General features: G+C 40.7%; 4 protein-coding genes and 1 pseudogene across 5 annotated transcripts in view; 2 read left to right on the forward strand and 3 right to left on the reverse strand.

The window, feature by feature from the left end:
* Positions 1-1,222: 1,222 nt before the first annotated feature.
* On the reverse strand, positions 1,223-39,435 carry GTF3C4 (general transcription factor IIIC subunit 4). Its single transcript, XM_020973478.2, has 5 exons — positions 38,963-39,435; positions 19,155-20,978; positions 15,911-16,041; positions 14,481-14,569; positions 1,223-9,566 (listed from the first exon to the last, which is right to left on the reverse strand). The coding sequence occupies exons 1-5, from the start codon at positions 39,350-39,352 to the stop codon at positions 9,502-9,504; spliced, it is 2,499 nt and encodes an 832-aa protein (XP_020829137.1). The 5' UTR covers positions 39,353-39,435; the 3' UTR covers positions 1,223-9,501.
* A 133-nt stretch (positions 39,436-39,568) lies between these two features.
* DDX31 (DEAD-box helicase 31) lies at positions 39,569-129,626 on the forward strand. The gene is given in 22 exon segments (XM_078149976.1): positions 39,569-39,710; positions 40,376-40,774; positions 54,645-54,913; positions 55,030-55,105; positions 56,016-56,059; positions 56,908-56,978; positions 58,128-58,192; positions 60,898-60,942; positions 62,294-62,335; positions 63,294-63,358; positions 64,182-64,301; positions 64,441-64,547; positions 65,718-65,953; positions 66,717-66,893; positions 70,733-70,792; positions 78,878-78,928; positions 81,353-81,492; positions 89,818-89,899; positions 97,615-97,726; positions 104,197-104,288; positions 104,290-104,366; positions 125,734-129,626. Coding segments are annotated over 21 exon segments (2,190 nt in total). The 5' UTR covers positions 39,569-39,710; positions 40,376-40,663; the 3' UTR covers positions 125,882-129,626.
* A 2,160-nt stretch (positions 129,627-131,786) lies between these two features.
* BARHL1 (BarH like homeobox 1) lies at positions 131,787-140,457 on the reverse strand. The gene is made up of 3 exons (XM_020973569.2): positions 139,992-140,457; positions 135,048-135,270; positions 131,787-132,630 (listed from the first exon to the last, which is right to left on the reverse strand). The coding sequence occupies exons 1-3, from the start codon at positions 140,455-140,457 to the stop codon at positions 132,336-132,338; spliced, it is 984 nt and encodes a 327-aa protein (XP_020829228.1). The 3' UTR covers positions 131,787-132,335.
* Positions 140,458-152,277: 11,820 nt separating this feature from the next.
* CFAP77 (cilia and flagella associated protein 77) overlaps positions 152,278-288,358 on the reverse strand; it is a 181,950-nt gene continuing 45,869 nt past the window's right edge. Inside the window, exons 2-6 of one of the 2 annotated variants that reach the window (XM_020973544.2) lie at positions 241,242-241,341; positions 240,259-240,487; positions 207,271-207,376; positions 192,138-192,239; positions 152,278-153,274 (exon numbers count right to left, since the gene is read on the reverse strand). In XM_020973544.2, coding sequence (XP_020829203.1) covers positions 153,152-153,274; positions 192,138-192,239; positions 207,271-207,376; positions 240,259-240,487; positions 241,242-241,341 — 660 coding nt within the window. In that variant the 3' untranslated portion in view covers positions 152,278-153,151. Of the gene's footprint in view, positions 153,275-178,628; positions 179,275-192,137; positions 192,240-207,270; positions 207,377-240,258; positions 240,488-241,241; positions 241,342-288,358 lie in introns of those variants that run through there. The other variant, XM_020973545.2, reaches the window with a different exon arrangement.
* LOC110198915 (ADP/ATP translocase 3-like) lies at positions 201,995-203,144 on the forward strand (annotated as a pseudogene).

Below are 288,358 nucleotides of genomic sequence, written 5' to 3' on the forward strand. Positions count from 1 at the left end.
ATACATAATATTTCACTCTTTAGTTTACATCTTAATTTTTTTGGCCTACTTTATACCAATCAAATAGTATGTATGTCTCTTATTTTCATTTAAATAAGCATGTAGATACCCAACTGGGTGAAAATAGGTTAATACAATGTGCTCTTGGTCTATATGTACTCTGTGTACTGCCATCTTACATGAACATTCAGCAGAGAAGTTATTTTGATTTGATTTGAAGTTTATAGACAGAAGAATTTCTATTCCCTCAAGTTCCCTGTTTATTCTGACAATGGTTATATGTTTTGTGTCCAGAACTTTATTAGCAATGTTACTTTGCTCTCCTAAAAACCTAAGTGGAGAGGCAAAATTAGACCAACCTTCCCATATTTTCCTCTTCTGCTTTCTTCTTCTACCTTTATTTATGAGAGAATAGGGGAGAGAGAGAGAGAGAGAGAGAGAGAGAGAGAGAGAGAGAGAGAGAGAGAGAGAGAGAGAGAGAACGAATCAGGGAAAGAAGCAAATTAGATTCAGGAGCTGGAAAGGGTTCAGAGTGCTAGTTGTTCTACTGTAACAAACCATGCTGTCCCTTCCTTAGGAAATGATGAATTCAGAGATAAAGATTCCTGTCTTGATAAAATGAATAATTGGTGGTATGATGTGGTAACACTTGAGTGAAACTGGCTGAAATAAAATGGTTTGCACACATGTGTAGGACCTGATGACAGTGAGGCAGTTTCTATATAAATTAAGGAAAGCAAATTATTTGCAGAAATTCTGGGGAAGATTCTGCCTTCTCCATGGTCTATGGTGCTTCTCTGCAAACATGCAGGCATGTTCTATATTGTCCTTAAAAATAATACAAAGTACCCCTTTAAAAAAGGACTACAGGTGGTTTTCTGAGTGCCACTTTATCACCATAGAAGTGGTCTCAGCATCTCTAGTGGCAAGTGGCAGGATTCAAATGTTACCTATTCTCTTTAATTCCTCCTAAATTTCTGAGGTAGGCAATCCAGGACAGTGATGAACTTAAGTTGAAACTAAGGAAGTTGATGGGGGCCCCATCTGTTATTACAGATCTCTACATCTCTCCTCTTTATCTCCCTTTTCTGTCTTCTTTTCTTTTCCCCTGCCCATGTTTTAGGTCTGACAATGATACCCATGATTACTGGCAATGAGGGCTAAATAAGTTGAAAGCATTACCCCAAGGCACAGGAACCCCATAAAACACAGACATACAAAATACAAAGAATTTGGTTATTTATTTATTTTGAATAAAAAAGAGGGCAGGATAACAATACTACTGGCTCTGTATACAAAACACAACATGAGATATTGCATCACGTTTACAAAACTGCCATTATGTACAGCACCAAATATTCACAGCAATTTTGACTCCAATACCAGAATCATACAGGAAATGGAAGTGAATCCAAGATGGACAAATGAGCAAATCGAATGGCCCTACAATTAGCCTGGCAAAGAAATGCCTGAACATTTTAGGCATACAAAATGAAAGTTCTGTTACCCTTTGCTTGGGTTGTAAGGAACAGATCTAAGTTCCAATTCTCTAGTGGGGCCTGCTGCTCAAGGAAAACACCAGAAAAAACGTCTTATGTATTTATTCCCTCCACAACCTTCCTGACTCCAAATATTTCCCAAGAGAACACCACTGTGACTATTAAATAGCCCACAACACTAATGTGTCAAGGTACTTTTCCAGGAATAAATATAGCCACATCCACATCTCGGTCAAATGCCACTGTGGCTCTAGATCACAAATGTCTGGCTCAGCCATTTGAAATGTGAGGCTCTTTAGTCCTCTTCCAGTCTTTAATTGTAGTGTTGAAAGCACTGAAAAAAGTGAATTAGGCTTCACCTTGAAGGTTACAAAGACTCATTCATTCATTCATTCGACAAATATTTAATGAATGCCTACTATGTGCAAGGCACTTTGTTAAGTGCTTGGGGATTAAAAAAATGATGTTGCCTGACCTCAAGGAGCTTACAATCAAGTAATCCACATTTTTTACATATACACATACAATTAAAAGACAGCCGCTCTGAGTCTTTTTTCTGGATAAAGGATATACCCAACATTAGGTCACCACCTAATGATACTGTTCTTAATAAAAGATTGTTTTTTTAAATAATAATAAAGTCTAGGAAGTGTCACCCTCCCTCCCCATCCTTTGCCCCAAGTCTTACTTTTCAGAAAAATAATATTTATTTAAACCCAGCTGTAAGGATGTAAGAACATTTTCTTTCCATACCCTTAAGCTTTCTGATGAACCTTCCATTTGCTTGAAAATTAGCGTAAAAATATTCATAGATACTTTGTACAATTCAAAGCTGAGCACATGGTTGAAGATTAGTACAGGTGTTGATTGAAAGGAAAAATCCATTCTATATCTCTCTCTCTATATATATACAGTCTTGTTTCTTCTAAACTGTCATATATCTTCAAGGATTTTGGTATTTACCTTTCTTGCATGTGAAAGAATATCTGGGTCAAACACAAATGGGTCAAACACACAAGTGCGACAATTCTTAGAACATTTTTCATGATTCCAAATAAGCTCTGTCGATTTCAAGCTTGAAGGGACCTTAAAGGCCGTCCAGTCCAACCCCCTCAGCTTACAGATTTACAGAGGGGAAAAGGCTTCCTCTCTGTTACCCAGCAGGAGAAGGGCTGGGATTTGAACCCAGGTCTTTCTTCCAATGTCAGATCCAGACTCTTTCCAGTGCCTCTAAATTTAATGACCAAAAACATTTTGGGGTTGCCTACTCTCTGGCACTATTTATAAGCACCTTACAAATCAATATAAAAAATATTCACCAGTCTGACCTCCCCTCAACTAACTAATGTGCCCTTCCCCTGCTTCCAGGAGTATATATACAACAGGTCTGTCTTATATAAGATGAGTAGGGTGGTAAGGTGTGAAACTGCAGAACTTGACTACACTTAGTTGCTTGTAAGAGCCAAACTCTGGAGCTTTTGTTTTTTTGCTTTTTTTGGTGAGGCAATCAGGGTTAAGTGACTTGCCCAGGGTCACACAGCTAGTAAGTGTCAAGTGTCTGAGGCCAGATTTAAACTTGGGTCCTCCTGACTCCAAGGCTGGAGCTCTGTCCACTGTGCTGCCTGCTGCCCCAGGAACCTTTTTACTTTAAGAAGTTTGCAGTTGTAGGATTCTAACACATTTAAATGAGCTATTTTGCATCTTAAAATCAACATAAGATTCAAACTCAATCTCAAAATTGAATTCTCAAACCAATCAGTTATTGCTTTGCAGTTGACAAACCTGACACTAGGTCTTAATTCTAAGCCATCACTCCCTTACTTCAGTGGTTTGGAGCTGGCAGACTACTTGAAGGGGCCATTGAATTAAACGATCTGTAATGTTTCCTAATTTTTTATGAGTCTTCCAGCACTAAAATTACATGATTAAATAATATCTTACATCTGTGTACCACTTCACAATTTTTAAGACCTTTACATAATTTATTATTTGGACCTTCATTTTCACAACAAACTTGGGAGGTGGACAGACAGGAACATTCCCCATTTACAAAGAAACTGGGGCACAGAAAATCCGAGTGGGTTTATAAGGCAAGTGATGGATCTTTCATTTCTTCCAGCTCTACCTAAATAAACCTATGAACTCTCAGCCCCCGAGAAGTTCCCACAAAAACCTGCAACTGAAAGCTCATACTTGCTATTTTTTCAGACTGTCAGAAAATTAAATGGAAGTTTCTTTCCTGAGAGGCAAGAACTGTCCCAATGAATCACCAATGTCAGGAGGCCTTCCTCTGAATTAAAATGTCAAAGTACCCCTAAATACTTGAAGAAAACCCAAGATAAAAAACCTGAATTTAAAACAGAAAGCAAGTAATGGTATTCATGTTGTAAAAGGATTAATCACAGGGCTCTTACATATCTAGTTCCCCTATAGAACTGAAAACAATTTTTATTTATAAAAATTGAATTGACACAAAACTTCTCAAGAACATATTTAAGGCATGGCCAAATGGACAGAGGGTTGGACTTGGAGTCAAGAATACCTGGTTTTGAATCCCACCTCAGGAGCTCTGTGTGATCCTGGACAAGTCACTTAGTCTCTGATCCTCAGTTTCCTCATCTATAAAATGGGGATAATAATAGCACTTATGTCATAGGGCTATTGTGAGAATCAAATGAGATGATGGATTTAAAGTGCTTTGCCAACCTAGAAGCACTATATAAATAACAGAAAATATATTATTTAAGAAAAGATAAAGATGGCTGTCAGAGGGGCACAATGTGTCTAAAGTATTGACTTTGTATCTGTTCCCCATAAAAGAGCTAATAATACTCCTGAGAATCTTTAGTCTTCCTCAGAATAGAGACATTTTGGTTCTGCATCTGACTCTTAACATATGCAGAACTCTAAAACTCTACCCTAAAGTGCAGCTTTACATACTTTTTAAGGGCGTTCACAATTTACAAATTATTGGGGGGGGGGAATGGATGGAAAATGTAATATCATTAGCCTTGAAGCAATTCACACTAACCTAAAAAATGCTGTTTAGTTTCATGACAGGCCAGTTCTGCCTCCATGAAAATTTGAACTATACTGATATTCTACATGTGAGACTATTGTCTAATAGTGAATGAATTCAATTAATCTCTGTTAGATCATTTAGCAGCTATTATATATCTAATTATTAATCCAGTAATCTCTTAGGAGATATGATTAGATTCTCGAGCTAGTCACCAAGGCTGACTAGTACCAAGGAAAGCAGGGCACTAAGATAAATACATACTGATTTAAGGAAGTCATGCAATGACTTATAGGTGCCAGTGCCTTTAAAAAATTCAAAGCAGGTGAGTTGTAAAAAGTCATTTTAATTGGTTATCTGTATAATCTAGGCTCCATGGGGGAGAGGGATGTAACAGATTTTTTTTGGAGGCAGGAGGGACACTACAAGGTTAGTTTCAGGATGTGAGCAAAGTTAAGGCTGTTGACATGGAAAATATCCCTTTAAAACTTTTTAGAAATTGTTTACTGTCATGAAGTCATGGAGAAGAAAAAGCCAGTATTTCCTACTTGGAGGTAAGACCCAGTTGCACAATTTATCAAATACTCTGACAAGGACACTGCTTTTAAGGGCATCATATGAAGGAACTTTAGAAGTTATCTAAACCGATCCCTTCATTTTACAGATGAAGATACTGAGGCCCACAGAGGTGAAATGACCTGCCTGAGGTCACATGGGCACAAAGGACAAAGGCAGACCCCTGCTTCCAAGCCTAGGGCTCTTTCCTTTGCACCTCTGTCCTCACTTGTTTCAGAGCCCAATCTAACTTCAATACTTGGCTTCTAGCTGAAAGCGAGCTAACTTTGGGAAACATCTTCTTTGACAACTCAGCTGGTGTCCCTCTACCTTTCCTAGGGTGTCCTGTTCTATATTCTTTCTGGCCTTAGATATGGGCTCCTTCAAGGCTCCTGTTCTTTTGATTCACCACCCCAATTTTGTTTATTTTGTCTTTGGCTATTCTGACTAACTTTCCCCCTATGCCCCACACTTTTGATGAATCCTCTAGAATCCTCTCTTCTCTTTCAACTGTGCCCTTTCATTCTAACAAAGGCAGCTTAATTCTTTGGAACTCTGCCCCCAGGTGTCACTGCCCATCTAGCCCAACTGAAAGAATCTCATCTTGGTTATCTACTCCTGCACAAAATCTTCATTTAGGGATTTACAATAAACAGTGGCATATTTACATATTTACTCTCTCTTTAGCGTCTTCTCCTTTGTTATGGAAGGAGAGGCTCAACCTAAATCCATAATCACTCTTTGAAGGTACAGTGTATTAAAGGAGCTGCCTTTCCTGGTCCATAGACAGCTACCTACAGGATATGATTTGTACCCAAACCAGGAAGAGCTCCCACCCTGGTCTGGCCCTGATGCCTAGTTTGCTTGAAATTTCATTCTTTTTAGTGAAGGTACTTTTCCCCAGTTAAAACAGAAATACTTCAGGGAAGGGTAACACATAAAACAATGTTTTGAAGAAAAATAGAGAATATTTAAGTTATTCATAGTGAATTCCTCCCCCCCCAAGAAATACTGCTATTGAATTATAGTTTTTAAAAGAGGGGAGACCTTTTATTATGTGATTTGGTTTTTGAAATTCTCCTTTTGCTATAGTAAAAAAAAACCTTAAAAATTGTTTAGCTAGCTTTATGAATTTGTGTTACATTGACCTCACAAACTAAAAACTAAGGAATTCTTCTTTGGAAGAAAGGAGAAAAAGGCAGGGGGAATCAGCAGCAGGCAAGATGGACATGGCTCTTTTGGAAAGCAATCAATGCCACTAGTTCATCCGGGAAGGAATTAATCATCAATTCAACAGATAGTACAACTGCTACAATCTGAGCAGATATTCTACAAATCCATCATTTCAGTTTAGGTCTCTTAACAAGCACTAGTAAGTGTTACCCTCCCTATAGTCTTATCTGAGGCTATTATAGTTAGAATAGAACACAATTTAATATTTAATCATTATCCCTTTACATTGTTTTAACCTAATTAACCTGTTAAGTTTGCTAATATATCCAACCCACATGCTACAACATTAACATTCGGATAAACTACTTAGGGGGAGAGGAAGAAAATGTCACGTTCAACCACTAGCATCGTCAATGGTTCTAATAACTTCTGACAATGAAAAATAATTGGTAGTTTTGGCAGATATAATACTAGGTAGAGCTTGCTTGAAGTCTGAGTGGTGGACACATGAGGATTTCAGAATGAATATCAAGCATAACAAGCTATCAATTACTTATCTAGGATAATAGGGACAAATTAACCCCAGGCAGAGAAAATGTGATACATAGGTGGATATCAGACTCCCAAAATGCAACAGTGTTTCAACTGAAAGGTCTAGTTTTGTGTCATCTTTGCTAGTGCACTTTAAATGCAATGCGGCAGTTATCACCTCCAGTACCTTCTTCAGTGCTGAAATACAGTCATATTTGAGCCAGATAGAACAGGTTTGTTTTATGAACTAAGATTCTGTAAACTTCTCACATTATCTGTAAACAATCTGACATATGTGATCAATATTCCAGGCCAATATTTGGGTTCACCTAGACATTCATTTTCAAAGGTTTCACTAATTTAAGAATTTGAAAGCAACTCCAAAAATGTGGCAGCAATGCCAGTTTGTCCCTTAGTGATACTGTGGGGGTTAGCTGACCCTCAGAAGAGAACATATTAAGTAGCATGGGATCATTATGATGCTAAGTGAGGGTGGACTATTAACTCAAACCTTTCTCTTTCCTCCCCACAATTCAACATTCCCGGATGAAGCAACATTCTCATTAGATGAGGCTCCAATGAAGGACAATTAATGCTATGATCTAGTCCCATATATCAGTCAGTTTGTTTGAGGTATCTCCAACCTGGAAAATGGCTTCCTAAAAAGACACACAAAGAAACTTGGGACTCTCTTTCAGTTGGTTTCTTGTACTCAAGAAAACATGGTTCATTAAATACTATGACAATAAGAGACATTTTAAATACAAATGAAATGTCAAAATTTAAATGGCACTTATTAATATGATAAGAACTGGCCACTTTCTAATAAACCAGTTTGCCCAAACAAACAACACTTGAGGGATTTCTGGCCATGGCCTGTCTTAATTCCTTTATTGACATGATTCTTATAGTGGCCAAGTAAAAAAAACAAAACAAAACTGTAGGCACTTCAACCACACTACTGTTTTCTCAAAGTTTGTATTTTTTAAGAACTTTGTTGCCACCTAGTTCTCTCTCCTGTAAATCACCACATGGTTTGAGATCCTGAAGCCTTGATAAAAAGCATTATTCTTAGCACTGCTCTCAAAGTGACCATGGACAAAGAGTAGAGTTCAGTGAGCAAGAGATCAAGGCCAGGAATTAAAATCTAGTTTGCTGGGCAGAACAATATCATAGGGATCTTTTTACCTCTGGAGATATCGCCTTGGATGCCTCAAGCGCTCTGCTCTCTGACACAAATTAGCCAAGATAGATATAGAACGTTAGTTTGTAGAGCTTTCTAGCTAAAAACAATAGCATAGAACTAAATCCAATTACCAAAATTAGACCGTCTACCATGGATCAAACTGGAGGAAGAAAAAATGAGATTTACCATAGAAACAGGTAACAATATTGCCAACAGCATCTGACTGAAGAAAGAATGTTTACTGTTTCCACCCATCTTTCCACACAAGTATGAGCCACGTCAACATAAATGAATTATGGACTAAGTCCAGAACCAATGATTCAGTTCACATATCCAAGCCTATTACAATTCCAGAATGCCTATTTCTACTTTTAAAAGGGCAGGTATTATTTTATTACCCTGGTTTATGTTAGAAGGATATAGAAATTTTGCATCTGGTACAAGTTACCTGGCTCTGTTCAGTTAGACTGAACATATTTTGACATCAATGCAACCCAGACAAGGATTCCCCTTTCCTAGATGCCTTGCCTTTTCCAGGAATATTCTATGATCGTCTTTATTACACCCCTTCCTTGGATGCTAAAAGTTTGCTTAGAAATGCACACAATTAAAACTACTAAAAATAATGTTAATACAATAGTGGTTTTCTTTCCTTTCTTTCAAAAGAAAACAAAGAGCCTAGAATATAAGCAATTAAATAAATTTACTTCAAAACCAAAGAAGGATGAAGGAAGGAATCCTGATATATTTTTAAGAGTTGGTTAATATGATCAGATTATATGGAAGGCATAGCTAATTTAAAAAGTTATATATGAGTATTAACCAATAACAGCCCCGCCCAACTGATACTCATTTGATTTGGCACAGCAAAACCAATTTTAGTCTTTTGGTCTCAACACAGTATTAACCACAAAAGGCAAAGGATGATGTTTGTTCATTTTGAGAGAAAACGAGAACTAAAATGCTAATTTGATTCCTCTGAAGGGCTGCAGCAGGCATGCAGGCCACTTGTTAAGAAAAAACAAAACTGTTCACAGTTGAGGATACTTCAACTTGATGGTATGCTGGCTGTTAGGACTTGTTGAGAAGCCAGCCACCAGAAGACGGACGCTCTCTCCCCCTCTAGGAGACTACTCCTGTCAAAGAAGAAAAGGGGCCAGTTGTACTTCACCGGTCAGAAGAAGCCATCTGGTTTCCAGTAATGTTAGGAGATGGTTATTGTCCAGGCTGTTTTCCATCAAAAGACACATGCCAAATAAGAGTGCCCATTAGGTAAGAGGGACTTGCAGTCACCTCAAAAATACTTCAGCAAATCCTCATTATCCAGATATATAAAAAAAGATGCACTTCCGCCTCTCAAGACAAGAGAGAACTGAGCCTCTAAGACAGGAGTCTCCAATGTCCCATTTATAGGAATAAGGGCAGCATCTCTCCTCTTATATAGGCAAAGTTTACTCCTATGTTTTTTTTTTCCTTCCAGGCAAAGGAAGTTTTTTATAGCAAAACAACTGCCTTCTCCATCTTCCCATGACTGTCATTTAGAAAACAGGGGAGTCGCAGAACGGGCAAGGGCCTTGCAATAACCTCTTTATCCAGTCAGGATCTGTGAAAAGGAAAACAAGGGGTATCAAACACGGATTTTATAAATCACAATAGGCAGCAGAGTATGAGGGGTGGGAAATGAAATGAAGAAACAAAAGAAAGGAAGTTAGAAACTAGGACCTTACACAAGTCACTTCTCTTCTCTAATCTTTTAACCCATCATTACACATTCTTCCCAACTGGCAAGATTTTACACTTAACTAGTAGTTTTTTGTTCACTTCTATCTCCATAATGATGCACAAAGAGGCTATGAATTTTTCACTGTTACCAATGTTAAAAAATATACTTAGTACAAAAACAGTCCCACTTCTTTAAACATAAAATTTAGATCAGTTCAACTCAAAGCAGAGAAGGAGGTTATGATGATCTGTGTTTCTACTTTTGCTAAAGTAGACACCAGAAGCTGGGTATTCTGTGTTGTTGCTTGATAATGTCAAAGTCAATTGTCTCATGTCTGATATCAACCTGGGCTAGTTAAAAAGTCCTCTGTTCTGTGGTCACAAAATGTATTCCAACACTGTTGTTGTCGTTGAATAATTTCAGTCATGTCCGACTCTGTGACCCCATTTGGGGTATTCTTTGCAAAGATAATAGAGTGGTTTGCAATTTCCTTTTCTAGTGCATTTTAAAGATGAGGAACTAAGGAAAACAGTGCTAAATGACTTGCCCAGGGTCACATGGTTAGTAAGTATCTGAGGCTGCATTTGAATTCATGAAGATGAGTCTTCTTGACTCCAAGCCCAGTGCTCTAACCACTGTGCAACTAACTGCCCTTTGCATCTCAATGTTAGCAAACCATTTAATGAACGTATGCTAAAGGGAACCACCAATTAGTCAAAAAAGTAGGGATCTGCTGTATCTCACGCCATTTATCAAGAAATATCCCAAATGCATACATGACTTAAATGGTGACATCTTCAGCAATTCAGAAAAGTAAGGAGGAAACTACCTTTCACACTTATAGATGGAGGAAGGGGTCAGGACTAAATAAGCAATAAAGAAGTTTACTGAATATAACAGACCACTTTGGTCATATTCAATTATAAAGTTTTTACATAAACAACTGCAATGCAATTAAAATTAGAAAGGAAACAGGAAATATTTGCAGCAAGTTTCTTTGATAAATGTCTCAATCCTAAGATATATAAGGAATATCCATTCAGTGGTAGCTGGCAGCACTTTGTAAGCTTCTTTGGATGTTTCCCCTTTTTTTTTGTCTCCCTCTCTTCCTCTATCCCCCCCACCCCCAGCCCTAATTTCTCTTACTAGGACAGTGTGCAGCCTCAGATTAAACTAAAATGGAAGAAGAAATTGGTGTTCTTTTCATCAACAATGGCTCTGGCATGTGCAAACTGGCTTTGCTAGGGATGATGCTCCTCAGGCTGTGTTCTTCTCCATTATCAGATGCTCAAGACACCTGGGTGTCATGATGGGAATGGGACAGAAGGACAGTTATGTTGGTGATGAGGCCCAGAGCAAGAGTTATCCTGACTCTGAAACATCCCATTGAATATGGCATTGTAACTAACTGGGATGACATGGAGAAAATCTGGCATTATACCTTCTACAATGTGAAGCCCCTGAGGAACACCTTGTTCTGCTTACAGAAGTTCCTCTAAACCTCAAGGGCAGCAGAGAGAAGATGATACAAATTATGTCTGAGGACTTCAACACTCCAGCCACCTATGTTGCTATTCAAGCTGTGTTGTCTCTGTACGTCTCTAGTTATACCACCATCATCATTATGGACTCTAGTAATGGTGTCACCCACACTGTGCCCATCTATGAGAATTATGGCCTTCTCCATGCCACACTTCATCTAGAGTTGGCTGGCCACTGCCTGACGGACTACCTCATGAGACACTGACAGAAAGTGGGTAAAGCTTTACTACCATAGCTGAAAGGGAAATTATTCATGACATCAAGAAGAAGCTGTGCTATGCTGCCCTGGACTTTGAGTAGGAGATGGCCACTGCGACTTCATTCTCTTCCCTGGAGAAGAAGTAAGCATTTCCCAATGGCCAGGTAATCACCACTGGCAATGAGAGGTTCAGGTGTCCAGAGGCCTTCTTCCAACCATCCTCCATGGGTACTGAATACTGTGGCATTCACGATGTTGATATCCAAAAGAATCTATATGCCAACACAGTACTGTCTGGTGGTACTACTACTCTGGCATTGCTGACAGAATGCAGAAAGAAACCACAGCCCTGGTACCTGGCACAATAAAATTGAAGATCATTGCTCCCCCTCAATGTAAGTATTTAATCTGAATTGGTAGCTCTATTTAGGCTTCTCTCTGCACTTTCCAGCAGATGTGGATCAGTAAGCAGGAATATGATGAATCTGGCAAATCTACTGTCCATCACAAATGTTTCCAAATGGACTGCTAGCAGATCCACAGCATTTACTGCATGAGTATTCACAAAGTAGACGTTTGCCTTCGCAAATATACATTTCATGTTAGCCTCATGAAGCTGGAATAAGCCTTCTTTGAAAAGAAACTTGCTGGGGCAGCTAGGAGGCACAGTAGATAAGAGTACTGGTCCTAGAGACTGAAGGAACCTAAGTTCAAATGTGGTCTCAGACCAGATGCTGGACACTTACTAGCTGTGTGACCCTGGGCAAGTCACCTAACCCTGACTGCCTCAGAGGGAAAAAAAAAAAGAAAAGAAACTTGTCCTTGAGGAAGTTTATATCTGATATCAGACAAATATCAGCACTTTTTAGATTGCTGAACTGTTACTGACTTGACCTCATATTCAAGTTAATAGTTGTTCCTTTGGTGTTTAGCATACCTTGTACACCACTTTGATCTAAACCCTGATACAGGTCACTTCATTTCAACAGGTAAGACTAAGAGTTAACTTTTATACAGAATTGACCTGATAATATGGCAATATAGCATCTGGCTGATTGACACTCAACAGCTGTACATTTTAGTTCTGTAAAGAATTAGGTCTGTACAGAGTACCTAAAGGTCACATTTCCAGCATCTAAAAAAGCTGACTTGCAGAATTTCCCTCCTAAGGCTAGTAAGACTTTTTTACATGTGTTATTAAATTATATCTTGCCACCATCTTAGCAGGAATACATACTGAAAAAACAAACCTTAGACAGAATATTTTTCCTCCCCTAACCCATTGTTTCCCCCCAGTGTCATGGGGTTAAGTTACTTAACCTTGAGTTGCAAAAAAGTCTGCATTCACAACTTGTAAATTTGTGCATCTAGTTAATTAATATATGTAAGATTTCTATAGCTGCCTTAATGTTCTCACATGACAGTAGTATACTAAAATTTGTAAGTCATTTTAGGAGTTGAGAATCGTAATGCCCAACATTTTATTATGTACAGAAAAATCAAAGTGCTGTAAGTAAACTAAAAAAAAAGCTATATAAGGAATTGATTTAAATTTATAAGACTAAAGAGTTATTTTCCAACTGATAAATGGTCAAAGAATAGGCAATTTTCAAAGAAAGAAACCCAAGATAGCAACAACCACATAAAAAATGTTCCAAGTCACTAACAGTTATAGAAATACAAATTAAAGCAACTCTGAAATCTTATTTCACAGCCATCGGATTGGAAAGAAAACAGAGAAAAGGAGTAAAATGTGAAATGTTGGAGGGACTGTGGAAAAACAGGTACATTGGCACACTGTTGGTGAAGCTGTGAATTAGTCCAATCATTTTGGAAAGCATTTTAGAATTATGTCCAAAAAGTTACTAACCTATGCAGACCTTAGGCCTAAACCCAAAGAAATCAAAGCAAGAGGAAAAGGAGTTATATACATGTTAAAAAAAAATATCTAAAACAGCTCTTTTGGTAGTAGCCAAAAATAGAAACTAAGGGGGTGTCTACCTACTGGGGAACGGCTAAACAAATTATGACATATGAATGTAGCAGAATATTACTGTGCCACAAAGAATGATGAAAGGGACAGTTTCAAAGTGAACTAGGAAGACCTCCCTGAAGGGCTGCAGAGTGAAGTGAGTGGACTAGGAGAACAATGTATACAAGAACAACATTAATATAGATAAAAACAACTCTGAAAGATTTAGAATTCTAATCAATGAAATGATAAACTAGGAGTGCCGAGAAATGATCACCTCCTGATAGAGAGTAGTAATGGGCTTAAAATGCAAACAAAACACATTTTTCTAAATCACCAATATGGGAACTTATTTTCCTGGACTATGCATATTTGTTATGAGAGTTTTAAACTTTTTTTCAAAAAATTGTTCCAATGGGAGAGGAAATACTGTTTGTAAAAATATTTTTAAAAATACATATTAAAAAAACACCCTAGATGCCCTATCTTAAAATATTGTATTCTCTTCCCACATAAATGGGGGCAACTAGACATAATGGGACATAGTAAATTAGATCAAGGAGCAAGAAAAAAAAAAAAGGAGTAGGGATGATGAACGGGTCAGCACAAATTCTTAAACGCTGGAAAAACAATTCAAAATAGCTATCCTGCTGAAGAGTGGTAGTGTCATCTTTGTATCCAAGGAACAATATTATTAAGAATCTCATTTGAACTTTTCTTAGTTAATCAATGAAATATAATGGTTTGCACACACAAACCAAGTGTTAACCCTGTCATATTTTAGATTGAGTCCACTCTCTATGGACATAGCATCACTCACCATAGCAAACCACAGAGCCACGTGATTCACATAGTAAATGTAATATATACTTAGACACGGCATTCTCCAATTACCATTTTCTAATTAGAGCTGTGGCTAAACAATAACATTGTAAAGAGCAGAATACTATCCCTGCTTTCACTCTCTGCCTGCATAATAGACAATAATTCTGAGCCCGACCCGAGTCGTTATACTGATGACTGGGCATTCTGCCAGCATTTTTAATCCCATCCTTCCAAGCCAGGGAAGACACTCACTCACCTTCTGGAGTTGGATGTCGTGCGATGCTGTCATGAAGCAAACACCTTCTGTATATCAAACTCTGGCAGGACTGGTAGGTTAAAAAGCACCTGAAAGAAGACACTGTATTGTCAAGAGAAAAAGTTGGCTGGATTCAAACCAATAAACTCTGAGAGCAGTATGCTATTTGGTTGGAGGTTCACCATGGGCAGCTAATTATTTTGGAAAGATATGAACCAAGGTGAAAGAACAAAAATAATCACAAGCTCAATGCAGCATCTAGGCATCCATATTAGTAAAAACCACACTTGTTGTGACCCAGTAAGATTGGCACAAGCCAAGGAAAAGGTTTATGTATAGGGCATGAGATCAATTGGGCAAAGGCTTATGGAAGGTTATGCTCAGGCAACAGTAGTCAAAAATGGTACTGATGAGGGGTAACTATGGATAGACAGGATCTTTGTTGACTGCACCTTCCAATTTGTCTGTTAATTCAAAGATATCATTGCCTAGTCTGGAAAGAATTCAAAATCTGCCTTATAGATGGCTGGACCATGAAATCCTTTGGCTCGTGTTAAAAAATTTATAGAGCATACAAGATGCGTGTTCTAGACACTACTGAGTTTGTGATTTTTATTAGTCAGCGTCTCTATTTGAAGAAGTTTATGAGCTAGTTGCAAGGAGAAGGAGGAGGAAAGAAGAGCAGGAGAGGTGGAAAATGCAATACAAATAAATTTAAATGACAAAGAACACATAAAAGATATAACATAGATACAGAAGATCCATTGATTCTAAGTGAGGAAACATGGGATGCAATGGGATGGTGCAGTATAATAGGTCATTCCAGATTACTCAGAGAATATTTCTTGGAAAATAAGGAGGGAAACTGTTCCAATATTGAATAAAGGATTGGAAGGGGAAGAATTAACAGTAAAACACCACAAGGGCCCAGTGGTAGTATTTAGAAATTACATTTTGTCATTATCTTTTCTCATTAGAAAAAACAACTGTCTTTGTGAAAGAGCCAATTTGCTCAAAATGTGAAATTCACAAAAAGTTTAATTTTCTATATTACAATTTCTGGAAAATAGTAAGACTGAAAGCCATTTAGAGTAAGTCTATTACAAACAAAAATAACCCTAACCAAATAAATAAGAAAACTACACATGAGTTTGAAAATTCTATTTTAAACTGTTCCTTTCCTAACCTATAGATGAAAAAGAGTCAATAGTAGGTCCTACCAAAATGATAGTCACTCTCCCACATAAACTTATGAACAACATACTTCTTCAGTGGGTAATACTTGTACATGTCAGTGGCAGACATTTGCTCTAGTCTATAAGGGGAACAATCAACCAATCAATAAATATTTATTAAGCACTTACTATGTGCCAGGCATTGTGCTAAGCATGGACTTAGCACAAAAGCAGAGCTGATACAAAGCCACTTACCGAAGCCAAATGTGCCCATTGGAGCAAACTGCCTGCTTACGATCTGTGAATGGCAAAATTTCTTTACACAAGCTGCAGTGTTCAGGGAAAGTTTGTTTGTTCATCTTCTTTGAGATGTGCCCAATGAGTACCTAAGAAGACATAGCAGAAGCAATAGTTAGAGGTGAATGTAGCATTATCGAAAGGGGAATGCCTCAGAAGGAAAAATCCCATTAAAATAAAGAAAAAGTAACTTAAAATCCAATGTGATAGAAGTAGATAGACTTATAATTCTCTATTGGCTAACCATAGTACTTGAGAAGGAAGAAGTTGCACCACTGACCACACTTAGGTAAACTGAAAGAAATACTGAATGAAACAGAAGTCATTCATGGTAGTGTATTAATATAATAACACAGATTGAGTTCACTAAGGCAAAAACTATCCCTTAAAAGCAAATATATATTATCATCCTCCTTTAAAAAAAATTTTTTTTAAGGCTATTGGGGTTAAGTGACTTGCCCAGGGTCATACAGCTAGCAAGTGTCAAGTGTTTGGTCTGAGGCCGGATTTGAAATCTTGATTTCAGGGCCGATGCTCTATCCACTGTGCCACCTACCTGCCCCCTTTTCAAATATTTCTGAAATGAGCACCTAAAGCTTTTGTTACAGGTTGTGAAAAATGTAATGCAATCATTAAGTTTTTGAGGCTGTATAAGGAAAATCATCCCTTCATAGAAGGGATGTTAGGATGTTAGGAAGTTATTGTTAGGAAGTATAGCTCAAAACACCATCTCCTTTGCAAAATTAGCTAAATGTCTATTCCTAAGAGGCTAGAAAAATCCAGTTGGATGTCAGTCTTGGTAAACAACAATCAGGAATATAAAAAATTTAACTTTACCTTGCAATAATTTATCAGAACCTACAAGTAAGGGTTGACATATTGGGTCAGATCAATATATAGCTTAGGATTCTGTTGGTAAAAAAGGTCCCAAGGGATGAGCTACAGGACCAAGTTGTCCTCCCTGCTATCAATCGTAAAGGGTTATATATACCCTAGTTTCTCTTTATTATCAAATATGAGCAAATGCTTTTGAATCCATTTGTATATGTGTGTGTTTGTGCCACACATTTTTTTTTACTTCTACTACCTATTTAAGAAATGAGTTCCATGAGTTTATTATTCACTGTGTGAAATGGACCTTTCATTTGTCCTAAACCTACCTCACTGAGTTGAAAAGGGTATCCCTTGTCTCACTGTTTAGAGACTTAATTAAAACATTTGGTTTCACTTTTATCCACATGCTGTTCATAATATTACAAATTTCAATTGCATTTATTCTTAGCAAAGAATCCTCCTTCTTCTAGTTTATCCTCATAGCACAGTCCCCAGCCATCCTTCCTATCACTCTCCAGTCTTTTTGAGGTACAGCAACCAGAATTTCATTGAATTCCACTAGAGTTTTAACATAAGGGGCAGCTGAAAGTCTGCAGAATAGGAATCAAAGCTGGAAAGAGCCTCAGAGGCCCCCTAGTTCAACCTCCTCATTTCATGGATAAGGCATCTGAGACCAGGACAGATGAGGTTACTTGCCCAGGGTTATAGGAGTTTCTGTTTTGTTTTGAAATATCCTTCTTGGTGACATGCAAAGTGTTTTATTGGCCCTTTTTAGCAGCAGTCAAAGGCCAAAATCATCAGGAATACTTAACAATAACTCCCAAGTCATTTATACATAGAGTTTGGATTTTAAAAAATTTACTAAATACCCTTGCACACATTAAAATCTATGAACTATAGAAAGATGCAGGTTTAGCAGAAACTTCTCTTTTGTAATGGCTTTGTGGTGGCTGCCCAACTTATGCAAAAAAAAAAAAAGCAAATTTCTCAATATCTTGGCAAACAACAACAATATGACCTTGAACTTATATACCACCAATAGCTTTTTCAAAGTGCTTTTACATGTATATCATTTAATTCATGTAACATCCCTGTAATGTAGATACAGCAGGTGTCAGCACCTCCACTTTAGAGAGGAACAGGTTGAGTGAGATTAAGGGAGGTTGATAGTGAAGAGATGACAAGAAGCAAATTAATTGGCAATGTGAGGTCTCTTACCTCTTAGTCCAGAGCTACACCACATTAATATGAACATAATGCCAGCACACCAAATTTCAGCCCAATAAATTAGTCAATATAAAATACCTTAAATTCTAGGGAGGAAAAGTACTTTATTATGGTTTTGTTGTTGTTTAGTTGTGTCTGACTTTTCTGTGACTCCTTTTTGGGGTTTGCTTGGCAGAGATACTGGAGTGGTTTGCAATTTCCTTCTCCAGCTCATTTTATAGGTGAGGAAACTGAGGCAAATAGGGTTAAATGATAAGGTAAAACAGCCTTTAAAAAAACACTTAAATAAGACTAGTAAGTGTTTTCATGAATATTCTGAATTGTACCTGAGCGATAATTCATATCAAGAGAGTATATAGCCCTTTGGAAAGAAGCAGCAATAAGTAATCTATGACTCTACTATACATACAGATTTATGATTTAACATGAGGGCTAATGATATTTGAACTTTATATCTCCAATTTATACTGGAGAAAGACTTTAAACAATGACAGCAAATCACTAGGGCAGAAAGCAACAGACAGTAGGGGCTTTGAATTTGTCTACATTAGTTCCCTCATCAGTAAAATGGGGATAATTATAATACTAATCCCCCTGCCATGGTTGCTGTGGGGATAAAAATAGGACATTTATAAAGTGTTCTGCAAACTTTAAATGCCACATAAATTCTAGCTATCATCATCATTATTATTACTGTCTTCTAAAAAAATAATATAGGTAACACTTCCTAGATATTTTGCTTGCCCCTGCTCTCTAAATTGGGAAAAGCTCTATTCCTGAATCTATTAAGAAGAAGAAAAAAAAATCAAAATACAGCAACTAACATTTGGAAGGGAGAAGGGAAAGAAAGACAGGGGTGCAATAATCTTTTTTATCTCTGTCAGGACCACCCCATAATACATACCTTGCTAAATGTAGCTTCCTTGCACCCACTTATCTAGAAAAGCCTTACACTGACACTAGATTCCTTGTTTTAAGAATCTATCGTGCATTCATCCGAAGTCTCATGCATTAATTTTTCTACTACAATGCCACAAAGCAAAAGGTACGCTTTAAGAATCCCGATACGGCTACGTCTCGCTCATGGAGGTAAATGTAGACCTTTCACACAGTGTCCCTGCTGTCATCAGTTATCACCTACCCGAGCTGTTCTGTCATCATAGCCTTCATCAGACATTAAAAAGTCACAGAGTCCTCTGGTGGGGATGCTAGTGTTCTCTGTGATCCATGTATGCAGGTATACTTCCCCCAATACTCTCTTCATGTGCTCCCTAGTTAAGTGCATTTCCACGGCTTCAATTCTTCCTTGGATTTCCAGGAGCTTTTCTTCCATTGGCTCACGACCTGCATCTCCAGACTGGATTGGTGAGCTGTCCGCTAGATCTTCAGCATCTCTTTCTTTGTTTCTCTCATGACCACCTGGCTTGCTCATTTGTTTGAAAGAAGTTCCTTCTTCCTGTTGTTCCTCCTCAGCGTGGCCCAGCCCAAGAGAGTCAGTTATTAATATTTTGTTGTCCTCGTGGGTGGGTTTCCATAAGACCTCTGAAGGGGTTTTCTGCATTGACTGGTATAAAATCCGCAAGAGGAAAAGTTTAAAACGCCAAAAGTAAGTAGATCCAGAACCTTCAATCTTTTTGTCCAAGGCTTCTTGTAAAAACTGAGGGATATGTTTATCTTTCAAAATTTTCCAGCGTACCAGGTCTAATAAGTCTACCTGCTTAAAGAGGTTTTGAACTGAAGACTCTAAGAGTTGAGCTGCTGCCTCTTCAAATGTTTTGAGAGTTACAAACTGAACCTGGTAGTTTTTATTAACAGGATGCAGACCATTGACCATGCCCTCAGTTGTGATGACTGCCAAGTATGCACCACAGGGGCTTACTGCTATCCCATGAGTCCTCACTGAGCCAAATACTTCTGATAGTTTAATCAGTTGGTGCTCAAACTTTAATGCCACATCTGTAAAAATGGGAATCAGCTGCCTAACCTTTCCATCACTTGAGCATGTGTATACCGTACCATTTTGCTTGTCTGCAGTCATAGAAACAATTGGTAGTGTATGAAGTCCTGTGACATGGGAATTATGAACATTCAGACCTGCTTTGGATATCAGAAGAAGACACCAAAACACATAGGATCCCCTAGCAGCCACCACTAAGCTACAACTACATTTCTGATAAGGATGATAAAGAGGAATACATTTAATGCTGTGCACTGGCAACTGGTCCATTTCTTTCCATAGAATAACAGGTTGCCTTAATGTGAAGTAGCCTTTAACTGCTTTGAGGTTAACAGGAAGAATTTTAACAGGCCCAAAAGCACTCCCCACAATGAGCCCGCTCATCTTTCGATTGTTGTGTTCATACTCCCACCAAAACAAAACACTAGGAGAGGTAATCCCTGATTCAATGGTGTTGCATGAAGAGATGGATTCCTTGCCAATAAATGGGAGCTGAAACTGCCACACTGCAATGTTTCCATTTTCGAAAAGGACTGCCAGAAGAACACTGCCAACATCACGGCATTCATTATTGTGTTTGACCTGCTGGGTGGTGCAAATGCCTGACCACTCCATCCGTACTGGCGTCTGCATGCTGTGTCTCCTCTGAAACTCGGCGAAGTCCCCAAGATCTCCTTCAGGGGCTTCATTTTTGGTGAGCTTATAGCTGGTCTCATAAAGTCGTTCTCCATAGATCTCGGTTAGATCAACCAGCTGTACCCACTGCAGTCTGTTGAGGTTAGCCTGGATAGTCAACCGATTGTCCATGGTCAATGCTGACAACAGGCATCTCCCATTAGCATCACAGCCCACTGGGGACCAGCTAGTGTACTTGAATCCTCTCATTGGTGGCAAAGATTTTCCTTCAGGATTGAATACCCTATCCAGCATGAAGCTCTGACTGACCGTAGGGTCCTTAGAGGTGGCAAATTTCTCCTTACATTCAGCAACCTCCTTTTTTGAACCAACCTGAGGAGAAAAAAAGAGATTTTTTTGAAACTAGATAAACACTACCTCAGATTAATACAAATATAAAGTATCATTTCGTGTGAATCAAGTGACTCATATTAAGATTACAGATAAATGAACACCTTCAATACTGCTTTTACTTTTTTGTGGCAAACTGGGTACTCAAAAGAAAAGGGTACTTCTTTAAATTATGACATGACCAAAAACCAACTGAAAATCTAAGAGAACATAAAATAGAACACATTATTCCCTTCCTAACAGCAAGATATGGGGACAGATCATTGTATATAATGTCAGATGAAGTTGGTGAATCAGATATTTTTGTTTAATTGTCATTCTTTGTCATATCTCTTAGGTTCAATCTGTGAGGGGGGAAGTGGTGGCCATCCCCCCCTCCCCCCGCCCACGGTCTATAATGTTAAGATCAAAAGCACCAACAAAAATAATATTAAAAAAAAATAGTGTAATTACATTCTCCAAGGGTCAACTAAAATTACTTACCCCAGGTTGGCTATTATTATTTTTAAACGAACAGTAGGTACTATTAACAACTTGGTCTCCCCCTTTATCTTGAAGAGGAAAAATCACATCGTTAGCTGGTCCTTAGTGCCATAAAATAATAGGCGTCAAATACCAACACAGCATCCAGCTAGGCCTAACATAAAACAGTAAGTGCATTAAAAGACATGTTCCTTTGATACAGTTAAGTGTCAGATGTTTTACATTCTTTTAGGGAACAAAAAACCTTCCTATAATATACCTGACCTCAGTTGGTGGTAGCAGAATGAGTACTTTTTAACGACAAGTGTTGTTTGTGGTTAAATGCTGCCTCTAAGCTTCACTCATAAATTATTCTCAGAATGGAACTTAAATGGCTTGGTTTGATTATTTTTTCCCATGGCCGTCTTATAGGTGACCTCTAACCTGAGTTAGCTGGGTCTACTCAGTATCCCCCAAACACATCCTATGCATTCTTGTTCCCCAAATGTGGAAGGTTTCCCTCACTCTCTTTACCTAGCCAATTCCTAGCCACTCTTGGAGGCTCAGTTCAAATCTCATGTCTTTGTACAAGATCTTCCCTGACCATTCTAACCCTGAATCATCTCTCCATCTTCTAAACTTACAGTTGTTAACTGTCTGTATCATTCACTTCACACTTAACACACCCTACCTTGTGACAAGGAACTCTCTGATGGACTCATCTGTTCAAAAAATAGAATGAGAGGTACAGAACAAGTAGGGTGTAGTGGAAAGGGTTCTAGGCCTGGAGTCAGCCTGGATCTGAATCTGAGTTCTGCTACTCATTTCCTTGGTTGCCCCCCAACAAGTTACTTAACCTCTTCAGCCCTTAGTTTCCTCAATCAGAAAATGAGGAAGTGGTCTGAGGTTCCATTCAACTCTAAATCCTGTTATCCTCTGGATACAAAAGAGTGGCACAAACCTGCTAAAATTAGTATCAGGAAGGCTAGATTAGGCCAAAATGAGTTGAGGTTTGTAGGAAATGGTAAAGACAACAATATCTATATCTGAAGCAAGAAGAATAAGAATTAAGGGGCATATCCATTGCTTATCATGAGTGGGTAGGCAATGTAACAGATGCACTCAAGCCCCAATTTTCCTTCCATTTTTTTCATCAAGGAAAATTCTTTTAATTGAAAAGGGTAGAGCAAACACAATTTAGATGAAATTAAATCCCCAAATGTAAGAGAAGATAAAGTACCCAACAACTTTAAGTCAATTAACAACTCCAAGCACAGAATATTTATATTCTACAGCATTGAAAGAATACATGAGTGTAATAACAGAACCACTGTTAATAATCTTTGATAAATGAGAAATTAAGAAAAGTTCTAGAAGACAGGGGATATTTTAAGAAATATCCCCAATTTTCAAAAAAGGGAAGAAAAGAAGGATTCTATACATTTAAGTTTGTGTAAGCTCCAGGCTGTTCCCTGCAAAATTCTAAAACAGAGAATTAAACAAATGGATCTTAAGCACTTAGAAAAGTGTGCAGTGATCATGGACAATAAACATTGACAAATGAACCTATTTTCCTTCATTGATAGAATTATCATATTGGCAGAGCAGAAGAGAGTTGTCATTGTAGCATGTTTTGATTTCAAGAAAGTCTAATGAGTTCAGATTTTAAATTATCTGTATAGAAAAATGGGAAGAATAGTATAGAACAAGGATGTTGTGATAGAAAGATTGCTGGAATTGGAGTCAGAGAACTTTGGTTGGAATTTCAGTTCTATTACTTCCCATCTGGGTGACCTCTAGTGATGAGCTTGTGACAAAATCTCTCACAATATCCTTGTGAATGAGACAGAGTCTCACAATATCCTTGTGAAATAGATGTCAAATAAAAGTACAATTAAGTGGAATTGTTGCTGGTTGAACAACCCTACCCACTGAGTGTTGCGACCTGGAAGCAGATTTTTAGTGCTGATTCACAGGGCTCTATACTTGGCCCTGTCCCGTCTCAACATTTTTCTGAATGACTCGGATGAACATGTACAAGATATACTTTTTTACTGATGATATGAAGCTGGAAGAAATAGCTAATTCGTTGGATGACAGAATCAAGACTCAAAATTATCTCCACAGGCTGAAAAGATAAGCTGAACCAGACAAGATGAAATTTAGGAGGGATAAATATGAAGACAACTAACAGACAGTTAAGTCAACAGGCCAACAAGAATTTATTAAATGCTTGTTATGTCAGGCACCATGCTTACTTTACTAGGGATACAAAGAAAGGTAAAAACAGTTCCTGTCCTCGAGGAACTCAAAATTTAATGCAAACAATTATGCTAAAAACAAGAGATGTACAGGACAAATTGAAGAAGATCTGAGAGGAAAAGCATTAGAGTTCAGGGGGACTGAAAAAATCTTGCAGGTGATCTGAGACTAGAAAGAAGCCAATGAACCCAGGGGGTAGAGAAAAAGGAGAACATTCCAAGCACAGGCAGGGTCAGTACAAATGAACTGGGCGCATGTTAAATGTGCTCTAAGAATGCTTTTCTTAGAGTGAGACAGGAAGCCAGTGTCACTGGATCACCGATTATACGGGGAGGATGAACATGTAGGAAGGGGCCAGATCAGGAAGGACTTTAAAAGCCAAGCAGAGGCACGGCAACAAGCACTTCTTTATCCAAACAGAGGATTTTAAATTTGATTTTGGAGGCAATAGAGAGCCACCAGATTTTATTGAGTGTGGAAGTGACACAGTCAGATCTATACCGTAGAAAGACAACTTTGGCAGAGTAAGGCAGAAACTCACCTTAGCTCTCCTAAATTGACCTCCAAACAACTACAAAATAATGCCTCAAAATGAATTTGCAAGCAGCAAAACCAACAAAAGGACAAGATGAAACAATTTTCCAGTCCAAGACAACCTAGAAGATCGGCAGGAAAGGTTTGTCTCACTTGTAAAAGGGGAGTACAGTCCAGTGCAATCAGTGTTCAGGTAAGCCAGCTACAGGCTGTCCCCCAGCAAGTCAGCAGCAAGGCTCTGAGCCCTGGTGCAGTTCAGGGCAGCAGGCCAACATCAAGGCCCCATGCCCCTGGCACAGTAGGCCAGTGGCAAGGTCCAGCACCCCTGGGGCAGTAGGCCAGGGGGGAAGCCCTGTGCAAGAAGCTTGGGAGAGCACCCCCTTCACCCCAGGAGCAAAGCATAACTTTAACATAAAATTAAGACACAAAAGAGGCTGGGAAAATGAGCAAAAAATGAAATAAAACAAAAAAAACCTGATCATGGAAAGTTACTATGGTGACAGAGAAGATCAAAACACAAACTCAGAAGAGGACAACATGTCAAAACACCTATATGCAAAGGCACAAAGAACAATGTGAATTGGTCTCAGGCCCCAAATGAACTCCTAGAAGAGCTCAAAAAGGACAGGGTAGGATAAAATAAGAGAGATAGAAGAAAAATTGGGAAAAGAAGTGAGAGTGATGCAAGAGAATCATGAAAAAGAGTCAATAGATTGGTAAAGGAAGCACAAAAAATGGAAAAAGAAGTACAAAAACTCACTGAAGAAAACAACTTCTTGGGGCAGCTAGGTGGTGCAGTGCATAGAGTACCGGCCCTGGATTCAGGAGGATCTGAGTTCAAATCCAACCTCAGACACATAACACTCACTAGCTGTGTGACCCTGGGCAAGTCACTTAATCCCACTGCCTAAACCAAAAACAAACAAACAAAAAACAAAAAAAAAGGAAAGGAAAACAACTTCTTAAAAAGGTAGACTTGGCAAAATGGAAAAGGAGGTCCAAAAGCTCACTGAAGAAAATAATTCCTTAAAAATTAAACCAGGCAAGTGGAAGCTAACGACTCCACGACACAAGAAAAAAACAAAAGAATGAAAAAATAGAAGAAAACATGAAATCTCTCAATTGAAAAACAACAGATCTGGAAAATAAATCCAGGAGAGAGATAATTTAAGAATTATTAGACTACCTGAAAGCTATAACCAAAAAAAAAAAAACCAGACATCATATTTCAAGAAATTATCAAGGAAAACTTTCCTGATATGTTAGATTGAGAGGGTAAAACTGATTATCTCCTGAAAAAGATCCCAAAATGAAAACTCCCAGGAATATTATAGCCAAAATCCAGAGCTCCCATATTAAGGAGAAAATACTGCAAGTAGCCAGAAAGAAACAATTCAAACATCATAGAGCAACAATCAGGATTACATAGAATTTAGCAGCTTCTACATTAAAGGATTGGAGGGCTTGGAATATGATATGGATATGATATAAAAAGGGGAATATGGAAGAAAGATGTTATGAAGGTAGAATCGACAGAATTTGGCAAATGATTAAATATGGTGGGTGAAAGTAAAGATTTGAAGATGACACCAAAGTTGGATGAATGGGATGATAGTGGTGCTTTAAACAGTAATAGGGAAATTACTAGGGGGTGTGGTTTGAGAAAGAAAATAACGAGTTCAGTTTCGGAAATGTTGAGTTTAAGATGTCTACAGGACATTAGTATAAAATGTCTAGTAGGCAGCTGGAGATGCAAGATTAGAGGTCAGTAGAGAAGTTAGGGCTGGATAAACTGATCTGAGAATTATCAAGATAGAGATGACAGTTGAATCCACTGGAGCTCATGAGATCACCAAACAAAACAGTATAGAGTAAGAAGAGAAGATGGCCCAGGACAGTGTCTTGGGAGAAACCAATGGTTAGTGGTGTGACTTGGATGAAAATGGAATAAAGGAGACTGAGAAGGAGTAATCAGTTGGTAGGAAAACTAAGACAAAGTATGTCATGAAAACCCAGAAAGAAGAATATATCAAGGAGGAGAGGGTGATAGATAGTTCCAAAGGCTGAAGAAAGGTAAAAAAGAATGAGGATTGAGAAAAGGCCATTAGATTTGTTGATTTAGAGATCATTGTTAACTTTGGAGAGCACAGTTTCACTTGGATGATGAGGTCAGAAGCCAGATTGCAGAGAGTTGAGAAGAGAATGGGAGGAAAGGAAGTCCAGGCACTAACTGCAGACATCCTTCTCAAGAAGTTTAAACAGAAAAGGGAAGAAAGATATAGAAAGATAGCTAGTGAGGATCAACAGATCAAGTGAGGGTTTTTTATTTATGGGGGGAACAGAGTCATGTTTGTAGGCAACAGGGAAGTAGCTTGTGTTGTTGTAGTTAGTATATTGGTATCCTTGAGATATTAGAAATACAAATGTAAGGTCTCCTGCATCTTACGTAGACTGTCCTTGAGGAATTTATAAAAAAGCATGGATAAAAGTCACATGGAATGAGAAGGAATGGAGGGGCAACAATATGCACTGGTGAAAGGAGTGCCTATATCATGAAATCACTAATCCACCCAAGCATCAAATATAAAGTCTACATTTCAGGTTAAAAAAAAATCAACTGCACAAGAATGAGGAATATAGCCAAATGCAGTTCAGATGAAAAAGACTTAGAAGTTTTTGTTGATCATAAGCTCAATGAGCCAGTGGTAAGATGGAGCTATTTTAAAACCTAATGGATTTTCTTTGGTATGTTAATAAAAATAGTGTTCAGATCAAAGGAAGTAACAGTTCTACCTGTACTTATCAGACTACATCTGGATAATGTGTTCAGTTCTGAGTATCACATTTTAAGTAGAACACTGATGCACTGGAATGGGTCCAAAGGAGGGGCACCAAGATGGTTAGGGATCTGAAAACTAATTCACCTGAGCAACAGTTGAAAGAACTAAAGGAACTAAAAAATGTTGAATTTAGACAAGAGAATACTTAAAGCAGATGAGATAAATGTCTTGAAATATCTGGAAGGCCATTATCATGTAAGAGTAATTATACTTATTCTGTGTAGTTTCTGAGGACAAAAGTAAGAAGCAATTGTTGGAAATTACCAAGAGGAATATCTTAGCTCAATATAGAACGAATTTACTAACATTTATTGATACTCATTAATAGAATATACTATTTTACAAAGTAGCAAGGCTCCGTGTCACTAGAAGCATTCAAGTATTACATAAGCATGATGATACAATTTTTTTTCCAAAAGCTAACATGTACTTATTGTTTTAATATCTACAAAGCACTTTAGATGTATCACCTCATTTGATCATTACAATTACCCCTATTTTACAGATGAGAAAGCTGACAGGAAGGCAAAGATCCCCTCCACAATCTGGCTCCAACCTATCTTATTTCACATTGCTCTTAATTTTACATTCTAGCCAAATGAGACAGTCTACAATTGAAACCTGCCTCTCTACAACTTCCGCCTACTAACTAGTACTGTCCTTTGGGGCCAAACCATAAGTCTAATCCTTCTTTCACAAGCCAGTCCTTCAAATACTTGAAGACAGACATCATGTCTTCTCTTCTCCAGGCTAAACATCCTCATCTGGCATTATCTGAAGACCCTTTACCAAGTTGGCACTCCTCTGGATGTTGTCCAGCTTATTAATGTCTTTCCTAAAATAGTACACTTAATACCACAAACATGGTGTGACTGGGATAAAGTACAGGTATTATTACCTTTGGTTGCTATATCATACTACCAATTCATACTGGGTTTGAAGTTCTCTGGATGTCTTGCTAGCTACGCCTCCCTTATTTTTATGTGCAAAGTTCATTCTTTGAACACAAATGCAAAATGGAACACAATAGGGATAAATATAAAGTCTTTAGTTTTGGACCAGTATTCTAGACTGTTGAGAAGTATGGAGATCCTATCATCCAACATGTTAGCTGCTCATTCCAGTTTTGTGGCATTTGCAAATTTTATAAGTATGCCAGCTATGATTAAAAATTTAAACGGCATGGAACCAAGCACAGAATCTATGTCATTCCATTAGAGACCCTCTTAGAAGCTGACATCTAGTCACCTGCGATTACTCTTCAGGTCCAACTCTGACTTGAACATCTTTCCTCATATGTAAAATGAGAATAATACCTTTTGTGTCCTCTCTCTCTTATATAGGTATAAATAAGCTAATATATGCAAAGTACTTTGCAAACATTAAAATGCTATCTATGAATCATTCTTGGGTGCTTAATAAGTGTTTGTGGAATGGAGATGATTGGTATTTCTTATCACAAAGCCAGCAAGTGTTAGAGGTGAGATTTGAATCCAACCTTCACTGGACTGCAAGTATAACAATGTGTACTCTACTACAATACTTCTCAAAAGTTGACAAAATCATCTCACTTTCACCCCATCTAACTCCCTCAGCCAAAAAAATCAGTAACAAATCTGTAAACCAACACTTAGATACACAAAGAGAGCTGCCCCTTGAAATCTTCTCCACTCCCTGAAGCTGGGTGGTACAGTGGATAGAGTGCCAGGCCTGGCAACAGGAAGACTCATCTTCTGGAGTTCAAGTCTGGCCACTGATACTTACTAGCTGTGTGACCCCAGGAAAGTCACTTAACCCTGTTTGCCTCAGTTTCCTCATCTGTAAAATGAGCTGGAGGAGGAAATGGCAAACCACTCCAGTATCTTTGCCAAGAAAACCCCAAGTGGGGTGACAAAGGGTTGCACAGGACTGAAAACAACTAAACAGTAACACTCCCTGCAACCTCTCACCAGTTAATAATTTTATAATGTTGACAATCATGTCTCCTAATATCTGTTCTATGAATCAGATTTTCTTAAAGAAGGATATATAATTGTGAAATAAAAAAAGCATTGGGCTAGGACTCTGGAAACCCAGATTCTCTCCCAGACTTTGGAACTAACTAGTTGTCTGTTGTAGGACAAGTCACTTTATATCTCTTGGCATCAGTTTGAAGCAGAGTCCTAAGTGAAAATTGCACTGTAGGAAGGTCCACTTCTGGGGGACACAGTCAAGCTTGAAACATGTTAAGCAGTTAATATTTAAATTCGAAGGACTACCATCAACAGAAAAACCAAAGGACAAATACAGATTTCTTCACATTCCCTACCAACATACCATAGTTTAAACTAACCACAGGGGCTTCTTTTAGAGCTGCAGAGACAATTTAGCATTCATGTTCCATACATAGTTCCTCTAACAAGGATGCCAATTGAAATGGTGGCTTATATGATATGATATGCATACCAAATTTAATAAGAAATGGAAAATAATTAAATTATCCAGGTTAATATCTATTAAGAGTTGAGAATAAAGATTTTTCCAGTACTACTTAGGCAGGATCTGAACTAAAGACTGAGTGAAGTTCTTGAAACTTCTTTGTAAGAATACTATGAGTTTTTTTTTAAATTTTATTACTATTTCTTAAGCTGAGTTAACAAATTCTTAGCAGCTTATTTCACTCTGGGCCCTCAGTGCAGCAAGGCAATCCTATTGTTCTTCCTTAGTTGACTCCCTCTTCCATGAACCATAGTAGCTGTTTCAAACTTTTCCTTCTTTCTTCAGGCCTCTCATATCATTCCCCCTACCTTTTATGCCAGAACTTTGACTCATACTTCACTAAAAACACTGAGGCCATTTGCTGAGAGCTCCCCCTCTTCATCTCACAACTCTATGATGTCAGTCCTCTATTGTCTATATCATCCTTCCCTCCAATCTTTGATGATATTGATGTTGTCGCCCTTTTGCTTGCCAAAGCCAACCACTTTCCATGCATGTAGCTCTGATCTTCTCCATCTTCTCCAGCAGACTGCCCCACAATATTCTCCAACCTTTCTTTAATCTTTCTCTATTGTTTCCTTCTCTGCTTACAAACATGGCTGAGACACCTCCTACCATGCTCTCCAGCTATCATCCTATATTCCATCTCCTCTTTTCAGCTAAACCCTTGAAAAAGATTTCTACAATCTCCTCTCACTCTCTTCTAAACCCTCTGCAATCTGGCATTTAACTTCCATCATTCAACTGAAATTGTTCTCTCCTCTTTAGGTTTTCATTACTATGTTTTCCCATTACTCTCCTCCTACTTGTCCTACTACTACTTCTCAGTCTCTTTTGCTGGATCTTCCTTCTTGTTATGCCTATTAACTGTAGGTGTCTCTGAAGGCTCTGCCCTGGGCCCTCTTCTCTTTTCTTTCATTCCTTTCTCCTCTATTGTCTCAATTGTCACTATTGGCTCAATTGTCAGTCAGCTCTATACAAATGATTCCCAGATCTTCCCAGCCTTAATCTCTCTGAATTTGCCTATTGTACATTTTGAACTAAATGTCCCAAGGACACCTCAAACTCAACATGTCCAAAACAGAAATTGTTACCTTCCCTCCACCTCTCAACTTTCCTATTTACTCTTCAGAGCATCATTGTCCTTCCAATCATCCAGGCCCTCAATCTCATTGTCTTCCTCAATCCCTCACTTTCACTCAACCCATCTATCTAATCCATTGCCAAATCTCATTATTTCTGAATTCACAACATTTTTCATACAGCCTCCCCTCTTCATTCACACAGCAACCACCCTAGTAAAGACCCTCATCACCTTTACCTAGATTACAATGGCCTTTTAATTAGTATCCCTGCCTCTCTCCACTCTAGCCCATCCTCTACTCAGCTGCCAAAGTGATTCATTTATCTAAGGTTCAGTTAGGTCAGTCAACAAGCATTTATTAAGCCTCTACTATGTTCTGGGTACTGCTAAATGCTAGTGATACAAAAAAGAAGCAAAAGGTAATCTATGCCTCCAAGTAACTCAAATCTAATGGATGAGACAACAAGCAAACAAATATGTACAAACAAGCTATAGACAGCAGTAGTGTCAGACTGAAATAAAAACAGATCTCTGCTGGCCCCATAATGACCTAGAAAACCACAAATGAATATTAACTATTTTGTATTGTATTTTTATTTATCTTAACACTTTCTAATTATATTTTAATCTGGTTGAGGCAGCATTCCAAAGTTTTGCAGGCCCATGCCCATTCTCAAGTTTGATCCTTGTTTTAAAGGATAAAATACAGAATAAATAGGGAATAATTTAAAAACTGAAGGCACTAGAATTAAAAGGGGTTGGGAAAGGGTTCCTGTAGAAGATGGGATTTTATTTGGGACTTGAAGGAAGCCAAGAAGTCTGATAAGGAGGGAAAGCATTCCAGGCATAGGAAACAACAAGAACAGAGAGATGGGGTATCTTGTTCCAGGGACAGCAAGGTCAGTGCCACTGGATTGAAGGGCATGTGAGGGGGATAAGGTGTAAGAAAACTGGAAAGATGGAGGGGGCCCTAGATTATAAAGGGTTTTGAACACTAAACAGAGGATTTTGTATTTGATTTTGGAGACAATAGGGAGCAACTGGAGTTTACTGACTAGAGGGGTGACACGGTTAATAGGTGCTTTAGGAAAAACACTTTGGTGGCTGAATGTGGAATGGATTGGAATGGGGAGAGACTTGAGGCAGGAAGACCCATCAGCAAGCTATTGAAATAGTCCAGGCATGAGGTGATGAAAGCCTACAATAGAATGGTGGCTATGTTAGGAGAGAAGGGGGAGTATTCAAGAGACATTGCAAAGATGAACTTGACAGGCATTGGCAACAAATTGTGGGGGGTGAGAAATAGTGAGGAGTTGAACATGACTCTTAGGTTGTGAGTCTGAGCGACTAAGAGGATGATGCTACCCTCTGCAGTAACTGGGAAGGTGGAGGGTGGGGAAGGTTTAGGGCAGGGGTGGGGACTTGTGGTCTCCAGGCCATATGTGGCCTTCTAGGTTCTTGAGTGCAGTCTTTTGGCTGAGTCCAAGTTTTACAGAATAAATGCTTTCATTAAGGGTATTTGTTCTGTGAAGTTTGGATTCAAAGGTCCAAACTTGAGGACTAGAGGGCCACATGTGGCCTCAAGGCCAAAGTTCCCCATCCCTGGTTTGGGAGAAAGATGAGTTCTATTTGACACTTTTAGTTTAAGAAATCAACTGGACACCCAGCTTAAAGTCTGAAGGACAAAAGATGTGAGACTGGAGGTTAGCAGAGAGGATGGGGCAGGATAGGTAGATCTGAAAATCATCAGCATAGAGATTAAATTAAATTAATTAAATTAAATCCATGGGAGCTGATGAGACAACCAAAGTGAAATAGTATAGAGGGAGAAGAAAAAAGAGCTCAGGACAGAACCCTGTGTAGCACCTACAGTTAGAGGGCATGATTTGGATAAGGATCCAGCAAAGGAATTTGAGAAGAACCAGGAGAGAACGGTATCCCAAAAACCAAGAAAGAAGGAAGTAACAAGGAGGAGAAGGTGATCAATCATGTCAAAGCTTGCAGACAGAGAGGTAAAGGAGAATTAGGATTGAAAAAATATCATTGGCTTTGGCAACTAAGAGATTACCAGTAATTTTGTAGAGAAGAGCTTCAGTGTAATGACAAGCTCAGGAGGCCAACTATACGTGTTAAGAAGAGAGTTCAAATTTGACCTCAGATACTAACTTACTAATTTACTTGACGTTGTGTAACATAATACCTGTAGTGGACCCAGTCTGAACGGTTGTACGCTTTTCTCCAACTTTGTTTAAAAGCACATGTGTAAGAGCAAAGGCAGTGGATAAGGTTGAGGCTTGGCAGGTGATATGATAAAGTAACTAGGGATTCAAGAGAAGAGGGCAGTGTAAAGCTGAATTGATTCACCAAGGGGTAAAGAAAGAGATGGCTAGTGCAGAGGGGATGGCCTCGGAGAGAACCAAGGGGTGATGGATTGGAGATTATGGTGTGACTAAAGAGTTGGGTTTGCTAAGAGAAGGCAGAGGGAGAAATGGAAAGCCAATAAATTACAGTCAGATAAGAAGATCTGGGAATTCTTGAACACAGAGGTGGTACATTTGTGGATGATGGCAAGATCAAAGGTACAACCATCTCTGCATGTGGCTGAGGTATTGTGGAGTCATGGGAAGTGGGCAGTTGAGGAACTTAGTGATTACGGTATTTGAGAGAGAGTCATTATGTATATTGAAGTCCCCTAGTATGACCAGCAGGAGTTGAGAAGAGAGAAAACATTGTGAGCTAGGTATTAAACTTATTGAGGAAGGAAGGGGAGTAACCTGGAGATCTACAGACAACAGCTATCAGAATTGCAGCTGGTTGGTGGATATGGATTGCCTGAACCTCACAGGAGAAAAAGTTACTGAGTGAGAGAGGTAGGGGGAGAACCTGGAAGTGGCAATGGGGAGCAAGGAGCATTCTTTTTTTATTGTAATATTTTATTCCCCTCTCCTAATTACATGCAAAAAACCAATTTTTAGCATTTTTTTTAAATTTTGAGTTCCAAATGTTCTTCCTCCATCACTTCCTTCTCCTCTCCTCATTGAGAAGGCAAGCAATTTGATAGAGGTTATACATGTGCTGTCACGTAAAACATATTTCCATGTTAGTCATATTGTGAAAGAAAACAGACAAAGAAAAAGAAAGTAAAGAAAAAGTATGCTTCAATCTGTACTCAGGCTCCATCAATTCTTTCTCTGGAGCTAGATAGCATTTTTCATCATATGTCAGCAAGAAGTATTCCAACTACCCCTTTTCAACTGATGAAGCAAGGGGAATGAGTGAAGGGGCAGCCAATGCTGAGAAGTTCTGACCATGTCTTGTTTTTACTCAATAAACTCCAGTGGCTCCTTATTACCTTCAGGATCAGATAGAAAGTGCTCTATTTGGCACTTAAAGCCCTTTACAAGTTTACAATTTAAAGCCTTGGCTCCTTCTTCCCTTTCCATTCTTTATGTGAAGGGAATACTGGCTAACTTGCTGTTGCTCACATGACGTTGCATCTTTTGACTCTGTGCCTCTGTACTTGCTGTCTCTGATAGCTGGAATTCTGTCCCTCTTCAGTGCCATCTCTTAGTCTCCCTGGCTTCCTTTAACTTTCAGATCAAATTCCACCCTTTGTCAGAGGCCTTTCATGTTCTCCAGTGCTGCTGGTGCTTTCCACTCTAAGGCTACCTTCTATCTACTGACTGTATCTTGTAGATACTGATTTATATATGGCATTTCTTCCCTCCATCCCTTATAATATGTCTCTCATCACCTCACTCCTCCCCATCTTAGCTCCACCTGGCCCCTCCCTGACCTCATGACTTGATGCTGAGCTCTTTGAAAAAATGGAATATTTTTGCTTTTTCTCTGTGTCCACAGTGCCTGGCACATAGTAAGCATCCAATCTGATTAACTGACTCTCTGAGTGGACAGAACCAATATCCCCTTTGAGTATTAAGGCTCTAGTAGTTGAGTCCTATTTCCTATCCCATACCCAAACCAAATCCCCAAAGGGCCACAGGCCAGTGGACAGCTTTAATTTGTTTTATTATAATTACAATTATAATTACAATGTGCCCCACTGCCAAACCTACAAGTGACTCTATTCTGTCAACCTCTTACTTAGTTATTATAGTCAATATCAAAGAGCAGGCATTCCATTATGAATAACACTGGAGTCAAGAAAGTTTACAGGTTCTTTTATGATAGTTTTGAAAAGGGCACTCATCAAATCTGACACAAAACTGTCACTGTTACAAATTGACAACTGTTACAACTGTAAATCTAAGAGCTTTATTAAGGAAGTTGTGAACCTGGTACTGCTTACCAGAAATTATGTAGTTCAACTCTTGCTTTGTCAACTTTTGCTTCTAATTCAGTGGTTAGAAGGCATTAAAACTATCCAAATAAATTATAGACTTGAAACAAATGTTAATAAAACAACTAAGTTTCAACTCAGAGGTCTTCAACCTAGTGCAGAGGCAACTGTCACACAAGAATAAAGGGATATTGATCTGGAAAAGGTGAATGAACACAACTACAGTCTCAACATTCAAACTCTCACAGTCTCTGATAATGACTTGGACAGTCTCGTTTTCTTTATTTCAGAGAGATGTGAAAATAACAGAAAAAACATGAAATTCATTAGAGATGATATTCAATTTCTTTGAAGAAAGCTTCTTTATAAATTTAAGGCATTATTCTGTGAACAATAATAGGAAGGAATTAGTAAAACAAAATCAGTCAAGAAGCATTTATTAAACATCTACCATGTTCCAGGCACTGTGCCAGGCACTAGGGTTATGAATACAAAAGTGGAACAGTCCTTGCCATCAAGGATCTTACATTCTACTAAAGGGATAAAACAGTTTCACAGAGAAGTAAACACAGGATACATAAAAAATAAATTCACAATGATGGGTGGAGAGATGACACTAAAAACTGTGATAATCAGGAAAGACTTCTTGAAGGAAGTTAGCACTTGAGATGAGTCCTGAAAGGATGTAGGGGTTCCAAGAGGCAGATGAGGGTGAGCATTCCAAATGCAAGGGACAGCCTGGGCTCTCCTATGGGCTTTCCATAAGTGAGGGACGGAATTTTGTGTACTGGGAATAGCAAACAGGTTAGTTTGGCTAGAGTATAAAATGTGTGAGGGGGACCAAAGTGTATTCAGCATGGAAAACTAGGGGGAGCCTAATGGTGAATGTCTTCAAATGAGAAGTTTCTATTTTATCCTAAAGGCAATGGGCTCGACTAAAGCTTGCTGAGCAGAAGAATGGCATGGCCATATCTGTGCTTTAGGGATATCACTTTGGTAGCTGTGTGAAGGGTGGAGTGGAGATAGGCTGGATGCAGAGAGACCAATTTAGAGGCTACTACAATAGTTCAAATGAAGGGCCTGAACTAGAGTGGTTGGGATGTGAGGAGTGACACCAAAGACTTAAGAGATGTTGAGGAGATAGAAGTGCCATTGATGGGATATAGGCCAATGGGAGAGTAAAGAGTTGAGGATGACTTTTCCATTGTGAACCTGGATTACTGGAAGAATGGTGCTGCCCTCCACAGAGATAGAGAAATTAGGAGGGGTAGGTTTAGGGAGAAAGATAATGAGTTCTATTTTGAACGTGTGGGATTTGAGATGCATATGGGACATCAGGGAAATGAGGAAGTAGAGGCAACAAGTGTAGAAGCTGTCTTTTGAAGTTGGATTAGATAAGGAAGGAAGAACATGGGTTAATAGTCTGAGGAGATGGTAGGGTCAACTTAAAAGTTTTTAAAGATAAGGAGGATTTGGATATATTTGTAGGCACCAAGGAGATGCTAGTGGACAATTAGGGAGAAAATTAGGGAGAATGGGAAGGTGATAGAAGGAGCAAGCTTCTGGAAAGAGATAGGAGGGAATGAGATCAATGGACACATGGTACAAGTAAAAGGATTGGTGTTGGTAAGAAGGATCACTTCATTATCTGAGACAGAAGCAGAGAAGAAGAGGATGGGGAATGATGCTGAGGTGATCTGGTCTGGAACTGGGGAAGAAAGAAAACTAGACCCAACGTTCTCACTAGTCATCAGCAGAAGCCCTCTATGCTAGTCAGAATGATATCCTTACTGTCCCCTATATACATGTAACAATCAGTTGTTATTGTTCATAATGATTTTGCACAAAATAATCTTCATTTTTTACCATTGGAATGCCCTTCTACTTCTTTGACAAGTTAATTCTACACTTTTCCCTAAGATCTAGCACAAAAAAACCTCATGTTCTCCGGAAAGCCTCCCTTGACTAACCTTAAGTCTTTTACCTTTTTCCTTTGCCTTGAGTTCCCTTTAAGTATACATTTTTTTTTGGTCATGCTAGCATGATTTAATGAAAGATGGAGCATATAGTATAAAGAGGGCTGGAGTCAAGAGACCTGGGTTTAAATCTCGCTTCAGACACTTATCTGCTATTTGACCATGGACAAATCTTTTAATCTCTCAAAATTTTAGTTTCTTTATCTGCTAAAAATTGAGACAATACTTGAAGTTTGTACCTCATAGGGTTATTTATTTATTTGGCTAGGCAATGGGGTTAAGTGACTTGCCCAGGGTCATACAACTAGTGTCACGTGTCTGAGGCTGGATTTGAACTCAGGTCCTCCTGACTCTAGGAACGCTGCTCTATCCACTTCACCACCTAACTGCTCCTACCTCGTAGGGTTATTGAAAGAAAAGCACTTTTCAAACTTTCCAGTCCTATAAAATTAGGGTCTAGCATGCAACTTGTTGAAAACTGTTTCTTTCAGGCTTTTTGGCTCCCTGACTGTAAGCTCCTTGAGAGTAAGGACAATATCTTTACCTTCACTTACCTTGTATAATTTGTAATACACTGCTAGACATACAAGGCACTTGCTGAATTATACTGTTTCATAACTTAGATCCAATCAGTTTATTTATATCTCCCCCAAGGACAACCTACAACATGTTTACTAGTATGCCTTTACCAATTTAAAATTTAACATTGTTTTTTATTCAATAAGCTAACTTAGAAACTAATCAGTAATATTCTTGAGGTTATGTCTAATGCCCCCATGTAACATTTAAGCTGGCTGCTACAGGCAATGGGTGTAAAATGTTAAATAATTTAAACTTTTATTTTTAAGAGAGTTCCTGAACTTTCAAACCTTGAAGAGTAAGTATATGGTCCCAAACACTTAAGGGGATCTGCAATTTCACATATTTGGGCGCAGACTGCAACCCATCCATGCTTGCCTATTCCTTGTTACTCTTGTCCAAGTCCATCCATGAGTTTTTACAAGGAATTCATTCAATGGGCTACTAGCCTTCCTTGATTTTGCCTATTAAGAGGATTTTTTAAATAAGAGGGAAGAGGAAACTCCCTTGCTAAAGAACCATTATATTAAGAATATGAACCAAAGGATCTACATTTCTAAAATTTTATAACCATGATTATAAATGCTTGAATAAAGACTTAGAATTGGTTGCCCTGAAGGTTAAAACCATACATCTACATAGTAAACCGCTAAGTGAAAAGTGATGCCTTCATAAATTTTACTTTTTGGACGCTAAGTGGAAATCAATCTGTATCTACGGATTATTTGAGTTTTGCTTTTACTGAAAAGCGAAGAACAGCATCCCATTTGTGGTCCATTGTGTTTTACCCATCTGTCCATCACTGAGGCTCAGAAAACTTTATAACTAAAGTTACTGAGACCTTGAAACAATTTTTAAAAATGGTCAAAATCCTTCCTCTAAAGCAAAAGAAGCAGCTCACTCTGGAGTAAACAAAGCCAGCTTCTGGGCCTGCCTTCCAGGAGCCAGTCCCAGACAATAGGAAGTGGCAGGCAATAGTGGTAGGTCTAGGGTTGGCTCAGTAGGGGTGGGAGGGAGCCAGTAACTGTTAAACGAACTGCAAGAAGACAAGACAGGTGGAGTCAGAGCCCTTGGTGGGCCAAAGCTAAGACTTGGGGGCAGATTTCCCGGAGGAGGGCGGGTGGGATGGGGGAAAACTCAGGCATCCTAGGGGCGGGGGAAGGGAGGGTGGAAACAGCTGTCGAGCAATCCTAGAGGGCAAACACAACTGGTTGTTTTTCTCAGAACCAGGCCAGTGCCTCTGGCTCAAGTCGCCCGGTAAATATTCAACAGCAGCTGTTGATCCAGGCAGTGGAGGTGAAAAGGAGGGATGGGTGGCAGGGACCGGGGTTCCCCGAGGGTGATGACGGGACCACAAATCGATGCCAAGCTAGGGAGGAAAGGACGGAGGGAGAGGAGGAGGCGGCGAGCGGCTGGTCCCGGGGGCCGCGGGGAGGGGAGCCCGGGCTTACCTTGAGCAGGCAGCTGTTGGCCGGGGCGGGCACCGAAGTGCGGTGGATGACCAGGTCCTGGCCCGGGCTGTGCACGTCGCAGATGAGTTCCAGCACCGCGATGCTGCGGGCGGTGGAGACCGACACCCGGTGGTCCTCGGACCAGGAGAGCGGCTCCAGGCCGCTGACGGGGTGCTGCAGCTTCACGGCCGGCTCCCGCCGCGCCGCCACCAGCCCGAAGCCGGCGCTGGGCCCCGGCGCCCCGGCTGCCCCAGGAACCGCCGGCGGCGGCTCCTTCTCCCTCTTCTTCCCTTCTCCTTCCTCTTCCTCCTCTTCCTCCTCCTCCTCCTCCTCTTGCGGCTCAGCCTCATCCGCCGCGGACATCACCCGGGGCTCGTCGGACCCCGACATCTTCCCTGGAGCGGTAAGGCCCGAGCCCGGGACGCGCTAACTCCCGCCGTAGTCGCCGCTACGGCCGCCGCCGCCGCCGCCGCCGCAGCCGCCCCCTCTGCCCTCTCTCCCCCCTCCTCTTCCCGGCTCCCCGCGGCCCGGAGCGCCGCCGAGCCAGGGAGGACCCCGCCGTTGCCTAGCAACCAAACCCGGGCCTAGGCGACTAACGCACTGCCTGCCTAGAATGTGTCTCCTTTCTTTCGAACTACCGCAGGCCAAGCATCGGGGATGGTTTGTGTTAGGAGTTGGAGGGGGAGGGGAAGGGGAATAGAAGAGGGTCAAGGCTCCCGGCGCATCCCTACAAAGATCAGATGGAATGGCAAGTAGTAGCCCAGAGGCGGAAAATGTGGATAAATAGTAGTAGTCCCTCCCTCCTCTTTCACCTGGGGATTACTCCTTTAGCCAAGGGTGAAAGCTGCGAGTGACCCAAGCGTCTCGTTTACTAAAAGTGCAGATCACTGTGTGGGGAGGGATGCCACTCATTCTTTGGCACCTCTGATCCTTTGGAGGAAACTAGTCATGATCCTTCAGACTCTGAAGAGAGCCAATTCCCTGGCCTTTCTCCTGTCCCTGGGTCGTAGGAATGCAGGGTATTTTACACACATCACCTCTTATATGGAGTCATTTTTATTTCCTCTCCTCTTCTTTGGTGGGGAGGACTCTGTGTGTGTGTGTTTTTGTAAACCATCCCCTTTCAACCCTAGGCAAGAAGGAAGGATGAGAAACTCCTGCCATACCACAAATAGACATCAGAAATGGCAGAAAGCTTTAGGCATCCCTAAACTACCCCTTCCCCCCGCAAATGGAGCGGGCTTATAGCATACGGCTTGTAACATTAAGCAAGGCTAAGTTCCTACCCTGAGCTAAAATACACAACATGCTCGCTCTTCGATATGTTATTCTCTCTATTATATGTTTTTCACAGGCATACATGCTTGGAGACACTCAGACGCATTTAAATTTACTTGTTGTTTGTTTGTTTAGTTCTATTTCTTAAGGAAAGTTTCTAGAGCAAAGAAAAGGAAGGAGAGAAGAGTGACAGCCAAGGTATCTCAGTGACTTAAGTACTAAGGGGAGTATTGGAGGCAGCTATGCCGGGGTCCTTCCTCGTCATTCAGGACTTCACTCACTCACTGACATGTGGACTGGAGTAGTACTGAAACTGACTACTATCAAGTTACATTCTGGAGCAGCTGAGCTGGATTTTCTTTGCGATTTAGATCTACAGGCCCTTTCTTCCCCATAGCCCGCCCACTCTGCCCTGGACAAGCTATGGCAGCAGATGAAGGTTTACTTCTCAATATTTCAGAGGACTGGACCTTCCCAGGCTTTCACCAAGAGCACAAGAAATTCCCCAGATCCTTTGGAGCCAAGGAGAGAAGGGTAAGGCTCTGTTCTGAATCGCTGAGGTTGTGTTTGTTTGTGATACCAAGAAATATTCATTCTGTCTGTATTGATTAGGATTAATCTGAAACATGCTTGACTCTTGGGTGCCCATGTCTCTGTCTCTGTCTCTGTCTCTCTCTCTCTCTCTCTCTCTCTCCCCCCCCCCAGGCTGCCCACACCTCCCTTGGTTTGTTTGTTTTTCATCAGGGTAGTACGGTGGAAAGAACTCTGCTTGTGGAGTTAAAGGGACGGATTTGCTCCTAAAGCTCACAAACTTGGTGACCTTAGGCACTTTAAGCAACTCAGTTAACTTCCCTAAGACTCAGTTTCCTCATATCTAAAATGAGATGTTTGGATTACATAGTCTCTGAGGTCCCTTCAAGCTCTAGATTTATTACTATTGTAGAAGTTACCTTAGTTCTGTTATCCAAAAAAAAAAAAATAGATTTCAGACAGGGTCTCAGCTGCCTATGTATAAAACCAAACGTTAGTTTAAAAGGTTGTAAAATGATGGAATGTAGGGGTTGGAAGGAAATCTTAACCTTCTCATCTGGTTTCTTCCACATGCAGATGAGGAAACTGAGGATCTTTGAGGGGAAAGAACTCACCCAAAGTCACAGTGTGAGTTAGTGATAGAGTCAAAACTGTCTTTTGCCACCTGAGACTATTTCTCTGTACTGACGTTTAGGAACTTTAGTTATATCAAAGCATTGGCCTTGGATTATATGCAAAATAGCTTGAGATTGATTAGTCCAGACCTTTCATTTTGTAGATGGGGAACCATAGGCCAAAAGAGGGGATGTGACTTGACTAAGGTCACACAGTAATAAGTGGGAAGAGTAAGGACTTGAACCCATTTCTGAATCAAATACACAGTTCTTCCTCCTCTCCATCACTTTTGTGTAGGTAAGGTAGACAGAGCTTCAAAGCTGAAATCTTTCTATTCTGCTTCTGATCTCCAGTTTGCTTTTGTGTAATTTTGAAACCACTTCTGCCCCTATTTCTCCATTAGTGAAAAGGGAGTGATCTTGTTTTATAGATTATCCACTTGTTTTGTAGATTATCCACTTCTAGTGTGGCCTCCCTTCCTGGATTCATTCTAAATGTGCTTCTGGGTGTGGCCAATTAGTCAACAAATAAGTATTAGTGCCTACTTTGTGCCTGACTTTTGTTCTAAGTACTGGGATGCAAATATTTGAGAAATGCATGAAGTACTGAGTACCGTTAGAGATAACAGAAGATTGTCCATTTGAAAGATACTATAGTGGCAAAGTGTTGACAATTTAAAGAACATTCATTGTCTTTGGTGATTAAGTGAGCAAAGTATTTTTATGTGCCATCTTAAGAATTCTAAACACTTTAAGGCATCTAAGAGGTACTTAACCACCCTGGCCTCAGCTTCCTCACTTAAAAAATGAGGTTGGGACTAAATTTTCAAAATCCCTTTTAGCGCTGAGAGTCTACAATTCTAATAGGTAGGTAATTGAGGGGAATGCTGAAGATATAATAAATCTTGATTTTAGCAAAGTATTTGAGAGAGCATCCCATAATAAAGTTGATAAAAATAAGATAGTAAAATATGTCCTGGATTATGCTGATGATTATTGCTCATATTTACATAGCATTTTACAAAGTGCTTTCCTCATTCTATGCATACTATACATACTATGTATGGTCAGTACTTTTTTTTTTTAAGGCAATTGGGGTTAAGTGACTTGCCCAGGGTCACACAGCTAGTAAGTGTCAAGTGTTTGGTCTGAGGCCAAATTTGAACTCAGGTCCTTCTGACTTCAGGGTCGGTGCTCTTTCCACTGCACCAACTAGCTGCCCCTGTCAGTACTTTTTTGACCCCTGAGTTGTTAGTTCTCTCCCTTTCCCCAAATAATCACATATATACTGTATCTATTAAATCTTCCCTGGTAGGATGTGAACCCCTTGAAGGAAGGGACTATTTTTTGTTTTGTCTTTTATTACCAGTACCTAGCACATTGTCTGACTCATAGTTGGTGCTTATTAAATGCTTGTTGAACTATATTGGCAATAGAAGACCTGGGTTCTAATCCAAATTCTACCGGTAGCTCACTTTGTGACATTGGGCAAGTGTCACTTTTCTTGTGTTGGTCTCAGTTTTTTCATTCATAAAGTAAGAGGATTGGACAAGATTATCTCTAAGGTCCCTTACAGCTCTAACAATCTGTATTTCTCTGACCTCATTTTAAAGCTTGTTTTGTGTGGTTTTGTAAGTGGGCCTCTGAGATACACACCTAACATTTATAATCAATTTAAGGTTTGCAAAGTGCTTTACATATGTTACCTCATTTGACTCTTAGAATAACACTGTGAGTTGGGTGCTATTATCATTCTTATTTTACAGGTGAGGAAACTGAGACTGAGAGGTTAAGTGTCTTGCCCAGGGCATACAATAGTAAGTGATTGAATCAGAATTTGAAATCAAATCCAGCAAATCATACTACCTAGTTGTCTCAGATGGTTACCTATATATCACACTTTAATGTCTGCAAATCACTTTATATAAATTGTCTCACTTGATCTTCACAGTAAACACAGTGTGAGGAAGGTACTGATTTATTCCCATTTTATAGATGAAGAAACTGAGGCAATAAGGTTACCTTATAAAACAAAAAGTCTGTTAGGTAGGTAATGCAAGTATTCATTCATTCATTCATTCACTCAGGAAGCATTTATTAAATGTGTATGTTGTACCTGGTAGTGGAGATACAAAGACAGAAATAAAAACTGCCCCTTTCTTCAAGGAACTTAAATTCCACTGAAGGGAGGCAGAAAATATTATGCATATAGATAAATACAGAGTATGTACGAAATAAATCAAAAGTAACGTGGTAGAAGGCCCCTGATGACTGAGGGGGATGAGAGATCAGGAAAAGCCTCTTCTAGACAGTAGCAATTGAGCTTTGCTAGAGATTAAACAAAATGATGTCTTTTGTTTTTATATCACCATCATTTCCAAATATACACCTTTCCCCAGAGAGGCATCCCTTGTAACAAAGAACAAAAAGAGAGAGGGAGGAAAAAAGTAGTGAGGCAAAACTCACTACTATCAGCTGAATCTGACAGAGTAGGAGGGTTCCACACCATCATCCTCCACACCACAAAGAAGGGAGGAAGATGCTTGTTCTCTTTTCTTTAGGGCCAAACTTGATCATTGTAATTATACAAGTGTTCTGATTGATTGATGTAGTTCCCTTTTGGACATGTTGAATTTAAGATGTCTCTGGACAGCCAGTTTGAGATGTCTGAAGGACAGTTGGAAATGCAAGATTGGAGCTCAGCAGAGAGGTAGGGGCAGGATAGGTAGATCTGAAAATGGTAATCATAGAGCTGGTAATTAAATCCATAGGAGCTGATGAGATCCCCAAGTGAAGTAGTATAGAGGGAGAAGAGAATAGGGAGAGAAACCATATACAGGAAGACCAATTTCACTAAGAGGTAATAAGGGCATGAATTAGGCTGGTGTCATGTGAGTAGAGAGGAGGGGCTGAATTGGAGAGACGTCTTTGAGGCAAAATGGATCAAACTTGACAACTAATTAGCTATTGTAGGATCTGGGAGAATAAAAAGTAGAGGATGATTCCAAGTTTGTAAACCTGGGTATCTTGAAGGATGGTGATATCCTCAGCAAAAAATAGGGAAGTTTGGAAAGAGGAGTGGGTTTAGGGGTAAAAATAATGAAGTCTGTTTGGAGCATATTGAATGTGAGATACCTGCAGTACATCTCATGATGGAACTCTGGAGCTCCAGGCCACTGAACCAGGATAGATATTGGAGTTGGCATTGAAGATCTGGGACTCATCTGCATAGGGATGATAACTGAATCCAGGAGAACTGACGATATCCCTGATAGAGGGTGTACAGAGAGAAAAGATGAAAACCCAGAACAGAGCCTAGGGCAAGCATGAGCTGGTAAAGATAGCCGTTGTTGATTATCATTTGCAAAAGGTTGTTTGTTTCCTGATGCTGTTACCAAGAATGCCTTCGATTTATGCAGATGACCCTCATAAAGATTTTGTACAAATGGGAAACTAAGCATAAGGTTAGTAGCTGATTTTTTTGGGGGGGTCACTTTCTTTTGGAATCAGTTGGGTTCAAGGCCCAAATTTTATTATATGATATGATATTATGTTGCATTATATTATGCATATATTATATGCTAAGCTATTCTGTCTGCTTTTCTTGCCTTTGTTCTCTTTAGTGCTGTTTTGTCTTCCTCTGTGAACATCTCAGGGACTGTGAATTTAGGGATCCAAGTTTGGTGGTCTGCTTATCCTTGATGGAGAAAATAGATTACTATAAGAATTTTTGCAGGTGTTTTCCATTTTTCTTTGGTTTGTAGTGCTTTTCCATATCCATTCCTGAATGTTCTTGGGATGACTGCTTAGTTAGACAAGCTTTTTTTAGACTGGTTTTATCTTCTATAGTTCTGTCTCCTGAGATGGTATTGGTCATAATCATCCTTCATTCTATTAAACATTTTTACTTTTATTTTTTTTCAATTAACAAATATTTATTTTTCTTCTCTTCCACTACTACCCCCCATGGGAAAAAAAAATAAAAAGAAAATCCTTGAAACAAATATTAATATGCAAGCAAAATAAATTCCTACATTGGCTGTATCCAATGATGTGTGTGTTATTTTACATCTTGAGTCAGTCCATCATTCTCTGGGAGAGGGGTGTATGGACTCATCATTAGTCCTCTGGAATCTTGGTTTGTCTGCATTAATCAGAACTCTTAAGTCTTTCAAAGTTTTTTTTTCCTTTACAATATTGTTATTGTTAGTAAATTATTCTCCTGGTTCTGTTCACTTTACTCTGTATACAAGTCTTTCCAGCTTTCTCTGAAACTAAGTCTTTTGTAATTTCTTGTGTTACAATAGTATTCCATTATATTCAAACACCGTAATTTATTCATTGATGAATATCTACTTAGTTTCCAGTTCTTTGTCACCTCCAAAAGAGCTGGTGTAAATATTTCTGTATATATGAATCCACATCATCCTTCTTAATAAACTTTTTTTTTTTTTGGTGAGGCAATCGGGGGTTAAGTGACTTGCCCATGGTCACACAGCTGGTGTCTGTGTGTCAAGTGTCTGAGGCTAGATTTGAACTCAGGTTTTACTGACTCCAAGACCAGAGCTCTATCCGCTGTGACACCTAGCTGACCTCCATAAACTTTTACAGATGAGTTTATATTTTAACCTGGTGTTCCTTTTGGGAGCCATTCTTCCTCTTCTTTTTTTTTTTTTCCTCCAGTAAGTCAAATGTTTGCTGGCTAAAGCTCTTCCTAGTCTCTTGGTCTCCTTGTTGTAACAACTAATTTACATTGCTTTAACTTCTATATAAAATTATCATAGTGTTGATACCATTTCTATTGTCCATTTCTTATTTTTAATAATTCGTTTTTAACAATTGCGGTTCAAACTTTGTTAACTGAATGCCATAATTTTTTCTCTCAACTTGTTTATTATAAATATAGATCTTAGGGCTGCCACGTTTATGGTCTAACTTTACACAGTCCTTATGAAAGGAGAGAAAGTGGAATTAATGTAAGCTAGATGGCTTTTTCTAGAACTTTGGCTAAGAGGGAGAGGGAAAATATAGGATGATAGCTTAAGGAGGTGGTAGGGTCCAATTAAAGGGTTGATTTTAACTGTAGTGAAGACCTCAGCATGCTTGTAGGTATCAGGAAAGGACCTAGTAGGTAGGGAGAGATTGAAGATGAAAGAGAAATGATTTCTGTGGGGTATACTGGGGCATTAAGGATTCAAGGAGTGGCTTAGCCTTGACCTGGAGAAGGGTCACATCTTTATCAGAGAATGGAGCAAAGGAGGAGAAAACAGGAGATAATGTCTAAGGCTTTTGAGTAGTAGAAGAGGGGGGAAAGAGTATGTTCATGGAAATGGCCTCTGTTGAGTAGAAAAGGAGAGAGGGCAGTATGGGAGGTTTGAAAAGAGAAGGTTTTGAACAGTTTCCTATGAAAAGTGCAGTAAAGAGTCACTTAGGGAAGAATGAAAGGATTAGTATTCCTATTTTATGGTTGGGGAAGCTGAAGCTCTGAGAATTTGTTATTTGCCCACAGTCACATGGCTAGCAAATAGCAGTCAAATCCAATACTCTAAATACAGTATTCTTTCTCTGTAGTGTAATAAATCTTGCTAATAATACTGTTAGATTCATTGCAATTGGTCAAACAATTGGATATTAAAAGAGTTGGATGACTGATTAATAAGAATTAGTATGATTAATTGTAAGAGATAACAAGCAGTCTTATTCTGCATCTGCCTTTGACCAGATGTGTGACTCCAGTCACATCATCAAATCTGTCTGGACCTCAGTTTCTTCATCCATAAAATTAAGAGTTTGGACTGCATGCTCTCTAAAGGACTCTTTCAGCTATAATTATTCTATGAAAGCTAATTTTAAAAGAAATTAATTGCTCTGTGTTGATCTATAAGGAAATCTTGCCAAGAGTTCTCTCTTCTGTTGTTCTTTTCTTTCTCCAACCCATTGTCATCATCCCCCAATTTCTTTTATTCCAGTCTCTGATGATGATGCAAAAGAGTCTATCTTAGGCCTTCTCTTTTCCAAGGCCAGTGCCTGTATATGTGCCCTTGATTTATCATTCCCATCTTCTCCAGCAGATTGCTTTATCACATAGAATATATAAGCTTCTTGGGAGCTTTCTTTCTTTTTCTTTTTTAATGCAACTGTGCCATGCACATAGTAGGTGCTTAATAAATGCTTTTTGATTGATTTTCATAGGACTATCATAGGGTTGTCTTCAATCTACTCGTGTACAACAGTCTTTATTTCTAATTTGCTTCATTAACTGAAAAGACATCCTCACCAAGTACTGGATTTGCAATCAGAAATCTAGGCTCCTGGCTTTGTAGTTTTGTGACTGAACACTTCACTTCCTACTTTAAGCCCTAGTTTGGCCATCATTAAAATGTGGATAATAATATTTGTACTATTTACAAGATAGGACTGATGTTCAACTTAGGGATTTATTAAGTATCCGCAGTATACACAATGCACAGTACTTAGCTCCTGGATACAATAGAAAATAGTCCCCTGGCTTCAAGGAGTTTATGTGGGTGAGAGACGGTACAATATTTACATTGTAAGGAAATCACTCTATAGCTCCTTAAAAGTATTATCATTATTATCAAATTTCTTGTATTTTTGAACTTTTCTATATTCCATTTGTACTTTGGTTGTATGTATGTATACATGTGTGCATATACACACACAAATACATATACACACATATGTTGCAGTGCATAGAGTTCTAGTCCTGGAGACTCATGTTCATGAGTTCAAATATAGCCTTAGACACTTATTAGCTATGTGACCCTGGGAAAGTCACTTATCCCTCTTTGCCTTAGTTTCCTCATTCGTAAAATGAGCTGGAGAAGGAAATAGCAAACCATTCCAGTATCTTTGCCAAGAAAATCCCAAAATGGTGTTTCAAAGAGTCAAACACTATTGCTATGACTGAATAACAACAACACACATTTATGATTTCTTTTAAAGTCTTCCTTACTAGAATGTTAGCTCCTTGAGCGCAGGGATTGTGTCCTGTTTCATCTTTGTATCTCTCCTCATGCCTAAAATAGTGTCTTCAACATTTTTGTTGTTGTTTTGTTTTGTTTCTTTTCTCTAGACTTGTGATTTCACTGGTATTGGGAATGTCCTGTAACAGTGGTTCTCAAATTTTTTTGGAATCAGGAGCCCTTTACACTCTGAAAAATTTTTGAGGACCCCAAAGAGGTTTTGTTTACGTAGGGTATATCTATTAATGTTTACCAGATTAGAAATTAAAACTGGTAAAATTTTAAAATACTAATTCACTTAAAATAATAATAATAGACCCACTGCATGTTAACATAAATAATGTTTTTATGATAAATAACTATATTTTGTTTTTTAAAATTATGTCTTTAATGTTTGGCTTAATAAAAGACAACTGGATTCTTACTGCTTCTTCATTCGGTTTATTGCAATAGATTGTTTTGATTGAAGTATATGAAGAAATTCTGGCTTCACACAGATAGGTAGTTGGAAAAGGGAGTGGTATTTTAGTAGGCAAATAATATCTTAGTATTGTTATGAAAATAGTTTTGACTTTGGGGACCAAGAGGGTCCTTGGTCCACACTTTGAGAAATGCAGCCCTGGACTGATACAGATTAATTATTCCGCAATTTGTAAGGAGCTGTTTAGGTAACCTGGTCAACATCACACAGTTAGTATGTGTCAGAAGCTGGACTTGTACCCAGGTCTTCCTATCTCCAAGCTGGTTTTCTAGCCACTCCACCTAATGAGGTGTATGTGTATAGTGGGTACTGAATATTTGCCAAAGTTACCATGGATCTTCTAACTGACAAATCAAACAATTTCTTCTCATTCTTCATCATTCTTGACCTCTCTTGGACATTTGACGTTGTTGACCACCCTCTTCTCTCTGAGTCTTCATGATACTGTTCTCTTCTGGTTCTCCTCCTGTCTGTCTGACTTCTCCCCAGTCACCTTGGATCTTCATTCATGTCATGCCAACTCTAGGTGTTCCAAAGAGTCTATCCTAAACTTTCTTCTCTTTTCTATCTGTACTTCCTCAGCTGGTGACTTCATCAGTTCCCATGGGTACAATTATCATCTCTATTCAGATTACTTCAAAGCTATCTATAACTGTATCTATATTGCCCTAGTCCAGGCCAGCATAACCTGCCAAAGGATTTTGGGTGGCCTGCGAAAAATGTAGAGGATATTTTCCTCTACATTTTTCACAGGCTACCTGAAATCCTTTGGGAGGCAGCAAGCGGCCCCCAGGTCACAGGTTGTGCAGGCCTGCCCTAGTCTTTCCACTGAGTTCTAGGCCATGTCATCAACAACCTGCTAGATATTTCAAACTAGATGTCCCATAGGCATCTTAAGCTCAGTATGTCCAAACTGAACTAATCTTTCCTTCCAAACCTACTCTTCTCCCCAACATAACTATTACTGGCAAAGGCACCACCATTCTTCCAGTCACCTAGGTTCACCACTTTGGTGTCATCCTTAACTCTTTACTCTTACTGTACTTATCCAATCTGTTCCCAGGTCTTGTCATTTCTGCCTTTTATGTTTGGCCTTTTCTCTGTTCACACAGCCACATCCCTACTTCAGGCCCTCCTTACCTCTATCATCCTATTCCAGTGGTGTCCCAAATTAATTGAATGACACCACAGCAGGCATGTGCTTGTCAGTTTTGCCAATGTCACAAAGCTGGGAAGGGGTAGCCAGTGTGAGAGATAGCATCTTCAAGCTTGAAAGTGATCTTTGTGGGCTAGAACACTGGGGCTGAAAACAAGTTGACTATGGAGCATCTAAAGCACAGGGGTCAAATTCAGTCTTTTTTTTTCCTTTTCTTTTTTTAAAATTAATTTATTTTGATTTATCAACAATCACTTCCATATGCTTTTGAGTTTAAAATTTTTCTCCCCCTCCCTCCCCACAACAGCACACAATCTGATATAGGCTGTACATATACATTCCTATTAAACATATTTTCACATTAGTGATGTTGTAAGTAAGAATTAGAACCAATTGGAGGAACCACCAGAAAGAAGAAACAAAACTCAATAGAAGAAAAAAAATAGAAAATAGTATGCTTTGATCTGCATTCAGACTCCATAGTTCTTTCTTCTTTGTGGATAGCATTTTCTATCACAAGGCCTTTAGAAATGCCTTGCATTGCTGAGAAGGATTAAGTTTATCAATATTAGTCATCGCACAATGTGGCTGTTATTGTGTACAACGTTCTCCTGCAAACTCAGTCTTGCTGAGCACATTTGGCCCAAGACTCTTCTGATTGCAGTCAGACCCAGCTTAAAATGTAATTGAAAATATTAAAATAAGTAAATGAGAATGCATTAAAATAGGTACTATCACATTTGAAAACTAAATCAGTATGTGGCTTGAGGGGATCCTTATGTACAGATTGGTGGCCCCATTTCTATTTGAATTTGACTCCACTGATGTATAGGAGGGTAAGCAGGGTGGTGAGGGCTGGGAAACAACTGAAGGGCTGGATGAAGGAAGGCCAAAGGCACTTGTCAGTCAATGAGTCAACAAGTATTTAAGCATTTACTGTGCACAAGTCATCATAGATTTAGAACTGGAAGATACCTCAGGCGTCATCCAATTCTATACTCTCATTAACGAATGGGATCCCAATAACAGATGAGGAAATTGAGGCCCAGAGGAGTGAAGTAACTTACCCAAGGTCACATAGGGAGTAAGTAGCAGAGCTGAATTTGAACCTAGGTCCTATGACTCCAAAGCCATCGTGCCATGCATCTCTCTTCAAATTTTTGATTAACTTATGTAGAAAAGGCAGCCTACTTCTTTTGTGTTACTGTGAAGGCAGAAGTAGGAATGGTGGGGGAAAGGGAAGTGGATTTTCATTTAATATAAGAATATTTAATTATTTTTCACATTTCATTTTTGCCTTTCACTTTTATATGTCATTTCCCCATAACTATCCCACCTTCCAGTAAACACTTTCTTATCACAAAAAGAAACATTATGGTAAAACTGAACTCCACAGTGATCAGTTCTGATTGTGTTCCATATCCTTGTGCCCTGCCCAGTCCTGAGAGGTGGCTCATCCTTCATCTTCCTCACTGCAATTGGTCTTGCCAGGGGTGAGGAACCTATGGTCTCGAGGACACATGTGGCCCTCCAGGTCCTCAAATTTGGCCCTTTGACTCGATCCAAACTTCATATAGCCAGTCCTTTTACTGAGGGGTCAAAAGGCTATAGGTTCCCCACCCCTGGTCTTGACCATCAGAATGCCACTGTTTTCTAGTGCTACTTCCATTTCTATTGTTACTGTGGGTACCATTCTTTTGGCCCTGCTTATGTAGAGAAGCCACGAGCAAGGAACAGGCCATCTCATGATAAAGTAATAAGCTGGCCGATGGGTGCCCCATGCTGCTGAAGGGTCTGCTGCACCATGTGAGAGGTTGGACTAGATGACCTCTAAATAGATATGAATTCTAGCACATCTATGATTCTTATGGCTGTAGTAATAGAAAGGGAATAAAAACACTATGCTATATAATGAAAATTACTTCGTATATACTTTGTATTCATTTATCTGTGTCACCCCCAGTAGAACATAAGCTTCTTGAGATCAGGGATTCTTTTGTTTCTGGTTTTGTATTTCTAACATCAAGCACAGAGCCCTTGCACATAATAGGAGCTCAGTAAGTGCCTCTTGAATTGAATTCATTCCATAGTCTCTTATTCTCTTCACTGCTCTGTACCAGGCAACTAATTTAGGCACCAGGGATACGAAGAGTTTACATTTTAATAGAAAAATATGTATGAATTAAAAGTCAGTACAAGGAAAAGGTAAATACAAAGTAATTTTGGGTGTTGGGGGAAGGGTGCTAGCAAAACTGATTGAATCAGAAAAGGGGGGTACAGTGGTTAGAGAGCTGGGCCTAGAGTCAGGAAGACCTAAGTTCAAATATAACTGAAGACACTTACTAGTTGTGTGACCTTAGGCAAGTCACTTAACCTGTTTGCCTCAGTCTCCTCATCTGTAAAATGAGGATAATGAGAGCATCTGCCTCCCAGGTAGGATAAGTTAGTTAACAATTGCAAAGTGCTTAGCACAGGGTATGGCCCATAGCAAGCACTATATAAATTTTATCTATTATCACTATTGTTATGTGTAGGAGGTGGCATATGAGCTGAGCCTTAAAGGAAATCCAGAATGCTAAGGGGCAGAGGTGAGGAAGGGAGAACAGCCTGTGCAAAGTGTGGAGAAAGAGATGGGATGCAATAGATTGGGTGCACTAAATAGGGCGCTTTGGCTGGGAGGGCATACTGGAGCCAGACTGTGAGGACTTTAAATGACAAGGAGAGGTGCTCTAGAGGCAGCAAGGAGCCATTGGAGTATCTTCAGCTCAACTCAGCATGAAAATTCCTTAAACTGGGGGCTTTGGTTTCTCTCAAATAAGTAAGCTCTATAGTTAAAGCAGTATCGCTCTTACTGTATACAACGTTCTCTTGATTTTGCTCATTTCACTCTTTTCACTCTTCGTTATTTCCTGCAAGTCTTTCCTTGTTTTTGTAAGATCGTTGAGCACATCATTTCTTATAGCAGGGTAGTATTCCATCACAATCATATAATGCATCTCGTTCAGCCATTCCCTAATTGATTGGCCTCCCTGCAATTTCCAGTTCTTTGCCACCACAAAGAGAGCTGCTATAAACATTTTAAAACATGTAGGTTCTTTTCCTTCTTCCCTAAACATATTTCAAAATAGACCTAGTGGTGGTATTTCTGGGTCAAAGGGTATAGGCAGTTTTATAACTCTTTGGGCATAATTCCAAATTGATCTCCGAAATGGTTGTATCAGTTCACAATTCCACCAACAATAAACGTGTCCCAATTTTTCCACATCCCCTCCAACATTTGCCATTTTCTCCTTCAATCATTTTAGCCAATCTGATAGGTATAAAATGACAGCTTAATTTGCATTTCTCTAATCAATAATGATTTAGAGCATTTTTTTCATATGACTACAAATTGTTTTGATTTCTTCATTGTCAAACTGCCTGTTCATATCTTTTGACCATTTATCAATTGGGAAGTAGTTTATTCATGTTACAAATGTAAAATTACATAGATTGAAATTGCTTTAGAAAGATCTGTGATAAGCAAGGGATAAAAAGCAAAACAAAGCCCCAGATGTATATATTGGTAACTTATTGAGGCTAGCAAGGATGAGTAAAATAAGCTGATGTTTAAACAGAAGAGAGCACATTAAGCAGAAAGGCAACATAGGCCAGGAGAGACTGAAGCCCCTCATAGTAATAAGAAGACATCACTCACAGAAAGTTTCTATGTGAGATATTTGTGTACAAATAGAAGGGTAAGGCCAAAGAAATTAGATGTATCATCTCCTAGAGGGAGTTTGAACACCATGAGTTTAACCAAGCCATGTCTGGAAATAATAATCAACTGACAACAAAATATTAAATGTTGTTAGCTGTTATAGGAGATCAGATGGGGATTTGAAAAGCAAAGAAGATTAAAAATAAGTGTGAGGGGGAAGTGATGGATGGAGAGGAGTTCTCATTTGGAATTGGAAGCGAGAGTAGGAATTGTCTCCAACCACCTGAATCTGGAGGAGCAGCTTGAGGGATAAGAGATGACAGAGTTCCATGCACTCTAGGAAATAACAGTAATGAAGGTTTTTCTGCTCCCTGCAAATAAATAGGGATATAGCCATCCCAGCCAGCTAGCTCCCTCATGCCTAGGAACAGATTTGCTTCATCACTATTCTGTTTATGTAGAGAAAATATCTGAGGTTTTATTTCCCCCTTACAGCTTTTTCATGGAAATGGACAAAGATATGATTTCTTTGGCATGTGCACTTTTAAAGGTTGGTTCTCATCTCTCCCCTCCTTGTATGTATTTTTTAAGGATTCCATTTGTTAAGATTTTGCTGGTCTCTGATATTTTTCCTTCCTTAGGCCCATCATCCTGCCATTAAGTCTTTGGCTACTTTATAACTGACGATGGGTATTGAATCTAAGTAGATGGCTATCTTGACTTGAATTAGAAGAGATCTAGGTATTTTTCCTTGCCATTTTTGTCTTCCTTTATTTCTTTTTCTTGGAAAAATTCTGAATCAGTGGAGATAATTGCAAGCCTAAACTGTTGCTTGACATATGGGCATAATGATCTCTGCAGAAAGAGATGCAATTCTGTGGATGGTGAGGCTCCACTCTGTAGCCAGCATTCATCATCTCTGGGTTTTTTCTTTAGGGAACACCAAAGCAAGCAAAAGGGACAAAAAGAAAATTCCAAGGGGCCAGCCAAGGGCCCCCACCGAAACAAAAGAATGAAATGTCCTTACCCCCTGCCAAGAAAACCGAAGTTAAAGAGGTTAAAAGGACTGGGAAGGGAAAGCCGGAAGGTCTGATTTCTCCAAAAAAGCACCCAGCTGTCCCTACTAATGAGGGACAAGTGGAGAGGCCGTTCATTAAGACCTCGTCATTATTTAAAAACAACCCTGAAATTCCAGAAATCCACAGGTATGTTTTATGGATTGTTCACTGCAGGGATCAAAGGAAATAAATATAATTCTGCGGATTTCATTGTGTCACTGAGACAGAGGCTGATGCGTAGGTATGTTGTTTCTCATTTGCAGAGCTATGGTGAAGCAGGTACGAGAAAAAGTGTTTACTTCCGATTCTTTTCATGAATTGGGCCTCCATCCACACCTGGTGAGTACCTTCTGGGCTTTCAGAAGGTTTTTCTTTTTTCCAGAAAAGCTCCTTTCTTTGGAAGACCTTTATTTTATGTTGACTATCTGTATAGACCCTAGGTGGATTGGTGGAGGGAGGAACTTGCTGTGGAAAGAAATCAAAATGAGGTTATTTTTACAGCAGGTCAAGTGGGCTCAGAGTAGTTCCATTATATTCTGCTGGTGCAAATTTAATGGCCTCAGGCTGTCATTTATTCAACAACCATTTATTAATTGTCTACCATGTGCATTGCCCTATGGTTTATATTTTGAGAGAAACAAAGATAAATAAGATGGTCCCTGACCTCAAGGCTGTCTGTCTGCTGCCTTGCTTTAGATCATGTGCAAGGAGGGACTGACGGCTGTTCCTACCTAACTGCTGTTTTATTTATGATATGTGAAAGAAAAATGTAGTCCCACCTACCTTTCTCATTACCATATGTGTTTATCAGAGCAGTCATTGGATGACAGAATCTGGTGGCCATGAGTATCAGAATTGAGAGCATTTGGGGCTTTAACTGGATGTTCTATTTGCTGAGGTTTGGAGGGTGAGGAATCCACCATACTGTGCAGTTTCCCCAAGCAAATGGACACTGTTTCTTATTAATAATAAGTTGTTTAGGCTTACTGTGAAGTGAGGAACATAGAATCCATTACCTCTTGCATGGTCTTAATTTCAACCTCACCCCTGCTCAGAGTTTTACATAAGCCATTTTTCTGTTCTGCATATTTGAGCATCAAAACATACTTTATCGGTATGAATCAGCTTTATCCCAAAATTGGTACCATCTTCATTTTCCTCTTTTGTTTCCTTCACCTCCTTTGAATTCTCTAATTCCAAAGAAGTGATAGTCAGTGAACATGCCTGATTTTGCTTCTTATCTTCTTAGATTTCAACAATAAGCACAGTCCTGAAAATGTCTAGCATGACCAGGTAAGAGCTCCAGACTAAACTTCAAGCTTCCTTAGGATCCACATTGGTCCTACTAAATGAAATTTAAATGTAGTAAAGGGAACTGAAAGAAAATATTAACTTACACATTATGAAGGAATGTCAGGTGGCTAATTAGCTTTATGACCCTAGTTAAGTCATTAGCCTTTAGCTTCTTCATTAAATGAGGTGGCTAACCTAGATGATGATCTTTAGGGATCATTTTAACTCTTCATTCTGTGAAGACTTTGGTACAGTTTATTCTTTTATGAGACTGCTTCTATTTCTGTTGGATTTTTCAGTGATTTTCCTTTAACATAATGTGGTCAAAATACCAGTTTAGAACAGTGTAACTTCACTTTTAGAATTATTTCTGCTGGTAATAATAATAATGATAGGAGTCAACCAGAAGGGATAGGAATAAATATTCGGTTTGAAGCAAAAAAGATATTGAGATCAAAAAATAAATTTGATAGGATGAGTATTATCCCAAAGTTTCACATTTGCCTTAATACTTTTAATTAAGTCACAAAAATTGCATCTAAAAAGGTTTCTTGCTAATGTCCCCTGTTTTCAGCCCCTGATTTCCCCATCCTATAAAGAAAATAGGGTCTTAGATTTTAAAGTCTTTCATCAAGATGGCAGATGACATAACCAATTTCATGGAATTCTACTTTGCTAGCCCTGAGAGATGAGACAAATTTTATGGGAATTTGAGCCTGTCAACTCAAGGATTTTCATCTTGTAGCCACACTTTCTGTTAAAGTAAGATCAGATAGTCTATTTACCCTGCAAACATTTTTAGGGCAATTTTTTAATAAATAAATATGTGTTTTCTCTATGCACCACAGTGTTCAGAAGCAAAGTATTCCTTCATTGCTAGAAGGCAGAGATGCTCTTGTGAGATCCCAGACAGGATCAGGTCAGCATTTAATTTTTCATTTGTCTTTAGTTGCTCATTATTCCTACAATTATATTGGGGTGTGTGTGTGTGTGTGTGTGTGTGTGTGTGTGTGTGTGTGTGTATGTGTGTGTGTGTGTGTGTGTGTGTATTAACTGTAGCACTAATTTTGTTCATTTAATAAAAGGAAGGGGCCTATTGAACTTATCAAAATTAAGCATGTTTAGGAACTAAAGTATTTCTGCTATAACTCTAACTTATAGCTAGAGGATTGTATCACCCTCCCTTCCTAACCCCCCCCCCCCACTTCTGTGTGCAGGCACAGATAGCCTCAAAATAATGGAGATTTACAATTACGTGAATGCTGAAAAGAAATCAGGTTTTGAGTAGAGAATTTTTTACTGACAATGATCTTGACACAAGAATGCATATTATTGGGACAATGTTCATTTTGTTTAGACATGGGAGATTTTGTTGTTTTCAGTCCAATTTGCAGTTGCCCTGTTGAGTTCTCCAATGGAAACTCATTTGCTCCTTTTTTCCACGGATGTGATTTGAGGGCTGTTCAGGCTGGTAGAAATCCAAAGTATCTGCTGTTTGGTTGGTTTTTCATTGGCCTCTGTAGGCTCTTGGGTGGGGTTCCATCTGATTTTTAGCAGACTGACATCTTTCACACATCACAGAAATACCTGTGAAAATGGCACTTAGTGAACTTCTTGCCTTTAGCTCATAGGAGTAGTTAAATAGGACCTCAGAAAATGAGCTCCTTCGAAGGTTCTCAAATCAGCCTCCAGACCAAGCACTGTTGGAACAGTTTAGGAAATGTTACTCCTTATTTAGTGGATAAAGGTCCAAAGGTTTCCTGGCTCTTTGAAAAATATGGATTTCACCAAAATGTGATCAGGAGGTAGGAAGTTAATTGGGTATGGATTCCTTTTCACTTTGGTTTAACATCCTTCTCTTTCCTCCTCCCCCCACTCACCCTTTAAACTGAGGCCATTCATTTGTGAAAGTATGTTTTTCTTCTCTCTCTGGCCTAAAATCACACCACCACCAAAAGAATAGCACAGCATTTCTCCCTGGTGGCCTTCGATTTTATTTTCTGCAGGAGCTGAAGTCTGCAGCGTCCACTGTTTTTATTACTTTTACATTTATTTATTTCTTTAAAAGGTAAAACGCTTGCCTATTGCATCCCTGTGGTTCAGTCTCTTCAAGCGATGAAGTCGAGAATACAGGTTCGTATAAGTAAAATGTGTTTTTCAGTTATTGTTCACTATGAAAAAGCAGCTATCAAATTGAATCAAAACAGCCATATTGGGACTTATAGAATCTCTTTTCACCGAGCAGTGTTGTGTATGTTAAATCTAAATATTGCTAATCCCCCTGCTCACAGTGGGGGTGAATAATAGCAAATTCATGATTCAGTGTTCAGCTTATATTTTTACTGCGAATGTTAATCACTTATTAACTTAAGCAAGACATAATACCTTGATTGCAGCAACCTTATCTAGCACTTCTTTATATCCCCAGTAACAGCTAGCAAAGTGTTTTCCTCATGGTAGACACTTAAAAAATATTTATTGATTTGATTTATAGGTTTGAGTAGATGAAAATGTAAATATGTTGAAAAATATAAGAATGAAATTCCAATGTGGGAATGAACATTCATTCATGTTCTTTACTCAGAACTTGTAAGAAGATAGAGCAAACAAGTAATTAAATTTGATATTGTATAACAAATTGTATAAACAAAACTCTAATTAATGGATTTGCTAATTGATCTTCCCTTCTTTGGACCTTATCTGAAATTTGTCTCGAGCTATGAAATACTTTTGGTCAGGGTACCTTACTAATTACCAGTAAATAAGCAAGCGTTCAGTAAATGCCTACTGTGTGTTGTACTCTGGGAATACAAAGGCAAAAAAATGAAGCACTCCCCCTTCTTAAGGAGTATCCACTAAGTTTGGATTTCTATGTAGGCCTGGTAGCTTTAGTCTGCATAAAATTCACCCCAGATCAAGTTGAATATCCAAAAAATACATATCCTTCAAAATGGAGAACAGGTGAGGGAATGTGGATGAATTGACATAAACTCACCACCTCTACTAGAAAATAACTCAACTTGCAGCTTACAAAACATCATCTAAATTCATTTGTTCATTCAAAAAGAAATTGCTAAGTACCTGTTGTGTGCAAGGTGTATACTTGAGCAAAAGTCAATAACTATCTGAAGAAGAATATTTCCATTGTGAATCCTTTGTAATAGATAGGAGGCAGTGGATAAAGGGCCATACTCAGAAACAGGAAGACCCAGGTTCAAGTCCTGTCTCTGATACAGCCTGGCTGTGTGACTGGGCATCTCAGAGTCCAGGCAACTCTCTAAGATGATAAATTGCAGAGAAGCTTCTGAGCCGCGTTGGTTGAGGGAGTTCCCATTTGAGAGTTCCCAATATTGACAAATCATAGGTCAAGTTCTTATTTTGTAATTGACTCATGAATAAAACCCATTACAAATATGTACAGTCAGGTAAGACAAATTCCCATATTAGCCACGTCCAATAAGAAAAGAAAAAGAAAAAGATATGCATACAAAGTTTTTTTCTTAAGGTCAAGAGAGTTGTCCAGTCTTCAAACTGGAGAAGACCGTAGAGGTCATGGAAACTAAACTTTTCTTTTTTACAGATGAGGAGATGGAAGCCCAGAAATGGGTAATGGTGTGCCCACATATCTGTAATTTTGTTAATAGAGTAAATTCCTGGGGGAGGAACTCCTGGTACAGAGAGGCAACTTTTAGCCTTAGAGGGTAGCTTGGGACACTGAAGGGTTAAGTGTTGTGCCTATGGTTGCAGTTTGTATATCCTAGTCAGAACTTGAACCTCAGTCCTCCCGGTTCCAAAAGCAGTCCTTTGTCCACTGCACCACATTCCCTTAGTGGACATAGTTTAATTTGTTTTATGTCCGAATCTGTTAACAAGTCATGTTATAATGGGATTGGAGGAGCCTACTGTAATTGTTCAAATATTGTTCTTATACCAATCAAAACATTATATTTAGTGATTTTGCATGAAAATCTCTCTATAATCATAGTTTTCTTTTATGAGGGTTGACGTCCTGGGAGGGGGTTGTGGGGAAGTAAGCACTGGAAAATATAGGTAATATGAAAAAAAAAAAGATATCAAAAATGTATCTGAAAAAATTTTAAATTTATAAGCCATAATAATTGTACATTTTAAAGTTACATTCAATACAACAAAACTGTAATATAAACAAAATAATTGGAAAGTGGATTTGATTATAAAAGGACTTGACCTGTAAGAAACCTGTTTATGGGGAATGGAAAAATCAAACCACCCAACAGATCCTTAAGTTACTTTGGTGAGAGAATTGAACTATGCTCCTTTTCTATATTTCTATTTTTTTCCCAATGATTTTGTCTGTGAGTTTTACTCTGTCCATTCCATCTCCATAAGAAATTACCATTCCCCCCCCCCTTTTTTTCTCTCTCTCGGTATGTAGCAACACCTTTTGGAATGTTAGGATTTCCAGTCTAACTTAGTGGCACATTGATGCTCCTCTTATCAGAATATTTAACACTTAATGGTATAAATTTCATCGTAGTCTCATGAAGGTAATATTAAGGAGAGAAATACTGCTTTGAATTCCATCTTTTGGTTCATTTATTTTTGTCATCAAACATTTATTGAGCACCAACTTTGTACAAGAGAGAACAGGGACTACTTTTTGCCTTTGTACCTTCTCCATTTAGCATAGTGTCCAACATAGCTGGTATTTAATAAATGCTTGTTGACTTACTTGTTCAAGGCACTGGTGACTTGGGGGTCTTTTAATCATGCCATATTAAGTTCTCTGTATCAGCAGTCTTGGGAAAATGTATGCAATGAACTCATTATTTCTTGTTACTTTCTACCCTTCTCAATAGCGCAGTGATGGCCCCTACACTCTGGTATTAGTGCCAACAAGAGAGGTAGGCTGTTTGACTCTCAAGGTTAATCTTAACTATTTTCAGTGTTGTCTTATTGAGTTTCAAACTTTTGGTTTTTTCCTTGAATATTTCCTCTCCCAAAGCAAGCAGATGTGGGTAAGCTATCATACACACCTTCATCTATTTCTTCCCTTTTTCTGAAGTCCTTCCTCTCTCACCCTATTATTCCTTCTGGAAATCTAGGAGGAAAATTCAGCAACCAAAGTATAGACATGAGTTTCCCTATTGTCTGAAAACCAAATGAAGTTTCATGAAAGCTTCATTCCTTAGAACGAAATAGAAGCATGTTTATTCTATTTCCCCCTCTTGGAGCTGTACAACTTAACACCAAAGCAAGATCAACATGTCTTTATTGAAAATAATTTTTAAGAAGCTACTCCCACCAAAAATCTTACTTATTTCCTTGAAGGTGAGCCTCCCAAGATTTTTCTTCCTTGGAAATCTCTTCTATATGATTTATTTGACTGCAGAGGCAATTTCAGAACAGGGTGTCAATGTTTTCTATATCAAATGCTAATAACTTTCCATGCAGAGAATTGATCGCAGGTATCTAGTTTTGGGCATAGCCTTTTATACAACCTGCAGTGCAATATCTCAGCTCGATTCTAGGAAAGGAGAAGACACTGAAGCTATTTAAATTTTTACAGTAGCAAACTTGCTACTTCCCTACGATGCTTCATGAATACTAAGTATGTGGAAACTATATGAGCTTGGTTAAAGTGATAATGTCAAGACCTTTTTGGTGGTTGTTAAGGAATGATAATTAATCTCATTTTTACTTTCTGTGGCTCCCTGTGCTTTCTTGCAGACTTGGGAAATGAATATCCATCTCTCTGCTTTAAAATGTTAAAATTACCGTAGTAGCACACTTAGAAGGCAGTCAGTTATTCAACCTTTGTAGCAAAGTTTCTAAGTGTTAGCCTGTTGCATCACCATTCTAGTTTCCCCTAGCCTGTCTCTTTCTCGGAGTCAAATCGAGGTTGACTTTGTTTCATTTCCTTCTATCTTTGCGCACCAAAGATGTCTAAATGCATGTGTGGTGCTCTGGGAATTTGAGCCAGCAGAGGGAGCACAAAACACTATTTTTGTTTAAGTCCAAGAAATAGATGTGATGCTGTGTTTACCCTCTCTCTTCCCCTATACTCTCAGTGGGTTTCAGAACTAGTATATGAAGAAACAGTTAATGTAGATACGATTTATCTTTTTTCTTGAATTACTTATTATAAGCTTTCAATTGGGTCAAAGTTGAAATACTAATCATTTTGTCTGTCTCCATTCTCTTTCTTTTTTAAAAATATCTGCCTCACCATATGAACCTTTTCAATATTTGCAGCTGGCTCTACAGACCTTTGATACCATCCAGAAACTGCTTAAGGTAAGGAAAGCCATGAGCTTGGGTGGTATCATTCCATTTTTTGCAAAGTGAAGAAACAACCACACCTTAAAGTCCCAGGAAAGACTCATTTCCTCTATTCCTTGGCCTTCCATAATATTTTGCTGGAAATCTATTTGGCTCTGTTTTGGAATTGGAAAGATTTTGCCCTGTTGTATGCATTGTATGTTGGCCATTGCTAGATTCTTAGTTCTTGACTAGTTGGTCATCGGTAACCTTCACTGCTTATATTCTCTCAAAATGTTCACCATGGCTAAGTGTGCGCACTGAACACCAGAAGCAACTTTATTTTTATTTATTTATTTTTGGTTAGGCAATGGGGTTAAGTGACTTGACTAGGGTCACACAGCTAGTAAGTGTTATGTGTCTGAGGCTGCTTTTGAACTCAGGTCCTCCTGAATCCAGGGCTGGTGCTCTCTCCACTGCGCCACTTAGCTGCCCCCTCAGAAGCAACTTTAAAAGCTGTGAGTGGTGCATTTATGAGACTACGGAGAAAGGTACAAAATCTCAATATCTGTCAACAAAGGATTTTACTTAAGCTTCCATTTCCCCTGTTGCTTAGGTATTTCGAAGCAGTGTTTTTTACGATAGGCAACAGAAAGCAATAGACTTGTGAAATGTGTTTTTCTGTTTATGCTATGAGAAGAGCAGCAACCATTTGAAGCAATGAAAAAAATGAATACATTTCTGTCTTCTTATGCCATGTGGGAAGCCTGTTGTGGAGTTAAAATTTTAAGTTACTGCCTGTCTTAACTCTGGGCATTGTAATGCCTATGAGATGTACCTCCATTATTAGGCCTCCTGCAACATAGTGATAACCTTGAATTCTTTCCCTTGATTTGTTTAAAGGAGAAAAAAACCTTTTTTCCATTAGTCCCTGTACTCTTGGTTTAAAGAAAAAAAGCTTTATATTGATCTTGAACTGTTCCCTTCACTGTAGCCATTTACCTGGATTGTGCCTGGAGTGTTAATGGGAGGAGAGAAGAGAAAATCAGAAAAGGCCAGGTAAGACTTTAAAAATTCTATTTAAGGGTCCTACTTCTCTCCTACATTCCTTTTAGAATCACTCTTACCTATGGGCCTTTCAACCGGGGGGAGAAGCTTCTCTCAAGCTGTGTGTTCCATAGTTCCAATACAGAAGAAGCTATCAGGTTGGCAGGGAGCAGTCACATCCAGACAGTTAGGTCTGTTTTTAAAATATTGATGAGTCTTCTGACTTAATGTTCCCCAGGGAGGGTGGTGGTTGGTGGTAGTAGTAGTAGTAGTAGTAGTAGTAGTAGTAGTAGTAGTAGTAGTAGTAGTAGTAGTAGTAGTAGTAGTAGTAGTAGTAGTAGTAGTAGTAGTAGTAGTAGTAAAGGTTTGTTGTTGTTGTTTTTAAATACACCTACATTGGTTCTTAAAACTATATATTGCCTTATCTGTAATAGGACCAGGTGGAAAATTGTCACTAGAAGAAAAGCCCAAATCATCTGTTTGTTTTTTGGTCTTTCATATTGTTTTGTAAGTTGGTAGTGTGTCACATTGTTGAAATAAGCCTGCACGCTTTAACCTGAACCCCAAACATCTAATATTGTTCTGTGTTTTTAAAAATTGTGTTCAGCAGCATGGAGAGGCTGAAAAAGACTGTTTTAGCTGAAATGCATCTTGTTAGCTGTATATTTTCATTTCATCTATTGGACTGAAGGGCTTTTCATGATTTTATGGTATATGGAATTAATACTACCAAAAAACCAAAATTCACTTGCAACTTGCTTTTTTCTTGAGATTCCTACTGATATAGACACATTTGATTTATTACACCTGTTTCTGTATATTTTGTTTTAAACAGACTACGCAAAGGGATAAACATCCTAATCTCAACTCCTGGACGTCTAGTAGATCACATTAAATCCACCAAAAACATTCATTTCAGTCGAATACAGTGGTTGATTATTGATGAGGCAGACAGGTGAGCTTCCCCCTACTAAACCCACAGGCTTTGTAGGGAAGTCTTTGTTTCTTGTGTTTTCTGTTTTAACCTCCATAGCCCACAACCTGACTCATTTCCCCTGATATAAATGTAAATTTCCTCTCTCTTGCAATCTCAGGATCCTGGACTTGGGTTTTGAGAAGGACGTCACTGTGATTCTCAATGCCATAAACTCAGAATGCGAGAAACGTCAGAATGTCCTGTTGTCAGCCACTCTTACTGAGGGTGAGTTGGATGGTGTTTGCGATGTCTTCATTTTTAATGTAGATAACCTGAATTATTAGTTGAAATGAATATGATATGTCCACACATTCATTTTGGGATTGCTAAATATAACTGGCACAGTAGAAAGGTGAGGCCTATGGAGGTAGAATACACTATACAGTGGCACAATGGCTTTATGAGTTGGCTTTGCTTAAATGTTTTTCTTTGTTCTGCAGAGGGTTTTAATGAGGTAATGGGGAGTTAATGGGGAGATGGCTATGGTTTAAAAAAAGAAAAAAGAGCAGCAAAGCCTAAAGAATTCAGTCTAGCAAGAGAGGTTACAGAGAAGAAAAGAGCCCTGATTTGGGGGTCCTGTGACCCAAGTTCAGATTCAGGCTCTGACTTGTGTGACCAGAGCAAGTTACCTCCCATCTCGGAGTCTCAATTCCCTCATCAGTATGATGAGAGGGTTGGACCATGTGATCTGTACAGTCTCTTTAGCTCTCAATCCTGTGACCTCTGCAGATTCAGGATGGAAGGTTCTGTGAGCAGCCCATTGAAAACAGGCTTTCTCACTGTTAACAGCATCAGTCCTCATCCTCATCATTTTAAGTGCATGTTTAATGTACCTGTTGTACCTTGAGCTTCCATTAGCACCTTCGAAGCACATTCATTTCTGCTGAGTTTTCCACTGTCACTGTGAGATATGTAAGATAAAAATTATTACCCTTTTTGCAGGTGAAGAAACCAAAGGCACAGCAATGTTCAATGACATGTCGACGAGGGTCATATAGTCAGTTACTGACCAAATAGGGACTAGAATCCAGCTTTTCTAACTCTTAGCCTGGTACTCTGACCACAAGACTATAACACCTTCTGCCTTTTCAGTGCCCTCACTTATGTGCCCTTTATACCTGGGAAATTGGGGGGAAAAAATCATGGCTCTACCCCTATAAGTTGACAGTACTGGCATGGGTAGATTAGCACTAGATTATAAAAGCCGCCATTGGAAAGAGGCCCATCTAAAATGTCCCACTATCCCAATGAGATGTTGTGCATATGAGTGACCCATTTCACATTGTATATTTAATCATAATAGGAATAATAGCTAGCATTTTAAAGTTTACAAAGCACTGTGTATGTTGTCTTACTTGATTTATCTCCAGTTTCTCCTTTTCCCATTGCTAAAAGGTGTAACGAGGTTGGCAGATATCAGTTTGCACAATCCAGTCAGCATTTCTGTATCAGATGAAGCCTGTAACCAGCCCATTAAAGGATGCAAAGCAGCCAGAGAAGCCAGTCACCTACAAACCAGTGCTGAGCTGGACAGCTTTGCTGTGCCCGAGAAGCTCCAACAGCATGTGACACTGGTTCCCAGCAAACTGAAGCTCGTCACACTAGCAGCCTTCATTCTTGGAAGATGTGAGGTGAGCCTGAGGCCCGGGCCTGGTGTGCCTTTTAATATGGGTCTGGGAACATGAGCTAGACTTCTACAAGGGTCAGACTCTGGTTGAAAGCCCTCCACCTATTAAACTTGTCTGTTTTTTCAGGCTCCAGGCTATGGGACTAATTCTTGAATCATATTCAGGCATGTACAGAGGGGTACTGATAGTCATTATGTGCAGAGCAAAACATCACCAAAAAGTACTTTTCCAGAGACTCATGTTGATGACATAATAGTAGGAATATTTGGGGTATCATTCCAGATAAAGAGAACTGAAGCTAGTGGGTTTGGGTTTTTTTTTAAGGATTATGGTATTTATAGTATTTATTTACTATATTTGTATAATGCCTTTTCCCTGAGGATCCCTTGAAATAGGAAAATTGTAGATGGAGGAATTCAAGAATGAAGCCTTTAGAGTTACTGCAGATTTAAACAGTCTGTACTAGGCTTTACTGTGTCTCTGACAAGCAGGCCCAATTTACAGCCTGGCTAAAAGAACATCTGCTTTTCACAGATACAAACAAACCAATCCTGTGTTAGGATGTGGGCCTCTAATTACCTTTCTTGCATCCTTCTTAGGAATGGAGTGAATATTGTCCTTTTGAGGACTCGATTCCATTATCCAGGTTTGCAAATCTGTGTCAGTGTGGCCAGTCATCCTAGCAACTGATTTATTTTGTATGTTAGCCTGATCACGAAATCTCTTATTTTTTTGTTTTGTTTTGTTTTCCCTTGGATTGAAACAGTTTGAAAAACACCAGAAGCTGATTGTCTTTTTCTCGAGCTGCGAGCTGGTCGAGTTCTACTACCACCTCTTCCTCCAGACCCTGCTGGGCAGCGCCATGGCCCCAGCATCAGGGCCGTCACCATCTGCCTCCTCCCGATTAAAATTCCTGCGTCTGCATGGCAACATGGAACAGGAGGTAAGCTCTGCTGCATCTCACCATGGGACAGAATATCCCTGAGATGAGAAGCCAGGGAAAGGCCAGCCCAAGTTCTATCTAAACCGTCCTTCAGGTTCAGTGCTGGGTTGCATCCCCTCTGACTTCTCTCCTGGGCTTGGGGAAGAGTTATTGTTTTGCCTAAAATGAGCCTTCCATCAGAGACAGTAAATAGATTGGACTGATTTATTGATCTGGGCAGGGGAGGACTATGGTTCCCTTGTCGGCACCAAGAGCTGCGCGTGGTTGCCCCTTGTTGCTGGCCTCTCCTCTACCTAAGAGATCTAGCAGGCCCTAAGTTTGGCCTGAGTCTACCTCAACCAGCTGTTAAGGCAACAGAGCACCACTAAGTAGCTGGCACCAGGGAAGGGTTTTGCCTTTTTAGTACCCAGTGTGTAATTAGTGCTTGATGTCTTCAAATTAAGAGCATTAATGGAGCTAAATTGTGGATCCCATATGGTACTGCTGAGCGTGACTGCTGTCATTGTCAACAAGATACAGCGCTCTCTCTTTTTAAAAAATCTTTTTGGGAGCAGGTACAGTGCACCAGAGGGGCTTCGGGTCCCATCTCCATCCTTGGCATAGAATTTCATATCTTGTCTGGGATCAAGTGTGTTAAGTTTTGCTTTTTTTAGGCACTTGGACAGCTCTCTCATTCAACCTTGTACTCTAACTAGGTCACACATTTAGGGAAGCCGAGCCAGTTTGGGAAGCAAAGAGTTAGGCAAGCATACTGGAAGTGTGGAACAATGGACCAGCAGAAAGTGGACCCAGGATGTGTTATCTCAGAGAAGAGATAACTAGGCTGGGTGAGAAAATTTGTAATGAGATGGTGAAATAAAACCAGAAATCTGGAAGTAGGATGATTTAGACAGGTGCTGTGTTTTGATTGAAATAGAATGTCAAAGCTGAAAGGAACCTTAGAAATTGGATACAACCTCCTCATTTTACAGATGGGGAAACTGAGGCCCAGATTGGGGCACTGACTCCCCCGAAGGTCACAGAGGGAGTAAACGTCAGAGCGAGGACACCTAGAATCTCTGTATCTTGACTCCCAATCTTTCTAGTCCTATCAAGCTACCTCTTAACACTTTTCCTAATTTATCAGTGGAAGAGGCGATGTAGGGTATTCTGATTATCCAGCCCTCATTGATCCTAGCAGAGTAGACAGGTTAAACCCTTGCTCAGTTTGATCTGTCCCTCTATCACAAATCAAGGTCTCTTGTCATGAGAAACCTGAGGCTTTGATAAAGTAACATTCTGGAGGCTGGATCTCTGTTTATTGGCGGAACTGTGTCTGAACTCTGAGCTCTGCTAGTGGAAAGGCAAGAGACCAGGGTAGAGCCACAGAGCTCTGGGGCTCCATATTTCTGGCCCATCTTTAGAAAGTAGTCAGCTTATTTTCATTTCAGGAACTCGCTGAATAGAAGTAAATACAATAATATTGATGCCTCATATTTAAATAGTACTTTAAACAAAGGATTAGTCTTCTCAGTGTCTCTGGGAAGTTAGGTACAAGTTGAGTAGTGTTCTCTCCATTTTTCAGATGGAGAAACTGAGAGAGCAAATCTTTGCTTGAGGCAGAACTGCTAATAGAACCTAGTTTGTTACTCTGTCCATTGAACTTTCTATAAGTTTCCCCAAAGGATTCTCATAGTTTTACTAAAAGCAGTGGATCATAGGAAAAAATAGGTTGGCGGGAGGCCTTTCATGGTAGGGACAATGGAAGCTTAAGTATTTAGTAGCTCCTCTTTACCCCCCCACCCCGCCTCCAAATCGGTGTATTTTATATTCAATCTAGATGACAGAACTGATTCTCAGGAACTCTTTTTGGGATTTAAGATCGTGGTTCCACCAGAGCCCAGGGCAGCACCTAAACTTGGTTTGGCCTGTTTTTGTATCCCCAGTGCTTAGCTCAGTGTCTGGCACATAGTAATTGCTTAACAAACGCTAGTTGACTACATGACTGATAGGACTGTGCTCCACTTAATTTTTTTTTTCTGTATATGATTTTAGGGGAGGTTTTTTCATCTTTTTTTGGGGGGGGGGCTAGTCAGTGGGTGATGAAACTGAGCCTGAGAGGATAAGTGACTTGCCCAGGGTCATACATCTAGTAAGTGTCAAGTGTCTGAGGCTAGATTTGAACTCAGGTCCTCCTGACTCCAGGGCCAGTACTCTATCCACTATGCCACCTAGCTACCCCTGATTTCAGTTTTGAAGAAGAGTTAAACTATAAATCAGAACACTCACGTTCTAACCCCAGCTCTGTCACAACTCCCACTGGGGCCTTGGCCAAGTTAATTTACTTATTAGGGCCTCAGCTTTCCCATCTGTACAACAAGAAAGTTGAGTTGGGTGCTCTCCACAGCCCTTTCTAGCTCTAAGAATCTCTTTGCCTGGCCAATAAAATAAGCCATTTTCTCTCCTGTCTAGTTTCTGAATCCATAGCTTTTATGCAATGTGTGTCAGGGATCATGGTGGGGAGTAGGATGCACATTCCTAGTCTAGGCTTGAGCTTCATTAGTGTTCAAGGCAGCCCTGGCACAAAGGAAGTCTATGGAGATCAGGCCCGAATCAAAAGGCTGAGCGGTTCCTGACTCTGTCCATCATGCTCCCTCTCAGGTGTTGGAAAAATGTAGTGCCAGGGACCATGGCATTCCTGGGGAGCTTAGAAGGGATGCTGCCTTCTACTTAGGCCTCTCCCTCCTGGCAGATGGACATGGCCCTGAGTGCTCAGAAGCCTGTGCCTTGAGCACCATCAAAACTCGTCCTTTAGGGGAATGAATAAAGAGTAGAATGAAGTGTTCTTCATTTCTCTAATCAAGTAGTCCCCAACTTTTTTTCCTTTTTTAATCTGGACCCTTTTAAAAAAATAAACCCTTTTTTTAATGTAAAAAAAAATCGGGAACCCCTCACAATGATAGTAGTTACAGCATCAAAAATATAGGACAGAATTCAATAGTGCTTTTAAATAAATTTCTATTTTATTAATTTCTATACCATATACATACATTTGAAAAATAGTAATACCTAGTTGTGTACAACCTCATTCATTTCAACCTACAGAAGCCATGTTTGCTAAATAAAGATCAGATGACAGTGCTTGGTACACATGTGGATTTTTAAATGTCTTAACGATAAGTTTAATATTGCTGGTCTCCAGCTACAAGTTAGAAGCCACTACATTAGAACACTTGTGTTTGAATTTGTTCAGAGTAATTTCAGAGGTGGTAACTAAGCTCATGGACTCATGGACTTAGAGGTGGGATAGATCTTAGAGAACATCTAATCCAAGCCCTTTGTGCTGTAGGTGAGGCAGAAGGACTTGCCTGGAATCATCCAGCTAGTCAGTGACAGAGCTGAGACAAGAGCAGTCTTCTCTGCTAAGTTTCCTGACTTGCACATCAGGTCTTGGATCTTCTGTACTCTTGGATTTGGCCTGTGTTCTCAAGGATGTGTTTATAAGGGTGTGTTGCTGTTAAAATCATGCTGATAAGCATCTTTTTTTGGGGGGTGGAGGGAGCTGCTAGTAAAAGAATAATATTCCTCCCAAGGCTTGAGAATCTTGTGTTCTCCCTGATTTATGTAGGCAGGTTCTTAAATGAATGTGTTTTTCCACTGATAGCTTACTCCCTAATTTTTTTGTTGTCATCTTCTTCCTCTTTGATGAAATAGTCCTACTGTCAGATTTTGGAGGTTCTTTCCTCTTTCTCATGGCAAAGCCCCTCTCTGCCTTTAAATGGGCATAAAACTAGAAAGTTGGGAAAATGGGAAAATTTTACACAGCTAAAAATAAGAACCTACGATTCTTTGTTTTGTAGGAAAGAACAGCAGCTTTTCAGGAGTTCTCACAATCCAAATCAGGCATCTTGCTTTGTACGGTATGTATTTTTCACTAGTGCCTGGGGAAGACGAGGAGAGGTTGGATTTTGGGGAATAGGTGGGTCTTGACATTTTGTACTTTCATCAGCCCTACAGAGAGAGGGGATACTGCTGGCCCCCTTGGGTTTCTGGCTTTTCTATAATGCTGATTTGTGGTCTGCCAGTGCCTACACATAGCCTGCTACAACAGTGTAGAAGGCTGGGCTATTTGCTCTCTAATAGTGGCAGCTGTTGGTCTGAAAATGTGTGAATCTTGGCGATTTCTACCCACCGAAAACTTGTAAATTATAGCTATCGGGAGTAATTAGAGCTGAGAAACTCTTTCCAGGTCTGAAATTACTCTGCTTGCTTCTGCACATCTTTCCTTAAAGGAAAATAGATGCAGTTGGGCAGATTTGATTTGCCATTTTTTAAAACTATCATTTGCCCTGCAATTTTCAGGGCCAGTTCATTCAGCCTCAATCTTGGCAATTTTGGATGACTACTCCTTCCTGTATAATGTCTGACCTGTTTAATGTGCATCTCCCTTGTGCTAGTCTAAGACTGAAGAACCCACATCTTCCCTGCTTCATACTCTCCAGAGATGTACTTGTATTCTCCTAAAACCAAAATAGACCTCTCTGATTGTACCATCTTGGTGAATACAACTTCAATCCCCAATTGATTATTTGAGGAGTCTCTGTATGCACAGTAATGAAATTCAGTTGCGTTGCATGGTATATAGTAAATCTAGTCAACAAATGCTGGGTAGGAACATGGAGAAACTTATCACACTGGATAACTCTCTAGGCTGTGGTCAATACAATTAATTACATTTTTAGGTAACTCATTGTTCTCTTAAATTGAATTAGAATTGTCTTCCTTCTCAGTTATCTTATTTAAAGTTTGTGAATGAACTTTTGTTTTCATCGGGTGCACATATAACACGTATTGTTGCCTAATGACCCACTAATTCTATTTATCATAGTAAGCAGAGTTGACACTTATAATCAGAGGAACTGCAACCAGATGCCAGTCAGGGTAGCTGTGTCTCTGCTGTCCTGGCATGTTGCCGCCACAGATTATAGATCATAGGTTTTAGAGTTGGAAGGGGCCTTACCTTAGAGGTCATAGAATCCAACCCCTTCATTTTACAGGTGATGAAACTGAACCTGAGAGGATAAGTGACTTGCCCACAGTCACACAGCTAATAAGTATCTGGGTCAGGTATCAAATACAGGTACTCCTGATTCCAAGTCCAGTGCTCTATCCACTATACCACATGGCCTTTCAAATAGGTTCATGTCTACTTTTGCACAGGTAGGGAGTCCATCAAGTCAAAATGATCAGGGATCATATTTTTAAAAGAATTATCCCTGGGGCAGCTAGGTAGCGCAGTAGATAGAGCACCAGCCCTAGAGTCAGGAGGAGTTGAGTTCAAATTCAGCTTCAGACACTTGACACTTACTAGCTGTGTGACCCTGATCAAGTCACTTAACCCCATTGCCTAGCAAAAAAAACCCATAAAAGCAAACAAATAAACCAAAAAGAATTATCCCCAAAAAGAATTATCTTTTATGACTTGGACCCTTATGGCATCCTGGTCAAGTCTTTGAACCCTTCCTCAGGATAATGGGGTGGTGTTCTTTTTTTTTCTTTTCTTTTTAAATTCATAATTGAAAGAAATGCAAATTTTCAATTAGAAGTTAGTGAAAATAAATATATAATTTTTTCCCACCCAGTTTCACAGATCCTCTGAAATCTATCCATGGACCCCAAGCTAAGAACCCCTAATCTAGAGGGATGAAGACAGTTCCAAATAATTTAGGGTCTTGACCAAAAAGAAAACATATTCCATGTATAGCATAGACACAATTCAAGAAGTTCGGTGTTGAGGACCAATGCCAAAATTTGTTTTCTGAAGGAAAAAAGTGAATAGCTCATGTGTCAATAGCATTTTCTTCACAATAACCCTATGAGATAGGTAGCACAAGAGTTATTTTCATTTTACAGGTGAGGAAACTGAGGCTCAGAGCTGAGCTGCCTATCGTTACATAACTAGTAAGTGTCAGAACTAAGGCTTGAAGTAAAATCTTCCAATTCCAAGTCTAGCACTTTTCCCACTACACCAAGATGCTAAAATTGATGTATTTGCTGCTCTTGAGGATTTGCTGCTCACATACATTGAAGTATCTTGGGGAATGGACAGTGTTGTGTGCTGCCTATATCAATACCAAAAAGCAGTTGGTTATCTTGTTTGAAGTTTGGAAAGCAGCAAGTAGGTCAGACCAACAGTAGGATATCCCAACTCTGTCTTTGACAGTGCCAGAAGGTGAATAAATTGCAAAATCATTCCTTAAAAATTGTCTTTTTTTTTTTGAAGTATGCAAATGCCAGTGTGCTTTGTGGGTACGAGCGAGCAGCAAGCCTCAAAGAAAGCTATAAGTAGCCAAGGGTCAGACAGGTTTTCAGTAAGTCCCCATGGAAGGAAAGATCATTGCTTCTGAAATGAAATTCTCCACTGGGATCAAGAGCATGTGATGACTTTTATGGGCTCCCCTGGTTATGAGCAGTCCTTGGTGCTTGCTAAAGCAACTTTGTCAGAGGGTTCAAAACTGCTGCCAACGTCACAAACTTTGTCCTAAGCCATCAGATTTCACCCTGAAATCTTGCTTGTGGCATAGCAGTGACTGTAACCAAAGACCGAGAGCATCGTTGATTTAATCAAGTATGGCCCACAGCCCTGGTATTTCTTGTATGTCAATAATACTTCAAGGAGCTGGGGTTTTATAATCATTCCATAGGTGCAAATCAAATCCACTGCAGTGTTGTGTGGGCTTTAAAAGTCTCTGTGGCTGAAAAATCTATCCATCTGAGGCCAACCTGGTCATGAACCCCTTGTACCTTAAACCAGGCTGGTCCTTGGACAACAGACATAGAGTCTGTTCCAGGACTCCATACCTAAAACATTTCCAGCTTGGTAGAACCTGTCAGGCCTGATTGGCTTTTGAGGGCTCCGAGTCACCTCTGTGTCTTATGATGAGGCACCAGAATAGGACTTAAATGGAAGAGTGCTGGCACTACATTAAAAACATTCTCATTTGATGTCTGTCTAATTTCCCTAAGGCCCACGGGCTTGTGCTAATTTTCATGGCTGTGTTAATATGCTCTGGTTATAGTGTGATGCAGTGGTGTCATGACCCTGCCACTCTTACCCTTTACTCTGAAATGCAGCCTATTGGTGGACACATTGTCCTGGTGAAATGGTTGAGGAGCTCCATGTATCTCAGTTCCTAAGGCAGGGTTTAAACCCCAGTTCTGCAGTGATGAAAGTTCATGCTTTTATCCAGTGTCCCTGCTGCCTCACCTAACATATTTGTTTGTTTTAACCTGAGCTTCTGGCACCTGAGAGCTGCAGGGCACACTCGCCGCACTGTCATAGATCATGCCAGGGTTAGGAGGAGAGATTGTCACCCTGCTTCCTTCTAAGCAGCCTGTTGCTTGCCAGGCTATCTGAATGCTCTCCAGGAGCCTCCTTAGTGTTAATGAGGAACGAGAGCCACGTCAGGACAAGGCAGATGGAGAATTGGCTTCTTTTGAGAAAGAGGAAGTGTGTTGTTAATTGTTCTTTGTCCTCCTCCTCCTCCCCACGCCACCCCCCATATTGTGCCTCTTGGCATTTTGTTTTATCACCCCAAGAGGCTCACCCCCATGAGACCTGAAGAGTGGGTGACTCTACAAGGATTTGGAAATTATGTAACTACCAAAGGTTATAATAGCATCTCCTTCCCTGTCAGAAAGTGTGTGTGTGTGTGTGTGTGTGTGTGCACACACGCGTGCGTGCATGCAGGCACGTAGTTCTTACTGAAAGGCTTTTCAAGATTGTTTGAATGCAGCAATAATTCATTTGGGCCCATGCAGCATCCTCTATGCCATGTTCAATGTATTATATGAGATGTTAGGGGTACAAAGAAGAAAAGCGGTGGAGTGTCTTCCCCCAAGGGGTTTATAAACTAATTTAAGTTCCTTAGTGTTTATCTCACGTAAGTGGGTTTGGGCTCACTCAAGCTCTGTGAAATCAGGGACCCTTCTCTTCCCATTCCATATAATTCTTTTGGGACCTGTTATTACTCTTTGTCCACAGTAGGTAATTAATATTTGAAGTTGATATTAATTCAGTTAAATTTAACATACATTTATTAAGCTCCTACTATGTGTACTTGGGGCAGCTAGGTGGTAGTGCAGTGGATAGAGCACTGAGTCCGGAGTCAGAAAGATCTGAGTTCAAATCCAGCCTCAGGTGCTTACTAGCTGTGTGACCCTGGGCAAGTCACTTAACCCCTATTTGCCTCCTCTGTAAGATAGATACATCCTAGAGAAGGATATGGCAAACCACTCCAGTAGCTTTGTCAAGAAAACCTCTTGGACATGACTGGATAACAACAACAATGTGCACTAAGGCACTGTGCTAGGTGCTGTGGATACAGAGATTTAAAAAATTATGCTAAACTTGCCCTCAAAGAGCTTGTGATCTAATAGGGTGAAATATGTATGTACATAAGTAATGAGAAAAAGGTGGAAGGGCAGATGAGAAGGTTGTTGGGAAAGGAGCCATAATCAATAAAAAGGCTGTCTACAGGAATTTGACAGGGTATTTTTCTGTCCTGAGCAAGTTGGGACTAGCAGAAGTTCCAAGTTCAATGTGTATGTGGGACTTGGCAGAAAAGAAGCATTTTAGGTTTTCCGCTCTCCAAAATGAAATTGGAGAGTCCAAGAGATAAGATGCAGGAAACTGGCATAAGTAGTACCACCTTCCGTTTCCTTACAGGAAAGAAGAGTGAAATAGGAAAACATTTTTTAAAAAAATATAACTTTCAGATTTATGAAATAGAGAGATGAAAGAGAAACAAAACCTTGAAAGAGCAATCCAGAAATGCTGTTTCCAAACTGTCTCAGTGTCCTTAAGGCCCGCGGTCAGCTCTGCCTGCTGCTGTGTGTGGCTCTCTGATTGTCCTTGATATACATGAAGTACAGGAACCCTTTCCCCAAGGAGCGGGGAGTCACAATCCTAGCACAACCTCATTCTGGCTGATTGGTTATGAGTCAATTTTCCTTGCTGCCAGAGCACACGGTTCTTTTACAAAGGACAGTCAAATAATCTGCTAATCTGCCCTGTTTTCCTCTAGTTTCGTGATTTCCTTTGCCTCATGCACCTTCTTGTGTCTGCCTGCTTCTTATTTCCTCTCCTACTGGTCTATTTCCACAGTGCCAAGTAGTCAGGAAGACAAAGGAGGTGATTGTACGGGGTGAAGGGGAATGCTGAAGAGTAGAAAATTCCCTTCCCCAAACTGCTTTCAGTTTTCCCCCAGCCTTCTTTAGGATATGTCTTTTAAACAAAGTTCATCTTCTCCACGTTATTTTTTTTAAATGGAAAGATCACTTGGAGATCGTTTGTTGTTTACTCAGTCACGCTAACTCATGTTGCCAGTTTTTTGGCGGCTCCAGCCAAGAGCTCTCGCCTCTGACAGTTTCTGCACTCTCTCCTTCCTCCTCTGATTACACAGCCCAATCTGTCAACCGGACAACGGGGGCCTGTACCCCGCTGATGGCTTTCCACACTCGGCAATAATGACTTTTGGCAGGCCGGGAAGGCGTCAGAGGCGAGTTCTCTCCGTCCCTCACTCGGAGAGCCGGCAGGCCCCCTCTCCCTGTTAGTTAAAGTACTTTGTGAGGTTCTTGGGTAAATAAATGAGTCATTTTAATCCAACTGACAGGTTGGCACCTGAGCAAGCTGCCTTCCATCTGTACTCCTAGGTCTCATAGAGGCAGCCAATTGTCAAGCTAGGGCCTTCAAGACCTCACCATTGAGTGTCTTTCAGAACTGACTTGAGCAATTCTTTTGCCCTAATTAGATTGCATGAGTGGAACTGGAGGAGAGGAGTCTAAGTTCTAACGGACAAGCAAGGCACTAAACACCTTTGCTGAGTCACAGGGTTGCATCCATTCAGGCATTTAATAGGCATCGTGACTGCCCATTATACTGGTTGCAGCCCACATCCTAGGCTCTGGAAAGGCAAATATGGCCACTACAGTTCTATGTTGGAAGCCAAAGGAAGGATATGTGTAGGTCCCTCATGAGCATGAGGTGTGGTTGGTGAGAATATATTTGGGGACGGTTTGAGGCAGTGAAGCCATTATTTAGCTTGAAATATAACCACCACTATTATAATGATATTTTACATTCGTATGGTGCTTTACAGTTTTCCAAGGATTTTTGCAGGCAAAGGAGGTGTTCCCCCCACACACTTTTTTTTTAACAGACTCGAGAAAAATGATACTGAGATGGGTGAGGGGACTTGTACAGACTCCATTTTTCTTGGTTCCCTTTCATTGTACCATGTTATACACTAGAGCAGGGGTGGGGGACCTGTGGCCTCGAGGCCACATGTGGCCCCTCAACGTGTGACCCTTTGATTGAATCCACATGTGGCCTCCAGGCCACAGATTCCCCACCCCTGCTCAAGATTCTATACAGTAAGAAGAAACAGTTTAGTTAGGGATGGAGGAGACACAAAAACTTGGTGTACCTCAAGATATTCATTTTCCATTGACATAAGATATAGCAGTAGAAGCATTAGTAGGGCAAGTCTTGTCCAATTGTCCATGAGTAGGACTGTGATTGGGATTTAGAACCTTGAATTACTGTTCTGAGAGACTACTGGGATCCTTCATAATTTATCATTTCACTTTGTGTTTTGAGTGAGTTTCATGAACATCAGGTGCTATTTTAGAGTTTTATCTGTTTCTCAGTGAATTTACTAAAATGACGAGCATTAAATTTTTTACAAAGCTTGTCTGAAAGGAACAGGCAGCCCATTGTCTACACACATCTCCTGCTGAAGAGCAGTTAAATAAAATAAATCATTTCTTAACAAGAGCTTAGCAGATTTAAGAGCCCGTCAGTTTCTTAAAGACATCAGCCATGGTTGGTATAGAAAGCAATTCCTGCTCTTCTTCAGATAGTGCCAAACTCTAAATTGTGCTCTCCAAAGGCCGTCAGCTCAGTAACATCAGCCTTCAGCTCTTTAGCATGTGTGGGAGTTTTATGAAAACACTTCAGTGGGTGGTTGACACACTTTTAGTATATTAGGTTTCTGCTTACTTAATAAATGAAGCTTTGCAACCAACTTAAAAAAAAATCGTGTGTTCTGGTGGAAGCTGGTCAGATTCTGATGCCCTGTCAGTGGCAATTCTATGTGAATTCAAGAAAGTGGCTGGGAGTCCACATCCCTGAATGGGCTTGGTAGTCTACTCAGCTCCAGATACTTACAGTTTTTAAGTGATTCTCTGAACCTAGCAGTATCTGTTGGAAAGTGAGTATTGTAATGGAATTGCGCGACTCTGTATCCTAATTTCCTTAATGAGCTGGCTAAAGATAGAAAGGTACAGAAATTCTTGCTCTCTGGGACCCTTGTAGAGGACCACCTGGAGGACAAAATAAATCTTTTCTCTTCAAAGTTTGGAGGATTCTCCAATGAAACATTTCAAGTGATTAACAGGTTTGGCCTGTATTTTAATTAAGCTGTCAGATGTGGCAGTACCTTGCTTACTGCTCATCTGCCCTCTGAGGCCAGAGGCTAATCAACTGTGGATTCTCCAAACACCCCTGCAGCTTTCCCCTAAAACCAGAGGTAAAAAGAAAACTATAACCTCAAAATAAAGAGGTGTCTTGTACATTTGAAGAGGGGGCATTCTGGGGAAAAAAATTAAATCCATCAAAGCAATGTGTTGGGCATTGTAAGTGGGCATGTGATGGGAATCATATCCCTGCCCTACCTACCTCACCAGTTTACTGTAAGGACTGAATGAAAAAATAGATAGGAGAGCTCTTTGCAAAACATAGAGTGCTATTTATATACACGAGTTATTGTTATAATATGACGTATCTGATAATTAGTTGGCAGTTTCCTCTTGGGTAGAAGACATCGGAAACTGTGTTCTCCACCTTCTCTCTTTTTGCTCCTTCAGGCAAGTAGTTTCTGGCTGGCCTGCCACTGTTTTCTGTAGCTATCTGTTCTTTAACTGTGTTCTCTTCTACTTTAAAGGACGTTGCAGCTCGGGGCTTAGATCTCCCTCAGGTCACATGGATTGTTCAGGTAATTTTTCAGTTCTTATGGTGTGGGCATGAAGCAGTACTATATAATCACGTATAGATCCTTCAGCCCTAAGTAAAATAATTATTATTACCCTCTTGGGTGTTGCCTGGGTAACCAGTCAGTAACCAGATTTATCAACACAGTTCTCTTGACATCTTTCCTTTACTTAGCCCACCTTTTGGCTGCAACAAAACAGACAGAATACACAATCAGGTAAGGGAGGTGGCAGGCTCTCCAGCTTCCAGGCTAATGTGTGTCAGAAACTAAAGTTTCAACAAAGATATAGTCCCTGCAATCTGAAAGCAACGTGAATTACCCAGGCCCCCGGGAGGCCTCATTGTGTCCAGAAGGAGATAGCTCAGCTATCCTGAGAGTTGTGTCCATGTACATTGACCTGCAGGGAGCAATTAAGTTCCTGACAGCATCTTACACGTACCTCTAGCTACTAGAAGCTTTGCCAGAGGGTACAGGTGTTAGCACTAGAGTGTGGTGACTTTTGTTTTGTTTTTTTTCTTTTTGTTAGACTGCAGAATGGTATTTTTAAGCCATTTCTATGTGAGGGCCAAGAGAAGTGTGCCTTGTTTATGTTAGTCATGGTTTATTCACATTTTAATAGCCTTACATGACTGTCAGTGGAAAGAACACTGACCTACTCTTCCCAGATGATCACTTTAAGACGAAATTGATTGTTTCTTTTGTCCTGGTGGCTGTATAATGTGCAGAAGATAGGGGTCAGAGCTAATTTTGACGTACAGGAAGCCAAATACGTGCAACAAATTGATCAATTCAAGGCTTCTTACGCTGTGACAATTGATTAATTTTAGATGCCTGGCCTTCCATGTATTAGAGTCAACTTGATATTCTTCTATTTGGCTTCTTGTCAAGAAAGGTTGACTCAAGGAATAAAAAGATAGAAGTAATCTACAGTTAACTCTTGATTGTTTTAGACAACGAAAAGGCTCATTGGCAGTGATAATGCAGTGCAGTGTAGCAGAGAGAGTGCTGGCTTCAGAGTCAGGTAGGCCTCAGATCAAGCCATCCCCCTCAACCCTATCCCCTCCCCTCTACACTGGCTTGTGTAACCCAGGGCAAACCACTGAACCTCCTGGTGCTCCGGACAACTCCAAAAGATGAGAAGGTGCCAGCCTGCATCAGTGGAGAGATTTTGCTCATCGGGGAGTTCCTATGTCATTGAAATCAAATCAGAGATTCAGTCCCTATGCCTAATTTAAGTCTTTGCATATAAGTCCAGTATGCTGTATTCTGTCCTGTTCTTGCCAAAGAGGCTGGGGCTTTGACACTAATCCAAGTACTCAAAAATCAGAGTATCTTGCATTTATGTGGCACTTTATGAGGGGCAGCATTGCATAGTGGATAGGCAATTGGGCAGGGCCTTAGAGTCAGGAAAACCCGTGTTCAAGGCCTACCTCTGACACATACTTACTATGTGACTCTGGGCAAGTCACAACCTCTTAGACAACAATGGAAAGCTTTAAGTTGAAGATGACTTGGTTCTCTGCATTGGCCAAAGCAGTCCTAACACTGGGAGTTGCCTAGACCTGTGAAATCATCAGTCAGGACCAAAATAAAGTACTTTAAGATTTACTAGGCACCTTCATGACAGACGTCCCTGTGATGTTCATTTGTAAAATAAGTATGCTTCCCGTTTTATAGCTGAGTAAATGGGCACAGAAGGAGGTTACATAACTTGCCTAAGGTTCTACAACTAGTAAGTAGTGGCCCCACAGTTCAAACGTGGGTCTTCTCTTCCATGTCTAGAGCTGCTTCTCATCAGTTTTATAACCTACCTGGAAAGGACACACCACAATTCTAATCTACCTTGGGAAAATGGCATCTAGACATTGAGTATATGTGTATACCTCCACAGGTATACACATAATCCACATGTCCCTTTATGGGCATTGTATTCCCTAATCAACTCCATGGGATTAGGGTACTTTTGGAGCACTCTGTTATTAGTCTTTTTCTTCCTCTGGACTGCCCAGTACCCTTTTCTGCCTCTTTGCTAAGAAAATAGGCCAAGGTCATGTGACTTGACTGGAGAAATTTACCCTTGCGCTTGTATTTTTGTCCTGGTTGACTATCTCTGTGAAAAGATGTGAATGGAAAAATGATGAGGGAGGCCTGTGGAGAAATAAAATTAAAAGGAAGATATTGGGACAAGAAGATGTCTCGTTTATCTGAAACTTGGCCAATGTCTGTGTTTGCATGTCAGAGCCCTGTTATTTCCAATGAGGCCAGAAGTTTCAGGGTTGAGTGATTTCTTCTGGTGATTGTCTTAGAGTAACCACAGCCCCAGGATTTAATTCTTGGGATACCTGGAGGCAGGTAAAGGGTATTGCACTTCCAATTAATGGCAATCCCTTGATCTGTGAATTCCCTCATTTTTGTTTCCCTTTTTAGTACAATGCTCCATCTTCACCGGCAGAATACATCCACCGGATTGGGAGAACTGCTCGGATTGGCTGCCATGGGAGCAGTCTGCTCATTTTGGCTCCTTCGGAGGCAGAATATGTCAACTCGTTGGCTTCTCACAAAATCAAGTGAGTCAGAAACCTGAACGAGGTTTCGGCTGATCTCAGCTAATTAACTTTCTGTTGCATTTTCCAGTGGATGGGCCTTGTAAGGCTGATGATGAACCATTAACCCTTGTGATCCCTAAATGAGTCCCAGAATAGCCAGTGGCAAAAACTAAAACCTGTAATATCTTCAGTATACGACAGTTTTTATTGAATTCAAGGCTAGGTGATGGAATGATCTATTGCACTTAGTTTTCCTCAAGAGACAGGTCTGCATTTACTTTCTTTTACTAGTAAAACAAGCCTCTCTTATCCCTATCAGATGCATGTCCCCATTACAGCTTGCCCCATCACCTACTCCCTATTTCTCTCTTCTAAAAAGTCCACAGAAGAACCAATGATGTTATAAATTTAAGTGGCAACATCCAATGAGATTAGGGAGCTGATCTAGGGTAATACATAGAGAATAAGCAATGCAACTCTCATTTTGGAAGTTTTCCCTTGTACCTATCTTCATTCATTCGTTCATTCATTCATTCATTCATTCATCAAGCCTGATATCATGTGCAGAGTTTTGTGCCAGGCCCTGGAGATACATAGTTTAGATAGACATGGGGCCTGTCTTCATGGAGCTCAGCATCTAATAGGGGGATTTGATGCGTGCACAGATAACTGTAATACCTGATATTATATAGGTGCCGTAGAGAGTCACAAAGGAAAATGCTGCATGAGGTCTAAGGGGGACTTCTTTACTTGGCATTTGTCTTACTGTGGTAGAGCTTTCCTGTCTCCCAGAACCAGATATCAACCTTTTCAAGACAAATTTATATTCAGCAAATACTTATTAAATGCCAGCTGTGTACAGGGCACTATGCTAGACCCTGGGGGAGAAACACAGTTTCCATGAGACACCCTCTCCTAGGAGCAGAGAGGCAACTCGAATACCCAATATTCATTTGTGGCAGATACAGTTTGTGAAGCAGTGCTTCTTTCTTTTTTTTCTTTTTTCTTTTTCTTTTTGGAGAGGCAATGGGGTTAAGTGATTTGCCCAGGGTCATACAGCTAGTAAGTGTCAAGTGTCTGAGGCCAGATTTGAACTCCGGTCCTCCTGCAAAGCAATGCTTTCTTTATGGTGTTTTATTTTTCTTCCATTTCACTAAAATTTTAAAAATATGATAAAATTACAGGATCTCAGAGTGGAAACAGACCTCCTTAGAGACCATCCAGCCCACACCTGAATAAGAATCCTTTCCATGACATAGCCAGTAAATGGTCATCTGACTTTGGCACGAAGATTTCCAGGGAGAGAGAAACTACCACATTCCCAGGCAGCCCATCACACTTTGGGATAGCATGCATTGTTAGGAAGTTTTTTCTTACTCAGGTAGAAACTTGCCTCCTCACAACTTCCACCTGTACTACTTCTAGCTCTTTCTTCTGCGTCAAAGTCGAAAAAGTCTCATCCATCTCCCCTTCAAATACTCAAGACAGTTCTTATACCCTGTTCCCTCCATCTTCTCCAGGCTGAATATCCCCAGTTCCTTCAACTAGTCCTCATATGTCAGGAGCTCAAAGCCCTTTTTCATTCTGTGGCCTTCCTGTGCACACCGTCCAGCTTAACAATGTCCTTCCTAAGACAGAGCACCCAGAGCTCAACAGAACACTATGCCTGCAGTCTGATCAGGGCAGGGGGGAGTGAAACTATTACCACCTAGTCCCAAAAGCTTTGACTGTCTTAATATAGGCTAAAATTAGCTTTCTTGGCAGTCATATTACACCATTGACTCACATTGAGTTTGCAGTCTACTAAAACAAAATTGGTTTCACTTGATTGTCTGTCTAGCCGTGCTGCCCCAAACTCATACCTGTGAAATAAATTTTTTTTTTGTTGGTGAGGCAATCAGGGTTAAGTGACTTGCCCAGGGTCACACAGCTACTGAGTGTCAAGTGTCTGAGGCCAGATTTCAACTCAGGTCCTCCTGACTCCAAGGCTGGAGTTCTATCTGGAGCCACCTAGCTGCCCCAAAATAATTTTTTTTAAACACAAATATTTACCACCAGTATTTACATTTATCCCTATTAAATTTTCTTACTAATTCAATAATTGACCAACAAACAATATTAAGGACCTATTGCTATGTACCAAGCCCTGTGCTAGTCTTTGAGGATACAGAAACAAAAGTGAAATGATCCCTACCCACAGGGCACATACAGCCTTTTGGGGGAGGTAATGTGAATGTATATAGATATATACAAAGTAGATAGAAGGTGATTTCGGTTGGGGAGAGGGCTTTGGCAGCTGGGGAACCAGAAAAGGCCTCGGGTAGAAGGTGGCGCCTGTATTGAGTCATGAAGGAGATTAAGGTTTCCAAGAGGTAGAGCTGCAGAGGGAATGTATTCCAGGCATAGGGGGACGAGCAGTGAAGGGGCACAGAAATGGCAAATAGAGTATCATGTATAAGGGAAGAGTAAGAGGGTAGTTTGAATGGATTGTAGAGTGGAAGGAGATTAATGTGTAATAAGGTTGGAAACATAGTTTAGAGTGGCTTGGTGGTGCAATGGATTGAGTGCGAGGCCTGAAATCAGTAAGACTCACCTTCTTGAGTTCAACTCTGGCATCAGACACTTAGTGGCCGTGTGACTCTGGGCAAGTCACTTAACCCTGTTTGCCTCGGTTTCCTCATCTGTAAAATGGGCTGGAGGAGAAAATGGCAAACCACTCCAGTATCTTTGCCAAGAAAACCCCGCAAGGGGTCATGCAAGGACATGACTGAAAAACTACTGAACAGGGTTGGAAAGGATAGTTTGGGGCAGGTTGTGAAGGGTTTTAAATTATAGGAGTTCATTTAATCTTATCATCAAGAGGGAGCTACTGGAGTTTATTGAGTAGGGGAGTGACATAGTTAGATCTATGCTTTAGGAAAATCATTTTGGCAGCTCTGTGGATAACGACTTGGAGTTGAGAGAGATTTGAGGCAGGGAGACCAATTAGATGACTATTGTACTAAACCAGGCATGAGATGCTGAAAGTCTGAACAAGTATGGTGGCTATGGGTAAAGAGCTATAAGGATGGATTCAAGAGGTGTTGTGGACGTAGAAATAACAAGACTGATCCATGAGCAAAGCCTTGAGGTACACCCAAACATAAGGAGAGAGATGTCTATGCTAGTCCTGCAAATGAGAGTGAGAATAATTGGCCAGATAGGTAGCAGAACAATAACAAGTCAGTGTTGTCAAAACCAAGGTGGGAAAGGATATCTACAAGGAGGACTGGGGTAATCAATACTGTCCCATGTTGCGGAGCAGTCAAGGAGAACAAGAACTAGGAAAAGGCCATTGGATTGCCCAGTCAAGAGACTTTAAAATTAGGTTTAGTCTAGTGTTCTAGACTGTCAACATCTTTTTGAATCCTAACTCTGTTGTCAAGTGTGTTAGCTATCTCTTCTGGCTTTGTCCTACCTATAGATTTGATAAGAGTGCTGTCTGTGCCTCTGTCCAAGTCATTGTTAAAGATATAAAAGGCAGAGGGCCAAGTGCACATCTGTCTGATTCTTTGTTGGAGATGTCCTTCAAAGCGGATATCAAACTGCTCAGAGCTATACTTTGAATCTAGCCATTCAGCCAGTGCTGAAGCAACCTAATTGTGTATATAATTATGCCTATCTTTTCCATAAGCGTAGCATGAGAGACTCTGTCCTTCAGACTTGCTAATTTTAGAACATTATGGTGGAAAGCCCAGATCAATGAATTTGGAATGGAAATTTTTATTGTGCACTTAATGATGTCCAAGTTACTGTCCCAGTTCTGTTTCTTATCTGTTCCTATCTGCTATTGCCACAGACTTTTGCAGAACCCTTGAGTTTCTCCTCTGCCACAGATTTAGGAATATAGAATTTAGAGATGATCTAGTCAAGCTTCCTAATTTTACAGATGACGAAACTGAGGCCCAAGTAGGTAAAGTGATTTGCCCACAGCCATACAGGTAGTAAGTAAGTAACAAGAGTCAGGATTTGAACTCAGTGGATTTGCTACCATCACACTGCTGCTTCTTATTTGTAGAGAGGTTCTGTATTTACATAGACTTTTGTTCTTCTCACCCATAAGCAAAATTTTAGTTCTCACTCTTTAGCAATTATTATGTAAGAGGCAGTTTTACTCCACGATTCCATCCTGACTGTGATCCAGACCTGCATATTCATGTTCCCTCTTCTTCCTGATCAACTTCCTTTTCCTACATATACTTCTTCCTCTGTCTCTCTGTATCTCTCCATGTGTCTCTGTCTTTCACTCTCTATGGTTTTCTTAGTCTGTCTCTCTGTCTTTCTTCTGTCTCTGTCTTCGCTGTCAAATTGTAATTGTCTGATGCCAGTGTTGGGGCCATCTATGCTTTCTACATTCCTATATTAATCCCACTTGATGTGGGTTTTTTGGAAGACAATGTGAATACAAATGGAGGGGGGAAATTTGGTAGTAAATAGTAACCTGTTCTTAAGCTGTGTCCAGTGTAAAACCAAGGAGAGTAACTCTCATCCCTGGTAATAGATTTCTTCCGAAAACAAAACAAAACAAAAACAAAAAAAACCCAACAAAATAATTCTTGGTGAAATCCTCTTTAATTTGTGGCATTTTTTAGAACAGAAAAACCTCCACATTCTGTGGTTGGTTTGGTTTGTTGAAGAAGGTGAGCGTAGGAATTTTTTTTCTCATTATAGTTCATTAAAAAAATTTTTTTTGAATTTTTATTTTTAGTTCCAAATTCTCTCCTTCCACTTTGAGAAGGCAAGAAATACCATATCCATTGTACATATGAAATCATGCAAAATATATTTCCACATTAGCCATGTTGTGACAGGAGAAAAAAGCAAGAAAAATAAAGAGAAAAACAAATAAGCAAACAAAACTATATTTGAATCTGCACTCAGAGAGCATCAGTTTTATATCTGGAGGTGGCTAGCATTTTTCATCATGATTCCTTTGGAATTGTTGTGGATCGTTGTATTGATCAGAATTGCTAAGTCTTTCACAGTTGATTATCATCACAATATTGCTTTTCCTGGGTACATCATTCTCCTGGTTCTGCTTATTTCATGTTGCATCAGCTCATGTAAGTCTTCCCAGGTTTTTCTGAAACCATCCTCTTCATCATTTCTTACAGTACAATATAGTATTCCATCATAATCATATACCGTAACTTTTTCAGCCATTTCCAGGTGATGAGCATCCCCTCAGTTTCCAATTCTTTGCCACCCCCAAAAGGAACTATTATAAATATTTTTGTACCTAAGAATGCATAGGAAATATTACAAGGATAATAGATAAATTTAGCATTTGGTCTTTAAGAGGAATATGGACAGACTAAGACATTTATCTAAAGAGACTATTCCTGTTCTAGATGTTATTGCCCTCACGAGAAACTCCAGGTACTGAGGAAAGGTTATTATGTACCTAGCATAAAAAAATAACTATTTATTAAACTTGCTGCCTCCTTTTTTGAGAGTGAGATAACGTACCTCTGTATCATTAAAAAAATGACTGTAGCTCACATTTCTGCAGCACTTTAAGGTTTACAAAGTGTTTTCCTCACAAGAACACTCTGAGATAGGTAGAGTAAGTGTAAATATCACCGTTTCACTGATGAGTAAACTGAGGCTTAGAAAAGATTGGTAGCTTACATTCACACAGCCATGTTTAAGCTAGAATTTGAACCCAGATCGTCTACTGCTTGTCCAGTGTCCTTTGTACTGCACCCCCCTGCCTTTACACATAGGTCCCTTTGATAATCAACATGAGAAATTTCAACCAAGTGAGAACTAGTTGCGTGGTCTATGATGGTGAAAGGGGACTCTTGCTTTCAGGAGTCCTGCCTGCTCCCGAGTCCATAGAAGAAGTGTGCTTATGTTTGTGTGCACACATGGGAGAGCCAGGCAGCAGGATGCTGGGATGGCTGATGAATCATGGAGAAGATTCAGAAAGGCAGGCTGAGGCTCCCAGCAGCAAGGGCCATCACAACAAATTGCCGCCTGCCTTCATAAACGGAGCATTGTGGAGCTAATCCTGACAATTTAATTTAGCATACAGGGCAAAAGACAGGTGCACTGGGCCTCTGCCTCTTCTGTCTAAATGCTGATAACTTTGCTCCTGCATCCTTTTGACTTCTTTGTATTTGCCAACTTCTTAACTTTTTTTCCTCCTCCCCTTTAAATGTGTTTCTAATGAAAGTCATCACTGATTTATTAAAATGTAAGCGCTTCATCAAAATGTGTATTCTTAGATCAGGCACCAGACAGTTCCCTGAATTTATTTATTTATCTCTTTTCATGGGAAGGTGGGGATGATCCAGATCTGTGGCTAGAACCACAAATAATCAGAGCTGATTCTCTTTGTTCCTCAGAAGAAAGGATTTCTTAGAAATAGGGAGGAGGGCCCTTTAAACTGTAAATCACTCAGGTTCATTTTCTGCTTCCACTCATCTGAAGGCATTTGGACTCCTAAAATTTGCCACATTCAAGCCAATGGTCCAGAAGTCCTTTCCTGCCCAGAAAAATTAGTGGGCCCATCACATTTAGGACAACTGTATACATCACCTGTCCGTCACTTAGTCGCAGTTTTGGAGGGTTTTGATTGCCTAACTATCCCTCCACTCCCCATCCCCCCACCCCCATCCCCTACTCCCAGCTTCTCTTCAATATTTGACTTCGCTTTCTGTTTCTATTACATTTGTATCTTTCCTCTTTCTTCTGAAGGGGGAAAAAGCCAAGAATGGAAGCAGGTGGCAGAGAACTTGGCTTCTGCTCTTTTATTTCCTCAGCATTCCAAGGATAATTGTGGAGGCAGCCTCGACAGGCTTTACATCATTTCTTCCTCATGTGAGAGTGTTCTTAGTAACTTATTTTTTAAAAATGGTTTCTCCATGAAGTTATCAACATATCACCCCTGTGTGCCCCGGATACCTTTGCCTGTTCTCACTCCCCTCTCTGACTCTTCCTGCTGTAAACTCTGTTGAGTTATGAGCTGGCAGTATGCGGGGGGAGACAGAAGAATGTGTATAGGAAGGGGTGGAGGTTGTTGAGAGAAAGAGATGACACATTTCAGGCAAATCACTTGTCAAAGACTTGACGTTTTCATTCATAGCTGTGTCACAGTAACCTTTGGGGGAAAGGGGGAGACTTGTCTTCTTTCACATAAGAGGTTGCCATTCATGTTTTAATTTGCTGTTATATTTTTTCAAAAATAAAAAAAACAACACAAAAAAATCACTTGTCTTTTTGTAATTCATTTCCCTCCCCCAGAACCCTTCTCTTATCTCTTTCTTGACGGGAAAGGAGTTTTCTCCAACTCTTTATTTCCTGCTTGGTCTATGTGTAGAGAAAGATAGGTTCGTAGGATTGAGAGCCAGAAGGGACTTTGGAGATTCTTTGGGCCAACATCATTATAAAGAGGAAGAAACTGAGGCCCACAAAGGTGAGGTGACTGACTCAGCTAATTAGCAGTAACACTATGTACTCACTATTCCTAACTTATGTATACTGAGGCTGTGACCAACCTGAAGAGTTGGATGAAATCTCAATTTTCTGGACCAGACTTTGCACTGGTTGGCAAGCCTAACTGTGCTACCCTCATTTCTGAAGTAGAGCCCAGCAAAACAGCTTTTTTTTTTCCCTGATAAGGTTCATTTTAGCTATTTGCCCACAAGTCCTGCCATCTTTTCAATTATGCACAAGGACTGATGAGATAGTGTGACTTTTGGTCTGCCTAATAATTGAAAGGACAGGAGCACTGACCATATTACATGACAGAATAAGAACATTTTATGTAGTTTTATAAGGGTAGAGGCTTTGACAGTCTTGCAGCCTCAAGTTTGGTGCTTTCCTCAATAATTATCTTTTCCAGGATATCAACATGATAATAGACAAGCTGTATTAAACTACTTCATTCCTATGTTCCCAGTGAAATGCAACCACTTTTGGAGAACGGGGAGACTTGAAAGCTCTCTGTCATTTCTCTCTGGTCCCACTACCTTCCACCTAAGCCAATGTGGGACCAGTAAATATTTATTTCATGTCAGAGAGTTGTTAGGAAATAATGAAATCATCCCTAAAGCTCAAATGCTAACTGTTTTAGGGTTTAGATTAGCTGAGGAGGCGTGGTGTTTTCCTGTAATTCTGCCTTGGATCTCAAACCACATATTAACACAGTGGTCCTTCTCCCTTTGGGATTCATGAAGGTTTAGCAAAATATCCACTTTTCTCTTTTCTTGACTTTGATTACCTTGAATAGGCCATTTTTATGCCATAAGCTGTCTTTTGGAAAGAAAGAAAATTCAGTCTGAGATATCTTTCTTGTTTCAGTGTATCTGAAATAAAGATGGAGGATATTTTATCTATTTTGGCAATGGATGATCGTTTTAAAGGAAGACGATGGGGGAACAAGGTGAGTTTTCTTGTTGAGATTTGTTAATATATTTATTGCTAGCGAATATGACCTGTTTCTTGATTTGGGATAATGTTAAGGGTTAGCAATTGCCTGTATTAAGTTAAACCTGTATTCTAAGAGCCATGCAAATTAGATGGGACCAGATTAGAAGGAGCATTGATTTTCTCCCCTCCTCACCACCCCCTCTTTGGTTCTGGACATGTTTGCTGGTCTCATCCAGTTAATGGGCTACAGTCCATACTGGAAGCATGCCATACAACAGCAGGCAGAGTTACCAGAAAGGAGGTCCAGGCCAGAATGAATTTGGAGGCAGAAGTATATGCTCAACCCTGGTGGTCCCTCTCCAGATTATCAGCAAGGACAACTGACTCCAGTCCTTCATCCAAGACAGCAGGAAAAAAAAAATATCTCCATGTCTCCTTTCAGACCCACTCATTTCATCCATTTTTTAATGTGTGTGTACTATACACAGAGGAAGAGTAAAGTTGCATTCATTAAGAAGAAAAATCTTTATTATCCATGCAGCTCCATATGGAAGTACTGAGCAGTTGTAGACAGCTCTGAGCATCCTTGTCTCCTCTTTCTATCAGGCTTTTCACCCTGCTGGGCAATAATTTCCACACCAAACCCCTATACTCTTCAATATGGTATGTACGCACCTATGCGTAAACACATTGAGATGCTATCTGTAGTTTTGTCCATGAAATATTAATTATTTGAATTTTAGTACGCAGGTTTAAATATTTTACGTTTGTTTCCTTATGCCTGGGGATAGACTAGAAAATCAGAGCCAGGTAGATCAAGCTTAAAAATCCTTTTATTCTTCCCCATCTTTATTTGGATCTGTCTGAGGTACTGGAGGGCTGACTGATCCTGTTGTAAGTTCTCTTGTTAAAAAGGGCAGTTGAGAAATTGTCTCCAATATATGAAGAATTAAAAACCAACTACCAACCAAGTCAACCTTCCCTGTTTGTTCCTAGAGAGCTGGAGCTCTCTAAACATTAACACAGAATTAACTTCCTTTTAGATTTCAAAAAAGAAAAGATTTAATTCTATGGAGCTAAAACCTCTCAAAAACAAATATTGTTGCACCAAAAATCTCTATAGAACAAATTCATATTTATATAGCGCTTTGAGATTTGCCTGGAAGGCACTTTCTCACAGCCCTGTGAGGCAGGTGGAGTCGGGAAGATTATTGACCCTTGTTAACAGATGAAGAAACTGCGGCTTTAAAGGTCAGGTAACTTGCTGATGATCACGTGTCTGAAGCAGCACTAAAACTGTCTTAGATAAGCCCTACTGATCCTCCCTTTTTTTCAAACCATGCTTCTTTGTTGTTTGTTTGTTTTTTAATTCCAGCACAATAAAGACACTGGGATAATGCCACATAGTTGGCTGTATCACATACACACACACACACACACACACACACACACACACACACACACACAGCTATTGCATTTAACCTGTATACAGCCATAGGTCTTTGTACAACTTCTAGCTTTGAAAACTGAGCCTGTTTTAAGTTGGTGGGCAGGGGATAGTGGGCAGTAGGGGAGGGGCATTGGTCTACTCTAAACCTATGATTTCATCAGTGTGGAGATCTGCAATCTATAGTCTTAGAGAATTGCCTAGGACCTTAAAGGTTAAGTGACTTGTCCAGGGGCACACAGCCAGAATGTGACAATGGCCAGACTTTAGCCCAGGTTTTCCTAGCTCTCTATCCACGATGTCATGCTGCCTCTGAAGTTTTAAATCTACATCCCAGTCCTAGTAGTTCTCATACAAGTGCTGGAAGGTGTGCATAGCACTTTCCTCACAACAGTCTTTTGAGTTCGGTTAGTACATGGGTTGGTTTGGTTTTTTTAACCCCATTTTACAGATGAGGAAGCTGGATCAGTGGTCACGCAGTAACCACAGGAACCTAGAAGCCCTTGAAAGCACATACATTCTTCTCCATCCAGTAAGAGAGGTCATCTGTGAGACACTCTTAGATCTTTCCCTGAGGAAAGTTCATATGCCTGATCTAAAATGGTTTTAATGATAATAATAATTATGCATATGTAGAGTCTTAAAAATTTTAAAGTACTTTTATAGAAATGCTCTTAGTCAAGCCTCACAAGAACTATAGAATATAGTGAGAGCAAAGATTGTTATGCCCATTTTTCATATTTGTAAACTGAAGCTCAGAGGTGCAATAACTTCCTCAAAGAAACCAAGCTAGTTTGTATCAGAACTGGGAAGCCCTCTGATCCCATTCTGGTGTTTATTCCACTGAACCTGAGTTAACAGTACTTTAGCAGTTTAAGGATCTAGCTCACTGGTATGGGTACTTCCTCCCAAAGACAGTTCAACCCCTTCATAGCTCAGAAGACAGCTTTTGAGAGTTACTGTGGCCAGAAAATCCATCCCCTGTGGTGAAGCTGCTGATGAGTTCCTCTGAATATAGAACTGGGCTGACCCTCCCACTACAGACTTGCCATCCTTCACCAGGTCTGTACTTGAAACCAACCTGCCAGAGCCTGTGCTCCATTGCCTTAGCCTTTGAGAACTCGGGGGCATCACCACACCATGAAGAAGCATTGAGGGAGGGCTTTAGTGATCATGATACATTTTATTTTGTCTAAACCTGTGAGTTCAATGGTGGGAGGTAATTCCCAGCATGGAAACTCCCTCCCCAAAGCAGGTAGACCATCCATCCAGGGGGATGGAGAGGTAGTGACTCACCAGGACTTAACCCTATTTTCCTCTTGACTCCAAGGCCAGCTGTCCAGCTACCCTACCATGTAGCCTTTATGATGATGATAATAATGAGGATGGTAACTATGCCTTGCCATTTTTTGTTTTTTTTACCTGTTAAGAGGATCGTCACACATCTCATTTTAGCTTTATGACACTTTGTGAGGTCTGCTCTATTCCTTCCAAAGGATTAGTATTCTCATTTCATAGATGAGGAAACTAAAGCCATGTGAAACCTTAGACAGTTGATTTAGTCATAGGAGTAGGATTAGAATGTGGGTTCAATGCCTGGAGGCAGCTGGGAGGTGTAGTGGATAGAGCACAGGGCCTGGGGTCAGGAAGACCTGAGTTCAAATCTAACCCCAGACTCTTAGCCTATGTCCTCAATTGTAAATTGGGGATAATAATAGCACCTACCTTGAAGGGTCGTTGTAAGAATCCAGTGAGATAATATTTGTAGAAAGATCTTAGAAGAAATCCTGGCACATAATAGGCATTATATAAATGCTTATTCCCTTCCTCCCACTTTTTTTCATCAGACTGCCCCCAGAAGGAACACAAACATTTATCTAACTCTCTGGAAACTGAAAAGAGCTTGACCTAAAAAAAATTTTTTTTGACCCAAACTTCAGAGGTTATTGGAGATTGAGGTCAAATCAGATAGGTATAGAGTACCGGCCCTGAAATCAGGAGGACCTGAGTTCAAATGTGGCCTCAGACCAAACACTTGACACTTATTAGCTGTGTGACCCTGGGCAAGTCACTTAACCCCAATTGCCTAACAACAAAAAACAAACAAACAAAAAAAAATAAGATAGGTATAGCAAGCTCAGTGCACTTGGACGACAGGTCTGTAGATCAAAGGCTACAGTATTACCCCCTCTTTATGTAGAAGAAGAAACTGAGGCACAAGAACAGCCACACAGGAAGGAAGTGTGAGAAGTAGTATTTGAACCCAAGTCCTCTTGACTCTAGAGTCAGTCCTCAAACTAGCTTCCTAGTGTGGGTAGTCTGTATTCTGCTACTGGCCGCCAAACAGTTCTTTCTGGGAAGGATGTCACCATTCTTTGTACCTTTCTTCTAACTGGTCATGGTAGAAGGAAGAAAATTAAATTTATCCTGATAAAGGTTTCCTTTTCTCCTCAAAGTGAAAGATGGCACCTGCATTTCTCTTTGTAGTTTGTGGAACCTGAAAAAGTAACTTTCTTGGCCTCTGTCCTTCAGAAGTGTCCAAGATATATTTTTTTTCTCACCTTGATTTGAGAAGCAATCAGGAAGACTTCCTAGGAGTTAGAGGATTTATTGTACCTCATTAAGGTTCTTGGTATTTTTTGTTTAAAAAAAAATTGATGGAAACTGTACCCAAATGACTCCAAATTAGTGGCATCACTGAATAAAATTCATTGTATCAGGTATTAGATGTCATGTAAACAAAAATTCCAAGTTAACTTTTTTGAAATCCCTGATAAATATGCATTTTTTAAAAAATTTAATCTATTTAATCAAAATAGTCAAGTTGATCTCTGTTGACTCAAGCTAAAATAATCCTGACCCAGGTGAATAGTGAGAAAAATGGAATAGGTACCATATGCAACTTCTAATCCTACTTTATGTGAAGAACCTAGTACATACAACTTAACTTGCTTCCCATAATTTACATGATCTCCTCTGTCTTACGATGAACTATGCAGATGCATGTGGGTACAATCACTATGTATTTTACACAGACATACAGAAACCTCATTATAATGCAGCTCTTCTTCACCTAGCTCGATTGAAGTCCATTATAAGTATCCCTTCGGCACACACCTTTTTGGGCTTCTGTGAGAAGTAAGAAAGTGGTGAAGCACCTGTAAAATGTATATTTCATATTTAGGTATATAAAATATATATGGCTAACGTCTGGGTGTGTGAATGTTCACCCACCTACAAAGAGAATAAATCTGATCTTTCAACTTTACTGGGAAACACTCAGAAGGTTCTAGGGACCTTGGGGGGGAAAATCAGCCTAGCAATATGGTGATTAAAGCAAAATCCTTCCATTTTGTTTAAAACCATCTTGGAAGCTGGAAATATTAGGGCATGGTGTTTGAAAAACAAACCAAAACAAAACCCACCACCACAAATTTATTACCCCCCCAAAAAAATTGTTTGGTCTGCTGCTCTTGATCTTTCTCTCAATCTAATGGGCTGTGAAATTTCTATCCTTATAAAAATAAGCCCCAAATTGTCTTTGCTACAGTTTCTTGTTGCTGTGAAATAAGTCTTGAAACTTAGCCTAACTTGAGTTTTTCCTTTGGCATTGTAAAATATTAAAATCAGATCACTAACCTCTTGCTCTCTCCTGTTTGATCTGTGTCTACCCTCCCCAAGATCACTGGGGCTTTCCAAACAGAAAGTATGGCTTGCTCAAAGAACTGTAGCGATTTTTCCACCTTAACAACCATTGTCCTCCACTCCATTGGTTGCAAGTTAGCTTCATTAACCAATACTGAATCTCTGTGCCTTTGAGGGTGGGGGAACCAATCCTATGGGGTATTCATATGCCTTCAGGGGTTTGACCCATTCTCATTAAGGGAGCATTTTACCTGTCTGGGGTTTGAGATTATGCAGCATAGCTCTGGCCCCCTCCATTTTCAGTTTAAATTTAGACTGTCCTCCGCAGAAGACAACTCAAAAATGCCTCATTCGTTATCAGGAGGGGCAATTTTAAAATAAAGTATTTCTGGAAGGGGGGTAAGTGGGGATGAGAGAAGGAAAGAAAAGCTTTTCCATAAGCACATTTTATTTTCTGCCATTAATTTTCTTTTGTTTTCCTCAAATTGACCTTACCATTTCAAAACCATGAACCTAGTTTCATCTCTTATTTTCTACGTATTTCACACATACACATACTCATCTATCTATATGTATATACATATACACACATGTATACACACATATATAAACACACATATATATAGTATATACACACATGCACACATATTATATATATACATATATATATGTGTGTGTGTGTGTGTGTGTATATATATATATATATATATATATATATTTTTTGGCTAGGAAGAAAAGATGCCTCATTTTGAAACCTAAAGGGGGGAATAAGAAAAGCCCTTTGTAATATATTGCCATATTATCACTAAATCCCCTGACAGTTGTGACACAGAAGCAAGTCACCTGTCACTTAAGCTTGAGGTCTCTTTAATTTTCTCCTGGAATTCGCACCAGGCTGTCTTTAATTTGAGGCCTTTATTGGAATTCTGAAACCTTTCTGCCTCCCTGGCTCTCAGATCTATTCTGAGTGCTGTTACAGAATGTATACAATAACCAACAGAGGGATTCGGAGAGGGCTGAAGCTCTGTTTATTTAACACTCTAGAGGGATTTTTGTGCTTATTCGGTCCTGGCTGCCCGGCTTTCAATATCGCTTTGACAACCGTTCTGCCCTTCTCATTAATTTTAAACAGTTAAAACACAGGAAAAAGAGGAAAAAGTTTTCATTATTAAAGTGCTTTACTTTTTAATAACAGAGGATTCTGTCCGCCAGGGGAAAGGGCATCTTCGCTAATTTCACATTCATATTAAAAAACGCTGGGAAGGTGACAGTTGTGCTGCCGGGATGGCTTAACAAAAAGAGGAGGGGGGAGGGAGTTTGCATTTCACATCAGTTAAGGGGGTAAAAAAAAAATCCTTGTTAATGACAATAGCAAATGTCCACTTTCGTAACACAGTTCCTGCTGACTTTTCTCTTGACATTTTATCATAGAAAACCCTTAGGGGGACCATGTACCGTGAAATCAGCTACACTGTCATCAGCTAAACAGGTGGCAAGGGATGATTTGACTAAACTAAAAACATTTTCAGATTGTTAAGTCTCTATTAAGTACAGAGAGATGCATCGATCAGAAGAATCAAGACTTTTCTTTTATTCCCCCTGTTCTTCCTCTGGCTGTCTTAAGAGTAGAAGGGAATTTGCCTGAGTGTGGTCTTGAGAGCAACCAGCCAAACACGGAGACTTGGGCCAGTGCTTCCCTAAGTTTACAAGTGCCAGTGAATGATACCCCACTCTGGATTTATCTTGTGCACCACACAGAGGGCTGAGGGCTTGGTACCAATTTCTGTTTCTATGAGCCACATTCTACTGGCCTCTCTCCCTTTTGTCCTCACTAAAAGGCATTTCTATTTGATTTGGAAAAGATCTGGAAATGAAACCATCGTTCCCAGGCTGAGGTTATAAAGGAAGGGTACTTCTTCACATGGAAGGTTCAAGGATGAGAATGATAAATTTCAGGTCTGTGAAGTTTTGTTGATGTCATACCACTTCAATGTTATTTCTTATTTGCCACAGAGCTCTTTGAAAGGTCCACTAGCCTTCCTTTAGACCAAATTTTCTGTAGCAACTCAGGACCCTTCACTGCAAACCACAGAGTAACAAGTGTGAGTGGCACAGGGAATTACAGAAACTTGCTATGAACTTACCTCTCCTAAAAGTAACTTATGAAGCCAAATTATAGACTGACCATTATGAAAGACTTTGCCCCAGAGAAACTGCCAGAGGTCTCATTGATAGTTGGAGAGGGGAGAGAAACATAAGACGGAAAGGTACAAAATGCAAGACTGACTTGAAAACACAATTTATTTTCAGTGACACTTTTAAACATCCAAACTGGACCTAGTAAATCCCAAAGTATCACTGATGATCTTTCATTCAGAATGTGAGTGATAAGGGGTCAGACACACAAAAAATTAAAACCGATTTGCTCTCTGCACAAAGCCATCCTCATCTTTGCTTGACTTTAACGTCTTTATATTCCCTTTTTTTTTTCCTCACTAGTAATATTGAAGGGATTACCCCTTTTGGCCCCTAGGTGGTTACTGTGTGATTTTACTGTTATTAAATCTATTATAAACTGCTTCATTATTCCTGACTCTGATTCTGTCTTTCCTTTAATCCTTCCGCCACCCTCCCAGAAATCCCGCAGTGTTGGCCCCCAGGAAATCCGAGAGCGGGCCACTGTCTTGCAGACAGCATTTGAAGATTACGTGCATGCCAGTGCGGAGAGGGTCTCCTGGGCAAAGAAAGGTCAGTGGATTTCTTAGGCGATTACTGAATGGATAGGTCAGCAGAGCTCCCACTATACCCCCCATTGAGGTGGGGGGGGTAAGGGGCGGGAGGTGGGTAAGAGGCCAACCAAGGGTCTCTGCTCACTAGTGAAAGCCTTCAAGCCCAATAACTCTACTGGGTTTGGAAACAGACGCAGGAGGCTTTAAAATGATATTAAATGTTAATTCATCCTTTCACATGTTTTGCACAAATGAGGATTTATCTTGGCTTACATTAGAAATAGAGCTGTGACCCAATGACTTGGATCTTAAGGTTAAGTTTTTTCCCCTTTATATACCTGTTTTTTGAAAAGATATGACAAAAGGAACAATTATAGGAGAGAGAAAAGTTATGTCTACCTTTCCAAGAGCAATGGGTAGAAATGTTGGATCTAGGTAACTTTAAAGTGGAAACACTTTAAAAGTTTGAGGGAAATGGGAACAATACCAACAAGGTCCTACTGGGAAGACCAAAGGCTCTCTCTTGGAAGTTTTATGCAGGGTGGGGCATCATTTCAATATGCAGACCCTTGATAGACTGTTCAGAGGAGACAGCTAGGCAATGTATAGCGTACTGGGTCTGCGGTCAGGAAAACTTGAGCTGAAATATGGCCTCAGACACTTAACTAGCTGTGTGGGAAAGTCACATAACCTCTGTTTGCCTCAGTTTCCTCAACTATTAAATGAAGATAATAATAACACTTACCTCACACGATTATCATGGGGATCAAATGAGACAATATGTGTAAAGCACTCAGCATTATTATTTATTATGATGACTGCTGAGATCACTCAGTTTCCAGTTTGGCCTTTTATGTTGTCTCTGAGCAAGAGCATAAAATGTGGTCAAGAAATCGAAACTCTGTCTTTGTCATCGAATCTCTCTGTTTGTCACCCAATGGTGGCATGGCATGTACTGATGACATTTGTTCTGTGGGGCCTGATTCAAAACCCTTCTGGTTCATAGATTCCTACGCCTAAGAGCTGAAAGGGCTTTTTAGATCATAGTCGGTTGCCAACAGATGAGGTCTGTTGAGAGCCAACAGATCCATCTAGATGAAAAGTATGTCAACAGAGAGCCAAGGGATGAACCATGACAATGTCTTTCTGATATCTTCCAGACGTCGGGCATGTCACTTCATCTCTCAGACCCTCAGTTTCTTCCTCTGTAAAATTAGGACATGAGGCCAAATGAAATCTAAATTCTGTGCTCTCTGTCGTATCCCACTGCGGTCACTCATTTGCAGATGGGAATGCTGCAGAGCACTGGGAAGCTCCCCAAGAGCTTTCCTCTCAACAGTCCAGCGAGGAAGGTGGTGCAAGTACACTATTGTTTGAGCCCCAGTGTTTCCCACCTCCAAGTCCAGTGCTCCTGGCGCTGCATCCCACAGCCACTGCCAAGCTGTTGTGCCTCTTAGCATTCTCTTCAGCTGAACTGAACAGCTTTGGGGTCCCTCATGCTCTGCCTTCAGATGGGTGGTTGATTCTTTTCTCAAGGCAATAGAATCTCTTTCTTGAATAGACTATTCATTATGTAACTTTGTAGGAGGTTGGTTTGATGATGCATGTTCGTTTGATATAAGATGGGCCATTTTGCAGTAAATAACTGGGTCCGTGCTACTACTATAATAATGAAAGTGCTACAAAAACAAAGTAACTTATTCCATATTCTTGCATTTTGGCATTGGTTATACGTGGAGTAGGTGTTCCACCAGAACTGCTACCTTTCTTTTCCTTCAAAGCTTAGTTTAGAGGCCATCTCCCAAATGGAAACTTCCCTTATGTGCCCCTCGATGAAAATGACCTCTCCTCCTAAGATTGGCCAGGATATTTTGTCTTTCTCTCACCTTTTCTCCTAGCCCATTATATTTTGCATTGTGTTTATTTGGAGCTGGGAGCACTTTGGAACTGATAGGGCAAAAGGAGGCACAGGTGTGTCATCATGGAAGATTTTCTTGCTACAGGGGGTGGCTGCAAATGGAAGCCAGTGTCTGCAGCATCAGGAAATGTTCTTATGACTATAGTGTGGGAGGAGAAACAGGGGTCGTGGGGAGATTGTGTTCTGGGTGTGGCCATGAGAGGGTCAGTGTGAGCAAGTATGCTAATGCCTGGGATTGAATATGGGGAGTAGGTAGGACTGTTCTGCTTTAGCAGTGAGATTCATTTTAGTGGGTGTGGTGTATGTTTGGGGTGGATTGGAAGTGACTAGGTGTGATTGTGCCCTTATCAATAAAGGTGAAAGCAAGTGTGTGGGATTGGGGGACCCTTAATGCTACAGAACCTGTCGTGGAGCTCTTTGCTCATAAAGTGCATTGGTCTAGGGCTGTGACCTGGTTGCTGCTCTCCCAACACCCAGCACACACTGGGACAGGGTGAGTGATGTTTAAAGGATGTGAGATCAGATATGAGACAGTATCTAAGTCATGTGCTTTCTAGGCACCTTGTAGTTTCTGTTTTAGATGGGGTATGCTGGGAGGTAGGAAGGATACTAGGTGACCTAGGGCACTAAGGATGAAGCCCCTTATGAGTTTAATAAGCCAGGTTTGAGGACAAGAACTAGGGTTTGGTTTTCATTTTTGTATCTCTCACCCCAAGCAAAATGTGTTGCACAGGTCATGGTAGGCACTGCATAAATATGTGTTGAATTGGAGTGAAAGCTGTGGCAAATGAAACTTCAACCCCAATTCTAATAGAGAATGGGATATGAAACACTCTGTTTTGGAGTTTCTCCTCTTCTTCATAATCATTAAACTCAAAAGCATAAATAAATTGCAGATAATTTTTGTCTTATTTTGAGAACGAAAGAGCCACATTCCAAAGTGTCGATTTGTGTTAGAGCAGAATAGTAAATATTCAATTATTTGCTGATTGATCAACACACCAGGCTTCTAATAATCTGTGCCCAAAAAGCCCCCTTTGGTGGATCTCAGTCTATCAAATTGCATACCCCTTTAAACATGCAGAAACCTAGAAGCATCTATAGTCGGCTCTTTCAGGTCTGTGAATTGATGTTTTGGGAGAACATACATACCTTTTGCACCCAAAGGGTATTGTATTCATGACATAACCACCACCATCAAAGGGACTGAAAATATGATCCTTTCTCTTGAATTGAAATCTGCATATGCAAATTTCCCTGCTGACTTGCTTCCATAAACTCCCTTCTTAGTCATGAATAATTAACAAAGCAGCTGGCTTTTGCCTTCATGGCAGAAAATCGAATGGAGATTGTGCCAGAGATGCATTTGTTTTCCTTTTGCATTTTTTGACCCAGTCAGTGTTAATAACCAACATTTAATTGCAGTCACTTTCCAGGAAGTTGCCCCCTTCTTCCCACTTCCCACAGCACCTTTGCATTGAGCTGAGAAGAGACCAAGGAGGTCAAACCTGTGGGTTCTGGAGAACATTTTTCCCCAGGGAAAATTTTTAGAAAATGTTGCTTTTTGTTCTCAGCAAAACGTTCCAGTGAGTTGGGGGCCCTCGCTTTTTTGTTCAGGCAAATGCTTATCCCCTCTTAGCCAAATGTCCTAGAGAGCAGTAGGATAGAGTAAGTGTGGCATTTATTTTCTTTTACCCCTTTTTCTCTGTAAATATATTATTCACTCAAATTATCCTCCTATTGTGGTATGAGGATGGCCCTTCCACCTGGAAGCAGCAAGAGTGTTCTCAGCAGCGGTGCCAGTAAAGGATGAATTTTCCCCATCCCCACTGGCCCCAGAGAGGCTGTGCTGTCCTAGTACCACTCTCTGCCTTCTGAGCTGGTCACCACCACAAGTCTGGCCACCAGATGAGAAGGTTTTTGAGCCACATCAGCTCTTGAAGATGGTCTGCCAGGGCATGGAGAGTCTATAATCTCCCTTGGCAACAGAGAGTACCCAGGTCATTAGAATCAAAGATCCTGGAATCACAAGTCTTTAAGGTACCATTATTCCTGGTTTCAAATAATATCAGTAATAGCAAATTTGCACAACACTTTTAGGTTTAGAAAATGCTTTCCTTACAATAAGCGCTGTGAAGTTGGTAGTGCTGATAGTTTCCCAGTTTTACATAGGAGAAGACTGAAACTCAGAAGGGCTATAACTTTCTGGAGTGTAAGCTAGTAAGGATCAGAGCAGGCATTTGCCCCCCTCACCTGACTCCAAGTCAACACTTTCAGTTACACCACCAAAAGGTGGCTTCTTCACCAAAAGGAGCGTTTGTGAGACCAGGATGTAAGGAAGGCTGTTATCAAACAGAAAAAAAAAATACACAAGGGAAGAATTTTTTAAAGGCTTTTTTCCCCCCCAGATTATTTGCCCCAAAAGGTGACTATGAGGAATCAGGGCCTGCTTTTTGCCCAGCCTTCTCCCCAGCCCGAATTCTCCAAAATAACAGTTTTTCAATATTTCTGTTCCTCTACTTTCCTCTTGTGTTTGCCCTCCAGGCCCCAGTCCTTCTGCATATCACAGTCACTGCCAAAGTGAACCATTTCCTGACCCTTGGAAGGTCATGCAAACATCTGCCGCTGCCTCTGAAGCTCATGCCCCTCCAAATTAGCTAAACATGGGTGTCCATGCAAGTATGTGAGGATGACCAACTGTCGCTGTCCCCAGTGGAACAGGAGCCTTGAGAACAAGGAGTTTCCATAGTAAAAATATGCAGTGTGAAATGCTGTCTGACCAGCTGTCTAGGGGGAAAACACTTTCTGCCATTTCCTGGCAAACTCATTATCCCTGCAAAGCTGTGAGTTGGGCACTTGACTCTCCTGGGACCAAGGCTCTCAATCTCAAGCTATTTTGATTAGAGGTAAAGAAGGGAGAAGAATAAGTGTATCAACATTAGTGGAAGTCAAATAACTAATGCTTTTCTCAAGAAGCCAGATGTCAATGTATCTTTTGTGGGGGCCACGAATACACTCAATTGTATGCAGACCTGAGGCAAGAGTATAGAAAATTTGGAGTAACAGACAAAAAGAAAATGCCTTTTTGCCTAAAGTGGGTCAAAACAAGGGTTGTTTTGTTTTGTTTTGTTTTGACCTATATTACCTGAATAAAATTGGTTTTATCACATTGGCCTCCTGGAAGGGAGGCTGCATGATATGATGGAAGTAGATTAGGACTGGCTGTGAGTGGGTCTAGGTCTAGAGCTGGGACCAGCTCTGCCATTTAGCCAGCTGTTGTGACTATGACATGAGCCACAAAATTAGAGAATTGGATTATTGATCACTAAAGTCCTTTCTAGCCCTAATGATCTATTATTATTTTATGGTTTTAACATGTGGCTACGTATCCAAGGTCCTAGTAATACTGGGTACTGTCCCCCATATGTATAACCCTCTGAGTGGATAGACCATTTGAAATTAATTAAAGATTTTCTTTCAAAATGGTAGTCCCCAGTTATTAAAAAAAAAAGGCAGTGACACAGAATTGAGAGGGGGGTACAGAAGAGTTGCCTTGGTTATGTCTCATCGATTGGGAAAAGGAGTTCACTTTACTCAGTAAATAGAGCTTTGATGGATTCCCAGGATTCTTCCCAGAGCTGATCTGCTAAAATGACACTTTTTATTACTGTTCATAAATGCCAATCTCCTGATGCTGCTGGGAGATTACATTTAAGCTGCGGGCAAACTTGCTGGTCCAGTGGCTCAACAAGCCAGGGCAAGAGAGGTTAGTGTTTAGTGTTTCTTTCCATCTGAGATTGCAGGGATAGGCAGTGGTTGGCAGGAAGAGTAGGGATTGGTGGCAGAAGTGAATAGGTATGGATGTGGGAATTGTCTCTTACCAGAGAGCTACTTTCCAGAACAATTCCCTCCTTCCCTCTTGTAGTTGAGACTAGGGCAGACATTTAATCTTAACTATTATTGCTAGGTAGGAAGAGAGAAACACCTAGTGATCAGGAGCAAGGCTTGAGTTTCTTAGGTTCCATGTCCAGTTTTGTTTCTGGCTTACCATGTGATCTGGAACAAGGACCTCATTTTTCCTGTCTTTAAAGGTACTAAAAATATGTTCCTGGTGCAGCTTCCTTCTTGACAGGATGTTGGATTAACAGCCATAAGGCATTCCTCAGGGAATGTGGCCTGACCCAGACTCTTTTAGTTACATAGGGTGTTGTCTCTTTCCTTTCTCCCTTCTTTTTGTCCTGAACTCAGTAGTCAATAGTGTTGAAAAACCCAGTGAGAAAAAGAGACCAGTTTGATCATGTACACTTTATATAGGGTGGGGGTGGGGGGTTTCTTTCCCATTGTCTTGGTTACCACAGGTGGTTTTTCAGTGGATTCTCAAAAGTTCTGTGCTTATTTCAAGAGATATCTCTTACTCTGCAAATACTTGTAGTACATGTTGGTTGTAACTGTTCATTCACATCAGGACTCCAGTCTTATTTGGGGATTGGCAAAAATAAAAAAGTGTTAACTTTTGTTTAAATAAATAATGGTTCAGAAATATGAACCTTTTTTTCCCCCCTTTTTCTCAGCTCTGCAGTCTTTCATCCGCGCCTATGCAACGTACCCCAAGGACTTGAAGCACATTTTTCATGTCCGGTCCCTCCATCTCGGTCATGTGGCCCAAGAGCTTTGGGCTAAGAGATGCCCCCCAGAATCTGAGTGCCTCTTCAGGAAACAAAAAGAAGTCAAAGCTGAAAAGGTAAGATGAACTGTGTTTCCTTTCTCCCTACCAAATGTAAAAATAAGCACAGAAAAATATGAATGCCCACCCAGAGATGAGTGTAAATATGTTGTTCTTTCTGGTAAAAGTATAAGAATCACGGTCTGCATTCCTCCCAACATTGAAGCCTTCCATCTTTTATTCTGGAGGTCCAGTGACTATAATAGGTCTCTGCTGCAGAACTAAAAATGACTAGTCTCAGCTCTTCAAGTGTTCTTCAGAAACTGAGACTTATTGGGTCTCAGTGACCACTGCAACAGGATTTTGATGATCAAATTTGCTCTCAGCCTTCAAATAGACAGGAGCCTGCCTAATCTGATCATTGTCCCTCCCTGTTGCATTTGCTATTGTCGCTGTTTTGGCTTCATACTATCTATGTTATAGGCCACATATAGTGGCTACATAGTTTTTACATTTAAAATCTGCCCCCACTTTTGTTTGTTTTCAGAGTAATGAGCACTAATTAAAGCCGGATTAAAATCCTATCCTATTATGACCACATTAACTTCCTTTTTTGTTTGCTTTTGAAAACTAAGTAGTTTTTTAAACTTTACTTTCAAAAATAGATTTGTTGATAGCTTTTATTTTTTATATCATATACATTTCCCCACATATATTTTGCCCTATAATCATCCAGAGAGCCATACCTTGTAACAAAAATTTTTTTAAAAGTAAGAAAAAAAATCCAATCAAAAAGTCTACATTATATGTAGTGTTCTGTATCAGTGGACCCCTCCCTCTGCAAAAGTGCATGGAGGGGAGATGTCTTCTTAAATCTCTTCTTTAGGACTAAGCTTGGTCATTATGTTTTTTGTAACATTCAGTTTTTTCATTATTGTTCTTTGCATTTTCATAGTTGTGATTATTGTGTATGTTGTTTTCATGACTGCTTATTTCAGTTTGCATAGTCATGTAGATCTTTCCATGATTCTTTGTATTGAGCATATTCATCATTTCTTCCAGCAGGGTAACATTCCATTTATTCATAGACCACAATTTGTTTAGCCATTCCCCAGTTATCTCCTTTGTTTTCAGATCTTTGCTACCATGAAAAATGCTGCTATAAATATTCTGACAAAGGTGGCACCTTTCTTTTTGTCTTTGACCTTCTTGGGGCCTATGCCTAGTAGTACCACAGTAACATAGGAGGGTTTACAGCAGTTATTTGTTTGTTGCCTAGTAGACAGCTCAGTTATATTATCAAGTGAGATAATATTTGTAAAGTTTTTTGCACAGTGCTTGACACGTCATGGCTGCTTAATAAATAAATGCTTGTTCCCTTCCCCTTTGCCTTCCCTTCTGTGTCTTATGCAGCACGTTTCAAATGTTGGTGCTGGATTGTTAAGTGTTACTGGTATGGAGACATAAACGACCTCCAATTAGACCCAACTTATTTAAAGAGCCCGAATGGATGCCAAGGAAAGGGGTTGTGTATGACTGGGGCAGTTATGTTTGGGTAATGAACTTTTGCCCTGACTTATCCATAGAAAGGGAATAAGCATTTATATAGGACCTACTATGTGCCAGGCACTCAGTGAAACTTTTTTTTTAATAAATACCTCATTTGATCCTTACAACAACCCTGCAAAGCAGGTGCTATTATTAGCCCCATTTTACAGATGAGGAAACTGAAGCAGGTGAAAGTTAAGTGACTTGCCCAGGATCACACCAGTTAGAGAGTGTCTGAGGTTGGATGTGATCTTCTTCTTCTTCACTCCAGGCTCAGTGCTCCCTGTACCGTGAACTGCTATAGAAAGCTCTGGTTTCCATGGCCCTGAGATACATCTGCACTGACATAATCAAGCAATCCACTTCCTAGGAAATGAGAGCTTAGGCGTAAGGGAGTCCTTAGGTATCAGAAAAGCACTGACCAAGAAGCTGGCCTTTCTAGACTTGGAGACTTTGCTTTGTTTCCTCCTTTGTAAAGCGAAGAGGTTGGACTACATGGTTTCTAAAGTCCCTTCCAGCTCCACCTGAGAGTCCATCTTTAGTTTTTCAAGTTGTCCAGAAATTTACATTCAACAGATATGTTGCTGCTACCGACCATAATTTTCCTCCAAAATCCACAGATGCCAGGTAATCTTTGATTAGTTAATTAAAACCATATCTCCCTGCAAATTACAGTGACATAGATATGGCTGGATCTTCTGATGTATCTATTCTTGGATTATCTCCTAAACTGTGTATAGGCAGTATTACATCCTAACGACAACAAGAAGCATCTACTGCTAGATGCCAGGGATACAAAAGCAAAAGTGAGACTGTTTCTGCCCTCAAGGAGCTTACATTCTATTGGGAGAGACAACATATATAGGCAGATAACTGCACATTATATAGAGATGTTTAAAAAAAAACCCTAATATTAAGTAATCTTGTGATATGGGAGTGGAGGGTGGGGCAGGGAAACCAACTAGCCAGCAAGAAAGGACTCATGAAGAAAGTAGTATGTAAGCTTTTTTGAATCGTTCAGGGGGAAAAAGGCTTTTCAGTGGCCCTGCGGCCAAAGGAGGTCCTCAAATAGTTCAGAACCACTGTTTTTTTGCTTAGCACGCTGCTCATTCTGCACTGCAATAATGAATATCACAGTACACCTTTCCCAGCTGGCCCTCTAGGCATACCTAAGCGAAGGCCATGATTTCCCACATCTTGCAACATAAATTTATTTATTTGTACATATGTGCATTTAAAACGCTATATATTTCTGTGTGTTGTTCACTCAACAAGAAGTTTTGACCTAGTTTTCTTCAGCCTGTTCCTTTAGCTCATCAGCCTTGACAATGCCTGGTTTTTCTGTGATATAAAACAGTAAAGGGATTTGAAAAATCAAACATTCTGGGGTTCATTAAATGTAACCTGAGTAGGACCTGAATTTTGGACTCCTGGGTGTTTTACAAAATTCCTACTTTCTATTAAGTTAAAAATTAAAATTTCTTGAATACTTTATTTTAAATAATATTAATATTTCCTCATGGGAATATTAATATATTACATGTGCATTTATGTTATTATAGTAACATTTTCAAAACTGAATTCAAATCCTGTTTCTATCAATTACTGCCTCGTGACCTTAGAAAATTACTTAACCTCTCTGAGAGGCCTTAGTTTCCCCACCTGTAAAATAAAGGGATTATGGTCCTGTGAAGAGGATCCTGTAAATCCTCAGCACAGATACTTCATAAACGTTTTCTCTATCAGGCAGCTTCTGCATTCCAGTGCCACAGTGGGAATAGGGACCATGCTATGGCAGCTCTGCTTCTCTCAAAGTAGCCATGAAGGCCAGAGGTACAGAGGGAGCAGGCACCTGCTGCCACTCACCAATTGTCCTGGTCAGGTCTGACAATTTGCATTATTTTATGATTGCCTTGCAGGAGAACTAAGACCTCTCCTAAGGGAGAAAAGGTGAACCCCCTCAGGTTTCCCCAACCCAGATGTTCATTTGTGTGCCAGGGATGCTAAACAGCCTTGCTTGAGAGTTAGTTAGGGCTGGGGCTTTTTGGGTTTGGTTCGTTTCAGATCTGCAGCAATGTCTCCAGCTTCATTGATTTTGAATGTGTGATTAAACATCTGAGTTCAAGGGGGAAACATGCCCCCAAGCTGGGTGGCTCTTGGACAGACATTTACAACTCTGAGCTCCATTTTTCCATCTTTAAAATGGGGACACTTAAGAAATATCCTAGCAGAAGAAAGAAAGGAAAAAAAATACACACACACACACACACACACACAGACAAATTATGACTGTTAATAAACACAATTTTGTTTCCAATTCTCACCTCCCTCACCACCCCTACCCCCACCCCTACCTCCAACTTCAGTATTTTTAGTAAATATATATTTTGGCAGCTGGCATGCATTATTACTAGAAATTTTGTTAGTAAGCATTCATCCAAATAGCAGTGTTTCAGATTTTGATGTCTTCAGCTCCTCCCCAGATCCTGGAGAATAGGGGGACTGGGGGAGAGGGGGAGGTAGGAGGGGGAATTGGAGACTGCATTGTCCTTACCTTGAGAAGCCACCAGGGAGAGAACAATCCGCTGCCTCCTGCTTCAGTTGACCCTCACAAGCAGATGGGCAACAGGACTGGTATACCCCTGTGAGCAGGGGATTTAAGAGGGCTTTATTTAGGGAAGAATAGGCTGATTAGCTGATAAAGAGCATGTAAGATGGTATGGGGCAGTCTTTGATGTCTAGCGGGCCCAGCAGGGAGCCTCGTGGTGAGTGACAGCAGTGTGTCATAGGATTACTCAGCTCGTGACAATGCAGCTCTCTGTTACTGCCTTGTCGCCACTCTGTTTCAGCTACTTTTTCCGTTGTTATGTGCTTCTTTTGAAGGCATTTTCCCCCCCTCCAGGATCCCCTCCCTGCCTTTATACCACAGACGGCCACTCTAGGATACTGTAGGTAACTTTTTATTTGGGGGAAATGTTGTCATTCCTGGGGTAAGAGTGACTTTGCGGCTAATCTGCGTGTGGACCGTATAATTGTGGTCAGGGTGAGAGGCAGAGAAAACTTGACAGATTTTCCACACCTCAGTCAGGGCTCAAACAAATTCCAGTTTGCTGCTTTCTGAGGGCTGGGCAGGAAAAAAAAAAAGTCTGCTAAACCCTACAAAGTAAGAAGAGTTCTACTGTGGCAACAATTATTGTGCAGAGCTGAAATCCATCTGTCGAGAAAGAGAATAGGGTCCTTATTGTTTTAAATGGGGAAATAAAATAATAGCACTAAATACTCCAAACTAGTCAGCTTTCCTCCTTATGGCTGTTTACTGCCAGCACCAGTTGTCCTGGAGTAATTATGTATTGTGTACAAACATCTGATATTTGTTCACCAGGCTGCAAACCAAACCCTCTCCTACTTCACCTGCCACACAGCAAACAAGGGAGCCCAAACCCATAGGGAAGAGGAGTAGAGTTGTGCTGGGAAACAGGAGATAGGAATCAGAGGCAGGTTAGGAGGCCATTAAGTGTTTTCACCAAATGACAAAGGGAACTTTTAATCTCTGGCACCTTTCTTCTATACTTCTCTCATTTTTTTTAAAGGAGAGCAACTATGTTCCCCAAAGGATATCCTATCAGCCAGGTGTCTGTCTGCCTTTTGGATCCTAAATTCTGAAAGTAAACACTAAATGCTTTTTTCTCCCATTGCACACAGAACCACCATCATAGAAACTCTGACACCTGACACACAAACCTGCCAAAACTCCAACCCTGCACTTTATCAGGTAGTAGATAATATCAGGAACATATTGTATGGCCCTGCAGTGACAGTCAGCATTAACCAATGATCTCTATTGGTGAAATGTATCTTTTATTTTATGGTGTATAGATTCAGCAGTTCCTAAGATACAAAATCAACACACACTCTTGACATCCTACATCTTTACCTAAGATAACAGCACCAGAAACTGGGGCCTCAGTTTCCTTGGGGTAGAAGACAACATAGATAAAATCCTGAAATTCATATTATTTTCTAAGTAGCTGGTCAGTAAGAAACACTGAGTCAGATGTGCCTGAGAAGGTCAACATAGCACTATAAGGGAGTATGTCTCTGTTGTTAAACACTGTCTAAGAAGAGTACTCTAACCATTGTCTCTTAAAATATTGGCGTTGCCATTACGGAATAACAGGATCATCTTGCTCCTTCTTAGAACTCTCTATATGGTGCAGGATGCATCCTGTTCCTAAGTATGGTATTTTTTTCCCAGGGAGGTGTGACTCAAGCAACAGCCAAAAATTGTTCCTTGAGTTGTTTGCTTCTTAAAACTATTTATTCTGTGGCTACCTTAGATGTGCTTTTATCCTTGACTTCTGCCATCCTACTTCTTGTTTTCATTGTCCTTGAATCAGTTGGGTGCTAAAATACGTGTGGTACATTAGACTAACAAATCAATCAGAATCATGGATTTAGAGTTGGAAGAGACCTTCAAGGTCAACTAGACCAGTTTCCTCATTTTCCAGATGAAGGAACTGAGGCCTCGGGAGATTGTGTCTTGCCTGGGGTCACATACATAGATGTGTTGTTCATTTCTGTAATTCTTCCAAACTTCACTTGTTTGTATTGTCTGAATGATATAGCATTCTTATGGAAATGAAATTTTATTGTTTTCAAGTTGTTATACAAAAGTCAAGATGTTACCAAATTCTAAGAATGATATGTAGTTAGGTGTTAACCTAAACCTACAAAGTAATCAAAGACGTAAGGCCTGCACACAAAAACGCTTTAAAAAAAAATTCTCCCTGGATATTTTTTTCCAGTTTGCAGTATGCTGACACTGAGGGTAAAGTGAAGAGTTGGAGGGTGCAAAGGGGTTATGTTATACCTTGGTTATTGCCACTGTGTCCTAAGTATGCTTGAGAAGAGCATCAAAGCACTCCCTTGAGTATTAGTGCTTCTCAGGTGCTTTGAAATTAGTTTGGTCTGTCATGTAATGAATGGTTCTCCTGCAAATCTTTCGTACCCTTTGTGCTCTAGAATTTGTTTATGAAACCATTTTTTCATAGAATGCTTACCTTCAAAAATTTCAGTCAGGTCCCTCCATAAACTATAACAATTATAAATTAGTGAATTCCAAGTTCATGAGATTTCAATAAATTAGAAAGCTCCAAACTCTGAAGTTGTATCTTCCCTCCCCTCCTACCCCTACCTACACAAAGCCTTTGGTGTGTATGTAATTCGTTGATCTATTTGACAAACATTTCTTGAGAGCTTACTTGAACTTTCCTTGGAAGAGTTATATCCCATTGTCCATTTCCTCCAACCCCATATAAACCCTGCCATTTTGGGGAAGAGTGGTACTATTTTTGTCTCTCATGGCTTTTTTTTCAATTGACTGCAAGAGAATTGTAGTTTTTGCATTCACTACAAAAGTCAACAAAAAGGGATTGAGCTGAAGGTATATTAACTGGCAACCTTTTAACACCTTTGAACTTATTAGTAACAACCTTGAAAACACCAAACCAGCTCCCAAAAAAGACTAGCATTGAGAAGCTGCAGCTGTAGCTCCCTGTAAAGCAATAATCTAATCATTGGGAGCAGCTTGCCTGCCAATTTTTATGTGGCATTTACAACCTCCTTAATATCACTTAATTAGCTGAAGGAAAACTTGGAATCTTGCCCACTGAAAAATTTTTCTCGGTTTAGTTGGTCTACTCATCATTTTATAAAAAGACAAATTGGGCCAAATATGATATCAGAAAATGAACAAAGCCACAATCTCTGAGGTCCCCATATATGTAGGTGAGATGGTGGCAGAACCAGGATGGAGTCTATTTTACAATGACCTAATAGTAATTTAGGAAGATGTGTTAACCAGTGGAGCAATGAAAAGCCAAAGCAATGATCTGAAACTTTGATAGTATGTGTATAGATTGTGTAGCCCTACCACTTGCTCTTTAGCAAGTTTAGCTATAGTTCAATATCTGTTCTTTTATAGCCAAAGGATTTAGAGACAAATAAGTATTAACATATGGTTTTAATGCAAGAAAATTGAGACCAAGAAGAAGCAAGCAAGTCACTTCTCCAAGGTCGTGAATCAGATAAAGAAAAAGGACCTGAGACTTCCTCATCTTCTATTTAATGATCACACATGTAGTCACGATCACGTTAGAAATCCACACCAACTGTCATATTCTCTATTCCAAGCTCTGGAGTCTCTAGTAACTTGGAAGGAGTTATAGATTCCTTGGGCTGGAAACAAAAATGTCATCTAGTCCATCCCCAAACCTCTAGGTGGGATAAATTATCCTCCCCCCTACCCCCCCCAAAAAAGTTTTCAGAATAGAAAATTCTGGAAATTCAGCTTTTTCTTTTGAGCATGCCCCAACCCAAACTCCAAATACCCCCTTGAAACAATATGTTACCTGTATTACACGGTATATAACAATGTGTAACTTTCTGGCAACTCCTGCCCTCATACTTAGGAACTGCAACATATTCTCTCTCAAACACCTTAACCACTCAGTTCCTCAATCTACTCACTTCCCATGATCTACTTCTCTGCCCCACCTCAGCCACACATAAAGATGGTCATACTTTGATCTTGCCATAACCCGAAAATACACTTCCGCCACATTCAAGAATTCCTGAGTCAACTTGTCTGACCATACTCTAGCGGCTTTCCAGCTCTCCCCCTAGCTTCCTGTACCAAATCCTACTCTTCTTCCACACTATTACTTCCAGTTCTCTCCTAGGCCATCTCCCTTGCATTCGATCCTCTTTTCCCCATCTTGACACCTTGGTGAACCAGTTCAGCTCTATACTGTCCTGGTCTCTTGAGCCCCTAGTCACTTTATCTACATACCTTCCATGTCAACTCACTATCTCACTCTCTATAGTGGCTCTTCCAAACTTTTTCATCCTTCTTCAAACTTCCATGGTACCCATGGGGCCCCCTCCTATCACCTTCTCAGGGGAGAAACTTGCCTTATGTTTTACAGAAGAAAATTGAGACCATTTGCTGAGAGCTTCCTCTTCTCCCCCTTCCTCATTTCATATCATTCATAACCCTTCTGCCACTATCTTGTCTGACACCCCTGTCTCACATGAAGAGGTGGCCTTACTTCTTACCAAAGCTAACCCTTCTACCTGCACAAGTGAGCTTATTCTATCCCATTCCATCTCCAAAAGATTTCACCCATCTGTTATCCCTACTCTATCACTTATTTTCCATCTCTCCTGCCTACAAACACGATCGTATCTCACCCACCCTGAAAAAGCTCACTTGATCTTTCCATCCTCACTATCATCTACCAGTTGTAGCTAAACTCCTTGTAAAGACTGTCTACAATAGATGCCTCCATTTTGTCTCCTCTCACTCTCTTAACCCCTTATAATCCGACATCCAACTTCATCATTCCACCAAAACTGTTCTCCAAAATTAATAATTATCTCTTAATTGCCAAATCCAATGGCCTTTTCTCAATCCTCAGTCTCCTCAACCTCTCTGCAGCCTTTGACACTGTTAATCACTCTGTCCTTCTTGATGCTCTCTTCTCTCTAGGTTTTTGGGACACCACTCTCTCCTGGTTTTCCAAATGACACTTCTTGTTCCACAAACAAGACACTCTATCTCTTTGCTCTGGACATTTTCTCTGGCTGTCCCCCATGCCTGGAATGCTCTTCCTCCTCAACTCTACCTACTGACTTTCCTAATTTTCTTTAAGTCTGAACTAAAATCCCATCTTCTATAGGAAACCTTTTCTAAACCCTCTTAATTCTAGTGCCTTCACTCTGTTAATTATTTCCTATTTATCTTGTTATATAGTTTGCATATATTTGTTTGCTTCCCCCTCCCCCATTAGATTGTGAGCTGCCTGAAGGCAGGAAATGTCTTTTTGCTTCCCTGTATCCTCATACTTAGCACAGTGCCTGGCGCATAGTAGATGCTTAATAAATTTTTTATTGGCTATTGGCATTGTGGCATAAGAGGAAGAGCAGAGTTGGGCAGAGTTCTAGTCTCGGCTCAGCTGCTAATTAGTTCTATGATCTTAAGGATTTTCAGTTAACTCCTCTGCGACTAAGTTTCTCAACTAAAAAAGAAGAGATTGGTCTAGAAGATCTCTAAAGACACTTTTAACTCTGACATTCTGTGGATCTTTAAAAATAAGAACTACGGCCTTCCCTTATTAGAATGAAATGACATGTGGCCTACTTGCAATCTTTCATGAATGCAGGCTGTCTTACTGTAAATAATGGTAATTAGAATGTATGTGGTAACTTTTTTCCCCATTGCTCAAAGCGTATTTATGTGGTTTAGGCTTATCCTCACAGTTATCTATGTGAAGTATGTGGGGAGCAGTATTACCATCGCTAAATTGAGAAACTGAGATACAGAGACTAAGTGACTTGTGCAAGGTCACACAGCCAGTAGTAGGTCTTGGGTTCAAAGTCCTGAGTTGCAGGGTCTGAAAATGAGAATAGAAGTCTTCACTATTCATAGTCCTGATGGTTGTATACAAGCTAAGTAATGCCCATGCTGTGGTTGCCACTGGCAGGTCTAAGATACAGGCAAAAAAAAAAAAAAGGAAAGAGGAAGAGGGAAAGGATTGGGGAGAAGAGAGTGGAAGAAAAAGGAAAGAATGGGTCCAAAGAATGGAGAGTGCAGATAGAGTGCTGTAATAGGGAGAGGAAACGCAGACTGATCATTGTAATACATCATATTATATAAGGGTATTGAAGTATTGTATAACAAAGTGCCAGTCAAGGTTTGGGTTGGGGAAGGTCATTTATGCAGGAAATAAGGGAAGGCTTCATGAAGAAAATGCCATTTCAGCTGAGCTTTAGAGAATGGATACAGGCTAACACGGGCTGGAAAAAAGTGAACATTTCACTCAGAGGCAATGTCATAAGCAAAGGCAGGAAGGCAGGAAAGCACAGGACATGTTTGGGGGACAAAGAGTATTCCAGTTTGGTTCACAAAACACCTGGAATAGAAGTAAATAAAGGCTGAAAAAGTAGAGGAGTGCCCAATTGTGGAAGAGCTTGAGTGCCAGACAAAAAAAAGTTTGAATTTTATTTGATAGGCAATTGGCAATGACTGATGATTCTTTGAACAGAGTATAATGAACGGATTGATGGATAAGAAATATTATTCTAGTGGCAGTATGAAAGATGAGCTAGAGAAGGTAGACTAGAGGGGAAGGTGCCATAGATTGCTTCCCCTCCAGTAACTTCTCTTTCCTCTTGTTGTAAAGAAGGCCTGGTGCCCATTCCAGTGGGTGGCTGTATTCATTACTTCAAATCCCATGTGTAAATTCCAATGATGCAGTTCCCAGGAGTGTCTGATGAGGAGCAAAATGGGCAATAGGGAACATTAAACAGGCTTTGAGATTCCATTGCTCGGCACAGGAAAGGAAGATCACTCAGAAGGGCATCCACACCCCCTGCTGATGGACCAGCTTGTCAGAGCAGCTGGCTCTGTTTCTCTGACCTCCTAAATGGAGGCAGTAAACCAGACCCTAGTAATTAGACACAAGGATGCTCTGGTGCATCCTCATCCCCCAGATGGAAGGTCAGAGCACTTGACCTTAGTGATAAGGTCAAGGAGAAGCAATAGGAGCCACTGGTAGCTATAAGGTCAGACATAACTGGCATGAGCAGAGGACTATGGATGTTATTATGCAGTGCTTACCACTTTCCTTTGACACTTCTCATCATCATCATCATCATTATTTGTACTTTGGGCTCTGATGTAAGGACCAAAATGTGAAATTCTGTGTTTTGAAATCCACTACAAGTTGTATCTTTGAAACATCTGTGCTGAGAATAGGATCTTTGTTGTCTAAACTAGAACTTGAGATGAGAAGACCCCATTTGGCTGGATTCGTTTTTTCCAGCATTGCATTAGCCATAGCTGGGCTCAGATTCATACCAAAATTTCATCTCTAGGGGCATTCTTCGGTGGTGGGAGCTGAGTATTTCTCCATTTGCAGACTTGATGCAAATCTAGTTTCCTCTTTCCTGTGCTCTCCCTATACTCAGGTGCTGCTGGGCCCCTATTCTTTGGAACAGTGGTTTAATTATAGGTGTGCTCATGTAGCCTTTTTACATTTGGCCCCTTGCTCCTATCACTTGGTTTTTTCCAGCTGACACCAAGCAATTACCAGCTTTCTGCCTTCTCACTGAACAAACACACCTTCATCCCCACCCTGCTAATGAGGCGATTAGAGGGATTTCACAGTGACCCTTAGCTTCCTCCACACCTGGGTCACCTGCAGACAGCAGGAACCACATGGTGTGCTTTCAGACAAGCAGCCAGGGCTGACAACAAAGAACAGGAACCCAACCAGCCTCTCTTGGGGGTGACGCCAGAGACTGTCAAGTATACTGTTGTAGCTCTTGAAACTTTGGCCTTCTGCTGCATTGAAGCCCTGGAATTGGAAGAAGGAAGGAAGTACAATTCAAATCAGTGACAGATACCAGTTGAGGGTAGATGCAACAGGAGATAATTCACCTTTTCACCAAAGCTTCTAATTTTGAGTTCTTGAATTACAGGAAACTGAACACAAGACAACATGTATTACACACACACACACACACACACACACACACACACACACACACACAGACACGTATATGTATGTATACCCCAAGAAGAAGAAACCTTTGCTAGCTCATAAATAGACTTTCTATGTAGTCATCTCAGACATATACCCCCAAACCACTCATCTAGTCATCCTATTTTTCTTCCCCAATGAACAACTCATCCCTAATTCCTTTTCTGCTGCAGGAATATGTATATCCTTGGCTACTCAGCGATTTCTTCACCTGATAGTGACAAAAAGCTCTTTCTCTCTGTTACTATCCACCTCCCAGAATTGTTGGGAGGAAAGCGCTTTGTAAGCTATAAAGTACTCTAGAAATGAAAGCTTTGATTGTTATTTGTTATGACCTATACAGTTCCAGTTAGTTTATGTCAGCCTCTTGTCATATCTTATTCTGAAGCGTTCGAGTTGCTTTGCATTTTGTTCTCGCCCTGGAACTGATGCTGCCATGTTTCAACCCAGTGCATTGGACCTGACAGTCCATGATATGAGGTGGTATCGTAACCATTTACAAGTACAAGATTGTAAGTTTCCTGGCAGAAGGGACCATATCTTATTCATCTTTGTCTCTCAATGCTTAGTATAGAGCCTTGCACAGAGTAGGCATGTAACATTATTTGAATTTACTGCTCCACAGAAAGGATGTCATTTGGGAGTGCCAACCTTTGCAGCTTTTCAGGCCCTTTTGTAGACTGGGTATACATTCCCTACATACCTTTTGGAAGCTACTTCAAAATAAGCATTAAGGAAAAGAATAAGTTTATAAGATATGTGAAGTATTTCTATAATAAGGCATTTTCTCCATATCCAGAAAGGACAGAAAAAGAGTTAGATTAAAAAGAGATATTTGTTTGGATACAAAGAAAAACTTAAAATTTGATTGTCAGGGTCACCAAATACTAGAATGGACTCTGAAGATTATAGAATCTATATTTCTTTTTTTTAAATTTTTTTTTAAAGCAGTTAGGGTTAAATGACTTGCCCAGGGTCACACAGCTAGTAAGTGACAAGTGTTTGGTCTGAGGCTGGATTTGAACTTAGGTCCTCCTGACTTCAGGGCTGGTGCTCTATCCACTGTGCCACCTAGCTTCCCCTTAGAATCCATACTTCTGAAGTTTTTCATGACAAATGGCAGTTATCACCCTTGGATTATATGGCTATCGACTTGCCTAAAGACAGAGAGCTAGACCAATTAATTTCTCTATGCTACTTTTGTTCTAGGTTCTGTGAGCTAGAAGCAGAGGATCAAGCTTGAATTATATGATATGAATCAACTGCTTCTAATTAGGTTAGAACTCATTAGGCAATTGCATTATAAGTCATTTAAAGCATAGTAAAATTATCTTTGCCCACATCTTAACATTAAGCTTGTTCTTGAAATGTAGAACTAAGATTAATGCCTGACAAGGGGAGGGGAGGATGACTTCAGTTCAGTAGAAGGAAACACTTCCTAACAATTAGACCAGACCAACAATGGAATAGGCAGAGTAGATGGTAAATGCTATGTCAAAGGAGGTCTTAAAGCAGAGGTAGGATGATCATTTACTTGTAGGGATGTTGAAAAGCGGATTCTTGATCAGGTGGGAACTGGAATTCATGATTTTCAACTTTAAGGTTCTATAATGATGGAAAGGATCTCTTGATTAAACTAATCAATTCTACCCAATTCAACATGTGGGAGATGAAGAAGCCTGTAATATAGGCCTCAGCAAAATAATAATCTTCTCTTTGTCCACAAAGAATTAGCTAAAAGTTTTTGTGTGAATCGCATTTATTGGTTGGCATTTAGTTGTGAAAACATGCTCATTCAGCAAATACATACTAAGTGCATATTATGTACAGGTTATTGTTGTTCAGTCATTCAGTCATGTCCAACTCTTCCTAACCCTGTGGACCATAGCATGACCATACTGTCCATGGGGTTTTCTTAGCAAAGATACCGGAGTGATTTGCCATTTCCTTCTCCACCAGATTGAGACAAACAGAGGCTGAGTGACTTGTCTAGGGTCACACAGCTAGTAAGTGTCTGAGGCCAAATTTGAACTAAGGTCTTCCTGACTCTGGGCCCAGCACTCTATCCACTGTGCCACTTAGCCTTCATGTACTGATAGGAAGGAAAAAAGGAAACAAGCATTTATTAAGCTCACTGCTAAGTGCTTTACAAATATTAGCCTGTGTGATCAGTTACTCAGTGAGCATAAGGCTGTCATATTCCTAAATCTAGAACTGACAGTGCAGAGCGCTCTGGACCATTGCCACACCTTCAGCACCCACTTCTGCTTCCCTCCCAAATCCAGTGACAGTTTCTAAGATGTACACATCTGTGTGGTGCTGAAATAGGCGTTAAAATGCATTGGAATCTACTTAATGATCAGAATTAGGAAAGGATCCAACATCTCAGACTAACAGTGACTTAAATGTTTACACAAGTAGTAAATGACAGAGCTGAGACTAGAATCTAGTTCTTCCACTTCTCAATCTCATTATCTTGCCTTTATCACCTTAACCCAAAGTTTATTAGGGCAACCCTTTATCCTTCTCCTGTAGGTAATCACCTTCATTCAATTAAACAAATATTTACCAAATACTTGCTATGTACCTAGCACTGTGCTACTCCTTGAATCAGGTCTTAGAATTTTCCTCCATTCCTTTGCAGCTCTTTATAATGTGGTATTAGGGAAAAGTCCTTTTTTTATGTCTGTCCTTGGGTCTACAGGGTAGCCCTCCAAGATTTAGCCTTAGTGTCTGATGTTTGTGCAGGGCACACTAACAAAATAGGGACTCTTCTGAAGCACCAGTAGTTTTTCAGAAAAGTCAGGTTTTATTTAGTGCAGGCTGATCAAAGAGGCAGCCTACTGTTGTGCCAGAAACTCACCCCACTCTACATCCATGCCAACATAGAACCCAAAGGTTAAGAGGCTTCTATGGCTAATCCCTTTCCTTGGATGACTATAAAGATCTGATAATATGATCCACTTCAGGAGGCTAAATTATCATCCCTCACTGGCAGAATCTTCACCTGAACTACTTTGTTGCACCAGAGGGACGGCTTGTCAAATTCTCCCTGGACTTGTTTGTTGTTCTGTCTGTCATTGGAGAGCCACCAGAATTCTGTTCAAACATTGCTGCCTTTTCTCTTCCCTAAGAGCTAGGCAAGGCAGAGAAATTTCTCAATCATTGCCATCTTATCTAAAGTCATTGCCACTTCTCCCCTGATCACACTTGAAACCAGGGTTTTTCCATCCTATTTGGGGGTATATTTTCACTTGGAATTCCTTTGGGTCTATCTGTGGCCCTAGATAGTTTGTTTACAAGGTGGATCTTTCAGACTTGAGAGAATGCATTTTACCAGACTTCAGTAGACTTTGAGGCATCCAAAAGGGGTGTGTGTGTGTGTGTGTGTGTGTGTGTGTGTGTGTGTGTATGTATGTGTGTGTGTGTTTTGTAAAGAGGAGGCAAGGAAGTTTAAAAAAGGAAAACCCAACAGCATACCATACCAAAACACATCTTAGTTCAATAAGAATTAGTTAATGCAGTTCTCTGCATTTTCAGCATCAGATTTAGTTTGAAGTTCAAATTAAGTCAGCAGATATTAAGCACCTAATGTCTGCAGAGTTGTATTAGGTATGGGGATAGGTGGGAATGCAAAGTTTACATAAAATATGGTCCCTGCCCTCAGACAGCTTATAGTCTAATGGGGGAATATAAGTATTTATGTAAAATACTTTGCAAATTTTAAAGCATTTTGTGTATGTTCGCTTTTTTTTTTCAATTGTTTTCAGTCATATCTGACTCTTTGTGACCCTATTTGGGGTTTTCTTGGCAGAGATACTGGAGTGGTTTGCCATTTCCTTCTCCAGGTCATTTACAGATGAGGAAACTGAGGCAAACAGGGTTAAGTGACTTGTCCAGGATCACACATCCCATAAGTGTCTGAGGCCGGATTTGAACTCACTAAGAAGAGACTTAACAGGGCCAGGCCTGGCACTCTCTTTGCTTTGAGATACCTAGCTGCCTCATAGTTATTATTAGAGCCAAGTATACTGACGTGCGAATTGAGCTGAGATTTTACTTTATCGAGGGTACAAATAACATCTGTCCTTCCTGATGAGTACCAGTTCAACCCAACAACTTTGGGTAGATTTACTCTTCTTTCACCATAATTAGATAAACGAATTTGTTTGTTGGTAACTATAGGATTACTGTTTTGGTGACTACTGGTGAGAGGGGGCCTTTGGCAAAAACCAGGAAGACTGCAGGTTGGCACTGGAGAAGATTGAGACCTTAAGTTGCCAGGGCATGTTTAGATTTAGAATTTCTCATTTTCCTATCTACTTATTGCCTTGTGATTCAGGCAGGGCCTGCAGACCAGAGAAGAAGCAGAGAACTAGCTTGGTCACTAAATGAGGGCCCCATTTGGACATCTTGAATGCTTTAAAAAAAAAATCCAAATCCTCTTCAGAGCTTCTCTTCACCAAAGGCAGAGAAACCAAAGCCATAGACTGAAAAACTGAACACCTGCTCACTCTGTGGAGCATAAGGATCCTCAGAGTAGTGACCTGGCACATTTTTCTACCAGGTCTGTAGAGGAATTAGGATTTGCTGGTGGTGGACTATGCCTTGGCTGGAAATAAAATTGTAAAATGCCTGGAAAATGTTTCAGTTGTCAACTTAAGTAGAGCAGGACCATCTCCAAGACCTGATTTCTATAGCATCTCATTTTCTGCACTGTGGACTTGGGAATGTTGAGCAAATACCCTTTGAGAACAGTTTTGTGTATCTTCTGTCGATTAGCATCCAGTGCCCCAGAACCCTACCATATAGCACATAACCTTATTATTATTAATGAATTAATACATCTTGGACACTGATAAGATAGGAATTCATTATAGGATCATAGATTTTAGCTGAAAGGCACATTTGAGATTATCTTGATCAACCTCATTTAACAGATGAGGAAAACTGAAGGTAAAATAGATTAAGTGATTTCCCTGAAGTCACTCGAGGGGCAGCTAGATGGTGTAGTGGATAGAATACCAGTCCTGGAGTCAGAAAAACTCATTTTCATGAATTCAAATCTGGTCTCAGACATTTACTAACTGTGTGACTCCGGGAAAGTCACTTAACTCTGTTTGTCTCAGTTTCCTCATCTATAAAATGACCTGGAGAAGGAAATGGCAAACCACACTAGTATCTTTGCCAAGAAAACCCCAAATAGGGTCACAAAGAGTCAGACACAACTGCAAAGGAATGAACAGCAAAAAGTTATATGTATAATGAGTGGCAGCCAGTCCTTGAACCCAGGTCCCAACTTCATTCCAGACCGTGTTCCACAGTTCTGCCCTGCTACTGAGATATACTCCAGTGCTTCATCTTGGCATGGAGGTTGATAGCAGGTTCCCAAAATCACTGTTGATGGAATGTTAGCCCTGGCAGAAATTATCAAGCTTAGAAGATTTCAGATATGGACCCAGTGTTGGACTGTATATCTCTCATTCAAAGATCAGCCTAAGTAAGTTTATAGAGCTTCTTCACTTAGAGAGTAAATAATGAGGTGATTAATTTTTTTTTTCAGCCATAGAAACTTGAAACTGTCTACAAAGGTATGAGGTACTGTGTTCTGCATCAGCGGCAGTGTGCCCATGGTGATGAAATCATAAGTCCTTGAATTATTTATATAATATGTATACACACACACACATACACACATGCACACACATATATATCTGTTTATATACGTGTGTGTTTATGTATATATACACATACACACTATCTTTTTTTTAAAGTTAAATTTTGTTTTATTTTCAAGCAAGAATAATATTTCTCTCTCTTCCTTGCCTCTCCTTCCATCTCTGTCGAGAAAGCAAGAAAAACAAAACCTCTGTTGCAGGCATGTATGGTCAAGCAAAACAAAATTTCTCATTGGGCATATCACAATCTGCAATCACTTCTCTGTCAGGAGGGTAGGCAGCACATTTTTTCACAAATCCTTAGGAATTGTGATGGGTCATTGTGTTGATCAGAGTTCTCAAGTTTTCTAAGGAAACAAGAATTTCTTGGGAAATACACATATTATATCTGTTTTTTGTTTGTTTTGTTTTAATCAGCCAATGTCCATCACATACATGTCTAGTCAATCAAAACAAATTTCCACATTGGCATATATGTATTCTTACCTCACCAAATATACATTTACAGACACCTATTTTATAATATATATGCTCAGATAGATTAAAACCTATGTGCTCTTGGCTAAAAATGCAAGTTTGCCAACCTGCTTATCTTTGGCTGAAAGTTTTGGTGGTGACACAGCCCGTGCCATTTTTGTAGGCAATTAGTGTATCAATCAGCCAGGTAATATTCTATTTATTTATTTTGCTTTAGCAGTGGCAGGAGAGATCTTTGAAGTGTAGGAGCTAATGCTGGAGAGGATATTTTGACTGATACTTTGCATATGTTGAAACCCAGGTTGTTACATTTAAAATTATACACATTGTGAACACTCAGCTTCAAACGAGGGGGAAGAAAAAGCATTCCTTCCTGTCAAAACCTTTTCACTCTGTCTGTCATATAACCCAACTAAAAATAAACTGTAGGCACATAGAACTGGCAGCCATCAGTTTGGAACAAGTTAAGTTCTCTTAACTGCCGGGCCTGTCTCCTGTCTTTTCCAAATCACAAATCAACCCCCTTGCAACTTGGACCTCAATCAGGTACAGAGAAGAGAGAGAGGGTACATGAGCAGGGGCGCTGCCGAATGAGAAATAGCGTCCCGTAGAAGGAGCACAGTGGAGTAGCAAGAGCGCTAAACCAGGGGTGAGAAGACATGGGTTTCAGTCCTATGCCTCCACTAATTTGCTGTGTTAACCTCGGACAACTCATTTGTCCCCTGTAGGGGGTCAAACTGAGGGTTTGTTCATCTGCTAAAGGAAGCTGAGACTTGCTCTTTGTACTTGACAGAGTAGTGATGGAAGGGAAAGGGAATAAGCATTCATGTGCCAGGCTTTAGAAATATCTCATTTGATCCTCAAAACAACCATTAGAGGTGGTGTTCTTATTATTCCCCTTTTACAGTTGACAAAACCAAATTAAATGGAGGTTAAGTGGCTTGCCCACGGTCACATAGCTAGTAAGTGTTTGAGGCCAGATTTCAACTCAGGTCTTCTTGGCTCCAGGTTAAGCAACTATCCACTATGCCACTTACACTTGCCTTTGTAAACCTAAAAGCACAATATAAATGTGAACTCATTATCATCATAAAGTCACTTCCCAATCCTTAAAAGAAAAAAAAATGGCCCCTTGTAGGTGTTGCCACGAATAACTTAGTCAGGAATCTAAATGGTGCTGGAAAGGGCTACCCTCCATCTGGCAAAACATTTTACTTCACTTGGTTATCTCTAGGGAGTAGAAGTAATACAAGCTTCAGATGAGGTTTTTCTTTTTTTATAGCACCATAGATTTAGACCCCAAAGGCTATCGAGTCCAATTTCCTCATTGTACAGATGAGGAAACTGAGACCATGTGATTGGCCGTAGGTCACACAGGAAGTATAAGCATCCAAGCTGGCATTTGAACCCAGATCCTCTGACTCCTGGCCAGTGGTTTTTCCACTGTGATATGTCGCCTTTTGTTTGGGTTGGTGTTTTGGGTGGAGGACAGAAGGCAAGAAGCTATGAGGACTGAAGGTAGCCATGTTGAAGATTTATAATAGTCTCAAATGAAATGCTCTTCAGTAACATCCACAGATATGATCACTACCGTCATAATGAAATGAATAATAGAAATTATCATTTGAAATTTTCCTCTTCTTAACCCTCTCCATTCTCTTGTCCCCCACAAATAAACAACCTTAAAGTTTCTTTTTCCTAGCAATCCAAATAATTATTTCAAATCTTCATTCTGGCAGTAAAGACATGACTTCTCATACTACCTAATTTGTACTTCTATGCAAAAAAGAATTCCACTGGAACATAGATTTATATCATATAAATTTCAGTATACCGTAATTTTGAGTTGAGTCCTCTGGTACATAACTGCATAAAGTAATGAATGGTCTGATATAACTTGGACTTATAACCTTTTATAGCTTATATTGAAAAACAGTTCTTAACTGTCTCTTCTGATCCCTATCTTACAAAGGGTTTCCACTTACTTAGACTATAAGTTCAAGCATTTGTCCACTATTGTCTTCATCCTAGATTGAAAAAGAAAAAAGCAAGAGCGGGGATAAGGGCATAAACTATCTTCCTAAAAATATATACCATATTCTTAATGCCTAGAGAATTATTGCAAAACCAGTGGGCACTAACTAGGTGCCAATGATAGCATTTCCACCATGTGTTGTGTGTTTTTAGTGGTCACCACTGCTTTTGAAAACAAATTCGAAACCCATCTGTGTGTCTTAGGAAACATTAAATATTTCACTCTGCAGTTTATGTAATCATTTTCCCTGTGTTTGATTGAACTTCTACAAATTTCCCTCTCTGATCTTCTGATCAAATGGCAAGGCTACCGTCTTTTGAAAACAGTTACTGCAGTTCAACAGCTGAAATTGATTTTCAACCTTTGGCATTTTTCAGTGTGGATTACTGCAGTAGAGAGACCTCTCTCCATTACCCAAGGCTTGTGTGCAGTGTTGGGAGGGCTGCAGTTGTGGCCAATGTTTGATACATAAACCAAGCTTCTTAAATGTACCCTGGGACTTGATTTTGAAGGGACCAAAAGATTAAAAAGCCCTCCCAGTCCAATGAAGAAATGCCTATTAACTAATCTATTCAGCCTTCTAGACCACAGAAAGGTCCGTTCAAAATACCAGTCAGCCGTCTTCACTGTCTCAGGAGAGCTAGAGTCCTCCCTCTTACTATCTGTGGATTAGTGAGGGACAATTATTTTTTTAACCAAGTTGGGGTTACTGTGGTTGCTTATTAAAGTGTTTTTATTACTGAATGTTGTTGAGTTTTAGGGTGGGCTTTTTTTTTCCTTTGGCAAACTGCTGTATCATACACCTCATTTGCCATCAGCCTGTGTTCCTTTTTTTCCATGAAAACAACAGTACAGAACAAAGCCTCACTTTTAAAAATGCCATGATATTTTGCCACCGTTATGAAAATCTGTCAGCGCCGTATCTAATCTTCTGGTACAGAGAATATCAAAACAAGCACAATGGAAGGGATTGTACTTCTGTTAATACAAAAATGTCAGTTTCACAGCCTCAGAACTAGCCGCCATCAGCCTATCTTAGAATGAAAAAAATACGTAAAGTTTCTTGTCTCCCCCTCCCTTTCCCCGCTTTTACTCTTCCCTAGGCCTGACCTTCATAAGAAGACCCAGAGTAAACACCGTCTTGCTGAAATCTTGCGTTCAGAATACTCAAGTGGGATGGAAGCTGGCGACGCCAAGGTCAAAAAGCAAAACAAACATGGAAAACCCAGCAACCACACACTGCAGAGCTGAGTTGGAGCTCCCAACCTTTGCTGTGGGGGGAAGGAAAAGAAAATCTGTCTCTGTGAAACACTGGAAAAGCCCACAAAGATGTTCTGTGGGCCAGTGAGACTTAGCTAAGACTTCTCAAAAACTGCCTCTGTACATAGCACTGAGCCTCAAGATGGATCCTGGAAGTTCTGGATTGGTAAATGTCCTATTTTTGTTAGAGGAACCTTATTAAAAATAAGCATATTTCTCTTTTCCTGCATACCAAATTTCAAAATGATATAATTGAACCCACACCCATTCTCTTTTGTGAGTGGAGTAAAAATAGAAACCAAGGGGAGTAACATCACAGCAACAATTAGCTAATTACTTGATATCTCTATACTTTCCATTGACCCTGGAAGCAGATTAGTCCTTTAAGTGAGCAGTAGTAAAAATGAAGGACAAAAGAACTCCATCCTAAGTCACTGAACATATTTGGATGTGCCATACAACAAAAGCCTACTATGATACAGGCTAGCCTGTGAAATGAATTAACCCTGCTGTTACATGCCAGTGTTTTAGCAAAGATCCACTGTGTTTTATTTTTATACTATTTGGTACCTTTGGTCTTATTTGTAAAGCACGATTTGTGACTTGAAGAGTAGCTATGTGACTTTGGACAAGTCACATCCCTTCTCTGGGCCTGAGTTTCCCCAGTCACAAAGGGGGCAAGATTTGTTCATTTCTAAGGTCTCTTCCAACTCTCAAGGTATGATTTTGTGAAATGAATGTGTATAAGAGAGAAATTTTATTTCTCAAAATTTTCTTTCCCAATGCATACATGAAGTGGTCTGTAAAAAGGACCAAGAATCATTTTGTGAAAATAATCAGAAATACCACAGTATTGTGGTATACCCTGAGCCTCCTTATTTTCTCTAAATATGTTGCTGTAAATACAATGTCACTTTTCTATCATTCCTTACATTTATTCCCTCTTCAGTGTTCCTCAGAAAAGGTATTCTTTCAGGGCTAATTGATTTACTGTTGTCTTTTTATTATTTGCCTTTGAAGTCAAAAGGCACCAGTGCCCCTGTGTTTTTCTTCCTAGTGAAACCCAACAGGGTTCCACAAGAGGCCTGGGCTTCTTTGTCTTGTGACCTGGGGCACAGCTTCCCCATTGGGTCTGGCTACCAGGCTGGTGACAGCCCCTCTCCCCCTTTGAGAAGTATTGATTTCCCAATAAATGTAATATTTACATACAGGAAATGCTAGAGAAGGCCACAAGAGAAAGGGCTAAAAATCTCAGCAGTTTTCTTCATGTTGAAGAGCCCTGTGCAGCAGCTTGACTTGGGCATTTCCTGGCCATCCTCCTCTATGATTACTAAATGACCATGTCTAGATTTTCTGTGACAAAGTTCTGAGATATTCCAAAGGAAATGCCAGCTTTGAATTAGCTGACTGACCAGTAGGGTAATGTAAGCTTTGTGAAGATTCATATTTACAAAGTGATAAAGGGGAAGGGTGTCAAGTTTTCCTTTTCTGATAGTGGGCAGATTCAAGGCAAATGTCATCTAGAACACTGCCACAGAAATGACTCAGAGTATGTGAGGTAGAGTGTGAGCCTAGTAAAAATTGATCTTCTGCATGAGGAAAAATATGACCTTCTCAGAGTCAGCTGTCACATATGAATTAATAGGGGCTGTTGGTGAAATTTATAACAATAATAATAATAATAATAATAATAATAATAAAAAACCCTGCAGCAATGTCAAAAATGACTTTGGACAAATCTGCCACCCTCTCTTTTATTTTGATGCATAATAGTTCAAATGATTTGGATGAGAAAAGAAGAGATCAAACTTTTTATAGACAAAACCCAGCTGTGTGGGAAATAAGATTAATGCCAGCGATTGGGGGTGATCAAAGGCAAAAACCTACATGTTTTTTCAAGTATTCATTCTATTAAAGGATGAATAATCATAAGGATATTCCACATTCCTGGAGTAAAAAAAATGCTATAACTATGCAAAGGGCATATGTGTGTATCATTAGGGGTATGTGTGTGTGTGTGTATATATATATATATATATATATATATGAGTGTGGGTGTAAGTGTACACATATATTCAAACTATAAACCCCAACTTACTTTGCTGATAATAGCTTAAACGTTTCATCTCACATTAAGATGATGCCTGGGTATATTTCTGAGCAGAATCAATATCCTGCCCCCCAGTTAATAAAGAAACAAGGATTTAGCAGATTTAAGGTTAATATTATCTGAGTTGGAATAACCTTAAAAATAAATCTTTCTCTTATTATAGCTCATGAAAGATTATACATTTCAGGCATCAATTAGGCAAAGCCTTTGCCTAATTCCATTGTACATATTCTAATTTTGTGTGCATTTTTAATCATCTATTTTCTCATTTCCCAAACTTGTCTCTCTCATTCTCTGCTATGCTCCTGTTTCTCGTATTTAAAGACTCACAGAAGTTGGGCATTTAAGGAACTGTTACAACCCACAGTTCTTTTCCCTGGTGGATTGTATAGAATTCCTTTCCTGGTTCCCAAACATCTTAGTATTTGCAACCCCTAATGGTTGCAAATCTTCAGAAGGGACCCTCATTTCTCATGCAGTGAAGGGCAAAGAACCTTTGGCAAAATAGGTGCCTGTGTGTGATCTAATTAAGTCAGTGCTGATGTAATGCAAACAGCAACTTCCATTCCTATAGAACCAAGTTCAGACTAAACCTCAGCAAAAGAAATTTCTACAAAGCCCAGTGAGTTCCTTTGAATTTTTTTAGGGAGCTGGTTGAAGGGTGAAGGAGAGCCATTTAGTCAAATGACTGGAAAATGGCTAATGTCCTAGATTTCTGGATTTTAGTTCCTTTACATGTAGTCAACAAAAATCACTAAGGTCCCAATGTTTATTTCTCAAAGATAGAAAAATGGGACTCTTCCCCTCTGCCCTCCAAAAAAATTATTTGGTTTCCTATTGTTTTGGAGATATTACATCATATTCTTTCTTGGGAAGCAGCTTTACTCCCTCTAGCAAAAGTTCCTTTAAGATCCTTACACCTTTTCTGCTATTGCTGTTGGGTTGTGGGGGAGGATTTAGGGCTAGGCCATTTAAAGTTAGCTTGACTGGTTGCAGTGTGGAGGAACTTTAAAGTCCATTTGACTTTTCCCAAAATGTCCACAAGAGCTTTTCTGTCATAGACTGTTTGTAGCAGAGGATTCAAAGTTACTTTGGATTCCACATCTTCCCATGCAAGGGACCACAAGGCACATGTCTCTCTGGGGGTGTCTGTATGTTGTAAGGAGAGGATTGGAGAAAAAGGTGGGCCTTTTCAGGAGCTACCTTTTTCAGTACCTCCTCCAGAGGCTCCCTCAGACTCCTCTTCTCTGTCTGAAATCACCCAGCACCAGGGTCCAGAACATAGAAACCAAAGTGAACCTTTTAAATATATGAAAGTTAAAAAAAAAAAGAACCCTGCTTTACCATAAAGGTTGTAAAGTTATTGCAGGTGGGAACTGGCAGGACAATTTTAAATATTGTAATTATAAACTTGTCGGGAAGCCTTGTTCTTCATTAATGTAAGATATGAAATCGCCTCTAAGGTACAAGGACAATTAAATAGTTGAGAATATGTCTGTGATTTACACTGCTGCTGTGTAAATGTAAAGATGGTTGCTCTATTCTATCTCCTTCACTTTCACAAAATGAAAAGCACACCAGTGCAAGTTGTCCTTTGATAGATTTTTAATATGATTTTAAAGAGTTTTGTTTGGTCTCATTCTTATTCAATGAGATTAATTTAAAGCACTTATCCCCTGGGTTTAAGTCAATCCATGTAGGATTTGGACAGGGTTTGTTGCATGGGGGGGTTTTGTTTGCAGGAGGCTATGAGAGACTCCTTTCCCACTTCATTAACCCTGAGTTGGGGACAATCCCCCCATCACCCCCACCACATCCAGAGCCGGGGATTTACCAACCCCCATTCACATGCAAAAGAACCCGAATGCAAAGGGGCTGTCTTGACTTAATTAGCTGCTGTGCATTTTGCAAAATTATAATAATACCCTCACCATCCCAAGGAAGAAAGAGAGGGGTGTGTGTGTGTGTGTGTGTGTGTGTGTGTGTTGGATAGGGTGGGGGTAGGAAACAGTTGCAGACCAGGAGCTGGCTCTGGTTTTAATGAGGGTCTGTATACTACAGTTTCCCCCCCACCCCTCAGTCCCCTCCAAAGCAGTTTTTCATCTCCCAGATCTTTCCTGTCAACAAAACTGGAAGGGTCTCTGGTTATTGTTCCACTGAAAGGCGATTCCCAGCCCTGAATGTTTCTCCTTTCTTAGAGTCTGGTGCCTCCCCCACCCTTAGCATTTTGAGGGTCAGGGCGTCTGCAGGTTGAATGCTGGACTGGATGGGGAGAAGGAAAGAGGGGGGGGATGTTGGTCCACTAAGAGCACCTGCTACCTCCCCTGAGATAGGAATGATTTCCCCCTGAATGTGGGCACAGTCTGGAGTCTGGCTCAGGATTTAAATCCAGCCCCCTTGGGATCCTGGCGTTGAGGTGAGGCAGAAGCTAGTGGGGAGGGGAGAATTGCCACCCCCCCCTTATCCTAAACCTGACTCCAAGGGTAAATGGGAAGTATAAAGGGAACCAGGTCGGTGAAGCATTACTAAGGTGCCTCAGGTTTAAAGGAACGGAGTTGGAAATTTGTCTCTGAATTCCCCGGGGCAGCTGGAAGGTGCAACACTGAGCCGGGGTTAGAAGAGTTCCTCGTCTTGTGTCCCCAGCCGGGGGGGGGGGGGGGGGGGGCTGACAGTCCAGAACCAGGAAGAGAGTGACCCGGGCGGGGAGGGATTGATAGTGGGCAACGGGTGCCACGTGGGGGGAGAGTGGGCTCTGCCTCGGCGCCCATCTGTCGTTCACCTCGCCCATCGGGTCCCGGTCACCAGCTGCCGGCGCATGGTCCCGGACAGATGAGCTCACTTGGGGAGGGCGAATAGCAGCCCAGCCCGCTGCAAAGTGAGCTCTCGGACAGTGACCCCCTTCCCTACCCGTCTCTCCATCCCCCACCCCTCCTCCTTCTTTACCTCTCCTCCCAGCCCCGGCCCCCTGGAACTCTACCTTCTTGGGACTAACGCCCCAAGTACCCAAGTGATGTAGGAAAGGAAAGCAGTTTTGGTCTGGCGAGGGAACGGTTGTAAGGAGAAGGAACCAGGTGAATGGATCGAAGGGGAATAAAGGGGAAAGAGAGAAGGGGGGGCTGGAAATGGAAGAGAAACAGAAGGGAAAGGTAGAAAAAAATAGAAAAATGGGAATCGAATGAAGAAAGGGAAAGGGAGGAAATGCTTTGTTGATGGGGCGGGGAAATAGAAGATTGAGAGGGGAAAAGGTGAAGGTTAAAATGGCATCAGTTTGCGGCTGAATGAAGGGAGAGGCCAAAATGTAAAGGGCATGAAAGCAAAAGGCTGGAGGGGCAGAGTGCTAGGCGAAGAAGCAGCGTGCACATGAGCAGGCTTGTGAATTTGTAAGAAGTTTATTTCGACATTTAAAAAAGAGAGAGCGCGAGCCCAAGGGACCTGGCTGGCCCAGGGGCCCAGGCTGGAGATTGGGGGCTGCATAAGCAAGTCTCCTTGGCCCCTTCCTGCCACGTCCGGGAGCGGGTAGGGGCGCAGGCTACAGACTCACAAATTCACGGACACGGTCACGGGCTCATGGGTCACAAATAAATAACTTCATATACACTTTACACGCGGTATGTACAGCTCGGCCCGACCCGGTCAGCCTCTCCTCTGGGCCCGGCCGGTGCTCCCGCTGGGGGAGACGGAGAGGAGAGGGGAGGGGGGCGTCACTGTACAAGCAGTGGTCTGCGTTTTCCTCCCTGCCCTCCCCATTCTGCAGGTTTCGGGGAGGAAGAGGCAAATATACAGCAGGAGGCCAGGAGCCAAGGAAATAGGACAGAGCGAGCAGCTCGTGGTTCCTTCATCCACCCACCCACCCAGTCTGGGGTAAAGTCAGGGAGAGGAGGCGCCTTACGGGTCAAATTCCCCGGAGATTAAGGAGAAAGTTGAGTGGGGGCAGGATGGAGAGCGGTAGGAGAAAATGTATGCACAGAGCCAGATACAACCCGGCTAGGGCAAACTGACCCCATCCTCGGCTGGTTTGAGTGAAGTGAAGCAGGGGAAGTCAGCCACTGGCCATATCTGGGAGTACTGACCTTTGGCCCTTTGTGGGGGAGCTGTTCTGGAGTGATGAGGGGATTGGGAGAGTTTATGCTCTTGGCAGGGAAGATTTTCAACACCCACTCTTCCAAAAGAGGGCTTTGGGTAAAGGACGTCTCCCCTCTGGGCGTGCAGCGGATTCTGCTCTCCCTTGCCTCCACACTCTCGGTATCAATGAACTGGGGTGAGGTGGGGGGCTGCGCGGCCCGCGTGGAGAGGGAGAACTAGCGCCCGGGGGTGGCTAAAGCTGGGGACTGAGGCTCACCGGGGCTGTGCCGCTCGCGGGAGAACGCCCGCGAGTGGGGGCAGGGGAGGGGGCGGCTCGCTGGCTCCCTGGAGTCCATGGATAAGGATGCGGGGCACCAGAGGTCTCTGAAGTGCGGGCGGAGGAGCGCTGGGGCCCCGGTACAAGTAGAGGGCTGCGCCAGGGTCCAGATTGGAAACCAGGCTCTGCGGGTAGAAATAAGGCGACGGGAACATCCGTTGCAGCGCTGAGTAATTGCCTGCCTCTGCCAACAGCTCCAAACCCACAGCCGTCTGACGCTTCCATTTGGTTCTGGGGATGGAAACAGATACAGAGTCGGATAAGGGAAGTGGGCGCCTAGACGCCAACTCCTGGATCCGGCTCAATCAGCCACAGCCATCCCCCGTCCAAATTCGGAACTGGCAATGGAGATGGATCGGGATGTAGGCCCAATGAGCTCAATTGACTTCTCATTGGGAGAGGAGCTAATCTAGGGAGCAGATGAGGAATTGAGCAAGGACACGAAAAAGACAGGGAAAGAAACAACAAAAAGGGAAGTGAGGAGAGAGGAGCTGAGAGAACAGAGGACCGGAAAGGTCAAGAAAGGAAGGGGAATTCCGAGGCTGGTAATGGAATACCCCAGTGACAGTTGCCTGAACCGAGAGACCGAGGGAGAACAGGAAGTGGGGTGGGACGTGAAGCAGAAAATAATCCGATTGTTGTACCCTCTTGATCTGATCGACTTGCTCCCAAACAGCAGAGCAGGCATATTTGCAAGAATGATGGTAATGATGATGGCGATGGTGATGATGCAAATAATCATGTAGGACCCAAATGAACAGAAAAGCAAAACTAACTCCCAGGAGCCTCCTACTCCAGCGAAATTCCATCCGAGTCCCACGATTACTTTGGAGAGAGGGACAATTACTTTGGAGAGACGGGCCATGAGAGATGAGAGACGCGGAGGCTCGATTGCCCGATTTCCACGCCTCCCCAAACCAGGGTTTTGGAGTCGCGATCCTGGCCTGACGCCCCTATGACCCAGGGTGAGGCAGGCTGTGAAAAGGGGACGGGAGACGGGGACCCAGTATCTTCACCTTCAAACAGGACCAACAATCCAGGGGAGTATGAATGAGGTTTGGGGCACATTTGGGGGCTTGCAGAATTGGGTGATACCTCACTAGCCAAAGAGTTAGAGGCGCTGTTGACCAGAGGAACTCAATGCCTACTTCTCCATCTGCCCCCCTGGAGAATCGGAAATAGAAGGAAGTGGGGAACAGAGATCTGCTAGCTCCAAGCCTCCTAACAAGGTCAGGGACTTCTTAATCCCTGAGTTTCTGGTCAGGCAACTAATGGGAGTTCGGAGGCCGTGAGCTGGGGGTGCTCTCTGTGACACAGCGTTGAACCCTGGGATTCTCAGACGGAGCCGCTGCATCATCCCGAGATCTCTTCTTGGTCCCTCTGTGGTCTGGGGCTCAAGGAGCACCAACCCAATTTCCTTCCCTGAATTATTCATCATCATCATAATTGTGTAATTACTGTAACCGCCCTTAATTATTGATGCCCAGAGCAGTAATCGGTGTTTATTATTAATAGCTCTATGTGTTATTCGTCTTGTTTAGGGAAAGCGCTTTTCGGCGGAGACTAAGGGTGAAGCTGGGAACATCTTCAACTCTTGGGTCATTTGTAACACCCTCCAAAGAAAGTACCGATTTTTTTTTTGCACCTTTTCCACGGGAGTTCAAAGTGTTTCTTTGCTAATTAACCCTCACCGTGTGGTTGGTGGGTGCCTAAGGATAGTGCTGAATTCTCCTCTCTAGGGAAACAGACTGTGTCGTCCACCACTGCACAGAGGAAAGCTACGATTTGAGCCCAGGCCTTAGGAATCAAACCGGAGTTTTAGCTCCTTCTCTTCCTAGATCTCTTCCTTGTAGAAGGCCGATTTCGAACAGGCACGCCTCTACTTGTACTCTCTGTGTTGCGCTCAGTCTTGATTGCTGCTCTGACCTCTGCTTTTCTCTCCTCTCTAATCCGAGTTTACTTCAGTCTTGCTCTGTGTCCCGAGTACCCGAAGCGGGAAGGGCAGCTCGCTAATTTTCACTCCAGGATGGACAGCAAGGGTCACAGAGGTCAACCCACAGACCCTCCCAACACTGGCCAACTCCAGTTCCCCAGTGACGTAGGGGAAGTGCAGGTGTCACAGGTAGAGCTGGCTGCTGAGTGCAAGGCCATCTAAAGAGCCTGGGGACCAGATTGAGGGTGAGGAGAAGAGTAGGGAGAGTAAGGGGATGGGGCTGGCAGAAGAGCACAAGGGTAGGTCTAGTCGACTACTTTGTACTTTGTGTATGTGTGCGTGTGTTTGTGTTTTATCTCTCTTTGTGATGTCCGTGCAACTCTGCAACTGTGTTACGTCAGAGTTTATGCATTGTGTACGTCTAGTCTGTAATATGTCAATGCTCTCATTCAGGTCCTAGCTTTTTGGGATAATAGTCATAGAATCATAGATTTAAGACGAAAGTTGTGTATTGTGTCAGTGTGTTCGTGCGCTTTGTCTGTATGTAGTGTGTGGGTATCGAGTCGGTGGTGTGTAAGTTTTGCCTCTGGGATGAAGAGTGGATTAATGAGGGGTGGGTTACAGGCAAGGGTTGGGTTTCAGATCATCCTCCCCAATCCCAGACCCCAGAGGTCTTCTGTCCAACGCCCTTTTGGGGGCCTCTCGGGCTCCTCACCTGCGATTCTGGTACCAGGTCTTGACCTGCGTGTCAGTGAGGTTGAGCGAGGCGGCCAGCTCCATACGATCCTGCACGCTCAAATATTTCTGCCGCTCGAAGCTGCGTTCCAGCTGCGCCAACTGATGGTCCGTAAAGGCAGTGCGAGCTTTACGAGGCTTCTTCAGGCGCACAGGGGGACTATCCCGGGAGCTGGAGATTTCTCGGTCGCCTTCTTCTTTCACTGGGGAAGACAATCAAGGGGTCAAGACAACTCTACCAGATCTGATAACTAGCTACTCAGCTTCCCGCCCCTTTCCTGGAGACCCAGTTTCACCCTGCTTGAGTGAAAAACTAGTCCAGGATAAGTAGTCCAAACTTCGCCGTCCAGCTGCCTTTGTGCTTCCTAGGCTAATTTCACAAGGTGTTGATTTATTTGCAAATGTTACTTCAAATGCTTGTTTTTTTCCCCTGCCAGTAAGAAATCCGCTCCCAGCCTGGGTTGGCTCCTTATTCTTCTGGCTAGGCTTATCTGAGTTAGGGTCTCTACAACAAAGATAGAAAAAGACAAGGTTGAAGGTTTAGGAAAGAAAAGACAACGAAACCTTGGGAAAAGTTCTTTATAACTTTCTGCTTTCAACGACCTCTACGTCTGTCTTGTCTTTCTATTGAGCTAGGAAGTGTGTGTATGGGGGGGGGGTCTCCAGAGCAAGCTCTACCCATGGCATTCCAGAGCATGGTTCTGTTCCTCTAGCTCTGGGGTGGGGGTGGTAAGTAAATTAAGCAAAGGAGAAGACCTCAAGTGAGAAGAGTGGAGGGGGAAAAGAGTCTGAGATAAAACAGATGTGCATGTGAACTCAGCTCGAGTGTTCTCTTTCCAATCGAGCCTCTGGACCTGCAGGATCGACTGTGCCTCAGAGGGTCAGGGAAGCGCAACCTTCTCCCTTCTTTACACCCCACCCCCCATGGCGAAAAGGATCATAAGATCATAGGATCATGTGCATAAAGGGCTGTGTGATGCCAAATTAAGGAATGAATTGGAAAACAGGACCAAAACCTTAAGGATGAATTTCTTATCCTAATTCTATGTAAGACCACATCCTGCTCAGAATTCTGTACCCTACAGCAACATAGGCAGAGGTCTCTGTGCTCGGGGATCACATATTACACCACATGCAAAAAAAAAAATTAAAAATGGAATGTACTCTAAGGTTTGAGATAAGAAAAATACACACTTATCATATTAACGTGTAAATTGATGACCACCTACAATATATTTTTAGTTTGGTGCATACAAATGCGCATTTTAGGAATGTGTATATAGAGCAATATATCAGAGCTGGAAAGGACCTTGGAGACCATCTCGTCTAACCCCCTCATTCTACAGATGAGGTCCGACATGGATAAGTAATTATTTGTATGATTTTAATATATGTATATAATGTGTGTATGTATAGAAATATTTTGACTACAAATAGGCATTCATGTTATATATGTGTGTGTATTTAAATGTTACATACAATAAAATATATTGTATAGAAGCATATAACATGTGTATTATGTATGTATATATACATAATATACCAGAAACAATGAGTGATATTTATAGCATTAGTAAGTATCTTAACGTAAAAATGTGGTTTATGGGGTATCTATTTTACAGTGCCCCACAAACACCTGTCTCTTTCCTCTCTAACCCAAGTGTGCTGGCTATCAGACATTTCATTGCTTTACAATAGGGATGTTCTACACCCTAAAACTGAATTTCTCTCTCTCTCTCTCTCTCTCTCTCTCTCTCTTCTCTCTCTCTCTCTCTCTCTCTCTCTCTCTCTCTCTTCTCTTTTCCTTTGTCTCTTATTCCCTCTCTCCTCCCCTAAAGCGATTAAGTAACCAAAACGGTCCCTTTCCATAAATTGGTAGAGGAACAACATCCCTGGGTTCAGTCCTTTACGGTAAATTTCATTGTGAGCTGCTTTAGTGGTGACAGGGCTTGAGTGGAATACGAGTTGATTTCTCTCTGTAGGGAACAATAATCCGGTTAATTGAGCCGCTAGGGAGCAAAACTCCTCAACTGGTAAGGCAGTGGCTTTCAGCCTGGGAGAGGGCCGGAACTCAGCGCGGAACTGAGGAAAGAGAACGCTGGGGAATGCTAGCTGAGCTCTCAGGAGGGAGAGGCTGGAGCTGGTGAGAGAAACTAGGAAGAACGAGGCCAAGTACTTAAGCTATGTCTATTTGAGCGAAGGGAAATGGAGAACTGAAGCAATTTTCCGGATACTTTCAGACCCAGACTTAGTATTCTGGAGGAAGCGGGTGTTTCCCACTCGATCTAGATCGGCTGTCGAATCATATGGCTGGCCGCTTCAGTTCTCCTCCAGTGAGGTCCTCACCCAGGGGTTAGGCGAGTTTGTGTGCAGTGTTAGGAGGAAAAGACGGCTGAAGTTTAAGGTGGCACTTCACAAGTCTCCTGGCCTGTTTGGCGACTTTGGGAAGCAGGGGAGTCGGCTGAGAAAAGTAACTCAAACTGACGGAAATATTGTCACATTAGTCGCCTTCCCTTTCCCAAGTCATTTTCAAGTAATTCGTACGAAGGCGCAGTAGCCTAACCCGACCTGGAGACAGCCTATTGTTTCGAGACCGTGAGCAGAGGACGCCCCAGATTAGAGTTTCGGTACTTGTTTCTACAACGCGATTCCGTAGAATTTCCCTGCTGCTTCACGCAAATATCCATACCTTCGAGATCTATTTCCTCTCCTTTAAAATTGCCCTTGGTTACACAACAAGGGGGACTCATAAGAGAAACCTCGGGAGTCTCGTGATTTTTTCCCCCCGCTGTCGGCGGGCCTACAGAGGAAATCGCTCTTAACAGTGTAAACGAATTTTGTCCACTTCATAGGCTGCGGTATACATTTTATAATTTGTATTTCTGTCAGTCTGCCCTCCGTCTGCCTCCACAATCAGAAACGCCCTTCACTAGATAGAAACACTTGCTGCCGAGTTGTGGTCATCGTTTGTTCCCTGTTCCTTCTAGTGTTCCAGTCCCCAGTATTTTCCATCTGGACCTTCACTTCCCTTCTGGGATGGACTTCCAAGTACTCCATAAATTTTTGGAATTGGGTGTGCATATACCTATTATACATTTTATATTTGGTATAAGCACAGCTTCATTACCCTTATTAAAGAGAGTGGCTATTACAATTTTCAGAATCAATTCTCATTTAAATTCGGCAAGGATGCTAAAGAAAGAAATAGGATGGCATAACGCTTCGTATTTTAACTCCCCACACGCACTCATACACACAGAGGACAGCGGGTTTTGTCCTCCTCCTGAAGTCTGGAGTTGGAAATAACCATCTGCAGCAGGCCAGCCCCTTTCTCTAAAGCTAGTGTAACTCGCTCTGAAAACAGTTCTTTGACAAGAGCAGAGCTGAACAGAGAACAAATACGGAAGCTTTTCCCGCTTGTTTCTCACATTCCTTGAGATTCCCTGTCTTACGGTAGCTCTTGCCCAATGCACTTTCTTCTTTGTTCCTCCAAACCCCTGTCTACACATCCCAGCCCTGGAGGAACTTCCTGGTGGCTCTTCTTTGGGAAAGGATTTGGGGATAGTGTCGGTTGAGGAGTTTATCTTGATATAGGATTCTGGACCGCATAGTCTGATTCCCTAAAAAGCAAACGATTTCTCCTCTCCCAAAGCCCTGCTCCCAAAGCAAGCCGCTTGTAGAGATTTAGGATAGGAAAACAGATATGCGGACTCCAAAGAAAATAAAGGGAACTTCATAAGGAAATTTCATCCTGAAGAAAAGGATACTGAAATTAATTCTGAAGTGAAATGGGAGCTCCTTGCTGCCCACACTTTCAGCACAGTTAACCAGCAGGAAGAGAACACAGGTCCTACTCCACAGTAGACTCCTGAGGCTCCTCTTGCCATTTTCCAGGGTCTCGGAGAAAGAAATTAGTGCCTCTTGCTGGAGTCCAAGTAGTTGAACCGTAATGAGGGTGAAGAAGAGAAGCCAGTCATAACTTTCCCTTCTTCCTTTCTCGCTGCCCTTACCCTACCTTTCCTTCCCACTCAGTTCCCCGTGAGGTGAAAAGGAGGAATAAATTAACCAAGACAAGAACGAAAGTTAGGAGACTGACTCAGGAGGGAGCAAGGAAGGTGAGGTAGTTAGACAAGAACCAAAGGACCACCTGTCTCTCCGAAGTCCCTGAATTCAATGTTCAGGTCCATTTACAATTAAATTCAGTGGGGTGGGGTGGGGGAAAAATTAGCGCGTCCTCCTAGGATTTCCCGTCTTCCGGGCCCTCTGGCTCCTACCCCAGTATCAAGGCTCCCCCTAAATACCCCACCCTTCTGCTGGCTCATTTCTCTGAACTTAGTATTTCTGCTTGACTCCCTCTGTCCCCTAATGGTCAGAGACAGGGCAAGAAGAGAAACTTGTTGCCCATTCTTTGATGGAAAAGTAGACTAAAGGCGGAGAAGCCCTGGCCTCATCTGGCCTCAGTGGAAATTCTGGTGAGGACATAGCCTACAAAAATTAGTTTCTAGCTTCAAATAGGGACATTTAAATTAAACCCATAGGTCCCGGAATTGTCCCATCGAGGACGGGTTTTTTTGTTCGTTTTTGTTTTTGTTTGTTTTTGTTTTTGTTCTGGGAAGGGACCAAAAAGCTGTTTCAGTGGGTCAAATGTCTCAGGAGGAGTACTCCTGACTGTTTTATAAGTTTGCTTCCTGCCCCGTTAAGAGCTTGATCTGATTCTCTCCCTGTTCCCTATTTGTCCTCGTTCAGATTTCCTCGATGGGACAGGCAAAGGGCTCCAGAAAGATACCATATGATCAAGTGTCCAGGCTCCTCTTTTAGGGATATTGGAGAGGGTGCCCAACTTGAGAATGGTTGTTTACAATACTTTGTGGCTCCTGTTCCCTCCTCCCCTGTATCTTAACCTTCTCACCTCCAGACTGCTTACCTTTATACTCCGAATCAGAAGAAGAGTTGCTACCACCTTTGTCCAGTTTGTCTCTAAAGTCCTCTCCAGGCTTGGCCGAGAGGCGGCCCCCCGGCTCCTGGGCTGCGGGCTGCCCGTTGCTGGAGTAGGGTGCGCAGGCTGCCAACGGTTTGCAGTCGGCAAGTATGTCCCTGATCAGGAAGGAGGAGGTCACCGAGCGGGATTGGGACGGAGCTGACAGCTGCCCGGGCTGCAGGTGGGAATCTAAACCCTGGCCAGACCCTCCTACCGGCCGTGGTGCTCCTGTCTCCAGACAGTCCCTTCTTGGCGAAGCAGGAGATGAGCATCCGCTGCTGCCTTCCGATCGGGGGCTTAGCTCCAGGGGTGAGCGGCAGTCCCCGATCAGGGGGTCCCCCTTGGGAAGGGCGGGGCTGCCTGCTCTGTGCGAGAGGATGGAGTCGATCCCAAATCCATTGGAGCCTTCCATAGCCAAGCCGCTTCCTTTCCTCCCCAGAACCTCCCCACCCACCCACCAACCCCAGCAGCCACCGCCCCTGCCCCTAGCTGAGGGCTGGCATGGGGCAGGCGGGCAGGGAGCTGGCGGGCACGTTGGACCGAGTTCAGCCTTGGGGGAGCCGGGGAGCTCTGGGCCAAACGCCTTTGCGCATTAGATCCACAAGGGCTCAGCGCTTCTGCAGCATCTCGAAGAGCTGCGGTGCCTGAGGGGGGGTGGTGGGAGTGTCGGGGAAGGAGAACGGGGGATAGGGAGGGAGAAAGCGTCAAGTTTTGGGGGACAGAAGGGAAAGTTTCCGGCCTAGGTTTCCCTTTGACAAAGAGAAAAGTGAGTAAATAAAATCTAAATAAAATAGAGGTTTGCAAAAGAAAGAAAGAAAAGAATAACAATTACAAAGTACTGCAATTGAAGCCTTCTTCCTGATGAGCAGTTCACAGAGAGCGGCTAGTCAGCACCACGGACAGCAGTATGTCCCAGGCGCCCAGGCTTCCAGCCGGTAAGGCACAGCGCACCTGACGGCATCAGAACCTTGGACAGCAACTGAGCTCAAGACGCAAGCCACTCCACCTGGCCCACCGGCTCTTACTTCCTCCGCTTCCGCAGCCTTGGGCGAACGTTTCAGCACCTTGGACAGAGGTTCTGGCAAATCAGGCCCTCTAGACTGCTCTCGAAGTTCCTCCGTGTGCCGTACTGCCTCCCCCCCCCTTTTAAAAAATGAACTTGAGTCACTTTTTCTTTGGCGTTCGGTATTTTTGGGTGTAGTTTTTTTTTTCGTTTTGTTGTTTTTTTTGTGTGTGTTTTTTTTTAAAAGGGGGGACTCGCCCACGTGTCCCCGGAGCGGTGGCGCTGATTGGTTCCGGGTGATTTTGGGGGTGATGTCACGGTTTCGCAAGAAGGAGCCTGATCCCCTTTCAGCTTGATTAAAACAGACACTGAATTAATTACAGTCCAGACCCAACTGTTTACCGGCGATTTCCACACGGTTTGCTTTCATTAGGCCGCTGATGAAGCTTTTAATGAGGGGTGATTAGCCAAGGGGGGTAAGGGCTGGTGTGTAAGGGAATATGAAGCTGCCGCCGGTGGGCTTGGGTTGTATTTTTTTTTTCGGGTAAGTTTTCTCCGATCTTTTCCCACAGTTAGCCAAATCACTAGTTCATCGAGCTTTCGTGGGTCCTTTTTCCCACCACTTTCTCTCTTCCCTCTCCTAACATAGGAGTCGGAGTCGGTGTTGAGCTGTCGGGGATGAAAACTCCTTTCCCAGTAAGGTGTGTGTGGGGGGGGAAGTTCTTAAAAAGAAAAAAGTTTACGTTCTTCACCCGCTCCCTATTCAGCCCATAGTTGATTTTAATCGTCCCTTGTTCTATGCACCATGCCTCTGCCCCTTCTCTCCCTGGGTGCAGTGGTGGACAGGAGATAGGTCTTAACAAAAGCTCAGTTTCTTCTGTTCCGGGTGGCGGCAGGAAGGGGTTCTTCACATCTAGAAGTGGGGTTATAGGGTAAAGGGATCCGGGTGCTGCCGATTTCTGGGCTCCTGAGACGGTATAGGCTGAAGGAAGGAGAAAAGTTAAGTAGACAAAAGAAGCAGAACCCCTCCCCCCCCCCAAGCTAAGCCACTCTCCCCAGAGGCGCTCGCGCTTTTGTCCCTCGGAATATGATAAACCAGAAGAGGAGGTGTCTGCGCAGCTTCGTTATAAGGCCCAGAGCAGTAGCTCAACCGAAGAACGCTCTTTATATGGTGTCATCGTAGGAAACGGGGTCTTTTCGATGTGTCCCAGTCTCTTCATCACATACATATTTCTTTTCAGTGGTTGGTTGCGGGAAAGAGAGTGGGGTGCCACTTGGAAACACGAAGTGAGAACTCCCGACCTTTTTTGTCTCCTCCCTGAGGGAATGTGACCCGAGTTCGGAGCAGTGTCAAAGGCAGAAGGCTAATTTGTGGCGACTGGGGCCCCAAAACTGTCCTAGCCTGATATCTGAGAGACTCTGGAAGTGTCCGAGGTTTGCAGGGAGTCCTGGCTGGGGGAGGCGCTCAAGAGAGAGTTAAGAGTCTCCTTCTAGCTGGTGATGGGAAGGGGGGAAAAAGTTAGCGGACTGAGCTTCTCTCTCGGCGCTAGGCGAAAATCCGCGCTAATTTACACAGGGGCCGGAAGTCAGACTTTTGGAGTGGAGGTTTAGCGCGATCTGCCTGAACAGAAACTTTCCCTCCCCTGCTTCTCCTCAAGTCAATTTCGTTCGATAGTCTTCAGCTTCTGCCGCCCAGCTCTTTTCCCCTCCGTTAGCCCCCCAGCAGATTGGAAGCGGTCACTCCTGTCTGGCCGAGGGCTGTGAGGCTGGGGGCGGCTCCTGGGCAGGGGTGGAGAGGAGGAGGCGGCCCGGCTGCAAGCTGTCGGAAGAGGGAGGGGGTGGGTGGGAGAGAAGGACACAGAGTGAGCCCGGGGATGGCTGTGGGCTGCTCTAGAACTCAGTCGGCCACTGCTGTTCTGAGTGCCCGCTGCAGAGCTAACGAATTTTTGTAGTTGTTTTTGGTGAAGAAAGATAAAGTGGAGTCTGGGGAAGCTTGTTTGGCCTATTTGCTCCCAGTTTTGTATTGATCCCAGCCCACACGTCCTACCTAGCGGCATTGGAGGTGCTCCCCTTGTGATGTTAAGATCCGATTTATAAAACTTGTTGCAAACGAGGGACCTCAGAGTCACCTGTGTTGTCCTGGATGAGACTGTCAGACAAGCTTTTGACATCCCTCCCTTCTCCCCCCGTTCTTTTCGTCCCCCATCCTCTTAGCTATTCTGGAAGTTTCCTCATTCAGCAGGTCAGAATATATGATTTAGGAGATTTGTGCCCTTGCTTCCTTTCTTGCCTCACCTTTCCAGCCCTACCTCCAAAGAAAGTCAGAACGTAGGGAAGGCAAGGAAAATGTAGTTACGGAGGAGCCCAGCAGCCGGAACATGAAACTCTCAGAGTGGCTATCAGTAAGCAGATATTTTATGTTGTGAAAAAAGTGACCTGGAGAGACCTTCAGACACCTTTCCCAGATTTCTGGGTTCTTCTGAACTAAAAAGTCTACCTTATAAATACTGGATTACTACAAATGCCAAATTATTCTTTGTTTGGCAGTAATGTCAGATATAACCTGAAAGTTAATGCAGTGTAATGTTCTCCTCTCTCTTGCTCCTCTCTCACACTTATATGTCACTCTCCTCAGCAGTCTTCACCTTCAGCAACCCAGCTTCTCTCTTTCCCTCTTTCTGCTCAGCACTAGCTGTCCCCTTCTTTTCCTCCCAGTTGTATCTGCCATCGTGGAAGCTGATAGAACTGCCTCTCTAGGAATGGGTGGAAAGCTAGAGTTAAAGAGGTGTCTTTTCTTCTCTGACATCCCCTCAGAGCTAAAGCACCAGTATCCTAACAATCTCTAGCATATTTCACCCCATATAGACCTTATCTTCCCTCCAATTAAATTAAATCCATTTCAACAAGCATTTATTAGATGCCTATTACAGGCAAAACACTGTGCTAGGCACTGGGAATACAAAAACAAAAATGAAAACAGTGCTTGCCCTCCAGGAAATTATGGTGAAGAAACATGCACACAGGTAAGAAAATAGTAAATAATTGAAAGAGAGTTTAGCAAAAGTGCTAACAACTAGGGGAATCATGAAATGCCATTATAAAATTTAAATAATCAAATGTCCATCATTTCTGGCAGGAGCATGTCTGGCTAGTAACTATTAAATGTGTTCATGGCCAAAGAATTCTTCCATGCTGGCCAATCTATTAGTGGTGAACCTCTCCTTCCTGGGCTCAGGCTTGGTGGTAGTATTAAAAAAGAAAAGAAAAGAAAATGAGTTAATAGTCTTTATTTTATCCTTCAAATATCCCTCAGATTATATTAAGAATACATAATAATACTATGCTAATCTAAATATAGATAGCACCGCTAAAGTGAGATACTCTTGAAAGATATGAGTATATACACTAATAATTATTCATTAACAAATAAATACAAATATTCTCTAAGTTTAAAAAATATTTTAATTCAAATACTATTTATTTTTATAATTGCTACTTTTGATCTTCATCTTCATTCTCCTTTTCGAAATCTTCCCATAATACATACTGAGGATGCAATTATGTACTATACTTCAATTTCATACAAAACAGATTGGGAGGACAGGTATGGCCTATATTTAGACCAATATAGTAGCTTACTTAAAATTTACAAAGCATTTGCCTCACAATCTTGTAGTACATGTTTTATCATCTTCATTTTAGATATGAGGAAAATGAGGTTCAGGGAGTTGAAGTGAGCCCTCAGTAACATAGCTAGTAAGCAGCAGAACCAGAATATGAACCCAGGGCCTCTAACTAGAGTCCAAGCTCTCTCCAGCAAAATGGAATTCCAGTAAATCTTCTACTGCTTATAATGAACAGTTTATCTCCAATGCTCCTTTAACACTTAGGTCCCAGCTCTGCCACTGGTAAAGCTCATTCAGAATTACAGAGTCAGAATTCTCAGTTTCTCCAAAGATCCAAAGACTCCAAAGATCATCTAATATTATACCTGAAGAGGAATCCTTAGCAGTCATTCACTTCCTGCTCACAGCCCTACAAAGAAGGGAAGTCCCTAACTTTTGGGGACTACTCCATTTCTGGACAGCTTTAATGATTGGGAAGTTTTCCAGCTGTGGTTGGATGTAGACTGATTTCCCTGGCCTGCTAAAGAGTGAAGATATGTGTATAGGGACAACTATTTTATGCGCGCGCTCTCTCTCTTTCTCTCCCTCTCCCTCTCTCTCTTTCTCTCTCTCTCTCTCTCTCTCTCTCTCTCTCTCTCTCTCTCTCTCTCTCTCTCTCTCTCTCTCTCTCTCTCTCCCTCTGTCCTCTGTGTGTGTGTTTCTCTCTTTCTCAGTCTCTTCCTATCTCTGTCTATACCTCTAACTCTGTCTCCCTCCAATTTAGCTTTGTCCTTAATTTCAGGGCTAAGCCTAGGGATTTTTTATTCTGCTTTTAGGTCTATATTCACTAGAATATTATTCCTAATACTGTAAAGGACTTTAGAGATGCTCTAATCCAATTACAAGGCAATGACTTGCCCAGGGTCACAACTAGTACGTGTCAGAACCAGAATCCTATCAAGGTCTTCTAAAGTTAAATCCAGTGCTTCAATACATTGCTTTCAATAGTTTAGTCCATCTTCTTGCCCAACTCCCCTCCCTAAGTCTTTCCCTAAATCAGGCCTGATTTAAATTTCTCACTAAATCAGTAATGGGCTTGAGCCCCTAGAAGGACAGGGATTGTCTATGCTTGCTTAGATCACCTAGGATAAAGATAATGTGCTTAGTGCCAAAGAGATACTAATACCTCTTTGTAATCCAGTGCTACTTTGATGTCTCATCATGGCACCAGGATGACACTGAATTCTCAATGACTATGCAAACAGAACTTAAGCTTGATATGGCTTGTCAATGTAGGAAGGCACTGAGTATGGGCCCAGGGAAGGAATAGGAATTAAGCTTGAGAGGTTCTCCACCAGAAGCAAGTGCTGAATATTTTTTTTTTCAGTCACAGCAATTCACAAAGATTCTCTGGGCCTAGTAGAAAGAACTCTGGATTTAGTATAAGAAAACCTGGTTTAGAATCCCAAGTCTATTACTAACATACTCCCTGTGTGACCTTGGAGAAGTCACTTCCCTTTTCTGGGCCTTGGTTCCTTTTCTGCAAAATGAAGTGGTTGGGGTTAGACCAATGTGGCCCTCTAGGTCCTCGAGTGCTGCCCTTTGACTAAATCCAAACTTCTCAGAACATATTGAGAGAATTAAATGCCCTTAATATAAGGATTTGTTTTGTAAAACTTGGACTCAGTCAAAAGGCTGCACCCAAGGACCTAGAAGGCCACTCGTGGCTTAGAGACTGCAGGTTCCCCACCCCTGAGTTAGACAATCTCTAAGGTCCCTTCCAACTCTAAGATCCTATTATTTACTAAGGCACAAGAGGTGGGGGTGGGGGGAGAATGGGTGGGTTATTATCTGCTTTAATGATGGAACTTCTTGAACTTCACAGATCTCTAGAATATCAAAGAAGTAATAAGAGCTCACATTTACATAGTGTTTTTAAAGCCTGGTTGCCAGCTCTCCTATCCCACCCACAGTCCTCAGTAATGCCAGGACCTGAAAGGAGTGTAGTTAATGGTAATGATAATAACATTCATTTACACGGTGCTTTAAAGTTTATAGAATGCTTTAAATATATTATCACATTTAGTCTTCACAACAACCCTGTGAGGTTATCATTTTACATATGGGGAAACTGAGGCTTAGAGAGATCAAGTGATGCACCCTGGGTCAAAAAGCTAGCAAGTATGTGAACTCAGTTCTTCATGACTCTTGAGTCTAAGCCTCTATTTATATATGCCATCCTGTCCCTCATGATGTATTAAGTATAAGGATAGAATTTGGAGTGTCTTGGTGGTGGGATTCTAGGAACCAGCTACAGCTACCAAGGCCTTTCTTATGGCTCAATGAATAGCCAAATAAGGGGGAAGTGGAAAGAGAGGGTTAGAAAGCTAATTTTATGTCTGCATTCCACAAAATGCAGAATCAGTCAAGTAACAAGGTCATTCATGTCTCAAATTCCCATTGAGTTGTGTTTCTTTGACTCAGATCCTTCAATAGATGCCCTTAGCACAATGCCTGGTACATAGTAGATGCTTAATGTATACTGAGTGTTCTCTGGCTTGATATCACCAAACAAGAAAGGTAGGAAACCCTTTACTTTAGACCCATGAGTATTTTTCATCCTTCTTATGCACTTATATTCTTTTTTGATTACTAACACAATCTTTGATTCAATTCTATACAGATTTATTAAGCATCCACAACATGCAACCTAGAGGAAATATCACATCTCTCTATAAATTAACCAATAACCCTTTAGAAAGTGCTAGCACCAGGGATTCACACTTTTGGTTATTTTGGGGTCTAGACCTATGATTTCATTGGTGGAAGGAACTGTTGTTGTGGAAATTTCCTGTAACCAAGTCTGCCAACAGTTGCCAGGTTTGACTACTGCATTATGAAGTGAGGTCTATTTGTTCCCAAAATAAGTTTGCAATTTTTTAACTGTTTATCTTGTGCCCTGAAAAATCTATTAACCTTTCCCTTCATTTTTGATGAAGAAGTAGGGCTCCTTCTATATCTTTCCTGGGGTGATGAGCCTTGTATTTCATTAACATTGTATGAGTATATGTTTGAACACCTTGATCCATTGTTATCCATTCTACCAAGAAAAAAGAGTATGCATTAAAATAGTCACTGCAAAGGTGTTAATTGCTCTAAATGTGCTCTTTTCCTAAAGTTTTGATTCAAGGATTCCAGGAGTCTCTTAATACACCTCAACTTTCTCCTTAATTAGCTTCAGGCTCAGTGTGTTTTGCCTGGAGAAGACCAAGGTATTTCTAAGTATAGCTTTTTTCCCCCATTGGTTCAATTTGACTTCTGGCTTCAAGTGTAAAGTCTTCAGTTTCTATTGGTGCACATTAAGAATTTTACTGAGTGCCGGTGACATTTGGATATCATTGGAGAAAGTTTCCATAAAATGAAATAGGTGTTTAATGTGTTTTTCAGTGGCAACATTAAACTTGATGTTATCCAAGTACGTCAAATGATTAATGCTATGTTTTAGTACCAGTTCTTTTTTGACTTGACAGCCATTCTCAGTACTCTTCAGGAGTAACAATAATGGACTTAGGATGAGAGAGGATCATAGTAGGATTAAACTGTCTCCCTAGAATATGCCACATTTTATATCAATTATTTTTGACAGTATTGTGTTGGTGCAGGGTTTTAAATAGAGAACTGTTTTGCATATTGACATGAGATACCCTAGCTTGGATCCATTTTAACTATTTTGCAGTATGTGTCTAATCCATGAGTGTGGAATTGAGTCAAAGGTCTCGGTATAATCAATAAAGGTGAAAAATGTTACAGTACATGTGTGTGGCTTTCAAAATCATCATCAAATCAATAATGAATTGTTCTTTATATCTCTGGGACTTTCTGGGTTCTCCTTAATCAATATATCGTTTTCTTGTCTCTTTTTTTTTGAGCAATGAAATTTGTAGATGCTTGTACAAAGAACATAAACAGCTATTGCTGTGGTCACTGGTGTTCTCATCCTTAGGTGATAAATATGTGACACCATCTATTAAAATTGAGATCAAGTTTGAATCAGAGAGGAAGCCAGTAAAGTACTTTACTAGTTATTCATGCACTGCTGGGAAGGGTTCCAACTAAAAATTATGGATCTTATGTGGATCTACCACTTTCTGGCTTTGTAGAGAAGTTTCAGTCACCTCCTTTGAAATAGCCATTCTATCATTCTTTATATTAATGGCATGAAAGGTTTTTATTTCACATTTGATCCAGTTGGATTCTCATTATGTAGGGCTTCTTTCAACGCTACATTATGTAAATGAAGGAATTAGGCTAGATGATTGATAAGGTCCATCCTAGCTCTGACATTCTGTATTCTAAGGTCTGTCCCAGCTCTAACATTATATAGTTCTGAGGTTCTAGGGGCTGTCATTGGGTGACCTACAAGTTGTAATTCATATCTATCATTTACTCCCCAGACCCTAGTTATCATAGACACTTTTTAAATGTTATTTGTTGCTGACTCACCCCAGAGAAGGCTTTATTTAAAAGTTCAGGCTTACTAATTGAAGGTTGGAAGGAGCTAGAAGAAAGTGGGTACCTTAAAGTTTTACTGCTATTATTATAGATAATTTTCATTATCAGGTTGAATATTTGATGGACTGGTGCCAAATTATCTAACGAAATGCTCAAATTTCCCCATATAACCACCAGCTGGAAAAAAAATACAAAAATCTGAATGCCTATGATTTCTCTGTTCCCTTAGAGATCACTTTGTTTTTATCTTTATTTAGGAAGTGATGAGAAGTTGGGTCACAGGCCCCATTTCAAACTATAGCATGAAATAAGTTTATTCAATTTAATTCATTAAGCATTTATTAAGTGCAAGGCCTTGTTCTAGGTTAGGACACAGCTGTGCAAAATAGTATAGCTCCTGCTCTCAAGAAGAGCACACTCTACTCAAGGGGATATAACATATACCAATAAGTATAATAAATGGTGGAGTATGGTGGGAGCAGAGAAAAAGAAGAAGGAAAAGGGAATAAGCATTTATATAGTACCGACTACGAAGCAGGCATTGTGCTAAGTGCTCTACAGATATCTCATTTGATCCAGAAAAAGTGCTCCAGGAAAGTTTTAGGAGGAAAAAAACCACTTATATGTGAAAAGGGCAGAGAAGGCTTCATGAAGGAGATGAAACATTATCTTTGCCTTAAAGAGAAGAAATTTCAGTGGATAAAGATGAGGGAGTTGTGGAGCAGAGAGGGTCAAAGAATTTTGAGGGAAAAAAAAACAGGATAAGATCAGGTTATATCCAGGGTTCAATTTAGAAGGAATATAGATTGTGTGAGAGAGAAGTAAGATTGGAAAGGTAGATTAGATCTAGACAGGTTTAAAATGTTAGGCTGAGTGTGTATTTTATCTTATAAACAACAGAGCCACTGAAGATTTTTTGGTAGGGGAGTAACTTAATACAACTTGTGCATTAGGGAGATTATTTTGACAGTAGCATGAAGATGAGTCAGAGCTAGGAAAGACTGGAGATAAGCAAACCAGTTGGAAATTATTAGAACAGATGAGAAGGAAGAATTGTTCTGCTAAAGAGTAAAGTCAGATTCCATAGCTTGTTCTCAGGCCCATCTGGAAACAGAGTGAAAGACAAAAGGGGTTCTTGACAGGAAGAAGGAAAATCTAAGAAGGCCCAGTTAAATCTGCCTGCAAGCTGTGAAACCTCACCAATAATAAACGTTTGGTTGGGCCAGGGGAAGGGGCTTGCTGGGTAGAAACTACACCTAATCTCAGAGTGACCAGTGGGTGGCACTGTAGGACAAGGAGAGGCAGATGTGGGGCTACTTAGGATTTTGGGGAGCTGTGTCGGGACATAAAGAAGAGTTTTGGTCTTTGAGAAGAGTGTTCAAGAATGGAGTTAACAACATACAGAGTCACACAGCTTCCCTTTCCTACCGGCATTTTACTCTTCTATTTCTTGGGCAATAAATGATTTGATAATTTATTGCTCTCAGTCCAGGCTTTCCTTTATCCTGAGAGAGGAAGACCCAGCCTCACATATTTTCCTCCCGGCATCTACCTCTCTCTGCTGGATGATGATTTCCATCACTCTTTATTTGGGGGGAGCGGTAAATTTCTGGGGCCCCAAAGCACTCCTTTGCCCTTTCCTCCATCTTCTACTTTGTTCACCATGGCTTATAGATTTCAAATAAACATCATAGATTATTATTTAGACTTTTAAGTTCTTTTTCTTTTTTTGTCACACCTGTTTGGGCACAAGACCTTTCTTTTTTTAGCATATGTAAATAAAATGAAATTATGTAAGCCATCCCTAAGATTCCAAGAGATACTTTCTGATTGCTGTTTTCAGTCTATTAATGCAGTAACCAGGTACATGACAACTGGTTATCTTCCCAACCATTCTATTGCTTTGTGGTCTATTCATTGTCTTAAGTTTGATTTTAGTGTCTCTCTTCCTCTCTAGATGCATTGCACTACCTAATAGATACTGAAGAATGCTTCTAAAACTCCCTTCCCTCCAAGGAAAATGTCACCCAGAAGATAGCAAATTCCATTTTAGTACCGTCTTAGTTGCCCTACACAGCATGCAGTACAATGGCCCTGACTCCCAAAGCTTGGACCACAGAGAAATAATGGAGCTTCTGTGACTGATGGACCCATACCTAGGGACAGAGTTTGCCATCATGGAGCAGGTAGGATGTCAAGAGGTAGTAACTTCAAAGGGGGTGAGCCAAGACTGTTGATGTTTCCTATTATGGCATCTATCCCCTGAGCAAGGATCATCTGACTTTTGTGAGTCACTTTAGTGTTTTTGAAGAATATGATTACAGGAGGAAGTGTGACATTATCATTGTGGAATGAGTTTCTAAAAGGTCTTGGACTTTGCTCTTCAGTTTAGTGGCTACAGAAATGTTCTTTCAGTGTTAGGAGAACCAGCCTGAATATCCCACCTAGAGAAGTCATAGACTCATAGACTCATAGAGTAGGAGTGGGAAGGAACCTTAAAGACCACCTAAACAGGGCAATACCTGGTAGTCTGGGGTGGGGGGTGGCTAATCCAGCCAGAATTAGAAGCCATATGGTACAATGGACAGAGAACTGGACTTGGTGGCAGAAGCCATAAGGTCCAAACATATCTTCCCTACTTACTAATGATTGGCAAATCCCTTCATTTCTCTGAGACTCACTTTCCTGATCTGTAAAATGAAGACAACTGTAATTACACTACAGACTTCACAGGGTTTGTTGTGAGGATCACATGAGATAATGGATGGAATGCAAAGTGCTTTGTAGTCTTTAACTACCTGCTGTGTAGAACAATGGGTGGGGAAAGTGGGAGAGTAGAAATACAAAGTTTATATAGGAAGGGCATTGGAGCTTAGATTTTAGTGTGTGGTTCTCAACTTATCTTTTGACGTTTTAATCACGGTGGGAGGGAAGGGAAGGGAGATAGAACAGTAGGGGCCCAACCATTTTGATTTAGATATTTGGAATCTATCCAGTTCACCAAGAGAAAACTCCTTATGAAACTTCCATTAACCCCTGAATCCCATTTGGTTCCATCATTAGTATTGTAGATATACTGTTAAGTTATTCAAATATGGACATGAGAGAGGAATAGCAAATCAAGGTATTTAATTAAAATACAGAACTGTGGAATCTCTATATATAAGCTCTGACAAAAGGTACTAGAGAGTAGACGGAAGGGGTACTTCCACAATGTGAAGAATGGCTGAGGAAATCAGCCAGAACAATTACATACTGAGAACACATTCCCGTGGTCCTCTCTCTTCTTTGGAAGTCTCTCTCTCTTTAGGAAGGGATCTAAATAATGCTAACCCTAGCAACCTTCCCATAGATGAAGGATAATGAAATGACTTCATAGATCTCGAGATAATGCATCATTGGAGAACTGGAACAGTCCAGATCTTAAAGGTTTCAATGACTTTCTAGGAGGATCCATGGTAGACTGGAACCAAGAGAACTGGCACTCCCATGCATGTGGTCATAAACCCAAAGAGGAGAACTAAGGTTCAGGAGAGAAAGCAGGGGATCTCAGAGTATGTTGATGTTATACTCAGTAGGAAAGCCAGTGTCTGTTGTTCATAGCCTTGAGTGTTACAAGGTTGTGTGATCTGACCTTGGCATGGTTCCTTGGACAAGTGCCTTGAAACTCAGGTTCTTCACATCAGAAGAGGGTATGGGAAGGGTGGATGGGCTAGACTATTGATTTAGAATACTAAGGGGAAATGATTCTCCAGTGAGGAAGTGGGAAGGAGGTACTAGTGCACTTTGACCTAAAAAAAAATAGGAAGTCATCAAATATCATTGGCTTGAGGGCTGATTCTGAGGTCCTTACAGAGGCAGAATCCCCATCAAATGACATGGGGGTTTTGTCTCAATAAGGACAGAAAAGGTAGGCCCACCATACTCTAAAATCTATCTAGGGAATTTCCTATCACACTAAAAGGGTTTTTATAAAAATCAAGTGTCTAGGGATGGGTATAGTTGCCCATACGAAGGGTTCCTTGGCGTACTGAGAACTCCTCATAGTGGGATTTGTATGCCCTCTGGCGAGCTTTCTCAGATGGGAATGTATCAAGATGGCGGTTCACCTGTAGAAATAAAGCAAAAATGGGCTGGTGAAAATGAGCAAAGGAACAATATCATCTCATCCTTGAAGACCTCTTCCTTGCCCACCGCTGTCCTGTTTTTTTAGGAGGAATAAGCATTTCTATATAGTACCTACTATGTGCCAGACAATGTGCTAAGCACTTTTCACAAATATCATCTCATTTCATCCTCACAACAGCCCTGGGAGGCTGTTGTGCTATTATGGAGGTGCTATTATTATCCTCATTTTATAGTTGAGAAAACTGAGGCAGATAGGTTAAGTGACTTGCCCAGGATTAAACAGCTAGTAGTTGAGGCTAGATTTAAACTCCAGAACTAGCTCCAGACCCAGTGCTGCCCCACCAGCTGCCTGTTGGTTTGATATATAAAACTCACTATGCAGAAACCTAATGCTTATTCTTCATGTGATTACATCTTCCCATCTTTTTTTTCCTTTTCCTTCCCATCTTTCCTTCCTTTCAACTTCCTTCCATCTTCCTTTTTTCTCTTTCTTCTTCCCTTTTCTCCTCCCTCTTTAATTCCATTGTTTCTTTCTTTTTTCTTACATGTGTTATCAACATCACATTTGTCCATTGAAAATTGTGAACACTTAGAGATTAGGCGGCCCCTACTATTAGATGCAATGTAATGCTAGAAATTGTAGCCTAAGTAACCATCATAAAATGACTGCCCATGTGCTGTTGCATTCATCTTTTCAGCATCATTTGCAAACAGTGACAAATGATTGAGTAAAGGCATCAAGAAGGAAAGTATATACATGGAACGGTGAAATGAGAAATGTCATAAAGTGGCAGTTCTTATAAGTTTAATTTGTATTTTATAATGTGTTAAATGTAACTCCACATATAAATGGTTGCTTAATAAGTATTATTTCATAATGAGCTGGAATTCTATTGAAATAGAATCTAATACTCAGTATTGCCCTTACTATACTGTTTTCCCATGATTCAAAGAATGAACTAGCCACCATGCAAAGGGAGATTTCCTGATGGGCTGTCAGTACTTCCCAGGGTTCTATGTAGAAATTTTGTACTAATTGGGTGCCCCAAATGGTTATGGAACACATAAAATATAATAGGGGGGAAGAGATGCTTCTAACTAGGGTTCAGCATCCCAAAATGGAGCAATGTCCCCCAAAGTTCCAGTGTGGAGATGATCCCATGTCAGGGGCTCTCTGTTGCTTGTAAGTTTAAGGTTTTTTTTAAAGCAAATATGAGATTTCATACAAATGTTTATCATCACCTTTGAAGTTTATAGTCTTAAAGAGATGCCTGTGGTATAAAATGCAAATTCTTCAGTCTGGCATTTAAGATCCTCCACAACTTATATTTCCAGCCTTATTTCATAATATTCTCCTTCACAACCTTGTGGGCAAATCAGACTACTTGTTCTTCTCCAATCCTTTTTTTCTTTCTGTTTCCCACTTGCGCACACTCACATAGTCCAACCTCATACTCAGAATGTACTACATGGCTTTTGGCTATTGAAATCCTCCTCTTCCTTCAAGGACTAGATCAGGAGTGGGAAACCTGTGGCCTCAAGGCAATATATGGCCTTCTAGGTTTTTGGGTGCTGCCTTTTTTTTTTTTTTGGTGAGGCAATTGGGGTTAAGTGACTTGCCCAGGGTCACACAGCTAGTAAGTGGCAAGTGTCTGGTCTGAGATCAGATTTGAACTCAGGTCCTCCTGACTCCAGGGCCAGTGCTCTCTCCACTGTGCCACCTAGCTGTCCCGGATGCTGCCTTTTGACTTCATCCAAGTTTTACAGATTTGTTCTGTGAAGTTTGGATTCAGTCAAAGGGCCATACTTGAGCACCTGGAGGGCCACATATGGCCTCAAGGCTGTAGGTTGCCCACCCCTGGACTAGATCAATATCACTTCTTCCATGAATCCTTCTGATCGCCCCAGTTGTAGTTTGGGGAGGTCTCTGCCCCATCCTAGTGGATGCTTTGGTAGGAGAGTTTTTGCCTTATGTTGTTGAGGGATGGTGGCAGGGGTGGGGGTGGGGTGGGGTGGTTGAGTGGGGGCAGGATTGGATCCTCCACACTTCCAGCTCTGGGTCTCCTCACCATGGCCCTATGCTACAACCATCTCTGTCTTGCCAGAGACCACGGTTCACCCTTGGGTGAAGACTTTTGTCTTATGTAGCCAGGGCCCAGGCCTCTATGACTCCTCCCAACCATTTCCTCACCATGTCCTGGCACAGGGACCCTCCTCCTCCACCATCTCACCTTCCCCTTTCCAGTTCACCTTTATATGTTATCTTCCTTCTTTACAATATAAGCTCCTGGAGGGCAGAGACTGTCTTGCTTATTTGTATACACTGTGAAGGCACTGTATAGGCACAGTGCCTAACACATAGTAAGCACTTAACAAGTTTATCTCTCTCTCTCTCTCTCTCTCTCTCTCTCTCTCTCTCTCTCTCTCTCTCTATCTCTCTCACTCTCTCTCTCTCTCTCTCTCTCTCCTCCACCCCACCCCCTTGAGGGCAGAGTTTGTATTGTTTTTTATTCTTTGAATCCTAGCAAAGTACCTTGCCCAGAATAGTTTCTGAATGAAAAGTTGTTGGATAGCACTGACCTGAATTAAAGATAATCTGATTAATAGTAATAGTAACTCACATTCATATGGTGTTTTAAGGTTTGCTAAGCACTTGTTAGCAGCTAATGAGACTAAAGTATCTAGTATGCTATATTATCTTAGTCAAAATCCAAGAGAGAGAAAAAAAAACTTCTTTACTACTCTTTGGAAGGAAATATGTAAGAAAGACAAATCCAAGGAAAAAAGTATAAACCTTTTTGGTTAAAATTTTATGTAATCAATATTTGAGCATTCCCATGTTTCTCAGAAGATGATGGAAAACATCTTTCCATCTGCTGCCATCATCTCAGAAATATCTAACTACAGATAGAAGGAAACTTTGTCTAATAACTGTACAACTCTTTCCCCTAAAATGATCTTTTCTGGCAGAGTGATGGCTCCTTTAAAATTACTTGGGAAAGCAGGGGATGGTGGCATATGCCTGTAATCCCAGCTACTACGGAGCCTGAGGATGACAAAAGTTCTGTAGTTCTGAGCTGCAGTGGGTTGTTGGGCACCAATATGGAGGGATCCTAGGAGTGGAAGACCACTGGGTTGTCTAAGTTATGGCCCAAGTTAGAAATGGGTCAGCATGAGTAGCTCTTTAACTTCCAGCCTGGGAGAGGTTAGGAGACTGTCTTAAAAAAATGAAAATTAAATTACCTAGGAAGGGTAAGAAACCTACAAGTTATCTTGGGATTTGGAGGGAATAGCTGGAGAATTCATAGTTCAGAAAAAAGGAGTGTCTCCTGAGATGGCTGTTTCTCCCATAATGTAAGCCAGGAGGAGCTAGCCACTTGGGTGTCACTAAAGGATTCAATCAAGCTTATGAGTTTCTAAGGCATAGGTAGAAGAGAAAGAAAAAAGAGAGAGGAAGAATGGAAAAATAAAAAAAAACAATATAGAGAGAAAGGGAAAAAAGGGAGGAGGGAGAGATATGTATAATGGAAAGAGGGTACAAAGTACTCAGAAGACCCTGTTGAAGTCCTAATAACATAATAATTGTATGACCTTAGGCATCATCTTCCTTCTCTGGATTGCCAAAGCTGGCTACCCATCCACTAGGCCACACTGGCTGTCTCTCTAGCTATTAGATGAGGATTATCATCATTATTATGATCAGTACACATCTAATGGGAAGTAATCTTAGGAATTACTCAGGGGACTCCATGGTCCAATCACGCTTTACAGAATGGTCTCCTCCTGCCCTACCCCTTCCAACTAACCAACCAATCAATAAGCATTTATCAAGCACCCACTATGTGCCAGGCAGTGTGCTGAGCACTGATGATACAAAGAAAATGCTAAAACCAGTTCCTGACATCAAAGAAAAGGGAAAATGACCTATGTGTACAAAAATATTTATAACAGCTCTTTTTGTGGTGGCAAATAATTGGAAATTGAGGGTATGCCCCTCAATGGTGAATGGATGAACAAGTTGTAGTATATGGTTGTGATGTAATACTATTGTGCCATAAGAGATGGTGAACTGGATTGGTTTCAGAAAAACCTGGGAAGACTTATATGAACAATGCAAAGTAAAGTGAGCAGAACCAGGAACATACTGTACACACTAACAGCAGCTATATTATAAGGATGATCAACTGTGAAAGACTTAATTTCTCTGATCAAGACAATGATCCAAAATTGAGGGGACATTCAATCAATTAATGGCTGAACAAGGTATGGCACATGATTGTGATGGAATATTATTGTACTATAAGAAATGATGAGGGGGTGGTTTCAGAAAAACATGGCAAAACCTATATGAAACAGAACCAGGAGAACATTGTATACAGTAACAGCAATGTTGTAATGATGATCAACTGTGAAAGACTTGGCTACTCTCATCAATACAGTGATCTAAGACATTTCCAAAGGATTCATGAAAAAAAAATACTGTCTACCTCCAGAGAGAGAACTGATGAACTCTGCAAATTGAAGTACAATTTTCTCTCTTTCTTTATTTTTCTTGCTTTTTTTGAAATATGGCTAATATAGAAATATCTTTTGCATGATTTCATATGTTTAACTGATATCATATTGCTTGCCTTCTCAGTGGGTAGGAAAGAGGGGGTGGGAGGGAGAGAGAGAATTTGGAATTCAAAATTTAAAAAGAAAAGAATGTTAAAAAGAAATCAATAGTAAGTTTATTTTTTAAAAAAACTTTTAAGAAAGAAAATGATCCAAGACAATTCCAAAGGACCCATGATGAAAAATGCTAGCCACCTCCAGAGAGAGAACTGATGAACTCTGAGTGCAGATTGAAGCGTACTTTTTTACTTTATATTTCATGGGGGGTTTTTGTGTGTTTTCTTTTACAACATAGCTAATATGGAATTATGTTTTGTATGACTTCGTGTGTATAATTGATATCATATAACTTGCCTTCTCAAGGAAGGGTGGGAGAGAGGGGGAAAATTTGGAACTCACAATTTTAAAAAATGAATGTAAAAAAATTTTTTACATGTAATTTGGAAACATTTAATGAAATATATAAAAATGTTTTAAAAAATATTCCCTGCCTTCAAAGAGTTTACATTCTAATGAAGAAGAATATGTGAAAAATGAAATAAATAATACAGATGAAAGTGGCTCTGGGTATGAAAGGGGGAGGGGTCTCTCTGTTTTGTCTTAATGCTGACTGAGGGAAGAAGGGAATTTACATGACTTTATTTTGTCCTTTTGATACTGACACCTTCATCTGCAGCTGCCTAGCATCAGTATCATCAGACCCCATAAAATATGAAGCTTTGGGTCTGAAGCCAACTTCACTATGTTGGTCAGAGTCTGGGGACATCTCCACCCTTGCCATGCATTACCGACCTTACATAGAAGGCATTCTCTGGTTGTTTGGGAGCTGTGTTAACTATACCAAGATATCTAAGTAGACTTTTACACAAGACTACTGCTTAGGGCTCCAAGTATCTAATTGATTAGGTACAAAGGACCTTGAAAATTTTAACCATTGAAGTAAAATGAGAGCACTTGTGAGAAGACATTGGACATGAAAAAATTGGACTGCGCTTGGACATAGTGTGTGTCTTTAAGAAACACTCAATGCTGACGCTTAACACAAGTGGTCAGTGAAGCCAAGATTTTGTTCTTGTTCTTGTGAGAAGCAATATGCTGTAATAACAGCTGGCATTTAAATAGTACTTCAATGTTTACAAAGTACTTTTTGAAATGATAATTATAAATGACATTTATACAGTGTTGTAGTGTTTGCAAAATGTTTTACATTTCTTATCTTATTTGACCCTCACAACAAACATATTGTTAAGAAAAATACTACAGATGTTATTCTCACCATTGTATGAGGCTTGGAAAGGTGGAGTGATTTGTCCACAGTCAAAAAACTAGGGTGACTAGTGTCAATGAATCTAGATGATGTCCTGAAAGAGTCTGTGATCTTTCTACTACAAAAGACTGCATTTATGATCTTTGTGACCTTGGGTGGCTGGAAACCACTGACCTCTCCAGATATTAATTTCCTGGTCTGGAAAATGGGAATAATAATACTTGTACTGCCTATCTCACAAAATTGTTGTATAAAAAGTGTTTTGTAAGTCCCAAGTGAACATATAAGTCTAAGGTGTCATCATTTGATCCTTCACTTTCAGAAAACAACTCCTACTGTTTCTACATGCCAAAAATGAGAGCAAGAGATGGCAAGAGTGAGAGAAAGCACAAATACTGAGACAGTGTTTAGCGAGAGAGTGAGAGATTGCGACAGAAAGAAAGCAAGAAGGGACAGCTAGGTGGCGCAGTGGATAGAGCACTGGTCCTGAAGTCAGGAGGACCTGAGTTCAAATGCAGCCCCAGACCAAACACTTGACACTTACTAGTTATGTGACCTTGGGCAAGTCACTTAACCCCAATTGCCTAAAAGAGAGAGAGAGAGAGAGAGAGAGAGAGAGAGAGAGAGAGAGAGAGAGAGAGAGTGAGAGAGAAAGAGTGAGATAGGGAGGAGGAGAGAGAAGTGGATAGACCAGACTTCTCACCATTATACTCTAGCAAAACACTCTGTCTTCTAAAAGGCACATATTGGCTAGAGATGGCCCTGAATTTTATAGGACACATGACTTACTCTCTCCTCAGGCCACCCCTATGCCCCAACATTTGCCATTAATTACACAGATGTTATTACTCAGCATTCAGGCAGAGTGAACAGGTGTAACAGATCATTAGCAAACTGTTTTACATCCCAGTGTTCAATCATCCACAGCCCCTAATTGAGGAAAGCTGAAGCTCTGACCATATCCCAGTCATCTACACACATCTCCTAAGAGCCGAAAGAGGTAGTATGGTACAGTGGAAATAGAATGAAACTTAGGGTTAAAAGACTCCTAGTCCCAATTTGGACTAGCAGTTAGTTCCTAGGGCTTTGATACTTTCTGGATGTGTGGCCCTGAGCAACTCAATCTCTCTGAGCCTCAGTTTTTTCATCTGTAAAATGAAGATGATGAAATGTATACTACCTGCCTCAGAGCTGTTGTAAGGACAGCACTATGAAAGCCTCAAAGGGCTATGGTAATGTGGCTTAGTATTTTTAGTATGTTCTGGGCCTGTTGAAGATATGAAGATGAATAAGAAATGGTCTTTGACCCTCAAACAGTTCATGGGGAGACATGAAAAGTCAAATAACAATACAGCAGATGTCACAAGGTAGTATATGAATGAGTAAATTCTCTGTGAGTGTACTGTACAGATAAGTGCTATGAATTCAAAGGGGGAGGGAAGAGAGAGAGAGAGAGAGAGAGAGAGAGAGAGAGAGAGAGAGAGAGAGAGAGAGAGAGAGAGAGAGAGAGAGAGAGAGAGAGAGAGAGAGAGAGAGAGAGAGAGAGAGAAACAAGAAATAAGAAATCATGGTGTGGTCAAGAAAGGCTTCCTAGGAGAAAAGCACAATTTGAGCTGGACTTTAAGTGGATATGGAGAGAGGAGTGGGAGGGGCATTCCAGAGGAGGGGACTGGATTGAATAAACGCATCAGAGGTAAGAATATGCAGGATTTATTCTGGGCACCAGTGGATTCAAAGGAAATGTATCAGTGATTGGATCAGTTTATTATCTTCCAGAGGGCCTAAGGCACTTAGGAGGCCTTCTATACAAAGCCTAGCTGCTGCCAGGGAAAACCCTGTAGGGCCCAGGAGGGGAACGACCACCCCAGGGCATTGATTAAGGTAGCGCTGAGAGTGCTAAACTCCAAGAGAGAGGCCCATTTTGCAAAACATTGAACTGGACAGAATTGGTATAGTCATCTCTAAGGCACTAGGAGATTTGCAGTCTTGGTTCTGTGGCCAACTAGTTAGAGGACCTTGACTAAGCCTCTTCTCCTTACTGGGCCTCAATTTCCCCATCTGTAAAATAAGACGATTGGACTGGATGGTATCTAAGATCTCTGACAGACAATCTATGTTCTATGAGCTAAGTGAAGGTTGCTGCTCAGTAAGGAAGCTGACAACCCCTCTTATGCTCTCTACCCAATTTTCCCCAGAAACAGGCAGCTTAAGTGGAAACGAGGAGGCTAATTAAATTTTGAGCTTAAATCACCTGTGTAGGCATGACCCCAAAGACCTCGAATTTGAGGACACAGGCTACCCAGGAACAAGGAATTTCTTCTGAGCTGCTTCTAAATTAAGCCATCCAGAGTCTGTATCTGCCTGAAGCTAAGAAAACGTAATGGCTTTGGCAGGAAGCAGTTTCACTGAAAGGAGCTCTGAGGTGATGTAAGGTCAACATAGGTAAATAAGGCAAGATCCTCTCTGACTATTAACAGTGATCTAGGATAAAAGACTTCCACATGGGCTAGCAAAATGAAACTAGTCCTAATAAGCCAGATCTGATTGGGCTTGGGTGGAGGCATCTACACTAGCACATTGCTTTATTTCTGAAACAATTTGCATTTGGATGTTCCTAGGGAGGAACAGAGATTTTTATTTACTTTCTGGTCTGCTCTGTCTCCTTACCAGCATCTTGCCCCCTCTGAGGATAACTCCATCCTGAGGCCTAATCCCTGATTGGTTAGTCCCTACTTGTAACTGCCCTATCCTGAGAAGTCCAAGCCACGCTACTCACTCTTGGGACTGCACCACCTCCACACCAGCAGTGGCTTCCCCCCTGCCCAGGTACTCCCTTCCCCTCTCTCCTTATCCTGTTCTCCTTCCCTATCCCTTTCCAACTCTTCTTAATCTTTGTCTTCCTCAATTAGAATATAAGCTCCTTAAGGGTAGGGACTGTCCTATTTTCTAGACCTTATATCGCTAGCACCTAGAACTGTCTGGTGTTCAGTAAGCATTTAATAAATATTTCATCTACTTATATCCAAGAAGGCACCACTTGTCATTTACATTGCCATTCTACTACTATTTGGGACCATAGCCATAGAATTTCAGATCTAGAAAGGAACTTAGAATATAGAATGTCGGGGCCCAGAATACAAAATGTTAGAGCTGGAAGGAAAGAACATAGATGTCAATGGATGTCAAGACTGGAAGGGAACTTATATCATTGCATGTCAGAACTAGAAGAGGACTTAGAAAGGGCTTTAGAAAATGGAATTTTAGAACTAAAAGGGCTCTTAGAGCATGGAATATTAGAACTATAAGGTGTTTTAGAACTGGGAATGTTAGAGCTAGAAGTAATCCTAAATATCACCTAGTGCAATGTCCTAATTACAAAGATGAAGAAAACTGAGGTGCAGAGGAAGGTGACATATCTGGTTATTGGAGGCATCTAGGTGGCACAACTAGGCTTGGAGTAGGGGAAATCTGAGTTCAAACCTGGCCTCAGATACTTACTAGCTATGTGACCCTGGGCAAGTCACTTAACCTCTGTTTACCTCAGTTTCCTCAACTGTAAACTGTGGATAACAATAGCACTTAACTCCCAGGATTGTTGTGAAGATCAAATGAGATATAAGCACTTGGCAGAATGCCTGGTACATAGTAGGTGCTTGTCTTTCTTTTCCTTTCTTATTGTCCAAGTTGGCACTAGAACCCAGTTTTCCTGATGCTCAGCTCAAAATTTTTACCACCACATTAAGCTGAAATTATTTATGCACTTACTCCTTAAGTAACAAGTGTGAACTCTATTTCCCAACACTCTTGATTATTAACTCCATTTTGATCCATTTCCTAAAGAAAGCTCTTAATGTTCATGAGCAAGCTGGATTCATTATGGAGATGGTAACCATGTGATCTGGAGTAAGGGGTGGGGGTAGGAGTGAAATGGTGACATGCTGGATTCGACTTTGTATACAGTAATTCATACAACTCGTAATTAAGCTCTATGAGTCCAGAAATAGACAAGACCAGAAGGCAGCAAATCAGATTCTAGAATCTTGAATTACAGTGGCCATTTTTTAAATTTATGCTTTCACATCTGGCATGGGCAAGTCTCCTCAGACTACCTTGTCAAAGGAGACTAGCATTTCCTTTCTACTCATTGATTTCTTCTGAATGAAGAAAAGGGACAATGTGACTTAGGAGAAAGAGCATAAAGTAGGCGGAATTGAATCCTAGTCATGACGCTGATTAGGTACCTTGGATAGTTCACTTAATTCTCTGGGCCTTAGCTCTTTAGTTAAGTGTGAGTTTAGACTAGATCATCTCTAAGGCGCTTTCTAGAGCTAGCATTCTGTGATGTAGGTTTTATAAAAGTAGAGACACAGAGATCAATGCCTAGTGACTCCTAAGGGGACTAGGATTTTCTGGCTTACCCTATTACTCAGGGATTATGGTAACACTTAATATGTCTTTTTGGCCTTTGTAAAATAGTGCCCAGGAATATCAAGGGGATAAAAGAAAGAAACAACAAAACCAGTGTTACATGAATCCACAAGCCTAACAGTTAAGAGTCCAATATATGAGTCTAGTTTCCTGGGCCAACTCAGCTTTTCTTAAGGCCCAGCAGTATTCCTCCAAATCCAGAGGAATCACCAGGTCCTGAAGGACACCTGAAATATGGGGAATTGGTGTCCTGTGCTCTCAGTGGTTTACATGTAGCCCTTCCTGGTGTTAGGGAGTTGAATGAGGTGACTTCTTTTAGTCCATGCTCACTGACACTAAAAAGGTGATTCTGTTATGATGATTCCAACCTTCCCAGATAAGAAGAAATAAAACATTTTCCTAAAGAATTTATTTTTAAAATCCTCAAACCTGGCTATAGTGGGGGGGGGGAAGGGGGAAAGAGGAGGGAGAGAATAAAAAGAGGCAGTTTAGAGTTTTGCTCCTTATGTTGGGAGGTTGTTTATTCTAATTAGTGGCACTTGAAAATTATAGTCCCAGATCAGTGATCAAGTCAAATTTTGGGTGGCTTAAGCTCATAGACATTTATAAAATAGAAATCAGTTCAAGATGTAAATATGGAACAGACTGCCTAAATTCTAATTCGTCATTTTCCAATTTCTATTTCAAGTAATTTATTAGGGTAACATTATCTCTAGGGACAGCTGGTCACTTAAATGGTTTGTTCTCCTGCTAGCTTAAATTTTTCTATAGTTCTAAAATATTCGGCCATTTTCATCTTCACTCTTCTTCAAATGAATATTCCTCTCATTTGTATGGTGCTCTGACTTTATGGCTAAATTAATCTCCCACCCTCTTCATCAAAGACTATGTTCTCTTCGAATCTTTAAGACCAGAGCAGTTTCATATCAAGGAAGAAAATTTCCCTTCTTCCCCCATAAGGTCTCACTTGTGGTTTCAGTCATGTGGACAGGTCATAACTAAGAATGTTCTACCTCTGGGCATACCCTGTAATGGTGATCAAAGGATCATCTTTGACATGTGTCACATGTGCCACAAGCTTCCTAGGGGTGCCTAGGAAATTAGATCTCCTTAATACTGTAAGTTATAGATAACATGCTAATTTTCATTCATAGAGGAATTTACTTACACTTGGAATCACATGTATATTTGCTTGAGTGTTCCCAAATTGTATGAAATGTATACTTGGCATTGCATATGCATACATGAAATCTCTCAGTGTTCCCCTGTAATTCCTCATCACAAAGGATCATATTGTGCCATAAGAAAAACAAATTTATTTAAGTTCATGGACTTTTGATAATACTGCTGCTAGGGCTATACCCCAATAGATTAAAAAAAGGAAAAGGATCCTTATGTAAAAAAATATGGCAGCACTTTCTGTGCTGGCAAAGACTTGGAAACTGGGGGGATGCCTATCAATTGGGAATGGCTGAACAAGTTGTAGTGTCATTGTGATGGAATACTATTGTGCTATAGGAAATGATGAAGGGAATGGTTTCATAAAAACTAAGATTTATAAGAAGTATCACCAAGTGAAGTGAGCAGATGTAGTAGAACATTGTTTACAGTAACAGCAGTATTGTAACAATAATCAACTGTGAAAGACTTAGCTACTCTGATCAATACAATGATCCATGACAGTTCTAAAGGACTCACTATGGAAAATTCTATCTACTTCCAGAGGGAGTAAATATTTAAAGCATATTTTTAAATTTTTATTCTTCTTGCTTCCCCCCACCCAAGATGGCTAATGTGGAAATTTTTGCATGATTTCCTATGTATAATGAGCATTCTATTTCTTGCCTTATCAATGGGCAAACAAAGGGCTGGAGGGAAAGAGAGAATTTGGAACTGAAAATTTTTTAAAATGTTTTTTAAGGGGGCAGCTAGTTGGCACAGTGGATAGAGCACCAGCCCTGGATGCAGGAGGACCTGAGTTCAAATCCGGCATCAGACACATACTACTTACTAGCTATGTGACCCTAGGCAAGTCACTTAACCCCATTGCCCAACCCCTCCTGTACCCCCCAAAAAATATATATACGTAATGTCTTTTAAGTTCACGAACCCTAGGTTAAGAATCTCCCTCTTCCAGAGTTACCTTGAGCACGTTGGTTAAGTGACTTTCCCAGCATCATATAGCCAGTATGTGTCAGAGGTGAGACTGAACCCACATCATACCGGTTCAAGATCAGCTCTCTATCCACTATGCCATTCTGCCTCTCAATGATTATAATAACAAACAGCAATATTTATTATGTATTATGTATTATATCACATATAAGTAATAATAAATATAGTGTTTTAAGGTTAGCAAAATGTTTTGCATACAGTATTTCATTTGATCATATCTGAGATCCAGAAAATGCTATCAGGGATCTAGCATGATGTTTGTAGAACCATGGAATTTCAGGCTATAAGGGACTTCGTCAGTTGTCCAATCCGATCTATGCTTTAAAAAAAATTCTACAATACATGTGAAAACTGGTCATTCAACCTTTGATTGAAGATTTCCAATGAGAAGGATCCCACTGCCTCTTGAGGTAGTTTATTCCACTTTCGGATGGATGGATCTAATTTTAGATATGTTTTTCCTTACATCAAGTCTAAACTAGCTTGTGACTTTCACCCACGCAAGATTGCCATCAGTTTATTTTTCTTTTACTGCCATATGTGACTGGAAGCATGGAGAAGCATTATTGTATAGTGGATAAAAAGCCAACTTTGAAGGCAAGAAGACTGAAGTACTAGAACCACCTCTGAATCACACTGGCTGTATGACCCTGGGCAGGTCATTTAACCTCTCAATGCTCTAGACAACACTCTACTTTGCAGAGAAAGTAGGAGCTTCTCTCAAGGTATTCCAATGAAATCAATGGCTCAGTCCCTTTCACATTGTGGACTCATATTGAACTTGTAGGCCACCATCTGCCCCCCACCCACCCACCACTTCCCCCGATCTTTTCTACACAAACTGCTATCTAGTCATGCCTCCCCTATCTTATACTTGTAGAAGCTGATTTTTTTTAAATAAAAGTATAAGACTTTAGAATTATCTCTCCCTATTAAATTTCATCTTTCTGTCAAGATATTTTTGAATCTTGATTTTTTCATCCAAGTTATCCTAGCTTTGAGTCATTTGAAAATTTGATAAACATACCATCTATGCTTTTATCCAAGTCATTTATTAAAACATTAAGTAGCTTAGAGCCAAGCATAATCCCTGGGGCACCCCATTAGAGACCTCCTTCTAAGCTGACACTGAATGATTCAGGACTAATCTTTGAGTCTAGTCTTTCAATCAGCTCTGAATCCATCTAACTGTAGAATCTAACCCATATTTCTCCATCTTTACCATAAGAATAGCATGAAACTTTATCAAACACTTTGCTACCCAGTTCTACAGATTAAGTAATCTTTCTCCAAAAAAAGGGAGAAAAAAAGATTAGTCCAGTATGACCTGTTCTTGATGAAGCCATGTAAGCTCCTTGTGATAAAAACTTCTTTTTAAAAGTGTTCGCTAACTCTTTAACAAAACATTATAGGATTTTGCCAAGGATGAGAGTTAAGCTCATTGGCATAGAGTTTGCAGATTTCATTATCTGTCCTATTTTGAACACTGGGACAGCATTTGCTTTCTCTAGTCCTGGGCTGCTTCTCCTGTGTTCCACAAGCTTCTCAAGATCCCTGACAGTAACTTATCATTCACATCTGCCAGTCGTCTGAATCTAAGGATGGTGACTTGAAATCATCAAGGGAAGCTAGGTGTTCAGTGGCTGGAGGTATGCTGGAACCAGTTCTGGCTGTCTGATAACAGCAGATTGTTCAATTTTCAGTGTGAGCACTTACACCTAAGAAATCAGCAAATGCTATATAAACAAAGTCTTGATGTATTGTTTTGCTGACTGTTGGGACTTCAGAAAGTGATGGAGAAAGTGTTAATGATGCAGATGAAACTTATAAGCATGTCATGTATACAAATGATTTTTTTAATAGAGAGCCAATTGTTAAACATTTACCAGCACACCTCTGTCTCTGCCACCTGACAGTTAGTATATCAATTCTTTATTAGCTATTTTGTCCTGTCCTTTCTAGTCCAAAGACTTTTTTTTCTCTTGGCAGAGAATTAAGTAGTTATGCTCCATAGAAAAGTTCTTTGTACTTTTCAGTCATCAATTACCATTGTCCTGTGTACTCTGAGCAGTTGCCCTGTACCTTCTTTGATTCTTCTCCCCCCACCCCTATAGCTTTCAGAAGACCGTAATCCTCTTTCTCCTTAGTTTTCCTTTCCAGATTCTGCTCATTGTGTTTTAGCACTCTAGACACTATCCTATGATGCTGTTATATTTGTCCTTTCCTGCCTCTGCTTCCATCTCTGTATGTATTTTTAGCTTTAAAATGTTTTAATCTGTGATGGCAAATCAAATATGCCCATGTCTCCCCCATCCTGAAAAAATCTTCACTTGATCTTTCCATCCCTCTTAACTATCACCTTCTGTCTCTTCTGCCTTTTGTGGCTAAAAAAGCCATCTACAATAGGTACCTCCACTTTCCCCCTTCTCTCTCTCTCTCTCTCTCTCTCTCTCTCTCTCTCTCTCTCTCTCTCTCTCTCTCTCTCTCTCTCTCTTCTTCTTCTTCTTCTTCTTCTTCTTCTTCTTCTTCTTTATTTATTTATTTAGACAATTGGGGTTAAGTGACTTGCCCAGAGTCACACAGCTAGTAAGTGTCAAGTGTTTGGTCTGAGGTCAGAGTTGAACTCAGGTACTCCTGACTTCAGGGCCGGTGCTGTATCCACTGCGCCACCTAGCTGCCCCCCCCCCCTCTCTCTCTCTCTCTCTCTCTCTCTCTCTCTCTCTCTCTCTCTCTCTCTCTCTCTCTCTCTCTCTCTCTCTCTCTCTCTCTCTTTCTTCTTAACTCCTTATAATTCAACTTCTGACCTTATCATACCACCAAAACTGCTCTCTCTAAAGTTATCAATAATTTATTAGTTGCCAAATCCAGTGGCCTTTTCTCAATCCTCATCCTCTTCCAGCTCTCTGCAGCTTTTGACACTTAATCAATCTCTATTCCTCGATACTCTCTAGTCTCTAGGTTTTGAGGACACTTCTCTCCTGGTTCTCCTCCTACCTATCTGACTGTTCCTTCTCAGTCTTATTTGCTAGATCATCACCCAGATCACCCCTCTAACCATAGGTGTCCAAGAGGGTTCTGTCCTGCTCCATCTTCTCTTCTCCTTCTATATTACTTCCCTTGGTGATCTCATCCAGTGGGCTATATGCCATGGCTTTAATTACCATCTTCTATTCAGATGATTTTCATATCTACTTATCCTGTCCCAACTTCTCTGCTGATCTCCAATCTTGCATCTCCAACTGCCTTTCAGACATCTCAAACTGGATATCCAGTAGACTTTTAAACTCAACATGTCCAAAACAATCTTTTCTCCTAAACTCTCCCTTCCTCCTTTCTCCTACCTACCCTATTATTGTAGAGGGCAACACCATCGTCCCAGTCTTGACTTCTCACTGTCTCTCACCTTCACTGGCCTCCCACCCCAGCCATATCCAATCTGTTGTCAAGGCCTGTCAATTTCACATCTGCAACATCTTTCCAACATGCCCCCTTCTCTCCTCTGATACTGCCTCCACTCTGGTGCAGAACCTCATCACCTCACACCTGGACTATTTCGATAGCTTACTGGTGGGTCTGCCTGACTCAAGTCTGTCCCCATTCCAATCCACCCTCCATTCAGCCACTAACGTGATTTTCCTAAAGCACAGATCTGACCATGTCACCCCGCCCCATCCCCACTAAAAAACCCCAGTGGTTTCTTAGCGCTTCCAGGATCAAATACATAATCCTCTGGCATTCAAAACCCTTCATAACCTAGACTCCCTCCTACCTTTGCAGCCTTCTTATATCTTACTCCCTGCCACACACTCTTCAGTCTAACAACACTGGTCTCTGGGATGTTCCACAAATAAGACACTCCATCTCTCAGCTCTGGGTATTTTCTCTGGCTGCTCCCCATGCCTGGAAAGCTCTCCCTTTTCATCTCTGCCTACTAACTTCACTGGCTTCCTTTAAGTTCCAACCAAAATCCTCTCTTCTACAGGAAGTCTTTTCCAACCCCTCTTAATTCTAGTGCCTTCCCTCTGTTAATTATTTCCTATCCTATCCTATTCTATCCTATCCTATATAGATTCTTTGTATATATTTGCTGTCTTTCTCATTATATTGTGAGTTCCTTGAGGGTAGGAACTGTCTTTTACCTCTTTTTGTATCTCTAGCACATAGCTCAGTGACTGGCAAACAGTGGATGCTTCATAAATGTTTATTTATTGATTGTTACATAACTTATTTACTTACATTTCCAAATGTTCCCCTCTTCTCCCCTGCAACAAGCCATCTCTTGTAAAAATAAAAAAGAGGAAAAAAAGTGGTTCCAAAAAAACTAACCTTCACATCAAGCAAGTCTGAAGTATATGCAAACGTTCTATATTCACAGTTCCTCATCTCTCCAAAGAAGGAAAGGAGGTATGTTTACACAGGATTCAGTTTTGGTGGTTTTTATTTTGGTTTTGTGCTTTCCATTCACATTGTGATAGTCACCACGTACGTTGCTTTGTGGGTATTGCTTCCTTCACTCTGAATCAGTTCACATGTCTTCCTATGCTCCTATGAATTCTTCATATTCATAATTTTATGGCTCATGTACATATATTTTTTAAAAATCTTAGTGAGTTTTCTGCGCACTTACATTTGTCTTTTCAGACAACTCCAATTTTTCCTCCTAATTCTAATTGTTCCTTTTTGTGTCATCAGAACTTCATTCTTGAATGATTCCCAATCCTCCTGGGCTAACTTTCTTTAGAATTTTAGTTCATGGCATTCTATCTACCTTTCCTCTAAATCCTTTCAGATCATCTCTACCAAAACTCTAGAGTAAATAGCAGGCTAATCAGAGATTTCCTCCTTCATCACAAATATTTATAATTCTCTTTCCCTCTATTTCCATCCTGTAACTTCCCACTTCTTAATATGGTTGCAACTCTTGAAATTTGAAACTTACTCCAGGCATGAGAAGAGACAGTCATGGCTTTAAACTGAAATTCAATTTATGGTCACATTATGTCAGTACTAGAAGGGACTTTGGAGATCCTTTCATCCACCAATCCCTTATTTTATAGTTTAGGGAACAGGTCCAGAGATGGGAAAAGAATTACCTGAATTACCATCACAGAAAGCCATACAAATATGTCCCGGTCATCCTCATGTAAAATTAAGATTTCTCTGTACAACACCAAGTAAAGCACAAAAATGGGACAGGAATTTAGTTTATATTCAGATGGATAATTCAGTCCCAAGGATGGGGTTATGGACTGAATTATCTGGATTATTGAACTATCTACACAGGTCAAATAAAATGGAGTGTTATCCTATCATAGCTAGTGTGAGTAATTCTGGAACCTGGTACAAAAACTTCACAAAAATGGGCCAGTTCAAACTGTGAATGACTTAGCTCTTCTCAGCAATACAATGATCCAAGACAATCCCAAAGGACTCATGATGAAAAATGCTATCCACCCCCAGAGAAAGAACTGATGGAGTCTGAATGCAGACTAAAATACACGACTTTTTCACTTTCTTGCTTTTTTTTTTTTGGTTTGAGTTTTTGTCCACAAAATGACTACTATGGAAATATATTTCACATGGTTGTACACGTATAATCTATATCAGATTGCTTACCATCTAAGGAAGGGGGAGGAGGAGAGGGAAGGAAGAAGAGAATTTGAAACTCAACATTTTTAAAAATGAATGTTAAAAATGTTTTTACATATAATTGGGGGAAAATCAAATATTATTTTAAAAAAAGATGGACCAGTTCAATGGAGATGGGGTGAAGTGGAATGGGGAGAAAGACCTCAGACATTGACATACAAGACCCCATGGGCAGAGCCCTAGGACCTAGGTCTCTGGTGGGGAATTACCAATGAGCTAGGGAGCAGGATGGGATTGGGTTAGCAAGAAGTTCATCTATCTGCTAAAGAAGTAGGCAATTGGGTAGCTTCCTATTTCATTAATTATTTTTGTTAACTGGGTACTAACCTCAATTTTTTTCTTACCTACTTAAGAAGTACAAATGTTATTAACACCCTCTAAATTTTGGCATCTTGGGAAGAAACCCCATTTGCTCTGCCCTAGTTATGTCTCTCTATCCTTTATTTATCTTACTAGGTTCCAAAGCCAAGAAAGGTTTACATAAATGAGAAAGCCAAAGTAGGTTACTAAGGGAAGCTGGAATAGTCTAGGACAGGGGTGGGGAACCTGAGGCTTCAAGGCCACATGTGGCCCTCTAGGTCCTCAAGTGCAGCCTTTTGACTGAATCCAAAAATCCACACTTGAGGATCTAGAGGGCCACATGTGGCCTTGAAGCCGCAGGTTCCCCACCCCTAGTCTAGGACCTTTCCAAACATTTTGAGATCAAATTAATTTCAACAAAGAACGCACCTATGTGTAAGGAATAATGAGATGAACACAACTCAATCTCTACCTTCAAGGAGGTTAAGGTCTACTAAGGGAGATAAGATACATACATCAATAACTCTAAGACAAGGTCAGGTATAATGAGTACATAAGAGAGCTGCAATAAAAAAATGCTACTGGTAACCAAAGAAGGTAAAGATAATTTCTAGCTGAGATATTAAATGAGATATTTATAAAGTACTTAATACAGTGTCTGGCACACAGTAGGCACTTAATTAATGCTCATTCCCTTCTTCTTCCATGAGATTTACATTCAGAAGGCAAATTCTAAGTACTTCCAAAAACTCTTCTCAGGTGCCATCTCCAAGATGAAATCTGAGCTCTCCTGATTTAACCCACTTTGGTTATTTTTTATATTTTGATATATGTTTATAGTCTTAGTCTGGTATAAAGCAAAACAAACAGACAAACCCCAAAACCAAGGTCAGGCTTCTTGGTAATTTATTTAAAGGGTCAATAGAAGACTAAGACAGGATTTCCCTTTGTGAAGGTGATTGGTATAAATTTGGAGGCTCAGGTAAAAAGCCTAGCATCACTGATTTGCTGCATCCAAGAGTTCCTGAGGCTTACTTGTGACTATCTGTAATCATTTGGATTTGCTAAATAAGCCAGTAAGGGAGAAAAGCAAAATGCTAGAATATTGGATTTGTGTGAGAGTTCAGCAGATATGGAAAGTGAACCAGGGCTGGGCATGGTGGTACACACCTATAATTCCAGCTAATGAGGAGGCTGAGGCTGGAGAATCTCTTGAGTTCAGGACTTCTGATCTGCAGTGGGCTAAGCTGATCAGACTTTTGCACTAAATTCAGCATTTGTATGGAGAGCCCCCAGAAGTGGAGGGCCATCAGATTTTCTAAGCAGGGGCAAACCAGCCCCGGTCAGAAATGGAACATATCAAGGCTTCTGTGCTAATCAGAATGGGATCAGGCCCATGAGTGACCCCTGCACATCTAGCTTGGGTGAGATAGGAAGATCCAGTCTTTAAAAGTAAAGTGAACCAAAGAATAAAATTTGAATAAGGGCTTGTCAAGTATACCCATAGTTAGCATGGTGGTGAAGAGAATAGAGTAAGTTTTTTAAATATTAGATAATTTCAGAGTCACAAAAGGCTTCATCAAATCAAATACATACCTGAATAAGAAACACTTAGACAATTTCTCTGATAAGTGGCTAATGAATCTAGGCCTGAAGACCTCCACTGGTGGAAAAAACCATTAACTCCCAGAGCAGTCTATTCCACTCTGGACAGCTCCAATTATTAGGAAATTGTTCCTTAGACTGAGCCCAGATCTGCTTCTTCAGCTTCCACCTATTGGTCTTATATTTTTCCCCCTGAACCTAAGCAGAATAGATCTAATCCCTCTTCCATATAACAGCTCTTCATTAATACTTAAATACTGTCATCAGTCCCCCACCCTGTTTTTCTCTTTACCAAGGCAAACATATCTTTCTATGAAGTTGATCCCATCCCCTCCAATCTACTCTAGGAGCCTGCCTCTTCACTTATCTCTACTCACTTTATAATCTTTAATATCTCTTTATCCACTGGCTCCTTCTCAATCACCTACAATCATTCCCAGATTTCTCCCCATCTTAAATTTGTTTTATTTGTTCCTGCTATCTCCTTCAAGTATTCTACATTTTTTTTCTCTCTCTAACTGCCAAACATATGGAAAAAGTCTACACTCATTGTCTCCACAGCTTCATTTTCCTCCACCCCTACTCACTTCTCAACACCCTGCAGTCTGATGTCTAACCTCACCTGAAACTTCTCTCTCCAAGGGCTACTATGATCTTTCAGCTGCTAAATCCAATGGCCTTTTCTCACTCACCCTTCTTGACCTTTCTGTATCCTTTGACACTGCTGATCACTTTTACCTGGTCACTTTCTACTTGTCTAACCATTCTTTCTGTCTGCATGGATCTTCATCCCATCATATTCCTTTTGTAGGGATATACTCCAGGGTTCTGTTCTGGACCAGAGATGGACTCTCTTAAGAACTTTGGAATTGATGGTGTGACATGAGAGACACTGGCACAGGACTGCTCAGCATGGTGTGCCCTTATCAGAGAAGGTACTGTCTTCTACAAGCAAAGCAGAATTGAAATAGCTCAAGAGAAATGCAAGATACACAAACTTAGAGAATCCACCCCATAGGTTCACACGGACTATTTATGCCCAATCTGTGGTAGAACATTCCAAGCTCGTATTGGTCTGATCAGCCACAGTTGGACACATTAAAACTTGACTGTAGCATAATGGTGTCATTTTGGTCCTCTTCAAAAATGAAGGACGACAACTACTAACTATTCTGGACCATCTCTCTTTACATTCTTCCTCTTGGCAGTCTCACCAGCTTCCATAACTTCAATGATCATTTTTATGCAGATGCTTCATTCCTCAACTCTCTCCTGAGCCGCAAACCTTAATCATCAACTTCTGTTAGACATTTCCAGCTAGATGTCCCACAGGCATTTCAAACTCAGCATGTTCAATTCATCTTCCCCCCCCCCCAAACCCATGTGGTTTTTTTTTCTAACTTCATTATTTCTTTCAAGTGTACCTACCATCTTTCTAGTCACTCAAGTTTGAAACCTCAGAGACATCCTCTACTCTTCACTCTCCCTCATTTGTACCTCCACATACAACCAGGTGCATACTCCTTTTGATTCTACCTTCATAACATCTCTTTTTTAAAATGTATTTTATTTTTAATTTATGGAATAAAACAAACATTTCCATAACATAGTATAATAAAAAAAAGATGATTGCACATGAAACTGCAAATCTATTATGTGCAACTTGCTATTTCTTTCAAATATGTAATAAAGTTATTATGTAAATTTCTTTTTTCTTCTTCCTTTCCACCCCCCCATGGCTATCATTAGACACAAATTATGTATGTATATGTAAAATCATTCTATACATACTTCTATTGTATCAGTTCATCTCTTGTATCTGTCTCTTTTTCTCCACTCACACAGTCACCATCTTGTTCAAGCCCTCTGCACCTGGACAACAAATGGTAATATCCCAGACAATTGAAATAGCCTCCTTCCAGACTCCAGGCACTCTCCTCTTCAATCCATTCTCAACAGACCTATAAAACTGATATTCCTAAAGTGGAGGTCTGACGTGGTCACTACCCTGCTCAATAAGCTTCCGTGGCTACCTAGTGACTAAGAAAGAATGGGATCTCCTCTATCTAGTGTTTAAAGTCCTTTACAACCTAGCCCCAATCATTCTTTCTTGACTTACTTCAAATTAGTTCACCCTCATACACTCTACCTTCCAGCCAACTTAGTCTACTTGTTGTTCTCCATTCTTGACATTCCAGGATCTATAGTCCTTTGAGCCCTATGATCCTAACTTTTCTCTCTGTGTCTTTATACAAGCTGTTCTTCATATCCAGAATGTTTGTCACCTCTGCTATGTATATCCTTTAATTTCTTTTGAGGCACAACTCAGGTGCCATCTCCTATAGAAAGCTTTTCCTGATCTCCCCAGATATTATTGTTCTCCACCCTCTGTATCCTCAGTGCAACACAGTAGGCACTCCATAAATGCTTGCTGAATTGTTTAATTAAATCCCCAATTCACTCAACAGATCTTCACATGGCATGATCTCTAGTCCTCTCACTATCCTGGTTATCATTCTCTGGACAAGTTCCAGTATGTCAAACCTCTAGAGAATGAAGGGAAGGGAACATACCACACTACTATTTAACACATTAAACTGTACATAGAGGAAAAGGACTCAGAAGCTATTGGGCTTAGTACTGAGTCTATCCCAACATCCTTGGTTCACTACAACTTCAACTGCACTGAGTGAGTGGCCATGCAAAGCATGGGAAACCCACTAACCCTAAGTAATTCCTCCTTCCTTCCACATCATCTCACAAGGTGCCATTCTGTTACAAGGAGAAAGGATTTTACTGAGACCATAAGCTATATCATCCCTTTTTCAAAGTATCTAATATCTCTAGTATAGAATCTCTTTAAAATAGGCAAGCCCCAAAAGAATGTCACAATGAGAAACATCTTCCATGGGGCCATCTGTAAGGGTTGTGTACATGGTGATGGAGTGCATGAAAAGATAAATTTATGATAGAACACTTCCAGTGGAGACTTGAGTAGAGTGTACCCTAAACAGTACAAATTCCCCTGAAGCTCAATGTGGTTCCAGTCCTGGTTTGTAGAAGGCAGATGCAACACAGAAATCTGATCCTCACCTCTCTTCCTTCAGCACAAAGGAAGACTTAGGTTTCCTTGCTCCTTCCCAGAGACCCTGCCCTATCTTCTGTACCCCTGTCCAAGGCATGCACATAGGAGACTGTACACACACACACACACACACACACACACACACACACACACACACGCACACACACCAGGATGCAAATGATAACTACGGAGCCATCACTTGTGAAGCTTGACAGAAAATAATGAGAAACACTAAATCTTTTATAAGGTCAACACTCGCCTTTCCTGAGCAGCTGTCAAACAAGAAAAGAATTTAGCGCGGGAGCCGCGAAACTTCCATCGGCTCATTAAACCCAACAGGGCCCGGGCCTGGCGTGGCGGAGCAGACGCGGGGCCCTCCGTTTTGTGTCAGTAATTTGCGGCGGAGGAGGGAAGAAGAAACAGCCAGCGCCAAAGGGGCCTAGGGGGAGGCTGGGGAATCGTTAGCGCGCCAGGAGCGGCCCCAGCTCCTAATTGGAAGCATTGGGCATTATCAACGGAGGATTTGCCTCCGTTCCCTGACAGCTCGTGGGCCCAAAATGATCGCCCACTTGTCAGTGTAAAAGACCATTAAAAACAAACCATTTTGATTTAATTGGAGGCGGTGCACTGCGGGGCCAGGTGAGGAGGCTCGTCAGCCCTGGCTGGCTGTTACCTCTGCCTTTCTGCCTCTGTATTGATGGGGTGGTGACTCAGTGAGTGAGTGAGTGAGTGAGTGAGTGAGTGAGTGAGTGAGTGAGTGAGTGAGTGAGTGTGTGAGTGTGTGAGTGTGTGAGTGTGTGTGTGTGTGTGTGTGTGTGTGTGTGTGTGTGTGTTCTCCAGACTTTTTGCCTTTCAAGATCTGTCTGAGAGAGAGGTAACAGCAGACAGAGAGATCCTTCAGTCACAGCAAGAGCGGTTTTCAATAGGGTTGTCAACAAATTTGATGACAAGTTAAGCGAAGAGGGAGGGGTAATGGTGCTTTTTTTTAAGTTTAGTTTTAGCTTAGTTTCTTTCCTTCCTTCCTTCCTTCCTTCCTTCCTTCCTTCCTTCCTTCCTTCCTTCCTTCCTTCCTTCCTTCCTTCCTTCCTTCCTTCCTTCTTTCCTTCCTTCCTTCCTTCCTTCCTTCCTTCCTTCCTTCCTTCCTTCCTTCCTTCCTTCCTTCCTTCCTTCCTTCCTTCCTTCCTTCCTTCCTTCCTTCCTTCCTTCCTTCCTTCCTTTCTTCCTTCCTTCCTTCCTTCCTTTCTTCCTTTTTTCCTTCCTTTTTTTTCCTTTCCTTTTCAGTGCCCACATGTGAGTCTGCTAGGCTGGCCTGGGCTTGGCTTCACTCTGTGTCAGGGGTAGTTTCTGGGTGGAGAGGCTCAAGGCTTCGAGTGACTAGTGCTCCTTAGGGACAACCAAATGGTTATTACTTCGAAGTTTTGGTCGTCTATTAAAAAGAAGATCAAGATCTGAGCAGCTTTGCTGGGCTTTCAGACTCATCATTTGGTAGAGGTGCAATTTTGCCCTTGAGGGTAGGGGAAGGGGAGGTTAAAATTCAACTTCTTCCATGAAGACTTCCATGATTACCTGAATCTAGAAATATCTCCCTTGTCTGATTTCATAGCACTTTATATTCTTTTGTATTAACTGAATTCAAGGTTGTGTAATATTGGTGTGTGTAGAGATCACCCATCCCAGATTGTGAACACTCTTGAGAGCATGTCTTGTTATTATAAATTTCCCAGTATACAACACAATATAGAGATTCTAAGTTAGGGGTTCTTAACCTGGAGTCCATGAACTTGTTTTTTAAAGTATTTTGATAATTGTATTTTAATATAATTGATTTTCTCCTTTGTAATACTATGCCATTTATTTTATGCATTTAGAAACATTGTTTTTCCAAGACAGTGCCCACAGGCTTCACCAGACTACCAAAGGGGTCCAGGATGCACGAAAAAAAAAATGTTGAGATAGATAGATAGATATAGATATATACGCATAACTGTTTGATTAATAAATGAATAAATATCCCCTGGTAAGTGGTAGTAGATTTTTATTATGATGCCATAGAATAGCCTTAATAATCTTTGTGATCTTTTCAGCCTTCTTAGACCATATCAAGACACCTATTACGTATATGTATATTTGTATACATATGCATATATATATATATATATATATATATATATATATATATATATATATATATATATATTTATACATGCCCACACACAAACAGGCAGAGACAGAGTGAGAAGCTAGGTGGTGCTGGACCTAGAGTCAGGAACACTTCAGTTCAAAGACATTTCCTGGCTATATGATTCTGGGCAAGTCACTTAAAGTCTCTGTGCCTCTCCTTGTAAAATAAGGGTATTAGATGTGATGGCCTCTAAGGTTTCTTCCAAGCTTCAAATCTATGATGATGATCTTCCTGACCCTGAGGCCATTTCTCCAATATACTTTTTCTCTCCTTTTACCCCAGCACACCCCCACTCCTTACCCTCAAAGAGTTTCAATATCTTCTATCTGATTTCAATAACTTGCCCTGGAAGAGACTACCAGGTGTTTAGGAGCATTCCTATTCTGTAAACTCGAGGAGGGCAAGGACTATGTGTTTATTTTTACGATGCCTAATACACAGTCATGCATACTTGATGAATATTAATGAGACTGATTTCGTGCCAGAGGACCTATGTTCAAAAATCCTACTCTGCTCCTTGAGGTCCCATTTTAGCTTGAGCAAGTCCCCTCCTTTCTGGTTTTCATTTTCTTCCTCTGTAAGATGGATGCCTTCTGAGATCCCTTTCAGCTCCACATCTCTGATCCCAAGATCATTCAGTTCAGGGTTCAAGGAACAGCAGAGTAATCCATTCTACCTGGAATGTAATGCCCATGAAGAGAGAAGTCCTGTGAAATAAGGCTGGAAAAGTATATGGGAATCAAATTATAGAAGGCCTTAAATACCAGGCTAAGGTTTGTATTTTATCTGGTAGGCAGTGGGCACTGACTGGAGGTTTGAGAGCAGGGGAATTATGTGGTCAGACTGACTGCACCACTGACTACCTACCTGTATGATCTCTACAAGTAATATCTCTTCCCTGGGCCTCAATTTCCTCATCTATAAAATGAGGTAGTTGAACTCACTGACCTCTGAGGCTCACTTCCATCTCTAGAGCCTATGATCTCTCAGGTAAGTTTATGCACCAGAATACTAATCTTACATCATGGCTATATCATTGACAGCTTACCTCTTTTCTGAAAAAGTCACAAACATTGAACTACACAATGCTCATCAACTCTGTGTCTTAAGGAAAGGGGGTGAAGGAAAGGCAGGCCACCTTTTCAAAAAAGGAAAATGTGGGCTGTTAATTTTCATGAAGGATAAGACTGAAAGCAGACATCTGATCCCTGGTGAGAAGCAGATTCCAGGGCCCTGGATTTTGCTGCTGAATTTATACAATGAAGATTCTTTAATTACTTTCCCTGGAAATTTACCTGACAGTGCTATCTCAGGTAGCGCAAGGCGGCTTTCCTGGAGAGCTGTTCATCAGTTGACAGAGTCTTTGATTTTGTGCTAGGCTGCAAATTAAGTCCTTTGCCAAGGTATCCAAACGCTGCCTTGTCAGTTGCTTATCGTGTATTCATATAGAGTATTGAACACAGGCTGTTTTATCTATTTGGGAAGCCAAGGATGTAGACAAATGTTTTCCGTCCACATCTATTGTGGTAGTTTTCCTCCCCTCTCTTCTCTTTTTGAAGCTCTATTCTGAGCTAAATGCCCAGGTCCAGGTGACTGAGGTGTCAGTGTTCTGTATACCAAAGGCTATTCTAAAGATAAGAACACCTTAGCAAAAGGTGAGACATTTGCCCCAGATCTATAGAGAGCTAACAAGTACTCTGGGGTTCTTAACATAAAGTCTATAAACTTGCATTTTAAAAAAATGTATTTTAATAACTATTTCAATAAATTTGGTTTCCTTTACAATCCTCTGCATGTTGTTTCATGCATTTGAAAACATTATTCAGAGAAATTCCACAGGCTTCTGACTGCTTAGGAGTATTTGACACACACGAAAAAAAGTTTTTTTGCAACCTGGTGTAAAGGGAAAGGGACCAGACCACCTTGGAAATGTTGCTGAACTTTTTGTGCTAAAAAAAGAACTAGAAGCAAATTAGGTGCCCATTGATTGGCGAATGTTTGAACAAATTGTGGTATGGATAATACCACATAATAATAATGGAACGTTATTGCGCTAAAAAAAAAAACAACCAGCAAATGTGAAGGATTCAGGGGAACTTGGGAAGAATGGTGAGATTGTTATAAAGTTATGGACCCAGAAGAACAATATCATAATGGCCATATTAAGGTATAGGACATTACTGAAAGACACCACAATTCTGAACAATGTAAAGACATCATAATTCTCAACAGCATAGAGATCAGTCGGAACTTTAGAGGAAGTTGCTTTCATTCTCTCAGCAGAGAGGTGGTAGATTGTGGGTGGGGAACGAGGCATACATCATCAGACATTGCCAATGTGTTGATTTGTTTTAACTGTACTTTTTAAAAATGCAAGTTCAAGTTATCTGTTGGGGAGGGAGTCATTGAGAGGTGACATTAATGTTTAAAGAGCATCAATAAAATGTATTTAAGAATAAAAAATGTGGCAAAAAAAAGAATAAAAAATGCTGCCAAGTGGCCAGGTATCCTGGGAATCTCTCTTATTTTGCTAAGGCTTTTCCATCCTGGTGATGCATGAGTGGAATTTAAAAAAAAAATTATCTAAGACATGTACTCCATCAAAGGTACAATGTAGTATAATAGATAGAAAAGAGTCAGTCTCAGAAACAAAGGGACCTGGGTTCAGGTCCTGCCTCTGACACATACAGACTCTGTGATCCTGGACAGATAACTTCAATTCTTTGTGCTCTAAGCAGATCTCTTATGATACTAGTTGCAGGACAGCTTCTGATCTGCATTGGTATGTTTTCTCCCTAGGAATTCCCTATACCAATGAAATTACAGGTTGGAACAAAAAACAAATGTATTCTATCACATTGATTCTACAGTGTGGCTAGAATCATTTTGGTTGGCTTAGAATATCTTCCTCCAAACAAAATCAGAATAGGGTCAGGTCTGGATACACAAATTGAGTTTGGGGTCAGGAAGACCTGTATTCAAAACAGCCTCTGAATTTACTAGCTCATGACCCTGGGCAAATCACTTACTCTAATTTTGTGACTCAAGAAAATTTCCTAGGACTTATCATGGTTATAGATGACTGTGATCTGCTTGGTGAAAGGAGTTCCCACACTGTGAGCTCCCCTACACTGAAAAAAATCACAGATCCTTGGAGTACATTTACATAAGTAATTTGGAAAGGTTTGTAAGACATTCTTTGGTTGGACAATGCTGTAGAATGTTGCAATCTGCCCTTCATTTCTTTCTCAGCACTCTGGACCAGGGAAAGGAGAACTGAGTTTAGAGTCAGGAGACTTGGGCTTGAGTTCCATTTCCAGCACTAACAGTTATGTGACCTTAGGAAAATCCCTTAACTTTATTAAACCTCAAATTCCCCACCTGTAAAATGGGGATAACATTTGTACTACCTAAGGGTTGTTGTGAGTTATATACTTCAGGAATTTTAAACTACTATAAAAATGAGAAAGCTATCCTCAGATGTATCCTGCTAAATTTTGGAGAACAGAACTAGAAACAGCAGAAGTAATAACGATATTTGCCATTAATATAGTACTGTGCAAATATTATTTCAGTTTATCCTCATAAGAGCCCTGGGGGGTAGGTGCTATTATTATTCCATTTTACACATGAGGAAACTGAGGCTGAAAGAGGTTAAGTAACTTGCCCAGGGTCACACAGCTAGCAAGTGTCTGAGGCCAGATTCAAACTCAGGTTTTCCTGATTCCAGACCCAGTGCTCTACCTACTGTGCCACTAGCTGCCTCAGTAAGAAGACACATTTTGACGGAATGTATAAAAGCACTCTCTAAAAAGCGTATCTAAGAAAATTCTGTCTGACGACAGAATGGACTGCCTCAAGAGCAAGTGAGTTCCTTGGGATGGAGATTTTTAGGCAGATACAGGGTATTTACCTCTCAGGGATAACAACAACAACAACAACAACAATAGTAATATGCTTTAAAGGTTTGCAAAGCACTTTACAAATATCATCTCATTTAATCCTTACAACAACCCTGGAGATAGATGCTATTATTATTATTCCTATTTTACAGATGAAGAAACTAAGGGACAAAGAGATTATGTGACTTGCCCTGGGTCACACACTGGTAATTGTCTAAGGCTGGATTTGAACTCAGGTCTGACCATCCAGCACTCTGTATGCCACCAGCTGTCTCTGGGATATTATAGAGAGGATTCTTGTACTGGGCAAGAGGTCGGGCTAAATGACCACTAAATTCCCTTCTAATACTAAAGTTCTTCTCTATGATTTTGTGACCTTTTGATATCTCCTCCACAGCTCTTCACCATTTGGTGATACTGGATCATCTAGTTGACTTCTTTTTTAGGCAGGGGCCAAACAGCAGTTGAAAAAAAATGACCTGGATTTTAAAACTCAAAATCTTGGAGTGAATCTATAGGAGTTTTGTGCCTATGAAGTATTTCTACACTGACAGGGTCTTAATTAGGCAGTATGGGGTCAGGTCAGGATATTCCATGAGAGGCCTAGCTAGAATTCCTGACTCCCTCTCTCTTATTCCCTCTCTACTCTGTGCCCCACTCAGCCTCATGGTAGCCTCTGAGCCCTAATATTTGCCTACAACCTCAAGAGCGGAAAATACTTCAAAATCCTGTGATCACACCAGCTATAGACTTAGAATTTCTTGTAGAGATATTTTAGCAGATAGTTCATAGGACTTAGAGCTAGAAGGCACCTTTACTAGTCATCTAATTCAACCCCTTCATTCTACAGATTAGGAAACTGAGTCCCAGAGAGGGGAAATAATTTGCCAAAAAATAGCAGAGCCAGGATCCCCAAGCTTGTGCTCCAAAGCACGACACTGTTTCTTCTCCAGACATCCAAAGATAGCATTATACAAGCAGCTAGGTGGCAAAGGCTTAGAGTCAGAAAAACTTGAATTTAAATCCTGCTTCAGTCACTTATTAATTGTGTGATCCCAGGTAAGTTATTTAATTGAATCGCTATCTGCCTCAATTTCCAAATCTGTAAAAATAGGGATAATAACAGCAGTAGATAGAGCGCCAGGCCTTCGGTCAGGAAGACCTGAGTTAAAATCTGGCCTCAGACACTTACTAGCTGAGTGACCCTGGGCAAGTCACTTAATCCTCTTTACCTCAGTTTCCTCGTCTGTAAAATGAGCTGGAGAAGGAAATGGCAAACCACTCCAGTGTCTTTGCCAAGAAAATCCCAACAGGGTCACTAAGAGTTGGATGAGACTGAAATGACTAAACAACGGTAAAACAGTGCCTATCTCCCAAGGCTGTTTGTTATGCGGATCAAATAAAATAATAGCTGTAGAGTGCTTTGCAAACCTTAAACCTATGCTAACAATCCTCACCAGCATCATCAAACAGTAAAGTGGAAAGAGTGCTGGAATGGAAATTAGAAAAACCTGAGTTGTTGCTGTTGCTGTTGTTATGACTGTTGTTATTGAGTTGTGTCTGACTCTTCCTGACCCCATTTGGGGTTTTCTTGGCAGACATACTGGAGGGGTTTGCCATTTCCTTCTGCAGCTCATTTTATAGATGAGGAAGCTGAGGCAGATGGGGTTAAGTGGCTTGCCCAGAGGTCACAGAGCTAGTAGCATCTGAGGCCAGATTTGAGCTCGAGAAGATGAGTCTTCCTGACTCCAGGCCCAGTGCTATCTACTGTATCAGCTAGCTGCCCCCTGTGCTGTGTAACTCAGGGTAATTCATTTCACCTTTTAGATCCTCATGCTCTTCATTTATAGATTGTTAATGACACTTGTACTATCTAACTCCTCTGGGCTTTTTTTTTTTAAAGGAAAATGCTTTATAAACTATAAAATCTCATAAAAATACAAACTATACCTCTTATTTAGCTCATGAATCCAGCCAATTTGACCACGCCTTTGATCTGGTCCTGGGGTAGAATTCCCAAGGATCATAGGCCCAGGACGTTTTGGGGGTTGGGTAAAAGGGATCAGGGCTGTATGGAAGGCCAAGCACCAGAGCCACCTGCTAGGCCCTTTTCTTCAGATCCCTTAAGCTCATCACTTGGGCTAACTCAGAAGACCTATCTCCATGCACAATCAGCTAGGTTCCACTCCTCTAAGATACAGTGTCACCAAGGTCAGGATTCAGCCCCTCCCCTTTGACAGCTGCCAAAAGCTGAACCACCAGTTTGGCTGAGTGAAGCTCTTCTAATTTTGTTTCTCTGTTGGAACCTGCTGCTAGCTAGTGCCATGTGATTCCTGCTTTCCTGAGCCAAACTTCATTAAGGGAAGAAATTAAAAACCCAGTGCTGGAGCAGGGAAAAAAGTTTTATCGAAGTAGGAAGAATTCAAATAAGATGGAAGGAAGAACTTCCTTTTTAATGGTTGGTAGATCATGTACCTAACCATTGCAGCAGGTTGCAATAGCTCTTTTAAGACTTTTAAAGGTACTCCTCAGAGATGAAGGCACACCAGGATTCTGACGAAGTGACAGATCCAGTTAGGCATTTAGAATCTACATAGACCAAAAGCTGTCTTTAAAATGTTTCTCTGTGTCAAATTATGTTTTTCCATTGGCTTTCATTACAAAATCTGGATGGAAGAGCCCCACTCCCCCAAAGTAATCAATGTGACTAATTCTGGGCCCCACACAGTTCATTCCAAAGCCCCACTCTTCTTTTTCTCCTTGTTGTCTTTCAAAGTTTTCAGATCTTCAGCTACAACCTTTCTGTCTAGGTTTTTGTACCACAGGAGAGGCAAGGTGGTATAATGGATCAAGAGATGGCAGCCTTGGCAGAAATTATTATTATTACCATGGGATCACAGATACAGAGCTTGAAAAGGCCTCTCAGGCCATCTAGTCCGACCTTTTATCTTACAGATGAGGATGGATACTAAGGTCAGGGTAGTTGAGTGACTTGCCCAAGGATATAGGAAGACCTGGGTTCAAGTCCTACCCCTGATACACAGCACTGACTCTTTGACCCAGAATAAGTCTCTCAATACCGTAGGTATTCTAGGAATGTCAGGTGCCACTCTTCATTGGCTGAGAAAATTCCTTAGACAGAAACTTTACCTGAAAACAGGTTTGGCCCCTCCAAAAAACTTTTTTGTACTATCATCTCATAAGCAGGTACTATCTAAAAAAATCTGTAACTTGAAGGTTCTGGTTTGAAGAAAACCAACTTTAATCATCTACTTTCTCAAAGCAGTGATTTGGAAATTCTCCAAAAAGGGTTGATTTGCAAGGAGGGATAACTATACTTAAAGAATGTCATTCTCTTCTGGACTTCTGAATCACTCTTCCCATTGTTCTTTCTAAGGTCTGATGCATTCTATGATTCTCCCACTGTTCCCAATCTCACTGTTCTGTTGCCCTACCTAGAAATATGAGATGACTTGCACCTCAGTACAAAAAAGGAGGGTTCTTACACTTTATCAATGGTTCAGAGATTCCTGGGAGGGGATAGTGGACCTAAATTTTTTCTTTCCTAGGCTTGGAAAGAACAGCTTGGGAAATTTTCCAACCATTTGAACTGGGCAGGAAAAGATGGGGTCCAAGAGAATGATCTTTTTAACAGTAAAAGCCAAAATCTCTTTCTCCCTTTTTTGGGGGGAATGGAAGGAATGGAGGGAACGGAAAGAAGACGAATAGACAGACAGGGGAGCTGATCTCCCCCAGGGTTTAGCGGAGAGTTAACTTCCCAGCCTGTTATGATTTGTAAAAGAGCTTAAAGGTAGAAAGGAAAATCCTTTCTTAGATTCAGCAGCTTTCACTAATCAACTGCAACTCTAAATGTCACTGCTTGGCTGATTGTGCCGTCATGTTTCACATCTTCCTATTATATCAGGGAGCTGGGCCCAGGAGACTAAAGGCAGGGTTAGTCTTCCACAGAGACACAGAGTCAGAACCCAGGGTTCAGAGCACGAAAGCTTGTAAATCAAACTGTTAGCTTAATAGCATGTGCCATTATTCTAAACCAGTGGGGCTGAAACCAGCAGCCAGATGAAAATAGTCTATTTGTCCATACTTTAGTGACTGAATGACTATGTAATATCAGTAGTTGTTGGTGCTATGGAGGAGAGACAAAGTCTGTTGGGGGAGAGGGAGTGTACAGGGATTTGGGCTTAGGCAAGCTGCCTTAGGTGCCTCAGGCAAATTCCCTAACTGAAAGAGATCTAGGACCATTAGTTAAAATACTTCTGGACTTCAGAATCGGACTGGAGTAAGAATTCTTAACCTGGGGTCGGTGAACTTTATTTAAAAAAATTTGATAACAGTATTTCAGTATAATTGGCTTTCTTTGTAATCCTTTGGGCTTTATTTTATACATTTTAAAACATTATTCTGAGACGGATTCCATAGGCATTACCAGACTGCCAAAGGGGTTCTCTCTCTCTCTCTCTCTCTCTCTCTCTCTCTCTCTCTCTCTCTCTCTCTCTCTCTGTCACACACACACACACACACACACACACACACACACACACACACACACACACACACACACACACCCTCCTAGCTCAAATCTTCTGTGCTCTAAAGTCCCTTTTAGCTTGGGCATTCTATATTCAAAGACCTCTTCCAGCTTTAACATTCTGTGTTCTAAGACCCCTTCCATCTTTTTGGCGTTCCATATTCTGTGATCTTTTTCATTTGTAATAGCCTGTGTTCAAAGGACCTTTTCAGCTCTGACATTCCATGAGTTCTATGATTCATAGCTGTGTGTGGGCAAGTCCAGGGAAGTAAGGAGAGCTCTGGAGGTCCCATAGCTTCACAGTGCATGGGGACAATGCCCATATTTGATTTCTGTGTCTGAAGTGAGGTCAAATAAAAGGCTTTAATTGTAGCAAGTGAGAATTCAGTTAGACATGAGGAAGATACTTTTGACACTAAGGATAAGCACACAGTGGAACAGGAGCCTCTATCCTAAGAGACCTTTATAAAAAGAATAAACCATATGGTTTGGATTGACTTGAGTGTCCTGCTGAGATCTGTCCTACAGAGGTTTATGCCAAGAGTGCTTGGAGTGGGGGATGCCTCTCACTCTGTCTTTAGGCCCAATGCCTCAGTATTTCTTCCCTGTTGCCACATAAGGTTGGTGTTTCCCAACCCTTTTCAGCCCATGATATGCCTAAGATCTTGCCAAGAAACACTGGGATATCTGGGAATGGTGCTTATCCCACCCCACTCTGTCCAGCCACCCACTGATCCAGCCACCTGTCCATTCCATAGTCATAGGATGCTTAGTGCTGAAAGGGACCTTAGAAATCATCTAGCCCAATGGCATTACTTTACATATGGAGGAAAATAAGGCTTAGTGAGGAATTGTGACTTATCCAAGATCACACAGCTAGTTAGTAGCCAGATCCAGGGCAAAATGCAAGAATCCTATTAACTGGTCAAGGGTTTTTCCTACCATATATTCCCTACTCCTGAGCACATGAGCAACTCCACGAACACATCAGTTCTCTTCTTCTCTTTCTCTACACAGTCACCTCCCATAGCTTCCAAGGAGACATTTGTGAAAGAAAGTGATAACTGAACACAGTTGGGGAGAATCTACAAAGAGCCCATCACATTGCAATGTAATCAATAGAAAACAATGAATTCTTTACCCAAAATGCCTTTGATCTGAGAAGAAAGGTCCTAAGCTGACTTTTGGCCCCGGGTTTTACCACTCTTATGAATCCCTATTCTCACTCCTCCTTTCCTTAACACCTTTATATTCAGAGAACTTTTTAAAGTTAAATTTTATTTTATTTTCAAATAAAGATTTGCCTTCTCTCCTTTCTACCTCTCCTCCACCCCACTAAGAAAGCAAGAAAAACAAAACCCCTGTTATAAACATGTATGATAGTTGAACAAAATAAATTCCTGTATTGGCTATGTCCAGAAAAATATGTCTCGATCTTCAGTCTTATATCCATCATCTCTCCATCAGGGGAAACTCATGTTTCATCATGAGTCTTCCTCTCCAGTGAAGTTGTATGTCAGAGTAACTCTAACCCTACCCTTCCACTCCTACTGGTCATTACAGTATGGATCAGGGGATGGAAAACATCAATTAAGTACTTACTATGTGCCAACCCTTGTGTAAGTGCTGGAATTATAAATTCTGGGAATATAGGTCCACTATAGGACTGTAGTCAGTTGTAGAGAAAGAGAGAAAGTCTCAAATCTGTCCATACTTCTGCCTCTTCCTGGGGGCAGGTGGAGTGAGGATTGGCAAGAATGAGTTCCAGAGGATTGTTTATTCTCCATGGCCTCTCCCACCTCAGACACAAGAGAGACTCCTGTGCAGGATTGGGGGCAGGGGTGGGAGCAGGTGATAGATTCTTTCATAGAAACATCACCATTTATAGACTCACTGAGCTTTTGGAGAAGCAAGTTTGCTAACTTGTGTTGACCCAACAGAATGAGTGTGCTCCCTGTGCCCCTGCCTGCCGCTTTTCTGTGTGAAAGGTGTTTAATTATTTCTGACAGAGTTCAGTTTCGACATCTGTTCATGAGGGGGGAGAGTCCATTTAGGTTATCCATCATTGTGACAGGTTTAACTTTTTTTGGAAAAGATTTTTTTTCCCCGTCATAATGGGGATGGGGAATTGGGAGTGAGAATGCTGGGGGGAAGGGGGAGGGGGGGGCTGATAAACAGGGAAAGGAGAAAGAGGTTGGGGGAAGGGGGCAGAGTTGGGGGATAAGGGAGAAAGTGATCTGCAGGAAGAGTACAAAGCCCCTGCTGATACTCTGAGCATACAGGCAAAGCCAATACCAGTCCTGTTAAAAAGGAAATTAAAAAAAAAAAAGGTCCTTGGGCTACACTGCTCCTGGGCTAATTCACTTACAACGGCAAAGGCTTTACCCACTACAACTGAGAAAAAGAGGAGAGGGATAAATATTCCCAGGAGCCATTGTTGCTCTGAAAGCACTCACAGTACCCAAAGTTGCTCCCAAACCTGTTTAATGGCTAAATGAATGGCAGTCGGCAGTGAAGCTGATAAGGTGCCAAGAAGAGGCTGTGGGCAAGAGCATGTTTGAGCTGTGAAGGCAGAACTCTCTATCTCTAGAATTCTTTAAATATGGTGCACATTAAATTAAATAAATAAAAATTGAGATGCTTTTCATAGGCAGAGTAAGCACAAGGAGAGTTCTTATGATTCCTTGACCTATAAATTGAAATAAAGCATTTCTACCACCCTAACTATTTTGGCTATAGGATCACAGTCAGAAAAAAGAAAAAAAGCACTTGACAAGAGTCCTGGGTCCTGGTCCCAACTTCCCCTTTCATTCTCACTGTAGCCTTAGGCAAGTCATTTGATTTCCCTGGTCTTAGTTTCCTCAGATAGAAAACTGGGATATCAGTCAGTCCGTGCTTTGTTTACTACTTGGGGTGGGGAGGGGAAATGGTATTGTGAAGATAAAATGAGGTAATGTGTTTTGAAAAAAAAATTTTAAGTGATACAGAAATGCTACTTGCAATGTAGTAATTGGCTGAATAGAAGCCGAAAACTAGAGCAAGAATATCTGCATGGAAAACTATGCATTTCCTAAGGTCAGATTGGATCCTACTCTGATTTTCTCTGAGATAAACATTCAGAAAGGAATTACATTTTAAAAGTAGATGTCCTTTCATTGATGCATTCATGCATACCTTCAAGAATTAGCTGAGGCTCCTACCATGTGCAAGGGTTTGGGAAGTCTTTCCCGGAGGATAAACAGAAGGAATATTTAATTCCTTTTGTTGGGGAGAAAAGAATCTGAAACCCTATTGAATATTATTTCCATTGCTATGTATGTGTCCCAGATCATGGCTAGAAAGGAATGGACAGAGGGGCTCTCACAGGGGAGGACTAGGGACAGAGTTTAAAGTTGAGAGTTAGGGAAGGATTCAGGACATTTTACTCTGGTTGAGAAAAGTATTGCCAACCTTTTATAGCCAGAGCACTCCAGATGGACCAGTCCTCCAAAAAGCAGATGGAAAACCAGAGGAAAGAGAGAGAAAAGGGTGACTGAAAGAGAGGCCAGGAAGGAGAGTGTGGAAGGTATTAAATCTCTGTGTGTGTGAAAAAAAAGAAGTGATTGGTAGTTTTCCTGAAAATGAAAAAAAAAATCAAGAAAGACAGAGACTGGAAAACGGATGGTGATGTAAAGGTCTGGGGTGAGAGGAGATTTAAAGCGGCTGCTCCCCCCCTCCCCAGATCTCGTGTGACTTCCACAATCTGTTCAACAGCGATCGGTCATGTTCTTTCGTTGACACTACCTGCAGCAGTGGCTCTGTGCTGACAGGCAGCTGGGGGAGATGATCACTGACATATGCTAATGGATCTGACTTAGGCAGGACATAAGAGGAATACATCAAGGTGGAGCAAAACACATTTCTTCCGTGAAACTCTGCATCTTGTTCAAGTGCATTAGCTTCAGGAAGCCACCATCCCTTTTCATTGCTTAAATTGCAGTTTAGCTCAACAGAACAGCCCCCTGTTCTCAGCCCACAGTGAGGGCTGGGAAAGATTTCTGCTGCCTATCACTTCCCCAGCACCAAATCAGGCAGAGACTTTCACAAATCGTGGGGCCATTGCCTGATACCCCGAGACTGTTGCCTTTACTCTAGGTAATACCCGTAATTCTTAACTGGTATCTTATTTTTCCTGATGTTTAACCTCCCACCAGCAATTGACTAGGATGTGTGTGCTCCCACAAGAGGACAAGAAGTTGAGTTTAATACAAGGCACCATTGCCTGCGCATGCAATCTTAACTGTGGTACTTATCTGGACCAATTTAGGTGAGTTTTGTGAACTCGCATCAAAATCTAGTGACCATAGGTTCTCACCTCCACGAGATACTGTCAGGCAGGCTCTTTAGAGCATCACAAATGTGTGAGCTTTCAGAAACATAACTCCAGGGCAAGGCAAAAAACCTTCTTGACTCAAATGAACCCATCACTGTCCAGAGGTTTCCCCAAGAGGTGGAATAGCAGCGCCTCCTTGTACGGAACTATCCATTCCAACATTGAGTAGGCCACATTTGCAGTGAAGGAGCAGTGTTCGTCACACAGTGGGTACTTAATGAATGCTGCCTGTTGTTGCCGTAAGGCAATTGTTTATAACTCAGTGAAAATTACACCTAGGAATGGATGAGGTAAGAAATGGCAAGTGGCATTTTGCCGTAGCTGAGCCTGGCCAAGAGAGGGAAGACATACCAGAGCCATAACTAGCATGGAGTGAGTGGGGCTTTTTCCCGGGGTACCAACATCAAGGTGAGGCATGCTTCCTCCCCACATCAAACCCAATCCCTGTACCTTGCCTTGTGCAGACCTGTTTTATATCCCCTACATTTTTCTCGGGCTACCCCAAATCCTTTGGCTGGCTGTCTGTTGTGCAGGCCTGTCTTGTGGTGTTCCCTGACCCGTATTAGTAGCTGCCAACCCCAGACATCTATTGCTATGATGTCTTTCTTGGCCCCAGTTTCCTAGAGTTTGAGGACTAGAGCACAATTCATGGTCATACTTTCCTTTTTGACACTTCACACCCAATTGTTTTTGTTACCACTCTAGGACCTACTGACCTTTTGAAAGTGGGGCATGTGCCAAAGAGGGTCCAGTTTCACTGGTGGTTTATACTTCCTCAGTTGACAGGTCCTCGTCTCATAGAACCTCCCAAGGGTGACCTAGGAGAAAGTAAAATGGAAAGGAATGATGAGCCATTCTTGGAAAGAGGACTGGTTGCCTAGAGAGGAAGCCAGATGTAATGGAAAAGGTCCAGGTATGAGAACTGAGACACCAGGGTTGTAGTCACTAAATCACTGCGTCACTTCACTTTTCTAAAAATCAGTATCTTTTCTGTGACATAGCTGTGTTGCCTAAATTACAGGATTATTTTGAAGCTCAGATGGAATTTAGGCAATTTGAAGAAATAAAAGCATTTGAACAAGTGGGGGATTATTATTATTACAGTGTTGCAAAACAGATTGCTCCTTATCTCAAGATTTTTTTAAAAAATAAATCTGTGGTTGTTTTTTATCAGGTTAGCATCAAATTTTAACAGCTTCTTACTGGGTCCTTCATACAGAAAGAGAAGGCAGGAAATGCTGTTTTGGGTATGGTCCTAGCAAAGAAGGCAGCTGTTCATGTGCTCAGGGCGCCAGGAAAGGCCCCATGCCCAAAAGAATACCCTACCCCATGTCTAAAACTGGATCACTTGAGCTTCCCTGCTTTAGTCTAAGGTGAAATACTCTCTGTTAAAAAGCAAACTTTTATCAATCACTTATACTTTAGTGCAGGGTTGATGATATTTCAGAAGTAGAGTTCCAAAGGGGTGTTTTGTTTCCTTGGTTTGGAGGTAGGAAAGCTATGTCAGAAGGTGAGGGGGGTGTTGACTGAGAAGGTCCCCTCTGCTCAAATGATACACTCTACCCATTAGACATTCATTGGGTTAACAAGATCTTCTTTTAAAATGCAATTATTATCTGGGATTGTTCAAGCTTATTAATCATTCAGACCTTAATGTGAATTACTTTAATCAAGTAACCAGATTATTTTCCTCTTAACACCCACTCTGAGAGAATGGAAATTTTAGTTGGGGGAAGGGAGTAGATAAACTTGGGATAATGGGACTCTTCAGCTTGGGTATCAGACTTTGGACAGTGAGTCAATTAGTCAGTGGAAGTTTTATTGTCAATGAGTTTCAGAAAACGTGATTTAAGAAAAGATTTGGATAAGAGGGCAAGGGAGAAGGAAGGACACTAAATTCCTGAGTAGAGTGAGGAGAGATCATAGATTTAGAGCTGTGAGGTACCTTAGAGGTACCTTGTGGCAACTAGGTGGCACAGTGAATAGAGTACTGGGTCTGCAGTCAAGAAGACAAGGGTTCAAATTTGTTCTCAGTCACTTGCTAGCTGTGTCACTTAACCTCTGTTTGCCTCAGTTTCCTCATCTGTAAAATGGGGATAATAACAGCACCTACCCACCCTCAACAGCCTCCCTCCCCACCCAGGTTGTAAGAATCAAATGAGATAATTGTAAAGCACTTAGCATGGCATCTGCCACAAAGTGAGTACAATGTAAATGTTAGCTATCACCATTATTGTTAGAGACCATCTAGTCTAACAAAATGGAGGTCTAAAGAAGTTAAGTGACTTGACCAAAGTCACATAGATAGTAAGTGACAGCAATAGGATTTGATTACAGAGCTTCTGTTTTCCAGAATGCCACCAAAAGGAAAAGCCACAGTCCCATATGAGAAGACTAAGGGTGCCAAAGACAATAACATCAGGGTTTGTAGAAGACTGACCCAGGTGGTCCTCGGGTAGCTCAGTGGTTTTGGAGTGGGTATCAGACAATGGGGTAAGGATGGGCTATGATGGGAAAGGTGAACAATGGCCTATCCCCTATCTCTGCGGAAACTTGTTTAGTGGTCTGGCATCCTGGGAGAGTGCATCTGACTTTGAAACAGCCCTTTGGATAACTCTAGCCCATATGACCACTTCTCTTCCTGCCAAACAGCAGCATTAATTGTTTCATATAATTTGGCACTTGTTTATATCAGACTTAGTATAAACTCTTTGTGGGCAACAACCAAATCTGATACTCCTTTTCTTCCCCCAAAGTACAGCCTATCAACAATAACTTCTGTGATATTGAATAGTATCGTTGTTGTCATTGTTCAGTCATTTTCAGCTATGTTTGACCCTTTGTCATGCCATTAGGGGTTCTCTTGGCAGAGATACTGCAGTGGTTTGCCATTTCCTTCTCCAGCTCATTGAGGAAACTGAGCAAACAGGGTTAAGTGACTTGCTCAGGGTCACACAGCTAGTAAGTCTCTTAGGCCAAATTTGAGTCCTGGTCTTCTTGACTCTAGGCCCAGCACTCTATCCACTGCTCCATGCAGCCCTGCTTGGTGGTAGTAATACTCTTTTATTATTTCTAATTATTTTATATGGGTAAGTCATTTCTTTCCTAAAAGATTACAAGCTTCTTGAGTGCAGGGGCCCTTCACATACTTCTGTCTCTGTTCAAACCCTTTCTAAGGTTATGGGCACATAACATGCCCATTTAATAAATACTGGTTGAGATTATAAGATTTAAGGTTGGAAGGGATGTCAGAAATTACTCAGTCCTGCCCTCTCATTTTATGAAATTCCAGAAAGGATGTATGGTTGAAGTCTGGACACCCTGGGTTCAAATACTGCCTCAGACACTTACTAGCTGCATGATCCTGGACAAGGAAAGAAGGAAGGAAGGAAAGAAGAAAAAGGAGAGAGGAAGTGAGGAAGAAAGAGAGAAAGGGAGAGAGGGAAGAAAACAAATTAAGTGTCTACTACGTGCTAGACACTGTGCTAAGTGCTTTACAAATACTATCTCATCTGATCCTCACAACAACCCTAGAAGATATGCACTATCTCTGTTACAGTTAAGGAAACTGAGGCAGATGGATGCTAAGTTTTTTTGCCCAAGTTACAGGGCTAATGAGTGTCAGAGGCCAGATTTGAACTTAAAACCAGGCCCAATGCTCTATCCATTATGCGACCTAGTTGCCTTTAAGTGGACAAGCCACTTAACCTCTCTGTGCCTTAGCTTCCTCATTTGTAAAGTGAAGGGATTGTATTCAATTGACTCTAAGATCCCTTTCCACTTTAGATCTATGATCCTAAAATCCTACTGATCTTACACAGGTGGTAACAAGTCTGAGACTTGAACAAAATTCCTCTCAGTCCAAATCCATTTTGGAATTAGGTTGTATTCCTCTTTCCATTTCGCATATGCCCTCCCTGCCTTTATCACTACCACCTGTTTAAGGAGGTGATATATCATCCCCATGAATCTGTTTACAAATGATTTGCAAATACTTTGGATGGATAGATAGTCTTCTATGTTTCAAGAATATAATTGTGTAACTTTAGCCAGGAATGAGTTTAACAGCAAGTGTACTAATGTTTTACTCAGATTCATCTGAAATGGTATTTGGGGTAACGCCACTCTAAATTCCTTATTTCAGCCTAGTAACTTCTGCTTAAAGTCTTTGGTGACTTTTAACCCAGTCCTGGGAACAAATATATGTGACTATTTCATCAGTTTGCCCAAAGTGCTCACCACTTCTACCAATACCCTTTCTCTCCTGGTTGGATTGAATGAGATAAGGTGTTTTCCTTTGAATGACCATTTGTTTGGAATGCTATAGAAGAGAGTCATTCATTGGACAAGGAGATGGACAAGATTACCTCTAAGGTCTCTTCTAAGTTTAGGAGTGTATGACTCTGTACAAAAGTTAAAAAGCAATTTGTTGCAAGGACTAATTTCTCTTTGTATTTGGGGAGGGAGTGGGGAAGAAGAAGGAGGAGGAGGAGGAGGAGAAGGAGAAGGAGAAGAAGGAGAAGGAGAAGGAGAAAAGAAGAGGAGGAAGGAGATGGAAGGAGGAGGGGGAGGGGGAGGGGGAGAAGGAGGGGGAGGGGGAGGATCACTGAAATATTTTTTTGAATGCCCAAAAGAGAATTGAATGAAGTTCAGAATGAAACACAGGCAAGCAGGACAGCTTTGAAAATAATATGTTGAATTTAATATCCACATTTTAAAAAGCAACCTATACATAGTAGAGACTCACATTTTCACACATAATCCTCTTTTTCTGTTCTACTTTGAATATGGAAATGTCAGTTTTCTTTGTGTTTGTTAAATTCAGAATAAGAACAAAAAAATCTAAAAGCACTGCAACAATGTTCTGGCTCACTACTGTGGCATTCCTAGATTGTGATATTATGCTGTATCATTCCTGACTTAGAGACAGATGGTACAGGGCTATTTATGAATGGGAAAAGGAAAGTTAAAAAAAAAAGATTCATTAAGTGTCTGTTGTGTGTCAGGCACTTTACAAATATTATCTCATCTGATCCTCACAACAACTTGGTGAAGTGTGTGTTTGTTATTATCCTCATGTGCTCTTATTGTCCTCATTTGACAGTTGAGGAAACTGAGGCAGACAAAGTTTATGTGACTGAATTGCCAAGGATAACAAAACTAGTAAGTATTTAAGGTCTGATTCCAGGCCCAATGCTCTATTCACTTCATCACTAGTTGCCACAATTCGTGAGGCCACAATAACATATATCCAGAATTCTCAATGTTAGAAATCACTTATTCTACCTTTTTTATTTTATACCTGGAAAAGGCACAAGGATACAAAGTGACTTGCCCAAATTAGCACAGCCAGTTAGGAGCAGAGCTGAACTGATGGCACAGTCTCCCTCACCTACCACCCCAACATTGTTTTTCTATTTAGATACCTACATTGTAAAACTGAGAGAAGCTTGATGAGAGGCTATCTCAGTGGGAGACTAGGAAATCAGTCCTGAGCAGGTATCCATGGATTTTTAACACACCAGTCTGGGTAGCCTTGAAATAACTGCTAATTTAAAAAACTGGGCTTTCTCATTTGAGCCATAAAACATAGTTTGTGATGACAATCGTCCTATTGAAACTGGTCATTACCACATTAACTCAACTCTTCCTTGAGCCATTAACTAATAAACTAGTCATTGGCTACTCTAAAATGTTATTATGGTATTCCATTCTTTAATGGGCTGGCTTTTCAGACTCCTGAGGATAGCATTAGATAGAAAAAGCCAAGGAGCAGAGACAGTAGACTTATTCTCATGCTGGTCAATATGTCCATTGGGGGAAATGGTATTCTGTCCAGTTGAGTTGATTAGTTTTTGAGGCTTGAGTCTTGCTAGCTACTGAATTTTGTGTTGCCTCTTTTTAGAACTTCAGAGAATGTTCTTTGAGGAGAACTACCTTCCCTTCACATTCCCACCCTACTCCAAGAACATTAAACACATTTTTTGTTAAGGAATGGAACTCAATCTTAAGTAAGCAATAGTGTGGGATCTTTCTAATAAGAGAGAAAAAGAATATGGTTAGAACATTGGTGAACAACTGTATGAATAGTAGACATGGGTCACCAATAGATGACAGAAAGATTTGCTTTCCCACAATGCTTTTTTGGCTCAAGGGACAGGCACTGATTGGCTGGAAGTACTTGGAGGAAAGAAGATGGCTACCTTTTGATACAATACCTGTAGAGGTATTGGAGGCTCCCAAGTGATGATGGCAAGGAAGAAGAGGCAAGGGCTATTGGGCAAGTGCCCAGGATTCCTGAGATAAGCAAGGGTACTTATTTCATAAGCTGTTATGGCCTGATGGTGCCATTTAAAGACCTTCAAGGATGAGGAGATGGGAGAGATGGTATGCAGATTGTGTGCTTAGGGGGTGCCAGAATGAGGGCTCAATCAGAACCAATAAGAAGAAGGTGAGTGGCAAGATGCAGATGTTGTCTTCCCTAAATTCCCAACTTCATTCATACTCCTGGGACTTTCCCTATCAGTATTATGAATCTTTTTTATGTGAGATTGAGGAAACTGGCAGTCTTCCTTTGATTATGGGACTTGGGTATGAGCCCGGTTTCTGTTCGTTACATTTTGTAATGAGAGTCAGCATAACATAATGGATAGAAAATCAGCCTCAAAGTCAGGAAGACCTGACTAGGTTCATATCCTATCTCTGATATAAACTGACTGTATGACCCTGGGCAAGTCACTTGTCCTTACAGATGTCCCAGAAACTCTCTAACACTGTAAGTTGAAGAACTGTTGCAGTCTTGCCTTGATGTAGGAAATTTCCTCACTGTGAGCTGCTTATGCCAAAGAGATCATAGGTCTAGATAAAAAATAGTTTTGAATAAGTATGTTTATGTTCATATGTTACTAGGAGTTTATTGTTGTAGGTAATGAACGTCAACTAGGAGAGAGCTAAAAATGAACCAAATTTAAATGTTCCCATAGATTAGTTCTGGGTAGAAGCAAAACTGAGATATACTGATGTTAACAGAGAGAAGTTCCCCCCAAATTTAACTTGGTTCATATGTAAAGAAGAGGGTAATTTAGGAGTCTCACTGATGAGCACAGGTACACCACTTCTAAGCCATGGGTTACGTAGAGAAATGTGAGTATTATTATCATTAATTTGAACTAAATGGAGAGGTTAGTTTGAATTACTGAGAGATATGAATTACAGAATTTTTTTTTTAAAGTGAGGCAATTGGGGTTAAGTGACTTGCCCAGAGTCACACAGCTAGGAAGTACTATGTGTCTGAGGACAGATTTGAACTCAGGTCCTCCTGACTCCAGGGCCAGTGCTCTATCCACTGCCCCACCTAGCCGCCCCTGAATTACAGAATTTTTAAAGAAGGAAATGCCATTTTATTGCTTTCATAGATGAACAATAACTTTAGCTAGTGACAACAACAAAGGACTAAAGATCTTGCTCAGTCAATCTCATGAAGTCTGTGGATTCCTTCTCAGAATATTCCTTTTAAATAACAGAAGGAAATGTTAAATTTCAGTTGGTCAGTCAGTCAGTCAATAGACATTTATTAAGCACCTACTATATTGTAAGTGTGCTAAAGCATTGGAGATACAAAGAAAGGGGAAACCCCACCCCCCAAAGAAACTCTTCCTGCTCTCAAGATGCTCATAGGCTAATGGAGACAACATGCAATCAACTATGTATGAACAAAATATATACAGGATAAACTGGAGATAGGGAATAGAAGGAAGATATGAGCATTAAAAGATATCAGGAAAGGCTTCTTGAAGAATATGGGATTTTATCTGGGACTTAAAGAAAAATAGGAAAGCCAGGAGGCAGAGATTAAAAAGGAAGAGCATTCCAGGCATGGAGAACAGTCAGTAAAAATGTCCTTTCTGATGATGGAGTGTTTTATGTGAGGAGCAGTTAGGAGGCCGGTGTCACTAGATCACAGGGTATACAAAGGGGAGTAAGGTCTAAAAAGACTACAAAGGTAGGTAGGAGCCAGGTTGTAAAAGTTTCTGAAAGCCAAATAGAGGATTTCATATTCGATCTGGGAGGTGATAGGGAGCCACCAGAGTTTGTTGAAAAAGGAGGGAGGGTGACCTGGTCAGATCTGAGCATTAGGAAGATTAATCTGACAACTGGAGTGGAGAGAAACTAGGAGACCAATCAGCAGGCTATTGCAATAGTCCACGGATGAAATGATGAGGGTCTGCACCAGGGTGGTGGCAACGTCAGAGTGAAGGAGACATATACAAGAGATGCCATGGTGATGGATTGGATATGGGGGTGAGAAAGAGTGAGGAATCAAAGATGACCCCTAGATTGTGAGCCTGGGTGACTAAGAGGATGATGATGGCCTCAATAAAAATAGGGAAGTTCAGAATTAGGGAGGGTATAGGGAAAATATAATGAGTTCAATTTTAGACATATTGAGTTTAAGATATCTACAGGACATCCAGTTTTAGACATCTACTAGGTAGTTGAAAATGCAAATCTGAAGGTCAGAAGAGAGGTGAGATCTGAGAATTACCGGCATAGAGATGATAATCGAAACCAAGTGAAATCATAGAGAGAAAGAAGAGAAGAAGGCCTAGAAGAGAGTCCTTGGGTATACCTACCTTCAGTAGGTATGACCTCCATGAAGATCCAACAAAGGAAACTGAGAAATCTGGAAGTTGGCATAGGTAATGTTTTCATCCCTACTTCAGAACAGAAAGGCAAATGTGTGAAGTGTCCAGTTGGTTAAAAGATGATGTTTGAGAAGAGAATTAGGATTTCTACATAAAAGTTTAAAATATAAGAATGATAGGCTCCTGGCCAGGAATGGAGTGCACTTAACAAGGAAGGGCTGGTAATTATATGTGTGACTAGAGTCTTACAAATCTAATCAAGAGCTTTAAATTAGAACAGAGGGAATGGAGAGAAAATTGCCTATGCATTATGGGAAGGAAGGTAACTATAATACAGGAGAAAAAAGAGAAATAGCAGTAAAGATGCTCATGAACTCACAGGAGACAAAAATCCAAGAAATGAGCCAACAACAAAACTCATGGCATCAGATGTCCATGAATAAATGCTCACAATAGCTTATAAGTAAGATGAACTAAAGAAACATGTAATATTATGACAAAATTCTATAGGGGAAGTCAGCTCAGTAAGTATGAGAAGCTCTCAGGATTGAAATTCTGAAGACACAAATAAAAACAATTACAAGGAGGAGGAAAGAAAGTTGTTCAAAGAGACTTATGTGGAAGCTCAGGAAACTCATTAACCAACTTGGGTTTTAAAAGGACAATCACAAAAGACAGAAGGTAATGGGATAAATGGGCAGCTAGGTGGCACAGTGGATAAAGTACCAGGCCTGGAATCAGGAAGACCTGAGTTCAAATCTGGCCTCACATACCTACTAGCTATGTGACCCTGGGCAAGTCACTTAACCCTGTTTACCTCAGTTTCCTCATCTGTAAAATGGTAAACCACTCCAGTATCTTTGTCAAGAAACCCTGAAAGGGGCCATGAAGAGTCAGATACAACTCAATAACAGCAACAGCATAGCACAAATGAAGGTCTTTCTAATTCCCATTCTAGTGCTCTTTCCACTTCAGAAAAGTACATGTTCTGATTTGTTTAAGTGGGGGGAAGTGGAATGAGAACATAGTTTGCAAATGTTAGGCCAGAGTCCTTAACTTTGATTATCAGTAACATATTTATTCTACAACATATTATTCAAAGGACAGTTAATTGACATCCAGAAAAAGGAAGCAGTGAATACAGAAGGCCAGCATGGCATCATGAAGAATAGATCATATTGTGCCAAGCTAATCTCATTTCCTTTTTTGATAGGATTATTGGAGTGACCCATGAAGGGAATGCTGCCTACTTTATTTACTTTGTTTTAGCAAAAGATTTTGGCAAAATCTCCCGTATTTTTGTGGATAAGATGGAAAAACCTGGGTTACACAATCATATTACTAGGTAGATTCAGAACCAGTTAACTGGGAGGATTCAAAGAGTACTTCTTGTTGATTCAATATCAACTTGGTAGGCTAAGGTTTTCCTGGAGTATTCCAGGGATCAGTGGTTGGCCCTGTGTTGCTTTGTATTTTTATTAATGACTTAGGATAAAGGCATAGATGGTATATTTACTTAAATTTGAAGAAAACTCAGTGCTGAAAAGAATAACTAATACACTAGATGAAAGTCAAGATCCAAAAAAAGAGATCTCAACAGCCTAGAATAAGGGGACAAATCTAGTAAGCTAAAATTTCATGGTGACAAATGTTAAGTCTTACACATGAATTCAAGAGATCAGCTTCACAAGTACAAGATGAGGGAGGCATTTAACAATGTCGATAGCAGTTTGTCTGAAAAAAAACCCCTTAGGGTTTTAGTGAATTGTAAAGTCAATATGAGATCTTAGGTTACATTAAGAGAGGCAAAGTTGCGTTTTAGTTTGAGCTATAACACAGGATTATGCAGGCAGCAATATGTTCCATAGCTTTTAGCCCCCTCATACCAGCTCTGCCCTCCAAGTCCACCACCTGCCTCCTCTGTAAACATGACAGAACAGGCCAATTTCTTCACCAAGAACTCCTTCAATGGTGGCATTGCTGCTGTTACCACTGCTGTCTCCAAGATCACAGTGGCTCCCATCAAGAGAGTCAAACCATTATTGTAGGTACAACATGCAAGTTAACAAATTGCTACTGATAAGCAGTATAAAGTCATAATGGATCGTGTAGTCCAAATTCTAAAGGAACAAGCAGTGCTTTCCTTCTGGCAAAGAAACTCAGTAAATGTCATCAGATATTTCCCTACCCAGGCTCTTAACTTTGCCTTTAAGGATAAGTAAGTAGGTGATTTTTGGAGGAGTGGACAAGCACACACAGTTTTAGAGGTATTTTGCTGATAATCTTGCCTCTGTTGGTGCAGCCAAAGTCACTTCTCTCTACCCTTTGGATTCTGCTCAGCATCTGATGTTGGGGGATCTGGCACTAGTGAGAATTTGAAGGCCTGGGAGACTGTCTTGTGAAGATCATCAAGTATGATGGAATTTGTGGCTTGTATCAAGTTTTCAAGGCAGCTGGGTGGCGAAGTGGCTAGAATGCTGGACCCGAAGTCAGGGAAGACTCATCTTCCTAAGTTCAAATCCAGCTTCAGACACTTAACTAGCTAGGTTGACCCTGGGCAATTCACTTAACCCTGTTTGCCTCAGTTTCCTCATCTGTAAAATGACCAAGAGAAGGACATGGCAAACCATTCCAGTATCTTTGCAAAGAAAAACTTCAAATGGGGTCACAAAGAGTCAGATATGACTGAAAAATGACTTAGCAAAATCAAGGTTTCAATGTCGCAGTGCAAGGTATTATTATCTTTAGAGAAGCCTACTTTGGAATCTGTGATACAGCAAAAAATATGCCCCTGGAGCCTAAGAACACTCATATTGTGGCAAGTTGGATGATTGCACTAACAGTGACTGCTGTAACAGGTGTGGTCTCCTGTGCCTTTGATACACTAAGGCAGCATGATGCAGTTTGGGCAAAGAAGAGCTAATATCACACCCATTGGGATAACTGACTGCTGGAAGAAGATTGCTAAAGGCTGGGGTGACAAAGTGTTCTTCAGAGGTGTCTGGTCCAGTGTTCTCAAGAAGTGTAAGTGGAGCTTTCATGCTTGTTCTGTACAATGAACTGAAGAGAATAATTTAAATACATCCTAACTAAAAATGGAAATGGTGAATATAGACCATGTATACTTAACCAAACATTTTGGGCCACTGATCTTCAAGAAAATTCCTGTTGTCTTGTTCTCTAAGCCATATAATGTTTGTAGAGGAACCTAGAAAAGTTCTTAAGAAAAGGGACTCATTTACTGCAATCTATTATTCACACAGTGGAGCTGGTGATTTGGTATATTGATTCTATTGGTTTTGGGAAAATAACAGTTACCATGGGTCCAAGGAAGCAGATCAACTTAAATGATCTAACAAATTTATGTTTAAGTATTTACTTTTTTATTTTTTAAAATCATGTTTCCCATTTGTACTTAAGCACTACAACATACTATTCTGCACAGCTGAATATTTGGCAGTTATGATGATGTATGTTGGGCATTCTGTTGTAAAACAGTAAGTACACAGAACACTGTAAGACTCCTGATATAATAACTGGATTATCCAACATGGTTTGCTTGTGGTGGATTTTAGGGTTCATGAGCACAGTAAAGGTACTGAATTTATATTCATCACAATAATACAAAATGTGTGCTGAATTCAATAGATACAGCAGAACATATGTTAAGATTTATTGAAAATAAATTGTTCTTATAGTTTCCCTGCCTAATGTCCAAATACAAAGAAGCCATGTTAGGTTTATGGAAGGAATACTGGCTTTCTACCTCTCCTGCTACCCTTGAGCTACACAGATTCTTTTAGGCCACAATTTAGAAATGCATTCCTTTAGGGCAGCTACGTGGCACAGTGGATAGAGCACCAGCCCTGGAGTCAGGAGGACCTGAGTTCAAATCTGTCCTCAGACCAGATACTTGACACTTATTAGCTGTATGAACCTGGGCAAGTTACTTAACCCCAATTACCTTGTCAAAAAAAACAAAAAAAAAACAAAAGAGAAATGCATTCCAAATAGCATTTTTTATTGACAAAGACACCTAAGACCAGAGAAATGAAATGATTCAACTATAGTTACACAACAAATAAATAGCAGAGTCAGAACTAGGGCTCAAATCCAGTGCATACTACAGAAGATCTCAACAGTATCATGAATACAAATATAGCCTTATAGCACATGGAATATTGTATAACAAATAATTACTTTGTTGCAATGGGACTATATACAAAAAGAAAATTATTTAGTAGCTAACAGTGGAAAAAACTAGAATGTAGTATAAAACAGAATGAACTCAGAATTGTGCTTTTCAAGCCAGTAATGTATATTTTCAGACAGGTACCCTCATCCATTCCTTAGTAAAAAACAATTTTCAGTTAGAGAGAGGCATAGTGTCTAGGACTAGGACACTGTACAGTCCTATTATGCTTGGCCCTGGTCAGACCACATCTAGTGTTCCTTTCTGGGTGCTAGATTTCAGAATGGTATTGACAAGCTAAAGAGTATCCAGAGAAGGGCAACCAGGATGTTGAAGGATCTCAAGATCATGGTATATGAGAATTAGTTGATGGAACCAGGATGTTTAGGCTGGAGAAGAGAAGGCTTAGGGAGAACAAAATCTCTTCAAATATGCAAAAGACTATCTTGTGGAATAGGGATTAGACTTATTTGATTCTGCTTCAGAAGGCAGAAGGAACAACATGTAGAAGTAGTAGAAAGACAAATTCAGTTTTGATATAGGGGAAAATTTCCCAACAATTAGAGCCATCCAAAAATGGAGTGGGTTGCCTCTAATGAAGGTGGATTCCTTCTGTCAAAAATCTTCAAGAAAAAGCTAGAAGACCACATCAGAGTAGATGACCACATTGGATATGCAATAGGAGGGATTCATATTGAGGTGGGAGCCTCTTCGGTCCTTCTCAATTATAAGATGTGAACCAAATGCTAATCCAATCTTTCCTAATAGACTGGGATGGTAAGCAGATTTGAAGCTACGTCATATGAAGAATTATTGACATTTAGCCTGGAGAAGAGAGGACTTGGGGAAGACTCATCTTTGTGAGTTCAGATCCAGCCTCAGACACTAAATGACCCTGGGTAAGTCACTTAACCCTGTTTGCACTTGGTTTTTTCATCTGAAAAATGAGCTAGTGGAGGAAATGGTAAACCACTCTAGTAGCTTTGCCAAGAAAACCTCAAATGGTTTCACGAAGAGTTGGACACAACTGAAATGACTGAACAATTTGTCTTTAATTGTTTAAAGAGTTTTCATATGGAGGAAGGATGAAGCTTATTCTACCCAGTCCCAAAGAGCAGAAAATAGCACTTATGGACAAAAGTAACAGTTTGATAGCTATCAGCTAGGTATAAAGAGGAAATTATTTTTAAAAAATTAAAACTCTTTAAAAATGACTGTTTCAGGAGGTAGGGAGTTCATGCCTCTTGACGTGTTTAATTGGAGGTGAAATGGCCATTTGTTGGGGATATTATAGGGGAGGATTTCTTTTCAGGTAGTAATTGGACTAGATGAATTCCAAATCTCTCCCAATTCTGAGGTTCCACGATTCTATGGTGAAAAGAAAAAAAAGCTCTATCTCTCCTAGTACAGTGTAAGCCCTTTGAGGGCAAAAACTTTGTTTTGTTTTGTCATGCTATCCCAGCATATAACACGCAATAAATGCTTTTTAAATTGAACTGAAATCCTCTCCTTTCTTGAATCTCTCACACATTCTGTTTGTACCTTTTTGAAGCATTGTTGTATTATAATTTATATTATAATTGTTTGTGAATATGTCTGATTTGCCATTTGTTGACCGTAAGCTTCATCAGGACAGGACTATGTCTTGTTTTGCCTTTGTATTCCTAAGGTCTAGGACAATGCATAACACATAGTAGGCCCTTAATAAATATTAAAATGAATGGATTCTAGCAGTTAGTTCTAGATTCCCTATAATGAACAGATAAGAATCAGCTGTTAACTGGCAGCATCCTGTGGGTGATATATATTGAATATTGTTCCTTAAAGTCCTTAATACAATTTGTTCTCTTTAACTTGCTTCACAAACGCTTTCTCAGAAATACAAAAGTCATCTCTACCCTAGCTCAGGGCAAGTAGTTTCATTCTTTCACCATCAGTCTTTCAGCATTTAGGAGGGTAATAGAACATAAGCTGCTTGAACATCATACACAGCAACAACATTGCGCAATGATCAACTATGACTGACTTAGCTCTTTTCAGCAATACAATGATCCAAGACAATTCCAAAACACTCATGATGAAAAATGCTATCCATATCCAAAGAAAGAACTATGGAGTCTGAATGCAGATCGAAGCATGCTATTTTCACTTACTTTGGGTTTTTAATGTTTTTTTTCTTTTTGTTCTGTTTCTTCTGTCACAACATGACTAATGTGGAAATATGTTTAACATGATTGTACGTGTATAACCTATATCAGATTGCTTAGGGAGCAGGGAAGGAAGAGAAGAGAAAAACTGGAACTCAAAATCTTACACAAAATGAATGTTGAAAATTGTCTTTGCATGTAATTGGAAAAAATAAAATACTATTTACTTTTTTTTTTTAAAAGAATGTAAGCTCCTTGAGAGTAGGAATTGTTTCATTCTTTATACTTGTATACCGAACACCTAGTAGAGTACCCGGCACATAGTAGATACTTAATAAATGCTTGCTAGATACAAAGAGAAATGTATTTAAGAAATCAGAACTAAAAAAATGACCGTTTCAGGGAGTAGGGAGTTCACTTGATCGATCATTCCTAACATCAGTTAATATTTTATCACAGTGAAGAAGCTGAGGAATACAAAGATGAAACAAAACCTAGACGATGCCCTCAAAGTCCTTACAATTGAGTAGGGAGGGAAAAGGCACTCCTAACAATTATAAGTTATGTCATAAATATACATAGAATAATACATAGAAAAAGGAGAACAGGACTTGGAACTGGAAGGAGCCTTATTATGACATAACAAAAGAATAAGCTTTGGAGTATTCGGTTCTAGTTAGCCGGGAAACAAAGAACTTGACTCTTTCCCAACAAAAGCAAGCATCATAAGGGCTTGAATTAGCGTCTTGCTTTCTGTTGAATAACAGTGTCATGGACAGGCTAGGATGAAAAACACCAATGATGACAATACATGACAGCACAACTCCCCCAAAAGTTTGTAGTTAAAGGTGATTTCTAGCTTTACCTTGTTTTTTTTCTCCTTTTTAATGGCCTTTTGGGCTGCTTTTTGTTCCTGTATCCATAGCTGCTGGTACTTGTGCTGCATCAGATCAAAGAAGGGCGTGGAAGGCCTAGAAAAAAGAGCCCAGACATGGTTTTAGGAGAAAGCAAAGCCCACCGCTGGGTCTTTCCACCCCACCTCTGTTCAAGCACATGCTGGCCAACCATGTTCTCAGAAATCCGTAGGCGTTAGGGAACAACACAGGCAGGGCAGCCTGTTTGCCAACTATTGGGGGCATCTACTAAATGTTGGTCATACCCACTCCCATTATCTCCCTCCTGACTGCTATAAAATTCTTCATTTAGAACTTGGTGAATCATGGAAAAATTGGATTCCAAATGCCAACCCCCTTCTTCCATGATTTCTGCATGCAGTGGGATGTTTGAATGCCACCAGGGAGCAGAAGAGCCAGCTACTTGTTATCATGCTGGTGTGCCTTTGAAGTAGAAGGGGAGGAAAAAGACATTTCAGTTAAGGTCAGTCAAGCGCCCAAATGACTCTGGTCCATGGAGTCTTGAGGAGTCTCCATTGGTCATCCAAGCTGCCTGAAGAAGCCCCTAGAATAAGTGGCCATATCATGGGGGATAGTTTATAGATGGTCTCTATTGGTGGCCAGTAATCCATAGAATGATGACCTAGACATGGAAGGAATGTCAGGGGCCATCGAGTTTAATCCTACCCATTTTACAGTTGAGGAAACTGAGGTCTAGTGACTTGCCCAAGTTCACACAGTAAACCCCAGAGACTAGATTTAAACCCAGGTCCTCTGACTGCAGAAGAAGTGTGCCTTCCATTGTACCATACCGCTTGCTAACAAAGTGAATTCTTAATGGCAGAGAAATAGGGAAAAGGATGATTGTTTTTGCCTTCGTGAAATTGTAGACTCATTGGGCACCTGACTACAACTAGTGCTGGACAATGAATAGGAAGAGAATGCTACTTTTGATAAAGACAGCATGGTATCCTAGAAAGGACATTCAAATATGGCTTATGGGACCTGAGTTCTAATTTCAATTCTGCTATGAATATCTAGCGGGACTCTAGGTAAGTCATTTCAAACACATGACATTTACTAGCTGTGTGACCCTGGCCAAGTCATTTAACCCCAACTGCCTCGACAAAACATAAATTAATAAACTTGCTATGTATCAGTTTCTTCATCTGCAAAGTAAGGGTAATAATTTCTACCTTGCCTATCTTACAAAGTCAGAGGACATACTCTATGTAAATACGTGTTGAATAATGATAAAACACTATACAAGTATACCAGCAATAATACAGACTGATGGGGAAGCACTAAATCAGATGAACCCTAGGCAGCCTTCAGAAATTTGGTCAGTGACCTATGGAGCAGCCTACCTATCTTGAGGTAAAGAGAACAACAGAAGTAAGTAATTTCAGTTGTGTCTGACTCTGTGACACCATTTGGGGTTTTCTTGGCAGAGATGCTGGAGTAGCTTGCCAGTTCCTTCTCTAGCCCATTTTACAGATGAGGAAACTGAGGCAAACAGGATTAAGTGACTTGCCCAGGGTCACACAGCTAGTAAGTGTCTGAGGCCAGATTTGAACTCAGGTCTTCCTGACTCCAGGCCGAGAGCTCTATTCAATGAGCCACCTACCTGCCCAACAACAACACCACCAGTGTACCAACAATGATACAGGCAGATGGAGAAGCACAAAATTAGATGAACCCTGGGAAGTCTTCAGAAATTTAGCCAGTGGCCTGTGAAGCAGCCCACCCATCTTGAAGTAAAAAGAGCTATGGAAGTAAGTTATTAAACTCCTCGGGCCAGCCTTTTACCCAGTTACATCATTTGAAGCATCTCTGGCTCCTAGTGGCTTGTTTTCCACCAACTCCATCCAGTAGCCTGGCATCACAGACCCAGACTTTCAGATACAGGCCACTTTGATCTCAGGGAAGAATATCAGGTGTAGCGCAGTCAGCAACACTCCCTCTTATATGCTCTAATGTGATCAGCTCTTGGTCAGTCACTCAGGCTACAAGTTTAAATCCAAGGTCTCCAAGCCAGACTTTATGAAAGGGTCCTCCTCCCACTTCACCTCACAACCCCAAGAAAGTCATTCTTCAGGCCCCAAGGATCCCCTTCTCCTTTTGTAAATCTCTAAGCTCCCAATGCCAGGTGGATTATTTCTCTGACAGCATCTGGCAGTCTGATCTCATCCTTAAAATCCACTTTAGAATAAAAAAACCATTTGGTGATTAGCCTCCTTCTAATCTCTATCTCCTTCCCCCCGACTCTACCCCCTTATTTTGAAGGTAAATGGTCTCAGACACTTCCTCAGGCTCTCTGAGTAAAGAATAGATAGGTTATAATGTCAGGACGAATCTAATAAGATAAAATGTAGGGAAAAATGTTGGGGCAGTAAAGTGGAGCAGTGGATAGAGTGCCAGGCCTGGAGTCAGGAAGACCTGAATTCAAATCTTCCCTCTGACACTTACTAGCTGTGTGACCCTGGGCCAGTCACTTAACCCTGTTTGCCTCAGTTTCCTCAGTTGTAAAATGAGCTGGAAAAGGAAATGGCAAACCACTACAGTATCTTTGCCAAGAAAACCCCAAATGAGATCACCAAGAATTGGACATGACTGACACGACTAAACAACAACAAAGGGACAAATGTTAAGTTTCACACTGGGGTTCAAAGGATCAACTCTCTAGATAGGAGAAGTATCTAATGATGTCAACAGCAGTTTGAAGAAAATTTTGGAGATTTTTTTAGTAGATTGTAAATTCAGTAAAAGATGTTAGACTACGTAAAGAGAGATGTATAGTCCCACTGTACTTTTCCCAGGTCAGACTACATCTGGTGTTCATTTCTGGGTGCCACATTTCAGGAATTGCATTGATGAGCTCATGAGTGTCCCAAGGAGGTCAACCAGGATGGTGAAGGGTCTCAAGATCATGGCATATGAGTATTAATTGATAGAACTGGGGAAGAGAAGGCTTAGAGAGAACAAGATTGAACAAGGATAGCTATTTTAAAATATTCAAAGTTGCTTGGGACAGGGTCTATCTAGACCAATAGATGAATTCCAACACCAGGCACTGGGTCTTGAGGAACAGATGACCGCCTTAGGCTAGTTTTCTCTCCTGCCATACCCTCCTGGCTAGGATGCTCTTTGGTAGAAGTAGGCCTCCCTTCGGGAAGTTGTTTTGTCTTCCCTGGGCTGCCAGACTTTCAGCAGGACACCACCTGAATCGAGAGCAGCCACCAGCTTTGAAATGCCACTCATGGCCAGATGATCTTTTTATAGTGGAGGCAGAAGCCAGCAGTACATCTACAAATAGTGGCTCTTTTGTTTTCTGGTTCCTTCACCCCTGTGGTGACTTTTATTACTTAATTATTACACACCCCATGCTTCAGAACAGCCTAATTTATAGTCGTGTTTTCTAATGATACCAGAGGCATAATCTAGCAATATCTACCCCGAGAGGCCATTCATATCAGAAGAGCTCTTTCAACACTTCCTCCCTTCCCCTTCACTGCATATATCACAGGCAGCCAGGCCAGCCTCTCCCGTTTTCTGTGTTCCTCCAGCAGCTGGCTCTGACCATTTACAACAGGTCAGTACCACGGCTTTATTCCTTTCCCTTTTTCCAGTTAGGAGTCACTCTCCCCGCAAAGAGTCATGCTCCCCTCCCCCATTCCAAAGCCGGGGGAAGGATGAAAATTGGAAAGGATAGGGTATAGGAATTGATTAGTGGAACTGGCCAACGGCATGGGTCCAAGCCCTAAACATTTCTTAGGTCAAACCCAATGCAACCATCCTTCCTGTCCAGTATGGACCGATGGGTGGATATTAGGGATGGGGAAGAGTACAATTTAAAGTTAAGTCCTGGAATTTTTTAAAGCAATGCTGTTATAATGTTTGCAAGTACAGTATACATCACAAACTAAACTATACCCACATAAGTAAAATCAGGTAAGTTAAATGAAAAACATATAGTTGATGACAGGCTTCAGGTACAAAATGACACAAACAGAAAAGTCTTTTAAAGGACATGCACCCCGGAGTTAAAAGCCTGCTTAAGATTTTTTGAAGCATTCAAACTACTTATGAATGAAAGCCATCATTTGAAAAAAAAAAGCCATTTAATGAAACACTATAAACAGAAAAGTAGTAACAGAACATTTCCCACATAAATCTGCTTCACACTCTCCCGTTTAGAAACTGGAGGGGATTCAGAGGAACCATGACCAGGATGGGGCAGGGCCATGAAATCATGATCCATGAAGGAAGCAGAGGTGTTCAGCTTAAAGGAGAGAAGACTGGGGTGGGGGCAGGGGGTTGGAAATGGGATGGAGGGTGGGGAATGGTACCTGCCTTTGAGTTAGCTCTTAAGTGAGAGAAGGAGGAGACTGTTCAGAGGGTAGAATAATAAGTGAGAATTGCAGAAAGGCAGCTTTTGGCTTAATGCAAGAAAAATCCTCCTAACAGAGCCATCTCAAACTAGAATAGGATGCTTCTAGTGGATTTTACTTCACTAGAGGTCTTCAAGCTTAGATGATTGCTTTCTGAGAGTCTCAGGCAATCATAGGTTAGACTGGATAGATCCATTAAAATGTGCAGAGGAAGAAACTCTGAAACATCTTACTCGGGAAGAATAATATGCCTTGGGTTGGACTGTTCCTCTATCTTCTTGTTGTGGATTATGTGGAAAACTGGTGTAGGCATTCCCTCCATTGACCTAAATCCCACTCTACCTACAATGCAGCAGCTAACTCCTAGGGAGCTGTACTGAGGACCAAAGAAATCAAGTGACTTATTCAATGTTACATAGTATCAGAAGCCAAATCTGAACTTGATTGCATGTCTAGCACAATTTCCATAATCTATCCACTACACTGTGCTTCCTCTCTACTGAGGTTTTACTATAGCTACAATCAGGAACAGTCATGGAAGTTACTTCTACCATACTACAATGTTCCCCAAACTCTTAAGCCACTACAATTTCTCTTGTTAGTGAAGAAAGTGATCTGATAAATTGATTCACTTTAAGTTATCAGGGAATTACTGGACCATTTCCTCATAAGAGCACAGTATTTTTACTGTTAAAGACTAGAGGGGAAAGGACAAACTTAATACAAAGGAATGAATCAGTAATGCTAGAATTCAGAGACCAGTGAGAGAAATACCTTTGAGTGGGTGGGAGGGGGGAAGACTTTTTAGTGTCCCTCAAGTCACATTGCCTGGTCTTGAATAAAACAGTGATTTCTCTGTTTGACTCTATGAAGACAGGTGTTTATTTACCTATCAAATATGCTATTTATTAATCAAAGTATTTACCTTACCTAATGAAATGTTTTTTTTAAATAATTAGAACAGAGTATAATAAAATAGACTCAACATGGAATCCTTACTAACCATGTTTTTTTCTTTATGACTAAAAACTTACAGGGTTTCAGTCCTAATTCTCAGCATGCTTAGCATTGGGCTGAAGATGTGCCTAGAACAGGATCTTGCATATAATAGGTATTCATTAAATATCTACTAAATGAATCATGTACAAATGTGTAAGTGATGATCACTTAATCAAAAAGCATTAAGCACTGCCTCTATACCAGGCACTATGTTGAGGATAAGATATCAGTCACTAAGCAAATCAACAAGCACTTATTAAGCACCTGCTATGTGCCAGCACTGTGCTAAGTGCTGCGGATACAAAGAAAGGCAAAAAAAAAAAATGGTTCCTGCTTCCAAGAAATTCATAGTCAAACAGGAGAGATAACAGGAAAACAAGTACATAAGCAGAATGTGTAAAGGATAAATTGGGGATGGCCTCAGAGGAAAGACATTAAGATTAAGGAGAAGCAGGAAAGTCTTCTAGCAGAAGGTGGGGCATAAGCTGAGAATCAGTGAAAGCCAGGAAAGCCAGAAGGAGAAAATGAAGAGGGAAAACATTCCAGGCCTGGGGGACAGCCAGTAAAAATATTCAGTTGGGAAATTCAGTCAAAAAATCATCATGGGAGAAACAACAAGCTCAGCATCACTGGATTGCAGACTATGTGCAGGGGAAAAGGGTGTAAGACTGGAAAGGTGGGAAGGGGCCATGTTATAAAAGATTTTAAAAGTCAGTCAGGATTTTATACTTCATCATAGGGTTAATAGGGACCTGCTGGAGTTCATTGAATGGGGGGGGGTGACATATATGATCAGACCTGTACTTTAGGAATATCACTGGCATCCAAGTGGATGATAGACTGGAGGGAGGAAGAAACTGGACAGTTAGGGATACCAACCAGAGGGCCATTGTGACTGTCCAGTTGTGAGGTGATGAGGATCTTCATAAAGGTGGTAGTAGTACCAGAAAAAGGGAGGGTGTATGAGATTTTTACAAAGGTATAAATGATTGTATATGTGTATATATACACATATATACACACACATGTATATATGTGTGTATATATGTGTGTGTATAAATATACACACATGTATATATGTGTGTATACACGTATATGTACATACATGTATATATATACATATGCATATATATACACACATATGTGTATATGCAACTGATTGTCTATCAAGTAGAAGGAGAAAGAGTATGAAGAATCAAAGATAACACCCTGGTAACTGAGAGGATGGTGGTGACATTGACAGTTTTGGACATGTTGAGTTTAAGATAGTTATCAGATATCTAATTCAAGATGTCTAAAAGTGAGTTGGAAATGTGATACCAGAGGCTGGAAGAGAGATCAGGGCAATACAAGTAGATCTGAGAATCTAGAGATATAATTGAAACCATGGGAATTAATGAGACCACCAAGTAAGTATTGAAGAAAAAGAGGAAAAGGGCCCTGGACAGAGCCTTGAGTGATCCACACTGTTAGTGGGCATGATGTGAATAAAGATCCGGAAAAGAGTGGTATCATGAAAAGAGAGAATTAAAAAAAAAAAAAAGAAAGAAGAAGGTGGTCAATACTGTCTGGTTTCCCACCAGGCAAACTTCTTCATCTTGGAAGATCACTTCAACCCTGGAGTTCACTCCTCAGGAGTACCCTCTGTTCTTCGGGCCCTCCCTCTGACTGGGACAGCTCTTCCCAGAACCTCCATTTAAAGGAGGGTGCCCAGGCCACTCATCTCATCATTTCCCACCTGGCTGCATTCTTCTAGATTTCCTCAGCATGCCATTGTACTGGCTACCTTCTCTTTCCTCCCTTCCCCACAATCTATTTCAGTTTCCTTTTATGTGTGTTGTCTTCCATATTAGAAGGTAAGCTCCTTGAGGGTGGGGACTATCTTTCTTTTTTGTTTTTATTTATATGCTCAGTGCTTAGCACAGTGTCTGAAACACAGTAAGTGCTTAATAAATGATTATTGACTTGTTGATTTTGTCAAAGGCTTCCAAGAGGTCAAGAAAGATGAAGATTGAGAAAAGGCCATTTTATTGGGCAATTAAAGATCACTGGAAACTTTGGAGAGAGCTGTTTCAGTTGAAGACAAACACAAAATGGTCTCTTCCCTCAAGGAGTTAACATTCTATCCCAGGGAACAACACATACATATAAAAGTAAATGTCTGATGATGAGGAAATGCATGCTTCCTTCCTTGTACAGATCCACGTGGTTCAGTTCAATTCAATAAATATTTATTAAGCATCTACTGTATGCAGGCATTGGGGGAGATACAGAGCTCAGTGGAAGCAGGGTAGGGTATGTGCAACAACTAGAAAGATTAGGAAGAGCCTTATGTAGAAGATAGCATTTGAGCTAAGCTTTGAAGACTAAGAGGTGGCGGTGAGGACAGAGTGCTACAAAAGAAGAGATGGGAGAGATGGAATGCTGTGAACAGGAAACAGCAAGTAGGTCCCCTCTCTTGTAATGGAAGGGGAGTCATGAGTAATAAGTAATAAGCCTTCCAAGGAAGGCTGAAACCAGATTGTTAAAGGCTCTAAATGCCAAACAATGGAATTTGTATTTTGTCCTAGAAGAGGAAAATACTACAGCTACTTGAGCAGGGGTATGACATGGTCAAATCTGTCCTTTAAGAAACTTACTTAGGCAACTCAGGGCATGATAAATTGGAGAGCAGAAAGAGTGTAGGCAGGAAGCCCAATTAGAAGGGTATTGCAACAGTCTCTGTAGGAGGGGAGGAGGCCTGAATTGGAGTAGAGGCTGTGTGAGTGGAGAGAAGGGAATGGACGCAAGTAATGGCATGGACATTATTATTGACAAGAGCAAGCAACTGATTAGATAGATGAAGTAAAGGAAAATGAGAGGTTGAGGGTGACTTAGAGGTTGTGAATCTAGTTGACTGGAAGGATAGTGCTGCACCCAATAGAAACATGGAAGTTTAGAAAAAGGGTGAATTTGGGGGAGAGAAGAAATACTGCATTTGAAAGGCTTATGGGACATTCAGTTCAAGAAGTGTTTGGTGATACAGGACTGTAGCTTAGGAGAGAAACTATGGCTAGATGTATAAATCTAAGACATCTATATGAATATGATATTTGAATCCATGGCAGCTGATGAGATCACCAAAAGGGTCTAGAGAGAGGACAGCAGAGAGCCCTGGATAGAGCCTTGGGGTATATATATATACACTCACGGTGTGGGGGACATGGATGATAATCCATTTAAAAAAAAAAAAGGAAGAGAAGCAGAAGAAAGCAGTATCACAGAAATCCCTAGGAGAAAGAGTACTCAGGAAGAGAGGTTGTCAATGGTATCAAATGATATAGAAGGATGAGGACTGAGAAAAAGCCACTAGATTAGGCAATTAAGAGATCACAGTTAACTCTGGAGAGAGTGATTTCAGTTGTCCTCTTAGAGTAGCCTAGATAAGCCATTTTGCTTGACTCGCCTTTTCATTATAAAGCTTTTCAATGGCTATTTTGGCAGATATAGTTAAAAATCATACGTATTTTTTTTTCTTGAATGTAAATGCAGTTCTGTATCATAAAATGAATATCTTTTCACCCAGAGAGAATGATTTTGCCACAGGCTCAGAGCCCCTATGGTAATAATTATAAGTATAATTTCTACACTTTATTTTGAATAGCTAAAATCACTTCACATATAATATCTTCATTATTTATTCTCACTGAATGAGAAGGGGAATACTCTAGCTAGGGAATCTGAAACCCAGAGAGGTCAAGTAACTTACCCAAGGTTACACAGCAATTCAGTAGCAAAGCCTGCACCATCACCCCTGAGGCTATGCTGTCTCTCCCTGATAATTTGAGATACTTTGTGAATATGAATGAGCTTTCAGACTGGGCTAACTAGATATCACAAATCCAACCAAGACTGTCTAGCAAACAAATTTCAAAGCAGAAAATAAAATTCAGGTATCCTACTCCCCCTACATTCCCTAACAGCTTCACTACATGTATCTTTTCATTTTAAAACAAAACACCAGATTTACAGTACTAGACACTCTCAAGTCCCTTAAAAATAATGCTTTTGGGTTTTTTATCCCCCAGCACTCAAAGATTTCTAAGCTCCAGGAAGAGGGTTCAGAAAAGATTTAAGCTTTTCTTTAGGGTAGATGATGAAGGATGTGAGTTCTGGTATGCAGGAGAAGTCAGTAGAATGACCAGGGGTCAAGTACCTACAGCAAAGTCATCTTAGTCTCTGCTTCAGGGGGGGAGATGTCACCTTTCATGTTACCATGCCACCCAGGAGAAGTCAGGTGGGCTATGGAAAGTTGTGCAAAAGTGTCATTGGAATATGGAATAGGGCAAAAGCCCCCATTACAGACTACAGGGTTCCCCTGGGATGGGTAAAGGAAAGCCGTTTGTCTCCTAAATACCCAAAGCTTAATCCTAGGGGAAGGAGAGGTAAAGAGGAAACTCCCAGCAGAGAAGGATTGAAAGAAGCAGACAAAGGTCCAGGTGAGAGCTAGGGAATGTAAATCAGGCACCAAGGGTCATAGGGGAGCTTTGGAGGTGGGGTTTTCAGCCTTCTATAATAACATCATGAACCTGGGATGGTCTAGGACAGCCCAGAAAGGGGCAAAGAAGAGGAAAATCAGACAGGAACCCTTGCTACAAAGAATCGACCCCTACTATAAAGGGGTACTTAAATATTTAAACAACTCAAAAATTGGGTTTCACAACTGAAAAAAAAATGGAATTAATCAGATTAGTAGCATTTTACCTTTAGAGATAACAATAGATTTATATCTGTAAAAAACCCTAAATTCCCATCAAGATTTTAAAAAAATTTTCAAGATATGAACTTGATAGATAGCAACAAACATAAACATTTTTACATACAAAAAAGAGAACAAAAAGAGATTATATGTAGAACCATGATTCCATTATGTATAGTTTCATTTTTTAAAAGCATATGTTAAATTTGACACAGTAGTACTGACAGTACCCTGACCTTCGGTAGCCCTTTTTGAGCTTCCAACAAGGAGGCACCTTTCTATCGATTGGCCCTAATAAGAGCATGTGCCGGGCTAAGAGATTCAGGAAGGGGATCTTAATCCTATTCATCCTTTGTGGCCCTGCTCAAGTACTACTTCCTCCAAAAAGTCTTCGTCACTGAGGTTCCTCTTCCTCTGAAATCCTTTAGCACTTACTGCCAGTCCAATTCATTGGGCATTTATCATATATTGCTTGATATTGTTAGTCATCTTTTTTGTTCATGTGGTCTCTCTACTCTGTTGAAATGTAAGCATCCTGAAGGCAGGAGCCATATCTTTATTCTTGGCATTCCTTATCTGTACTTAGTGCCAGCTCAATAAATATTTGCCAACTAATTGATGAGCAGAGAGAGATGTCATGTCTCTTAGCCCTCAACTTCAATGGACATCCCTCTAAGGTCTAAGTTTACCCTCTCAGAAAGCTCCCTAAATTCAGGTCTTGGAGAAACAAGGATGTGAGTTCTGATACTTTCCATTTATTTTAGACCGTCATAGCCCTCTCTGAGCCACAGGGTTTAGGAGATCCTCTACCACTTCTGGGAGAGATTGATAATTATCATTATGATGACAGCTCATCATTATATAGCATTTTACGATTACAAAAAAAGAAAACTTCATATGTTTTTGATCCTCCATAATAGTATTATCAGCTTTTGCAAGTATTATTATCCCCATTTTGCAGATGTAGAAACCTAGACTTGGAAAAAGAAATTTACTTTCCCAGGAAGCAGCCAAACCTGGGTTGTCTCATAGAATATAAATTCCTTAAGGGCAGGGACTGTTTCATTCATTGTATTTTTATCACCACTTTCTGGCATAGTGCCTGGTGTATGGTAGATGCTTAATAAATGCTGATTGATTGATTGATTCTGAATCCAAGCCCAGGGCTCTTTCTACTATACTCAGTTGCTTTATCATCATTGAACCTCTCCCTTCAATGTCTGGTTCAGCATACACATTTTGTCTCTTCATACTTCCTAATGAACTACTTCTTTTGGATTATTCAGCAGCCACTCCAAGCGATTTAGAGTGCGTTGTTGGCTTGGTGTAGACCTGCATTAAAAAGCCAAATATTTACCAAATCTATACTTCCCCTACTGTGGTTTTGGATTCCCAAAGCACATTTTACAATATTATATAATTCAGGTAGCTTTCCCTATGCCCCAGTGAATTTTGGGGTGGGAGGGAGGTAGGGAGATTCTGTGTTGCTGTTTCCACTTGCTCTCAGACGGAGAATTGTGTTTGCCTGTAAGTAGTTTCCATCAGTAATGACAGGGCTGCTGCTAACAGCTTATACAAATTATTTGCTGATAACCTGGCAGAAACCTTTTGGAAAAGAAACTTGGTGTCCTGATGAGCCCAGTCACAACAAAACTGTGTCAAAACTAAGTCTAATATGGTGAAAAATGAAGAAAAAAATTAAAATGAGCTCCAACTTGTTGTCGGCCTTCGAGAAACTTCAAATTAGTTCAATCAAATCCATCTTCACTGCTTTGCAATTGATACCCCAGACCAGGGGTTGATCTAAAATGAAGGCACCGGGGACATGCAAGAGAAATGGAAATTATCATTTGCAAACATTAGGCTGACACTTTGTGCGTGTGTGTGGTTGAGACCTGACAGCTCTGATTTGTGGGCTCCATTCCTCTCTGCCAAATAGTGCTCTGTTGAGATTAGAGGGGGCTCCTTTTATGGCAGCCCATCTTCATCCTCGCTGCTCATTAAAACTTTGTGGAGCAGGAGAACTTGGCGGAAGATAGGAAGGCGTTGGAACCTTCTGAGGGACTTTGGTACACATTTGTTGAAAGGTGTTTGAGAAGGGAGCCTTGGGTCTGACAAACCGGATTTTAGTACGGCTCCCCATTCACAGCGGGCTAAAATAATTGGTCATCAGTGACTACTAATTCGGTTTCGTAGCCAGAGGCAATTTTTTTCTTTCTGGAAAATCAATGACAGCACAGAGGTCTGTTCAACGTGATTCAGCTCAAGACGGGTCCTTATTTAGCTCTTGATGCTCCTTCCACCGGAGACAGCTATTTTGTTAAAATTAAATTAAAATCCATCTCTTCTGTGCCATTGGAATGGAGGGGCCAGGCAGGGCCACTGCTCCTTCCAAGAGGGTTAGGAGTGGGGTTTACACTGTCTCTTTGGCAGCCGCTGAGGCTGTGAAACTGGACTGTTGTCTCCCATGCCAAACCATTGTTTGGAGGGGTGAAAAGGATAATTGATGAATAGCATGAGTTTCTCTCAACTTACCTAAATCAAAAACAGCCTCATGAGGAGTATCCTGTGGGGGGTAATTTCACAAAGAGGCAAGCCATGTTTTCCTGAAACCAGTGTTCACTGCAAAAATAAGAGGTTTTGAAATTTATTGGAGTACTTTGACCCAGAGTGTTCCAGGTCATATGTCCCAAGGAAGTCCCTTTCATGGAGCACTGCTGGCTTTGGAGTAAGATGACCTGGGTTCAAATCCCAGCACTTCAAATTACTACTTCTTTGATGTCAGAGAAGTCACTTAACCTGTCTGGGCATCAGTTTCCTCGGCTGTAAAATGAAATGGTTGGACTAAATGACTTTGAAGAGCCCATAACAGCTGTAAACCTATGTTCTGATAATATCAAAGTTGAAAAGAAAGGTCCTAGATATTCCAAAATACTCATAGCAGCATTTCATAGTAGCAAAGAACTGGAAATCAAGTGAGTGCCCATCTATCAAGGAATGGCTGAACAAATTGTGGTATATGACTGTCATGAAATGTTATTGTGATTAAGAAACAATGAATCTATCAGAGAAACATGGAAAGACTTGTGTGAGCTGATATAGATTGAAGTAAAAAGAACCAGGAAAAGATATGCACAATGACTCCAGTACCATAAACAAAAACTACAATAATTACAATTATAATGAGCAGTCATGGCCCAGGAGAAGAGATGTGGAAATATGTTTCACTATCTTTATTTGAGAGGTAGAGGGAACTACGGAGTAGAATATTATATGCACTCTCTGTCATGGTTCCTGTGTCTGTTTTTCTTTGTCACAAGAGAAGGTTCACTGGAAAGAAGGCCATATCCAGGAAGCACTGTGATTTTAAAACAAAAGACCTCAGTAAAACTACGAAAAGAAAAGAAATGTATTGGTGCAAGGTACACATATGCATGTGTGTGTTTCACACATAGTAGGGATGTAATCTGTTTTGAAATGAATATGTGTTAACAAGCTCCTGTAAGGGTGGGGACATTCTTCCCTTTCCATTGTCATGGATGGACAAGATAGATGCTTAATAAGAGGTCTTCTATGTTTGTCAAGTGAAGTCAACAAGTAATTATTACAACACCTAACATCTGTACAGAATTGTCTGGTGATTTTCCTTCTCTGCCTTTGACTTAGTGTTTTATTGACAGGTTACACATGGTGCCAAGACAACCAGTCAATTCAGACCAAAAGACAAGTCAACTTTCTGGCCCCTTCTGACATAAACACCACATAGGGAAAAGCAACAGTAATATCATGGATTTCAGTGGCATTTCTCTTCACAGAGATTTTCATTATTAATTCATTATAAATAATTAATTATTAATCAGAAGCAGCTAGGTGGTGCAATGAATAGAGCCCTGGATAGAGTCAGGAAGACGAGTTCAAATCCAGCAGCTGACACTTAATAGCTGTGTGACCCTCAGCGAGTCACTTAGCCTCTTGTCTACCTCAGGTTCCTCAACAATTAACTGGGGATAATAACAGCACTCACTCCCACAGTTGTTGTGAAAATCAAATTAAATAATATTTCTAAAAGTGCTTAGCATAGTGCCTGACATATAGTAGGCACTTAAAATCTATTTATTTTTTTTATTAAATCTCATTCATCTTCATAAAATCTCCCCAAAACTAGTTAGAAACTAGTATTTAAGCTCCTATTTTACAGAAAGAGAAGCCAAGTCCTGTAGAGCTTAAGTAAACCAACCCATGGTACATGGTACAAATAAATATTGGAGTCAAGCATTTGGAGTCTCCTGACTGCCGGATTACTTGTCAATCCTTTTGTCTTTTGATTAGATGCTTTGGGCACAGCTCCTGTGTCAAGGATAACAGAAGTATTTCCCTTAGGGGCAGAAGAATATGTTGCAACTTGATAATAAGGAAGGTGCTAATGACTTGGGCCACATTTTTCTTAGGGTTCTAGTTCACAGGAACTCTACCTAGGAAGTCCTGAGTTAAGACCATCTCTCCACCATTGGCTATGATATTACTAACTGGAAAGAGTTGGTACTCTATCCCCCATTTATTTTTCTCTGTATAGACCAGCAGGAATGGGGGATGGAAAGGGAGGTGGACCAGTGGGCTTCACCGACAGGTACAGCCCACTCCTTCACTTTCTCCTTAATTATTCCCTTCTGGCCAGGGGGCCTGTCGGTTTTAACAAGACTGGGAGTGAGAAGGGGGTGTTAATTGAGGCACTTAGCCAGTCTCACCAGTGTGGCTCTTGTAGCTAATTAGGGAAGGGGGGCTCTTGGGCTTTCAGTTATTTTTAAAAATTGTTTGTGGATTGAGCATAAAAGCTAATGACAGAGGAGGGAAAGCAGAGATAGGAGCAAATTCCTGACTGCTAAATTCATCTAAGAGGTCATTTGCAATTTGTTAACGTTTTTCACTAGGGTGAATTCAATTAGCAGCTCTTGCAGAGAGTTGGAGCCTAAGGCAGGCAGGGCAAGGGGATCGTGGCCAATTTGCTCCTAAGAAGCTTCTGCTAGTTATCCAAGGATGGGTGCACTCATACCTTCATAGTCCCCCAAACAGACTACTGACAAACCTGCTGGTCACATAAAATATAATTTTCTCGTAATGCTGCCTTGCACTTCCCTTCAGCTCCCTGGGGAGGAAAATTTGAGCAAAATCCAAAAGAAAATGACGAGAAGTATTTCTCTATATATGGCTTCTCCCTAGGTTTCTGTTGATCCTGGGAACATGGAGAAGAAAATGTCTAGTGGAGATGAAGCTCTAAGGTAGGATCTAAGGCTTCTTTGCTGCCTATATTTCAGTTAGAAATCTGGGGTAGGTAGTATAGGATAGTGTATAGAGCACTAGATTGGTGCTCAGGGGAACAGGTTCTTGTCTCAGTTGCACTACTAATTTACTGTATGATTTTGGATAAGTCTCCCTGCTCTCAGCTTCAATTTCCTCATCTGCAAAGTGCAAGGACTGGTCTAGAAACTTGAAGGGTTGATACCGAATCAGGGTGTTTTTAGCCTTTTTTTGTATCATAGATCCCTTTGGCAGTCCAGTGAAGACTATGGACCCTTTCTCAGAATAATGTTTTTTTTTAACTCATAATTGATGGATACCCTCAAATTCACTTTGTGATGAAAGAAATTAAGAATGTATTTTTTTTCATCCAAGGTCACAGACTCCCTGAAATCTATCCATGGATCCCAGGAGATGCTCATTAAGGTCCCACTTCTAACACTGCATATACTAGCATTCTTCATTCTCAGATCCCTTCGAGTTCAGATATGCTGTGTTCTAATGTTTCTTCAAGCTCTGACATTCTGTTCTAAGGTTCTTTCCAGCTCTGACACTCTATGTTCTAAGACCTTTCTTGGCTCTGATAATCCATGAATCTGTGGGCTATCTTAAGAAGCATTAAGAAAGTATTAAGTGGATGTACAAATGATCCTGTCCCTATCCCTATTCCTAAAATGAGTAAATCTAAGCAGTATTATAGAGGGCAACTTCTGAAAGAATGGGAAAGCCTATGGAAAATTCCCAGGAAATATATGTTGTTACAATGGGTCTTACTCTACAGCAAAATTTGGCATAACATCATCTACCAAGCTACTTTATGGAAAGAACTCATTATAAATCGGTCTCACATATACAACATTCCCTAACATCAAACCCTCATCAACAACAAGGTGCCACTATAGATGATTCCATAAGGTAGTAAGCACCTTGTGTCAATGAAGGGAGGTACCCAGAACCATTGAGTTGTACCTGAAATGTGCACCACTAGCATTGTATTACTTCCAGGCTATTACTGCCACTGCCACTATTCAAATGATGCCATTAGTAAGTTTAAGAAGGACTAGTAAACACACACATACACATTTTCAAGCTGATGTGCTAATAAGCCTGTTTGTTCCAGATAACAGCAAATTATAAAAATATTTTGAGATTCATGTCTGATATGAGAGTACAAGGTATAACTAATAAGAATCAAGATGCAATCTTACTCTAAATCTCCCCCAAAAATAACAGATCTGTTGTTTAGATAGATCTGTGATTTCATTAGGGTGGATGCTTCCATTACTAATGCAGACTAATTCCTCCAACCTTTCTTATCCTGTATGATTCTTGTCCATATCGCTTCCCAAATCATCTATATCTCCTGGAATCCTTCTTGTTCTTTCAATATCTCTCAGCTCTCAGATTGCCTAGCTACTATCTCTGATTTTTGTCCCTTGACTGGCCTATATCCTTTTCCAGCCATCCATTTCTTCATCAAGGTCTTTTATGCCACTTCCAGTGAATAAACCATACAACAGACTGTACCCTACTTATGCTTGCCATGCATCTTTTCATTGTCCTTTGTGTTACTCATAACTATAAAATTTGCAATAATCACAACTTAAATTCTAAAGATCATGAAACCCAGTGATCTATAAAGCAGAACACGGTCAATTCATGTGATAGTAAAACAATAATTTTGGTTACAGAGTTCTGCAGGCATCAAATGTTTAGTGATTTATCAATTGTTTCCCCACCACCACCACCACCACCAATATAGTGAAGCAGATGCTACCAAAGGTGTATGTGCCCTGAACTGTGTCATTAATACTGGGGATAGATTCTGACTAAGCCATCCATACTCTCTTAGTCAGTTCCTTTTGTGACCCAGGGCATTCATGTACAAGACAGCTGTCTCAGGCCGTAAAGTGGAATGATAGAGACTAGCTTCTATGGGATTTACTCTTCTGACTTTAGCTGTCTAGCTGTGCCCTCACCAGCTGAACTAAGTAGTCATAATCACAGTATGATTGTCTTTGGGATATTCATTTATCCATTCATTCAATGAGCATGCCCCTAGTCAGACCATATCTATATTTAGTTCTACTTGCTAAATTTTGGGAAGAATATCTATAAGCTGATGAGCATCTAGCAGGGGGAAATCAGGACTGTAAGAAGTCATATGAAGATTGATGAAAGGAATATAAATGTTTAAGCTGGAGAAGAGAAGACTTGGGGGAGAGTGAGAGGTAGAACATGATAGCTGTCTTTAAGAATGGTTGTATCTATATTTTCGGATATAGTCATTGTTGGAATTTGTTTTGCCAGATTATACAGGTACATATTGAAGGCTTTATTTAAGGGTTGTTGTTTTATTTGCCCATGGGGGGAGGGGTTAATGGTATACATTAACAAAAGAAAAAAATCTGATGAATATCTGTCTCATTTGAAGAGATAATAGGCTTGTTCTGACTGGCCTGGGAAGGCAGAAGTAGGAGCACTGAGTGAAAGCTGCAAAGAATTAAATTTAGGCTAAAACAAAGAAAAGTATTCTAACAATTAGAGCTAGCCCAAAGTGAAATGGATTGCTTTTGGAGGTAGTGGTATCTCCCTTCACTGTAGGCTTTAAATAAATATGCATGACAAATTGTTGGTTATAATGGTAGATGTTGGTGGAGAGGATCTTTGTCCAGCTGTGGATTAGACTAGAACGGCCACTGAGGTCCTTTCAACTCCAAGCTTCTATGGTTTATTTAGTGCTTACTCTGTTCAGAGAAAAATGCTGAGTGCTGAAGGAGATATGGTTCGAATATGACATGGTTCTTGCACTCAGAGAGCTTACAGAGTAGGGATATGGCTCATACACAAATAACTATAATGATCAACAATCTACATATATCAGGGAGGTATAAAACAAAGTACTGCATGAGGTCCAAAGTAGAAGGTCATTCCCAACAGTATAAATCAGGAAATACTTCCTGGAAGAAGAGTTGAGTTGGGTTTTAAAGAATAGGCAGAAATTCAGCAACCAAAGAGTGGAAAAGAAGACATTCCAGGCATAAGGAAAGGCATGAACAAATGCACAAAGACTGGAAAGTCCAAGGAATGCTGGGAAAACAAAGAGCATTCCAAGGTTTGGCTGCTAGTCCATAGAGTTCATGGAAAGGAATAACAGGAGTTAAAGCTTGGGGGTGGCAGATGGTGGAGGGCCTTGAATGCCAGAAAAAGAATTTGGGGCTTTAGGTGAGAGATGATGGGCAGCCACTAAAGATTTTTGTGATGTAACCAGATCTGTACATGGGCAAGATTAATCTGGCAGGAGCCTGATAGTCTAATTTGGAGGAAGATGAGACTAGAAGAAAGAAGTCCCATTAGGAGGCTATTGTGATAAACTCTAGGAGTAGTAATGAGGTCCTGTACTAGGTGGCAGTGGGAAGAAAAGGAAGGGTGTATGAGTTGTGACAGCAGTAAAATCACCAAGAATTAATGGCAGTAGATAAAAAAGAGAGTTTTACATAAACATCCACTCACTCTAAAGCAGTCTTTGTGTGTGTGTGTGTGTGTTTTACTTAACTTTGGCTATACAGATATACTAAGGTCGTGCTCCTTCGTTCAGTATGCAGAGATTCAGAATGACTAGACATGTTTCCAAATTATTATTTTTTAAAATTTGGTTCTAGTGGAGAAAGCAGGAGCCCTGGAGACTATGGAGCACCCTGTACTGACTCCTGATGCTTAGACCCAGCAAGGGCTCACTGTTGCAAAAGCCGTTTCACCGAGAGCAGCCCTTGTAGAGATCAAAAGCCTGAGCGGGAATCCAAGCAATCTGATTGGTGGGGGCCCCATGGGGGAGGCTGGGACCTTAGCAGAGGCTCGTTAGCGCTGACCTTGGCACGGGAGCTGGCTGCTGATGGATAGGGTATGGAGCCGGACAAGCCCCAGGGGAATGCCTGTATTATCTATTATTGTCCCATCAGCGCCTTCCCTGACCCCTCCCCACTCTGAATGCCACACGCATCAGGGAAACAATAAATCTATGTCTGAGGCCAGGAAAGAGAGAGAGAGAGAAGGAAAAAAGAGAAGGGATGAAAAATGTCCTTTTTATGACTCTGGTAACAAAGCTGGCCTTCCAGGGAGGAAAACATTGCTTTGGGGAGGCCAGAGGGAGCTAGAAGTGGGAACAGCTGGGCGACTGGGAAGCCTAGGGAAGGGGTAGAAAAAGGGACAGAGATATCTTCCTACCCACCAAGAGTTCCCAGGATTTCTGAGCCCATTAAATGGAATTGCATTTGCTTTCCTCATAGACTCATGGAACGCCAAAGCCAGAGGAAAACATCTAACACCTTACTTTACCAACTGAGGTAGTAACAGGGAGAATGACTTGCCCAAGGACAGACACTGCTTGCTTCAGTTGAGCCAGGCTTCCTAGGTCGAATTCTGGGACTCTTTCTATTATACCACACTACTTCTCCCTCTAAGTGGGCAAGATCTCCTATGAAACTCATTCTAGGTCAGTCCGGACTTTGACTAAACCAAAGCAGATAGACAACTCTATCTGTCAAACAAGGTGCGGCACCTCTAGCTTCATCTAAACTACCCTCCCTGTTTCAAATGGTCGTTGGCTTCAGCAGAGTCTGAAAGGGCCCAGGTCCAGTTCTCTTTTAAAGAAAACATTAACATTTCATCAGGGTTTCTGGGGAATGGGTCCTGGAGGGTGAGCCCCAGAGGTCCTGCAGGCAGGTATGTGCTCCCTCTTGTGGTCATTCTGGGTTCTGGCTGAGGTTTCAGGGCTGGAATAAACCTGCTCTCGCTCTCTCTCTCTCTCTCTCTCTCTCTCTCTCTCTCTCTCTCTCTCTCTCTCTCTCTCTCTCTCTCTCTCTCTCGCTCTCTCTCGCTCTCTCTCTCTCTCGCTCTCTCTCTCTCTCTCTCTCGCTCTCTCTCTCTCTCTCTCTCTCTCTCTCTCTCTCTCTCTCGCTTTGCTTTTGGAAAGCTCTCTGTTCCATTCTCTGGAACAGTTCTAGGAAGGGGCTTATTTTTGGTTTATTGGTGAGTGGTTCAGATTTTTGGCCACTGGCTCACAGTGTAACAAAAGAACCCAGAGTGATTGATGGGCCTATTGTAAATTTGTAAAATAAATCAGCTTGGCAGATAGATTCAAAAAACCTGTCAGCCTGCAAACATTTTTTTAACAGCCTGTAAAATTTTCTCCCATCCTTCACATTTGTGTCAGGCTGATGATGCATCTGATGGCAGCAAGCAGCAGTTCCTGAAAGAAGTACAATGCCAGCTGCATTGCCCATTTTTATTATAATTCTTACTTTTTCTCAGCTGCTTTTCTTTCAGGGTCTGGGCCTGTGGGCCAGGCTAATTTGTGTAGTTGGGGGAAAAAAATGTTGAAGTTGAATTGTACAACTCTGACCCTCATTCCCAAAGAATATAATAAGCTGGCTTTACCCTCTGATCAAAAGCATGGTTCATAACATGAAATAGTGAGGCATCTTGTTTCTTACCAGGTTCTTCTGAATGAATGAAATATGAAGTTTCAATTCTCAGGACTTAAGAAAATTGTTTAGGGCATCTTGTTCATTGCCAAATAACCCATTTTGAAATGTAAAATGATCATAATCTCATAAGTTCATCAGATTTAGAGCTGTTAGGGGCCTTTAGAGTCAAATCCTTCCATTTTAGAGATGAGAAATCAAGGTCCAGAGAAAGGCTAGTCACATGGAAAGTAAGACCTTTAACATTGAATCTGACCCAGTTGTTGTAGGTCATATAACTGGTCAGTAGTAGATCCAAGCTCATGACTCTTTATTCAGAGTTCTTTCCAGAGGTACCACACTGGGGTTCCCTTCATTTCAAGGATGACTTGGGTAGCATTTGTGCCCATGCTTTGTCTGTGTTACAGGTACTATATAATTGTGTATGAGTCCCATTTTCCCAGTTAGAGTGTAAGCTCCGTCAGGGTGGAGGTCCTGTGTTTCCCCCAGAAACACAGCACTCCATACACAGTAGGTACTTAATAAAAGATTGATGAATGAAAGATTGTTAAATGAATGTTATTTTTAAAGATCTACTTTTTCCTCTCCATTCCCACAATCTTAACTTAAAATCAGACTCTAACTACTTCCTGACTTCCTGACTTCCTGACTTCGTTCCATATCTAGGACAAGGCTAACTGGGGGAAGGAAAGGGAAGTTTACTTTATAACTGTGGGGTGTCTTCTACTGCTGCAGACACAAGAAAGATGACTCCAAAGCCTAGCGCACAGAAGGTGTTAGAGCTAATCTTAGCTCCCAGAATTCACAAGCTGCCATATGCTGTCCTATTCCCCTCTATGCCCCTGGACTGTATCTTAATTGACAATGCTTGTCCAATTAAGAGCTCTAACAATTAAGATGTGCTAGGAGATATGTGAATATTTGTAAACACTTGTTAAAATGTATCAATAATTAAGAGGGGGTGCTATTTAAATAGCTGCACTTCTGGCTGTCTGACATTGCTTACACAGAGCCACAGTGTGCCTTTTGGGCAGCATTCAGCATTACTAAGCTGGCAGCTGACCTACCCAAGGTCCAAATATCCTTCTCAAATATGAATTCACTGGTTTTGGCAGGATCTATGCAGAGCAAGTAAAATGGGGATAGGAGGACTTCAGCCAAATCATTCAGTTCCCAACCTACTATTTAAGGAAGAAAACTGTGGAAACTGTTAGTTTAGATCACATGTTCTTAACTTGAGGTCCATAAAATTGTTGTTTTAACGTTTTGATAACTGCATCTCAATATAATTGTTTCCCTTGTAATCCTATATATTTTTGATGCATTTAAAAACATTATTCTGGTGGCAGCTAGGTGGCTCAGTAGATAGAGCACCAGGCCTGAAGTCAGGAAGACCTGAGTTCAAGTTTGGCCGCAGACTAAACACTTGACACTTACTAGCTGTGTGACCCTGGGCAAGTCACTTAACCCCAATTGCCTTTAAAAAAAAAAAGACATTATTCTGAGACACGATCCAGGTTTCACCAAAATACCAAAGGAGCCTATGATCCCCCAAAAACATTATGAGTCTTTGGTCTAGGAAATCTTCCTTCTTTGGATAAAGGGCCAGACTTTAGCTCCACTTTAAACCATTCTTGAATGACCTTTTCCCTTCCTACATGACACTACCCTTTGTTTGGACCTCCATGTGAACTACAAAACATGTTTGATTTCATGTTGTGGTTATTTGTGTCATGGCATAGCCCTGTACTCCATGAGGGCAAGGACTTCATCTTGTGAAACTGAGCTCTGTATCTCCTCCAATGCACAGACACAGTTGGTGCTTAGTAAATATTCATTTAATTTAATTGAACCATGTGGATCTATGCAAGGAGGGAAGCATGAAATTTCCTTGTCTTCAGGAATTAACACAATAATTTGCTATGGAAATGACAAACACAAGTCAACACAAACACAAGTGTAAATGCTATCTTATGGAGCCTTGTTCTAGAGGACTCTTTTGGAAAGATGTTTCTTTTGTGTCAGGGTTCAGAATCTAAACTAAGGCCCCTAGCTGAGGCAGCTGGTAGAGTGGAACGAGTGCTGGCCAGAGAGCCGCCCCCACTAGATTCTAGTCCCAGAGCTGCCAGCAGGAGCAATGTAAGGTTGGGCATCGGTAAGAAAAACCTGGCAACACTTACACAAACTGATGTAAAGCGAAATGAGCAGAACCAGGAGAACATTATACATAGTAACAGCAACGCTTGTACCATGTCCAACTGTGAATGACTTAGCTATTCTCAACAACACAATGATCCAAGACAACTTAAAAGCACTCATGCTGAAACATGCTATTCCCCTCCAGAGGAAGACCTGATGGGGTCTGAATGCAGACTGAAACATACTCATTTTACTTTCCCTATTATTCTTGGGTTTTTAATCTGCATTTTATTTTGCAACAGGACTAATATGGAAATGTTTTGCATGACTACACATGTATAATCTATATCAAATTACTTACCTTCTCAAGGATGGGGAATGGAAAGGGAGAAAGAGAATATGGAACTCAAAATTTAAAAAAAAGGTTACAAATTTTGTTTACATAAAATTGAGAAAAAAATTAAAGGTAAAAAAAGTGTTAAGGAAATAAAAACACAACCTATCTCTCCCAGAGGGCTAATATGCTTTCCTTATGTTATCTCAGTAAGCCTCATATCATCCCTCTAAGGTGGCTAGGACATATATTATTACTCCCATTGTACAGATGGTACACAAGGTACATAAAGAAAAGCTGAGAGGTAACCTTAGAGGGAGGTACTACCAGCTCAGGGAGCTGACATCCGCCTCTGAAAGATTGTGTTTACGGGCAGCTAGGTGGCACAGTGGATAGAGCACCAGCCCTGAAGTCAGGAGGACCTAGTTCAAATCCAGCCTCAGACCAAACACTTGACAATTACCAGCTGTATGACCCTGGGCAAGTCACTTAACCCCAATTGCCTAAAAAGAAAGAAAAAAAAAAGATAGTGTTCAGCTGAGCTTTGAAGGAAGCTAGGGATTCTAAGAAGCAGAAGCAAGAGGGAAAGAGGTCCAGGCAAGGAGACAGCCAATGCAAAGGCACGGAGATGTGAGATGGAATAACATAAATATCAGAGGTGGAACTGAAACCAAAGTCACACTGACCCATGCTATACCACAATTGTCTCTTGATGAGCAAGTGAGTTACTTTCAGAGGTATGCTACAGCCAGCTCTAGCAGCTTGATTGTTAAATTTTCAGTGCCAAAATCAGCAAATACTACAAATCAGAGCTTTATTGTTTTGTTGGCTGTTTAGACTTAAAGTGATGGAGAAAATGTTCATGATGCAGATTCAACTATGTTGCATGTATATTGTGTACATTTTTAAAAAATGAACTGGTTGTTAAATATTTACACTGGTCCTTTCCGTTCTATGAGCTTCAGTTTCCTCATTTATAAAATGAGGGGGCTGAGACAATGATTCCTGTGGTCCCTTCCAATTCTGTGATCACCAACCTAAACTTAAAGTGAACTTCGCAAATACTTGGTGCGGGATGGTGTGGTGTCATTAACTCCTCAGCAATGTGGGTATGATTTGGTCTTTAACATGCTTTTAAAGTAAAGAAATAAATACAATCAGGCACTGTAAAAGGTGGTCATTAGCAAATGGGCTCCGTGCCCCATAACTTTAAAGTAATAGCCACATCACTGCCTAGGACTGATTATTTTTTAAACCTACCTCTTCCATTAATTCTGCGGGGGCTGTGGTTTTGTAGGGGAAAGTTGGGCAGGCCAACCAAGCTTTCCAGCAGCCATTTAACCTCCATTTATGAAGAAATAAAGCAAAATTGATGCTGATTGGGGCCTGCTTTGGGGGATATTTCTGGTCCATAAAAGCCCTTTTCCCTGCAATTTGCTGAGCTGCCCTGTCATATCAGGAGGAGCTGATGCTGATAAAGATAAAGCTTTATCGCTGGGGTATTTGCTGCTAACAGCAACCTAATGCAGCAGTTTCATTTTGATGCAATTAATGTTAATGTCTGCTACGAAAATTGTCATTAAATACCATTTTAAAATCCATTCAATTTGCATATGCAAAGCCCATTTACTATCACAGAAGATAGAGCCAGCACTTCATCACACCCTTTTCCTAGAATTTGTAGCCAATGGGTTTTATAGCGATTTAAGATCTCATATTGAAAGCCAGATGATAATATATGTCCTTTCAAGCAGCCTAGTAGATTTAGAAGATGCAGTGGGCAAAGGCAGCCACAGAAACTGAAAATGTTGCAGGTGTCTATACCTTAGCACTCAGTAGTCTGGGATAGCATGATTTCTGGGCTGTGAGTCAAGAGATCTAGGCTGTAGTTATGTCTTTAGCAATGCGACCTCCTATGAGTCAAAACACCCATGTGAACCTCAGTGTTCTTGCCTGTACAGTGGGGATAATAATGCTACCAATGGTCCCTCAGAGGGCTTTGAATGAGAATAAAGCAAAACAATAGAGGCAAAAGCTCTTCAAAAATAAAAAGCAGGTAGAAATGCATGGTGTGTGTATTTCATTATTGAGGTTTTTTTTTAATTGTTCACATTTCTCTGATTATAACCCCATTTGAATTATGTTGCTAGCAGCCAAGAGCACGCAATAGTTACTGCTGAAATAGAAATCTCCAGGCTAAATGATCATAATGGCTAGCATTTATGTAGTGCTTTAAATTTTGCAAAGCACTTTACAAATTTTATTTCATTCTATCCTCACAAGAATCCTGGGAGGTAAATGCCATTATTGTCTTCATTTACAGATGAGGAAACTGAGGCAGACAAGGGTTAAGTGATTTGCCCAGGGTCACAGGGCTAGTAAGTGTCTGAGGCTGGATTTGAAGCCAAATCTTCCTCACTCCTAGCCGCTGCACCCCCTTGCTGCCTCCTATGTGACTATTACCTGGAAATACTGCCTTCCCAATCAACACTGGCATGTGAGGAATTTTTGTTTCCTTAAGAACTAGGGCATGTGGAAACAATAATATTACTATGACTAACAGAAATGATTATTTAATGTATGTAGCTATGTCAGTCAGCATATATAGCCTGCCACTTTGAACGAACAAATGTATGAAAAAGCATTTCTTAAATGCTTACTATGTAGAAAGCACTGTGCTAAACCCTGGGAACACAAGTAGAAAGTCAGTCATTCCCTTCTCTCAAAAAGTTCACATTCCACTGGAGAAGATAACACATAGAAGAGGTTTCAGCTGCAAATCAGATGGAAAGATACCATGATCCTTGGGGTACAGCCACAAAATGGATGGTAACATATCTTCTTTGATGTCATTCCCACTGATGAAAACCATGTCCATTTCTGATGCTGAGCCATTTGACAAGGCCAAGAACTTTGGTGATAGGCACTTTCTTTCCTGGGTTTTCAGTTAGATGGTAGGGGCCAATGTCCCTGCAGAAGCAACTGCCAGGTAGCATCTCCTCAGTCATTGCTTACCTGGATGACGGTTGTAGGGGTTAGACTGAAAGGAGACCATAGCCATTCCAAAGGCTCTTGGGTTCCCTACGTGCAGAAAGCAGCAAGGTGGGTGGTGGTAAAAGCAATGGAATTGGGGGGCAGCCAGGTGGCACAGTGGATAGAGCACTGGCCCTGGAGTCAGGGGCACCTAAGTTCAAATATGACCTCAGACACTTAACACTTTCTAGCTATGTAAACCTTAACCCTGATTGCCTCTTAAAAAAAAAAACAACAAAACCAAAAAATAACGGAATTGGAGTCAGAGGATCTGAGTTAGAATCCCAGCTCTGCTATTTATTACCTGTGACTTGGGCAAGTATGTTACTTTACTTCTCTCGATTGCAGTTTTTTTGCTTGTTTTGTTTTTATTTTTGTTTTTGTTTTCAGAGAGGCAGTATGGTTTAGTGGGTAGAGCACCATGTTAAATGGCAAAAAGATTAATTTAGTTCAAATCCTTTCTCAGATACCTTCTAGGTAAATGACCCTGGGTAAGTCACTTAATTTCAATCTCAGTTTCCTCAGCTCTAAAATGGGAATAATAATTCCTATAGCTCTTAGCTTGCAGGGTTGTTATGATCAAATGAAATACTGTATGTAAAGTTCTTTGAAAACCTTAAAATTTATGGTATTACCCCTCCATGGCTCCATTCATGATACATGTGACTTTCTTAATCCAAATATCTCTCCTGGGCTACAATTTCTTACATGTATTATTTTCTCCTCTTAAAATATACATTTCTTGAGGCAAGAATTTGTTTTTTTTGCATTTGTATTCCAATGCTTGGCACATAGTAAGCACTTAAATGCTTTACCATTCATTCATAGCCTTTGATCTCTCAGAGAATGACCTTTCCAAAACTTGTCCACATGAGGTTATTTTTTATGTTTATCTTGTTTGCCAGCCAAAGTATAAACCGTCTAAGGGAAGAGACTAGTTCTACTTCTGAATCAGATTTATAGATACTTTATTGAGCAAATGCATAAAGAGTGGATGAGAAGAGACCTGCTGATAGTTTTCCTGTCTTCTAGGAAGCTTTGGCCTGAAGTATCAAATGAGTATCTCATCCAAATCAGGGTAACCACCTGGAGGAATCTATTTCTATCTGATCACTTTTTTAAGATTCCTTTTCTTCTTGGCAGTGATCATGGATCCCTATAATTGAATTGCAGATCTGGCCCTCAAAATAATTGTAAAATTTGCCTCCTTTGATACCTGCTTACTTTTCATTTGGGTACTTTATTTTCCTTTCCCTAAAGCCCACATATCTTCCTGTAGGGTCTCTCTTATCATGTAGAGGAAAAACACAATAAATATGTACCTTTGAACACATTTCATCCATCTTCTCCAGGAGACTGCCTTCTTGATCATTCCACTCTCTCACTAATCTTTCTACCCACTGTCTGCTTCCCTGCTGCCTATAAACATATCCAGGTCTCCCTTATCCTTAAAAAAACAACAAAAACCCTTACTTGCTCTAAACATCACTGCTACCTGTAATCCTATATCTCTCCTCCCTTTCATTACTAAACTCCTGGAGAAGGCCATTTATAATAAGTGCCTCCGCTTCATTTGCTTTTATGCTCTTCTGAACTCTCTGTGGTCTGGCTTCTGACCTCATCATTCAACTGGAATTGCTCTCTCCAAAGTTACCAGAGATCCTTATCCTTCTTGCCCTCTCTACAGCCTTTGACACTGTCAATCACCTTCTCCTCGATTGATACTCTCTCCTCTCTAGATTTTCATGATACTTCTCTTTCCTTGTTCTCGTTCTACCTGACTGTTCTTTCTCAGTATCCTTTACAGGACTGTCATCCAGGTCATGCTTGCTGATCATGACTGCCCACCAAAGAGCCCTTGACATCTCAAATTCAACGTGTCCAAAACAGAACTCATTCTCTTTTCCCCAAAACCCTGCCTTCCTCCCAACTTTTCTATTACTGTTTTTTTTAATTAAATTTTGTTTCTTGTTTTTGTTTTTGACTAGGTAATGGGGTTAAGTAACTTGCCCAGGGTCACACAGCTAGTAAGTGTTATGTGCCTGAGGCCAAATTTGAACTCAGGTCCTCCTGAATCCAAGGCTGTTGCTAAAATTTTTTTTTTCTGTCAGCAAAAATCTGCCTTCTACCTCCTACTCCACTGATAACAGAAGAAAGATAGAACTCTTGTTGCAAACATGTATAGTCAAGCAGAACAAATTTCTGCATTGTCCATGTCCAAAAGAAAACACCCTCATACATATGTGTATATATGTGTGTGTGTGTGTGTGTGTGTGTACACACATTGTGGATGATTATTCATTTTGAATCTCTCACCTCTTTATCAGGAGGTGGATCACATGTTTCATCACTAGTCCTCTGGAATTATGGTTGGTCATCACATTTAGGAAGAGTTTCTTCATAAGTCTTTCAAAGTTATTTGTCTTTGCAGTATTGTCAATGTATAGATTCTTACCCTGATTCTGTTCATTTTGCTCCTCATCAATTCATCTAAGTCTTCCCCGGTTTCTATAAAACTATTCTCTTCACCATTTCTTATAGTACAATAATATTCCATCACATTTATAAATCATAACTTATTCAGCCATTCCCTAATTGGCCATCCCCTCAGACTGCCATTTCAAAAAGAGCTATAAATATTTGTGTACATCCTTAGTTTATTTTTTCTTAGGACCAATCTCCTTAATCTTCTCTCTCTCTCTCTCTCTCTCTCTCTCTCTCTCTCTCTCTCTCTCTCTCTCTCTCTGATTCCTCATTCCCTTTTCTCCCCTTTCCCTCCTATTTTCCTGTTGAATAAAATGTATTTCTGTACCCAACTGTGTGTGTTTATTCTTCTCTCCTTTGACCAATTCAGGTGAGAGTGAGGTTCAAGGACCACCTTTATAGACTTCTACTTGTGTACCCAAATAATGTGAGATAATTTTCTCTAACCTTATTTTCCCTTCCCTCTCCCCTTCCAAGTATATTTCTCCCCTTTCTTCCATTCTTCTTCTAGGATCATCAAGACATAACATATTCACTTCTTAGGGCTTCTGTCTAACTAAACTCTCCCTATGGCCCCTGATGATGATGGGGTTTGGATGAGATATATATGTATGTATATGTGTGTGTATGTGTATGTGTCCATATGGTGTCCCCATGTTAAAATATAAGCACATTATCTTTGTTTCATCCCTACTGATTTTTTTGTTTGTGTTTACCTTTTTATGTTCCTTCTGACTCCTCTATTTGCATGGAATGCTTAGAAGTCTGGTATTTAATTAAAAATCCATTTTTCCCCCTGTAGGATTATACTCAGTTTTGCTAAGTAAGTTATTATTAGATGTAAGTCTATATACTTTGCCTTTTGGAATATAATATTCCAAATTCTCCCTTCCTTTATAGTGGCAGTTGCTAAATCATGTGTAATTCTGACTGAGGCTCCTTAATACTTGAATTATTTCCTTCTGGTTGCTTAAAGTATTTTTCTTCTGATGGGATGCTCCGAATTTTGGCTGTACTGTTCCTGGGAATTTTCATTTTAGAATTTCCTTCAGGAGGTCAAAGGCAGATTCTTTCTATTTATACTTTGCCCTTTAGTTCTAAGAGATCTAGGTAGTTTTATTTTATAATTTCTTGAAATCATAATATCTAGACTCCTTTATTTTTGTCATGAACTTTAGGTAGTTCAATGATTCTTAAATTTTTTCTCCTCAATCTATTTTCCAGGTCAGTTGTTTCTACTATGAGATATCTTACATTTTCTTCCATTCTTCCAGTCTTTTGACTTTGTTTTAATATTCTAACTTGGAGTCATTGGCTTCTATTTGGTCCATTCCAATTGTCAGGGAGTTTGTTGTCTGGGCAAGGTTTTGTCAAGCTGTTAATTCCCTTTCCAATTCTTTCTTCTATATCTCTTACTTCTTTTCTATTTTTCTCTTCTAGTGTTCTCATTTCATTTATAAAAAAAAATTTTAAAAGACTTAAAAAAAAACCTTTTGCTCCATTTTCTTCAAGAATTATAGTTGAATTTGTTCCCACGCTGTGTTTTCCTTTGAGGCTTTCCTTGTAGATGTTTGAGAGTCACTCTCTCCTCCTAGGTTTGTCTTAAGCATCCCTGCCACTTTATTCGCTTTTGATGCTGGGATTCTTTTTTTGTTTGGTCATTCTTCCAGCCTTCATCCTGATTTCAAATTTGATGTTAGGGCCAAGATTGGTGAGCTTCTGGAGGGAAGTTCTGGGCTGGTCCTATTGCTGCTTTCTTGGGGCATTGAGTACTGTGTTATTCCAGGCTCTCAGGAACAGTTTAACCTAGGGATCTGCAGGTTATCAGTGCTCTTGAGTGATCTGACTCAGGGTAATGTCTGATCACTGGCCGCCTGGTCTGAGCTCTGCAAGTTCCTGACCTGGGTTTGGATTTGAGCAACAGTAGACTACTGCTGAACTCAGCTCCTGTTAACCAACTGCTCAGTTCTGCTGGTTCAGAGTGACAGAACCACAAGCTTCCTTTAGTCTGGAATTCCTGCCCTGGTTATCTCTCTGCAGGCTTCAGACTGGGCTACAAGTCAGACCCATCTCTGCTCCTGGGGTCCAAGCTGCACAGCTGTTATTTGTTTTTTAAATTTCTCCTCTTTCAGTACATACCCGAAGGCCCAGGGACAGTTCCTTACCCCTAGAGAGCCACCCTTGGGCACAAATCCCTTCCTCAGTCTGTCCTTGATCTGTCACCCGGAACTTGGTGGTGAGTGACAAAGCTTCCAGCTGGCACCTGTTCCCACTCCTTGTCTGGTGCTAGTCTTTGCCCTCTTCTTGCTCTGGTGTGCAGACTCTTGCTGTACTGGAGTGCTTCATGCCTTTTCCCTGTCTGTCTTCTAAACCTTTCATGCTCTCCCTCCTCACTTCTACCTCCTGGATTCCTTCATGACTCAATTCCATCTTCTGCAGAAGATGGTTTCTTGGTTTCTCTACCCTACCTCTTCAGCCCCCACTACTGATGACTTCTTTCTAAGAGTAATTCCCATTTGCACTGTATATATTTTGTATGTAAATAATTGTTTACATGTTGTCTCCCCCATTAGACTAAACTCCTCAAAGGCAGGGAATGTTTTTGCTTTCCTTTGTATCCAGAATTCTTTCTGGCACATAGTAAGTACTTATTAATCTTTTGTATTTTAAGTATTTCTTTCATAGAGGAAGAAATAAATAGCTGTCCTATATCTGATACTACTACTTTGTACTTTGAATAGCTTGTCTGGAAGGGACACTGTCCCTTCTAGGGAGACCCTAAACATGAGCTAAAACTAAGTGTTAAGAGAGTTTCCCTGAGATATGGGGATGAGGCATAAAGAACCAGAGAGTATGATTAAAAAGCCTGAATTCCTTCTCCTTAGGGTAAGCCTCCTGCAAGAATGAACCCAAGTCCATGTGCGTTCAAAGCTTCCTTTGGGAAGCCTATTCTCCACACCCCCCCACTCTAAAACATCAGAGACATCTGAATATTTTAATGTCTCATTCTACCTTTCTAGTCTTACCTCATCTTCACACACCTTATGTACACTAGATTAGTTGGAACCTACTGATAGTTTCTGACTTCTTTGTCCATTCTGTTTGTGTCTTTGTTCATTCCTTTTTTTTCCTTACCCCTACTCTAGCTTCTCCACACAATACCTACACATCCTTTAAGACCCAGCTCAAACACCATCATCTTCTCCATATGACCTTCCCTGATCCTCCCAAGGAGAGATGATCTGTCATTCTTCAGAGCTCAAACAGCACTTTATATTTTTTAATGGGACTTTCCCAGTCTGGAGTGGATGAGATACAACTCTTTGTAAAAGCATGAGTATGATCTAGAAAAAATATTAGGTCATTGCCACCTTAAGTATTCTCAGACCCTATGGAAATATGGGCGCTAAGCACCCACTGCAAGGCAGAGTCAGTGGTGTCAAGAGAGACGTGGCTCTTCATTCAGAGGGAGAGGTAGGCAGAATCAGCTAGAACTTCTTCTCCCGAGGGAATCCTACCAACCATTATGGACATTTTGATCTAGCTTACTCACGACCTGTACATTCAAGGCTAACTAGAATTTGCTTATTTTATGTATATCAGAGCATTTGAAGAAGGCTATAGCAGTCTTTGTCCTCTTGAAAATAAAATAGTACTAACCACTGTAGCCACTAGGACCTACCCTGTAGTTCTGGACAGTGCTAGTTTGTTTGTTTTTTGTTTTTTCCTGGAAGTATCAAGTTTACTTTTGCCACTCGGAGGACCAAAGTGACAGCTGAGAAATTGAGTGGTCTGCAAAGCTGACACATATATCTTTGTATTCTTTTTTGAAATATAGGTACCATTGGTGGTTTGCATATTATCAATAAACCTATGGTTAGATATTAGCAGTTTAGACTGTTTGGTTCTTTAAGACATCAAACTATGCTCACTCACTCGGGAAACCTGAGGTGATATTCCCACTAATCACCACCTCAGTAGTTTTTCTGGCCGGTGCTCTGATTCCACAGGTGGGATAGAGCCCAGAAGGAAGGATGGGGCTTTAGTTACAGGCCAGGCCTTACCGTGCCCGGATCCCATAGGTAATATCTGGAGGGACAGACGACTGGTCCTTTTTGTAACGCCTCTCATCCTGGTCACTCCTGCGTATATCATTGAGTTGGCGGTATAGAAAATGTTCCTTGGCCGTCACCAGACCAGCCTTGACTGCACCACGGTTCATGGCAATAAAATCCCGAGTCATAGCCTGTGGGGAGGTGGGCTGCTGTTTCAAAACATTCCAGTGTCCAATGGCTATGGGGAAAGGGAGACAAAAGAATAACGAAGATACTTTCAAAGTAAGTCCTTTCTTCCTTCTTTCTTTCCCTTCCCCAACAGATCCCCATTGCACCTCTTCCTCCCCCATTCAAGCTTCTAGCCTCTCCTTTTCTGAGTTAGGTGTCAACTCCTCAGAAGAATTATAACCTACCCCTAACACAGGTACTCACAGTAGTAGCTGAGCAAGTACCACTGGGAAAATTCCTCTCAACCTAGATTCTGAGCCTTTAGGTACTTCAGACGTCATCTGGTTCAACTTCATTATTTTATATATGAGGACATTGAAGGCCAGAGATGTTTAGCAACTTGCTAGGGGTAATATAGATAGAGACTGGATTTGAACTAAGGCCTTATGCCTCCAAATTCAAGCGCTGTACCACACTGATCCCCCAAATCATTATTGAATGAAAGAAAAAAAAGAATGCATAAATAAATGAAATAAAGAATGACATTTAGGTGGCTATTAAGACCCATGCTATCTGCCTGTTCTTCCAAGCTTTAAGAAACCTCTCTGGACTTGATATCTTGCCTTTGTAGACTCACAGGCACCACTTATTTAGCTGGATCCTTAACCCTGGCCCCTTCTGGCTGGACCTATCCCACTGCTGCCCACATCTCAGCCAAATGGATAATCATGACCCACCAGCTAGGTGAAGAGTGGTTTGCCTTCCTGTCCAATCCTTTGACTTACACAACATGCCCCACAACATGCAAACTTGTACCGTCTTACCTTCTGGGACTCCTCCATCCAGCCCATGAATATACAGTCCATAGTTAAAATTAATTCCAGGCAGAGCACTGCTCCTTTCCCGAGGCTTCCCAAGTTCAGCCTACCAGAGGAAGCAATGGGAGAAAAGGTAAAGAACTGAGAGTCACGTCAAGCAATATATATAACCAAGCAATATGTATAACCAATAAACAAGAGGGTTAGCTCGGGAGCCAGTGGGCCATCACTAACTTTTTACAGCCTTTGTTTGGTGTTCAAGGCCCTTGATAACCTGCTTCACCTTGCTCTACCACATACACTTTTCCAGTCTTATACTTTAATATTTATCCACCTCCCATGTATTCTGCAATCCAGTGACAATGGTCTCCTTTTCCATTCCTCCAACAAGACACTCTGTCTCCTGATTCTGGGCATTTTCACTAGCTGTCCCCCATGTCTGGAAGGCTCTCCCTCCTCTCTACCACCCAATATCATAGTCATCACTTTTTCCACGCTGCTATCCTTCTCTCCATGATGATGATGTTTCTCAGTTTCCTCATCTTGTAGAATGAAGTGGTTGGACTCCTGATGTCCCTGGCTCTTTCAAGTCCCTTCCAGCTCTAAAACTATGATCCTATGAAGAGGATGATGGCTAAAAGTAAAGATTGGGTGAAGGATGTGGCCACAAAAGCCCCTTCTAGAGAGGCAATCATGGACCAGAAATAACTTTCCTCTCTAAGAAACTACTTTTATCTGTACAGGGGGTAGGTAAGGAAGAAAACGCACAGGTTGTAGTTGCTATTAACAATCTAGTCACTTTTCTCTTAAAAAACACACACACACAACTTTTTATAGATATTTTGTTTACACGTCACTTTCATTTCTGAATAAATCCCTCTTCCCTCAAACCATCATTGTAACAAAGAATAAAAAAGAGAGGAAAAATCATTTCAGCAAAATAAACCAATAGATCAACAAGTCTGAAAGAATATGTAATATTCCACACCTGGCGTCCCCCACCTCTACAAAGAAAGAAGGCAGGCAGAAAGAGCTGATAAATTCTGAGTGCAGATTGAAGTACGCTTCTTTCACTTTATTTTTCTTGCTTTGTTTGCAACACAGCTAACATAAAAATGTTTTTGCATGACATCCTATTGCTTTCTCAATGGCTCGAGGAGAGGCTAGAGGGATGGAGAGAATTTGGAGAATTGGAACTCAAAATTTTATAAAATGGATATTAAAATAATTTTTGAAAGGAGGAAGGTATACTTTTTTGATTGTTTAGGGCCAACTTGGTCATTATAATTATGCAGTGTGCAATTTCTTTTTCTTTTTTTTGGTTCTTTCCATTTACATTGTTGTAGGCATCATGTATAGCGTTTCTTGGTTCTGCTCGCTTCATTTTGCATCAGTTCGTGTCTCCCCATGCTTCTCTGAATTCTTCATATTCATCATTTCTTATAGCACAGTAATATTGCATTACAATCACATACAATAATTTGTTTAGCTATTCCCTAATCAATCAATCAATGCATCCCAATCACTTCTAATAAAGGGGTGTAGAGGCAAAAGCAGTGGAAGATGAGGGTGCAGGAGAAATGCTGGGAGCCAGGGAGAGGTGAGGCAGGGAGGGGGAGTATACTGTCTCTCACCTGCTGCTGGCTAGAAATATCAGTTCTGAGACAGGAAATGGGAGCTACGGATGGGAAAAGCCACTTCCTTCTTAGGTTAGAGATAAGAAGGTTTCAGTCTATGAGAGCTGAAAGGCCTTCATGTAGAGATGTGAGAATCTACTTTCCCCAAAGGACTCACATTTTATATTCCAAGTTCCCCTCTAGCCCTGATATTGTTTTAAGGTATCTTACTGTGTTCTAAGATCCCTTCTCCTCATTTCTAACCTATTTTCTGCAGACAATTCAATTAAAAAGTATTTATTCTTATCATCTTATTTTCCTGTGCTATGTCCTAAGGATCCGGGAATAGCCAATAGATGTGTCAAGAAAAGAAATTCCCAGCCAGAGTGTAAAGGGCCTTCAAAAAACACCAAAATAGAGACTTTTTCTTTTATCCTATAGGCAATAGGGAGCTGCTGTAGATGTTAGAGTAGTGACAAGGTCAGACCTGTGCATTAGGAAGATACCTTCCAACTCTAACCTATATTCTCAGGTCTCTTCTAGCTCTGACTTTGTATGTTTCTATCTAGAGGCAGGGGGATAGACTAAATGACACCTCTAGGCTCTTTTCAGCCTCATGATTATTGCTTTTTCTGTTCTTATTGATGCCGATTTCAAATCCCAGATACTGTGATCTGATGAAAAATCTCTCCAGAGCAGTGACTGCAGCCAAGTTTCTGGGACTGTGAAGGTCTCTGCTGTGAAGGTTTGTTTGGAATTCATTCCGTATGACTCACTGTTGCACCAAGACAAAGCCTTGGTCTTCTCCTTTGTTTATTAAAATTACCAGCTTCTCTAGTGACTACAGGGGAAGTTAATTAAAATGTGGCTCTTCTACTAGAACCCTCTCTTCTCCCCTGAGGCATCTGGGAGCTTTCTTAGCCTGGAGGTGGACTGACAAACTCTGGAGCAGACTACTTTCACAGAAGGACATTTTGCTTTCAGCTCTGGTAGCCTTTAATCTACTGGCTGCTGGTTTAGAATGAAAAAAAATCTATACCCAGGGAAATTGGTCATGTTGTTTTGCACTTCTCTAATGTATTTGTCAAGCACTACTGTCTTATAACCCTACAAAATTGGAAGCCCCGTGGAGGAATCTATGATAGCTCATATCCACATAGAGCTTTAAGGTTTACAAAGCACTTTCCCCATGACCTTGCAAAGTAGGCAATGCAACTGCTTTCCCCATTCTGCAGATGAGCAAACAGGCTGAGAAAAGGGCAGTGACTTGTCTAGGTCAGACAGCTAAATTCAAACTCAGATCTCTCCTTACTTACTCTAAAGCTTGGGCTAAATTCAGCACTCATACCACGTTCTGCTGCTCTCCTACAACACCTAGCAGAGTATTCTGGGAAGGGAGGGAGGGAGGAAGGAAGGAAGGAAGGAAGGAAGGAAGGAAGAAAGGAAGAAGGAAGGAAGGAAGGAAGGAAGGAAGGAAGGAAGGAAGGAAGGAAAAGGGAAGGAGGAAGAACCAAATGTCAGAATCACCCTTAGCTGCTTCTGCTGCACCAGGAATCCAGTCATATAATTTCTCCTCTGTCATTTGGGTGCCAATGCTAAATATAAGCAAGTGAAAGGCTGCAAAGAACCTAGTAGACATAGTTCAACATTAGAAGATCTCATTTTTAATGTATAGTGAGACCTCTTGACCAAGAAGTGAAAGACTAAATATGTAAAACAAGCCACATATTTGGGTATGGAAAATATAGGAATTTATTTTGCTTAGCTAGCCTCATTTGTTGCAAAAGTATTGTTTTTCTTTTTTTTTTTCTAATGGGGAGGAGGGTGTGGGAGAAAAAAGTGAATGCTTGATCGTTTTAAAAAATGAAATGGTGTGATGAGTGTGATACATTCTCATTGTGATTCCTTTGTATTTATAAGTCTAGAGCAAGCATTTTATCATAGATTTTGGAGATTAGTTCTCATTAGTGCCTACCTCACTAAGAAAAAAATTATCATATTTTCTATATACTTGTATGGGTACATGTTGTATTCCCAAATGGAATGTAATCTCCTTGAGGGCAGGGATTATTTCATTTTTGTCTTTGTATCTCAAGACTTGCCATAGTGCCTGATTGGACCTCCTGTGAGAATGAACTGTTGGGAGAACATGGATGAGAATTACATGGGATGGGCCAGGCATGGATGAATTATAATCTGCATCTTTGGAGGAAGGTCACACACCAATAAAATCACAGATCTAGTGCCCAAATATCCCCAGATACCAACATGGTGCCAGGCACACAGAGCAGGTGCTTAATAAATGCTTACTGATGCTGAGTCACTTTGGGATAGCACTTCTTTGGGTCCCCTTCTCCATGATGATGATGGTGATGATGATGATGATGATGATGATATTAATAATAATCATATGCCAAGTGCTTTACAATTATTATCTCATTTGAGCCTCACAACAACCTTGGGTGGTCAGTTTTATGATTAATCTCCATTTTACAGATGAAGAAACCCAGGCAAACGGAGGTTAGGTGACTTGCCCAGGGTCACGTGGCTAGTAAGTGTCTGAAGCAGGATCTGAACTCAGGTCTTCCCAACTCTGCCTTATCAGAGGGCTGGCTCTGTCTACTGAAGCCATCCATAATCATCTCCCTACCTCCCTATAGTAGTAAGCATACTAGTCTAATTTTATATTACTTCTCAATTGGATTATTAACCATGCCTGTATATACCCTGCACCTTTCTTGCCTCTGTGCTTTTGCTTACACTGTTTCCTGGCCTTCTGTTTCTTTCCCCTCCCTCAGCACCTCTGTTTCTTAAATTCCAGTGCATCCTTAAGCTCTAGCTCAATAGCGACCTCTTTCAGGGAGTCTGCACTTCCCCTCCTTCTCTTTCTTACCATCACTTAGGACTATTCCCTTGCCCCATGCCACTCAGCTTGTACCTTCTCATGCACTTAGATATGTGTACTATAGGTATTTCCTAGTGTCCCATCCCACAGTAGGCTCCCTGAGACAAGGGTCCATGTCACTCAAACACATTTATATGTACTCCATACTTAGGACACAGAAATGTCAACATATTTTTTAAAAATTGAATTGAATTGAAAATGTGACATGAAGAATTGAGACAATTCTCTAGTACATTCAGGAACAAAACCCTGCTGCTAAGGGAAAACTGGGCTTGAATCTTCCAAATGGGGTGTCTATACTGGTTTAATTTACAAGCTATTTGCTCAGATCCCTACTTTGCCTGTGTAGACCTGTTCTAAAGAACTGCAACCAAACTCCTTAACATCACCACCCTTTCTGGAAACCTCACAGAAAATGATATGTAGATCTAATCCTGCATTTGTGAGTCCCCGTTTAACAAGTACAGTGTGAGTGATAAGTTCTCAATTGTGACTCCTTTCCCTGTATTTATAGGTCTGGGGCAAAGCATGTTATTACAGACTTTGGAGATTAGTTGCCATTGATACGCCAGGGAAATCGGGGCTTGATGGTATCTGTCACCTGCTTTTCCATGGCAACCTTACTCTGATATCCCTGAAACAGAGGAGATGAGGTCACAAATTACAGCTTGGGCAAAAACACCCAGATCCCCAACCAGCTGCCCACACTGACAGCTCACAAGAAGATTAAAACTGCATTGGGGATGAAATATGGTTTCCAATCAAATATGGGGACCTGGCTAGCTAGCTCCTAGACCAGACCATTCATGGGTCCAAAGGTGTTTAGACATAGAATGTCTGTTTTGTAATGTCACTCGTCCCCCACAGAGGCTAAGGAAAGGGGTGCTTTCCTTGGAGATTTTTAAGAATAGGCCAAACCATAAATTCCAGTTGTAGGCTGCTCTGGGAGCAGGGGCTCAACTCATTGACCCCTCCACTTACCCCACCCTCAATCCTACAAGTTCCTGATTTAGTCATTTGCCTCAGTGAAAAATCCCAGGGAAGGTCCTTAAGGTATTTTGCCATACTGTCATTTACCATGATAGGGAATTAGAAAAGAGAAGCAACTACAAATATATTTCCAGTTAGTTTGGATAGTTTTTTTAAGTGATTGGGGTAGTACCACTGCTAAATGTTGAGGGGGGGAGAATCTCAGCTTAATATTGTGACCAGTCCCATCCCCACCCAGCTATCTCCAAACCTTGCCCCCCCCACACACACAAATTTCCTCTGTTATAAAGCCACTTGGCTGGAATACAGATCTGGGTGACAGCTGTCCCCATCAGCAGACAGCTTCATTAAACCTCATTAAGATGTCATCTCTGCCTTATTTCCCATCTCTCAGCTCTAATTAAAACCATCTCTCTCTATGTCCCTGGAGGTCCTAATTTTCTCTGGGCACCTTCTGCAAGTTATCTCCCTTTACTACCCAGTGTGGAAGAAAATTAGGCATCTGAAACAATGTTGGGCTAACCCAGAGAGAGAAGGCAACCCTAGTTTTCTAGGACCATTCCTTCTTTGGGGGCAACTATCTTTCAGGGATTGTGGTTTGCTAGCCAGCCCCTACTATGTAAGCAACTCCTAGCACAAATTCTTGCTCCTAAAATTGTTCAGAACTGAAAGGGTCCAAGCCTTTTGGAGCATCACTCTATTTTAATCTGAATTGCATATATGTATTTTATATAGGTATATATATGTGTGTGTGAATACACACATGTATACATATAAAAAAATCTTAACCTTGCAAAGGAGGACCAGTCCCTTACCAGAGCCAGACACCACACATTTGTTACTCTCTTGTACTACCTAGTCAGTTGGTTAGCTGGGATTTGAAGGAAGCCAGGGAAGCCAGGAGGTGGAGATGAGGAGAGAGAGCATTCCAGGCATGGGGGACAGCCACAGAAAAATGCCCAGAGTCAGAAGATGCAGTGTCGTATTCAAGAAACATCAAGAGATGAGTGTCACTGGATCACAGAGTGTAGCAGGGGGTGGGGGTAAGGTGTAAGAAGACTGGAAAGGTAGAAGGAGGGGTAGGTATTGCAGGCCTTGGAATGCCAAGCAAAGAGTTTATATTTGACCCTGGAGGTGATATGGAGCCACTGGAGTTTACTGAGTGAGAGGGTAAACATAGATGTACAGTACTAAAAAGGAGAGAAAGTGGCAGTCTTGCCACTTACAATTTGCCTAGCCTAAATTCATACTCCTCTCCCTCAACCCCCAACAAGTAAGTAAGTTGCTATTTCTAAGGATAAAAGAGTCATTTGTCAGGAAGCAGGATACTTAGATTCTGGATCTGGTTTTGTTATTCATCCCAATGGGCAGAAGGTCACTTAATAGGTTTTCTGTTTCTCCTCTCTAAAAACCAGATAGGATCCCAGTGTCATAGAAGTTTGAGTCAGAAAACGCTTCAGAATCCAGTAAGTCCAACCTCCTAATTTTACAGATGAGGACACTGAGAGACAGAAAGGTGAAGTGATTTGCCCAAGGTCACCCAGGTCATAAGTAGCAAAAATCGGCTCTAGACCCAGATACTCTGATTCCAAATCCAGCACTTTCCCCCTTGCTCAACTTTGTCCACCTTATATGACTGTTTGGAGGCTAAATGAACATTTGTGAGACAATTGAAAAGCCTCCCCTCTCATGAATTCCATAAGTGCACCCTCTTACATGGAACTCCAGAAGAGTTACTGCCCGTTAGATATTAAATAAAATATTTGTATAGACACATAGACATGCATACATATGCGCGCACACACCATAATGTGCATGCACCAAACGTATAATTCATTATTGTAAAACAACTTAAGATCCTTGAATGAAAATCACAATATAAATGCAAATTATGATCATTATTAGCATACTGGATATTTATTTATTTCTATAATAAGAAGCTCAGATAAACAATCATGTAAAATAAGGCTCCTCTTGTATCAAAAGCCTCTGGTATCATCTTAAGAGCTGAAGGCTTTGAATTAAGTGCATTGTTAGAGTGACAGCTGGACACTGCAAAGAGATATTTTAAAGGAATACTGATGTACTCCCACACGGACACCATTAAAACCAAGTCACAACCAGAGAGGTGAGGTGGAACTCTGGCTGGGAGGGACCAGCTTCAGGGTCCAGGTTGACCAGTGAGAATATTTAGACCTGAAATGCTATACATGAAATTTTTAGATCCAAGGTTACATATACACATACACACACTCATACTCATGTGCACACACATAAAGTCACACACACATATATACTCACATACACACATTTTCTCTCTCTCACACATACACACTCATATTTGTGTGCACACACATACTCACATTGTCACACACACACATATATACTCCTGTGCACATATACACTTTCTCTCTCTCTCTCTCTCTCTCTCTCTCTCTCTCTCTCTCTCTCTCTCTCTCTCTCACACACACACACACACACACACACACATATACACACACACACACACAATCTGTGGCAAAAGATATTTGGAGAGACTAGGATCTAACAGTCAGACTGAAAGGGAGGTCACTCTCTGAAATCCTAGCTCTTCTCTTGAAGTTCCCTGGGTGGTCAGTACTCTCTGGATTCCACAGCCTGGCTTGGTTAGGAAGTGGCCTACAATGTTCATTTCAGCAGGCCAGTCCCACCATTCTAGCTAGTGCTCCTAAGAACCCTGGAGGCCAGTCGGTGTCAGTGAGCAGCCCACACGGCTTCCCCGGGTGCCTTCCCCACTACCTTCTGTTCTCTCTACTTTCATTACCCTCCCTTGTACAGTAAAGCCTCCTGTCATGTCCCCATTACTATTAGTATTGCTGATTTATGGCTCTTGCCTTGTGGAGTGATTGCAGTGACAGGGCCCAGCGTTTTCTCCCCCTTCCCCCCTGCGACAGCTTGAAATCAAGTCCTTCATTTGCATTTACATGATCTCGCTGTGCAGCTTATGAGATCGAGAGATTTATTTGCTACTTAGCTCGATGTTTGATTACATTCAGAGAAGGCGGTGAGCTACAAAGTGCATGGATGCATCAGATCTGAGCTCCCGCGGCCCTCTGGGGGCCAGTAACTCAGCATCAGGTTTAGGTAGATGAGGAAGGAACACACAATGTTTTGAAGAAGGCAAATGTGAGGAGGTTGGAAGGAACAAAACACCATGTCTTGGCTTCTAAAACAATAAACAACCAGTAAGATGGCATTTAAGGAAATCAGTATATTCGAGTCAGTTGCAGGTGGCATCTCATTGTCCCAGGGGATAAACTCTCAGGAACTTTTCCTCTAGAGCCTAGTCAGGAAGGAAGGGGCTACTACTATTGTGAGGTTGCCAGAATGAGGTGGGGGCATACAAAAATCATGTCACCTGTTGCACTCTGATTGACAGGTATTCCATTTGGGTGCAGTGATTTGAAAGTAACTCCCACTTATCTGTTTTGAGTGTTATTCATTGCCACAAATTTTTCACCCTGGCCACTTAGCACAGTTGTAAACTGTAAGAGCTGGGAGGGATCTCAGAGATTACCCAGTACGATGCCCAAATTGAGACGTCCCACCTTATCCATTGACTTTCTATGTGGCCTTGGGCCAGAGAGGTCATTTCTCTGGGCCTCAGTTTCCTTATCTGTAAAATGAAGAGGTTGGAGTATGCAGCCTCTAAGATCCCTTCCAGCTCTAAAGACCACTGCTGTCAGCTGGTATATGCCCACAAGAGACAAATTCATTTTAATAACCAGCCTGAACAAATCAGAATTAAGAAAGTTGATATGTTTCTACTACCAGAAAAAATGCATTCCCAAACCCAAAGAGAATTTTTTTTTAAATCACCTACTTCTTTGGGTTCCCTGTATCTTTGGTATAGACACGAGTCTGAATAACAGAGAAGAGGCTGTGAAATAAGTTCATCCAAAATGAATTCACCTATATTTCACCTCCCCCAATGAAGTATGTTAGCCAATAGTTCTCCCTGCTCTGTGGATAAGAAAATAGATGAATACAGGTGAAATGTTATTTCTTGCAGTTTCACACTATACACAGGTCAAGACTGGAAAGTATTAATTCAATTGAACATCTGTTAGCACTTCTATGACCATGGTAAAATGGAAAGTACTCGATTTAAAGCCAGGAGATTGGTGTTAAAATTAAAGTTCTGCTTACTCTTCTACTCAATTCAATTCCACACAGCTAAGGGACCTGTGTTGAAATTTGGAATCTGCTCCTTTCTATTCAGTTCAGTTCAGTACAGTACTTTACCAGCTGTATGACCTTGGACAAGTGATTCTGAGTCCCCTAGTTTCCTCATCGGTACCACGAAAGAATTAGACTAGATGGCCGCTGAGGCCTGTTGCGGCTCGAAGGGAGCCTATGATCTTGTCAGCAAAATCGCAATAGCACAAAGAAAAAGTGCGATGAGCAAATCTAGAGACATCTCCATCCCAAATGTTCAAATGGACTCTGTGCCTGACCTGTGGCAGACCCTTTCAAGCTCCTGTTGGACTGACCAGCCACAGTAGAACACACTGTACCTTGATTTCAACATCATGACATCATTGGTCCTCTTCAAGGAAGAAGAAAACAAACAACAGAATAAGGAATTCCCCTTGCCATCAGGAAGCTTATAATTTAGTAGGGGGCTGATAAGTACACAGATCATATAAAATCTTCTATTTGTAAGTCCTTCAGAACCTAGCTCCTTCCTATCTTTCCAGCCTTGTTCCCCACCACGTACTCTTCTATCCAGTGACATTGATCTCCTTAGTGTCCCAAGAGCAAGGCACTCCATCTCTTGGCTCTGGTCATTTTTCTCTGGCTATCCCCCACACCTAGAATACTCCCCCTCCTCCTCTCTGCCTAGTGGCTTCCCTGGTTTCCTTTAAATCTCAATTAAAATCTTATTTTCTACAAGAAGCCTTTCCCAATCCCTCTTAATTCTAGTGCCCTCCCTCTGTTAATTATTTCCTATTTATCCTGTATATAGCTTGTTTGTACATATTTTTTGTTGTTGTTTCCTCCATTAGACTGTGAACTGCTTAAGGGCAAGGACTATCTTTTGCCTTTTTTTTTTTGTATCCTCAGTGTTTAGCATGGCGCTGGAATATAGAAAGTGCTTAATACTGACTGACTAACTGATACTGAATATGCAAGACAATAGTGCCAAAACAGGCATACAAAGTGCTGTGGGGAGTTCAGAGGAGGGTGAAATCACTTTCAATTGGGGTATCAGGGAAGACTTCATGAAGGAGATGGATTCAAAGGTAGGTTTCAAAAATGAATGGGATTTCAACAAGTAGAAATAGCAAGAAAGATGCAAGACTTTAAAGAAGTTAGGCAATTGGTACAGATTATTAGTGAAAAATCTGTCCTATAGAACTGGGAGTATCATCCTTAAGCCCTCTGCTATACATAGCTTTCCTTGCCTGTTAGAATAATAGCCAGTAGGGGCAACTAGGTGGTGCAGTGGATAGCATACCAGCCCTGAAGTCAGGACGATCTGAGTTCAAATGTGATCTCAGACACTTATTAGCTGTGTAACCCTGGGCAAGTCACTAAACCCCATTGCCTCGTGGAAAAAAAAAACAAACAAAACAAAACAAAAAAACCAAAGAATACTGGCCAGTGCAGGGGAGTCTGGTTTTATAGGAATTTATTAAATCTTCTAACTGTAATAATTTTGGTCCCATGCAAAGCCTGGGATCTTCCTAATTTCAGAGACCTCTGTATTTCATTTTAATCTATGTTTCTTATTTGATTTACACAATCTTATTTGTGGAAGACTTTGCACAGCATAATGGGGAACAAAAGCCATTGGACTGGGAGACAAGGGACTTGGGTCTCAGTCCTGGCTCCACCACTTAATCATCTCTCGTATGATGGGCAAGTCAGTTCTCCTCTTTGTGGTTCAGTTTCCCCATCTATGAAATTAAAAGTTGTACTATATATGGTTTCTGAGATCTCCTCCAGTTTTGGATCTATGATCTTATGACCAGATTGTCTCTAAGGTCCCTTCCAGTTCTGGTCTTTCTATGGCTCTTTCCAATGGTCACTGCAGTCTATATTGCAGTAATTGGAAGAAATATGTTCAAGTTCCCTTTGATGTGGAACCCAAAGGGGGAAAGGATAGTGTTTTAGACTGCAAAGAAGGTTGAATGAATAAGTGACACCCCTTTTGAATGTCATGAGAAATAGATGGCATGCTTATTTGGTCAGTCGATCCCATCGGCTACCAAGGGTCAAACCCAGATGAGTACAGTTAGTAGATTCATGGCAGAAGCTCCCTGAAATAAAGAAGGCAAAGAATGATCTATGTACTTTTCAAAACTTAAAACAGAAATCAAAGGGGAACTGATGTGTTTTAAGTTTTGACAGCTGCAAGGATCATTCTCTTTCGTTACCTTATTTATGTTTTCAATTTCTTTATAGATTCATTGAAAATCGCAGCATGTAATAGTGAAGGAAAATGTTCAGTGTGGGGTTTTTTCCCTCGATAAACCCTTGTTCCTTCCTGAGTACAGATGAAAACGCCAGCTCCAGTGACTTTTTTTGATGTATATTTCATAATATCTCATTGATTGTAAGTTTTATTTCTATGTCAATAAAAAACAGTGATATTGTAATAAATGAGAAGGAGTTTAACACAAAATGGCAGCTGACCCGTCAGCATAGCAAGACTGGAGGATATTGATCTAAAATAAAGCCTGTGAATAAAGATGAGTGGGAGAGAGAGAGAAAGAGAGAGAGAGAGAGAGGGAGAGAGAAAGAGAGAGACAGACACACAGAGACAGAGACAGAGAGAGGAGGTGGTGACTCTAGGACAAAGCTTGGAGGCTGGAATACAGGACTCTGACAGGTTTCTTCCTTGGGGGCTTACTGGGTTACTCTGTGCTGGCTCTGTACAGGTATTGTTGAATGGACAGTTGGACCATTTTTGCAAATAAATCATTATTCTATAATCATCTTCATTATGTTTTGAGTCACAGTTCAAGGGCCACTTACCCTGAGTCTCCTGCAAGTCTCCTTCCCCCTTAGCACTTTGTTGTTGCTTAGTCATTTCAGTCACGTCTGACTCTCCGTGACCCCATTGGGGGTTTTCTTGGCAAAGATACTGGAGCGGTTTGCCATTTCTTTCTCCAGCTCATTTTGCAGATGAGGAAACTGAGCTAAACAGGGTTAAGCGACTTGCCCAGAGTCACATAGCTAGTAAGTGTCTCAGGCCAGATTTGAATTCAGGAAGATGAGTCTTCCTGACTCCAGGTCCAGCCAGCACTCTAGCCACTACCCCACTTAGCTGCTCAGCACTTTGGTTTAGCAACTATGTAATGCACTTATCATATAATGTTATATATTATAGTTATTTGTATTTGTGTCATATCCTTCTTCTAAACTGTAAGTGTTCCATGAAGGCAGGGATTGTTTTATCTCCCAGCACCTAGAACACTGCTCTAAAATCCAGTCCAATCCAAGAAGCATTTATCAAGTGGAAGACTTGAGATGTTTATTGGGTGAATGGGTGAATGAATCCCCGGATGTTAAAAAACAACTAACGACATTTCCTAGACATCTGTTATGTGTAGGGTTCTAAGTTAAACACTGAGGATACTGAGGAATACATGACAATAGCACTACCCTTAAGGGGCTTCCCCTGTATTTAGGTAAACAGGAAATGTGTATGAAATATTACTAAGGCAACCTATGTTTAATATGTACATGGTGGAGACAATATATACAGGGAGTTCAGAGGAGGGAAGATCATTGCAGGCAAGAAGTCAGGGAAGGCTGGTGTAGGAGGAAGGACTTTTGTTAAGCCTGGAAGGATGGGAGAGACTTGGATGAATGGATAGAAGGGGTCTAGCATAATGGTTACCAGTTGCCTTGGCTTTGGGCTATGAATGAGGCCTAGGCAGAGTATAGCTCAGGTCTAAGGACACAAAATAAAAAGGCCTTCATGGCATGTGGAAAACCATTTTAGCTTCACTTTAACAATATACTGGGAGTAGCTAGGTGTTGCAGTGGATAGAGTACTGGCCCTGGTGTCAGGAGGACTTGAGTTCAAATCTGGCCATAGACACCTCCTAGATGTCTGACCCTGGGCAAGCCACTTAACCCCAATTGCCTCAAAGCAAAACAATATATTGTCTCGTGTATATTATCTTAATAGAATTCCTGGAATTTAAAATACCTGGAAGGACCAAGCTGTATCAGCTGACAACAGTACATTTTTTAATCTATAAAGCAAAGAAAATAGAGATAGGATGAAAATTTTTATATCAAAGTAAAATTATAAAAAAAAAATTGTTGTCAGTTGATGCACTGGGACCTTTCTAATGTTAAGCACATAAGAGGGATGCAAGAAGGATAAGGAGCTTCAGCAGTTTTTTGTCCTTGGAGCTGACAGAGGAGAACCATAGGAATCAGTGGACCAAGGTGACCAAGGGATGAATTGAATTATTAATATGCAAGCACAGTAGGACTGTTTCCAGAACAGGGAAGGAACCCCAACCCCGGACAGATCTTGGCCTGAACATGTGAAATTGATGCAAATTTTCATGAACAACTACTGAGGCATGACACCTAGGACTGATGATTGAGAGAGATTTGACTAGAAATGTTTGTGTATACCATGGACAGAAAACTACTTACATGCAGCAAACTCATTCCCATAGCTTTTAATTGGAAGTATGTCAATGAAGCCACCATAGGTAGCACAGATGAGTCATAGGTTCATTTATCTAGAGCTGAAAAAGACCTCAGAGGCCATCTCATGAGAAATATTGGAAAACCCCAACCTTAATCAAGATGTGTCTGGTACCCAGTGGTGGGGGGGAGGGGGAGGAGAGAAGTTGTGGAGATAAAAATCCCATTTTCCTTTTTTGTATTTTGGTTTTGATACATCAGTTAATGCAAGATGTTATGCTGGAAAATTTTAATTAGAAACAAGCAGAGGGGGTGAGCTATACACTTAGGCAATATGTAATTGGCATCTGCAAATATCTGATGAGTTGTCTTGGGAAAGAAGGAACCGAGGACCTCTCTGGGATTCCAGAATGTAGACCTAGCACCAATAAGAGTAGCACAGCACAGGGGGTAGTGTGCTAGACATGGAATCAGACCTGGGTTTGGATCCTGCCTTCGACACCTGATAGCTGTGGAATCCTGGGCAAGCTATTTCATCTCTCTTAGCCTCAGTATCCTTACCTGCATAATGGGGATGATAATAGCTATAGTATTTATCTCATAGGATCATTGTGAAGCTCAAATGAAATAACAAATGTAACATTCTTTGTGAACCTTAAAATGCTATACAAATGTCAGGTATTATTATTATTAGTAGTAGTAGTAGTATTATTACAGGGAAGCAGATTTTAGCTCAACACAAAAGAACTTTCTAACAACTAAACCTTTCTAATACTGGAATTGGCTGTCATGTAAAGCAGAGAGCTCCCTATTATTAGAGGCATTTAAGCAGAATCTGATTAGCCACTTGGCTGGGATACTATAGCAAGGATTCCTACACTAGCTAAAGTCCAGACTAAGTAATGGGAAGCTAGGAGGCACAGTGGATAGAGCACCAGGCCTGGAGATAGGAAGACTCATCTTCATGAGTTCAAATCCGGCCTCAGACACTAGCTGTGTGACTCTGGGCAAGTCATTTAACCTTGTTTGCCTCAGTTTCCTCATCTGTAAAATGAGCTGGAGAAGGAAATGGCAAACCGCTCCAGTATCTTTGCCAAGAAAACCCCAAATGGGGTCATAGAAAAGTCAGACATGATTGAAAAAATGACTTAACAAGACTAAGTAATATCCCTTGCATTTGACAGTACTTTTCAGTTTTTAAGACATAGTAGAAAGAGCACTGGCTTTGGAAATGGAAGACCTAGATTCAAGTCCCTACTCTAACACTTACTTGCTGTGTCTTTTAACCTCTTTAAGGCTCAATTTCCTCATCCACAGAAGGATAATAATACTTTCCCCTCCTAACATCATAAGGTGGTGAAGCACATCTTGCTTCACAAACCTTAAAACTCTATATAAACATGAGCTCTAACTACATTCGCCATTTTTTGTCTTCTGCGATCTTTGCCAATGTGATGAATACAAGATGAAATGTCCAAAATGTTTTGGGTTGTCTTTCCCTTATGCTCAGGACTTTGGAGCATCCTTTCACATAGTTGTTGGTCATTTGCATTTCTTCTAAAAACTGTCTGTTCATATCTTTTGACTACTTACCTATTGGGGAATGGCTCTTGTTCCTCCTGTCTGTATGAATTCTCTAAATATCTTGGCTATCAAAGATATTTGCTGTGATTTGTTTTTACTAACCATCAGCTTCTCTTTTTATTCTATGTGCATTGCTTTTGTTTATTCAAAAACTTTCTAATTGTATTTAATTATATAACAATATATCTCTCATCTGCCCTGCTTTTTTTCCATTCACATGACTACCACCCTAGCTCAGGCCCTTCTCACCTGTCACCTACATAATTACAACAACCTCCTCGTTGGTCTCCCTGCCTCCAGTCTATCACTTCTCAATGCCTCCACACAGCTGTCAAACTGCTAGCCTTAAAGTATAGTTCTGACCATGCCACTTCCCAGCTCAAGAAGCTGGAGTTTCCATCTTACCTATGGAATAAAAAAATAATAAAAACTAGGATAAAACACTAATAAATACTAATAAAAATTCTATTTGATTTTTAAAACCATTCACCATCTGGCTCTAACCTACCTTTCTAGGTTTATTGCATATTATTTTCCTTCAAGTACTCTACACTCTAACTTGCTATTCCCCATATACAATATTTCATCTCCATACTATTATACAGACTGTCACCTGTGCCTGGGACATTCTCTCTCCTGTCACTTTTTAAAATGAGTTGTTATTTATCTTCCCATCCAACTCATAGAATCCTTAGCTCCATTCAAAGCTCAGTTCAAATACCACCATGTCCAGAAAGCCCATTCTCATTCCCATACTTCCCTCCAGTTGTTAGAGTCCTCCCCCCAGAACCTACCTTGTATATGTAATATTTATATATTCACTTTTCTCTCTACAAGTTCTTCCCCTCCTCCAATAGACTATAAACTCCTTGAGGGCAGAGATTGTCTCTTTGTTGCCTTAATATCACCGGTAGCTAGTATAATACTGGCCTATTACTATAGGTACATAATAAACATTTATTAAATTGAAATGAAATGTGAGAATCTGACACCTTAAAAACTGGCAAGGATGACAAAAGATGGGAATAGTCAGTGTTGGAAGGATTGTGGGAAAGTAGGCACACTGGTACATTGCTGGTAGAGTTGTGAATCAATACAACCACTTTAGAAAGCAATTTAGAATTATGCAAATAAAGTGACTAAAAAGCCCATATTCTTTAACCCAGATATTTCACTACTGGGCTTTTACCTCCAAGGAAGCCACTGATAGAAGAAAGTGCCAATATACATAAAAATATTTATAGAAATACTTTTCATATATAGTTTTTAAAATTTTCCCAATTACATGTAAAGAAAATTTTTAACATTTTAAAAAAAATTTTGAGTTCCAAATTTTCTCCCTCCATCTCTCACCTCCCCACTTTTTAAGACAGTAAGTAATTTGATATAGGTTATATATGTGCAATCATGTAAAACATATTTCCATATTAGTCATGTTATGAAAGAAGAAACATACCAAAAGTAAAAAAAAAACCCACAAAAAAATAAAGTGAAAAATAGTATGCTTCAATCTGCATTCAGACTCCATAGGTTCTTTCTCTGGATGTGGGTAGCATTTTTTTTATCATGAGTCCTTTGGAATTGTCTTGGAACATTGTATTGCTGAAAATAGCTGTCATTCATAGTTGACCATCATACAATATTGCTGTTATGGAGGAATATTTTTTATAATAGAAAAAGAGAAACAGAATTGATTCCCATTAATTGGGGAATGATTAAACAACTTGTGGTATATGCATGTCATGAAATATTACTGTGTGGTAAGAAATGACATATGATTAATACAGAGAAACATGGAAAGATTTACATGAACTGATGCAGTAAACAGAGCAAAGAAAACAATATACACGACTACAGCAATGCAAATTGGAAAGAAAAAACACAATATAATCAAAAGTCAGTACTGCAAAATGTCAAAGAAAAAGAATGACTCCTAAAATGAGCTATAAGAAGACACTCCCACCCTCTCCCTTTACTGAGGCGAAAGGTCCACAGATATGGCTATTGCACATATTTTCAGATTTTTTTTGATGTTATTGATCAATCTTTTCCCTCTTCCCTTTTCTTATTTTTTTTCCTTAAAAATAGTATTTGTTATATAAGATGGCTCTGTGAGAGGGGGTATAGAGAAGGATACCAGGGAAAATTTTGATAATATTAAAAAAAAACCCAAAAGATATCAATAAAATTTATTTTATTAAAAAAAATGTGAGAGCAGATGTTACTACTATCACTATCAGGAAAATGCAGCCCATATAATAGCTTGCCCATGATAACATGGCTAGTAAGTACCATGTTGCTTCTTTGATGACATAAAAGGTTCTTTCCCTTCCTCTATGCTTACAGCAGGGAATACGATTTGAGTTGGTTTTCTACTAATGAGAACAGATTCGTGATCATTGATCATTCACACTCTATTTTCTAATCTCCCCTGTGTTAAGACAGTTATTAGACAACTGGCCAGCTTTAGGGTACAGGTTGTGACCACTGGCCCAGTTAAGTGAGATTCCCCCACAATGGAACCCTGAAACCTTTGCTTCATTAGCAAAATGCTCAAACCCTGATATCAATCAGCTGCACCAATCTTCTAAAACCAGGGCTCTAGCTGCTGAACAGGTAGAGCAGTTGAACAGATGCTACATGAAGAAGGACAAAGGCTCATAGGGTCATCGATTTAGGGCTGGACGGAATTGTAGAGACCATCTGGCTCCATCCCTTCATTTTAAAGAGGAGGAAACTGCAGCCCAGAGAGGTTTGCTGGTAACACAGGTAGTAAGAGGCAAAGCTTGGGACTTTACCCAGCTCATCTGACTTCAAATGAATCCCTTCAGCAGCACCATCCTCACTCCCCTCTGCCTCTGTCTCTTCAGCTTTGAGCAGGAGGTGGTCCAGTTCTTTTATTTAACAGGAAGTGGCCAGTGCATGAAAGGAATAATCATGTGTGCTTATTTCCTAGGGCAAAAGATGGCTGAGAGATATTAACAGAAAAAAAGGGGAGATGTCTTATAAATGATTTAATGGGAGATTTCTTAGATGGAATGGAGATGTATAACTTAGGTAAAGATTTCAAATATATGGCATAATTGCTACACATGAAATCTGTTTGTACTTAGCTTTTAGTCCTGAAAATTACCTACCTCTGTGCTACTACAATTAATCATTAAAGAATTAAGAAAGGGAATACCCATTATTGTAAAAGACTCCACTGATGATTTTGATCCAACTTGTAAAATAGACAGATTTGGTGCAACTGAATAATTTTCCTCTTCTCTGCACAAAATCATGAATGCTAGTCATACTTAGGGGCTGAAGTGAATGCTTGCAAACTGGTATAGACCAGCTTATAATTACCAAAATAGAAAAAGAACAGCATTTTGTAATGAATGACAAGCCACTAGGCGGAAATCTAATTTGGTCTAATTAAGCAGCCTTTTGTGAGGATTTGTCTTTAGATGAAAAGAGGGAGCCAAAGAGATCTAAATGCAAATGAACTCTATCATTTTGGTTTTAAAGGGCTAGCCGGAGAGGAAAGTCTTTATGCTCCCCACTTTCTTCTTCTTCATTAGATCCTTAGCCTTTTCGTTGTCACCTCAAACCGGCATCATGCCCGACGTTGCAGGGATCTGCATGTTATCCTTGCCTTATTTTTTTTTATATCCTTTAAGCACAGAGCACCCAGCCCCCACAAAGCTGTCAAAGTTCTTTTGCTTATTCAGGGACAAATTTTACTCTGCTAAAAGTAACATTTATAAGGCATCCTATGCAACATAACCTGGTCAGAGGAGACCGGGTCACACTGACCAGAGGATAAAGGAAATCCCTGAGAAGCCAGCTCAGGAAGATGTTAGTAGAGGGCTGCTCTGATACCTCTTCCAGGAATGGAGGCCACCCTGGGATTCAAAGGCTATCTCAGTGGAGGCTGGCAGGTACTCCCTAGCTGGAGAGGGTTTGAGGATGAGCCTCGTTGTTTTCTGAGGACCAGCCCAATTTAATGAGGAGATAGAGATGCTCATTACCAGAGGTTTAGCCAACCAATGATGTGTTTTGTTTTTGCTGCAGTGGCTTATAAAGACATTTGTTTTCAGGTGTAGAGAGGCTGTGATTGGTACCAGTGGTGGGAAGATGGATGATGTTGAAAGGCAATGAAGCATCGTGGAAAGAGCTCTTCATTTGAAGTCAGGAAAGACCAGGGTCCTAATCCCAACTTTAGTACTTACTAGCTGTGTGGACTTGGCGATTCACTTCAACCCCTTTGAATCTCAGTTTCCTCATCTGGAAAAAATGGTGATAATAATTCTTGCACTAACTATCTCTGAGTTGTGGTGAGAAATCACTTTGTAAATGTTAAATAGTTATAGAAATGTGAGCTGCCATTTTAAAAATACATTTTATTGATATCTTTTTATTTCATATTGCCTACATTTCCATTCCAGAGAGATATCCTTTATGACAGGGAATAAGAAAGAGATAAAAGACAGCTCATCAAGACTAGCCAATATATCAAAAATATCTGACATTACATGTGCAGTATTGCACGCCCGTTGCCCCTACCTCCAAAAAGAAGAATGGGAGGGTGCCTTTTCATATCTCTTTTTGGAGACAAATTTGATCATTACAATTTCACATTACAATTACATTTTTTCACCTTTTAACATTTTTTTAGTGTTCTTTTTATTTAGGAGAAGAAGAGAACAAGCATTTATTGTCTTCTATGTGTGGGGCACTGTGCTAAGTGCTTTATAAATATTGTCTCATTTTGTCCTCACAACAGCCCTGTGAGTTAGCTGCCATTATTATCTCCATTTTACTGCTGAAAAAACTGAGGCAGACAGAGATTGTGACTTGCTCAGGGTCACAGAGCTAGTAAACGTCTGAGGTTAGATTTGAACTCATGGTTTCCTGACTCCAGGCCCAGTGCTCTATCTACTATGCCACCTAGCCACCTTTTAGGTTATTGCAGTCATTGTATATATGTATTGTTTTCCTGGTTCTTCTTTGCATTACTTCATGTAAGTTTTCCCATACTTCTCTATATTCATCATCTTATTTTTACAGTGTACTAATAGCTCCTTAAATTCCTGTGCCATAACATATTTAGCCATTCCTTAATCATTGGGCTTTTGTTTCCAGTTCTCTGGTAAGCTATTATTATTAAGTCAGGGGACCCTGAAGTATTGGAGAAAAGCAACAAAGTCAATAAGTCTGATGTTTTGCTTATGAGAGGTATTCCAGGTTGTATTCTAAATCTATTCCCTTTGAAGTTCCATCAGACTGAACATGGCTTTTGCATCAACTGGCTGGCCCACTTAAAACAAGTCCTACTTCATGACATTTCAGTAGGGCTGATTGATTAAGGCCACTTGGTGTGGCCTTTTCTGTCTATCTATTTGGTATATCACAACCCAAACCATGTTGGAAATCTCTTCTTCAGCTAAGTACAATGACTTGGGCCTTCAACATAATCTAATCCAACCCCTGCATTTACAAATGAGGAACTTGAAACCCAGAAAGGGCAAATAATTGGCCCAACATCACACTGGCAGTTAACAGAACATGAACTTAAATTCACATCCTTTTTTGTTCCACCTTCCAATACCAAACCATCATGCTGGAACCATGCACTTTGTTGTTTACATTATGGTCAGAGTGATGGGGATTTTCTGAATACTCTGGATACTCTGAATAGAAGACACACACTTAGTTTATACCAGTGACTGGTTAGGTTCAGGTCAGGTCTATGGCAGAAATAATGGTCCATTTCCTTTGTGAAGTCTTAGTATTCTCACCTTTTTTCTCACAATTGTTTTAAAATATAGCTTGAATATGGAAATATGTTTTGCACGACTTCACATGTATAATGAGTATCATATTGCTTGCCTTCTCAAAAAGTGGGGGAAGAACATATTTGAAGATAAAGGTGATATGAAAAACAAAAGACATCAAAAAAATTAAACATTTGGAAAATGAAAGATAGCATGAAATAATTTAACATCTTCCAAATGTGTCAGTTGTATACCTGTTAAATAATGTGACCCTCAATGCCCATCAACTGGGGCATGGATGAACAAGTTGTGGTATATGAATGTAATGGAATACCATTGTGCTTTAAGAAATGATGAGCAGGCAGATTTCAGAAAAACCTGGAAAGTCTTATGTGAACTAATGCTGAGTGAAGTGACCAGAACCAGAACATTGTACACAGTAACAACAACACTGTGATTGTGACGTCACTTTGTGATGATCAACTATGATAAACTTAGCTCTTCTCAGCAATACAATGATCCAGGACAATTCCAAGAGATCATGATAGAAAATGCTATCTACCTCCAGAGAAAGAATTATGGAGTCAATTCAGAGCAAAACATACTATTTTCACTTTTTTGTTGTTGTTTTTTTCTATGTGGTTTTTTCCTTTTGTTCTGTTTCTTCTTTCACAATGTGACTAATGTGGAAATATGTTTAACATGATTGCACATGATTGCTCCCCCCCCTCATTCAGCAAAAAAAAAAATCCACTCCCAAATTGCACATTTACATGTGAACCATAATCTATAACCTAAACTTTTACTTTCCCTTCCAAGTTGTTTCTCCCTCCTCACACTATCCTTCTACCTTAACTTGGCTCACAAAATGACCAAGATATATGTCATTTTGCATGGGGATAGAAGAGTCAATGAAAGAATGGGTCATTTTTCAGGAATATTTTGAAAGTGTTTAAGACTATGGACAGGTAGTAAAGAGATAAACTACATTCAGAAAATCAAAGAATTACAGAATCTTAGAGATGAAAGGGACCTGAAGGATCATTTAATGTAGTCTCCATCTAAAGAATGAACCCCCTAGCATTGCCATCACCATGAGCAAATCCCCATAGGCTTGACTGTGATGCTTCAGCATAGAATGGAGGGAAACCTGGATCTAGAAGGCAGTTCTAATGAAATGCAGACTTTGGCAGGTCTTTCCAAGATGGAAAGGTTTCAAGGACAGGCCTGGAGTGTTCTATATGTCTTTTTGACTAATCCTAGTCTAGCTAAACGTATAGAGGCTCATCATGAAAAGATTTTCCACAAGGTGATGGAATTTTTGGCCACAGCCTCAGGTGGAAAGGTCTACTAAGAATTGGAAGGGTTAGGATCTGCTTCAGGGAAGAAAGTGCCCCCATTGGTGAAATAAAGCACTAAAGAAAGAAAGGCTCATCTTCTGCATTTCAGTTAGGAATTAGAATATGGATTATTATCTGTGTTAGAATAAAGGTAACCCATTGGATTACGTGACAGATGTGGAAGACACAGAACAGATGGAAAGGCATTTACCTCTATTCTTGAACATATCCTGGTACCAAATCATCACTGTACAGAAGCAAATATTACCATCATCTCTCCACCCTCCCATCCCTGCCCAACATGGCCTGCATCCTCCTGATGGCTCCAGGCGCTGTTTGAGCTCCTCAAGTCTCCAGGGATTGCAAAGGTGATCCAACCCTTGGAGACAACTGCTGGCCTAATTCTGCATAATTCTTTGTTCTTCCTCTATAATAATTAGCCCTTCTCTTCCTGTCTGGAGGAGATGGGGAAAAGGCCTTTCTCCCTGCCTGGCTCTACTGAATTTCCCTCTTGACCATACATGATCAAGATTCCCAGAGACGTGAATTACAGTTCTGGCTACGGGAAACAGGCAGGGGTACTCACAACCAAATGCACTACCCCTCAGACTGTACCTTCCCAGCCTGGGCTTCCTTTTGCAACTGGACTCTCTTTGAGGACAAATTGCTTGGGAACAGAATGATATCATAAGGCTGCAAGTACAAGATCAGTACTGGGACAATCTAGTTTGTGTTGGCAATGAAAAATGAGGTACTGGACGGATGATCTTATCTAGGAAGGTTTTTCAGTTTCCTCAGGTGCACTGATGCCCAAATTGGGTTCTTGTTCCCAATGTTTAGGGAGTCTTCTATACTTTTCGAAATTCAAAAAAAAAAAAAGTCAAGCAAGAGAGTTCAGGGAATACTTGGCAAAGAGAAGTCACAAATCTTGCTTTGAGACTCTAAAGTGTTATTCCTTTCTACTGAAGCTCTGAGACTCAGCTAATGTCTCCAGCAGATAACCAAATACCACTTGTACCAAATAATCTCTATTTTAATAATAAAACAGTTAAAGTTTTTGCCACAAAAAGGATGCTGTTGCTTTAATATAATACAACCTCAGAAGGTCAGAACATCTTTACTATACAACACTCCAGAATTCCCACAAGAAATCATATATAATCCTCTTTAAGAAGCTTTAAATAATTTTGAGCTTTCATATTGACTTATTAAAATGCAGCTTAAAAAACGCCTTCATTGCAATCCTTTTACAAGGGTCAGGGATATAAAATTTGAAGAAATATGATTAGTAGATCAGTTGGAAAGATGGAAGCAGCCAGATCTAATTTCACTTTCGCTATCTGAGGGGAACAGCTTCTCTTGGCATTCTGGATGCTCCTCCCTCAGTTTACCTACTGTCAAAGTTAGGTCCAGGCTTATTTTTCTATCATTATTTCACTCTATTTCTCTTCACCCCCTCTACATCCCAGCCAAACCGACTTCTAGGGGTTGCGTGATCTCATCCTGCCCTACCTCACCTCCCTGTTCTTTAAAAGCATAGCCCAACTCCCCACCCCCACGTCTGGACCTTCCTTCTGTCCCATCTCTAGCCTTGCTGAAATCTTTCTCTTCCTTCAAGGCCAATTCAAGGGTCACCCCCTCCATGAAATCTTTTCCGATTCCAAACTAGCTACAAGTGATTTCTTCTTCAGATTTTCTCAGAGCATTCTGTTTGGTTCTCTCTTTGTCTACTATGACAATTCCCCCTTGTATCATGCTGAGGATGACAGATCTAGCTTGAAGGGCTCCTCAAAAGACATCTAGTCCAGCCATCTCATTTTACAGATGAGAAAACTGAGGCTGAGGGGAGGTTAAGTGACTTGTCCAAAGTCATGCAGAGGCAAGATTTGAACCCAGAGCCTCCCACACTTTACCTATGTGTCTTGCCACTTTCCCCCACCTCCATTAGCTTGGCAGCTCCTTGAGAGGAACTGTGTCTTTTTTACCTTTGCCTTCTCAAGGCCTGTGGCATTGCCTGGTCCATAGTAAGTTTATTGAACTGAATGACTTCACTGGAAGCTGATTGAACTATTATTCTACCTGCTTCAAATGAAGAAATGGTTTGGAAATAGGTTTGGGAGTCTAAATTCAAGCCTTGAGCCCTTCAAACCCATAAGTAACAAACTTAGTAATTATCTAATAATTCTTAGCTCAGAACGACCTACTAGAACATCCCTACCCATGTCAGTCTTAAATGCATGCTTCTTTTTGTGTCCTAAAGACTATGAACCAGGGGCAGCTAGCTAGGTGGCACAGTGGATAGACCACCAGCCCTGAGATCAGGAGGACCTGAATTCAAATCCAGCCTCAGACACATAATACTCACTAGCTGTGTGACTCTGGGCAAGTCACTTAACCCCAATTGCCTCACACACACAAAAAAGGACTATGAACCAGAAATTCTACATTCCTAACAGTTTTACAGCATTCTAAAAGGATTTAGAGCATTACATAATGGGGCAAAACCTCCTGATCTAATGTGAACGGCAATATCTATCCTCTTTTATTTGGTCACATTTCATTCCTGCATTAGAAAAATCAGTCAGAGAATAATTCATTTCAAAAGGGCGGGGGGGGGGGCGCCTTCATTTCTTGAGTTTAAAATATCCAATGAAAATCCATATAGGTATAAATATGAAGAAAAACAAGTCATTCCAAATTTGCTTTGCCCACCCTAAAGACCTTATTAAATTCCTATTTACATAGAAGATACAGGTCATAAATGTAATAAAAATATGCACTGTGCTTTGGATTTTTTCATATTCATCACTATCATCATAAGAAGCAAACCCTTAAATGAAATAAACTTGGCTCTCATAAAGCTGTAGTATTATCAGAGTTGGGTTTTTTTTGTTTTTGGGTTTTTTGGTGTTGTTTTGTTTGTTTGTTTTGCTTTGGAAACTGGATCTCCTTACTTCTCCCAGGCTAGGACCACAGCAGCCGTTCATGGCCCCACTCCCAATTGATCATCTTGGAAGGAAGCCTTAACCTGCGCTGTTTTTCTGACTTGGGTCAGTTTGTTCCTTCTTAGGCGTTCTGGTGGCCTGCTTCTCTCAGGGGCTCACCACATTTACGCTGGACTTAGTATAAACAAATGATTGGCTTGAACTCTATTCTCAGCTTTCTCCAGTAGCCGGGACCACAGGTGTCTGCTTCCACACCCAGGGATTAATAACCTTTATTTGTGCATATGGACCCGCGCTGGCCTTCTGGTGAGGCCTATGTACTCTTCTCAGAAGACTGTCTTTAAATCATTGAAGGAAAATGCTCAATTTCAATTAGAGGTTAGTGAAAATTAAAATTTAACTGTTTCCTCATCCAAATTCATAGGCCCTCTACAATCCCTCCCCGGATCCCCACACCACCAACCCTCAGGGAAAGTAATAGACCTCATAATAGCTAAATGGGAGAACCAATACAAGGTATACCAGGACTATTAACATCATTCAGGGCCGTTTGTGCCTCAAGGTTTTCTTCCTTTGTCAGTGGAACGGAAATGTCAAAAGGAAGAGGAAACTACATGGCATGGGATTATGAGACATTCAAAGAAAGGGGCATGAAGACAATTCCAGTTTCACCAACTCACTAACCAAATGCAATGTGAACCTGCTCTCATGACATTCTGTTCCTTTTTCTAGGAAAAAGAAAACCATGAAATAACCATAAATTGTTTCAACCCAGTGTGCTCTGTTTCTATGATCCCTGTCTTCCCATCTGGGTTTTTGGTTATCTAAGCTAGCTGCTTGTCCTATCACAAGAGGACCATCTCATCCCTTCCATTCAGAGTAAAGTAGCAATCATGTTTTCTGCTGGAAATGTCTTACTCTAACCTGGAGACCTCACTCTGGACCATTTTCTCTGGCAGGGGAAGGACTCTTCAGACATTTCATTAGACTATTTGGGTTTGGCATTGAAAGCCCTTCACAATATGGCTCCAACCTATCTTCCCAGGCTGACAATGCATTATTTCTCCCTCGTACACACTATCTTACAAACTGACTTACTTGATGTGCCCTCTGCATGACATTTCAGGCCTTTGCACAAGCTGTCCCCCCTACCTATCATGCCCTCTCTCTTTACCTCTTCTTCTTGGAACTCCTACTTCCCTTCAGGGTCCTGTTCAAAAGCATTTTGAACAAAAGGCCTTTCTTCCTGCTTCTCCTCATTTGTTAGCACAACCCCCCCTCCCACTTCCATGACCATATTTATTTTTCATATACTGTGTATTTATGTGTCTGTTACAGACACTTTTCATCTCCCCACTCCAAAAGAACACAAAGTAGTTAAGGGCAGAAAATGTTTAATTTTTGCCTTTTATTTTTGCCTTTCCAGAACAGCATCTGGAATTCTTAGGCAACTAATAAATGCTTACGGAATTTAATTCAGTTGAGTTTGGAAAGTGCCTGAAACTGATCAATCCCAGCATCGGTAAGGGGACTGGAACATTCACATATGTGTCTGCCTGTACCATGAATATGCATATGGATGCCTTTAATAAAACTAAATCCCCTTGTGGAAAGGTCATTTAAGTTCAATTAGAGTTCATTTAACTTTAGTCATTTGTTATCATATTACAGTTAACAATCTTTCAAATAAGTACTAAATGACCAAGCAGCACCCCCCACCAAGTCTCCTGCTATGTTTCCTAAAGTAGTAGGAAACATATTTTTACAGTAGTGAAAATAAGCAAAATCACCACTGTTTCCCATCCTCTTGACAGAAATCATAAATTGTTCTTAGAGGGTAGGCAAATGGCTATGTCATCATCAGCTAGGTGTAGTAGTGGGGTAGAATGATGGACTTGAAGCCAGGAAGACCCGAATTCAAATCGTACCTCAGACACTTAATAGTTGTGTGACATTGAGTAAATCACTTAACCTCTGAGTCTCAGTTTCTTTATCTGTATGATGGGATAATAGTAGTACCTACCTCACAAGATTGTTGTGAATATCAAATGAAATAGAGGGTGTCCAAAAAAAGTACATATATTTTATCAACCCACAATTCTGTAACATCTTTTCTTTTTCAGAAAATAAATGTAAAATAAATTTAAATGAATAAACATAGCAATTATTAACAACCAAAGAGTGTTCACATTTGGGGGGCCATCTTTATATGTAAAACACTTTGCAAACTTTAAAGTACACACTATATAAATGTTAAGTGTTACTCTTTTTATCAGAAAGTTATTTAAAACATAACATGACTATAACACGGTTAATTATTACAGGGTTTCATCATAGCTGTAGAGCTGGTAAGTTCCATAAAGATGATCTAGTCTAATCCTCCTCCCCTCCCATTTTATACATGGAGAAACTGGTGCCTACAGAGATGAAGTAATTTTCCCAAAGTCAGCCAAACAATAAGGGTTGGGACTCAAATCTAGGTATCCAAATCTAGTACTCACTTCAAATATACCTATATAAACTAGGGTAAAATCCTGTTCTCTTAAAACATAGCTCCATATAATAAAAGCCTAACGTAATATAACTTTTGTACTAATTGCATCTCTCAACATAAGCATTTTTTGGAACTACTTATTTTCAACACCATTGCAGAGAAAAATTTGTAAATGAAGACAGTACAGAAGTGAGGAGATGACTTTGGGAATCTTTGATAGGAATTTCGTTACATGGACATTGGTTGTGAGATGCAATGACCAATGAACTGTTTAGGCTTCTGAGAAGGCTATAAAAATTGCATGGACAAATGATATTAATGAGCCCTGCTTTTGAACTTGATCTCATGGCCTTAAGTAAGGGACTTGTACCTCTCTGGGCCTGAGTTTTCCGTCTGTTAAATGTATAAGCTGAACTAGATGACCTCAAAGGACACTTCCAGCTTTAACCTATAATCCATGATTCTGAAATTCCAATCTTCTAACCTTCCAGGATTCTAACCTACCTGGGCCTCAAAATGAGGGGCTGAGACTGGATGATTTCTAAGGTTCCTTTCTGCTCTATGTTATAGACTCAGTAAATTAATGAACCTTGAAAAAAAATAGCCTGCCTGGGTAATGTGGAAGCCAATGAAAAGTGAGCAGTATTTGCAAATAATGCACAATTTCTGGCTAATATAGATGCGCCTATATGTCTCCTCATATCCTCCCCCAACCCCTGTTCAGCTGCTGTGGTATTTTCCTTCATTATGCCGGAGCCTCAGAAGTAAACCTCTCTAATTTTCTACACCGCAGCTATTTATTTAAATGCTAACTCGCATTATGAAGTGATAATCCACAAGCGCAGGAGATAATTTATGAAGCATTTAGATTAAGAGGAGCAGCTAATTGGGAGCATGTGTCTTATAAGCCTTGCTAACACCAGAAAACTACAGATTAGGGGGGGAAATGGAATATATTTTTATCTTGCTTTTATCTTCTTTTGTAAGGCACTCGGGAAAGATATTGCCATGCATTGCACAGACCCTGCTCCCACACAAGTCCACTGTTCCTGGCTTGTTGTCTTGTCTCTTGGCCCTCCTGACACACAGGCCTATTACACAGACCTCATTACAACACATGAAAGTAGTGGCTTTTCCCCTCTCTTCTTAACAAGATAGGATCATTTTTTTTTCCTGGTGAGGTTCTCAGCTCAGTCACATAGTAATTTAAACAGTAAAGACCAGCATTTTAGCTATGGGTATTTAAAATAGTTTGAGAGAAAGGGGAAGGTACTTTGGGGGTTTAGGGGAGCCTTTGTAATTCAAAGAAAAGGCCAGCACATTTTACAACCCGTTGGTATTTTGAAGGGTGCAGGGGAAAGGCACAAACACATACTAGAATACATGAGTGATTTGTGTGGGTTGACAGTGTGCCTGCACCAGAGAATTTAACACGCTGGTGCTTAAAGAAAAAATGTCCTCAGCTCCTAGACCCTTGGCAGTAACATCACAGCATTACAGTCTCATTTGAATCATGGTCACAGAGGTAGAAGGGACCTCTAACCTCCAGAACTCATCTGTTCTGCTCCCCTGCCATCAAGCCAGCCATATTGATAGGATGTGATAAAGATGGGAAGTAGGAAGGAAAGGGTCCCCCAAACCTAGTGGTGTTTACCACTGTCTTCAGGGAGAAGCAATAGCATTAACCAGCCTCAATTTCTCAACACCTAACCTCTAAACTAAGAGATCTGGTGCTGAGATCCCTGAATTTGTTTTTTTGTTTGTTTAATATTTTGATGATTGTATTTCAATATAATTGGCTTCCTTTGTAATCCTATGTATTTTATTTTATGCATTTAAAAATGTTATTCTGAGAAGAGGATCCTAGGCTTCACCAGACAGCCAAAGGGATCCAGGTAACAAAAAAAGATTAAGAACCCCTGTTGTAAATCTTCTCACACAGGAATTTGATTTTTTTTACAGGACTTAGAAGTCAACAAACTGCTTCAATACACATGGCCAGAAGGCACATTTTACCCAGTTTTAAGGTCCCTCTGGTAACAGTAAAAGTGCTCCCCGTCATCCCATTCAAGGAAGGAGTCCTGCTTTACAAAACAGGCATTGCTAGAAGGGTGTGTTGTTTGTGCGTAGTCAAGTTATAGGATCAGAGCCTTAGAGCTGGAAAGCAGCCTGGAGATCCCCTGGTCCAGCCTCCTTGTTTTACGTAGAAGTAAACTAGGACATGACACTTTGCCAGAACAAGCCCCGGCACCCTCGGATTTGTTTCCAATTTCATCCGTGATGCTCCCTATCTGTGAGGCCTTGTGTTTGTCACTTCTCTTCTCTGGGCCTCAGTTTCTTCCATCTGTATGGTCTAGACAGGCCTCAAAGGCCCTTTCTAGCTCAAAAGCTATTTTTTCATGAGAGCCAGAGACATGAAGTAATCTGCCCAAGGTTACAGTTACTAAGTAGTAGAGCAGGGAGGGATCTTTACCATTGACTCAACATTCAGTGCTTTTTCTAGGATAATGCTATACATTTTAAATATACCAGAAGGGGGGGAAGAGAGAAAGAGAGAAAGAAAGAAAGAAAGAAAGAAAGAAAGAAAGAAAGAAAGAAAGAAAGAAAGAAAGAAAGAAAGAAAGAGAAAAAGAGAGACAGAGAAAGAAAGAAAGAGAGGAAGGGAGGAAGGGAAGGGAGAAAGGGAGGAAGGGAGAAAGGGAGAAAGGGAGGAAGAGACAAAGAGAGAGAAAGAAAGAAAGAAAGAAAGAAAGAAAAAAGAAAGAAAGAAAGAAAAAGAAAGAAAGAAAGAAAGAAAGAAAGAAAGAAAGAGAAAGGAAGGAAGGAAGAAAAAAAGGAGAGGGGAGAAAAGAACGAATAAGCTGGCTAATTAAAGGAACACTGTGCCAAGTTATTTTATAAAGCAAAGGATTCTTTGAAAAACAAATGTTCAACCCCACCCACCCCCACCGCCTTGCCAACTTAGCAGTTTACAAGTTCAGTTGTTTCTGTTTCAGATTTTCTTCATGTGAGGTACATGTAGACTTACAAATTCTATGAATCCCTGTAGCCAAGGTCCTCCAATTACAGTCCAAGTCATAGTCCTGAACTCTAATAGCTGCCAGGGACCTCAGAAGCCACCTACTCCAGAACAAGGAACATTCCACTTTGGGATAGTTTCGATTTTTTTCTCTTCTGTATTCTGAATCAATGCTTCTGCAGCATTTCTGCATCAGATCTTTTAGCACCAAGCAAACTTTTGTATTCCTCAAATGCAGGAGCAGCTTCCACAGAGCACTGGGAAATAGGCCAGAGAACACATTCCTGTGTGTTCTTCTGCTGTATCTCTCCAGGTGAGGTGCAGTGGATGCTGAAGAAACTTTTCATCTCAGTGCTGTCAGCTCAGATGAGTTGCCATCGTTTCATTGTTGTTGTTCTTTTAAAGATGAAGTTACTATCCCATTTTTTTCATCAGAAAATTACATTTTTTTCTTTCAAATATTCCTATTTTAAGTGGTTGTTACATTCTCACCAGCAGAGGCTGCTAGGTGGTACAATGGTTAAAACACTGGGTCTGGAATCAGGAAAACCTGAGATCAAATCCAGCCTGCCACCAGCTGTGTGATCCTGGGCAAGCCAATTAATCTCTGTCTGCCTCAGTTTCCTCAACTATAAAATGGAGATAACAATAAAACCTACTTCCCAGGGTTGTTGTGAGGATCAATCAATAAATATTTATTAAACGCCTATCGTGTGCAAGGCATTGTGCTAAGTGCTTATCAAATAAGATAATATGTGTAAAGTTTGGCACAGTGCCAGAACACAGCAGGTGCTTAATAAATGCTTCTTCCCTTGTTCCCTTTCCCTTCTGCCATACAATTCAATGTGAGAAGCATGTCTCCAATTTTATAATTAAAGTAAATGGAGAAATGGTATTCAACATATAGGAAATAATTTTATCAAAAATAAATGTGATACACAAAATGAGGCGAATATGTCTATCTATTCCTGCCACCTTCCAACCACCTTCTCTTACACCTTCCCCCCAAAAAAGAGAAACACATGCACACATAACTAAAGAATTGAAAAGCTCGAAACATTTAGGAAATTTCTTGTTTCCATGAGTTAGAATTTATCCTTGGACATTGATGTAGGCCTGAGCTCAGGTCTCTTCTAAGCCAAGACAAGTGAGTTTTTTCTCCTTGCCTTTAATGAGCCCCTTTAGACAACCGTCTTCCCAGACGACAGAAAATATGGTGAAAAATACTTTGCATCCGCAATCTGACAGAAAGTGTTACTCTGCAAGCAGGGATTTTCCAGGGCTTGTTCGGCTCTGGCCTCGAAGGTAACTTTTGATTTCCACTTAAGTGTTGCAAATACATTTTCATCCACAGGCCTGGGCTCACTTGTCTGCACAGATCTGATGTGACTTCTACTTACTCTTCACGATGACAGATCCTCCGCACTGTCAGCACCCCCCAGCCTGGATTGACTTAATGAAAACAGGCTGCTGCTGACTGGATTAGCTTCACCTTCCTAATAGTACCAGGAGCAACCTAGAAAGACTGCTGCTCCCTTTTCACCTCTCCCTTAAGAGGTGTTCTTTTTTCTTTCAGCCAGAGCCTCCCAAAAGAGGAAGCTCAGGGGTGGGGCATGCATCTTGGGGAGGACTCTTACTCCAGATTCCATAGACACCTCGCTAGCATTTAGCCCCCATCACTACCAACAAATCTTTACAGAGGATTGTACTGGATGTTCTTGGAGAAAGGTAGAGGGTGTACCAGCAATGGAATGCTTGCTTCTCTGTCCTTAAGGGGTTTACAATCTAATTGGAGAAATAGGCCATACTCTCAGGAAAAGACAATTGACAACATCAGGCAGGTATGAAGAACAGTAAATGAGAGGTACAGACAGAGCTGGGAAAAGGAATCTGGACATCCTAGGACGGTTTGAACATTGTACCTTACTTGCATTGGGAGATCACAATTGCTCCCTCCTACCCCCGCCTCTAATTTTGTTCACTGAGGAAGGAAAGAATGAAGAAAGAAAACATTTATTAAGTGCCTGGCACTGTGCTAAGGGCTTTACAAATATTGTCTCATTTGGTTATCACAACAACCATACAATTATTATACCCATTCTACATGTGGGGAAACTGAGGCAGAGACTATGTGACTTGCCCAGGCTCACACAGCTAGTAGGTATCTGAACTCAGGTCTCCCTGGTTCCAAGTCCAGTGCTCTAACCACAGCACCACCTAGGCCTTTACTGTGACAAAAGCAAATTGATATCATATATATCTATAGAATAGAATTTTCAAGCATTTATAATGTATTTCTCATTGTACTCCCCCAATATTATAACCTTAGTAAATGCCTACCTTTTCTTCCCCAAGTCCTGACTCTGGCTACAAACAGTGGGAGCTACAGACAGTGAGTGCTACAGGAGTTCAATTCAACAAACACTTATTAAATGCCCTAAAGAAAAAAAATAGTCCTTGCCCTCAAGAAGCTTATACTCTATAAGGGGAAAAAAGCATGTATTCAGGTAAGTGAATAGAAAATATAAGTAATTTAGGAAGACCCCTAACAGGTAGACAGGTCAGTGAACTGTGAGTGTTACTTAAGCTGAGTCTTAAAGGGAGCAAGAAGAAAAACTCATAATGGAATGGGATAGTCAGGGAGGGCTTCATGGAAGAGGTAGAACTTAAGCTGAGCCTTGAAGGATGCATCTCTGGGAAAATCTCAAGTAAGCAGGCATGAGTGGATTAAAGTATTCTGGGCAAAGGGGGAAGATTGAGCACAGGGTATAGAGGTAGGGATGACTTATGGTAATTGACTGTACCAGAGGACTTGTGCAGGGGAGAAGGATCATTAATTCATAGAATTAGGGCTTGAAGGTAACTAAGAGATTGTTCAAGGCCAAAAATAAGGAAACTAAAGCTCAAAGCAATACTAATGCTAGCTAACATTTCCAGAGCATTTTACTTACATTGTCTCATTTTATTCTCACGATAGCAATGTAAGAGAGGTGGAGAAATTGAGCCTTTGAGGTTAAGTGAAATGCCCAGGGTCACACAGCTGGCAAATATCTGAGGTGGAATTTGAACCTGTCTTTTTGACTCCAAGTCTGAAGTTCAATATACTCTACCATACTGCCTCTAGTGAAAGATAGGCCTGTAGACTAGGTGGTCTAGGACCACATTGTGAAGGTGCCTTGAATGCCAAGCTAAGCAGTTTGGTCTTTTTCTTTTAAATTTAATTTTTATTTTCAGGTCCACATTCTCTCCCTCCCTCCACCCTCACCCACTGAGAAGGTAAGAAATATGATACCCATTATACAAAGTCATGCAAAACATTTCCACATTAGCCTTGTTCTAAAAAAAAAAATAAGAAAAATAAAGAAAGGGAAAAAAAATTCAATCTTCACTCTGAGTTCATCAGTTCTTCATCTGGAGGTGAATAGCATTTTTCATCATGAGTCCTTTGAGTCCTGGTGCAGCACTGTATTGCTAAGAGTGGCTATGTTTTTCACAGGTGATAATCATTACACTGTTGCTGTTGCTGTATACATTATTATCCTGGTTCTGCTCTACACTTTGCATCAGTTCATATAAATCTTCCCGGACTTTTTCTGAAGTCATTTCCCTTCGCAGTAGTTTGGTCTTGATCTTTTAGGTGATAGGGAATAAATAATTTCTCCCAGGTGCCTCTTCCTAGGCATTCCCTCAGTGCCAACCAGACCACCAAACCCAAGAAAGTTCAGTGCTTGACTTCAGTAAATAAAGAATCACTGCCAGATCTTTGGGGATATCTTGACTTCTTAAAATGTAATACAATACAAAGTTGTCAGGAACAAACCAGGCACACATAAGAGCAATACTTAAAAAGTAACTGGGTGCAAGATATGGCTTCTGGATGCCATATGTATGAGAAGAAACACAAGCAAAGAGCCTCCCATTTAAAGGTCGGGCAAAACCCACACATAGAAAGCCCAGTGGAGAAGGACCCATTGGTGGAGGGGGTAACTGCTGCCCACTTGGGCTCTGGGCTAATAACAAGACAAGTTAAAGATACTTTGAGTGGCACTGCAGCATCTGTGGCAATTTTGCTAATGTGTACATTGCATTAGCTTCTGGCATAGCTTTCCCTCTGGCATTTGGACTCTTTTCATTTCTCCCTCCCCTTGTCCCCAGCAGCCAGTCAGGGCCAACCCTAGCAGCAGGAGCTGTGTGATTCCTCCAGGCCAAGGAAGCCATAAATCTGGAGTCTTAATCATGTCTTCATGATCATTCAGCAAACAGGGATGGAGAATTTATTCAGCGCGGGACAGCAAAGGGAAAACTGCAGGGGGCTGTCGTGGGAGATATTGGTTTAGTGAAGGCACAACTGCTCCTCTGGGGACCAGGCGATGAACAATGATACCAATGACAATAACAAGGCAATTACTGGGATGAGGGGGGCAGTGCTTTGTTAAAGACAGCCATGTTTCCTTCGTGGGGCCCAACAGAAGGCTTTGTCTGTGTGAGTCAAGGCCACAGTTATTCCTCCCCTCCTCTGCCCCTGCATTCCTGTAGCTCTGGTTTCTTAAAAATTATAGTAAGCATTTAAAAAAAAAAAACCTTGAGGGCATTTGCAGGTTTTCCTTGTACAAGTTAGAGAGGAAAGAGGCCATTTAGAATCAAAAAGAACCGATAGCATCTTGCACGTAGTAGACAGCACGGTATAGTGGACATAAGGCCTGCCTTGGAGTCCTGGTACACCTGGATTCAAGGTCTGCTTCAATCACATGTTGGTTGTGCCATTGTGGGCAAAGCTACTTAACCTGTCAGGGTTGTGGAGAGCAGATCAATGCGTGATAACGCACTGGGTACGGGCATTGCCTGGCTAGGGATTCTTTACACCAATGAAATCTCAGGTCTAGACCTCAAAGAAAAAAATAGCTACATCTGGCCCAACCCCCTCATTAAGCAGTTGAGGAAATGTAGGTCCAGAGAAGGCAAAGGACATACACGGCCAAGTCATTTCCCCTCTTTGGGCCTCAATTTTCCCAATATGTAAAATGGGAGTGTTAAACTAGATGCTGTCACTAAGATTCCTTCCACCTCTAACAGAATTATAACGAATGACAGGGAATTGAATAGAACTCAGATGTCCTGCTTCTCAGGCTGGTGTTCACTTACTTTGTGACAGTTCAAAGGGTATGCATGTGTGCACAAGGGCACATGCATGTGTACGTGACTGCGTGTGTGCATGTACACATATATGCTCTAGTTGCAAAATTGTTTCTTAGCATGGTAGTAAACAAGAACAAGACAGAAGAAAGAGGAATGGATAAATTCTTTGGCAAAGAATAGTGACAATGGAAGTGGAGGAAGTTCAGGTGGTGAGCACCTGCAGGGAACTGGGTACAGTAATTTCTTTACTTCCATATCTTCACCAGCTCTTGAGCCCTGAGATCCTCCCACTGTAGCGCACAGCCCTGTACCGGAGAACTAGATGACTGGGGAGGGTTTCCTGGAGGTTTTTAAGTACAGTTAGACCTTCACTATCTACGTAGGGCCGCTAGGTGGCACCATAGTGCACAGAGTGCTGGGCCTGAAAACAGGAAGACTCATCTTCCTGAGTTCAAATTTAACCTCAGACACTTACTAGCTTTGTGACCCTGGCCAAGTCACTTAACCCTGTTTGCCTCAGTTTCCTTATCTGCAAAATGAGCTAGAGAAGGAAATGGCAAACCGTTCTAGTATCTTTGCCAAAAAAAAAAAAACACCACCAAGATTCTCTAATGCATGAATCTGCAACTGTTTGTTTAATTTGTCATGTACAGTGCCAATCATTAGGCCAGTATTGTGCACTGAACTTTTAAAGTAAAATGTCTCTCTCAAAGAAAAAAATGTATAATTTTAATAAAGTTACTTTTGGATCACTTGAAAAAATGGGATTATGAAGACTCAGACACAAATCAAACAACTGAACAACAACAAATCTATCTAGCAGATTTTAGATCAACAAATTTGCTGTGGATATAGGAACTAGAGCCCACATTAACAAGCCAAACATTCATTTTTTTTTTTAGGCAATTGGGGCTAAGTGACTTGCCCAAGGTCACACAGCTAGTAAGTGTCAAATGTTTGGTCTGAGGCCGAATTTGAACTCAGGTCCTCCTGACTTCACAGCCGGTGCTCTATCCACTGTGCCACCTATCTGCCCCCCAAACTTTTCATTTTTTTAAAGCAAGGATTCTTAACTTGAGGTCCAGAACTTGTTTTTTAAAAAATATTTTGAAAAAAATTTTTGATAACTATATTTCCATATTTTTTATTTCCTTTGTAATCCCATGTGTTTTATTTTATGCATTTAAAAACATTATTCTGAGAAGGGGTCCATAAACTTCAACAAACTGCCAAAGGAGTCCAGGACACAAAAAAAGGTTAAGAACTTTTGAATTAAGGGAATAAAAAGAAAAGGGAGGGAGCAGAGTGTGACCATAGGGATTGGTTACAAATTAGAATAGTAAGAGTACAGAGAAGAAGATTTTAAAGGAAACTACGGAAAGGCTTAAAGTGGGAGGTGAGCACTTGATGAGTCATAAATGGGATAGGACAGCACCTGGTGGTGGTGATCCGGGGTCCCCGACCCCCTCCATCCATTCTCTTCCCCTTCCTAGATAGATAGCCAAATCCTAAACAGTAGCAATCACACTGATGGGTAAGGACTCTGGAAACTTGTACACAGGTCTTCTTACCTACAATACCCCTCATCGGTGCTGCCTAAGTATTTTCTTTTCTACTTATCATAATAGTAAAATACAAGCAATATATTAGCAGCAAGAATGTGACATATACCTGTAATTTGGCTTAGAGTTTACTGAAAACACCAGCTACTGAGCTAAAATGATTAGATGTCATGTTGACTATCCCTCAAAATCTATGGAGACCTAGGACAACTCTAGACCCCTAGACAAGATGATTCTGGGATCAGCTTAATATTCAGCTATTGAAGTACAATGGCTAGCTATAAGTAATCTAGGAAATAATTTTTTTAAATTTTACTGCAAAGGAAGTCTCTTCCTCTGGATCCTTCAACATGCCGACTCATAGCTATACTCAGGAAACATATAAGCCTAAGAATGAGTTCAGCTTCCTAATGACTTTTTGATGTTTCGGTCTCACACAGATTTCTTTTCATCTGCTTCAGTCTTCTTCAGAGGACAACCTTTAGGAGTAAAAAGACACAACCCTAAAAGGATTAATTTTTCTCTGCTGAATCTTGTCAGCACAGTTCCAGTCCATTCAGTGGTAACTGCCGACTCTCCAGTTTCACTTGGCTGTATGGACTCAGTCCAGAGATTCTGAACCTGGCATCCATGAACTTATTTTAAAAATATATATTTTGAGAAGTGTTTCACTATAATTCATTTTCTTCATAATCTTATGCATTTTATTTTACACATTTAAAAAGATTATTCTGGGAAAAGGTCCACAGGCTTTGCTAGATTACCAAACAGGGTCCATTCAATTCAACGATTCAATAAACATTTATTAGGTACCTACTATATGCCAGGCACTGTGCTAAGTGCTGGGGATACAAAAAGAAGCAAAAGACAGTCCATGCCCTCAAAGACCTTATAATCTAATGGGGGAGATAACATGTAAACAAATTTATACAAAGCAAGCTATATACAGAGTAAATATAAAATAATTAAAAGAGGGAAAGCACTGGAATTAAGAGGGGTGGGGAAGGCTTCTTGTAGAAAGTGGGATTTTAGTTGGGACTTAAAGGAAGCCAGGGAAGTCAACAGTCAGAGAGAAGGTTGGAGGACAGCCAGAGAGAATGCCTGGAGCCAAGTAAGGGAGTGTCTTGTTCACGTAACAGCCTGGAGGCCAGTGTCACAGGATCCAAGAGCATGGGTCATCTCCAGTCATCCTGATCCATACCTGGGCCCAGATGGCTCCGCAGGAGAAAGTGAGGCTGGTGACTTTGCCCAGCCTTCTCTCACTTAAATCCAGTTCACTCGCAAGTTCATAGCATCATATCCCTGATGTCATGGTCCTCTTCAAGAGGAAGGACAAACAACAACCTCTGTGAGAAGAAATAGGGGCTGCTTCACTGGAGACCCCACTGGAACTGGTCAGTTGGGCAACAGCTCGCTCTTTTTCTTTCTTTCTTTCTTTCTTTCTTTCTTTCTTTCTTTCTTTCTTCTTTCTTTCTTTCCTTTCTTCCTTCTTTCCTTCTTTTTTTCTCTTTCTTTGTTTCTTTCTTCCTTTCTTCCTTTCTTCCTTCCTTTCTTTTTCTTTCTTTTTCTCTCTTTTTCTTTCATTCTCTCTCTCTTTTTCTTTCATTCTCTCTCTCTCTCTCTCTCTCTCTCTCTCTCTCTCTCTCTCTCTCTCTCTCTCTCTCTCTCTCTCTCTCTCTTTCCTTTCCCTCTGTCCACACAGGGTATCATACCCTTACCTGCAGGTACTTTGCCCAAAGGAATATAAATTTTGATAACTGAAATCTTTTTTTCTTAAGGACCACACCTTAAACCCAAATCACTCCGACTCTCATTGATTGGCCAACAATAGCCTAGGCCAAGCCTCAGTTGGTAATTATTTGGGCCCTGATTGGCTCAGAGTGAATATAAATAGCAATAGTTTCTGTGTGAGGGATGTACGAATTAAGGTGTGAGAAGACCAGAAAGGAAGGAGAGGGGCTAGGTTATGAAGGACTCTGAATGCCAGACAGAGGATTTTGCATTTGCTGTTGGAGGCAATAGGAAGCTACTGGGGTTTACTGCATGGTGTGTGTGTGTGTGTGTGTGTGTGTGTGTGTGTGTGTGTGTGTGTGTGTGTGACATCATCAAACCTCTGTTTTAGGCAAAGCACTTGACACAAAAAAGATTAAGAACCCTTTACTTAGCTTAAGAAAGAAAAGCATCCTCTTTCACAGAATAAAGGGAACAATTAGAAGTAAGTTTACAGTTACACCAGCAACAGAAAATGGAGAAATAAGGTATATTAACTTAAGTCCTGATACTGAAGAAAGCAGGGATTAGGAAGTTAAATATGGAAGGATTGGGGGTGGGGGATCTGTAGAACTGAGCTGGTTTATCTATACAATCCAATTCACCAGATATTATCACTTCACATGGCCTGCATAGACATATATAGACACAGACTGGATTGAACTGAAGTCATTGAAGGAAGGCGAGTCGATAAGCCAAAATCAAGTATGTAACTGCCTACTCTGTGTAATGTACTGTACTTGGAGCAGGGAGGGGGAGTAGATACTTATATAAATAAGGCACTGTCCTCCAGGAACTTAAAGTCTAATAAATAGGGAGACAAGAATTAAGAAGATACATATGATACAAATTAGAATACCAGAACGCTAAAGGTTTCTATGAATACTGCAGCCCTGTAGGACTTAAGCCTGCCAAGTGACCAGAGTGGGTGGAAGTTTGCCTGGTTTCAAGAGAATGGGATCAGCCTTTACATCCTGATTTAAGGCCGGGAACGATCTTTCATTGCTCCATCCTGGGTCTAGCTCAGTTCCTCAAGGCCCACTGTAGCTCAGAAGGGGCCCCGAGCCAAAAGCCCAGCCTGTCTCAGCAGCTTCATGTGCATCACAGAAAATGGGATCATAAAACCAGACTGGAGAGATACCAGCGCTTCAATGGGAAAGGATCAAAGCTGTTAGACTCCTAACTGTCCCTAGGAGAGTTAGACCTGACGATCACCATCCAGGAAGACCAGATTAATTAGGTGAAATCTGCATGTGGAGGAATGCTCAGCTTGGTTTAGAGCAGCCAGAGAAAAAAATGGTAATATTTATGAGACAATTTCATCCAAGGGGGGAACTGAAGAAAGTGCACCTTCCCCCCCAACCCCCCTTGCTTTAGCCTCCCCTCCCATCTGTTATACTAGGGTCTTTTCGTTTTCCATTCTCTCTCTGCTTCCTTGAAAGCCAGAAGCAGTTTGTTTGAGGCTGCAGAAGGAGGTTTGAAATATTACAGAGGTGGCTCAGGGAGCGCTCCCTGCGGCCCTGCCCCCGATGGCACGCATGCAGACATAAAAAACAAATACCATCAGTAACCTGTCGCCAAAGCCCAGCAACGAGGCGAGAGTTTTCCTCCCTGCCGGGGCTGTTAGCTGCAATGTATTTCTCCCTGCACTAAGCACCATCTTTCCCAGGGCTGCATTACAATGATTTATAAACCCCATTTCTGGGGAAAACTAATAGATCAAAGTGAGGAGAAGGAAAGGGAGACATGAGCAGCTGGAGGAAGATATTGAGGCATGAAACAAAAACACAAATGAAAAACTAGGGAGTGACACAATTGAGCTTGTTCCTTGCTGCACTTTTATCAGTGGAAAATATTAGCAGAATCTCTATTTTAATCCTCCCCCCCCCCTTTTTACAAAAGGTGCTGTATCCTGTCAGTTAAAACGGTTCTAAGTCTCCTTCCAGGCATGCGTGTGAGCATCTACACAAGATCACTAAGGACTTAGAGGAACTGATGCAGGATTCTCAGGCTTCCCAGTTCTCCCTAGGCCTCCAAAGAGGGTGTTGTCGGTGGAACAGAGAGCACTCTTAAAAGGTTCCTTTTGCTGCTGAACAAATAATACAGTAAAGGTGGATGGAGTGGGGTATGTGGGTGGTGGGGTGAAGAGACTGGGGATTAGCTAGGGTGTTGAACCAGGTGAGGAACATAAGAAACACACTAATTCATTCTTTTTTTTTCTTTAAATTGATGTTTTATTCAAAATTACTACAGTAGCTGGCAAGATGACAGCTAAAAAAGCCCAAACAATTTGTTTTGATTAGAAATAAAGAAAACACGTGGACTAAAAATAGATTTCAAAAATTTCAATAAGCTTCTAAAAAAAAGTCTCTGGAGTCAGGAAGACCTGAATTCATATCTGGCCTCAGACACTTGACACTTACTAGCTGTGTGACCCTAGGCAAGTCACTTAACCCCATTGCCTAGCCAAAAAAAAGTCTCTGGTTTCACAGATGTTCCTCTTCCCACCTCCCCAGAATGTAAGTTCCTTGAGAACTAGGACAGTTTCATTTCTATCTTTATATCCCCAGCTCTGAACATGATTCCTTGTGAATATAAACTAGTCAAATGACGGATGGATGGCAAAATCAAGAAGTTTGTTTGAATTATCAATGTATCCCACCATCAGCCTTTAAACTGATTTCCACCAAGGACGGGAAAAGAAGAAGTGGTCTTAAATTGTAGTATGATAAGTATTTGCAAGCTGGCTATGAGAAAGGATGTTGAGCATTGGGAATAATTACCAAGAAAGTTGTTACTCTTCTATGGAGGTCTTAAAAATAGGATTAAAAATCCATTAAACTCCCAGTATGTCAGTTGATTGGATTGGCGCTCCTTTCCATTACTTTCAGTTTATGATCCTGGGATTTCATAGAGACTAACGTGGGAAGGAGAGGCTTAGTAGAAAGCTCATGGGATTTAGAGTCTGGAAGACCTGGTTTCAAGGCCTACTTTTGATACATGCTAGCTATATAACCATGGGAAGTTAATTAATCTCTTAGGCACTTTTCAGAGACTATGAGTTACCAAAATGTCCATAACCTTTTACCAGGAGACTCCATTATGAGGTATATAACCCAAGAAGGTCAATAACAGACCCCACATACGCCAAAATATTTATAGGGATACTTTTTGTGGTCGCAGAGAATTAGAAACAAAGCAGATGTCTATTGATTGAAAATGGCTATATAAATTAAGTTATATGAATGTAATGGAATATTACTGTACAGTAAGAAACAATGAATACAATGAATACAGAAAAGAATGGAAAGTTTTATATGAACTGATGCAAAGTGAAGTAACAAAACCAGAAAACAATATGCATAAAACCTATGACATAAATGAAAAGAACAACTAAAAAAAAAAAAGCTTAATGCTGAGAAATTATAGTGACCAAGCTTGGCCCCCAAAGAAAAGGTATGATACAACACTTCCCCCTCTCCCTTTCCTCTCTCCTTTGAAAAAGTTAGTAGTGTGAGATAGTGCATATAATGTTGAACTTTTTTGACATATTGTTTAGGTTTGTGGAACTTTTTTCTTTCCTTTTTCATGCTTTATTACAGGTCTGCACAACATATGGCCCTGAGTCCTAAAGGATTTTGAATGGACCACAGAAAATGTAAGGTTGCCACTGTGCACTCTCCTGTTTGTCAAGTGTCAACCAACCATAGTGTGTCTCTAGTCTAATCTAGCTACAGCCTGAAGAAGTTTGCAAGCTGTGCAGGTCTGCTTTACTTTAAGAGATAGCTCTCTGGGAGAGAGAAGGAAAGGAATGCAATAAGAAGTCTAAGTGATATAAAACACAAAAGATAGCAATAAAAATTCTTTTTTAAAAAAAAGACTGTAAGTTACAGATAGTTGTTGATCTGCCTTGGTGGAGGGACTTTCTACACTGAATGAGATTATAGGTCCTGCCCCCCCCCAAAAAAAATCCACGTTAGAATCCAGGTGTGAATTAAGGCACATCTACCACAGTCATGTTTATAAGGCATAACAGTTACTTCATTGCAAATTTGTTATACTTAGAGTCTATGGATAGTTAGTTAATGTTTTCAGTCAATCCATCAAATATTTATTGAGCACCTGCTAAGTAGCAAGGCCCTGGGAGGGATTCCTATATAGCCCAGTTACTTGATTGGTTTGCTGGGGGGGGGGGGAGAGTTAAAAAAAAAAAAAGAAAATAACATAGATTTAGAGCTGGAAGGGACCTTGGAGATTATCTAGGTCAATCCCTCATTTTACAGATGGGGAAACTGAGGCCCAGAAATGGTAAGTGATTCACCCAAGGTCACGTGGATAGTACATTGTAGAGCTGGTATTAAAACACAAGTCTTTGGATTCCAAAATATATTTTTGTTCAGTTGTTTCGGTTTTTTTGGCCAAGATACTAGAGCGGTTTGCCATTTCCTTCTTCAGCTTATTTTATAGATGAGGAATCTGAGGCAAACAGGGTTAAGTGATTTGTCCAGGGTCACACAGCTAGTGTCTAAGGCCAGATTTGAACTCATGAAGATGAGTCTTCCTGCCTTCAGGCCCAGCACCCTATACACTGTGCCACCTAGCTTTCCCTTCACAACACATAGCCATGTCATATATACAAATAAAGGAGTCTCACCACTAACCCATCAACACTGAGCAAACAACTCAAAGTTCATCTGTCTAGCCACAGGTATCAGTTGTCATCTTTAAATGAGCTTATTATTTTTCCCCTGAAAGTCACTGCTCTTTCTACCTTTCTTAGCTCAGTCAAAGACACCTCTATTTACCCAGCCTCTGATATTTGAAACCTTAGAGTTATCTGTGACTCTCCCTTTCTTTCCCATCTTTCATTATCCAATCAGCTACCAAGGCCAGTGTCTTCAACATCTCTCACATTCTTCCCTTTTCTCTATTCCCACTACTATTCTTCCTTGCTATGACCCTTCATTACCACCCTCCTGGAACAGTCTATTCCAGATTCCCTTCCACAACCTCAACCATCATCATCTACTTTTCATATCATTGCCAAAACACAGCAGGCATATATCGCAAGGGACAGAGAGCTGGCCTCAAAGCCAGAAGACCTGGGTTCGAGTCCTGCCTCTGAATCATTCTAGCTGTGTTTCCCTGGACAAATCATTTAACCTCTAAGTCTTTGAATTGCAGAGTAGAGGGAGTTCCCAGACCAGTGAAATAGCAGCTCCAGTCTTAATCCCTAGGCAAAAGATCTGCTTAGTGACTCCTTTTGTCTATTACCTATCAAATAAAATTCAAATTTCTCTGCCTGGCACTCTGAAGCCTTCTAAAATCTGACCCTAACCTATCTTTCCAGCTTTATCTCTTACTATTAATCTCCACCACTTCTACCACCATCCATGAGCTCCACACTGTAGCCAAACAACTACCTTCTGCCCCTGATTTTTTCTGCTTCTATATCTTTATTCAAACTGTTTTCTGTGCTTAAAAAAGTCCTCCTGTTCCCTTTCACATGTTAAATTCCTACCTGACCTTTAAAGTGCAACATAAATGCCTCATCTTCTATGAAGCTTTTCCTGACTTCCTCTGTTGGTTAAGACCTCCCCTCTATGAGCTCCATAGCTCTTTGTTTTCCACCCCTTGGATTCCATAATACTGTGTATGATAGTCATTTATGTGCGTCTGTCTTATCTCCCTTTTAAACTGTAAGGTCCATGAGCCATGGGGCTGTATTTTGTCTAAGCTCTATTTCCCCTTTGCCTAAGTGTCCTAAGCTCATGAAGGCTCTGAATAAGCGTTTACTGAATGAATGGATGCAGCCACGTTATTTGTCAGAAGACAATTCTTAGAAACCTCCAGATGCTCCTAAGTCTAACTGCATTTTGGCCAACCCTCCAATAAAGCAACTAATACAAATGGAAACATTTAGAATTACGGAGTGAAACACTTCTAGCCTGAGCTATGTTACCATTATCAGGATGTCAGGGCAGCTGAACCCTAAGCATGCACCAGCCTCTCTTTCACGTTGAAGCATCTTCAGGCAGCAAATAAAAGCAAGGAGAAGGATTGAGAACATTTGCTCTCTTGTCTGTTCGGCTGGCCTCTTCTACAGCTATAGAGCTGTTCTATATTGGAAACAGGGAGAGATGGTGAAACAGACTAGACCCTTTGATGTTGGGGCAAGGTGGCTGTGGGAATCTGGTTTTCCTGGGTACCATCTCCCATCTCCTTGCCATCTCTGTTTTTTTCTGTGTTTGGCCGTGGCAAAGTCTTGTCTGCCAAGCCAGGTTGCAGTTGACCAGGATTTTGAACACAGAAAATATCTCAAGAGTTATATTAATAAAGAATCAGTGTTGTAAGATAAGTGGTGTCTTTCGTAACCACTTCCGATTTCCTCCCCTACCTACATCAGAGGTCCCAGGAACCTCGAACTCAGAAACTGTAGCAACCCAACAAGCTAAATTTTATTTAATTCAATAAGCATTTACTAAGTATTAGTACTAAATACTAATAAGCATTTACTAAGTGCCTATTATGAGTTAGGCATTGTGTTAGGCACTGGGCACTTATAGGGATGAAAATTGTCCTACCCTCAAGGAGTTTACATTCTGCAGGGAAAGAGGATGGGTTGATGGTTAGAAAACCCTGCCAGATCAAATTTTTGTGACATTTGGAAAATATTCACCAAAGAAGATATGTCATCAATGTACTTATCTTTTCCTTGTCTACCTCTCTACACAGAAGACACAATGGCTTCCTCTTGTGCTACTGGATGATAATAATAATAATAATAATAATAATAATAATAATAATAGCATTTATTTAGTACTTTAAGGTTTGCAAAGTGCTTAACAAATGTCTCATTTGATCCTTACAACAACCCTGTGGGAGATAGGTGCCATTATTATCTCCGTTTTACAAAAGAGGAAACTGAGGCAGATAGTGGTTAAGTGACTTGCCCATAGTTACACAGCTTGATGTCTTAGGCTGGATTTTAATTTGGGTCTTCCTGACTCCCAGCCCAGTGCTCTATCCACTGCCCCACCTAGCTTCATATTAGTTACAGGGCCCATTGAAAATGTCCCCTATTTTGAAGTGAGATAAGTCCAACAAAGCAATCTGGATCTATTTTTAGAACATTAGGTCAACAATACAAGGTTTCCAGAGTTTACATATATCCCAAATGCAAATTACCCAAAGGTAGCAAGGAAATTTTCTGTGTTGCAGCATGGAATCAGTCCTTGCTACTTCATTTTAGAGAAGAGACAAAACCAAGCAAGGTTTTTCCCCAAATATCCCACTATGAAGAAATGTAAATCAGTCTTCAAGGGATGGCCTGTTAGGG

Source organism: Phascolarctos cinereus, unplaced genomic scaffold (genome assembly GCF_003287225.1).
Source record: "Phascolarctos cinereus isolate Bilbo 61053 unplaced genomic scaffold, phaCin_HiC Scaffold_2;HRSCAF=192, whole genome shotgun sequence".
Classification (NCBI taxonomy): domain Eukaryota; kingdom Metazoa; phylum Chordata; class Mammalia; order Diprotodontia; family Phascolarctidae; genus Phascolarctos; species Phascolarctos cinereus.

What these genes read in the sequence shown, in the direction of transcription:
- BARHL1 (XM_020973569.2), bottom strand. Translation starts at nt 140,457, where the DNA reads ATGGAAGGCTCCAATGGATTTGGGATCGACTCCATCCTCTCGCACAGA. An exon ending in TTCTGATTCGGAGTATAAAG is followed by an intron (nt 135,271 to 139,991) that starts GTAAGCAGTCTG and finishes TGTCTTCCCCAG; the next exon opens with TGAAAGAAGAAGGCGACCGA. An exon ending in ACCTGGTACCAGAATCGCAG is followed by an intron (nt 132,631 to 135,047) that starts GTGAGGAGCCCG and finishes TTCCATCCCCAG; the next exon opens with AACCAAATGGAAGCGTCAGA.
- GTF3C4 (XM_020973478.2), bottom strand. Translation starts at nt 39,352, where the DNA reads ATGTCGGGGTCCGACGAGCCCCGGGTGATGTCCGCGGCGGATGAGGCT. An exon ending in ATGATGACAGAACAGCTCGG is followed by an intron (nt 16,042 to 19,154) that starts GTAGGTGATAAC and finishes ATGTCTTCTTAG; the next exon opens with GTACTCATTGGGCACATCTC. An exon ending in AATGGGCACATTTGGCTTCG is followed by an intron (nt 14,570 to 15,910) that starts GTAAGTGGCTTT and finishes GTCTTCTTTCAG; the next exon opens with GTGCTTTTTAACCTACCAGT.